The 215,032-nt window shown below is 43.7% G+C and overlaps 7 protein-coding genes and 1 non-coding gene across 10 annotated transcripts in view; 4 read left to right on the top strand and 4 right to left on the bottom strand.

The window, feature by feature from the left end:
- Positions 1-1,516: 1,516 nt before the first annotated feature.
- On the bottom strand, positions 1,517-28,526 carry KDM3A (lysine demethylase 3A). Its single transcript, XM_010212813.2, has 25 exons — positions 28,324-28,526; positions 25,654-25,809; positions 23,585-23,695; positions 21,307-21,409; positions 20,307-20,431; positions 19,761-19,833; positions 19,585-19,673; positions 17,916-18,067; positions 16,250-16,821; positions 15,064-15,265; positions 13,110-13,324; positions 10,462-10,614; positions 10,156-10,251; positions 9,689-9,816; positions 8,107-8,293; positions 7,497-7,666; positions 7,144-7,380; positions 6,553-6,724; positions 5,996-6,086; positions 5,239-5,369; positions 4,308-4,427; positions 4,085-4,224; positions 3,004-3,180; positions 2,787-2,921; positions 1,517-2,268 (listed from the first exon to the last, which is right to left on the bottom strand). The coding sequence occupies exons 1-25, from the start codon at positions 28,495-28,497 to the stop codon at positions 2,188-2,190; spliced, it is 3,990 nt and encodes a 1,329-aa protein (XP_010211115.2). The 5' UTR covers positions 28,498-28,526; the 3' UTR covers positions 1,517-2,187.
- Positions 28,527-44,745: 16,219 nt separating this feature from the next.
- REEP1 (receptor accessory protein 1) lies at positions 44,746-95,685 on the top strand. The gene is made up of 9 exons (XM_088524963.1): positions 44,746-44,872; positions 64,648-64,720; positions 67,610-67,686; positions 69,141-69,261; positions 70,258-70,371; positions 82,325-82,493; positions 86,608-86,643; positions 93,933-94,072; positions 95,528-95,685. The coding sequence occupies exons 1-9, from the start codon at positions 44,841-44,843 to the stop codon at positions 95,597-95,599; spliced, it is 834 nt and encodes a 277-aa protein (XP_088381089.1). The 5' UTR covers positions 44,746-44,840; the 3' UTR covers positions 95,600-95,685.
- A 4,186-nt stretch (positions 95,686-99,871) lies between these two features.
- On the bottom strand, positions 99,872-101,125 carry MRPL35 (mitochondrial ribosomal protein L35). Its single transcript, XM_088524996.1, has 3 exons — positions 100,824-101,125; positions 100,309-100,453; positions 99,872-100,071 (listed from the first exon to the last, which is right to left on the bottom strand). Exons 1-3 carry the CDS (start codon positions 101,123-101,125, stop codon positions 99,883-99,885), a joined length of 636 nt encoding a protein of 211 aa, XP_088381122.1. The 3' UTR covers positions 99,872-99,882.
- Positions 101,126-101,367: 242 nt separating this feature from the next.
- IMMT (inner membrane mitochondrial protein) lies at positions 101,368-118,725 on the top strand. The gene is made up of 15 exons (XM_088524959.1): positions 101,368-101,449; positions 105,584-105,660; positions 106,003-106,192; positions 107,240-107,360; positions 107,611-107,691; positions 108,753-108,854; positions 110,692-110,828; positions 111,196-111,299; positions 111,709-111,844; positions 112,326-112,455; positions 114,964-114,978; positions 116,078-116,301; positions 116,649-116,780; positions 117,101-117,230; positions 117,775-118,725. The coding sequence occupies exons 1-15, from the start codon at positions 101,405-101,407 to the stop codon at positions 118,380-118,382; spliced, it is 2,232 nt and encodes a 743-aa protein (XP_088381085.1). The 5' UTR covers positions 101,368-101,404; the 3' UTR covers positions 118,383-118,725.
- A 1,198-nt stretch (positions 118,726-119,923) lies between these two features.
- On the bottom strand, positions 119,924-137,721 carry PTCD3 (pentatricopeptide repeat domain 3). Its single transcript, XM_088524960.1, has 24 exons — positions 137,606-137,721; positions 136,654-136,703; positions 135,665-135,704; positions 133,928-133,973; positions 133,363-133,431; positions 132,320-132,424; positions 131,848-131,971; positions 130,929-131,038; positions 130,129-130,202; positions 129,590-129,677; positions 129,430-129,490; positions 129,054-129,136; positions 128,295-128,439; positions 127,353-127,403; positions 126,545-126,628; positions 125,677-125,705; positions 125,068-125,171; positions 123,755-123,833; positions 123,572-123,662; positions 122,918-123,003; positions 122,253-122,401; positions 121,409-121,450; positions 120,733-120,891; positions 119,924-120,043 (listed from the first exon to the last, which is right to left on the bottom strand). Exons 1-24 carry the CDS (start codon positions 137,707-137,709, stop codon positions 119,974-119,976), a joined length of 2,043 nt encoding a protein of 680 aa, XP_088381086.1. The 5' UTR covers positions 137,710-137,721; the 3' UTR covers positions 119,924-119,973.
- On the bottom strand, positions 129,212-129,353 carry LOC148594650 (small nucleolar RNA SNORD94). The gene has a single exon (XR_015913390.1). It is a non-coding gene; the product is annotated as a small nucleolar RNA SNORD94 (small nucleolar RNA).
- Positions 137,722-137,914: 193 nt separating the features above from the next.
- Positions 137,915-167,979, top strand: POLR1A (RNA polymerase I subunit A). Its single transcript, XM_010212817.2, has 34 exons — positions 137,915-137,991; positions 138,611-138,815; positions 139,833-139,982; positions 140,071-140,178; positions 140,896-140,981; positions 141,090-141,199; positions 142,100-142,186; positions 142,902-143,004; positions 143,474-143,636; positions 145,138-145,311; positions 145,532-145,654; positions 146,542-146,769; positions 149,469-149,723; positions 150,378-150,569; positions 151,264-151,413; positions 151,883-152,066; positions 152,743-152,825; positions 152,937-153,095; positions 153,528-153,626; positions 154,503-154,655; positions 154,839-154,921; positions 155,307-155,472; positions 155,802-156,026; positions 157,108-157,322; positions 157,736-157,903; positions 158,598-158,733; positions 159,496-159,653; positions 160,107-160,221; positions 160,958-161,071; positions 161,796-162,080; positions 162,759-162,959; positions 163,676-163,793; positions 165,088-165,252; positions 167,871-167,979. The coding sequence occupies exons 1-34, from the start codon at positions 137,915-137,917 to the stop codon at positions 167,969-167,971; spliced, it is 5,139 nt and encodes a 1,712-aa protein (XP_010211119.2). The 3' UTR covers positions 167,972-167,979.
- Positions 167,980-195,023: 27,044 nt separating this feature from the next.
- ST3GAL5 (ST3 beta-galactoside alpha-2,3-sialyltransferase 5) overlaps positions 195,024-215,032 on the top strand; it is a 20,316-nt gene continuing 307 nt past the window's right edge. Inside the window, exons 1-7 of one of the 3 annotated variants that reach the window (XM_088524957.1) lie at positions 195,024-195,105; positions 204,689-204,800; positions 206,678-206,792; positions 209,121-209,464; positions 210,868-211,054; positions 213,604-213,762; positions 214,867-215,032. The exon at positions 214,867-215,032 is cut by the window's right edge and continues 307 nt beyond it. In XM_088524957.1, coding sequence (XP_088381083.1) covers positions 195,069-195,105; positions 204,689-204,800; positions 206,678-206,792; positions 209,121-209,464; positions 210,868-211,054; positions 213,604-213,762; positions 214,867-215,032 — 1,120 coding nt within the window. In that variant the 5' untranslated portion in view covers positions 195,024-195,068. Of the gene's footprint in view, positions 195,106-204,672; positions 204,811-206,677; positions 206,793-209,120; positions 209,465-210,867; positions 211,055-213,603; positions 213,763-214,866 lie in introns of those variants that run through there. The other 2 variants (XM_088524958.1, XM_010212818.2) reach the window with 2 other exon arrangements.

Here is a 215,032-nt window from a genome sequence, read left to right as displayed (position 1 = left end):
AGTTAGCTTAAACTGAAGAGGGGAAAAGCAATGCAGAAGCAGCTGCCCCAGCCAAGAGAGGGGCCTCAGCTTGGTGAGAGCTACACAAGCACACCCATGATGAGCATGAGGGGGTAGTTTCTCTAGCCCCTGAAGGAGCCAGGCCTCATCTTCGGACCTTGGCTGGCCACATGAAGTGAGGTCTAGTGCTCCTGCAGCCTGAGGTGACCCCTGCTGAAGCTTAAAGATTTCCTAAGTTAGGCCTCAAACTCTCCATTATTTGAGATTCTTCCCTGCTTCTCCTCGAAGAGGCAGCTGCAGCCCCTCATAGCATGCTCCCCAGGAGCAGGGGACAGAGCAGCTCTGCCCAGCTGCTGTCACAGCACTGGCCTTTCTAGAGCCACAAGGGGTGATCTGTTCTTTGGGTTGCTGAAGCACTGAACTGGTGAAAGGGGAGCTCACTTAAGAGGCCTGTTTATCCCACAGATCACTTGTGATAAAAACAAGTCATCTTCTCTTTAAAGAGCACTGTACTAGGGTTAAAAAAAACCAAAACACAAGGGGTCTGTCTCCTCCCAAGGCAGAGCTTGATGCAGGAAGCAGTTGGCAAGTGCACATAGTTATCCCCTTTATCTCACCTGAACACATCAAAAACCGCTTTTATGGAGCATGTGCCAAATAAAACTAACCTCTACGTACCTGCTGTGCAAGAGTGAGGGTGCAAGCCCAGACAAGCCTTTTTCCTGGCCTGCTGAATGTGCCTCCTACACAGGAGGAGGTAAAGCCAGAGCCAGGGGCTACCTCAGTGTGCAGAGTCACTTACACACTGAAGAGGCTTAGGGGAGATACAAGCACATACTGGGCACTTTGTTTTCATTTTGCTGCTTTAGTTTAGCTTTTCTCTCAATTTTGACATGTGGGAACAAATTACTTATTCACAGTAGACTTTTTTTTTTTTTTTTTAAATGAGCCCATTTTATTCTAACTTAAAAGACTTATTCCCTGCAAGTCAAAACAGGCTCAGCTTCATTTCAGCTGCTGCAGGAGGAAGTTTCTCTGAAATAAAGATTGTTACCCGAAACAGAACAATTAATGTTGATCAGTAGTAGCATGGGTAATAGCAGAGGAGGAAGTTATGGGCTTTTGGCAAACCAAGAGTATATTATTTCAGTTGCTGAAAAGGGCTTTGGAAAGCAGACAGGCTATGTGTACCTTACCTAACCGCTTTGGCTGGTTTAGAGTTTATGATGCTTCCAATCTTGCCCTAAACACTTTTAGAGAGGTCTTTTTAAAGACTGGTCACACATTTCATTTGATACAGACAGCAGTGGCAGTAGTGGTTGAAATGTAGCAATCCAGCTAAGCCACACTTTGGTTAACAAAATTCCTAGGCACAGAATTATCACTAAATTCAATACCTTAAGCCTTCAGGTTTTGCTTGAAAGCAGACAACTGTACAATAAACAATCTGCTCCAGCATTTCAAAACACATATTAATCAGTTTGAGCAGTCAATGGAAGAAGCTGGGCAAGGAGCAGTATCTGAAATAGAAGAATTTTATGTAGACCATTCAGTGTTAAAAACCAGAGAATCAAACATCAGTTCAATTTATAGATCAGTTTCAAACAGAAGACATTTTGATTAAAAGATTTTTTTAAACACTTAGAAATTTAAATACATTTACCTAAAGATGGTTAACCCCCATCTCTATGTTACTATACAATAGCTTAAAGCTACCTTTAAATGCTAGTTCTATGTTAATGTGAAGTTTCAGAACTGCATTCTCAGTTTATTTTTATGTAAATTGGTTGTTAAATTGGGTGACTTGATACTTCCACCCCAAAATAAAAATTTTAAAAAAAATGGAGCTTTACAACATGAATAATATTTTTCAAATGAGTAATTTGGAATAGTTCCCGACAGTCCTAGAGGAGGTATTTTGTACAGTTTGGAGAGTAACTCCATATAAAGTTCTATTGCAACTGAGCATTCACAGTATGCCACAGTCCATACATATTACTACATATACATATCAGGTTTGTAAACATTGGAAGAATACACAGAACATAGTACCACAATCCTCTGGTACTGCTGAAAGGAAGATGAGGTAACATTCATATAATCTCAAAGTCCACAGAGGTCCTGACTGAAGAGTTAAAACAGCTGCCAACGCTTCTGTTTCATAGTGTGTGGTTAAGGCTTTCTACTTTATGGTCTGCTAAGGCTGGATTCATTAGCTCTCAGTATCCCAACTGCATCTTTTACAGCGTGGTATATGACATTCTTCACCTAGGAGGAAAAGAAATGGCATTTAGTACTAGGACTGAACAGCAGGGTTAGGGTCAGACAGACTGACATGGAAACGCTCTGCACAACCCTCCCTGCCCACCTTCTGCACAGCCCATTTCGCTCTCAGTCTAAAGGCACTCGCTTCAACAAGCTTCACTTAAAATCATGCACTAGGAAAATTGGGTTTAAATTCCAACAGGATAAAAGCTGTAACACATAGTGGGTTCAGCTTGAAGACACAGAAGTGAAAGGAGGAAACCTCAAAGGAAAGTCAGAAGGAGTTTTCAAATTCCTCCTTAGAATTTAGCTACTAAAAACCCACAATTGCTCAAAAGTCTGGAGAAATTCCTTCTCAAAGTCCAATGCACTAAAGCTGATTAGAACATGAAAGCAGTTTTAGTCCTTAGGTTGTACAAGCAGCTAAGTTTCTACTTTATGGACTTGGTGAGAGTTTTTTTGTAGTATTTATTTCTTCCAGGAGGGAAGGTCTAAGCCCACCATAAGCACTGGGACATTACCTGCAGTTTATCTTCATGGTTCGTATGCGTATGCGACAGATACCTAAATTCCTGAGTGAGCCAGAAGCAATGTTTGACATGCTCTGGGGATACAAAGTCTTCTGCAACTTTAATACAACTGTACAAATTGTGAACCTAAAGAGAACACACAGAAATCAGCCATGTGCACAGAAGTCTAACTAGGTAGTCGGTCTGGCACAGGGTCACTGCTTCTTACCTGGTGTGGAGCTCCCGCTGGAATGAAAACTACATCTCCTAGAAACTGTACAATAGCCCAGCCCTGAACCCCATACTCCTGGTGAAGCCGTTTCCTTAGAGATCGGTCCAAGTACCAGCTTTGATCATGAATAGGATCGTGATCTACAGGATTTTCTTGACCTTGTTCTTCAGCGACCTGAAATACATCACAGGACAGGTAATATCCAGTAAGACTGGATGCATCTGTGGCATTACATATGCACCCATGCCAGTGACTCGCATCACACAATTTAAGCTACAATAAAAACCTTTGGATTCTTTCTTAATTCTTGAGTAGTTTGTCCAGGCTACATCATTTTCCATTTCCACTGTCTGATTAGCAGCCTTGGCTGTTAATCTTTGCCTTGAAGAAGCATTGCAAAGGGGGTGTAATAAAAGCTCGTAATTACAGTTTAGGCAAGAAAGTAGAAGCAGAAGTGGCTTGGGTGTGTTCACACTGGGAATCACGATCACACCAGGGGTCAATACTCCTGCAGTACTACAGCTAACGAGGAAAAAATAAACAAACCCCCCACTGAATTCTGGACTATTATGGTCCAGAATTTAAAGGCTTTTTAGATGATCATCTCTTTACTCCATTAAACAATTTTCCTCCCAAGAAAAAAGCCAAAATACCAATATTCCCCCTCTCAATCCAAACTCAGTGAGGGTAGAAAAAAAAATAGGGGAAAAGAGGAAAGAACAAGAAAATTTGTATGCCACATATAAGAACATCCTTACGTGCATAAAAAAATCTAGGTTAAAATGAGTTTTTATTTAACTAACAGAAATATAGCGCTATCAATGTGGTTTCTTGTATTATTGAAAAAAATGGCAAAAGCAACATATATAAACACAGGATAAATTCAAGCTTCAACTTGCTTGAACTCTTGAGATCCTACAGATTGACAGCACCACAAAGTTTCTCTCTTGGATACAACCCAAGTACATTTGTTCCAGGTTTCTCTACCAACTGAGAAAGGAGGAAAGAAGTCAGAGGATACATGTTTGCAGACATCAGCACCCAGACATCAGATGAGTTTTTCAGATATAACCACTACCTTTTTAAGGAATTCCCGGATCTTCTCTGTATCTTTAGCAGCATAAATGTGCCACAGAGCTCCAGGTTTTTCTCGACTTTCGGTAAAACGCTTAATTGTCAGTTCATCCGAATCCCCGTCTTGTATGGTTTTAAGCACTTCTGTTGGAGAGTCCACACAAGCAGTTACACCAAAGGACCAGAAATGGTGCTTATTAACACAATAAACATGATGAAGACTTTACCTTCTTCTTGATCCACCTGACCCTTGGGGATGCCCACGTACACCATAACGTTTGCCGCGTCGGACACGTCTAAGTGGAGGTTCGTTGTGCCGTATTTTCTATCCTCAGGTGTTATTAAGCCTGGAAGGAAATAGAAGCACAAGCAACATATTAGTGGTTCAACAAGAAAGACCCACCTCACGCCACTCGAAAGAGCCCTATTTGAAAAGCCTGGAGAGCTCTTGTTTTCCTCAGCACGTGATTGTAGCATCCTAAGCCAGTATCAAATGATCTGTTTTACAGCCAGGACTTTCCCCTGTCACCTGGAAAAATGTAAACATGGTTCAGCTCACAGGCTGACACACCCAGACCCTATGTTATCTAAAAATCATGGTTAAGGCTTGTTAAAAGGTGTCTATAGCAGTTTAAAAGTAAACTGAAAAACACCCTCTTCTTTCTAAAGGCAGCTGTACTAACAGATATGTGTCATAGCATGCACTAGCCATGAGCTTTTTACTAGCGATGACCCGGTTAAAAGTTTTAAAGAGCAGCTGCAAACCAATAAACTATGGAAAGAATTGTTCTGGAACAGACTAAAAACTTAAATGACACAGCCCAAAAAGACAAAATGTACCAAAAATAAAAGAGTAGCAAATACACACGGACAGCTATAGGCTACAGAGGATGTATAGCTATATGGAGCAAGTTCTCTGAAAGACTGGGGGGGATATCATTAGACTGAAGTCATCTAGACAAAGAAACTGTTCTAATATCAGTAAATCTCTGCACATGAATTTCTATGGACAAGCTAAATTTAAGTTTTGACATCAACAGGATTAATCAAATTGTTTACACACAGCAAGGATTCATTTAATTTAGAATACATTTCAGTTCTGAATGCACAGACAGCATGACTTTTCAGTTAAAAACTAAAACAAAAAAACAAACTTACCATATGCGTTGTACATCTTGGGGCCCAAATCTGGTCGTACAAAATAGCTGGGAAGTCGAGAGGCAAGGTTGAGTTTGCCACCTCTTCTGGTGTATTCTGGCAATGGAATATTCTTCATCAAATCATCAAACCTGAAGTAACATGGCACAATTTAACGTTGTGAAATGATGCAACTAAAATTCAGCACACAGACTTAAAATGACTGCAACTAAAGCTTTCTTCAGGCAAGAAACAGCACTCCTTCCCTGCTGGTTCATTGGGCAATGGTACACCAGGCACCAGGAAAAAAAAGAAAAAGAACAAAATGGGCAAGACACAACACCATGGTAGACCATGGAGATTTCAACTGAACACATACAGAAATCTTGATGGCATTTCCTTGCATCTCAGCACCATATAGTGAAAAATCAGAACACTTGAATAAGATTGGCAAAAGAAAACAACTGAATTTTAAGTTTCAAAATGATTTAGGCTTTTAGGAGTTTCAGAAAGTTTTATCACTCATTAGCAATTCCAGGCATTTGCTTTACCTGTCAGTGAACACCATGAGCTTATACATGTGCACAAGCCTCTGTCATAAGACTAGTTCAACACTCCCAGCTATGCCAGGCATCTTTGACAAACAAAATGGTTCACATGTGAGTTACTACTGCACCTTAAAGCTGAAGCAGGCATTAAAACATAACAGTTTCCCTGTGTTCTAACATTTTGGGGTTTCATTAGGCAAGTGCTGAATATTTTCATTGTAAATTCATACCGAGAAGGCATCATATCTCGGAAGTCTTCTCCTGGAGGCCAGTCTTTAAGCTTCAGCACCATTGGTTCTCCTTCTTCTGTTCTCAGGCGACCTATTGTCAAGTGGCAACAGGTTTTAGATTTTAATACCTAGTACAACTCAAAATACTAAAAATCCAGGCAAATTCTTAGCTTAGTTTGAAATGACCTTCCTTTCACCACCCTGTGAATGCCAACCCCAGCTTTTCTATGCTTTATTTAACTGGGCAAAAAGCCGAAGTGTGAATCGATTGGCTAGGGAGATCTCTTTTTTTTTTTCAGTCTGTTTCTGCACAAAACTAAGCACAGACAAGCATGCTCCTGAAAGAGTCCTCAATAAGAGGCTGAGAATTTCTATGCAGTGAATCATTCTGCAAGCCTATGTGGTGAAAACCCATTAAAAACACATTGTGCTTCATGATATAGAGAAAACCTGGACCATCTATGTATGCTGCTTAGGAATGACAAAGGCCTTTTAAGGAGGGAAGGTTGATGCTGAGTATCTTATCCACTGAAATATAACAAGTTTACACTACTTACTTGAAATATCTTCAAATCCATCCCAGAAGTCTCCTACAGTAGCTCCAGTGATAATTTCATTGGTCCTGCAGTTAACCAGATCTACTTCCTGTTGGCCAAATTCCTTCCTGAAGGACTCTGGTCTCCAGAGCTCTGCGTTTAGTTTGTGATGCACTCCTGACACCATCACAGGCTACAGAGAACAGCAGATATTGGAGAATTATTGAACACCAAGAGTTCTCAATCCAGCTAGAATGAGGAATGCAGAGAATGCGCAGAACATCTAAGAAAAAGCACTTTGCAAAATAAATGCTCAGAATTATGCATTTGATCATTCCCTATTTCAAGCTACACCTTTTCAAAGGTGCTATTTCAATCATCTTTTTATTCAGAGGCAAAAATTCAGCACTGTATTAAGAAACTGACTTTGAGTAGTAAAATATATATCCTTTTACTCATGGATCTTTTTATAAAACAGTGCTCAGGAGTTACATTTTATGAGGTTTCATACTGCCATTTATTGTTAATTATTGTTGTAAGCAGGTATCTGCCCTTCGATTACAGCACAAAGCAAACGAATTCAAAATGGGAAAAGCAGAAAGCCTTAAATACCTGTCCTTGTTTCCAGCATTCCCTGAAGACATTCCAATTACTTTCATTGTTGGGATCTTGAAGACATAGCAATCGGTTATCACATAACCAGTAGTGAGGAGTATCAAAACCCATTATAGTGGGCTTTATGGTGAGTCCTTGAGGTTTCTTAGGTAAATCTGTAATGTTTCTGTTTTGCACTAGAGAAGCAAAAATGTCATCAAGGATTTTGGGTGTACTCTTGAGTCCATTGTCTGTCTGATTTAAAGGAAAAGAAAACAAAGGCAGTTGGTATACTTTTGTTGCCCTCTCAAAGCAGCAATCTAAGCCTGGTAACAAGCCAAAATAGTAAACCAAAAAAAACTTTCATGTACCTTTCCTCCAGAAGAGTTCAACAGATTCCGCAAGAAACCTGTGTTATTGTTGCTCACAGGTGTCAATATTGCACTGTTGAACGTCTGCAGGGCTGTAACAGGCTTGGCCAAGCTAGGGAGTGCCTGAAGAGGCTTATTTTCATTCTTTGAAATGGGGATGGGGAGTTTCTCTGCAAGGAATAAAAGAACATTTCTAAAACCGAAGCAAAGATTCATCTTCCAAACCACAAGTACATTTTGTACTTTTCGAGTTTTTGTATTGTTTTCTTTTTATGCCTAGATGCATACATTCCTCTCAACATATACAGATGAAATATTTTATTTTGCTTAAAGACTCCAAAGTTTTCAAAGATCACACATTTGAAAACAAGTATCTCCTCAAATTGAACTTTAAAAGCACTCACATCACTGTGATGCTAGTCCCCTTTTCAGTACTGATATCCTAATCCTGCCAAGTTTTGCTCCAAGTTCTTGCCACGGAACAGTTGCATGACACAGGCACTGAGCTCCCATCCCAGCAGGCAGATTACAGCAAGATAGTGCTTGGTCTGCTCTATATTTTTCTCACCAACAGCCACAAAGTGTTTACTTTTCATGGGCACACACATACCTTTGTTTTCTTTGTTCACGTTTCCACTTGTCAGATTTGAGAGCCAGCTCAGGGAAGGAGGAGTATTTACTGCAGCAGCTTGTTTATTCCCAATGACTGACTTTACAGCAGGGTCATGAGTAGTGACCGGGGGGCCCAAGACAAAATTGTTGTGTTGAAAGCCAGTCCTCTCTCCAGCTACCAAGGGCTAAAAAAGCAAATTGAGAACTTGATTAAACACAAACACTCAAATTAAGAAGGAGAAAAATAAGCAATATCGAATGTTTTTTCATTCTTTTGCCAAAAGGAAGGAAAAAAAAAAAAAAAAAAAAAAAGGTTGAGGGTTCATTAAGCAGCTTATCTCCACCAGAGGTCAGTACTGGCCAGATATTGGGCTCCAGCAGGAACTGGGGCTCCCAAATTCCCAAGTTTAAGTATAGGCAACAGAATGAGTCACACCTCGAGATGAGCAAACAAAGAATCTGTCAAACACACTCCCTGGCACTGCTCTGGGAACAGATCAGCACCTGGGGCTTGGTTTTCCTCTCAAAAGATTGCAAACGCCCACTCCCCTGCCTGTCCTGAAACACGGCCGCACCGCATAGGAGGGCAATAGCCCCTTTGGCCAGCACATACCAGGCACAGGATACATATAGGGTACGTAGGTGTGTGCATATAGCTGACTCATTCAGTTACTTGGAGCTTCTGGATAGCAGGTTATCCAGAACTGCTGCTTTAGCCCATCATCATACAGAAATCCCAGGCCAAATTCCCACTGTCTGCTCAAAGACCCTTCAAGCAAAAAACTTGCACCTATGTCTACCTACAGCACTGCTTCATGAATAAGCACGTAGCAAAATTAAACTGAAGTGATAGCTTCTGGCAAGTCTCTGCAAAACTAAGCCTTTAATTTGTGCTAGATTTTAGTAAAGCAGGAAATGTTACATCCATTTACAAATAAAAACAACAAACACTCACAGAACTTTTTTTTTTTTATCACTGCCCAAGACTAGTTACCCAAATAATCTGATCTTAAAATAATAATTAAAAAAAAAAAAAAAAAAAAGCAGTAAACTTCCCAACAGAGCCCTCAGAAATCGTTGCCGTAGCCCTCGGTCTTTGAGCCCTTCCATGATTTCCAACACTCTTCCAGCTAATTTAAGTCTTTTAGATGTCACACGTATTAAGTCTCCAGGACCCCTGGGTTATCCTAGGCTGTCAACTAGTCTCATTTGTCAAGAATCTTTTGTTAAGAGCAGATTAGAGTTCCTTCCACCTAATCCTACTTTTCCTATTAAACCCCAAAAATTATTCAGCTTTTTTCAATGGTTGGTCACTCACTGAGTTGTCAGTGTTTCAAAGGGACAGATTAAGAAGACTTTCCAAAATACTTTCCATAAGGCTTTCAAACAAGCTGAATCTTAAGGACGACAAGTGAACACAACTACTGAATAACAAGAAAAAACTGCATGGTGGGGTTAGCAGATATGGCTGGGACCGGCGTATCTACAGAATCAACCACCACTGGCTTCAGACAGAGGAAGACTGAGGCAATCTACGGGTATTTTGGCTACACAAACACAGTGTGAGACAGTAGCAATACCTGTTTTGCATCTTCCTTTAGAGTTGGCTTTGATAGTGCCTTGAACTGCTTATTTGCACATGGACAATTTGCCTTTATTCCCCATTTTGTTCTTACAGAGTGAACGATGTCACCAACATCATAGAGAGCTGAAGGAGAAGAGTCATTAATGAGCTCACATTTAATTAGAACATCCAGCATTCAATAACATGATTTGTGTATATTAGGCAGTTAGACATTACTACAGGAACACAGTTCATCTTTAAACAATAAGTTTTACTACTTTTTCATAAAGGTCAAAGATAACGAATTAGTACTAAATACACAGACAGTTCCAGTCTTTGAACTGAAACCTTCTGACGATAAATATTAAATTCTGGCTAACTTCATTGCTCAAAAAGCCCACTTTCTACAGTATTAACAACAAAGAAACGATAGGAAAAAAGCTTGCAATATATTTTTCCTCCCAATTAGATAATTAAAGATACCTTTTCCAGGAATTATTTGCGTAGGCATTAAATTCTCTGGCTCATGTACCTGCCCCTTCACACATTTAAACCAGGAGAAAGTATCCGATTCATCATCTGCAAAACACAACCATTGACCTGTTCAATTAGTACTTCTTTAATTTTCCTCTGGACAGCGGCATATACCCTAATACTAGTGAAATAACAAGCAAAACCAGTCATAGTTTGCATGGTGATAAAAATTACTGTTTTATTAGCCTCTAAGCTCAAAATACAGATTTCCTGCCCCCAGCTCTTTGTGTTTGAATCAGCAATATCGATTCTCACCTTGGTGCAAGCTTTTCTTCTTCATCCTGTAGCAGTCCACGCACACGCCAAAGCCGCACTTGGAGCAGACCCAGTGCAGGTTGAAGATGGTGGTGTCGCAGACATCGCACATTTCCCGCACGCCGCGTACCGCGCGCTTCCACGCTACCTGTCCTGGGGATCAGGCAAAACAATCATTTTAATAAGAAGAAATATTTGCACTTAAAACATAGTTATATCAGAAGATTTTAATGACACCAGAATAATTTGTTTTCTCAGTTTTTTGGATCCATGTCAGACTCCTTTCTCATGAGATGTATCTCATCTTCAGAGCCAGATCAAGAAGCACCACATTCAACTTCCTGCCCACCAGGGCCTCCAGGGCCTTCTCCGCAAAGCTCTTTTCATACTTCAGTTTTCTAATTTTGTCTTTCTGTGGTCACTCTGTTTTTATTTCTTCTCCATAATCTGACCTTGTTTCCTCTTTCGGTAGCCTCCTCTTCACACTCAGTGGCCAAAAATCTTTGCAGCTTAACCCAACTGTTTTTCTTCTACATAGGTCAATCTTCCACTGCACTGGGATAGTTCTGCTCTTGCTTTTTCACTTATTTTTTAAAAAAGGAACACCACTTCTTCCTCCCACTTTCCTTCTTGAGATTCCACCTACCGCAGTCTTGCCTGAAGAACTATTTCTTTGGCATGTTTCTCCCTTGTAAAGGATCCCAAATTCCTTCTTCCTAGTCACTCTAGCTCAAGCTGCCTCATAGCCTCAGTTAGTAGCCCATTTCCTAGAGTTTTCCCATTAGCAATATTAAAAATTAAACTCTAAAAAATAATACCATAGTGGTAAAAGGACTGATCCTGAGGCATATCAAGCAGTGCAAAAACACTTAAATATAGATAACCTCCCAAGAAGTACCTGAAGAAAGGACTGACTACTATTTATTTTTGCTTCATCAGATGCATTAAGACTAACCCTACAGATGCAGTTTTTTGAAGGTCAGCACTAAAATCCAAGTAAGACTTTGCTTTTAAACATCACCCAGACAACACTGCTCCTGCCACCCAGAGGTAGTATAGTGTTTAAAAAAAAAAAAAAAAAAAAAAAAAAGTCAGCCATTTTTAGAAAGGGCCAGTTTGTCAAAGTCAGATTTTTTATGAAAAGGTATAATTTCAATTAAACTCTGCCAAGGAAAGTTTACCACGGTTTCAAATTAGGGGTGGAGTAGGGTTAGGTGCAATCTCATTTTTTCCCCCTGTATCAGTTGAACAGTTTGTTAATGAACTGTTCAAAGAAGGATGAGTATCTATCTAGTCTGCAGAATGTTTCTTTTCTATCCAGAGCATTAAAAACATTCCTCTCTTTTCATGTAATTTAGTTGCCTCACTCTCACGAGCCTGTGCTATGAAAAATTAAATAGGAATTCTGGCGCTGTTCCATCAGCACCAGCTCCAGAATTCACATTTGTCTTTGCAATTAGCAAACCCATCAGAAACAGCTTCCCCGGAAAAAGAAACAAGAAACCCACACAGCCGAAGGCAAAAGCCACCCACACGTCGTTTCATGTGCTTCTGAAAGGGTTCTGATATTGCACTTTCTGCCTGGCTGCACCAAGCACTGCCTGCACAGGCCTGTGTGAGCACCCGTGCAAGCAGAGAGCAGAGCTGCCCCCTCCAAGTACTGCAGGGTAAGGCCTCACTGAGAGCAATCCAAGGAACACACTGGAAGGGAAGCATTTCTGAAAGATCTAGACTCCTTCCCTCTCCTTTGGAAGGAACCTCAAACCTACTTGTTTTTTTCTTCTATTCAAACGTCGGAGGGACTGCTAGCCCTGACGTTATAGAAATCACATCAGTTTATCTAGGGCACTTCAAGTCTTTAAATCATGTTGCAGCTGTCATGTAGTTGTAAGAACAAAGACAAATCAAAAGAAACCTCCCCAAAAAAATGACACAACAGTTTGAAGAGTCATTCTGCTCTGGGAAGTGATTATGGAAGATCACCAGGTCCCACCCGTGCCTGCTCCCGTTTGGCACAGAAACGTCCTTAGGTGCCTGAAAACCTGTGTTCTGGGACACAAGGTTTGCCCTATGTGCAGTAACTTTGCAGCTGGTGCCCCCATCGGCACATGCTTGTCAGCCCTCTCCGCCCACCAGGGCTGTATGGAAACCTAGCTGAAACTTCAGAAAAGCCTTAGGTCCATGATGCAGAAACAACAGAACAGAACCAGAAAAAAACAGAAAACAGTCAAAGGGAAAAACACTTTTTTTCCATTTACATGTTTAAAATAAAAGCAGCACAGCAGCTTGTCCTCTTGTGGTTTTGTTTTTGATTTTTCCTTTTCACACTTTTTTTTTTCCTAACAGAATTAAACTTTCTCTGCAAGAAGAGAAGTAATTTGACAAACTCAGAGAAGTTAACAGAGAAGGAAGGGCAGAATTTTGTGGGGTTTTTGTATTTTTTTTCTCTCCCCTTAAGCAAAGGGTTATTGTAAGTTCACACCAGATCTTAACTGTTGTTGTTGTCTCAGGATAAAGACTAAAGTCTTAAGTGACATTCCCAAATACATGGTATTTCACCCATGTCAGAAACTTCAGGTTTCACATAAACGTCTTAAGGTTTAATATAATATACTTTGATATTATAAATTAATATAAATTGCTCTTACTGTGCGGTTCAATTGTAGACATAACTTCCTTTTCAGATATCACCAGCTGACAGAAGTGGTCTCCAATGTTGGCTAGAATATACTTTGCTGTGTCTAGATCTAGACCCACAACGTTTTTTGATAAAGGTAGCCACAAGCTAATGGCCTCGGGGTCATACTTATTTGGAGTTAAGAAGCCTTCCTCGCGCAGCAATCCGTGCTTATTAAACTGCAGCCTGAGGAGTGGAACAGAAAAAAACTGTCATCTCTGATGTTTTATTAGCTTCCATTCATTCCAACACTGCCTAAAGGATAAATATGCACGTTGCATGTCTATGCATTCAACAGAGTGGTAAAAACAGACCTGGGTAAACATACACTTGATATTAATTTTTAAGTGCTAGATGAAAAGGATTTTTTTTTTTAAAGAGTTAACAAGAGGTCTGCACATGTTTTCAGGAAGCTTTTTAATAAATACTGTAGAACAAGCTGATTTCCAATGATAACTTGTGCTCCCCACACTGCAATGCTGTAGCAAACAAATGAATACTGGCAATTGAAAGCAAGACAGAAAAGACTTTTTAGCCTTCACATTCATAAAGCAGCTGGAGCCTCCACTTTTGCTTTGAGCTACAGCACACACACAAAAAAAACTCCCTGAAAAGACAAATTAGCATTGCTAGGTCTTATTCTGATCTTGTATGTTTTGCATCTTCCAGCAAGTGTCAAATCACAACAAATTTTATTTCAGTAAAGGTCTGTGCAAAGAGAAATCAGAACAGTAATGCATCTGCATTTTTTAAAGCCTTCCCACCTATACGACCTGCTTTTGGAGAGGGAGAAATAAGAGAGGAATAAACCTCAAGGGACAAGTATAAAAGCAAAAAATAAAGCGGTCTTTTGTTAAGAACTCTGCAACATTTCTGCTTTCCTTCTCTCTCTCTCCAAAAGCTCCCCAGGTCAACAGGTTTTTTTTTCTACCTAGAGACCCACAAGAAAGCCATCCCTATGAAAAAGAAAACTGAGGATAGGGAAGCTTCTCATCTCCCTCATGATAATCAGGATTTGATTTCCCCTCTAATGGCATTGTCCTCTAATTGGTAGTGAAAATAAGCAGGAGCATAGAAAATCTCACCATAAGATCAAATAACCATAAAAAGTCTTGCACAGAACTTGAAAACAAATAAAAGGACATGTTTAAAAATCAAATCCCGCAGTTTGGCAATGTCTACACCTGGACTAATTGGCATGCTTCAGAATGTTTTTAATTCCTTTGAAAAGACAGGTTACAGTTTTGCACAATGCCAAAAGAATTGGAGAGTTCAAATACCCAGTGACTGTTCAGCCAGGATCCCATGGGGAGACCAAAATCTGTGGATCAGGTTTGGAAAAGCAGGCAGCATCCTGCAGTCACTGGGTTTTCCTCAGAACTGCCTCGTTCACCCTCACCCATCCTCCTTGAACATGGCAGGATTGAACTGATTGAACATTGCATAAACTGTTCAGACATTTATCTATGTCCAACTCCTAAACCTTCATGGGGTGCACGCAGAACCCACCCCCCACCACTGTCTCCATTTCTGTGCTGTACACAGGGTACAAACTGAACTCAAACCACCCTACTAGCACTCCACAGAGCATGAAAATAAGCAGCTCTCAGTCCTGCCAAGGATATTTCCTATCCAAATGAAAAAAATGCAAAATTTCTAATAGCCAGACAAAAGAAGCAACATCTCATCCATTAGATATATTGGCCCAACAGTTTAAGGGCTACACACTGATATTTATTATTTTTGAGGTAGTCATAAACATGGTCACATTGTTATTTTTTCATCTTGCCCTGGAAAAGGTGACAAGTGTAATTTGCTTCTGTTTTGTAAGCATAAACTAAAAAAAAACACTTAACTCGATCATGAGGAATTTGTTATTCGCATTTAAAGAATATCAAAATCTACAGAGCCCAAACTGCTCTTACCTCCTGAAGTGAAAGAAACGGCAGAAGACAGTGGAGTCTTTTTGCTCCTTATTCTTTCGGTAGCTGTCCAGACGGCATTCCCTGCATTTGTGCAAGTGAGGGGCGATGTTATTGCAGGAACCATCCTGTACAAATGCTTCTCCACTTTGCTGCAGCTTCTTCACTTTAGAAGGATCTGCTAAAACTGACTTGCGAGCCATTACTGCAGGGATAAACAAGTTTTACTAATTGGCTTCTCATACAAGAGTGCAAGCAGGTGTCTTTAAAAGATCTGCATGGATGTTTCTTATAAACTGTACATTTCATCAAAATGAACTTATCTTAAAATATCTGCAGTTGGCAGAAACTTCAGGTCATCAGAACCTTTTTCAAGTCCACTGGAGTCATAGTCTGGGGACCTACACTCCATTCAGCCCTTCACAGAAGATTTTGGAAAAAAAAAAAAAAATCTGGGCTTCTATTAAAAGCACTCCTTCAGCTGTCAGGAGCACAGAGTAGAGCAGGGCAAGAAATGCAACATGCAAGGAACTTCAGCACCTTACTCTGACAAACACCAAACTTCTGGCTTCTTTCCGCTTTGTAGGAGGAATGCAGCAGGGCACAACAGCCACTGCCTGGCTGTTTACCCACATTAATTATGGAACAGGACGTTATAATCCAAGGCTAAGAAACACTACATTGGGGGAAAAAAGGTGGATGTGTAGGGAGATTCCCAGAGCTCAGGAAGTTACTGTGAAACATGGCACACTAAGGTGTCATCAGGAGAACAGCTCCTTAAGCAACTACAAGCCCTCCCATTCTATGTCACACCTGGGAAACTCAGAGCAGGTAGAACTGAACCACAGGGAGAAAAAAAAAAAAAAAAAAAAAAAAAAACACTGAAAGTCATTAAAAATATCATTAGTGTTTGTATTCTAAATTTTTGTAACCTGCTTTGCCTTTCTTTCTTGTATATATTTTGTAACAATTTTATTTGTTGGGAATAGTTATTCAACTTGAGAAAAGTTATATAAAAGGAATTATGCACTCTTTGTAGAAGAACCCACAAATCAATCAAGTTCCTGAACATTCCCTTAAACGACTTAATTATATTACCAATTTTGTATACGTTAAACGATGTCATTTCATATAGTTACAGAGAGACTCTAAGGACTTTAGAATGACAAGAAGCTTTAAAAACACTTACCATTATCCTGGAGCTTAGTGCTTCCAGTCCAAACGTTTTCACTTTCATTTCTCTCAAAGAGACACTCATTTGAATTTCTTCTAAAAGAAGATTCCACATCTGTGTGTTCCTCAATCCTGCTTCCTTTGCGGCTGTTCTGACTATTGCCATTGCTTTGGCATTTAGCTCCAGAATCAGCAAAGGAGATAAGATGAGCATCTGACGTTGAGGGTCTACAATCTAAAGTCCTCTGCGGTTCAATAGTGCTACTGACTCTGGGTATTGCTATGGAAGAGTTGAGATGTTGGAACTGTTTTACAGAAATGCATTCTTTTGCAAAGTTTGCCGGGGGCTTGATAAGAGGTTCTTTCATATTTTTAATGTTGATTAGTTTTTCATTAACTGAATCAATCAAAGATGAAGACCTCGTGTTTATCAAAGAGGTATATTTACCATTCTGATCATTGGGATTTTGCATTTGTTCTTTAGATATATATTCCACTTTGGGAAAGACAGTCAGATCTTCTTTCGATAGTTTAATTCCAGCGTTAAGACAAGAAGGATGTGTTTCTGGTAAGCTCCGTCTACATGTGCTGAAACACAGGACATGCAAAATTTGAAGAAAAAGGCGCCAGACACAGGGACATCAGCTCCTCAAATCTATTCATATTTAGAATTTCAAAGAGTAAAAAGGAATTTAATCCTGCTCTTTGAATTCTGAAGTTTGGGATGTTAAAATTTATGTGATTTTTTTTTTAAATAACAAAATACAACTTCCTACTAATTATGTCAAATACATTTTGTTTCCATGACTGCTCAAGAGTGCAATACACAAGAAACTTTAGTGATAATGGTTCATGTTGGCATTATAAACAAACACCAAGACAGAGAAACTGCCTCTGTATAGGAAACTATGATCTTTTCTACATTTCTTTTGGGGGTAGTATGCATAGCAATAAGTGGAAAAGTTACACTATTTCTTTTGCAACCAGCAGAAAATTGATTCCTATCATGCTGTTTCTACTAGATATGTTCCTCTCTGTGACAGAACTGGATGCACATCCACCCTCAAATTCGCAAGTTAGTAAGAAACTAAGTTTACACTTAGGAAGATCAGTACATGATACAACACTTCTTATAGCCACGATATTGAACCAAATAGCCTTTAGGCTCCCTTTCCTCCAGTGATAGTAGAAGCAGATTTTATTTTGTAGACATCTATTGGAAGGGAAAATGCCTTGACCATAGGACTCCTAGGGCTAGTTTAACAGAAACGTAGTATCAGCTCAGATTCATTCCAGGAAGGATTTGAGAGGGAATCTCTACACTGGAAGGCTGTGACAATAGGACTATTCTCTAGCCTCTTACAGCTATCACAGAAGTATGAGGTCAACATAAATGGAGTTCAACAAAAATAATTGAGGGCCCAGTCTCACCTGATCTGCAGCGAGCTAGCATACAGAACATTTGCCTGAATGTGTTCAGGTCTGGGGTGATAAAAGCTAGACATCACACACGTACCACCCAGCAGACACAATAAAACAAAATTTGGCTTGAAGCTTAAGGACATTTAACTCAAAAATATGGCATAAATAAATTATATGTTCACAACAATTAAGTCAAATGCTTTTCTGTGTCAACACTACAGAAGAGTATAGTGGCTACAAAGCCTAAAAAAATTCCTTACCCCTGAGGAGTTTCTGCACCAAGATTGGGAGGAGAGTTAGCTGGCAAGGGCAGACCTTGATGCCTTTGGTCTTTATTAGCAGGAGTGCATCCTAGCAACGCCTCTCCGAACACTGTTGGCACTGACTGCACATGTCCCTGACTGGGAGAAACCTGTAAGGGAAGTTTAGATTATCAACAGTTAATTAACATAAATACTGCTTCCCAGGATTCAACTTTGGGAAAAAAACAAAGTACATTAGCACACTTCCTGGTATATATGTTGAAAGTTGGTCAAAGTCCATCTTCATTAAGGTCCTTAAGACAGGAAGGACTCAAGAGTGTCCTTTTAAAGTCTACAGACTAATTCATGGTTAATTAATTTTCCCCCTGACAATTCACAGCATAGACTTTTGGTAGGAGGAAGGAGGCATGGAGGGCAGTGGTTGAAAAAGATTAAGAAGGTATAAAATGTTAGAAAGCTCTGTTTTTCTTAACTACCAGTGCAATCACAACAGATCGTGCTATCTCAGTAGCAGTAATCAGCATTCAGAAACCTTTCAGATCCCATCCAAAATCCCTAGAGAGAAATTAAGACTGCAGTCAGTCTGACAGTGTTCATCACCAAAAAAATCTAGATGTGAACAAGCCATGAATTCGGATCATAAAAGCTGTTCCACATTATATTTAGAATATGAAGACTGGCTTTGCATGCATTGAGCAGTCTAGCAGAGATATTGCCATGTACTAAGGAAGATGCTGAAGATACTCAAGCAGGGGCTAAAGCTCTACATGAGCACAGTACACCCGCTGAATTCATGTTGCCTTGCTGTACATGAACTCTCCTATATTAGTTAATGTAAGATGGATCACTTCTCATTGAGGAATCTTTACCTTGCACTTGCTACCTCATGATGTATCTCTGGGAATCTTAAAGATCTCCAGTAACAAGTGCAAAGAAGTCAAAAAATCAGGAATTCGACAAGAATAACCCACCACTCTTGAGCTTCCTGAAGGCTATTCCTGCCCAAAAGACAGCCCTTGGTTTGAAACACTGGGACAAAATTTTAAGGTAAGATTATTTAGTCAAGCCACTATATTTACACTTCTGTTCTCAAGTTAAACAGATCTTCCTCTGGCCTTTGAGATAGTTTCCTTGGATCTCAGTCGAGGATGCAACAGGTTACTCGCAATAGGAATTCAGATGGATAGACATGGAAGAACTAGAAAAGTTGCCAGAATCTCTTTTTGTACTAAAACAATATTCTAGACCGCTGTGTGCCCAGCCTGAATCCTCAAAGCAGACAAGCACTGCTATAGGTTTGGGATCCAGCTACAAAGCATTTAAAAAAGAATGTAAAAAACAAAGCTTATACTTGAAGACACCCTTTCCTTTTCCCTCTCCAGAATACATGACTAAGCATGCCAACTCCTAAATAGAACAAGGAAGCAAAAAAATACTGTTAAAAACCCACAACACACACCCAATTTCCAGGCTCAACTGTTTTCTCTCCAATTACCAGCAAGCAAGAGGTTTTACTCATGCCTAGACAAGTTTCAGAGAACACAGATCTTCCCAGGGATTATGTTTACTATTCTACTTTTCTATCTAATCCGCACTTAAGATTATTCCAGTGTAAATACAACAACTCTTATAAAACACAGTCCCATACAGCATAGTAACACATTACCTCAGGAGAGCATTTTGTGTGTTTAGCATCAACACATCCACTTGTCTCAGAACACTTTCTTTTCATGCTTCCATTTCTTTTAGATTTATCTGAAAAAGACAGTGATCAAGATTAGTATATTTTAACAAAATGCTGTTACTTAATTTATCTGAAATATAAACAATAGCACATCTTACCACATTTTCCATTATTGTCATATATGATTTCAACATGAATTAATTCTGGATCAAGTGTTTTTAAAGCTGGAATCTTGGAAAGAAACAAAAAGCAGAAGAAGCAACTTAAAGATGAGAAAGTTACAATTTTAAGTTATACTAAGTATACTTGCTGTGAACTTAGTGTAACTTCTTATCAAGTTTATAATAAGTTAACTATCTGACCTTTCGTGTTCTTTGTTAAATTCAGCTTGGTATTCAATCTCACGATCACAGTGTTTCTGACTGAAAATATGCAGAGAACATGGTGCTTCTGAGCACTGCTTGTACACTATGGCAAGCAAGGCACAAGGATAAGAACAATGCTGATCTTCAAACAAAGATTTCACCAGCAGCACGAAGCGACACAGAAGTGATTGAGGGGGCGGGTAACAGCCTGTACTGGACTATACTTTTTAATTCACTACAATAAGGACAGAATTGTAAATAGTGGGAAGAAAGGTTAAAATAAGGGACCCCATCCCTTTCTCACCAGTGCCTGCATATCCCACAGCAAGGGGTTCTTACCTCCTGACAGTCAACTTCTAGAGTCCTCGTAGCTGGATTACCGTTTACAACAACTGCTGTAAACCACTGGGTAGATGGATCCAGGCTATAAATTCGGATTTTGGAACCAATGATATTTTTGCCACCTTAAAAGAAAACATGCACACAATAAATAGGCTTAAAAAAGAAACCATGAAGATGCCCATGTTATCATGGGTTATACAGCTACCACTGTGCTCTTATGCAAAAGCACCGTATGCAAGCAAGTAAACAAGAGCTAGAAAGATAAAAAACTTCCACATTAGGCTCATATAGCTGAAAGGAGAAGGGAAAAAAGAAAACTCAAAAAACAAATAAAAAACCCACACCCCACTCAAATGATCAAAGTACATCCCAGAACTTCTTTCCCTGGAACAGGTCGATAAAGCTTTCTGAACGCCCAGCAAAAGCTGGGTTGACCTTTGATTTTCAGCTAGTGAGACAGATGAGCAGACTTGGAAATGAAGATTCATTGATTAGATGTGGAAAGTGCCAACTTTCAGTACTATTTTCCTTTCCATAAGGGCAAGGCTCTGTTGAGCACATGTGAGCCCGCTGCACTCATCTGTATCCACTCTGGGCTCTGTAGCACAAGAGAGATTTGGAGCTCCTGTAGCAAGAGCCCAAAGAAGGGCAACTAAAACAATTAAGAAACTACAAAAATTTCTCATGGAAAAAGGCTGTTAGAGCTGGAATCATTTAGCTCAGAGAAGTTTTGGGTCTAGAAACATCAGACCACTCATCATCTACATGTGCCTGAATTATGCACTCATATTCAGAAATAAAATGTGACGCTAATATTTCTATTATTCACATTTTACATTCACTGCTATGAAAGAAACTACATGTAATCAACCTAAAAAAGAACAATACTTTTCTATCCCTGAAACAGATTACCACAGTTTACACTATCAGTGCAAAGATTTCCTCTCTGACTTGAGGCTTTATCCCAAGAGTTCTCCCCTACAGGGTGTGCTTGTACCTTGTACCAAGCGGGTTTCATCCAGGTGTTTCTTAACCAAAGCCTGAATTTCTTCATTAACATTTTCATCATCCATAAGAGGAAGCTTGGAGCTTTCCACATCCTGGCAGGAATAAAATAACTAAGTTAGTATTAAAGGCAATGTTTTTGATTAACAAAAAGTCTTAGGAATATTTAGAAACAAGACTGGAAGCAATTCATGTAAACAAGGCTGTCACAAGATGTTGTATTTATCAAAGCAACCTCACTTCTCTGCTGCTGACTTGGAACTATCATCAGCCAGCCAGGCTGAGCTCTCCAGGTGCACTTCAATATCCTTCTAAAAAATCAAGCTGGTTGTTTTACTACATTAGCTCCTTACTTACTAATAAGCACTAAGTTCAACTGAACCATCCATTTTAACTTCAGGATTTTTAAGTTCTGAGAAGCAGCAGATACACATTTTCTAAATAGTCCTAAGCAGATGTAAATGGAAGTATTTTAAGTTTTATGTTTCTATTTGAACTATGATATCAATAGCAGGACCTAGTCCAGCTCAAGACGCCATTTTGAAATATTTTCATAAAAAAACAGAAAGTTATATCCAAATCATTGACTACAATTCATTCACTGTGCATTTGTATTTTTATCTCAATTGTTACATAAAACAAACAGGCTAAGGATACTCAGAATCAACACTGGTGTGCAAAGTGTAAAGCAAGTTCTTAAAATGGCTACAACAACAGCTGGTTTGTCCCAAGAATGGTATTTCTAAGGCACAGAAGGCTCAAGAATCAGTAGTTTGAATAACAGTTCCTTTTTTTTTTTTTTTTTTTTTTTTTTTTTTTTTTTTTTTTTTTTAAATGCTGGAAAAGCAACTTTCTCCATGTGAAACTGAGGTAAAGCTTCCACAAAAACAATCTTTTATTCTGCCTTTGAGGCAAGGTGAAAACACACAACCGAAATTTAAAGTTTAAGCGATTCATTATTTTCTCAACACGAAAACAGCCTGCTTGCTGATTGTTAACAGCTAAAATAGAATATTAATGTCAGCTTTAAGCAGTCCTTAACAGAGTCCGTCTGTTATTAGTTTTATTCAAGCAGCTTATAAGGTCTTGAAAGTAGTTTTCTGAAGTGGTAAAACCTTTATCAGCAGCAGACACTACTCTTCAAAATCCCTGACCAGTCAAACAGAGCAGTGTTTCAGTCTGTCTATACATAATCCATTGACAGATTTTTGACTTGATGCTCATTAAAGGGACCTGATATTAGCAGATATCTTCATTCAGAGCCACTTCATTTTCTTACACTTGCTTCAGCTCGTTAACTTTCTAAAGAGCAGGAAGGACCTTTTTTAAAACATACAGGAGAATACTTTTACAGCCCAGATGAATTTAAATTCAATGATTACAGCTGAAATGAGAAGGCCATTTTGCATCCAATCATCTGCAGGTGAAAAGTCTCCTCCCTAATTCAGGGGATATCAGCAAAAAGTATATTATCACTTTGACACTTCGAAAGAAAAATCCACAAAACAAACACAGAGCTAAGCAACGCATGTTAATGGATTCATTACACTTATTAACACTCTTTCCATAAAGCTTAGCTACCTTTGTAATTTAGAGATATACATCTTCCTCTCCCAATCACTGGGGACACAAAAATGGGAAAAAAAATCTCATTCATCCTTTTGGAGATGGTCACTCTAGTTAAAGAGACATTGAGCTTCACGTGGTGCTATCGATAAACCATTTTATTAGCAGATTCAGGATATAGCCCCCCAAAATCCATTAAGAAAGTAAGGCTATAACTGCTATCCAAAAACTGCTAATGCCTATAATTCAGCAATCTCATTCATAAACTGTCCACCTCCACAGCTGTTGGGATTAGAAGTGACAGGTTTTATTGACTAGGAAGGCTTCTTCTGCAACTCCTTTCACAAGAACAGCAGTCACATTCACATGTCAAAGTGAAAAACTATCTCAGATTATGCCCTATCAACAACGTGATGCAACTGTTGACACCTGGGCTCAGGACTCTTCTTATGAGGACACTCCCTCATCAGCCTCTCGAACAACCATGTACTGGATCAGTTCACAGAAGATTTTTTTAATATAAAACCCACACACGATGTTCAGAGCTGATATTTAGGTGTTACAGCAACATGCATCTAAACCAAGTTTTCACTTGCTGAGTGATTCAGCAATAAATATACTACTTAAGTGATTAGAATATAAACCCAGGTTATATTAAAATACCAAAATAAGATTTATCTTTTTATAATGCCATATGACATTACCTGAATGGGTGTCAAAAGGTCTTCAGAAAGAAAAACACATCTCTCTTCACCAAGATAGCGCACTGAAACCATTGATCCCAAACCAGCCTTGTCCAATAAGGATTTGTAAGTCTAGGAAAATGATAAACATTCTTAGAAATAGAGTAAGAAGATCTTATGGTTTCTCATTTATTTTTGAGAAATCATTTTAGTTTTGCATCTACTCCCCTATTAAGGCATTCCTAATAACTTGGAGTTATTTCCTTTAAATGATATGATGAATTTCAAAGATAGAGTGAAGAACTGTGTTCAGGTCATTGTCCCTAAAGATCTTTGCATGAAAAAATATTAATATAAAGAGCAGTTGGAGAATTGTCCATATATCTTTATGAAACATCTCCTCATGGTGGGAACACACAGAGTAACTAGCCCCAGGGCCTACATGTAAATTATCAAACTTCACATAGCATGTTGACATATATTGAAGCCTTAGTTTAAACTTATATAATGAGCAATATGTACAAGATTAAGGTTTTCCTTATCTTTTACTCTGAGCAGGTAGGCTCAGAGTAGGTTCAGAATTTGGAAGAACAACAGGAAAGATGCATTTGAATCACCATTTAATAGAAGGAAAACAAACAAGAACAAACCCAAAACATGAAGGAATATGGATTTGGGTTTCCGAAATAATGATCAAGCACAGGAAGATTTTCTTCTTTATTTTCTCTTCAGTTATAACAGCACTGGAACTGGGGCATGAGGAGCAGAAACCTCTCCACAAGTGCCTTGACATTTCAAAATCATGCAGAATTTCTTTATTTGCCAATAACCCAAGCTCACTCATATTGGAATAAGCAAGTTGTGATCAGAATTTAAAACAAAAAACCATTTGTGACTCCCTCTTTCCTCCTCCCTGTATGAAGGGGCAAGAAGTGTCTCTTGCAAAGAGAAACTCCACTATTGTGCTTTACTTGTCCCTACATCATTCCTCTTTTGTAACGTGTACACTGCATGTACTGGTGAGTTAAGCACACAGAGAATGAAGATTCATGCATTAAACTGAGTATGAGAGCTAGTCAAGATCATTTAAATGCATGGAAAGTGACAATGTCTGAACTTAAGTATTCATGTTTTCAGAATGTTTACATCAGCAAAATCTACTAGAAGAAATGCTGACAGTGATGCAAGGGTCAGGAAATAAAACAAAGTATTCAAGCCCCACCACACACACACATTTCCTTTTCGACCCTTGTTCCAACAAATAATTTAGATTAGTTTTGCTTAAGACGAACCTCAGCTCAAAACAGAGCAAGAATCACAGGGCCTACTTGATAGTTAGCAAAATCAAGACTACCAAACAGTAACTGCAAAATTAACATAGCTAAGGTACAGCAAGTCTACTTCTTAGTTTATTCCACAACTACTTGTTTGGATAGCGGTATCCAAAGCAGTCAAGTAAAACTTAACTGGATAAATACATTAATAAAGAAATAATCCCTGTTCATTCCTACCGGTCTATAGAAACCACTATGGCTGGCAGTTATGGAAAACTTGTTCTCTGGAGTGGAGAATCTAGCTCAAGGTTTTATATGGACAAAATCCAGACCTCACAAATAGCCTGTGGCAGATGGCCACCACGTGAGAGTCATTCAGATTGTTGTCTCAGAACAAGAATCCCTAAGGAACTAACAGTACTTGAAAAAACATAAAAAGAGAGTTTAAGATAAAAATACATGCTATCCTCAGGAAACTATTATTTATCCTTTTTCTCTCCATTCCTGATCACAATGTCATGAAAGAAAACTGAGCAGAAGAAGAAGGAATTGTACATAACAGTATTTTGGGGGAAAGCAAAGTCACAAATACATCCGTGTATCTCAAGATTCAAGCATTTGAAGGCAAAAGGTTGTAAGTACTGTGTAGTTTTAGCTCTAGGAGTTTTAATCCCCTTTGAGATTAACCGTATAGGTCCACTGTTCACATTAGTGAATCTGTATATGTGAAATTCACTCTTGCAAAATAATAGAAAGCACTATTCTTACAAAATGAATTACAAAAATCTAAGCAAGTTAGGCCAAACGTATACTTGCCATTGCAGGCCACTGGACAGGAGACATAGCACTGGCATGAGATCTTCTTTCAGCCAGTACCAGTTTTTGCTCTACCAGGAATGCTTTCATTTTATGGCTGTAGACCTCTATCCATCTTCTTTTCTCCCATGGTTCATCATCAAATTCTACACAAACCTATAAAAAGGGAGCAAAAGGAAGGAATAACTAACCATAATATTCGAATGCATTCAAGAGAGAAGGACTAATAAACATCAAATTATTTAAAAACATATATTGAAAGTGCTTACAACACAAGTATCATTATTGCCCATCACATAATTAAACAATCATCAAACCATTCTAGGCCAACCAAGTATTTTGTACGTTACAGTCCATGTTAGCCATTTATGCATCATTCCTATTGCATAAAATGTGTCATTACTCATATCTAAACTCTATCACCTTCCCATCTCCTCCGCTGCACAAGGAGAGTTAATGTTAGCTCTGCCACCAGTGTTTACAATCAAATAGAGGAAGAAGGGAGGAGAAAAAAAACAATCCACCACCACCACCAACAAAAAACACATATTGAAGAAATTGCCATAACATCAGAACTTTAAAAGACTTCATATCATAGCAGTAGACACATTTTTCCAAACACTTCTTGTAGTACTTGAATACACAAACTGTTTACCAGAAACATTTTAAGGGGTAACAGTCCCAAAAAGCAACCATAGTTCCTTTACTGAAAGCACAAATGACAAGAAACCAGAGAAGGAGATTAAATTATGTATGTGAAGGTCACTTGCTGCCTGTTTTAAATTGGTTTGTAACTTGACAAATCTCCGAGGCGCACGCACAAACTTTTGAAGGGTAGAGAAGCCGTGGCTGCATTGATAGCTCGACCAATTCATTTAGGATGGCATTACCCCTCCTCCATAGGCAACATGAAGAGATAAAGAAATGATTAAAAAGCACCAGGACAACCACAATCACTTTGCCTGAACACATGAAGTGACTTGTTAAAGAACACCGTTCCTAGAACGGTCTCCTTTTTCCCATAAAATATCACTATATGGTCTAAATATAACATTTAATTGAGTTTTCTCCAGGGTAAGTTAGTCAAGTGAACCTCAGAAACACTCCCTTGTGTCACACTTCCCTTTCTGCAGGGAGGGATAGGCAAACACGCATACACAAACAGAACTGCATTACTACAGACAGAAGAGTCATAAAACTAATGGATGTTTGAGTGAACTCAGTCATTTTGAAAGTCACTGAAACAATGAAGGAGATAAGCAAATAGCAGAAGTATCAGAACCAGAATGGTTTGTTTTGCCTGTAGGAGCAACACTGCACACACAGGAAAATGCAGTTAAGAAAACACTTTCAAATGTATTTGTTTTTCATTTCTGTAGCTTGTTTCTAGTGCTATATAAAGGCATGATTTCAAAGATGAAGCATCTCTTCTTGAGTATCTTTCTGAGTATACCTATTTTGGATCTTACTGTACATAGCCCTTCTGCAGAGGCTGTCTGCTTGGCAACCTAATACTTTTCCAGAAGAAGGCATTAAGCTAATCTATTCTAACAGAACCATAGCCACATACGAAGCTCACAGCAAAGCACTACAAAGCACCTAAGCACCACAGAAGGTGCCTAAGGTCCTCAGGATGGTTCTGCAGGGCATCCTCCTCCTCCTGACCCCAAGGCACAGGGGAAAGCTCCACCTCTGCCACAGAGGCTCAGCCTCCAGGAGTCCAAAACACAGCCTGAAGTTCACACATTTGGCAAAGAGTTGGAAATATGTTAGGCTTATTCTCCTTTGAAAAGAGACACGTGCTTGCCTAGTTAATAAGGGCCCACAGCGCGTTTCCTTTCACTTTTCAATGGAGAGGTTCCGTTCTTGCTGCCATGTTAGCAGCCTACCACCAAAGTTGTACGTTAAACAAATGCAACAGGTCCCTACAACACGACTGCACCACTGTGATCAAGTTCTGGCCTCTACAAATAACTCCACTTACTACAGTAGTTGTTTAAAGAAGGTTGAAGAGTTTTACTGGCCCAGGAGGCCATTAAGGGCTTCGCAGTCACTGCTGAAACTTCCTGATTTCCACCCAAAACAGAGTTAATCACGGTAAGTTTGCAGCAGTAGATTATGCATATAAAGAAATTCCAGGCAATGATTATTAAAAAACAGCCAGGACGCAAGGAGTTTGGGAAGCCTCCGGCAGCGTGCAGGAACGTGACGTGTCTGCAGCACTGCCTGCAGACAAAAGAGTGACTTGTTTATCGCTTACTGCCGCCAAGGCCAAGGAGCAACAGCGAGAAAAATAACCGAGCGCATCCGAATATGAACGTTGCCGTTTCGTAACGCACCGCAGGCTCCAGAGGAAAAAAAGAAAGTGATTCATCAAAATGTTTCTTAAGAGAAATGCAGAAACAAAACTGAGGCAATCCAGGCATGCAGAACTGCTAAACTTTCCCCCGTGAAAAGTGCTGGTGGGAACCACTAATCTGCGCCTCCGTGGAGGCAACTTTAGCCTGAGTGCAAGCACAGGGGTTCACCCAGGGGGCACGCGGGGTTTCAAAGCGTGGAGTCGAGCGAGCAGAGTCCTCTCTTCCCGAATCTCTTCACCAAAAAAAAAGAAAGAAAAACTACATATAAACATATTTAGAGCAGGTGCCTGCACAGGAGGGCAGCTGTTACCTTGAGGTCCTGCTTGGAGATGTCGGTGTGCGAGACGGCGCGGATGCGGCCGGACTTCCAGGGCCACTCGGCGACGCAGCCGCTGTGCCAGGGCTCGGCGCCCTCCTCCTCGGCCAGGCTGAGGAAGCGCTTGCCCACGAGCAGCGACCAGCTGCCCTCGAGCCGCAGCACCATCCTCACTCATGGGGGAACCCTCTGAGAGGAAGGAGGGGAGAACTGCCAGAGACGGAAAGAAAATCTTTTTTTTTTTTTTTTAAGCCGGTTTGACCGAGAGCAGAGCCAAATGAGGGAGCGGCGCAGCCCCGGGGCCGCTCCGCGACGCTCCTCCGCCCGCAGCTGCGTTAATTACTGCCTCGGTGGAGGCGGGCGGCGGAGGCGAGCGGCGGAGGAAGCGGCGGCCGCTTCCCCTCGGCCGCTGCCCCCCAACGGCCTCTTTGTTGCCGCCGCCGAGGCGAAGCGGCCGGTGGGGGAGGCGGCGGGGCCTTGCGGACGCCTCTGCGCTCCGCAGACGCTTCTCCGCGGGCCTCGCCTGCTCCTGACGCCGCGCTCCCTCGCCCGGGCCCGGAACGCGGCCCCGCTGCTGCCCCTCAGCCCCGGCCGCACCGCGCAGCTACCGCGGCCGCGCTGCCTCACGCGCACACACCCCCCCCCGGCGCCCCGCCCCCGCCGCGCCTGCCCCCGCTCCCATTGGCTCCCGCTGGGGGGCGGGGCGGAGCCCGTGGCAAGTCTCCCGCTGCGATTGGCTGCAGGGGCGGAGCCCGCGCTCTAAGTCCCGCCCCGAAGCTTTGCCTCGGCAGATGGCGCCTTATGAGCGGTATCCTTCCGCAGAGCGCTGAGGAGGAAAAGTCCCTCCCCCAACCCATCGCGAAGACCTCAAGGAGGAACCCCAAGGGAACAGTAAACACTCTATAGGGTAGAGTGTGTCTTAAAGTTTGCAATTCCTCCTGTAGCGCCAAGGCGTAAGATCTCAGAGCTGTCTATGGGGCCAGCGGAGGGATCCTCCGGAGGCAGGGGTGAAGCGACCCTTATACGTGCGGTTCTCGGCGTACTCGGATATAGCACAGGGGGAGGGGGCATCTGTGGGTGCTTCTGCGCAGGCGCGCGGCGGCGAGATGCACCTGCGGGGGCGCTGCGGGCGGCCTTCTGCGCTTGCGCACTCGCCGCCGCGCCGAACACCTGCTCCGGGCCCGCTCTGCGCCTGCGCACTGAGAGGGGCGGCGGTGGTGGTGGGGACGACGAGGCGGAAGTGTCTGTGAGGCCGCCATCTTGTTTGGTGGGGTTGGAGGCTGAGGGGAGGCAGCAACACAGGGCTCCTGTGGTCGGAGACGTCGTGAAGGGATCAAATGATGTGTCCTAGAGGTGTCTTAGGAATACACGAGGCTTCAGAGCAGTTCTAGCTGTAGTTAAGCTGGTTTTTATCATCATATATGCAGTCAAGTGGCTTCTGCCACCTGATCTTCCTCCATTTTCTTCATGCAAGACCTGTGTTGTTTTTATGTAGGACTGTGGCCAAGGTAGTTTATCTCTTCAGTCCATTTGTGGAGAAAGCAGCAGTGAACTATCCAGTAGCAATCCGGCGAGACCCAAATACCGATCTCTTAGCGCTAGATTTTATGTGGGAGGAAAGAAATTAAAAAGAGGGCATGTACTCAAGTTAATGAGTCATCTGATTTACTGCAAACCACTGGTCTTCATTTGATACCTCTCCTTGGGCTCCGCTCATCACTGAAGAGCTTTGAGATCCAGAAATCCCCTTTTAACGGTGGCAGGAGCTCCACCCTCCTGTGAGGGCCACATCCTGGCCCCTTGCAAGTATCATGTAGTATGCATATAGTTGGATAAATAATAGAAAAGAGTCTAGTAGATCATCAGCTACACATAGGTCTGAGAGACACTTGTTAGAAGGCACTGAATGGAGAAACGTGTAAGTTTTCTTTTCCAATTTAAGGACAGATTTAAACTTCTAGCAGATATGGTGGAAATAAAAAGCTGAAATTAAGATGTAATTTGTATAAAGCAAACTACCCTTTAAATTACTTGTTTCATTGTAGGTATTACTAGTGTAACAGTTGCTGCACAAGGTATTAGATACAGTGCATTATATACATTGTTCTACTATGTAGATCTCCTACACCTACTGAATCAAAGTCGTTTCATTTTATGCTTACAAAGCAGTTTCTCTCAAAGGACAGTTGGTTAATAGATAAAGAAACAGATGCATTAGACAACAAGGAAATAATAGTAGAGGAGATCATACTGGTAATGGATAGCACTGGCTAATATTAAAAAAAATCTGTACTATAATAGAAGTTTTAGTTATGATGGTGGGTTTAAAAAAAAAGAAAAGTGAGGTTTTTGTGAATGACCAACTTCCCCACATAAAGAGTACCATGAAGTCTGATTCAGGGGTGATATTTGGGAATTGACTCTTTTTTGGATAGATAATGAGCCTAGGGGGCTGAGAAACTGGGATTAAATGTTAGAAGATCAAGTATGGGATGCTAGTTAGGGGTGACATAGTCCATGAATAATCTTGAAAGTGAAAATAGACTCATATTTGAAATGATAAGTAAAGGAGGCAATGGCAGGATGCAAATTAAAAAATTGAATGATCCAAGTGCTGGGCAGCAAAAGTGATCTTTGAAGCAGCAATGTGTGAATGTAAATGAAATAAAATAAATTAGCAAAGGAAAAGAAGATGGCAGTGCAGGTCAAGTGCAAGTTAAGGAGAGTCTGGACAAAAAAAAAAAAAGAGTATTCAGTGTATGAACAAGAGCTTTCCATTCATTAAGGATCGAGGCTGGGGACTGGAAGTTGAAGCCAGCTGATCTTTTTTTGATTTGCTTTTCCAGGGAAGATAATTATTTAGCTCCTTTAGAAGCTAAAAATTTGGGTTAACCAGTGAAGTCCTGTGTCAAGAAGTCAAAGAACCATAGCATTAAACTGTAGCTTTACACATTTATGAATTACTTGTAAAACCTTGCAGCAGATATAATCTCAACCCGCGTGGTGAAAATTTTAACCTTACATTTAAGTGTGTGTGTGGGGGGAACAACAACAAAAAAACACATTTCTGCCTGTGTATTTTTATCGCCACTCAAAATAGCATCCACAGGAGCTGGTGTCTGCTGGGAAAATTATGTGTTTTTCTGTGCATATGGACGCCTTAGCTCACACACACTCACTTTGTGTTGATAGGAAGAAACATTGTTGTGTTCAGAAATAGATTTTGGACAAACTAACTCTAAGGTAATGACACAGATATGAGTATCTCACTCTGGATTGTACACGCAGAAATCTGCTATATCATTGTAATGCACACACACACACATTTTATATATATTTTTATATATAAAATATAGGTGCATATATTTATAAAATATATGTATATACACCCCTGGATACACACATGTTATTTAATATACCTTTTTAATGAATATGGCTTTACTCTCCTACCTTCACATATCTGCTTCACAGATAATTTTCTAGCCTAGTGTTTTGATCACATTATTCTTTCTTTGCAGCTCAAGAACAAAATGCTGTTAAAGCTCCCTGCAAAACAAACTGCTCTGTAAATACACATAATTGTGATTAAACTACAAAGCAGTATATTTCAACCTGTTCTACTGCCTGCAAGGAATTTTGTACATAATTTTTATAGCCAGCTTTACTGACTGGGGTGAAATGCTAATAAGTAAGCCTTTAGCTCCTATTTGTGAAAGAGGTAATCTCTGCGAGCAGGTGTTCTTTAAAGTAACTGCAAAATGCATCTGAATAAATCCTTCCTTTTAATTACCATTTAGTAAGTGGCAAAAAAAATTTCTCTTGTTGCTCCCACTATTTTTAGTTTAAAAAAAATTTTTAAAGGGTTTTTAGGTGAAGAGACATTTATGTTAACACTACATGCAATGAAAGTTTTCAATAGGCCATTTTTATAACTTAAAAATGGCTAAAAATTCCACATTCATGAATTTAAGACTACTTCTCCATATGTAAAATGTGGACGTGCTATTCAAATCTTTGTGTCTGAAAACTGCGTTCTTACTATCAAAAAATAGTTGATGTCACCAATCAAGCAGACAGTTCACAAGAAGGGGATTTATTTTTATTGAAAGTAGGGCAGGTAGCTAACATTAAATATTGAGGCACACTTGTTCTTGGAAGACACTTTCTCTGATAACTTTGAGCAAATTACTATGCTGGGCTCTTCTATAGAGGACTAATTTCCTTTCCCAGCTGTCAATTAATAGGACCTAGACTTGCTATTATCTAACTGCAGAAAGAAGAATTTCTGAGAGAAGTTTTATAATGATGTCAGGGTAGGGTGTTAAGTGTTAATCGACTATTAACATTTAACAATTTAATTTTTTAATTGGATGTTATTTTTTGTGTGTGTTGGAGGGGGTGTTAGATATTGAAATTTGCAGGTTAATGTTAAAGTGGAGCCCATATTTACAGATAAAGTAATGCAATAACAACCCTTAAAGAATAATCATGGACAAACCTTCAAGATCAAGTGTAGTTAGTAAATACATAATGTTTTTTTTTTCTTTGCCTTTTCCGGATGGAGAAGGCCTATTCTATTTTAGAATAGAAAAGTTCCTTTCTTACAGGCTTTGTCACATTATCAAATAATAATTCAAATAGTTAATGATATCATTCTAAAAGAAGGCAAATCAGTGTTATCTTGATGCATATAGTCAAATCAAGTTTCAGGGACCACCAACATAGTAGGAATGTCTTAGTAATAGCGGTACCCTGTGAAAAGGAGCCACAGAGGGCTGAGTAAAGCTAGTCAGTAAATTTTAAATATCTTTATTTAATAAACTGAGAAAATTGTTCTGTGTTAATTAGCTTTATCTCCAAAAGCCTTAGGGTAAATTGAAAGCATGTCGTGTTCTTTGTGTTGTATGACTTTATAATGTCTAGCCTCCTTAATCATTAAAATAACATAACCTGGATTTGGCAAAGGCCAGTTAGCCATTATTTCATTCCATTCCAGCACCAGAGAGGGCCTTAAGCTGTATTACGAAGTGCTTCCGGATGTCTATTTCAGTTTTAAACAAATTTGTCTAGTGATTGAGCTTCTTCCCTTACTCCTTTCTCTACAAGAGCTGACAGGAAGTTCCTGAAACTCAGGCTCATGGGCTTGTAGAGCCAGATATCAAGTCAGTGAATCCTCATCTATTTGCTATAAATTTTATTAATTTTGAATTTGCTTGCTACATACTTTCAAGGATAATTTTGACAAAATTTAGAGCACTGCAGGGTGTTTTTTTACATGTTTGGTTGGTTGTTTCTTCTGTATTCTGTTGAAAATATTTGGAGTACTTGGTAACATTTTCAGCCTTGGTAATTTGATATAACATTTTTGACAAATCGGTGAACACAAGGAGAAGTAGTTAATGTTGTAGTATACGGATACGTACAATTGGAAAATAGCTTTTGGTGTTTATGTGTTTATACTAAAAAAGGTTCAGCCTTTTGACTCACATGTGAATAGGCACTCAAGTAGGTTATTTGTACTTTAATCTTAGCTTGTGCACTGGAAATGTTTCTGCTCCCAGAGATAATGTTGGCCTCCTGATTCTGATTCTTTTGTCCTGCTACTTGCTACCTAGCCCTTGAATTGGAGCAATGGGCAGTTAGTGGAGAGCACTGGGTGTTTTATACACTAACACAGTAACTTGGACTCTAGCAGGGAAAATACTTGATCTTTTAATGTCAAGAGTCAGATAAGAAATCTTTTTTTTTTTTTTTTATTCCACTTTTCTGCATACAATGTTGGTAAAGCTAGGGTTGTGCTTTTAGCTTTGATATCACTAGAAAAGTTAAAATAATGAATATTGATGAATGTAGAAGAATCAGGAATATTTTAAAATTGTATGTTGCTAAATGTGACCTAGTTGGTATAGCACAGAACTGGGAAACAGATCTGGAATTTAACACCAAGTGTGTCATTAGGGATATAATTTAATTCACCTAATTTCTCTGTAAGATGGGGATAGCTATAATCATTATGAATTGCTTTGTATTGTGCACCTGAAAGATGATGAGTATTCTAGCTACTAATTAAATATTATTTTAATCCTCAAATATCCTTTTCCTTTTAAAGTTTCATAAGTGTGTGTGCTCTCTGATGCAAGAGATTTAAAAAATATGGCTGTGAAGTGGCTGCTAAGGATTTTTCCCGGAAGATGTTTAATACTAAATTGGGATTAAATGATTCATCCAATTCAGAAATGGGGACAATGCAAGAAAGAATATGTAAGCAGGAGTAGAGATTTTGAGTAAAATATGTTCAAAGCAAAATCAAAGTAGCTGACATTCCTGTGTCTTCAGACTAGCTTCCACCTTTCCCGCACTCTCAATCCAGAAAGAGAAATAGGAGAAGTAGGTATTGGGATTTCACAGCAGATTAGTTAGGAAGGGTAAGAAGCAACAGTAGCATTTAAAAAAAGTAGATACAGATTCTAGTTAGAAACAAATTATTTCAATTCTTTCTGTTTCATCTCTTGCCAAGTACTGAGACCTCTTTCTTTTTCTCATCAGTCCATCAAAGGGAAGAACGGACAGTCCTAAGGCCACTGGGACCATACGGAATTCCAAAGCGGAGCCTGCAGAGAAAGTAGCAGTTGATTCTGGAGCTGACAATTAGGGTATGTTTCCTGGTATTTATCCACAGAAGACAGGTAATTTCCTACTCTTCTTTGTTGAGCTTCCCTTCTCAACTACATGCCAGCTAAACTCACAGTGTCTTTTCCCTGAATTTCTCTCTTCACAACTGTCAAAGATTAGCAGCTGTCCTCCAAACTCTAGATTTTGGCAGTAGAGATTTGTGTCTGAAATCAGACCAATACTTTTAAAGCAAAAGGCTGATTCCAGTGAAATTAAAAATGTTACCCACTGATTTTTTAAGAGATTGTATGTTAAGATTGTCTTTTACTGAAAGAAGGAATGCAAACTATCTTGTCTCTCATGTCTTCTGAAAGAAACAGGGAAGGACTCGCTTCCCGGTATCCAATACACCTAATAACACGATTATCTAACTACAGTTCTCCAAAAAAAGGAAACTGCATTTCCCATATTCCTTTGTAGAGGAAGCATAGATTTGTAGAGAGCATAGATTTCTAGCGTTTCTTACTCTTACTTCCTATGCACAAAACACCACAGAAGAGTAAAATTTACAGCTCTAGTTTTCTAATAACCACATAAGAGACACCTTCAAGTTGTTCCAGGTTGTCCTCTGCTGTGCCTCAAGCTTGAGCAGTTAAAGAATGAGGGGAAGCCTAAAACTTGTGTGTCTACTTTGGGCAACTTGAGATGTATTTCTCTCAGTGTGAAAATATTTTAGGTGATTGAGGATAACGGATAAAGCTGAAGGGTATTTTTTATAAATGAAATATTGGGGAAAAAATCAACAGATCATCATAGGACTTTCAATTTTAGAGAATATTATTGTATGTTAGATGTTACTTTTTCTGTCGTGCCAAACTGGGATGATCAGTAGTTACGCGTCTGGTTGCAACAGGAGTAAGATGTGTCTTACTTTATTAAAACATATAGGTCACAAGTTGCCACTACAAAGAGCAGATATTTAATGAATTTCACCTACCAGCAAGCAGCTAGTTGTCTAGGGTTACTCTGTTGGGAATTAAGATAAGCACCTCCAGAAGGAGATTCATACTAAAATAAGTATCTAGAATAAGTGGGACAAATTGTCCCCTAGAGGTGGCTGTTTCTCTCAGTTTGCTGTAGGGGTCCTTGATTATTGATTTAAGCTCAACCCTTTAACTTTTGGAGTAAATACTGACCTTGATACTAACACAAAGTGGGATGAAATATTGCTTGCACTTTGATTTAGTCATTATTGTTAGATTTAGTTAGGTCTTGAAACATATTTTTCTTAAGTGATACTTCAAATGAATGTTAGTATGAAGCACTAATGAGCTAATAACACAGTGTATGTTCAACTTTAACCAGTTGAAAACTTCACCAGTTTTCAGTGGTATAGATAGCCTTATGAATATTAGAAGAATGTTCTCTAAAGACAGGAATCACAGGCATCTGTTGCAGCCATACAAGCTCTTCTGAGAAGGAAAAAGAAAGAGAAGACTTTTTTTCTTGAAGTTCATTATTTTATTAGAATACTTTAAACATATCTATTGTTTGTACACAAAAACTGCAAAGTAATCCTTTACAAACATAAACTATAAAAGACCTCAACTAAATTACAAATGGGTCAGAATGCTTGCATTTGATTATTGCTTAGCACACTGTGCTAGACGTGTTACAACATAAAGGAAAGGATGATCCTTCTCCTGGGTTTACTGTCCTAACGTACATATATATGTCCCACGAATCTATTTTGTAGACTCTTTCAAAATCAACAAAATTGAGCTAATGAAAATGGTAGCTTGATCAGCAATGTAAATTATGCTTTATAAGCAGACTGCTAATATAATCAACCAGGATGTGCAGTAATTGTTATGAATTTGTGTCTTAGGAAATGTGATGGAGCATGAGGCTAGGAATACTGGGGCTGGTTCATTGCGTGGACCTGGCTATATTACTCTTTGCACTTAAATTTCCCTCTGTCAGGATAACAAATATTTAACCACCTATAAAAAGTACCTACTGTTCTTCAGAGAAGTGCTGAATAAACACAGAGCAGTATTACCAGCAGCAGCTGGTAATCCTGTTAATCTAACAGACTCCCTATGGGTATGTAGAATATGTTCCATATCACTTGTTCCTTATAGCTAGATTAACAAAGGTTATTACAGAGATTAACTCTTAAGAAATGGCTGCTGCTGCCTGCCATGAGTATTTTCCACCATCCTAAATCAGGACTTGAAAAATCCTCTTGCCAGAGTGAGCAGAAGGAATGGATTAGACTTGAGCAGAATAAACTTTTAATTCTAAAGAGCAATGTCTTGACCTACTGGTTACAAGTAAGAGGTTTGCAGCACAGCAAAATGATGCACACAGTTGCGTGATAGCTGCTGCTCTGCTGGCACCAGGAAGGACAACTTCAATGCAGGGATAACTTCTGGTCTCCATGCCAGTCCTGCAGAGCTGTTATATGGTGAAAAGTTCATCTCCTGCTACGCTGTAACATCACCTGCCCACTATTGTATAAAATGTTAGCTGGGGAAAAGACCCTCCCCAGCCTAATGTACCTTCAGAGCGAGCCATGCTTTGAGCAAGGCGTTGAACCTCTGGAGGCTACTTGCCACCTAAATTATTCTGTGATTTTAAAAACTCCGGTGTAGCCTCAGCAGCCTGGAGCTCAGCAGGAACTGAAAATCTTCCCTGGATCCTGAGGACATAGTGGCGTAGCTGCCTCGCAGGAAGGTCTGTGTTGCTACAGCAACACTTCTATCAGTGCCCGAACTGGTTTCAAGGTAGTTCTGGTAAGATCCCTGTGAGCTGCTGGCACACTCCTCCTGAAAAATAGACATATTCGCAGAATCCTGCTGTCAGCAGTGCAGTTCACTAGCATTATTATGGCCCTTTCATTTCAGTGCTGCTTGGAGAATGTCTGAGCTGCTATAGGCAGTGGCAGTGGTTTTGACAGAAGAGGACTGGAATGGAGTCTGAGGCAGACGAGGGTATAGAAAAGGCTCTGTCACCTACATACACTGCAATTAAGAATCTAGTGTTGGAGTGGGGATGGGAGGGGGTGAGAGCATCTACATGCAAATGCTTTTCTGAACAGCCAGAGGGGTTGGAACTCACAGTTTGCTGGCTGCAGCATGACTGTAGACTGATGAAAAACGGAGTTCTAGCACAAAGGCTTCTCTCTCTCTCTCTTTTTTATGTTTTGGTATTTAGCAGTTGGATATTTGCTTTTTTTCCCTCTTTGTTACTTTCATACAGAAGTTTGTGGTATTGAAATAGAAACTTCTGTGAGTCCAAAGTTCCATTTTCAGCTGTAAGCTTTTCAGATCTTGTGCTAAGCAGTCAGACTGCATCATTATTTGTGTGGGAAAACTGCTGCCACTTCCCTTGGTCAGACACATATTGTGCAGAGAGGTCTCTTGACTATTATCACTTGCCAATACCCACATGTTGGGAGTGCTTTGTGTGCTAATCTCATACCACTTGCTGACCTTTGCAAGTCATAAGCAGATACCAATCAAGGAATTGTTATCTGGTCTTAGGAATTGACATTAAAAAGGAGTATTGTAAGTCTTTAGGAAGGAGTAACATCTGTGGAGATGAGGTCCTCTATAAAAAGGCTATGGAAGGTAGCTTGGAAACCATCATCTCAGTGAGTGTATTTTTCCTTTTTCTGAACCCTCTAAATTGTTTGTTTGGATCATGCTTTTGTTCCATTTCAGATTTGGAACAGCCTTCTTAGTTCCTGTGAAGACTGAAAATTTTGATCTTACTGCCATGTGATGAGAGAAAGAAGCAGGATGATACTGCATTTTTTTTCTCGTACTCTGATTGTGGAAGATAAAAAAACACAGTTATATAACATGTCCATATAAAGAGGCATGTTTTCCCAGACATCCTTTTTGCTTTCGCTAGAATTAAGTGCACCTAGAACTAGATGTTTTTAGTGTTTTAGAATTTTATGTGTGTAGGTGATGTGAGAGGTACTGCCTTTAATATGCCCTGTGCTTTAACTCTCAGCATTTCTATTTGCATTTAGACCAGAGTACAAACTGAGGAAAAAGCAGGGATAAAGCAGTGCATGGTTTACACACCTGGAGAGGAAGAGAAAGAAAATTTGAACAAGAGAGGCAGGCGCATTGTGCCATATGAGAAGGAAAACCCTTGCGGAAGTGTGGGAAAAGCCCTGGAGAGCTGGGGTTGCTGCTCACCTGGCAGTGCTCCTAAATAGCTCCTATGGGAAGGCACGTGTGCCAGGTGTGCCAGTGCAGCCTCCTTCTGCCTCCCCTGGGGCTCTTTGCATGCAATTGAAATCTACACATCCAGTTCTGTGCTGGGATTTAAATTGATCCTGAGGATCAAGAGTAGTTCTGGATGAAAACTTGCAGCGAAGTAGCATTTATAGAGTTATTAAAGCACGTTTTTGCAAAGCCACATTGGTTTACTAATTGCAGAGTACAGGAGTACAGAGTACAGAGTAAGGAGGACGTTCTCGGAGATCTTGCATAGGTTGGTTAAAGGTAGTTCAGCAACGGATGGTGAAGACCCCGCTTCACTTTCTTCTCTTACTTTGAGTTTTTTTATTACATTGCTCCATGAAGACAGTCTAGAAACTGCTGAGAGCAGCCTGTAACTGTCCCTTAGATCCTGCTTAACATAATTTGGGCTGGCTATAGCCGTCTCCGCATTCCTTCTCTGTTTTCTTGAAGGAAACTTCGTCTTTCCTGCCCACAAGAGATGTTTCACTCATTGTTTACAGTGTTGTATTATCTTTAACATTTTCATCTGCCTGGTGCCTCAGTGAGACCTCAAGGCCACAGACTGACCATATTTCTCTCTTTATATGAGAGAATGTGCCATATTTTCCCTCTTCAATGCATTTGGTGTTCACACTCGCACTTAATTACCTTCCTCCTTTGTGTCTGCTTTAATGGCAGAACATGGTCAAGTCGGTCTCCAGCATATCTACTGTTGTATTGTAGTCATATTTAAACACTCGGTCACACAGTTCAAAAAAAAAAATACAGCCTTCCAGTTTGAAAATTTAAGAATTGACATCCTGGATCAGAACAAAGCTCTGTGTGTCGTAATATCTCCTCTGCCAGTGGCTAATAATGCGATCTTAGAGAGGCACATATTAGTGTATTTAAAAAATAACTTTACCCTGGTCTGGAGTCAGTTCCGTCAGTCACAGCAGTTTGCCCAAGACATGGCCCTTTCCATTTCCTTTTTCAGAATGATCAAATGTCCTTTTTCAGAGCAGAATAGGTTATGTCTCACTGCTGGTTTCCAGTCTTGAGGCCTTGAGATTTCATAATCAGAAGTTCCTCTTGCAGTTTTCCTTTCAGAAGTGTCATTTCTTTAGCACAAGAAACATCTATATCGTGTTTGTCCTCTCTCCTCGCTCCAGCAGACACTCAGAGAGTTTGTGTTCATGAAGAAGAAACATCTCAGGAGGGAGATTGTGAGAATTTGGACCCACTTAGCTAACTCCTGAAAGGGAAATGGTCTCCATTCCTTTTTGCCTTTTATCTTTCATGCAATGTTACCAAGTGCCATTGGTCACAGGCTTCCTGGCACATGTCAGTCATGACATCATGGCCCCTTTAATTCTTTCTGGGGATTCAGGCAAGATATTTGAGCAGCACATCCAGCTCTTCCTTTGCAATCTTATCAGATATGTGAGTAGGTTCTTGTCTGGCAGAGACAGGGGGAGAACATTTTCATAAAAATGTAAGGGAGTTGTGTGTCACATCCCACAGGAAGGGATGTGTTATTTTTACCTGCCGAAGAGGGAAGAGAGAAGATATGCGCTCAGTCTTAGATGTACTTTCCACGAGTCTGTCTTCTGATTGCCATATTCTTTGCTCATCCATCTATTTTATTGAACTGTTTCCTTTCTTTTTACATTTATGTTGTCTGCTGTCCGTGACTGGATGCTTTAGGAATGATGGAAACAGAGATGATTTGGAGACGCAGAATAGACTTGGTGATTGTACATGACTGGTTGAGTTAGAAGGATCATAACTGGTGAGAAGGAATAAGAGTACTATAGTAATAGTGATAATTTATTGATGCCTTGATTAAAATTCAAGGCTGAGATAGTAAGTTCTAGTCTAAGATATGGTCCTCTTTTTATCACTTTATAAAATTCTGTAATTCAAGCATTTTGTTCATTCTGAAATGATAGAATGGAAAAGATACAACCCACGAATTGCGATAATTTCTTTTGGAAGTGGAGGGTCTGCAAATGCCTTGTAGTCACTAATGAATTAATACAAGACACATGGATTTATTCCAAGTCAGAGACATCCTGTAACACACACTTTATGGGAGGCAGTATGGGAAAGCAAAGAACAAACTTCTCCAAAGGCAGTTTTGATGCACAAGTTGAGGTAGTCAGAGCTTGATATTTAGAGATATTGAGTACCACTGTCTCATCTTTGTGCAGTAGAATTTTGTATTTGAATATTTGGGGCTATGCTGTCTCATCTTGGTTACCCAAAGCCAAATGATAAATTTAGACGTGCTGGTTTCCATGCTTTTCCCAAGCTCTCATAATGAGTCATTAAGAATGAAGAGCAGTTCTTAGCAGTCACAGTTCCCAGCTCTCATGCCAGACCACACCACTTTTGAGTCAAATAGGCATTTCTTAATCTCTCTTTGCTAATGTCTGTAGCTCTAAAGCAAGTAATTCAATAATAAAAGTGGAAATGGCAGCCAGGAAATGCTGTCTGTCTCCACATGCTTTAACAATACTCCCCACAGAGCATTACTGACCTTTTCATATCTGGTCTGTATCTGTGAATCTGGAGTTTTAGCAATGGACATTTTTATTGGTGCCTTCAAGAGTTACGTTCTTCTTGGATGTTTGCTCTAAATGTCTGGAGGATATCTTTTTCTTTTTTTTTTTTCTCCTTCTTCTTCACCTCCCAAATTGAAGGAAAATCCAAGAAATTGAGCAGAAAACATTTCTCCTCCAGTGTCTGTGCCTAGATGTGTATGATCCCTGATGGGCTGCAGAGTATCTGTTTATTGATCATAGCCTGCTTCTGCTCTGGGTACCTTTTAGGTACTGTCATCATATTATACAGGGAATGTACCCATAGGTAATATTATTTTTTTATTTTATATATATGTATTTTTTTTTCCACATGCCCTTCAACACCTAAAAACCACAGGTTTCCTGTGTGATCCTTTTCTACCTGATAATGCTGTTGGGAATCTGACTTCTCCATGGCACTGAGCTCCTCCGGAAACACAGTTGCTAGGAGAAGGCTGCATAGTACTTAGGGCAAGCATGGAGGCTCTCCTTTTCCTCACAAAGTTGCTTTCCTTTGTTATTTGTTTGGGGGACTGAGATTAAACCATCTGATGGTGCAGCCTGCCAAGGATACTCCATGGCCTGACTTTCTTCCACTTCCAAAGCTGTTCCAGAAATGTTCCATTAGCATCAGTGGGTCTCTACTGAGCTGCCTGCATAAACTAATTTGTATCTGTCCCTGCAGCTTTAACTTTTCTTGCGTCTGATTCAGCTGGAAGGGCTTTCCTTAAGCAAAGGGTTTCTCCAAAGCTTTTCCCCAGGCTGCTTGGAATGTCATGTGCACAGTTTATGATGACAGGGTTTTAACTCTGTTATCCCAAAACAGAACCCAAGAAGAGTAGGCAGGGGATACTGTGAGCCTTCCAGGAGTAACTGGGTGTAACTGGATTCCTCCCCTCTGATCTTTATTTACCAATTAGCTACGTAAATACAGTTGCCCAGCTTCCCACTGATAGACTCTTTAGGCTTTCAATCACCAAATCTACTTTTTTATTTTACTCCTCTCTACATGTTCATTTAAGGTCTAAGATTAGCCAACTATTATCAGGGAGTCATAATGTCAGGTGGGTGCCAACAGGCAACCCAAGAGCCTCGACTTACAGGTCCTTATGCCAGAGAGCTGCAGAACAAATTAAAACCTTCAAGCCAGTCTGACTGTTGCTGCCCAGGCTGCAGGGCAGCAGTCACGGTGACTAGACAGAGTTGCACAGACAATGGTGGCCTGGATGATGCTGGCAAGAAAGGCTGGAAGGAGCCAAAAGGGCAAGAGAGTCATGCCCTGGGCACTGAAATGCTTTGGGTGTTGTCCTCTTTGTCGTATCCCTTTGTGGTCTTGTATCTTCTCCTGTTGGCCCATTTTTCTGTGCTTGGAGTTTCTTGCCAGCACTTAGGGGCAAGTAATGCCTTCCATGCTGATTTCGTGAATGCTGTGCCAAGCTCTGTGCCATTTACTTAACAGTATCACATCACCAACCGTAACAGCACTGTGGAGCATCTGCCAAAGTACAATCTAAAACCTCCACACTAAATAATGACAAATCTTTGATAACAGATTTTAAAAGCTCTAATTTCATTGTCGCCACTCCAAGTGGTCCATATCTTACTTTAGTATACAAGTAAAGCACCCGCAGGATAATTAACTTGCTTAGAGTTTGGGCTAGATGGCCTAATGGCTCCTTTGGAGAGAAGGCAGTTCTGGAGAGCAGTCATGTCTGGAGAAAATGAGTGATTTGTACTTGGTTATAGCAACAGATCACCCAGTCCTATCTCTGCCCTTGGAGACACCTGTAATCAAGGAGGCAGCAACGCTTGGTGCTGGCCTCAGTCCCCAGCTGTGGTTCACAACCTGGCTGTGAAATTCTTGGTGTTTTTAGTGGAAAATGTGCCTGGAAACACAGGGCTGTGGAGGTTGCAACTTGTCACAGGGCACAAACTGAAGTGGAAGTTCCCTCTGGTGGAGGAACAGATCCACTACAGCCAGAAGAGGTAGATGAGGATGCAAGATTCTCTTTGAAGACCTTTTCAAGGATGCTGAACTGCCCTGTGTGCCACTGTCTGCAGCTTCAGCTGGAGGTCACGGGTGCTACACATTTTCTGGGAACCGGGTCCAGAGAGTCTGCAGAGTAACAGACTGGGTACCCGTTATGTAGGACTTTGAGCTGAGCTGCAGAAAGGTGTGGTAAGGGCTGGATATCACTGTATAAGGAACTTCTTGTGGGAATGGCAGAAGTGTGAGAGGGCCATGGTCCGGAGCTGATGAGGTCTGGGATCAACCTCTAGTTCCACTACCTCCCACTGGAAATGCTCAGTCTCTCCATAGAGCTGCTCCTTGCACATGGCAGATAAAACATTGGGAAATTTCAGACACTCTGAGCTCTGTTGTCTCAGAATACGAGGTACATTTGCGGCAGGCGTGAAGGTCTAGGAATGGGCTAGGCCTGGAGGCAGAGATTCTGCAGGGCAGTGACGGTATCTAGACCCCTGGCCGACTATGAGACACGGGGCCATCGCTCCAAGAAGTGCCTGGAGGAGAAGCACAGCCTGAGGCTGGTGTCAAAGTGACAACTCTGAGGTCTAAGGTTTGCCTGGGAACCCACTGTGAGCTCCCGGGGACACAGGGGCTTTGAAGAGGGGGGAAACCAAAACAGTGGGAGACGCTTTCTGACAGCCCAAGTGCACTGGAAACGACCAGTGCCAAAGGGAAAGGAGGGGCTCTTGGGGAAGAGCACCTCGCAGGTGAGGCCAACACGTGTCACTTGGCCGGTGGGCCAGCATCCCCCGTGGAAAAGGCACCCGGTGGCCCCGGGGGGCCCCGGGGACGGAGCTCGCAGGCGGCCGCGCCGCAGGGGGCCGGGGCGGAGGGGCGGGCGCGGGGGCGGCGCGGCGCGGAGCGGGGCCGCGCGGCTCCGCGGGCGCTGCCCAATGTGCGCAGCCGGCGCCGCCAGGGAGGCTGCGCCGCGGCGCGGGGCCGGATGGCCGAGCCGCCCGCCCCGCGCACTCGGGCGGCGGCCGGCGGCGGGCGCGGAGCCGCGGCGCGAGCGCCACCAGCGCCACCAGCGCCACCAGCGCCATGGTCTCCTGGATCATCTCCCGCCTCGTCGTGTGAGTAGCTCGCGCGTGGGCTGCGTGCCCGGCGGCCGAACGGAGCAGGTTGCTGCTGCGGGGGGACGCGGAGAGAGGTTATACCATATCTGTGCACGTTTATATACGGCTATGCCGTATCTATGCAAGTATATACGCGGCTATGCCATATCTATGCACACACACACACACATATATTTAGTTATGTCATATCTATGCACATGCATATATAAATATGGTTATGCCATATCTATGCACATATATATGCAGCTATGCCATATCCATGCACACATATATATGGCTAAAGGGTATTCTCCAAAGGGGAGCCAAATGCCCCGCGGCGCCAGGCAGCCGCGGGCAGCTCTCGCGAAGGGCTGAGCCCCACGCACGGAGCGGCGGTCGCGGCGCTTTGTTAGCGCGGGGTGGCGCAGGCAGGAGGGGGCGCAGGGCGCGGGGCCCCCCCCGCTGCCGCAGGGCTTTGGAGCAGGAATAGTGGGACCGGCTTCCTCGCAAAAGGTGTCCTGGAGTCCTTGGAGCCTGGCAAGCGAGCGCTGCTTGCGCTTGGGCCGTTGCCTTTCTGCACCCGGAGCGCCCTGGCTGGGAATTCCTGGGAAGCTTTCTGGGCGGCGGCGATGAATGGAGCTGCCCCAGCTCCCTGTTCAGCTGGGAAGAGCTTTAGGGAGGAAAGGGCATTTCTGGTGCTGCCAGAAGAGGCTCTGGGGAGGATTTGTGTGTAAGGTGGGGCAGGATGCGGAGCTGCCACCCGCCCTCCCCACTGAAAATGCGGCTGGTCAAGGTTAGCACAAGGAAGCAGGTGAAGGGGTTGCCAGTTCTTCCTGTCCATTGCGTACAGCTCCTGACTCGGGAGAACATCTGTTGTGCTCCCAAGTCGCAGCGGGTCTGGGAAGGCCTGTCACTTTCTTTGTCTGCGAGAAACGTGCCATGAGGTTGCACTGTCAGCACAGTTCCCAAAAGGCGGTTTCAAGGTCTCCTTTTGATGAAATGAAACACAGGAAAACTTGGCTTGAGCCTGCTTGTCTCTCCCTATCATTAGGACACTGGGTGCTGGTCAGATATGGAACATTTTGGGGTTTCCAGAGTTGTGTTCAGCCCTTAGACTGATATGACGGGACTCCAGCTGCAGCTGTTGCTGGCCATGGTGGCATTTGGGCTTCTCTGTGGGCAAGCCTGTTAAATACCTAAATGCTTTAATATGAGCAGTGTAGCTGTGTGGATGCCACTGGTGACAGTACGGGGCATGAGGTGCGTTGTCTCTCTGCCTTCCTTTCCTCTCCACTGGGCTGTTTCCCTGCTTTGAAAAGCTGCTGTCATGTAACCCAGATAATCCTCAAGAACAAAGGGAACCCGAAGAGAAATGGCAGGTTAACTTATTTGGCTTGACACACACACGGCGTACATACCCAGGTGATTTCATGCAAGAAGAGCTGTGGACTGGGTAAAAATCGGGTAGGGACAAGGCGTAACAGCTGTTGACATCTGCAGTCAGGTAATTCACTGAACGAACAGACCTTCGTGTTCAGCTTCATCTAAATAGCAAGGCACAAGTTACCTGTAAGGTGGTGCCACGGACTTGTTATACTAGTGCTTCAATAGCAAAATAATAACTCTAATGCATAGTCAAAATACTAATCATTCAGTATCAGGGTAATAACTAAATAATTTTGCAAGGAAGCCTAGCATGAGCTAAGCTGGATCCCTGCTTTCTTTGCCCAGCTACTTAGATTAAGGACACATCCATCCTTTAAGATCTAATCCGATTTCCCCATCTCTTTGTGAATTACCAAGTTGTCCATCAGTGCAGAGAGCACTGTCCTAAATAGATGGCCACCCAGTTAGGGCTTTTTTTCCTGCCCATGCCTCTTTTCTCCTCTGCTCTCACTAGCTGGTGAGGATTACGATGAAGCTGTTGCGGTTTGAGCACACTGTGAATCCTGCTCTATGCTCTTAGCGCTCCTGCTCATCTGGTGGGTTGTGTCTGACATGACTCAGCTAATAGGGAGGGCTCTGAAACCTGGAGCAGATCTTAGCTTTAACTCTTGGGCGTTTTGCCACTTCCAGCATCCCCGTTTTTCATGTTCAGGCTAGTTTTAGCTAGAGGGTATGTGCCTCAGTGTCTGCCTTCATTTGGGGCTTGCATGTGCATTCACTTAGCCCACCGCTGTGATGCTTTCAAACATCTCATGGTTTTGCTGTAACTGTCTTAGAGGTTTTTGCTTCTAGAACAGCGCCGTAGGAGAGGAGCCTTTGAGGGTGAGGCCACATCTCCTGCCCCTCTTCAGCCCAAGTGCTGGGGTTGTATTAACGCTGGCTGGGAGGGCTCACTGAGCTGTGCGCAGGTGACATCCAGCTGAGAAGTGGCAGGAGCTGCAGAACAGCTGGATGCAAAGCTTGGCCAGAGCTGGATGCCAAGGAGCAACTTTATCACTGTGGGGCTCTGTACTGGCTGCTGCAGAAATGCAAAACAGGCAGAAAATCCTGTTCCCAGATACCTTATTCCTTATAGAGCCTCCACTCATCCTGCTGGAGCCCAGGTACCTTTTTTACTCACTTCACTGAGAACAAAAGCCAAATATTCTTTGGATATTTCTAGGGGAGTTTATTACCAAGGGGTGGCCAGGCCCCCTGTAACTGATGGGTGCCTCCTGGAGTTATTTGTTGCTTTGTCTCTCACAGTAGCTGGAGTGGGATAGTACTACTGTCCATGAATCCATTGATTGCAACCGCTTGTTCATCATCTCTGAGTAGAAAGGACATCCTGGAACACCCATATTTCAGTTTCCTCATCTGTGAAGTGTAATGAGCTGCGCTGAATTTATCTGCTTTGAGACAGACCAGAAGGGATCAATGGCATGTTGTACACCTATGGTTTATTGCTATTAATTTTAAAGGAGTCCATTTTGGCCACAGTGTGCAACACTATCAATCCTACATCATTACGGATCTGCCATACCTTTTGGCCAAAGCATTTCCAAATTAAAAATCATATATATAAATGCAGCCTATTCTATTATTGTAGAAAACCTTTTTTTTTTTTTTTTTTCTTTCTCCTGGAAATATTTAAGTTGATTTTGCACTTTGAGTCATGCGGAACAGAACCACACGTTTCTCTTCCGATTCTGGAAGTCAGCCTTTTCACTTGTCTGCTGGAAAATATGGAAAATGTGGCAAAGGAAGGAGATGTCAGTGGAAGTCAGGCTTAGACCAGATAGATCATTGATAGTTGCGGTGATGTAGCATGACCTGAGCATTTGAATACGTGTGTAAAGGGCTTAAAAGTGCTCTACAAATGATTACAAAATGTTTTCATGTGTTCTTTATGGTGAATAAACACAGCCTTTTTTTTTTCTTGTGTTTTTTAAAACAAACCATCAGTAATGGCCTGCCTGATCTTTTGTGGCTTGATGGGAAATGGGCTGGCAGCCCCAGATATGTCTGCTGGGAATTTCCAGTGCTATAGTCACAGAACAGGGATTATGGAATTTATCAGACACATCCTTTCCTCCAGCTGCCACTGGAACTATGTGAGTAGGAACCACACTGAGGAGGAAGCAGGTAATTCCTTAACCTGGTGGCTGACATTTCCTTCCCGGTCACAGTTCCTCAGCTTTCCTTTACTTGGTTCATGTGGTGCTATTTTGGCTGGGGCAGGTGTGATCTGCCAGCCCCGTCCTCGGCAGGTGTAAATCCATGGAGTCAGCCAGTGATTCCTTGGGAAGACACTACTTGCACCAGTTACGAGTTTCTGTTCCAGAACAACCCGGCAGAACCTTCCTCTGTCTGCTTGTCACGCATACGGGAGGCTCGAAGATTTATGAATGAAAAAGCTGTTACGGTGGGGATTGTGTGACTGCTGAAAATGATTATTTGTATCCTCTTTAGCATAGGTAGGCAGAGACAGGGGTTGCTTGAGTGGGTGAGAGCCGTTTTGGTAAAGGCCTGTGCTTTTGGTGGTCACAGGTGCGTGGAGAAGCTGATGCTGACACACTGAACACACTTCTGCACATATTGCTTCCCCTATATTGGCAGAGGATGTGAAATTCTGTGGCATTTATTACTCTGCAGAGGCTTCCACGCCAGTGATGCAGAGTTGGGCTATGTGAGAAGACAGCGATGGACCTGGCGTGGCTTGAGGTCTTAGCGAAGGCTGCGGGATGAGTTTTCGCATGCTCTGGAGCTGAGAAGTGAGAACAGGCAGCCACACGCATGCAGAATTTGCTAAAAAATGATATTTCTAGGTAACAGAAGAGTGATCCTGCTAAAATGATCCTCACTTTCACCCTGCTGCTCTCTTCTCTTGCACACACATAAATGCATTCACAGCAGAGTTGCTGGTCCTTTTTTGGTAAAGGAAGGACATTTTACCAAATTGAAAGTCGTGGAATGTAACTACTGGGCTTGACCTTCTCAGCTGTCTTGCCTCAGGTACTTTCTCTTGATGGGGGCCTTTCCATTTCATTCCATTAAAGCACTTCAGGTTATTAATTTAGTCTGACATCATCAGGATGATGTTTGCTGCCATTTTATTGGAAACGGCACTTGCGGCACAGCAGGAGCAAATGATGTGTCCGTTATTCCATAGAAAACCTGCAGCAACTCGTCCTTCCTCTGGGCTCCTTGGTGAAGGAAAGGGGATGCGATTGAGCAGATCTAGGGTCGGGTTTTTTTGTTGTTTGATTTAATTATTTATGATTGCTAGGAAAGATCTGAATTAAAGGAGGAGAGGAGTTGGAGCGCAAATACAGATTTAAGTAGATGCTACCCGAAACAGTCAACCAAAGGCTTAAACAGTCTGATAAATCTTCCCCTCCAGTGGCCCATTCCTCACTGTGTCATCAGTGTCATAGCTAGTAGAAGGCAGTAGCCAGACTACCTAATCTAGGTTACTAAGCCAGGCATCATGCTACCTAGATTGGCTGCTTAGTCCCCGCAAGGGGCTTTAGATCCAATTTACTCAACCAGTGGTCCCCAGCTGGCTGATGGCCTGTAAAATACCAGACAGTCTGTGAAAACACTGGAGATTTGAAACTGAACCCTATATGCGTATATGCTTTCAGGCAATTTCCCATTATGTATCCAATGATTTAGTCAAGAGTCTGTTAAAATATGACTTTATTTATTTATTTATTTTTGTAACTGTAACAACTGAATTACAGTTTTGTTAAAGCATTAACATTTCAGCATTTTACCAGTTTCGTGTGACTTACTTATCATTCATCCTTCAGGACCAGTGGGCTGTAAAATGAGCTGTATATTTTTTTCAGATGTGCTGGCTGCTCCAGTGATTAGAAAAGACCGAGCAGCAGTGTTTCCTGCTCCTGCCACAGTTCATGGAAGCAGGCAGACATCTCTAAGGCGTCCCCACTAAGGTTATGTGTTAAATAGAGAGCTGCCTGGTCAGGAGGAAATGCTAAGCAGGGGGATTAAGAAGGTACGGAATCAAACCTCCGACTTCCTGAGCAATTATTCTAGGTACTAAGCAGTGCATTTGCCTGCCTACTTTTCAGATACCTTAAGGTGGTATCTTGGGAACTTTCAGTCCGATCACAGAGATGGCTGAAGAGCTGCAGATGAATTGGCTGGTTTGGATTGTTCTCTGAACCTTCTGTGTTAGAATTTCTTCTATATCTTCAGTAGGCAGCTGCTATCTGAGCCACAATTTTGCTTTATCTGATCCTGCCCTTGATTGTAACAGTCAAGCCCAGCCAACAGCTTCAGTTTGGGTCTTGTGAGATAAAATGGCTCAGTGGGGAGAGGCGTCTGTGGAGTCAGGTCCCTTGCAAACGAAACACTCAGATGGCAAAATCTCCCTTAAATCACCTGTGCATTTGAACTTAATGCTGCTGTTGAAAGGGAAAGCATCACATCCTATTTTACCATTCACAAGCCAAAATGGACAGTGAGCAGAGTGAAGAGAAGGAACTAAAAGAAGCAACAAAGTGAAACCCAGGTATTTTCCCAAGCTCTATTCACAAATCAAGGCCATCATTTTGATAATAGGCTCAGACCAGATGGATCCCCTTAGTGGGGTAATCTACCTTTTGTGTCTTGTAAGGAGAGGCAGGCACATTTTGTAGGACCTAGAAGGTGAGGGCAAAGATGGTACTGAAGAAAGAGGGAAGTTGGCTGTGATATAAGGAAGAGCAAGAATCATGTTTCATAAGGGACATTTGTATATATGGAAGTAGAGGCTTATGTGTAAAGTTGGAGATGGACTCTTGGGAATGACCAGGAGACAGCTGGACTCCTGGTGTCATGAATAGTAAAGGATTATTTCTTGCAGTGCTGCTGGTCATGTCCTTACTGCTAATGAAGTAATTACTAATAAATTAATAATCAGCCACTTCCATGGAAGAAATCCATCAACCAATCAATAAAATTGAATTCCCTTTTTTCCTCCTCTCCAATGCAGGCAGCAATAGTCTCTTGCTTTGCAAAGCGATGTATTTTACTGAACAAAACAAATGGCACCAAAGAACCTCTTTGTGAGGGGCTAGAGAGAATATCCTTCATGTCTGGAATTGTGTGTGTATTTTTTGAATAGATCCCAATGATTCCAGGGCAACATGAGTAGCTGCCTTTGAGACTACCAAGCAATCTGGTATTGTCAGCATCACTGAAGAGCTGCAGCTCCTGCTCAAAAAACTCTCTTGCTCTCTTGTGCTCGTTTTGCAGCTTCTTTTCATTCAGATCAGTTGACTTTTATTATATTTCTTGGTTCCATCCTCTAAGCAAGTGTTTTTTGGAGAAAGACAGAGACTGTTGGGAATTTTTTCTTATTTTGGAAGGTGGCTTATGAGCAATAACCAATCTCATGTGAGAGAGGAGGGAAGGGCTCATGCTGCACGTGTTGTGCAGGGCTATTGGATTCAGCTGGGCCGAGAGCTTCCTGGTGGAAGAGGACAGGTTGTTTCCCCGTCTTTCAGTTTGCATCTGTAAAGGGCTCGGTCATAACTTAAGTGTGTCTAAGTTATCAGTTCTACCTTATATGTGATATACTCTGCTGTGGGCGCATGCAGAGGACTGTCTGGGGGAAGAATTGATGGGACGATGTAAATACTAATTTAGTGTCAAAGTCCCTGGGAAAAGATGGAGTGTTTTGCTGGGCTCGAATGGCTGGAGAATGAGCACGAGCCGGCAGCTGTAGCGAAATGAACTGATGGTCACTGTTCAGATCCCACCAAACAGCTACTTCTGCATCAAATTGACTCTGCTAGCTCGTGGTTTTGCTAGAAATCACAACAAAGAAAGAGATCAAAATAATGGACACAGGATGTGAATGAGATTTTCTGCCTTCCAGGTGATCCATGTAGGTCTGAGCACGTGGCTGGGCAGCTTGGGAGCTGCTGGTGTTTTCCCTGGCCTAATTGTACCTGTTTCGCAGCTGAACAAAGGATTCCACTTTTCCCATTTATCTTCCTCACTCTGCTTATAAGGTTGTCAGTCAAAACAGAAAGCTGTTGCTATTTAGAAAGAACATTAATAATTAAATCAAGATACACAGGAGAATATACCCGGTAAAACTGGATTTGTTGAATACAAGTAGATTGTAATAATTACCATGGCAACATACTCCACTGTCCTATATACTGAGGGCTTTTTTTTTTTTTTTTTTTTTGCGTAGGATAAAACACAGAGAGAAAACAGTTATTTAAAGCAGATACTTTAAGAAAAATGAGATAACAGTATAAATGGTTTCCTGCATGAATGTGGTTGGAATTCTGTCATGCTTGTTTTACTGCGCTAACCTGTTTTTATAGCGGTCATATTGCAACCAAACCCATCTCCTGCTGACTCCGAGAGATGCAGGGAGAAGTGATGATCTAAGTGATCGTTTCTTAGGGTATCACCTCTCTCTCAGTTATATCCTTATCTGTAGATGTTGACAGTTATAGGTGTCATATATCTATCACACAGTCTACTTGCGTCTACCTCGTGTAACCTTGAATATATCTGCTGGAGGTTCTGCTTTACTCTCGGTCTGCTGTGTCAGTAACTTCCAATCTCAGCATTAAGTAAAGCTTGTTTCATCAGCAACAGCTAGTGTTTAGATGTTTAGATATGCTAAATTATGTTTGGATATGCTGTCTATGTTTAGATAGCATTTTGAGATCCCTGTATATGGTGTGTGCAACACTACAGAAGAGGCGGAATTTGATAGAAAAGCTTGTCAATGTCTTTTAACCTGCTAGCAAAAGAAATACTTTAGGTGAGGCAAGAGGTCCCTCTTGTTCGCCTTGGAGGTAATTGTGGCTCTGCTGTTTTGTCAAGGGAGGCTGGGAAGTGACGCACAGCCAAATTTTAACAAGAGCTGCCACAAAAATTCCCAGTCCAGCCCATGGTGAACACAAAGGATCAAGACTGGATTTGCTGCAGACAGAGGGAATAAAGAGCTGGAAAATTCCCTTTCAAGGCAAACCTCAGTAATTGTCTCATCCCTAAGGCAACACCAGGTCTGCAACTTGTGTTAATTGGTGCAGCTCTGCTGAAATCCATGAGTAATGCAGTTCTACTGAGGTCAGGCTCCCAAGGCTGTGTCTGCAGCCCACAACAAGGAAGATCTTGCAGAGGATGCCAAGTTGGTCCTAGAAAGTTGAACAATTTACAAGATAGGAACTGGCCACATTCAACACAACCAAAAGGTTTCTGTTCCTTATGAGCCCCAAGCTAAGTCGTGTTGCTGAGGGGTGACTGAGCTCCTAGGGCTCCTGGAGCTGCAGTTCTCTCAGGACAGTTGTCTTGTCCTTTCTTCTAGCTTCATTACTGAGCTTCTCCTACTAAAGTGTCAGCATCCACCAAAAGCTGAGGGTGGACAGTATGATGCCCTCCCTTGCAATTCAGGGGAAAGAATCCCAGCGAGTGACTGCAGAACACCGAGCACGCCTATTTTAAAATCTGTTTTAACCAGAGTGAAACTCCGTTGTCTCTCATGCTTCCTCTCTGAGGAGGAGACCTGTGGGGAGGGTGCTGCACGTAGCTGCATTCTTGCCAGCCCCAGGCTGCTGCTGCTGAGCCCTTAGCTTCATCCTTCATCCTGGCTGCCTTAAATCCCCTTCAGTGCTGCTTTGTAGGATTATGGAGCTGGAATCCCAAGGGCCCGTTTCCAAGGGCCAGGAGGATGGGGCATACACGTCTGCTGCTGCAGTTATTTCCACAGTTTATTTCTAAACGGGTGCAGAATGAGCAGCTCTGGATAAGACTCTGCACAGGGCCAGAATGAAAGATCTTTCCTCCTGTCTATGAGGCAGGACATGCATTTTAAGTATGTAAGTACTATGCTGGATTTTGCATGGTACCATATGTGAATGAGTGCTTTCCTTGGGGTTTCTATATGGTCCATAGCTAATCTCATGTAAATCTCATCTTGTAAAACATCTTTCTCTCTTTTTTTTTTTTTTAATATTTTCATATAGATCAGGTGGTTTCCTGTCTTTGCTACAGCGTGTCCTGGTATTTTGTGCTCAGATGTGCTCTACAGCCCCTGGAATAGCTCAGCATCCTTTTCCAATTATTATTCTGCTGAGGTTTGCAGATGCTTGGCTGTAACAAATCAGATCCCTATTCAAAACTCTATTGTGTTTTAGGTGTATTCTTGAAACCAAGAAACCTCATGGGAATGCTCATAGGCAGTCCATCCAGCAATAGCTGAAGAAGCCTATTAAGATCCAGCTTTCAAGGCATCTTTATTTATTTATTTATTTATTTTTACAGCTGAATTGGAGACAATTAACCATTTCACTTCATAATAGCAGCTGCTTTGTTTCGGGAGAGTGATGCTTGCAGCACTGTGCTCCTTCTGTGTTTGCAAAAGAGAATAAACACTCACTGCACTGTGGCATTTAAGCAGGCAGTATTGCAATCGGTAAGAAGTGGTGGAAAAAACACGTGTAAAATAGCAGGCAGTGTGGGTGTTCCTGCAAAAAGTACAGACTGCCTTCCCAAGCTGCTGCTTGCTTGGAAATGTCCGTGATGGGCTTGGAAGCACTGGCTGTCTTCCTCTCTGCTTTCCTCTCAAGTTATTTTTGTGAAACCTCCCATCTGGCCCCTAAGTTTATATAGCATGTTATGTTTTGAGCAGCTGCAAACTGAAACGTTTGTGTGTACGAGAGAAGGTGAGAAGGGGAAAAAAGAGTGAAGTCACTAACCGAAAAGAAAAAAGCAGAGGCAATACCTTTACGTTTCTGGCTTGCACTCTGCACTGGCCTTTTACACAGTCCCAAACAGAGAGATATTCCTTGCAGGGCAAGAATGGAGCTGTCACCAGCTTTGGTCTAAACTCGCTGGTGTTTGAGGACATCCAGAACTCAGCAGAATAGCAGGGCCAGTCCCTTCTGCTCTCTGGTGCTTTCAGCCAAAGCCTGAAATTTAGGAAGAGATGATAAGTGCTGGAGACATCAACACTGAATACAGATGGAAAAATGACATCTTGTGCCAAAACGAATATTGATATGTGGGGAGCAGTATTGCTGTCCAAAAGCATTGAGTCAAAAGCCTTCACCTTCCCACCAAATTGTGAGTCTGGATTTAAAATCCTGGCTTTTAGAATGTACATACCCATGTATTTATACATCAAACCCTGTTTTCAGGCATTTTTCTCAGAAACAATGAAGATTTAATAATTTTAAGTGAGATTTTCCTATAATCACATCACTTTAGGAGTTCAGGCTTAAATCACTTGATGAGATTAAATGAAGAAATGTGAGAATTAGCAGCACAGAGATACTAAGATGCCCCCACTGAGTGAGATCATCTGAATGTAACAATGATGGAGATAAAGGTTAGCAGAAACACAGTTAGGGAATCAAGACTTCTGTTTCTGGCTCTTTCATTGACTCTACCCGGACTGTGACCAAGCTGCTGACTTGCAGTGCTGAAAAGCATCAGTATTTCCAGCAAAATCAATGGACACTACAGGTATTTGTTATCTCTGAAAACCCCTCTTTGTCTCAGCATACTCTCACTGGGAATCTCTGTCTAAAATGTAGTTGATAAAGTGAAGTTCTCAGTATGAAGTGATGCATCCTAAGATGCCTCCATAGGTCCCTATCCTTGCTGGGTCGAGTCTTCCCTGCAAAATGCTGAGATATTTTAGTCTTATGCAAACTGCTCGTGTTAAATCTGCCGCATGCTCCTATAAAGTGAACTGTAAATCAGAAATCTTTATCCTTTGGTCGTGTCCTGGACAACAAGCAAACATACTGAGGGACCAGTATGAGTTTGAGAGGCTGTGCAACCGTGTCCCCTCCGATGAGGAGTTGTTTAGGCACAAGGCGTGCGCACACACTGTGCACCGGTGTGCACCAGGCTCGAAACAGCACCGCTGCCCTGCTCAGCCTGACTGGTTACAGGAGCGACAGAGACAACGTTTAGATGCTGTCGCTGCAACCTGGTGAGTGAATGTCCAACCAGGGGAAGACTCAGCTGGGCCTCTGAGAAACCAGTCTGTAAAACAAGGATAAAAGTACTTTCTTGTTCGCAGAGGCTTGGAGAGAACTCATCGAGGGTAGTAGGAACACTGATGTTTCTGTGCCTAGGGTCTTATACACCCACCTATAGTCCTGAAAAGCTTCTTAGAATTAGTAGGTTGGGAAATTAAAGCTCACTGAACAGTGAGGTGTGTATTTGTCCTGCTACTAGCATAGATAAACCTTTGGAAATGCTGAATATAATATTCTTACAATCAGTTTTGTTTAACCTTTCACTTAAGCTGGAAAATACAGTGCTTTTCCAACTTTTAAAGGCTGAATTTAGACACTGTGGTCAGGTCTGTTATTCAGGGAAGCCTTTAAGGCCGCTGCCTCTGACAGCAAATTCTAAAAATTATCATATTGTGGCTGTTAGCCATGCATATGAATAATTTACCTTCTGCATGAGAGATGCAGCGCTAGCAAAATAAAGTGATCGTGTCTCCAGATACACACCATGGGCAGCCGTGTTTGTCATAGGAGCAAATAAGCTGATAATGACCTTCCCACTGCTCGTGGTTTCATATCAGAGCAGCTCACGCAACAGCATTTCCATAAAAACCCTACATTTTGCAGTGACGCCGCACGTGAAGTGACACCAAGGCTGTAGAGATAAGGGGGAATCTAGCTGCCCTTCTGGCTCATAAAAGTGGCTGAGTGGAAGAATCAAAGAAGGAGGTGTCTGTAAATACTAACTTCATAGCAATATGGTGCTGCGCTTCACGTGCTCTCCTTGGCAGGCAAGTTCTTTGTTTGACTGGAAGCTCAGTGGATTTTGTGCTGCTAAAATGGCTTATTTGGAGCAGAATAAGAGAAACATTTTGGGGGGCTCCCTGCCATGTGATAGGCATTATTGTCATCACGTGCCCCTGCTTTGCTCCTCGGGGAGAGCGCTGCTGGCCAAGGAAAGGGTGTGCGGTGGCTGAGCAAGAAACTTCTCCAGACATCTAGGGAAAATTCTCCCAAGTTCACTCAGCTGAAGGTACTCTTGATTCAAGGAGTGGATCCCTATCTTTTTGGCACCGTGTCTGGAGTGGTGCGTCCGTTGGAGAACTGGAGTGGGGCCAGGGACACAGGAGGATGGGGCTGGAGCCCATGGAATGCCGGGAGAAATGAGGAGATGGACTGAGTTCAGGAGAAGAGAGGGCGAAGGAGAAACGTGGATGCAGAGCCAAGGTGCGACGGCACTTGCTGGCACTCGGACTTCCATAGCCACATGTGCATGGGCAACAGTGCGTCCTTGCCAAGGAAGATAGTTAGAAATGGAGCTTAATGAGGGCACAGGGCAAGCTGGGCTGCCAGCCGCAGGTCGTGGTTGGACCTGGTCGTGGTCTTGTTTCCAGGGCCCTTTTGTCCCCTTATCTCTCTGTTTTACCATGCTTGTTCATCCCCAATTCATCTTGATGCCTCTCTTTCTCTGCCTTTGGTTCCTCTCCTAAACATCTTGTAATAAGTCTTGTGCAATCCCCAAATTAGAGATGGATAATTTTACTGAATTCTGAGGTGCAGCCAAGAGTTCTGACTGTGCATTAGTGATCCATAGCTCCGGAGCAGAGTCTGCTTCCCTTCTGATTTCCTTCCCTTCCGTATCAGTTTTGCACCAGCTGGGGATCTGGCCCTTCGTGTTTATCTCTGCCGCACCATGCATTTCATTAAGATGCTGTTATTATCTGTCTAAAATGGGGGGATTAGAAAGGATGAATGAAATACGAAAAGACCCTTGAGGAAGAAACTCTATTAAATTCACACCATAAATTCTTGTAAAATCCATATGAGAAAAAAATAAAGCTCCGTCTTTTTCAAGCTTAGTGGCAGTCTGGTATTTCTTTCTTTAATTTTGCAGGTTCCAGTAAAGACAGCTCCCTCTCTAAAAGTCTGTTATAGCACCCAAAAGAAATACCAGTTTGTGGCTGTGGGCTGTAAAGAGATACGTGGTTTGCAAGGCCAGTGAACTCCATGCAATGTCACAGATGTTATATATAGCATGTGGCAGTCTGATACCAGCCCCAACGAGAGGATTAGGATGGTCTGAATACTATGAAATTACATGTGAAATTTGTCTTGCCTTCATTTTCCTGCAATTCTGCTTTAAAATAGGAGTCATGGGTAATGTTCATATCTCCTCCATAATCTCAGGAGAGTCCCCATGTCCTCCTCATTTACAGAGGAAAAAGAAAACATGAATGGAAGGGCAATAATCAGAAATTAATGGAAATGAAACCTGCTTTACCACTGAGATTGATTGTATATTATATATATATATATATATATATATATATGTATATATATAAAGCCCTTTGAAAATCATTTGAAAAATGTTATCAAAGTGCTGTTTTCATTGACTGGAACTTAGGTACCCAGCCCTGGGACACAGTATGGGTGGTTGAGACCATCCCAGGCGCTGTCCATGCAGCTACTCCCTCCAAATAAATATTTGACCCTGTAGCTTTTCAGATTAATGTTGTAGAGTCACCAGAGGTGTAAGTAGTTAAGTCAATTATTGCTGAAAGGAATTCTGCTCTTTATTGTTTGCTTGCGACTTTTTATTCATAAACATGTCCAGACAGTAGTAAGGTTTTCTGCTTGGGTTGTTCTGCTCTATGCTGATCTGTTCCTGTATCAAAATGCTCTCCTCGACTCATGTCAGGGTCTGGCTAGGGCTTTCCATCCTCCTGCAGGAATCCATGGAGTTATTTTTTTGATTCGTACGGCATCAGTTAGAATAACACCAAAATCATGCTTGTAGCACCACCTAGTAACTCAGAGCTGCTTTCTTGATACGTAGTCCACATTAATTATACCCTTCTTAGACTAAAAAATAGGTTAGGATATATATTTTTCTTTCCTTCTTGTATCATCAGCCTATCATAAAACAGTAGGCTAACTCACTATAGAGATTTTAAACCATCTGCCCTCTCTAGAATATAATGCCAATGCTTTGAATAAAAGCCTTTTTCCACATTAACATCCCAGGGAAAAACAGCCCTTGCCATTTAACACTCACAACGTTCCTGCGGACCACAGGGCTGGGTCCTCCTTGGGCCAAGCGGCTCTAGGGAAAGCAGAGCAGAGCAGCTTCCTGAGCCATCTACCTGCAATAAGTTCACTCCCCAAAATAGCTGCAGGGCTGTGAAATCTTTTTATAGCAGCCACGCTGCCCTTTTTTGTTCTGAAAGACTGTAGAGAAAATCCTGACGTGCCAGCTAATAGGTAAACAGATGCAATTCTGATCGAGTTTGAAGACAGCTGGAAATGGCAGCTCTGGAATGAGTGATTTACCTGCTTAATCTCCACTGGGCTTTAATATGAAACTTTCGCAGTGCTCTCTTGATTTTTTCAGTGTTTCTGTCTGTAATAAGAAGCGGGGAAAAGGAAAATCATATTTTCTTTCTTGAGATAAGTCATGGGATGTGGGATCTCAAAGTGGGCACTTGTCACAGTTGCTTGACAGGATTGGCCATTACTGGTTCTTCTCTCATCTATCTTAGGAGGTTCATGACCCACCACTTTCTTATGGGGCCTCTTTTTCACCAAGCCATAGTTCACTCCTGGCATTCCTGGTGCATAAAAGGGTGCTAGTATGATGTCCCTGGGTGTCCCCAACTCCTGGGGTGGAGTTGGTGGACATGGTGTCACCCTTGAAGGTAAAGGAATGAGATCTCAGCTGCCCTGGAGTGAATAAATGCAGGGAGATACAGCATATTTAGTGAAGTATTTCACTGTGTTTATTCTGCTGCAGTGACCATGAACAGTTTGAACCATCTCCCAGGGAATACCAGCCTGGAGCCTCCGGTCCCCTGCAGCTGGTGTTTCCTTCATCCCAGTCCCTTCTTGGATATCAGGCATTTGGCCTGTGACATGACTCACATTAACCCTTTCCCTCACCTTGTGCTCTGCTTATTTTCACATTCACAGCTCCTGGATTTAAACTTGGAACCTTTGGTGCGAAGACTGTGCTGTTTATTTTTAATCGGTTGCACCATGTGATCATTAATTAGACCTGATAATAAAGAACACAAACCCATTGGCACCCTTCTTGGCAGTCCCATCTGAGGGTCCTGGCGTGGCAACAGCTCGGCTGCCACTCAGTGTGCAAGAAGGACATACTAGCCAGGGAACACTTTGAGTGAACCAAAATATGTCGATATCTCTCCATATCACTCGAGCAGTATTTGTCAGCTCAGGTACTGTGTGCTGATGGTACAGAAACATTAGATATTTGTGGGGAAAATAAAGGCTGTTGTGTTGGTATCGTAGCTGCTCTAAATGGCTGGGCAGCCCAAGGACTCAGGGGCTCAGAGGATTCGGGAGCTAGGTAAGCAAAACCCCTGTGGCACCCTGCTGATGTAGATTCAACATCGCTTCCACCCAGAAAATACCCACGTGCTTAAAAATGCTCAGGAGAAAGGACCTGTGAGTATTTCTGGAGGTTGCTCCTGACTCCTGGTCAGCGCTCCTGGGAATCGTCTTTCCATGTGAGAGAGAATTTTGCATGTAAATGGCCACGGGACCAGGGTCCTTGGGAGGAAAATAGTGTCACCAAAACATTGGAACTCAGGATGCCCCATGAAGCCTCCTCATTTCTGGTGCTGATCCCCAGGCTCTGAGCTGTATCTGTATATATATGAGCTGAATCTGTCTATATGTATATCTGTATGGCTGCATCCTGGTTGTCCGTGCTCTGCGATGGCCAGATCAGGGTCCTTGCCGTTCTACTGAAGGAGCAGAGAGGGCATAAGGTCCAGCACTAGCTGTAGGGGAAAGTGGAGACAGAAGGTGGTTTGGCAGCAGTGCAGCAGCCTCCCTGCAATATCAGAATATCTAAATATCTAAAGAGAACATCTAAAGAGGAGCGAACAGTTCAGTTGCATTGATTATCTCCTCATAACCAGTCAGCCCCATGGTACAAGAAACTTCATCCTTTCCATGCTCGTTTAATGGTTAACTTGAATAACACAATCAAAAAAAAGTCTAAATAATCGAATTACATAAATAAATGCTTTTAGTCAGCTCTGTGACATACCTTGACGCAATGAGTAGCACAGATTAACTCTTTGTGATAGAGAGGATCTTTTTCCCTTCTTGATATTGCAGCAGGAGTAGCTGCATTGCTTTTTCTATACACCTTGGGTATTTTGGTGTTTCCCAAGAAGAAATAACTGTGGTGTTTACAGATGTTCCTATGGATCTCTCCCAGTGTCTTTCCACACATTTTCCTTGCCCTTCTCCTTTCCCCTTCTGTTTCCGCTGTGTCCCATCAGGCAAAGAATGGCCGGAAGTGCCCGGAGCAGCCCAGATTGGGGAATGCTGCTGAAGAGCCTAATAGGATTATAAGATTTTCCGTATTAATCTTTATCCCATTCTTTGGTCAGACTAACCTTTTGCTTAGACTTTTGCCTCCTGTTGCACAATTAGCTGGCTCCTCACTGACTTCTTTACAGCAGCTATTTTGCTCTTTTTCAAGGCAGTTTCAATTGATGGAGACCTCCAGCACGGAGCCGGGTAAGAATTGCTGGTTATTTGTTAGTGCTGCAAGTGAACTAGTCCTGACTTACCTGTGAATGCCACTAGTTCCTTGCCCTTTCCCTGTCCCTCGAGGGCCCAGGTCATATGGACAGGTCTCTAAAGCTTTAAATGTTGTAACTACTACATTGAACTTTGGGAGGCCCTGCTTTCTTGGTCAAGATTTCTTCTTCACTAAAAGAGGTAAGGCTTCCCTGCACATAGATCACTCAAAGGTAGATTTGAGAACTGGGTGAGGGGCTTGACACTATTTTTAACCTAAGGAAATGAGGCTTGGGCTGTCTGTCTTTCCTCTTCTTGCAACTTTAGTTTCCACAAATCAGTTTCAGATGGGTCAAAGGGGTGTCAGATATAAGTTTCTGTACTATTCCTAAAAAAACAGTGCTGGATAAGAGCTGTCTCCTAGCACTGTCCACCAGGTCAGAGCTGCATTGTAAACTCCACAGGTTTTGGCTTTCCAGCTGCCAGGCACCAGGCAGGCAGCCAGTACATGTATCGCAGGAAAAATGTGTGTTTTCCCATTCGGTGTCTTGTCCAGGAGGAACGTGGTGACAGTTTGGGTGTAGGATGGAGAACAGCAGGAATCAAAGATAACCTTAAGTGCACAGGAAACTTAGAGGGAAAAAAAAAGAGATATAATCTTCAGCAGGGAAGAGGAATGGAGGGAAGAGGTGGAGAGTGCTGCGTACATATAAATTGAATCAGCTGCACTCCTTATGCCTGATCCAAAGCCCAGCAAGGACAGCAACCTTAACAGGCTTTGAACATCCCCAGGTGCAGGTGTTTGTGTCTGTAACCTTGAACGTGCTGTACAGAAATGCCAAAATGGCTCTCTCCATTTTGTAGGGTGTGTTCTTCCAAGGTTAAGTGACTCCACTCATGGCCAGGACCCAATAGCCCTTAAACCTCTTTTCAGTCTGTTAAACTGTAGCAGAAATAAATATCCATAGATACAGACAACACATTAAAAGACAAAATCAGCAAAACTCGCTTGAGCAGAGCACATCACCTTAGTCACCATCGCTGGCTCTGCACATGCAAATATTTTGTGGGATTTCCTTCCTTCACAGGAATTTTTCCAAGTATTTATAGTGTCCATCATCAGTGATTCCGTAAACTTGCTCGATTCCTCAGCATCCAGTTACTTTCTGTTACCAGTGTAAACTGGGGAAGTGAGTATCAATCATCCAGTGAGCACTTGCAGGAAATAAAAGCATGAAAGCATGAAGCCTGCCGGGGCTGAGGAGGAAGGACAGAAATGTGGTACATTTTATAAGCAGAGCCAAAAATATCGTTCACTGTTGCTTGGTTGTTTTACTGAACTGTGTGGAGCTTTCTGTCTTTTGTGAACATTATCCTCTTTGGATTAAGTCCTGCAGCCATTGAACTCAGAGGGAGTATTTGTTATTGGCTTCATTGAGATCAGGATCAAACAATTAGCTGTGTTTTCCATTTTCTTGCCTTAAACAGTGTTGCTCTTTGCTAAGATGTTGCAAAGGACACCAAAGCATTTGCTTTCTCAAACTCTTCTTTCTGAGCATTGGTGTCTAATCCCTGCATATAGCACAGGCCCAGTGGCTGAAATAGGTTCAGAGGTGACTGTTTCCAGGAAAGGTTTTTTGAAGCCAGCGTGTAGGCTCTGTAAAATACTGAATATTTGCTCTCAGCAGCTGCTTTTCTGAAATCTGCATTGTGCTTCGGGTTTTGCTTTGCTCTGCCACAGTAAATGTGACGAATAGCCAGCAAATCGTCTTCGCTCACTGTTCAGAAATCAAGATGTGCTCGGGCTCGTTCCAGGCTTTTGCAACTGCCTTCCTGAACTCCGAGAAATACGGTGGTGCTTCGGCTCCCTGAATGTAAATTTTTAATGTCTTATGCACATCATGGACTCGACTGTAATTACGAGTCCCATGGCACACAGACACTGTGGGCGGAATGGAAAAGGCAGCGGCAGGTCCATGTGCCTTCACAATTAGGGCCTGAAACATCGATCGTTTCCGTTCCCCAGAGCATTGCAAACAGCTTTATGAATTTAAAGCAAAAACTCCAAAGGAAAGAGGCATATTTGCAAGGCAATAAACATTCCCTGGCAGTGTCTTAAGTTCTGAATTTGCAGCATCATCCTACATTGAACAAAACTGTCTGAAACCTGGTGGGCAGAGCAGAGTGGTTTTGACAGGCTTATGCCGATGTCCAGAGGTGGATAAGCAGCTAGGCAGTGATGCAGAGGCATAGAGCAGTGTAGGACTCTTCCTTTCATAGGTTTAATGTAGGGTAAAGCCTTCATTCAAACCAAGGGCTGGTATAACCTGGGTGCTGATTTGTCCGGCATTTTCCAGCATTTCGTACTGGAGGAATTTCAGATAAATGGTTCTCATTTTGCCCTGTCTCTGAAAGCGTTGCCCTTCTCGGGTTTCACAGTAGATTACTTTAAAATCATATTTTTCATTTCCTTTTAAGCATGGTGGTCTTATTTTTATGTGGTGTGTGACAGCCATCTTAGGTCAATATCTATTAAATATGATGTGGCCTTGTAAATTAGAGCCATGGAAACCATCCTGAAAGGGAAAGACAATTTGGATCCCTGCCTTTTCATTTGTATCACTGGCAGCAATTGCTTTGAATTCAGTGATGCAAAATCAGTCACATACTGTAGTTAGTGCACTAGAGCTTAAATCAAATTTTAGCATTTTTTGCTAGCACAAAAAACATGTTTAACAGAAGAGAAAAAAAATGTTCCTCTGTGACAGGAAATCAATTTAATCCATTCATCGTTTTTTTCTTTTTCAGGCTGATATTTGGCACTCTTTATCCTGCATATTATTCTTACAAAGCCGTGAAATCCAAGGACATCAAAGAATATGTGAGTAATGAGGTTTGTGACAGTGCCACAGGGTTCCTTTTCTAAGATTGCTCCTTACCACATTATAAAGATGTGACCTGGGCTCTGGGATGGCTCAAAAACCAGGACACAGGGAAGGCTGCCTGGTTCCTGGCTAGGCAGAAGGCTCAAGCGGGAGTTGATGTCCTCCTTGGCAAATGCAGCAGGCTGAAAAGGTGTTTGCTGTCCAGAGCTCTGTTCTGTGTTTTCCTTTGTTTCTGAAGAGTGGCATAAATCAAAGCCTCTCCCAAAAGCCCTGAAGCTTTAGCTGCACGTTCAAAACAGTGATCAGAGGCAGCAACTGGAAGCATGTGTGCCTGAATCCTGAGACACACACATCTTTCCTGCTGGAGTGACCTGTTTTATGAAAGGTCTCATGGCTGGGTGTGCTGCTTTGTCCTTTTGCTGAAAAATCTTCCCTTGGCCCCTCTTTCTAAAGGCAGAAGTGCCATTAGGGAAAGGGAAATGTGGGAAAATCAATAGCACTTGGACCCCGTTGGTGTCCTATGGGATTTGCAATCCAAGCTCTTTGTTAACTGCTCTGAACCTGGCTCAGCCTCCAGATCCTGTCAAGTTCTCAGGGACAACGAACCCATTTTCTCCCCTGGGTAACAGCTTAGGTGACTATCCCATTAAGTCCTTAGTGCAAACTCAACTGTGGCTCAGAGCGGCTGCTAAGATCTTTCCAGTCTATCATTCTGCTCATTCAGATTATGGTTTTGGATATTTAGGGAATTGTGTTGCCCAACACACCAGATACTTCAGGAAAACTGTCCTTGCAGCCCTTGCAGAAGCTGTACTTCTCAAGCCTGGTGCATTCCCTGCTTGGAAGTGCTGGCGCTTGTGCTAGTGTCCCCATGGAGCGTCTACTGCTGATACTTAACGTTTTCACAGTCCCTTTCTGCAGAATTTTTGTTGAAGTGTCCACTTCCTGCTGGGACTTGAGCTGCAAAAGAGGAACTTGCATTAGATCTATGGGGTCATAACCCTAATTTGGGAGTAGTGGATCTTAGAACTTGGCTGTACCTGAAATTGGTTTTCACTGTAACGTATCAGTTGTGGGGATCCGTCACCTAGAGGTCTGATTCAAAAAAAAAAAAAAAAAAAAAGAAATTAACACTGTCACAATAAAAACTTTCACATAGGTATTTCTGTGCTAATCTAAACTTATATCACTGTAGTTTGTATTTGTTCTGTTTAGTAATGGTGGTTTAGGTTATCTAAGCCCCTCCACACCACATTTTGGGTTGTGTTTAAAAGCTTTGCTGGCAGCAGTGCCTGACGGAGCTGTGCTGGCAGCAAGATGTTCAAGGAGTCCGTTACGTAAAAGCCTGGCAGAAGCTGCCCTGGGAAGATGTTTTTCCCAGGCGTTTGCCAGTGTAACTGCTGTAACCCCAATAAATGTCAGGGGGGCAGAAATACAGCTGGGCCACAGGTACTTGTAGATGGAGAGACGGTTCAGGTGCTGTCTCCACTGCTGCCATCAGGAGAGATGCTGGAGCAAGAGCTGGTGAGATCCAGTGTGTTGTATCCCCCTCGAACTGCTCTCTTTGCAGCCTTCTCTCAGTCAGCAGTAATTATCCCAGCCTCAATTAACATGATCCAATATTGTCATTCAGACAAAGCCTAAAACTCTGATGGCTTTTACTTCATTAAGCTTTATAACATTCCAGCAAAGCTGCTTAGGCATACAGCTATTTTTTCCAGACAGGAATGGCTTTTTTTTTTATATCAATTTGAAATTTTCCATTTTCGAACCATCCATAGAACCATCCATTTTCTTCTAAATGAACAATTTACCCTCATTTTTCTTTAAGAGATACTGATCCTTAAAGCCTTTTTTTTAAAACTTTCAGTTTAATGGGTTTTCAACAGAAGAAAATTATTGCAGGAGAATCAAAATGTACCTCATCTCCAGTATTTGGAAATTACTACACCCTTCACCTCTGTGATAATAGTGCACCACACCACTTAATAAAAATTAGTGGATGTGCAGGTAGCATATGCATATAAGTCATTTCCTTCCAGACCATATCTCAGTACAGCTTAGTCCTACCTTTAAATGCCATTTACTACTCAATAGCAAAGAAAAACCCAACAACAACAAAGTGAACAAACAGACTCTTGAATTACTCAAGACACTGCAGTTTCCCTGATCAAAGACTCCTTCCATGTCACTGTTGCCATAGAGGAGGGCCCCCCCATAAACCATCCACTGCAGAGTGCCTCTAGTGGAGTTAGTGCATGTGCTTGCACCATGAATGTGAGCTAAAATGCTCAAGCTGAAGCTCTAATTACAGAGATTTACTGTATGGCACTTGCCCTGGCAGTGCAACGGGTGTGCAAGGCACACATGCAGGTAGGTGCCATGAATCAACCAATACATACTCATTCAGTGACTTGTGGTAAGTTGATTTTGTGTGTCACTCCTGGATCGTAGGATGAGCAGATAGCTCTCTCTTTTTCCCTGGCTACTTTTCCCTGTCTGTGGATATTATATAAGCAATTATATTTAGGCTTAATTGCAATTTGGCCCACACCCTCATACCAGCCTTCGGTATTAAGATGAGCCAAGTGAGATTTTTAATGACCTGTGGCAGAGCTGTAGCCCTCAGTGGTCCAGCAGAGCTTCCTCAATAGGATCAGTGGCTCAGAATGTCCTGGCGTTTTGTGAGACCAATCCAAAGGGCCAAATTCCTCCTTCCCAAGGGCTTGTGTGCAAATCTGAGGTGTCTTTTGTGCTGAGGTGGGAGAAGCCCTTTCATCATATTTAAGTCCTTAGTAACTATATATAGAGGGAAAAAAATGACCCTCTTTTCTGTGAGGGTTACCCTCTGGAAAAATGACCTAACTTCTGCTTTCTTTTGACAGGTCAAATGGATGATGTACTGGATTATATTTGCACTCTTCACAACAGCAGAGACGTTCACAGATATCTTTCTTTGCTGGTGAGCATCAGATGGGAGGGTCTTTGGACTGAGATGGAAAGAAAATGAAGAAGTTTATATAAAAGAGAGATCTGCAGGACCGTGTTGCCTCTTGCACACAGACTGAGCAGCTTTGGGAGCGTAGAAGTATTTTGTCTGAAGGATCCAGGCATCATTTCTTAGTGTTGTTGTATGAAGAGGGAGGAAGAGGATGGAACAGCTCAGAGGTTATTGAGAAATCATTACAGGAAGCTCTGTCCCCAGTCTGTGGGGAATGGGACTCTGTCAGAGACACAGCTCATAATTGGGTTCGATCCTTCCAGAGATGATCACAGAATAAACAGCAGCTTTAGCTACAGGCACAGATCCGAACTTACCTAATTGTGACCTAAAATAATTACACAGACTCTGTGATTCAGGCAGGAAGAGCACTGCAGCGCAGGTGTTGCCTCCAGCTTGCTGCATGGGTGGTGGTTGTTCCTGAGATGTTTCCCAGGCCCTTTCCTGGGTGGACTGGGTTGATGAGCTGCTGGAATCTGTGCTGAGGGGGGTCACTGGCACCAGTCAAAGGCTTCTTGGTAGCATTTGTCAGGATCAGAGCACAAAAATGCCCAATAATCAAATTCAGTGCCTTAAGTTTAGACGCTCGAGTCTGCAGATGTTGGTAGCCTTTACAGTAAGGCCTCTTCCAAGTTAGTGAAAACTGATATCAGTGGATTTGAGGTTTTGGGTCCCTGGGATTTAGCTGTAGTGCCTGTCTCTCATCTTTAGCCTGTCCCTAGACAGCACTGAGTGCCTGTAGTGAGTCCTCCAAACAAAGGGGATGGGGGACATTGGCACCAGGTCAAGTCTGGTGCCAAAGGAGACATTATTGTGTCTCTGTCTAGTTTGCACAGAGCCCTGCTGTGATTGACACTGCGGGGCTGAACCGCTGCACTGGCTGGAACAGCCTGTGACTGGAGTCTGCTGTGAAAGGGAGATCCTTGTCAAACAGAAGCCTAGACTGGCAAGTCCATGCCCAGAGTAGAGCCTGAGGGGCTTGATGGGTCAGGCCTGGCTGCTGCATGGCCAGTGTCTTTCAGTTTCAGACAGATAAATGTTAACCGCAGAAAGAGGAATGAAAGGCTCATAAATAAATTGATGTAGCACTCATTTCTTGGGTGCGTTTTTACTGCCTCCCAACGACTGGGGCTGCTATAAAGGCAGCATCTGTGCTCCCCCCCATTGGAGACAGCAACTCTTGTCACGCAGCAGGATCTCTGACGGCCCGTTAACTAATGGCCCTAGTACCCGAGCAAAGGGCAGATTTGCTCACATGCCTAGCTGAGGTACATGCCAGGGTGACTGAACATGTGTTGGTCCTTGGATTCTCTGGAAAGCAAAACCTGCCTTAAACTAAGAACTGGCCAGTTCCTTCTTGTGCTGAGCATCTCTGATGAGTACAGTGGGCACTGACAGCTCTTTTTCTCTTCTAGGTTTCCATTTTACTATGAACTCAAAATAGCTTTTGTAGCTTGGCTGCTCTCTCCATACACAAAAGGTTCCAGCCTCCTGTATAGAAAATTTGTTCACCCAACACTATCTTCAAAAGAAAAGGTAAGCACAGATGCCACAGCCTTCCAGGGTGAAGCAGATGTACAGTGTTTGCTCCAATCTCTGTATCACTCACTCACATTGAAGGACTGGGAGCTGCTGATTCTCCGATCACTTTACCATCTCTCTCTCTTTTTTTTTTTTTTGTTGTTGGTATTTTTGTTGTGTGTCTGTTGTGTTTTTAAATACTGGCATCTGTTCAGCTCACTCACACGTATTAGCTCATCCCTGGGCACTTGAGAAGTTAGGAGGGAGGAGAGTAAAAATACCTTCTGTGTGGCTTTGCACATCCTTGTTCAATATAGCTGGTGTGCTGTGTTGTGGTGGATGTTTTTAGAGCAACAGGGTCTGGCAGCCAGGATGTCTTAGCTTTGTACCCAGCTCTACATAAGGGGCTTGCTGGGAAGATATGAGACAGTCTATCCTGCCTGTGAAAGGAGCTTGGGAAGCGATTGCCGGCCCGGGAGAGGTAATAGCACCTAGCGTGAGCCTTGTGAAGCATGTTGAGGTCCTGGGTTGAGAAATGTCTTGTTGTTAACTTCAGAGGGAGCATTAGATCATTTGCCGGCTTCAAGAATGACAGTGGCTCTGAATGGGACGTTGTCAGGCAGATCCGTTTGGTGCCTCTGCTTGCATGGGCTAAGAACTGCTCTTAGCCAAGTAGCAGCATGCAAGCTGTTAGGAAGCAAGTGACTGACCCACAATGGCAGTTGTGGAGGTGAAGGATTGCTCTTTAGTCACAGACAGGCTGTTGTCTCTCAGTCTTGTCCCAGAAGGACAGTGGGGGTTAGTCCCCTGTCTCTCTGCTTCCTGGGAACTTCTGCTTCGGCTCCCTGCGAGCAGTGCTTGTGCATTTGTGGTATCTGAGTCCAGCAGCACAGGACCTACCAACCTCATGAATGCATTGAAGCCAGATCCTGCAGTAATGTGCCAAGAGAGCAAGGCTGGGAGTGCTCTGAACTTGTCCCTCTCTGTTTTTTCCTTTGTCTGCTATGGCAGGAGATTGACGACTGCCTGGTCCAGGCGAAGGATCGGAGCTACGATGCCCTCGTGCACTTTGGGAAGCGGGGGCTGAACGTCGCGGCCACGGCCGCCGTCATGGCAGCCTCCAAGGTAATGGTGCGGGGTGGTACGGTGACATGGGTGGCACCGGTGTCTGCATCCATCCATCACCAGCAGCAGCTGCAGTGGGAGCTGGGGGAGACAATGTGGGTAGAGATTCACACAGAATGCAGAATGGTTGAGCTTGGAAGGGGCCTCTAGAGATCATCTAGTCCCCCTGCTCCATCAGGGACACCTAGAGCATGTGGCACAGGGTGGCATCCAGGCGAGCTCAGAAGATCTCCAGAGAAGGAGACTCCACAGCCTCTCTGGGCAGCCTGTTCCAGGACTCTGTCACCCTCACAGTGAAGTTCTTCCCCATATGGAGATGGAACTTCCTGTGTTTTAATTTGTACCCATTACCCCTTGGCCTATCACTGGCCACCACTGAAAAGAGTTTGGCCCCATTCTCCCTACATTTTCCCTTCAGGTATTTATACATGTTGATCAGATCTCCTCTCAGTCTTCTCTTCTCCAGGCTAAACAGGCCCAGCTCTCTTAGTCCTTCCTCATAGGATAGATGCTCCAGGCCCTTAATCATCTTCGTTGCTCTTCGCACTCACTGCTTTTGGTCATGCCTCCCAATCTCCCCTTCATCAGCCACACAAGTGCCTCTTGGGATGAATACTGTATAAAAGGCACGAGTGTCTGGAGGTTAGAAATTGTGCTGCAAGGTTAACACATACCTGGAAGCAAATATATATACAAGTGACTGGGAAACAGTGTTAACAGAAAATAGCTGGTATCTCTATTTTTCGTTGGCAGAAAAACAGCATGAACTTGATAACTGCTCCCAGACCAAGGCTTACTGTGGTTGAGGGTAGATACGCACAGTGACCACACTCTTATGCTTTCGGGAGCAAAATTTGTAAAGAAGATACGATTTTCATACCTTTTGCAAGAGGATATATATGGGTGAAATGAGTATTAGGAAAAGCATATGAATGGGAGTTTAACGAATTGATTTTGCTCTGCCACATGCTTCCTATATGACCTCAGGCACATCAGTCAATCTCTCCTGGCTTTAGCATCTGTAAAAACAAGTAATATTTCCCTAGGTAGCCAGATATGTTGAGATCTATAAAACGTATTGAATGGAAGATATTATGGAAGCAGGGAGTCCCTGGGATGTGCCATGCACAGGTGGGAGGAAAGACCTGTGTCATCGTCTGAAGAGATGAGAAGAATTTCCTCTCTTTCCCTGCCAAGCATTGTGCAGACTCTGGCTCAGGCCAGGGGCAGCTCAGACTGCTTTTGAACTGTTGCTTTTTCAGGAAGGTTTTGCTAACTCAGCTAACCCCGGGCTGAAGTGAAACCTGGGATAAACAGGGAGCTAAGGCAAAACTGTGCGTTACATGCCCAAGGACGCAGCGTTTGTGTGATACCTCTGTGACACTGAGGCTTTTGCTGCTGCTCTGGAAGCACGATGAAATTGCACCATGGACATAAGTTAGGCTTTGGGAATGCACTCCCTTTTTTCCTAAACCCTTCCTATAATGCACTGCAGGCTCTCTGTGCTGGAGCCATTTGTAGCACAGGAAGAAAGTGTGCATAAATCCTAAAAAATTCTGATTCCTGCTTGGGTAGTCCCACAATATGGGCAGCCTGCAGTAGTCCTGACCCACAGTGGCCACTTGTTCATCTCAGGATGGAGCAGTGTATTTATCAGCTCTTTAGCCTGAAAAAATAGTCAACACCGCTGTTTTTCTTCCTGCCTTTCTGCTTTTCCACTACGTTTAAGAATCCTGCTCCCTTGAAATGCAAATCCAGTGACAGCAGGAAGCTGGGAGGAAGATAGGAGAGTGATCAGGGTCCCAGGAAGATAGTCTGTTGCCTCACTGAACAAAGCTGGAGGAAAGCAATCCACCCTGTGGCTTCTGTAGTGTTGTTGTATGGCACATCTGCAGGCCTAACCTTAGAGGCAACAGTTAAAATAGTGCAAAAGATAAAATAGTGCTACATATACTAGACCAGAAGAGTGTTTCCTGCACACTACTTTGGATAGGAGAGAATAATCTGTCGATAATATTGAGAGGGAGTTATTGGATTGATTGGTGGATTTTTTATAGCAAAGCAAGGACCATTCTTGTCTTTCCTTCAGCTCTGAGAATAGAAGTAATGTGAATACCCAAGGGCAAAGCAGGACTCCTGGCTACCCTCATGACATCAGCACGTGTTCCCTAGCAAGGTATTTGCCTCGGTGTGCCTTGGGTTGCAGATCCAAGAGACAGGGCAAGCTGATACAAGATCTCTCCTCCTCCTGAATGGACTGATGCTCCTGCTCCCACTGGTACACTGGACCTCTCCAGGTTCTCTCTAATCCATGAGAAAACCCAGAAAGAGAAAGAAAGAGAATAGCATTTTTTTCTTAGCAGGTGAAAGAGCTCACAGTGTGCTTCAGAAGTGCCTGAGCCAGCACAAGGGAGGAGACAGAGCTGCATGGTGAGAAGTGTGACGAGAGGAAAGCAAAGCGAGGTCTCTTCTGCTTGTGGGGAGCCGTTGGCTCAGATCCACTGCTCACAGGGCTGCACCTGAGCACATTTGCACCCTTCATGGTGTGTTAGTCAGGAGCGGTTGAAGTGGTTTCAGTCCCTCCCCTTCTCCACCAAATTTCTCATTGTTTTGGCAGAGAGTGCCAATGGCTGAGGTTTACAGCCTGACATGCTGCAGCACGGAGTGCAGAGTTGGGATTAGTCTGGTGTCCCAAGATGTGAAGGGCGAGGGGTCAGTGTGGACATGTGCCCATTTGCTGTCCTTGCTGCCAAGGGAGCCGTTTCCAAGAGAAGGGTGATACAGGCAGGTAGGGGTGGTAACAACAGCTTGTGTTGCCCTACTTTTCCACAGATTTTAAATGTTTGTCAACACCCTGACATGCTCCCTTGAGAAAGAGGTATTACAGGACTAGATTATCTCACATGAGAGAAGTTTAAATGACTAATTATGTGGAAAATACTTTGAGCTGACACATGCCAAGCAAGTCTGCTTGCCGGGGCAGGAGGAGAGCACTCTGTGTAAGGCTTATTCTGGCTTTCTGAATGCCAGGGTTTAAAGGTATTTACCTAGCATGTGATAAGCAGTGAGGTAGGTGAGGAAGTGAGCCCTGAGCAGATTCTTTAGGTTACCACCTTTGACCGGTCAGGTTAAAATTGGAGCCTATAGAAGTGACCAGATACTCAGAAGTATTGAGCACCTGCAGCTCTCGTGGAAAATGTGGCTTTTGCCAGTGAGAGCATGTGAGGAACTCTCTGTCTTCTCTTGGATTAATGAGTGAGGAAAAGGTGCTGAGGATTAAAGGGTGAGGAAATGGACCCCCAGACGCTGCAATTCAGCATCTTCTGCTAGCAGATGCCCAGTGAGATGCTGAGCTGAAAATGTACTCCTCACAGGCCTATTTTCAGAAATCGACGTAAATGGGAGGGCCCTTGTGCTTGGAGACAGGCTTCCCGCTGCAGTAGCCCTGTCCTCCCCATTCCTCTAGGTTGTTTTAACTGATCTCGTGACTCCCATGGTTGTCTGCATCCATCAGAGTCTTTTGCCTTCGTCAAGAAGGTCTTTGGGCAAAGCCTATGTCTTTGTTCTGTTCATAGATCACCCGACGCAACGCGGCTGCCCCTCAGATTAGGGGCAGCTCCGTGTCGCTACTTATGGGTTTATCACTGGCTGAGGTGCTGCAGACTGAGCGCAGACACATGTCCCTTGGTTGTCTCCGATCCCCTGGCCATTTCCCCTGCCTATTTTGAGCTGTCCAAGCGCAGGCTTCGCTTTCCCGTCCCCTACTCCCCGCTGCCCTCCCCATTGTGTTTTGTTTTGGAGCTGCAGTTGTGCTAACCCTGGCACAAAGCTGTGCCAAACCATTTCACGGGCCGAGGAGCTGTCAGTGGCCCAAGCACCCCGTGCCTCCCAGCTGGCTCGCTGGGGTGTTTTCTCCCTCTCAAGAGAGTCTATTTTTGATGGCCGCCAGTTGGAGACAGCGTGTGGGACATCTGGTTTTATTCCCCTGCTGGGTTCTTGGGTCTTCTCCGTGCCCCAGCAGCCGGCGTTCCCCTCCCGGGAGCGCAATCGCCTTAGGGGCTGCTAATCCTGACCTCGCTGCTTGGTCATCCTGTCACACGCTGTAACTTCAAGTGGGTCAGCGCTAAATGGTGGGATTAGATGACCAGGCAGTAAATCCTGCTGGTCTTTGCATGTTTTCAATTAGCTCCGGCTCCTTCAGCCATCCCTGCTCCTGAGGGCTCCTAAGCACCGATCACCTTTTGGAAAAGACCCCAAAAGCCTTTGGGAGTGAGCAGCTCTCCTTCCCTGTGCCTGGGGAGAAGAGGGGTGTTAGAGCCCCGCGCATGCGGCTCCGGCTGGGTGGGTGCAGGGCCCAGAGAACGGCCTGCCGGGCCGGGTGCTGCCGTGAGCAGCTCGGGTGAGCGAGTGGCTTCAGGGAGGAGGCTCCGGCTGCTGGGAAGCGCCTCCAGCCCCCTACAGCACAAGCCCCCTCGCTGGCACCATGATCCAGTGATTGCTGCTCTGGCCTCCGCATTCTCCACCGCTTTGTCTGTCACCCTGAGCCTCCTGCCGCTTTGGTCTGTCCCAAAGCCCAGCTCTGCCACTCCCACCTTCCTTTGCCCAGATCCTGTTTCCTAGATCCTGTTTTCCTTGTTCATCATCCCAGACAAACTATTTCAGCCGAACAGGCCAATGCCCTCTCCCTGCAGACAAATAACCACCCAACTCTCTAACCCCCGCAAGGCGCCACTCACAGGGAGAGCTGCCGAGAAGGTCCTCGAGCTGGGCCCTGCCCATGTTTCTGACCCCGTCCTGCGCCCTGCTGGGCCAGGGGCTGTTTGGTGCCGTGGCCCGTGGGTGCTGCCCTCGGGAGAGGGGTGCAGGGCAGCACAGGCGCTGGGCACGCTGCCGTGGCAGGGAGGAGCCGCACGCGTGGCTGCTCTCTGTGAAAAGCCCCTTTGTGCCTCGCAGCCTGAGAGGCAGCCCAGGAGGCTTCTGTGCGTGGGGAGATGCAGCTGGTGGTGCTGCCAAAGCTAGCGGGCGTTCTGGCTGTCTGCTGAAAGCGCCAGGCGTGCAGAGGAGGCTTTCAGAGGGCTCCTCCACCTGCTTCGCTTGCCAGAGAGGCAGTATCAGCAGCTCCTAACGTGCTCCAGCTCATAGGTGTCACAACTTCCCCTTCCACATCCAGCCCTGTGCTCTCACCCTGCCTTGCAGCTCCACCAGTTCAGCTTTCCTTAGCCCAAGACAGTTGTTGAGGTGTCTTGGAGCACATTTGTTCTTTTTTAAATCAGGACACTGGAAAAGAAGTGCATCTGATGATTCAGATTTCACCCTCCGTAGGCGAACAGCATCTGCTTTTTCATTTCTGGTACCTTGCTGGTATAGCCAGGGCAGCTGCCTGAAAGTCAGGAGCGTTTAGCTTCCTAATTTTGCCTGAGAATCAAGACCTGTTTGCTGTGGAAGTTTGCAGTCTAAGGCCCTGTAGGAAACGCTGCCTTTGGTGTTGTGGCAGTGGAGAACTGTGCTGCAGCTTGAGCTGGGACGGAGGGAGGAGGAGCCAGGCTGGATCCTTCCCCTAAAGAGGCTGGACAAAGCTTCTCCCAGTGGCGAGATCCCACTGCGTGGGGCAGATCGTTTCTTTGCCCACCAAACATTTCAGAGGACATTTCTGTCCAGCTGGCCTGGTACCATGTGAGTAGTGACCACACTGTGTGTATGCCCTGGTCTGGGTGGCCGTGAGTTTCAGATAGTCCTCTGCTTGTGTAGCCTTTGGAGACCTGTTATCTCGGAAAGGTTGAGTCCTCTCCACTTGAAAGTAGCTTCTTTGAGATCTCCATTTGGGACCCAAAACTGTGATCTCTCATCTGAAATGAAAGATTGTTTTCTTGAAATGTTTGGTCGTGTGTCAGTGATTACAGTATTTCATGGTGTGACTTATCTTTCATCCCGACATCTTCTAGGAACCATTTTTACCAAAACAAGAAAAAGCGAACGCCACTACAGAGCTAGAGCCCAGGCAGCTCCGTTAGCTTTTCCCTCTTGCCGGCTCTTTCCGCAAGGTCTCCGAGGAGCCGGCAGTCACTGGCAAGTGCATGGGCAGAACCAAACAATAAAATCACGGAGCGACCGGGTTGGACAGACAATAACAGGCCGTTTCCGTGGGAGGAAATGAACTCCACAAACAAAAAGGGTGGATGAAATTAGGTTTCCACCATTGCATTAACGTCAGCTGGTTTCCCTTTGAGTCTTTAGCACTGGCTGACATCTCCGGACTGTATAGCTCATCAATGCAAGCCCTAGTCATAAAGGCCTTTCCTGCAGGATATTTATGTTCATCCAGTTTGATAACAGCACGATCAGTTGCCCCCTTCCCTCAGGCCTGTGCTCGGGGCATGAAATCCCTGGTTCAGTCCTGCAGGGCCTTCCTGCAGCCGAGTGATCCGTGTTAACCTGCCTCCCACAATAGCTCCCGGCCCCTGGCACCAAATGCTGCCAACAGTCACATGTCCCTGCCCTAATCCTGGGCCTTAATTAGTAGTAAATCCACTCCATTCCTAATGATCCTAAATCAGGATTACAAAGGTGGCCAGACATCAGGAGTTTCTGCAGTGGGAAGCACCCGTCAAGCGCAAAGAGTGGAGCGGTCACCCTCGTGCTTGTAATCTGCTTAACTCTTTAAATGTGCTTGCTAGGTAGCACCCCATCAGCTGGGGTTCTGTGGAGGCTTCTCCATCTCACTGGGAAAGCTGAGGAAGGGAGAAGCCACATCCAGAGGTGTATCCTACAGGTGTCCCTGCTGCTTCTCCCCGTTTCTGATATCATCCCCAATGTGTGAGTCCCTTTGCAGCAGGTACAGGGACACCCAGGACTGTCACGCTCACCTCTCACCTCGGTTGCTTATGCTTCCAACAGACTTTCTTCTCCAAGCTTTTATGTGTGTTGCCACATTGGCTCTCTTTTTCCCTTGCTAGGTCTCTCAGCTACTTCATTTACACTTGTATTTGGACCCGAAAGAAGGGCAGGTAACCAGCGTAATGCTCGCACTAACCCCGCTAACGGCTGCCACCCCCAGGGCCCAGCTGAGCCCTGCTCAGCCGAGGCTGCCGCCTGCTCAGCTTCCAGCAGGCAGATCCCACGTGCGCAGCTCCCAAAGCCTCCCTGGGCTCTCACCAGCAAAAGGCCTCCCAAGGCCTCTGCTGGCAATCGGAGAGACTCCAGCAGCCGGGCAGGGAATTTTGTACATGGGAAAAAAAAAACCCAACTAACTCAGGTTGTTGCTCCTGTGTTGGCCAAGCTGCTGTGTTTGCTTTTGTTTTGTCACTAACGGGTGAAAGGAGCCTCTCTGGCACTACTGCAATTCCAGGAGGATGGGTGGGCTTGCAGTGGGGCTTGGGGGCCAGGATTTGCTCGGGGATGAAGACGCATCCTCTGTGAGTTGTTACCCACCATGTATCAGCTGGGCTGGCTGAGAAAGTCTTGCTGGAGCAACTACTGGTATCCTGGGAAACTGCACTACTGGTACCCTAGGAATATGCACTGCTGGTATCCTCGGAATATGCAGGATAGAGGCTGCAACATGCATGCAGACCTGTCTGCTATGGGGCAGGAGAGCTGCTAACCAAAGTCACAGCAAAAAGAGGAGAATGGTACCAGGTTTATAGTGTTGTGCTACAAGTGTGGTAAGTGTGACTTAGTGTTCCCTTGCCTGGCATTTAACTACTGATCCTGAGCTGCAAAAGACCAGAAGGTGCCAATGTGTTTTAACATTGACCATATTAAAAGCTCCTCTTTTTTGATGTGACTTTATTTGGTTGCTGATTTGTGTCGCTTCACCGTGCTGTGTTACAGTTTCCACAGCTGCAAAATGGAGTTTCTGTAGCTATTAGAGACATGTTGATGCCTAAGTAATGTCAACAAAGGTCTTTCTGATTTCCAGACTGAAAGTATGATAATGTGACATTTATTTATGGGCCTAGTGGGAGAGGAACAGCTAAAGGAAGCTTTTATACTGGGATATCAACCTGGGAAGGGTTCTGCTTTCAGCTCGTCCCAGGCCTTCACCATGGCATGAACTTCCCTAGAGACAGGAAGAGCAAATCAGTCTGAGAGCAGATGCTAGAGAGAAGATGGAGAGGTGCCTGTTCCCATCTGATGCCACCAGAAGCCTTCCTGTCTAGCAAAATCAGGGAGCCCTGCACTTAGGGACAGGATGTGTTCTAGGAGAGACCTGGAAGAGGCAGAAGTTGAGTCTGGTCTTGTGCTGAAGGAAGAGAAGACCCAGAGTCCCAGCACTGCTGTAGCCTGTGTCCTCTCCTCGGGGACAAAGTCCCCAGGGCACAGGCCCCACATTGCCAGCAGGATCCACCTGACAGGGATTGATGAGGGCAAGGAGGGAGCAGTGCTGTCATCCACGGCCCCACAAGCCCTTCCAGTTCCCATGTTCAAAAAATTGTTCAATATTCACCTGTTGACACACTGAGGTGCTACACCATTACTCATGGTGTTAACTGCAGAAATAAAACCAGAAAGTCATTAACTAGAAAGAAAGCTATTAACTTGATATTTTTTTCTGTTATTAATAAATGGTAAGTCCTACTATGGAATAACAAGCTTTACTGCAGGATAGACTTAATTTCCCTGACACAAAAGCAGCTCACAAACATTTTAAAAGCAGACACTGTAGGGTTTGCACTGCTATCATTACATTTTTTTTTTTTAGTAATAAAGGTTGGTAATGACATTTACCATCTAACTTTGAAGCTGCCCTGATTCTGTTATACTTTCTCTCATGTATCTGTTTGGGTTCGTGTAGAAATATTGTGGTGACAAGGAAAGAATTGTGATTAAAGTGTTATGTTGTGCCCCAGGAAAAATGAAATTCAGGTCTCTTCCTACAAAGATGGAAGGTCCTTGTAGGAAAGGCAACATTTGAAAGAAAAATATGGAAGAAAGGTCAGCAAGCTCCTTGACATGTTAATTTTCACCACTCAGCTTAAGTCATTTCTATTCCTGCCATTTATGTGATTTGGACAAACTGTTTCATGGACTGGCAATAATGGTAGTATTTTGCTATTTTGCTATGTAATTTTTTTTTTTTAAAAAAAAGCCTTTACCCTTGGGTCACATTGAGGCTTGTTAATGAATGATAGTACTTTTTTCTTTGTGTTTTTTTTTTTTTTTTTCTTGGAGAGCATCATGGTTACATAGCACAGCTATGTCACTTACATAGTTACATAGCACAGCTGCCACGATATCAGTGTATTAAGGCCTGCACATTATATCCTACGTAATGGACAACAGATGACAGACATACATGGGGTCTTTTTGCTTTAAAGCCCTCTGGGGCCTTTGATCCTTACAGGCCGCTATGTCGCGGGCGGCAGTGCAGGAATATTAGCACATCCCCATTTTTCAGTGTGAAGGAGCACCCGGTGGCACCTTCCCTGCTGGGCTGTCCGACACGTGAATCCTTCCTGTGCGCAAACACGGATCGTCAGCGGGAGCAGAGGGGACGGCAGCCCGGGATTAGGTGGGGGGTCCAGTGCAGGGCTGGGGCCCCGGGGACATGGCCAGGCCAGGTCCCCGCTGCCACCCGAGCCGCTGCCGCGGGAGGAATCCAGCCCTCGCTGTGCAGCAGCTCCGCAGCTGCTGGCGCTTGGCTGCTCCAGCCCCGCGATGTTATTTACAGATCCGGCTGCCCTTGTCTGCTCTCGCCGAGGATCTGTCTGTTGTACCAGACTGATGGGTAGGGCGGCGAGTTTTAAGCCAGCTACTGAGAGTAGTTTTACATGGCAGGAATTCCAGGCGATCCAGAAAACCTACCCAGGACTGTACTGCCCTGAGCCCAGCTGTGACCCCACTGAGATTGCCCCAACTACGTAGCTATCCAAGCAAGCATCAGTGTGTGTGTATATATATATATATATATATGTTATATATGTGTGTATATATATATATATATGTAATTTCAGTGTATCTGTGATAGTTGCTGCCTATTACACGGAAACAGAGCATAATAAATGTGCCTTAGACTGGCCTCGAAACAAGAAGTCAAGCTACCCGCCAGAGTAAGAACATGTTCCAAGAGTGATTTAGTTGCTGGCAGGAAAGTAGCCAGAATTCGGGCATGAACCCTTGTGGCAGATTGGAGAGTAAGAGAGGAGAGGTGAGATTTAATTAAGCATCTGCTTTAGGGACTCTGATGCCAAAAATATAAAATCAGCAAGGAACTCAGTGTTCAAGAAATGAAGCCTCATACACTTGAAATGCTTTAAAATTAGAACAGGTCAATGAGAAGGAACAAGACAAAGTCTGCAGGAGGAGCATGGTGGGGCTGCAGGTGCTTCTCTGTAGCAATCAGCAGAAAAGCTAAATGCAAAAACCAGCTAAACTCAGCACACACAGAGATCATAAGAAAGCAAAGATTAAATAAATGCATAAAAAGAGGATAAAAATCCTAGTGCAGCTTCCTAGCTAGTTCCACCATATGACTGTGTCTTGGAAAGGGCAGATGGATTTTGTTTCTCTGCGATGATGTTTCCGTGGCCGGCGCTCCGGGGCAGCGCGGACCAAGTCTCCGTCAGTCTCCGTTTGCTGCTTCCTCAGGCAGGGACGCGTGGCCTGGCCGCGCTCGAGCTGACCTCCTCTGCGCTCCCGGAGGAGGCTGCATCCCAGAGAGGGATTTCTGGCACAAAAAGCTTCAGGCTGGCGAGCTGGGAGACTTGACCTAGCCATTTCCTCAGAGGCGGTAGCTGCGAGCTGTCCCAGTGACCATGAGCACTTGTTTTCCATGTATCGGTGCGTGAAGTCCCTGAGCAAAGATGCTGTGTGAATTGCTACAGAATGCCTTATTTGGCCATTTGCACATGGTTTTCCCACTCTCTGTTTTGTGTTAAATAAGCAGGGCAAGATTCTGGGTTGGTTTTGCCTTCTTCTGACTTCACCTCAGCCTAGGCAACCTTGCTCCAGTTGTTTATTCTCTAATTTAAACTAGCAGAAGTATTTTGGAATCAACCTGGTCTATATATTTCAGTACTTTTTTTCAAGACTATTTGTTATGAAGAATGTCCTTCAGAAGAAAACCAAAAAAAAAAAAATCTAAATGTACTTTTCATCAGTTATGGTGTTTATTATGAATGTCACTTAATGTAACTAAGAAAGAAGGATAGATAAAATTTATATTGATTTCTCAGCAGTTTCTGGCATTCTTTTTCTAGGTCTATCATGTAGAATGTGGGCGTTGGAATTCAGGAAAATAGATATTTACCTTTTTAATGGGATGTAGTTCTAATGAAAGGTGTCCCTTTAACCACCCACTGTTTATGAAGAACAGTCATATTCCTTTCACCAAGGACTATGTTTATTGTTGCTCAGTCTTAAAGAGGAAGAAAAACAGTGTATTTCTATACACTAGTGTAGTGTACACTATTTCTATACAACAGTGCAGTTTCTTTCTTCTTAAGCTACACGCAAAAACACTGGCCTACTCCTTTTAAGAACAGCTTTTTATTACCATAAAAATTCAGATTTTCCATGCTCTGGAAATTCTCCATATGACTGAAAACTTCTGGGTGAATGTCATCAGAGATGATTATCTTTAAGAGGGGTGTCATTTTCATGCAGAGCATTTAATTGTGTTTCTGAGGGCAAGCACCTATTTAATAAAGATACTGGTGAGGAAAAGTGGCCTGCTGGTCAGGGCCAAGAGCGCTCGGGGCTCAGATGATTACACTGAAGAGTCTGAGAGGCTCTCCATCAGAAATGTGAATCGTGGAATTTTGTTCATAGTGTTATTCCAAAAGAAAAAGCAAGAAGAAAGAAATTAAGCTCCTAACTCATTTGTGGCCTCTCTAGGTTACTGAACCAGACAATTTTCTCTCTTCCTATTGTCCTGGTGGAGGGAGGAGAAAGGCTGAAAATGAACTGTGGAATCTGACTTCTGTGCATGTCGTTTGCTTGCTTGTTTAACCAGGGACAAGGGGCTCTGTCCGAGAGACTAAGGAGCTTTAGCATGCAGGACCTCTCGACGATTCGTGGAGACAGCAGCAGCTCTGTTCCTCCCTCGGTCACTGTCCGAACAAGTAGCAAACAGAGCCAGGCAAAAGCATCCAGAAGTGCATCGGAAGGCACTGGCAGCTCAGGTAAGTGCCAGCATTTTGTTGAGTGTTGTGTCTTTTGGAATATCAAGCAGTTCAATGAAGTCATGTAGCTGGCAGGAATATATAGAAACAGAGATTGGAGGCAGCACACGCCAGAACGCAGCCATGCTGTCAAGGCTCTTGGCACTTAAGAGACATAACAGGATCATCGCTTGATAGTTGCTATTCCTGGCTGGTACCAAAGGTTGGCCTTCAGCAGCCAAGGGAGGCAACATCAGCCCTTGCAGCTTGAGCTGAGAAGCCTGGCCCTGGATTTGGGGCTTCACTGATTGGTTTTTCAATGAGAAGGACTAATGGAACTGCAAAAAAAAAAAAAAAAGGGTGTGGGGGGGATATGTATGTACAGGAGAGGGCAAGGGACATTATTGTAATCAAAGTCTAAATACTGTGATACAGGCTGGGTGTCACCTAAACATGAAAGAGAGCTCCAGTGGGTATCTGAAGTGAACTAGGCCCACTTGTGCTTTCTCTGAATCGCACAGTAGCTGTTATAGCCCTTAACAGCTGTATTTTAAGAACTGTGTCACTGACGAAGCTTGCTCAGAAACAAAACTTGTATGAAGCCCTCCTAGAAACAGAGACCAGGATCTGACAGCTGTTGATGGTACGAAGGATGACTGGGTAAGCGCTGTTGTGGGAAGCAAGCAAAGGCAAAGGCTTGGCTTTGGATTCTGAAAGGGCAAAGGGGAAAAACAGCCCCATGGCTTCACAGATTTCTTTCGAGCTTGGTTCAAGAACAGTTCGTAAGCCCAGATCCAAAATGTGTAATTTTTTTTTCCAAGTTTGGAATTCATAAATTTGTGCTTGTGTGGGACAAGGTCTGTGGAAACAGCATTTCATACATCCATATATTGTTACCCCTTCTAGATTGCGTTTAGTTTTGGCATATAATAGAGACATCTGTCTCTTCCTTCCTAAAGAGCCTTCAAACCCTTCACATATTCTGAGAATTAGAGCTCATGACAGTAATTTATTTTTTTAATATCCTCTGTTGAATGATTTCTCTTTACCAGGTAAACTGAAATAGCTAATGTTAATGCACAGTGGTTGATATTCTGGCATTTAGAATATTCCCATTTGAAGTAATCAGTCTGAGGGTGAAAGAGTTCACACACAGAATAAAAAACAAAAAAAAAGTCTACATATCTTTCACCAAAATAACTAATGGCGCAAGCCTAATTTAATCATCTTAATGTTATGCAGAGCACAACATTAGTAGTTTTGTTCTCAAGGTAGCAAGCTCTGCTCACCTGGCCACAAAACGTAATACACCCAAATTGTTGATTTTGATCTAGTTTGGATCAGATGGATCTCTGAAAGACTGAACCATTTGTAAACTTTTCAAATGAAGTCTGGGAGTTATTACAAATTTTTGGATCTGGATGATGTGGGGGGTTGGTTTTCATTTTTCTTTTAATGGAATCTACATAAATCTGCAAAATGTGCTGGGTGCTGTCTCCGTGCCACCTCGCCTGGGCCTTTCTCTGCCATCCCTGATTGAGGAGCTGCTTGTTGTCACCCACCTCTCACCACAGCCACTACAGAGAGGTCTCTGGAGCTGATAACTTCTTTCTTGTTGAGCTAGAGCTTTCACACACAAGGAGCAGAGATAATTTGCAAGTGCCTATCAGTATATCCCACATATACATATAATGTATACACATAGGAATTGTGTATGGGTACTAATTACAGAGTTGCTGACTCACAGCTCTTTTTCCTGTGTCAAAGCCCTTAGATAACACAAATGTCCATGTCAGCGGTCCCCACTGTGCCACAGAAACATTCGACTTCTGTTTATGTGCCTGGTTTAGAGATAAAGGGACTTAGTCAGCCTGACATCAGGGGAATCAGCAAAAATACCTCTGTGTGTTTGACACGTGGGCAACGCCGCCAAAGAGCTCTGCTGCCTTGAGAAAGGTCTTGGAAGCTGCCAGCTGTTTGAAGGGATGACAGTGGCTGCGATGCGTGAGACAGATTCAAGAACATTAATATCAGTGAGCCCGGCTGGGGCTGCAGGCACCGTACGCCTGGTCTGAGTAGAAATCCTATTTTATGTAGATTTTTAGGGTAGGTATTGAGGAACAGGGCCTGTGTTTGCAAGTGTTGTGATTAGGAAGCAAGCCTGCAAAATAGCGTGCCTGAATCCAGACCCTGCTTTATTGCAAAGTACTGGTGTGACCGAGAGCAGATTTCTTTTCCTTGGTGTGTCGGTAAAGCACTCCATTTGTGATGAGCACATGCGGACGCAGCACAGGTTTATTTTTGCCCAGTGAGGAATGTCTCACGAGGCCAAGAAATACAATATCCCGCGAGTGGCCTTAGGGACAGCGGGAATCACCCCTTCCTTTCCCCTCCCTTTTGCTGCCCGTCCCAGACGGAGCACAACCCCGAGTTGCTTGGGCAGCTCCAGCTGCCTGTAAATGGAGCCCCCTGTGTGACAGCTGAGCCGAGTGTGGGCACCCAGTGTCCTACAGATGCCCACAGGAATGCCCTTGTCCTCCTGCTCCCCACAGTCAGCAGCCACATGGAGGTGACACACGGGACAAGGCTCCTTTCGCTAGAACAGGCGCAGGGTTGCAGGTCCCTGGGCCACCACCCATCCCAGGCTCAGCTCCCCCTTTGCTCTTGGTTCAGCGTTTCTCCATGTAGCCTCCTGGCAGCCTCGAGGATATTTTAGTGTCGATGCATGTCCTGACCTGCGCCTCGTGCACAGGCAGATCTGGGAGCTGTAAATGCCTGATGCTCTGTTTGTCTGCAGGGAGAACTGGGAGCTCCAGAGCAGTATTTCCAAATACTTCTCAAGGCCATTCTGTTGCTTTGGCAAATGCCCAGGAACAGTCCATGTTCAGATGTTTTTGTATTACCAGTGGGCTTCAGCACTTCTTAACCCTGCATTATTGCCTTAAAAGCACTGCGGGCAGAAAGAGGTTTGTGCTGCATCAAGGGATGCCAGTGTCCAGAGCTGACACCATCCAGGATGAGCGCCTGCTGCGAAGCGTAACCCGCAGAGAGGGTTGTTCTTGCCTAACCTGAGCGAGATCATTCGCAGGCCGGATGATTCGAGGCAGAAATGAGCAGTGAGTCTCTGCAGCGCTGCACTCCTCTGTGCAGGAGAGAGTCAAGGCCTTTTCTGAGCTTTGGGGTTTTCCAGAATTTAATTTCTGAAGTCTTTGCAGGACAGAATGAAGGTGGGGGTATCCGCAGTGAGGATGTGCCCCGATAGCTGTGTCCTGCTAATCGGGAAGATTCTGGGAAGGGGTATGAGAACAGCTCATACACGTATATTGCATGAGAGTGAAACTCCAAAAACTTATGATCAGTAATGGAAATCACACCATGTCCCTCTGTCCTTCACTCCACCTGCCATTACGATTTGTGCTACAGCCCTGAAAGTTGAACAGAAAGAGGAATGGAGCATTTGGGCTGGGATTTGGTCATCTTTTTGTACAGTTTTCTTTGCATTTGTCACCGTGTCCCATCACTTGGAATATCTGAGTACCTCTCTGTGTCCTGATGCACGAACCCTCTGCATGGGAAGCTCTTAAGGCCACAGGTTTTGTGAACACCTGGGAATCACCTGCATTTGCACTCACGAGTGCAGTGCACTTCCCTAGGTTACTTTCATTTTTGTAGTAATTTCACTAAAATATAATCCCCACAAGACTGATTTTAGAAGGTGGCAAATCTATGAATAATGAAGAAATCCAGGCAACACTACTGCAGCGTGTGTTTATCCTCATGCAGCTTTTTGCTCTGCCCTACGCTTTGCTTCTCTGTGTTCCCAAGCCTCCTTAGAAGTCATGTCTGTTTAGTGCTCTGAAAATAGAGCCAGGGAGCTGTTGGTAATCCCAGCCTTAGCACCCTTGGGCACATAGCCCTGGGTGAGTCACCTTTCTGGGCCCGTGCTCCTTGCTAGTGCATAGAGTTGTCCTTTCCTGCACACAGGACCCTGAAGTCAACTTTGTAACTGTTCAGAGGAGCAATGTTAAAACATACGTTGTCTTAACATGCAGAATATGAAGCGGTGTTAAGAGCAGTGTTTTCTAGGACATGCTAATTTGGCCTGATGAGTCCTAACACTCGGCTCCTCTTTCAGTGTGCACGTGCTGTGCAGTTTGCCGACTCCTCAGAGGTGAGTGCTGGATCCCTGTGCCGCCGTATCCATGCATCCCCTCCGGGCACGGCTGCGTCCCCAGCATCGCTCCTGCCGCTCGGGCTCCCTGGGGTTCCTAACCCAGTGGGAACAAGCCAGGGGGAGGACAGGCTCCGCATGGGTCTGTAGCTGTGTGTGCTCACGGCAAGTATTGCAGTGCCTCTCACCGTACTGACTGCGTTACCCAGGCTGGGCAGTGCTTTTCTGGAGGAAAACGAGTGTTTTTCTGTTCTAGGGGATGCACCCCTGTCACTGCTGCACCCCTTGGACTCCTCTCCCGCATTTTACACTAACCTAGGAGCAGTGTAAAACGGCTGGGAATTCAGCAAGAACAACCCTCTCAGCGCTGCCCTGCTCTGCACTGTCCCCTACAGTGGGGATTGGCAGGTGCTTATGGATTTACCCTAGTGCAGGATCCTCCCATGTGGAAGGGGCATTTGCATTTGGGATGGGTGGGATAAATGAGAGAAAAAAAAAAAAAGGCAGCAGCATCTGGTAGGTAAATGCTGCTTTGAACAGACTCTGCCTGCTTTGATGTGAGCGGTTCTGTGAAACGTCCCTCTGTCCGTAGCACTGTCCATGTTCACAAAGTTAGGGGTGCAGCGAAGGGCCTGGCTGCTGATGGACTTTTCACAGCTGTGCCAGTTAGCTCAGTTTCCAAGAGCCAGCCCATCACTTCTGCCGCGTTTGGTGAGGAGAGGAGGGAAGAAGAAAACCTCCGGTTTGGGCAAGCCTGGAAAAGAGCAGGGGGCTGCCAGGCAGGCTGGCTAGGGCAGAAGAGGAAACCCTGATTTGCAGCATCTCACACTGATGGAAGCAAAAGAGTTTCTTGGTGGTATTCACAGCACATTTGAATAGCACCATTCTAAACTTAGCCTAGACTTTTTTTTTTCTTTTTTTTTTTTTTTTTTAGATTTGAATCCAAAGTGTTATTTATAAAAAGAATCACTTGAGTCCTTAAGTGCTTCGTAGTCATGAGTTTATCTCAGGGAGGTCGTTTAACGGTGTCACCAGCAGTCCAATGTGTTTACAGGTTGGGCGCAAAGTCGTGCTGGTCGACATTAAACTGGGTAGAATGTCTTTCAGATTGGCCTTGCTTACTATGTTTTTTTCTTTTCCTGGAATAGAGTCCCTCGGATTGTGTCAATAAGAACACGGTGAAGCTTTATCTCCTAGCGGGTCCATTCTGCCTCCCCAGGCTTCCCTTTCTCCATCTCCAAGGCAATCGATGCATTAATGCACTCTCGGACAATGCCATTTAAAATGCTCTTTTGTAAGGGCAGCTTCGGAGAGCTGGTCCCTGACTACGTCATGTCTGCGAAAAACAGAGAGAAGAAAGCAGTTCAGCTAAGTTCACTTAGCTAAGTCGCCCTGAATTACTGTTACCAGTCTTGCTTTGCTGCAGACTTTTGTGTAGCCACTGGCAGAAAACAAGCATAAAAATGCTCCTTGCCTCATTCCCAAAGAGCTCAGAATCTAAGTGGGAAGGTAGTCAAACCTTGTCTCGAGCAGGAATATTAAAGGCTATTTTAGATGCAGCCTTTTTGTCAGGAGCCTTAATGTTCTTGCAGGTGAAACTCAGTTATTTCTCTTGCTGGCTGGCTCATAAAACCCTACGCAGCTCTTTAAGAGCACGATCTGGTAGGGACCAAATCACATTGCCCTTGCTGCCTGTGTGAGGCTGAGAGAGGGGCAGTGGAGAAGGAAAAATGTTGACCAAAAACGTGGTGGCTTCATAAGAATGTGGCCAACAGGTGTCACGGAAAATGCACTCATATACTGGTGCATTTGGGAAAACTGTCCTTTCCTGGCAAAACTCCTTCCAGGATCTTAACAGAAGCATTTTTTCTTTTCCCTGTTTTCAAGCCCTGTGAAAAATCTGTCTGCAGAGGAAAGCAACAAAGATGCAATTACATAAGAATCTTTTTCTCCCCTTCAGGAAGGAGGAATGAAAATCTCCAGTGATAGCTGTTTGTCTAGCACCCAAATAAATGCTTAAATGCTGGTCAGTGTTAAACAAGCTTGATTGGAACTTGCACTTAAGAAATAAAAAATGTTGTGCTCAGTCATACTGTCTCCATTAACATCTCTGAGATTTTGTTGTAAAGATCTTCTGTGAGAGGAAGGTCCCACTTTAATCTTGGAAGAGAATAAATATATCAAGAAGGTATCTAAGAAGCAGTGGTATTTCAGGAGAGAACTGTTGTGGCACCATATATTAGCAGGGGCCATTTAATACTACATTTAATACTACAATGTTGATCAAAGCCTCAGACGAAGTAGGAAACGTGCAAGGGAGTGAAGAGTGGGACTGTTTCGTGAGAGACTGTTTGCGGGTTGTGCTCCGTGCCCGTGACAGATGCAGTAATAGGTGTCTTTGGAGCTGCAGCTCAGCACTGACTGACTGGCAGCCTGGCCAATACACTCACTCGGTCATGCACAAAATACTGCAGCATAAAACCTGCTGCTCGAGACCTCCCAGCAAATTAACAGTGGATTTTTTTCCTGCATGTGGCTGAATTCGTCCCCTGCAGACCAGGTGACAGATCAACACAATCAGTGCAGCTTAGCAAGGGCTTTGATGAGACGTTTGCTTAACAGTGTATTAAACACAGCACCCTGCTGGTATATCAGATGTGCACAAGCCCCTCTTTGTGGTGTCTAACAAGCTGCGCATAAGATTGTTATACTGTACTTAAAAAAAAACCTGACTCTTCATCAAGGGGACAGTTCCCAGGTCTCTGGATTAAAACACTGACATGATCTTTGGCTTCGCTTTTGTTCTTGGTCGCTTTTGCTTTCAGCTTTTGTGCTGGAGATTTGCAGATTTTTTCACCTTTCTTCACAGATAAGAAAAAGAATCCCTCCACTTCCAAAAAAAACCGACAACTTCCTGTTGCTCTAACTACTTTGTTCCTTAAAGCTTCCCTTTATTAAACGTTGAATGAAATTTTTCCATGCATAATTTGCAACACCAATCCTCTGAATCACAATTTCAGGGTTTCTCTGGGTATTTTCATATTTATCTATCTTTGTTAATTTAGGGAAGCAATAGTTTTCATTTGCATTTTAGCAACAGAAAGTTAAAACATACATTGCTGTTTAATGAACTCTCGTTTAACTATAGATGTTATGAATAGTAAACATGAGAATTTCTGTTCTCTGAAACAATATTCATTCCCCCTCTACACCCAAATGTTTTCCCCTAACAGTTTATTCTTTCCTTTTCTCTATGTAAATATTATGGGACTCTGATGTAAGTGTTACAGATTGCATGAGTTTGCATCTGAGGTGTTTACAATAGAATAGCACTTAACAACTTAATCACTTGCGGGATGTATTTTCATTAACTGATGACTTTGTTGGTGATGTGATTAGACTTGTTTGCTTTGGTTGCACGTGACTTTGGCTTTGAAAGGATAAAGCCTGCCTCCCTGTGTCCTGTGGCTCTGGGCAGGGTGGAGTTGGCTGCTCCTAACTTCTTGGTTTGGCAATGAAACTCTGGGGAAGGTACGTGACTGGGGTCACTGTCTTCTGGAAATGATGGCAAATTTGTCTTTGTTGCAGGGAAAAGAAGCTGATCACCATCGTAGAATAAATATCTGCTCTCTTTCTCTTGCTAAGTGCTGTGCAAATCTCCTTACAGAAGGGAGGCTTAGCCTTGGAGTGACTTTGTTTTCTATTGCAGTAATACAATATCTAGTTCCTTGGCCTGTAGAATATGTGACGGTGTTCTCCCCTTGCCCCAGGGAATCCAACTGAGGTGGCCAAGAAGGACTGACTGGGAAAATAAGGGGCATCCAGCTCCTCTCAATATTGGGGTGCCTGATTTCAGCTGCAAATGCTTTCAAATTCAAATATTTCAAAGGATCTGGGTTAATATCCTTTACTCATTCTAATTTGACTGGACCAGGTCCTGCTCTCTGTTATACTGGTGTAAATCCAGAATCACTCTGGATTTGCACAACAGTATGGATCAGAGCCTAGCCAATAAGAAAGAGAAAATAGCTACAGAATCCCAGTTGTTGTTGTAAGAAGAGTTTCACCAATGAGTCTGTTTAGCCTGCGTAGAGTCAGAGATTAAAGGTGGCAAAGATCTTGCTCTCCATTTTCTTGTGGGTGCTGGGGTGTTCCCTGTGGTGTGTTTGTTTCCAGCCCTGCAAAGCACTTGAATGTGTGCTTTCATCAGGAAAACTTACAACTTCGAAGCTTGGCCACAATCAAATCTTGGGGTCCCACAACTTACCCATTTACTGTAACCCTTCATCCCTTTTCCCTCTAACTCCTCACATGTATATTTGTTATTCTGATTAATTCCCTGCTTTACACCTCTTTTCTGCTACAGAAGACCCCTCTCCTGATGCAGGAAAGTATTGAATCTGAGTTTTATCCAGAAAATCAACCTCAGAGCTGGCGCTAACTCACTGCAACCTTTCTGAGATAAGTTTGCTGCAGTCCCACCTCAGTACCACGTTGTGGGCTCCACAAATGTAGGACAAAGTCCGGCACCCCAGATCAATGTGAGGATGGAACTTCCCAAAATACGGGCGTCCCCTCTGAATCATTCCCCTTAGGGGACGGGAGTCTCCCCTTTTCACTGAGTGTCTTAAAAGATGGGCCCTGGGTGCTCAAGATCTGCTCTGGTCCCTGATCAGAGACAAATTGGAAAGGCCTGGGATAGACCGTCTCCTTCTCTTTCCCAATTCAGTAAAGTCAAAGCAAACCTGGTTTCCATGTGGGTGGTTTTTGGTGCCTCATCCACACTGAGATGAAGTAGGGGAGAAAAGGGTCTCAGCCTTGTTTCCAGTGGGCATCACAAAACCCTGTGCTACAAGGGTCAAAGCAGGCGTCTTGGAGACCGATCTCTGCTCTTGGACCTCAAAAGAGCAGCTCCTGGACACAGATACGACACTCCGTCCGATGGGAATTGTGGAAAAGGCTACAGGAGACCGGTCTGTGCTGGAGACAGCGAGAAGACAGGGCCGTGTGGATAACATTTCTGCCCAGCACCCATTTGAAGGAGAGAATAGTAACAAAGAAAGCAATGTACACTGGAAAAGCATGGAGTTCCTGGAAACAGGAATGCCAGGGCTGGCAGTTCCTCCCGTGCCATTTTTCCTTGGAGCTGCTGGCTGGAGGATGAAGGGGAAGGGGCCCTTCTGCCTGATCCTCTGTGTTCGCAGCTTTGGCTGCTCGTGTCTCCAGTCTCATCACTGATCCTGCTGGATGCTCTGTCTAACCCTGGTTGTTCAACCCTCCACGCTCCTCTTAAATGTCCCTTTTTGTCCCGAGGGAAAGCCCTGCTGTGCTCGGAGGGGTGGATGTGTGGGGATGCGCTGTGGCACCCCAGTTGCATTGCTAAGGGGAACACAGCAAGGGTTGATATTCACGCAGTGAGGAAATGCATCCTGCCCTGCTTTCCAGCTTCTCCTAACGCTGCTGACCTGGGGCTGAAAATAGCCATGCCACAGGGCAAGCCGTGAATAAGGCACTTTGAGGAAGCCCTGGGCCATTTTTACTGGGAGCCGTGGGGCTGCCTGGAGGCAGCTGCTCGCTGCCACCTCAGCGCCTGGTGCCGGGCTGGGCAGGCCGTGGAGCAGGCCGTGGAGCAGGCCGGAGCGGCGGTCCCGGCCCTGCTGCTCAGCCGCGCTCGCCTCGTGTGTGTGTGTGTGTGTGTGTGTGTGTGTGTGTGTGTGTGTGTGTGTGTGTGCTCAGGCTGCCCTGCGCGTTCCCAAACGCCGGCGGCAGGCCAGATTCCTGCCCGGCCTGCAGCCCGTGCCGAGGCACCTCTGGAGAAGGGAGCAGCTGGGAGCGGCCTGGGGCCGCATTGGGCCTTCAGGCTGCACTTTGGGGCCTCGTTGGTCTGGGCGCTGTTCAACATCTGAGCAAACCACATTCAAAGCCAACTTGACTCCATTTCCCTTGGCTCAGAGAGGCCCTAAGGACCAACTCCCACAGCAGGAGAACCTAAGCTGGGCTTTCCCTGGATATCTCACTTCCAGAATGAAAAGAGAGAATAAAAAGGCCCTCGGCTGATTTGCCACGTGGCCTAAACAACATTTGGTATCGTCTCCACAGAACAACATTAGCACCACAGTCACATATAGAAACCCCCCAACTCAGCAATTATCCCTGGCCTCTCTGCAATGTGAGTATCAGCATTTTCAGAATCAAGCCAATTTCCTGCTCTTCCTGAAAGCCTGTGGCGGTGTCGTCCAACCTGGCCCTACAAATGATGCTGAAGAGGTAGAAACCCGGGGTCAGTGGCCAGAGGATGGTGCGCGCTGCCCCGGGAGCAGCAGCTACATCCTGCAGCCTGAATATGCAGCCAGGAACAGTCAGGTCTTGACTGCAATTTGGCACTGGGGAGAGCCCCAGGGACCTGCTCGTGACTTGTGATGTTGCTGTAGGCAAATCAGTCCCCCACTCTCTCTCCATTACCCAATTTAAAGAGCAGTTTGAGAATTCAGCACTTTTGTGCTTTGAAGATCCCAGTAGAGCTATGATTTTTTAAGAATTTAAGAATCCTCCTCTTATAGCATTTGGAGTGTCGGCTTGCTGTCAGTCTGAGACGTGAAGTATGAAGCACTATTTTATATGTGTACTTGCAGAACAGTCTTAAATAGAGAGCCCATAATTGTGATTAATGCCAACCGGACAGCAACTCTTCTACTCCTGAGGTGTTTCAAAATGGAAGAAGTGTAATTGTCAATTTAAGTAGGAAAACTCCAGTCCTACTGATAAGAAACTCTCTGCAGAGGTCTGGTTAACTTCAGGGGATCTTAAATTGGGCATTTGGCTCGAATTCACTCAGCTTCAGGTGGGTTAGTGCTGCTGTGCTCAGCTCTGCGTATTCCTGCATCCAAGGCAGAGCTTCAGCTCTCAGTTGGTGTCTTCCAGAGAACGCTCGACTGGAAGCAATAGATGCTGCAACTCCGGATGAGACTGGCAATTAAGGAAATCTCATTTATCCACGAGCCCAACTTAAAAAAAAAAAATCTGCTAAAGGAGTCAAAAGCCAAAACATCAGCTGTGAATTTAGTCTAAATTTTATGTAAACTAATCCAGTGGATTCAAAGCTGGGGCCTTTTGGTTTCTAACTCGCCAAGTGCTCTTACTAGCGTGTGACGTGTGGCCTTTCTGCGTGTTAACCCCGAAGGTGCATGGCTTTGCAGTGACTGGGGCTCGGTGGAACGGGAATCCAACTGTCGCTGACCTTCCTCATCCTTTGTCTTCACATTTAGACTGTAAATGGCCACGTTAATTAGAGGTGGACAATAAGTATGAAAAGCCACGTGAGACAAACTGTGAGACAAAAGGCTCTGTGTTCTCAGACGATGAAGAAAATGATTTATTGGACTGTGCATCCACGAACAAAAAACCCCCAAAGAAGGATCAGCCCCTGGAGGTACTTCCATGTTGTCCAGGCTCTGTCTCCTATGAAGTTCCTTGAATGTCCAGCTGAATTCTTTGGCACAGAAACACTGACTCTGAGCAATGTGCTCCTGGTCTTCCAAGGGTGGGTTTTGCTATGGGTACACTTATTTTTCCACATGTGTGGGTTCCCTGATCAAAGCTGGAATTCTGTGCATGTGGAAATAATAGTTACAGAGGGCTCCAGAGAAGGATTTGAGTTGCAAAATTTGGATCCTGCTCTAAACCACATGCTAATGTGGAGGTATTTCAGTGAGAACATTTGGATCCCAACCACTAGGTGGGTTTTCATTTCCATAAAAGAAAATATATTCTCATCTCCAAGGCAGGATAATTGTGGTGAGAACAGCCAAAAGCCACAGCCAAAGAGCTCCTGATTCTCGGCCCGGTCCCTCACACCGCTGAGGCCTTTCTGGGTGGATCTGTCCCTCCTGGGTGTGCTGGGCTCTTTGCAGATTCACAGTGGGGACTTGAGTAAAAACTCAGGCCTGGAAGCTGGGCGGATTTGGATTTAATCGTCTCTCTGCCAGCAACTTCTGTTGTTTATGGGAAAGCCAGCTAGAGCCTAAACAAAACTCCACTGCGCTGCAGTTCCTTATTTGTACGAATGTTTATACCTGGCTCCATCACAAGAATCTGGACAAAATGCAGCCTCATCTTGGACTGGAAAGTCCTCTAGAATAGAAGTGATTAAATCTTCACTTCTGAAGGGTAAGACACTGCTGTAGTCTCGCAGGTAAATAGGTTTATGCTGTTAATGGAAAGCAGGCTTTGGATATTCATGTCAATGAAGCAGAACGGCTCAGCAGGCCTCGTGGTGTGATGCTCAACGCTCTGGCAGGCATCTCAGTTCAGAATTTATGCTCCTTACTAACGTCTTTTCGCAACGGGTTTTGTGAATCTCACCACGCATAGTGTCGTGCCGAAGCTCTCCCAGGAGAAGTATGTGCTGCTCATATGGGCTTCTTGGTCCAGGGAAAACACGGACCATGTTGTGCCACCTTGGAACCCCTTCTGGCCTGTAGTGTCCAAAAGAGCTGGGCCCTCAGATGCTGGAGCTGCTCGGGTCATCCAGGGCAGGGTTGGGAAGCAGCAGAGGTGGTTTTCTACCACCAATTTGCTCTCTTGATCCAACGGCTGCTGTAAATTGCAGCAGCTTGTCCTGGCTCCTTAGTCCATTGCATTAGTTAGCAACCTTCAGCTTTACCAACCTTTACCATGTGCCGGGGAAAATGTGAAGGTGGCGCAACCTGCAGAGAAACCTGCAGCAACTTCTTAAAAGGGGCAATCCTCAGCTGGTCCTTTTTTAATAATCTCCAAGGCTAAGGATCCGCTTCTCTTTATTCGTACCCAAGGCAGCATAATTACGACCAAATAAAGAACAGCCTTTTCCCTATGCACTAATGAAGTTTCTCTCCCTCTTCTGCAGGCACCGCCTAGGACCCTTAGATCTCGCTTCAGGAAGAAAAGTACCTCGTCCTCCGCCACTGAAACAATGTGAGTGCAATGAGCCAATAGCACCAAGATCCACAGAATGTCTCTCTTCTGCCTTAAAGAGCTACGTGTTAACGATGTAGAAAGCAGCAGCGGGATGGATGTGCTTCGCTGCGCAGCGCTGTAGACATGGCCTCTCGCCCCTCTCTCCATATCCTCCTGTGACGCTTCCGCGCGCGCTCCTGCGTGACGTGGGTAGGACAACCAGGGAATGAGCCCCCATTCCCTGTGCCCAGTGCACCCACCCCTGTAAGGCTGTACCTTTGTAATTCCCAGTTGTGTCTGCATAGCTCTAGCTCGGTGAGTGCACAGTACAAACAAAACTAGGCAGTCGCTCACGATGATTGACAGTGTATTTACTCATGGCTTTATCGTTCATGAAGTGGGTTTGCAGACGCCATGGATTTCTCTCCCCTCCCTTCCTCCTCAGGACTGTGAATGATATAGCAAATGCTGAATTATTCTGACTGTACAAAAATGTCCACAGTCCGTTAGCAAAAGCTGCAACTGCATTTCTCTTTCTGCAAACCAATCACGTGTATTCCGAGAAAACCATTGTGCTAAAAATGTAGACACAGAGCCACTTAGAGAGGATGAGGAAGAGATGTGTGAGAGAAAATTAATGGTTTCCACATCGTATTGAAGGGGGAGTCTTAATTTTGATCAGCCTGAGCCAAGAGAGTATTGTGTGGAAACCGATGGAGGCTGCAAGAACCAGCTCGTGCTGCTGGTCGCAAATATTCTGGTGCCAGGGTTAAAGTGTGAGCAAGCCGGGCTCGTAGGAGCTGCAGCAACAGAACCTAGAGTGACTTCAGTGACTTATTTCCAGGGGGAAATGCACCTTTCTGTCGGGCACGTAGCGGTGTCAGCTCCAGGGTTCTGCTTTCTTGGTGCGGCGCTTGGGTTTGACTCCCACGAGCAGAGCAGAGCAGAGCAGAGCAGAGCGGGGCGCTGGCTCTGCGCTGCCCTGGGGCTTTGGTAGCCGAACCGCGTCTGACGGCGCCTTTGCATCCATATATAAACGAGAATCATAAAAGAAGAGGAAGACGTCGTAGGATTTGTGTATTTGTGCTTCAAGTTGGTGTCTCTTATAAGTGTTAAGCATGTGAAGTTCACACACCAGTTAAATACGTGACTTTTTGTGTTTGCTCTTGGATCTCTCTCATAGACTAGGAAGACATTTAGCACCACGTAGACGTGCGTCACTAACGGGTCGGTACACGGACGTGGTTAGGGACAGCGCTGCTCATCTCGGGTACGTGCAGCAGCCCAGGATGCCAGCGGCCGATGTATCGGGCTCACAAATAAATCTGAAGTGGCCTTTAAATATGTTTCTGTGCCGGGTGTGAATCCGTAGCCCCGCTCTCCCTTCCCAGGGCACTTTCCAGGGAATGTGGGGAAGGGAGAAACAAAACCACGCGCACGCACAAACCCTTATCTGACCTGGTAGGAAGTGGGAAAAAACACACAGATATTTCCTGTGTCTGCCACAATATCTGGCCCAATTACCTGAGAATTTTCTTTCCTTTATATGTACTAACTCAAATGGTATTTTGAAATGGGTAAGATGGAGAAAATTTCCAGAAGGTAAACTGAAAACAAAATCTGCTCAAAGGCAATTGCAGAAGAGTCAGTCCTTAGAAGATGCACAGAAAAAGCTTTGAGGAACTCACCTTGCGTGTTTTATTTTAAGCAGCTTTAGAGTTTATTTGATTTCTTTTGGCAAACATTAAAAAGAAATAGAACTGCTTGCAGTGTTAGCAGAAGATGAACTCCTGTTGCAAGCAAGCTGTATTTTCCTGCTATGCAATAGGCTGCCGTATGATAGAAGAAGCTGACAAGTTTGCACTTGATTATGCCAAACAACATAGAGCTACATAACATCAAATTCTATTCTCAGACAGACTTTATTAACATTATTTCTCACTGAAATTATTAAACATGAGTCTAATCTGCTGTTTTACTGTAAACTTGACTGTTTAGATTTTCTTAAGTGCTGAGGTGAAATTGTTGACAAGGGAGTTGCCTTATATCTCTCAGAACACTCACTGTATAAATGAGAAAAAAAACTTTTCGTATTTCTGGCTAAAATGTATTAATTTATCAACAGAGCTGTATATTTGTGTATAGATAGGTAGACAGGAAATGTGAATGCCGAAACACTTAGTGCTGTAGTGCTCTGTATACAGAGTCGTGGTCCCTTGCTTTGAATTCCTCATATCCCCCACACGGGTTGTTTACAGCCGTTGCCCCAGCTCTGTCCTTTTCCCTTGTGGCTGTTGGTGTAGAATAACCCCCAGGCAGGACGTTCCTGTGGCAGTTTCTCCCCTCGGTGTCCGTCGCGGAGCCAGGCTGCGCAGCGAGGGTCCCGCTCCGCTGCTGACCCCTCGCGGCTGCCGAGCTCCAGGGCTGCAGCGGAGGGCGGCCGCATCCCGGGATTCCCAGCTCAGGCGGGAGCAGCCCCATAGAAGAGGCTGTCGCTCGTGCAGAGCAGACACGCTGGGACACACAACCCCAAGAGGCAACCCTAGGAAGGACAACTTCAACCAGGGGAGGGGGCTCACGTGAAACGCCAGCGAAACGGAGGCTTCCAGGGAAACGGCAGCCAGAGCCGGGCAGCGGAGAGCGGCTCTGGGAGCCACCCTGCCCTGCGAGCACAACGCGACCTCGGCCGTGGGCAGAAGGAGCTCGCAAGGGCCCAGCACAACCCCCTGCTGCCGTGCCAGGAGCAAGGAGGGCTGCGCTGAGCCCTCCCAAGCTTATTCCGCTCACAGCTGCCACGGGGTCGCACCAAGGCAGCGCTAAGACCTCGGGCTGAACCCTGAAACGATCCCACGCCCGCCTGAAGGGTCGAAGTGCAGACCCAGTACAAAAGAAAAGGAAATCCTAGCGAGAGGGGAAAAGGCTGCTCAGAGAGATATCAAGGCCCTTACCCTCCTGTAAACAACCTGCTGCCTCCAACTGTCCGCCTGTAGTAATGAAATCCATGTGTGTGACTGAATGCTTGTTAATCACAGTCGCCTTTTGGACTGTTTGTCCCGGGTGCCAGTTTTGCATCCAGCACCATAGTTGAGTAGCAGAGAACACTAAGTTGGGATTTGCGTTTATACAGACTCTTTAAGAAGCGTAACTGTGCACTTTGTGTGTTTTCTTTCTGTGAGCAGTAGCAAAGATCCGTGATGAAGTAGTACCCAACGCCTCCCCCCGATGGGCGTTACAACCCTCTTCCAAAGGTTGATGTTTTGCAGGTTTTGTTATACTGCTTGATATACATCTTGAATAAAGTCTTAATCTTTTCTTTAAAAAAAAAGAGAGAGAACATCTTTATTCTGTTCAATGTATCTGGCAGGCCAGAATAATTCCTTTTCTTGCTGTATTATTTTTATCTCGATTCTGGCTTACTGTATATAGATGTATTCACTAAGTGCTGCATGTCCTTCAGAACTTTTCTCTGTAATGAACTGGAAAAAAAAATACAGCTACTGAACACTCTGAGTAACCAGTGAATTCATTGAAACGGTGCTGAACACTCTGAGTGAATTCATTGAAACGCTACAGCCCTGTGCAGCAAAACCCTCTCGTTGAGGGGGTGGCTCTGCAGCCTGTAACCAGGAAGCATCGCCGGAAAATCCTCAGGGAATATTTTGAAGCTGCTGCTAAAGACAACTGCTTTTCACTCATGTGCTGGGGTTATCAACTCTGTAGAGAAAGCCCACGACCTAACCCTCATCAAACGCAGAAATTAGCTGAATCTCACACTGCAAAAGCATTGAATAGAGCCTTCCATGCATACACATGGTCAGAGAGCTGCAAGATGCAGGGTAAGGTACAATTATTCTTAAAGAAGCGAGGAAATATTCAGAACCAAGTCCTGTACAGAACTTCTGCAATTAAATTCAGCTAATACTATTAAAAGATAGGGATGCAATACCCAGTAGTTATCTAAATATGCTTCTTTAGAAAACTCCAAGTATGTTTCAGTTTTTCACTGCCTTTCGGCAGTGTTCAAGCCGTGTTCATCCACATACGTTACACACACAAGAATCTCAGCCAAGAGACTTCAGAACATGCAGGTCACCCAATCTCTGCTAAGGAAAACACAAGTCATTGCCCAAAACATTCCTGACCATCCCTTTATTTTGGTCACCGAGACTCGTAACTTTGTCCAGACGATACAGATAATCTTTACTCTGGCAATCAGCAGGCATTGGAGATTTATGTTTGGAAATAGGGAAGAGATGTGTTCCATGTAACGTCACCTGCTGCCTGGGGTGCAAAAGCGGAACATCGCTACACACGCAGGTTCGTGCGGTTGTGGTACTTCTGATAGGGATCATCAACGTACCAGTTTCTTCTCTTCCAAAAAGAGGTGGTCATTTTATCCAGGAGTTTGCACTGAGTTCTGTTGCACAGCGCCAGCTCCCTCAAGCGCTTTCTCTGGGCAGCTGATTTTTTCCACAGTTTTTTCTTGTAACCAGCCTGCCGGGAAGAAACACACACAAGAACTTTAAGGCAGATTACTGCATAGAAAAATACAGCAGTGAAAACAGAACGGATCATTCTGCTTTCAAGAAATCAACAGCCTGTTTCGTTATTATTTAAACTTCCACATTAGCTGCTTGCTTTCAACAGGAAGGAAAAAGATCACTGTCTGTAAAGGACTATAGGTTCTTTACACTTCCTAGGAAATATGGAGAACATTAAAATGACACTTACCCGTCTCCTTACCCAAAGACCATTGTGCAGCCGGAGGAACCGATCGATCACGGCTTTCACCGTTTTCCTCTTTCCCTTCCGCAAGCTACAATACGTGAGAGTCCTCGCTGGCTGCTGCAGTATGCTTGGAAGCAGAGGTGTGACACTACAGAAGGAAAAGAGGAAAATATGCAGAATATAAAGAGGAATAAAACATCTTTAGCTAAAATTGTCAGAATTTCCATATAATGAAAATATTCGGGGCAGCTCTAGCTTGCTGGAAGAGGCTGAGGAGGTGCTAACCCAACGTTAGGGTCAATGGCCGTAACAGCAGGCGAGCTGCACTGCGGCAACGGGGCTCACCCTCGCCCCGAGCTCCCTGTGCCCTGGAGTCTCCTCATGGCCTGGAAACGCCATGAGGGGCTCGGGGATGAGCCCGTTACCCCCCACAAAACACCACTGCAATATTCCCTTCCTGGGAATTCGAGGCGCGGGGGAAGCACACGGAGCCGAACGCGGCGCCGGGCGGGCGGTACCTGCTGAGCACGGAGCGGGCGGCGCGCGCGGGCGGCCCGGCGCAGAGCGGCGCCGCGGTCCTCACGGGGGCCGCCCGCGCTGCCGCGGGGCTCGGCGCGACGGCGCCGCGCGCGGAGAGGGTGCCGAGGGGGCGGCCGAGCGCTCGCGGGGCCGCGGCCCGGGCCCGCAGGAGCCCTGCGGAGAGAAGAGTGTGAGCGGAGCGGGGAGCGCGGCCGGCGGCCCCACCAACATGGCGGCCCCGCTCCCCCGGCCCCACCGCCCGCCGCGCACCCGCCAGAGCCACCCGCGCCGCCAGCGCCATCGCTACGGTGGCCTCTAAGGGACACGGCGCCCCAACAGCGACCTCGCGCATGCGCCAGCCGTCGTTTGCATGCAGCCCCATCCCAGCACTCTGATTGGCTGCGCAGCGCAGCCCCGCCCCGCGGCGGCGCGGAAGCCCGGGCGGTTGCGGCGCATGCGCGCTGGGCCCCCTCGCGAGCCGGGGGTAGGGGGGGGCGGCGCCTCGGCGGCGGCGCTGGGAGTTGCCGCGCGCGGCGCCTTCCCACACGCAGCCGCGGCCGCGCGGCGCCCAGGCGAGGAGATGCTGCGCGCGTGGCACCGCGCGGGCGCCGCGGTGGCTGCGCAGGTGAGTGCGGAGACGGGGCCTGCGCCGGGACGAGGCGGCGCTGGCGGCGCCGCAGGGAGCGCCGCGAGGCTGGGGGGGAGGGGGGAGCGCGAGGCGCGGTGCGTCCTCTGCGCGCGGCCTGGGCGGCTCTGAATGACTCCCGACGTGCCCAGCGCCATTGGTGAGCGCTGAGCGGCGGCTGCGAGCGCCAATGAGGCTCCGTGCGGGGGCGGGCGCAGCTCGTTGATTGGTCAGGCGGACCGCAAGATCCCGCGTGCGGTGCGGCGCTGCTGGCGGCGGGGGGAGCCGCGCGCGGGGCATGCCGGTCCTTGTAGTCCGCTCCGCCCCTCGGAAGGGGCGGCTGGCGCTGCAGCGGGGCACGCCGGGATATCCCGCCGGGCGCGGCGGGGGGCGGTCGCGCCGTACTGCGCCTGCGCGGCGCGGGGCACGCTGGGCGTTGTAGTCTTCTCCCCTTGCTAGCCGCGCGGCCCCCCGTGGCCGGGCCCGGGCCCGGTGCCGCCTACGCGGGCCCCGATGCCCCGCGCGGCGGGTCCGGCCGCAAGGCGCAGCCGGGCGGCAGCGCCGCCTCGGGTCGGCCGGGCCTCGCAGCGCTGGGGAAGGAAGTGACCTTGGCCGCCCGGGCGGCGGGACGGGGCCGGGGCGTCCTGCGCTTTGCTGGGGCCGCCCGGCCGTTCTCGCGCTCGTTGTCTCCGCGCTTCGGGGCCGCCTCGCTCCGCACGGGTGTCTCGGGGCGGCTCCGGGGCGCCCGGGGCCCTGCGTGTCACGGGTGTGTGGGCAGCCGCTCCTCACGTGGAGCGTTGCTGAATAAAAGTGGCTCCGCGGAAGTAGGAAACAAGCAGTTTCATTCTGGTGCTTATGCTGTAGGAGACACAGGATCACCCCGGGAATGTGTGATCCGGGTGTCCCGGCCCAGTCTGGGGTGTTGCTAGGTAGTTTTCAAGGAGAACGCCGCTCCCCTCGTGGAGATGTTCCCGGAAAGCTGCCAGGCCTGGAAGGGGCCCCAGGGCGGTGACAGGACATGGTTGCAGCCCCGGCCCTCCTGTCTCAGCGAGGGCTCTCAGGGCGCTGAGCTTCAGTCCGGATCCCGTAACCCTCTCTGAGGGCACCTCGAGAGAGAGCTCTGAGACACGTGTGGGGCTTTTTGATGTTAGGAGTCAGTGCAAGTGGCAAGTTGTTGCAGTTTTTAGTGATGGGAATGAACCTTTTGTAAGTATTTGACACATGAAAGCTGACACAGTGGCACCAGAATAATCCTTTGCCGGTCAAAAATCCCCCAAATCCAGTCATGGGCATAGAGCTAAATGTGGTGCTTGGGGGTAGCAGGTCCTTGAGGACAGGGGAGCCTGGAGGCAGAGTAGCTGTGTGACAGCTCTACATCTATAGCTCTGCGTCAGCTGTAGGCACTAAAGGACCTGCCCTTCAGCAAACCAACAGCTGCCTGAGGGTCCCACTATAGAAAACTCTCATGGTGGAGAGTTAGCAGTAGAGATTGGTAGACGTTTTGACCTTCCTTCTTGTCGGTGAGCTCTGTGAAAGGGAGAATCAGCAATTTTGTTGTTAAATAAATTAAACCCGTGGCTTTGAGAGCCACAGACTCAGAGAGCAGTTGAGGCGCATCGGGAGCGGTGGAGATCTGCTGGTGCCCAGGACAGTGTCCGTGGGCTTTGAGCATCTCCAGGGAGCAGGTCCTCATGCTGGCAGTTCCATAGAGGCTCAGGGGAGCCCTTCTTGCTTCCTCTGGGCTATTCATCGTTTTCTTGGAAAGCAAACACAAGCTGCTTTTAGGAGGTGAAGCTGTGAGCAGATGGCTTGATGGTGGCAAAAAGACTTCTAGCCCTATGGTGAGGGGTCCTTGTTGGCATAGCCTCTACCAAGCCTTGTTTCTGCTAAAGTTTCTGTTTTGCTCCTTCTGTTCAAACACACAAATGTGTGGTAGGAAGGTACCCGTCTCCCAGGCTTTATTCAGAGCAAAGACGCTGGAGTAGAGGAGGGAGGTTTATCGGCGCAAATTTATATGGATCATCTCAAATAGCAGCTTTGTTGGACTTCTTTACGCCAACTGGAGTGCAAGGAGGATGTGGCTGGCCAGGAAATTCTTGCACTAATATAACAGTACAGTGTAAAATAACGAACATTTGAGATGTAGGATCATCACAGAGAAGCACTGGAGTGGGAGGTGGGAATGGGACAACTGTTCCGCGATGCCCTTGTCCTGGAGTGCTGCCAGCTTTGCCCTTATCGACAGGAACCCCTGTTTGCAGAGCAGCAGGCGGCCATGGAATTGCTTCACGTTCTTGGGAATGTGGTCAGGGGTTTTTTTAGACCACCAATATTTATCTGTGGTAAACGCCTGATAATCAAACAAAAGGGAGGTGAGAAACTCCTTATAATTTTACAAATCGTGATTATGCAGTGCATATAAGCAGTATGATGAAAGTGGCCAAAAGAGAGCAGTGTTACTTTAGAAATTTGCCCATGACTTTTGGAAGTAATAGTGAATTTGGTTGTAAAGGCGAAAATTAGACCCTGGCTTCTGTTTATGAAACATTGGTGCTTAAGGATCCTAGTTTGTTGTGACTTGGCCCAGCAATGGTTTTAATATGTTGCAAGGAAGCATCTTCCAAAAGCTGCTTGAGCCTTTCTTGGGTTTTAGATGATCCCCACTTGGTAGGACTCTGACAGTGATCGCTGAATGCCTGTGTTCATATTGCTTTCACCACGAGTAACTGTGAATAAATGAGATGTTTTATTTTTAAATACAAAAATAAATCGAAACTAGGGAATCTTTGTGGTGGACACAGCCCAAATGCCGAGCCAAGAGCTTTCTCCTGGGCCCTGCTCTGTTCCCAAACGCAGCCTGTAGGAGCAGAGGTGTTTGAAGATGGGAGGACAAAACGGGCAGGGGGCTTTGGCCACCACTAGGTACCAGAGGTAATTGCAGAGGTGTAACTGGCTGATTAATTAATGAGAATTAATGCGTGGGTCACACACTAATATTGCAGCTAATGCTCTCCAGAAAGGCTGGCGTGGGGGCCTCGGAGCCAGGGCTGATTTCCAAGTGAAAACTGGTCAAAATAAAGTTTTGGAAGGCCCTGAAAATTCAATCTGAAGAGATTAATGCAAAATACTTTTTCCCCTCTTGTTTCCTTTGGTTGAGCTGTATGGATAGTGATAAAATACTTCTCTTTGTACTTAGTCATGTAATAAGGCCCTGCCGAGAGTCAGAAATGTGCAGCAGTTGCCTGCAGAATCACTTAGGAGCCTTTTATTAGTGAAGTTCAATATAGGAGCACTGAAACCTCCACACGTGCTTCTGGGAGGAGCCAGTCCCATGAAGTTTTGATGATGATTTTGTGTTTCTGCCGCCCGTGGAGCAGGAGAGGGGAGCGCTGCACGCGCTGGGCCTCCCCGCGCGGTGCGCGGGCGCCCGCTGCCAGCGACGCCGTCTTGGCCGGTGCAACGGAAAAATCCGCGTTCCCTCTTCCTGCCTTTCCTCTGTGTCACTGCGTGACGGTGGGAGCGAAACCAGATTGGTGTGGTTGGGTTTTTTCATACCTAGAAAGACATAGAGAAACTTTTCTTATTTGATTTTTTTTGCAAATCTCTCTTTTTCTTATATAAATATATAATATATGTTTAAAGAAAAATTGCTTCAATGCCCTGCAGACCTCAGCTGTGGGAAAAGCTCCTATTGCAACTTGCACACAGCTGTCCCATGAGACCTGCTTTCCTCTTCCAGCAGTTCTTTTTATTCATTTATTTATTTTTGTAAAGAGAAGACAGAGCTTTTTCCTTTTCTCCTTACTGCTTGGGTCGGTGTAGTTGAACAAGTCCTTCTGGTCGACCTTCGTTTGCAGCGAAGATGCGAATATGATAAAACTCCTGAGTGACGTCCTCCCTAGTAACCAGAGTCTGCTGAAATTGCACTCTCGCCTGCAGCAAGTTCATTTCTGCTACAATCTGATTTCTCTCTTGAAAGCAGCGGGGTTATTAGCTCTTGCAGGGACAACTTCGGGCTGGGAGGAAATGGGTGCAAGACGTGGCGATAAAACAAGCAAATCGGTTGTTTTTTGAGGGGTAAGGGGCTGTTTGGACGTGTTGCCTGCCTGATCCTTGCCTTTCCCTCCCTTGCAGAACTGCCGCTGTGGGAGAGCCCGGCTGCGGCCGCTGCGGCCGTGCCGCGGATACGCCGCCGCGCCGGACGGATCCGGGTACGTGCTCCACCTGGAGCAGATCCGCTTTGGGGCATCGCGGGGGGCGAGTTGGTGGCGCTGGGGGGTCTTCAGGGACTTGTGTGCTCCTGGATCTGTGTGTTTGTTGCGGATTCAATCAGATTTCAGCGGCGCGTATTGGGGTAATTTGGAAGGGAGACCCTCGGGGAGACCGTGGTTGTCTCTTAGGATGCTCCTGGGCTTCAAAGTGGATTCTGAGTTTATTCTTTGACAAAGGTCAGCCTTAAAGGTCTACAGTAATCTGTTTGACGCCTGTCGTATCACCGGTACATTAACACAAACAGCTTTTTGCTCTTTTTTTTTTTTTTTTCCTCCCTGTAGTGTTTCTATAGGTAAAATTATTGGCGCAGGTCTCCTGTTTGTGGGTGGAGGAGTAGGTGGCACTATCTTATACGCCAACTATGACGCTCGTTTCCGGGAAAACGTGGAGAGGGCTGTTCCCTACTCCGAGAAGCTCTTTGAGATGGCACTGGGTCCCGCGCCCCACAGCGTGACGACGCCGAAGAAATCGGTGAGTGTTTGCCCATCGCCTCCCCTCCGATCCTTCTCCTCATGTAGAGAGAACAGCTGCTCTTTGTTTTCAAATTCTGATCAAGCTTGGCAGGTACTGGGTTTAGAGATTAATTTTTGTGAATTAGAGTTGCAGATTTTTTACCCTTCCTTGAAAGTAAACACTACTGAGATACAGAGCAGATTCTTCCCTATTTCACACTTCTGATTCTTGCTGCATGAGTTACCCATTTAACAGAGGTAGTGTTAAACTTCCTTTGTGCTGCATGAAGTAGTGATGCTTGTACATTCCCCATTATCATCTTGCTGTGATTGTGGTCCCTGTCTTGCAAAACTGTCACTTTTACTTATCTGAAAGTAAAATAATCCAGCGAGATTGTAACTGACTAGCGGGAATGCTTGTGCTCATGACTAATCAGGCCAGAAAGGGGTAGGCAAACACTGTAGTTTAACCATTTCACCATGGCTAGAGATTTAGTGCACTTAGTGGCAGAGCTAGATTAAGAAAACTGAGTACTAAGAACTTCTAAAATCGATATTACTGTGAACAGTCTGACCCCGCAAAAGATGAAAATATTTGTATTTTGAGTTTAAGAAAGCTGTCCTGAATGGAGTGGGAGAGTTGGCATATTGCTGAATCCAAACCATGTCTCCTCTGAGGTCGTGGTCATCCAGGCCTCCCAGGCACCAATTAAAACTAGGAACTTTTGTTACTAACACTTAAATGTTTTTGTTCTTGCCTTGTGCCTTTGTATGCTGGGTAGGAAGAGATTAAGTATTGCAAGGTTTTATGATATTAATAAACTTTGGTTTGTACTGAACTCTGCCACTGCTGTATGTTCAGTTCTGGAATGGTGGAAATTACACAGATTCTCCCTAAATTAAAAATCAGGACAAGAAATAATATGGCCTTGATGCTGTTTCATATGTACCTTGAAGTTTAGATTGAGGGGAGAGCCATCTGGACGTACATTTTCCGATGTAATAGACTCAGCGAGACTCAGGCTGTCGAGAAAGCTGGTAACGTGTCTTATTTTTGATCTTCAAGATACAGCAAGGCCCCCTGAAGATCTCCTCTGTAGCAGAAGTAATGAAGGAATCTAAACAGCCCACTAGCAAACCCCCAAAGAGCAAAGCAGAGGCTGCTCCTTCGTTGGAGGAAAAGGAAGGTAACTTCACCAAACACCACACAGAGTGAAACAAAACAGCTAACGTTGCCCTGCATTATATCTTTATTGTAAATTAAAGAAGTCTTATGGAATGGTTGAGGATTAATGTAATTTCATTGAAGTAATGTTATTTTCTATCCTAGTCATAAGGAAACTGTTTCTATTGAGGAAAAAACTTAGAAGCCTCTATATTACTGTAATTACCTTTTAGCAGGTATATAGTGACTGGTTTTGTTCTGTAACTCTACAGCAGGCACCACTGCAGCTCAGGTCATCTCTGCCACAGGTGAAGCCGTGTCAGTGCCAGCTCCTGGGATGCAGACTGAAGAAGGTGAGAGAAATGCATGAGCAGCACGAGGCAAACCCAAAGCTTGTCACCTTGGGCGCATAAATTCTTGTTGATGTCTGTCAGTTTTTAAAGGTGTCACCCTCGGTGCCCTTCTTACACACAAGAACTTCCATGGCTTTTGGCACACTACGAAGCTGAGGTGGATACTGGGGCAGACGTAGCTGTGAACTCGAGAAGAAATCCTGCCTTTTCCCTTGTGCTGATCAGGCAGTTGTACAGTCAGCTCTGCCTCTACTCCCTGTGCCTGTTCTGATGTAGAAAATCATGTCTGTCCAGAGCTAAGTGAAGGAGCTGAACTTAATATTTAACGCCGTATGAGACACTCATTTCTTTATCATAGTCTCCTTCAGATAAGATGACATTAATTTCTTTACACATTACCAGGTTTCAAAAAAGATATGTCAGCAGTTGGTAAAATGTATCCCTCAGAGTTGGCATGAGCATGAGAAGGAGGTTTTCTGCTGATTTTTGCTGCCATTTGAGTGCGGGAGCTGAGACCTCTGGGTTGTCTCCCATTCATCTGCACACATCCTGCTGATCTTCAGAGAATCACTTAGCTCAGTGGTCTCTGTTTAGGAGAGCAAAGGTGTTTCAGTGTCCTTGGGCTGGGGCATAGAATAGAACCTTGATTTGCCATGGCCTTTTCCCTAGTTTTCATTTAATTTGGCTGAACTCTGCAAGGCTGCCAAATGGGTACTGAAAAATGTGAGCGGATATTTACTTAAAGTCTAAACTTTGACTTGTAAGTGTTTATCACTTCTTAATTTACCTTTCACTTTTCAATTTTTGTAACCAGACAGAATGGAATTTACAGGTATGTATGATGAAGGATTCATGCAGCTGCTCCTTTTGAAAAGTTGCCCCTTGAAATTCTGAGTCTAAAAAACGCTTGAGGTAGCTCGAGGATGGCTTTATGTGGGAGTTAAGTTCATGAAGCAATACTAGTTATGCAAATGGATTTTGAATAGAGAATTACTTCCCTAAAAACAGTCGGTGTACTAATTCAGACCATCCACAAAAACAGTTTTACTCTTTCTGAATAGGTAAAGAACAGGAAGATTCCCATGCCATCAAGGAACGGTCACCAGAGGAAGTTGCAGCCCGGCTCGCCCAGCAAGACAAAGAGGAACAAGAGAAGATATCAGGTAAATCCATATCATTAAATGACTGTTGCCTTAGTTTTCTTTGTCGGCTGTATTCAGCAACAGCAAATTGCTGGGCTACATTGGCTCTAGAGCCCAAATTGCTTGTGTGCCTCGGGTTTAGCTGCATTGTTGTGGTAGGATGAGTTGTGCTCAAGCTTCTTAGTGGCCCTCCACTGCTCTCCCCCAAGTTAGTTGGTGTTTTTCTTATGCTGAGGTCTAAAAATGAGACACAATATTGCAGATGTGTCAGAGGGGATAACTGCTTCCCTTGAGCTGCTGGGTGCTCTGTTGTGACCCAGTTCACAGGTAAGTTTTGTTGTGGTTGACCCATGTCTGTCTGGGATGCCCAGGTCCTGCTTTACAGAGCTGCTATCTGGACTTGCTTGGTGGTGTCAAGATAGTGAAGAGCTGCTTACAGGTTCTGTGTTGGACACAGATTAATCCTTGCTTGGGTTTTAACTTGTACAGACCCCATTAACCCAAGTGCTCTTGGAGAGGTAGCAGTGGTAGGTAGTGCTTTTTTGTGGCAAATCTGTGGCCAGCTACCTTGAGACTTCTCATCTGAATCCAACCCCCGGGCAGAGCAGAGCACGTTGTCTGGCAGTGCAAGGGCACTCGCCTGCTCTCCCCAGCCAGCCTCGACGGGGACGAGAGGGACACGAGAGGGACACAGGTCCCTCGGAGAAGTGGGGGATGTTGAAGATTACGGCCGGCTGAGGTGGCTCCGGGGCCTCCAGTGGAGGGTACAGGAGAGGCATCAGCTGTGTGGAATAGCTGTTCAAAGTGAAAGTTCAGAGCTGACCACACAGAACAAGCTTGAAAGGGAGTTGAACCATATTGAGGTATGGGTTGTGCTTCAGCCTGCACTGAGAGCTGTAACCTTTGTATTTTATTATTCTCATTGTGCTTGGAAAGAGCTGGTCTCAGATGCTGGCAACAAGCTGGTTCTCATCCGACCTGCCCAATATCCTGACACATGAACCTGCCCTTGGCAAACATGCTGGCCACGCTCGGGCTTCCCCAGCCACCCTGGACCTCAGCCCGGGCGCCTGGTAGCACTCGAGCGCTGGCGACGGAGTTGGGGCTCCCTGCAGACTTGTTCTGGTTGTGATCTGCTCCCGCTCGTCGCTGCTCGGGAATCCGTCCCATTTAGAAGAGTCCTGCAACACTAATAGGAACAAGAGTTGTGGCATTAGCTGCCTGCTTCTCACAGGGCCTTGGTTGCAAGCGTAGAAGTTAAGCTGGTGTGTTGAAAAAAAACAAAACAAAGGAATATTTACTGGGAAAGTGGATTTAGTTGCTCCATTATTAGGAAATAAGTATCTGGCTCCAGTAATTGGTAATTCTGCTACTGTTTTGCTTTGGATCCTTGTGGATCTTCTATACTGACAGGAATGGATGTTGCTTCCACTGGCTTCTCCGCTGGGAGACAAACGGCATTTCCTTGGGGTAGATGGCAACAGCTACATACTTTCTGCTAGTAATTATATTAAGCAAAGATAGAAAATACCTCTTGTATCAAATGCACCCTGCAAAAGTATGATGAAGGTCTTCCACTGAATGCCTTCATTAGCTGGATATTTATTTAATAACCTGTTTACAGAGGGAGCTGCTGTAAGTGCAGGCATACGGCTTGTTACTCGTTTCCTAAAAATGGAGTGTGTTCCCATGACTCTTCCGTGGGCTCCAGCGTAGTTCCCAAACCGACCAAGTCTTTCATGTCACAGCAAATAACGTAAGGAGACAGCTGAGGAACTGGCAAGGATGTGATGTGTCAGTTTAGAAACCGTAAGACTCTTTCCTGCGCTTCCTGCTGAATTCCGTTGTGTGTTCCCAGCGCTGGCGGCGGCGCTGGAGGGAGCGCTGAGCAGCAGCGCGCGGGTGACGCTGCAGGCGGTGACGGCGCAGGAGCGCGCCGTGCAGGCCGTCAACGCGCACGCGCACACGCTCCGGGAGGCCATGGACGACGCCGAGGTGAGCCACCACAACGGGAACGCTCCTTCTCCTCAGCACGTCTTCGCATCCTAGAGTTTCCTTGCAAGTGTGTCCCCGTCTGGAATACATTGGCCATGTCTGGAGCTGGCTGGGGGTGGATGAACTATCCCAGCTCACGGTTGGGGTGCCCCAAACCCATCTGGGTTTGTGCAGAACCGCTGCTCTCGGCTCTGCAGAAGGTGGTGTCATCTAGCGGTTGATCAAATGAAAAGGGGCATCTGCCCAACTCCACAAGCACTCACGGTCTCATCTTGTAGTTAGTACAAAGATCTTAATGAGGGGGTTGTTTCTCTTTTATCCTCGTTGTTGTGATTACAGTAATTAGTCAGAAATCTGTGCTTTTTAGACCGCTGGGGAGAAAAAATCCACGCAGTGGCGCACTCTGGAGGAAGCCCTGAAGGATCGGAGAAGGGCTGTGGATGAAGCTGCTGATGCCCTCCTGAAAGCCAAGTATGTCGCTTGTTTTTAGGGCTTACCAAGGGGTAAGGTGACATCACCCAGGCAGCAGCTGGCAGAAATTAGATGAGTTTCTGGGGAGTATTCAGAGTCACTTGGGTACATGTCAAACTGATGAGTTTGGGCCACATCAAAAATGTAGTCTCTTACTTGGTAGTTTGTACTTCTTTGGTGCTCATGGTCCTTGGTGTGCCAGAGGGTCTAAAACAGTTTTACTCCTCTTTTTAAGGATTTTTTTTTCTTTTCTTTTTTTTTTTATCGCAGCATTTTCATTGCAGAGCCGGTAGATGGGAAACATCCATAGTTGAGGTGTTCAGGGAATGGAGGCAGCAGGAAGAAAGCTTTTGTCAGGGGCTGTGTTGTAAGACACGTACAAGGTGTAACTGGCAACTTCTCTTTTCAGAGAAGAGCTGGAGAAGACAAAATGTGTCATTGAGAATGCCAAGAAGTCTCAAATTGCAGGAGCAAAACCTCACATAGTTGCTGCAGAGGAAAATCTTCATCATATGATAGTCGACTTGGACAATGTAGTGAAAAAGGTGAGTAGTTAGGCCAGCTAGTAGGCTAATTGGCTAATAAGCTAATGAACTAGTTGGCCTATTAGCCTAACAGCCCACTATTTGCCTGGCCTAATAGTGGCACCATCACAACTTAGTGAGAGGAGGGCAGCTATCACAGGGCTAACTTGCTACACTTCCATGATAGCTGTAAGCTTGTCTGGAAACAACTTGTTCTGTAGCAGAGGAAAGGAGCTAGGTATCTTTGAAGAGAGATATAGACTGAATTCATGGTACTCTCTGGGACCTATCCAGGCTGTAGGTTATCTAGTTCACGTGCATGTGGCAGAATGGACTTGTAATAGTTCCAAATAATGATTGTATATGAGAGACTTAATATCATGGGGTGTCTCACACAAAGTAAGTTTGCCTTAGTTGGGCTGGAGGGTAAACGCCACTCACGTGTTTCTGGCATCAATATTTGCCTTGGAAAATAAACATTATCTTATTTTGTTTGTTGCAGGTTCAGGCAGCGCAGTCTGAGGCCAAGATAGTAGCTCAATATCATGAGCTTGTGGCTACAGCTAGAGAAGAATTTCAGCGAGAACTTGATAGCATCACTCCAGATGTGCAGCCTGGCTGGAAGGGGCTGAGTAAGTCTCTGACTGCAGCTTTACTTCGGATGTCTGTTGTGTGCCAGTCCTGTTTGCCAGCATTTCTACAGTTAGAACCACTCGAGCCAGTGTCCAGCTTCCTGGTTTCCGTGGTTGGCTAGAAACTAAAATTAATTACTAGTGTAAAGCAGGTGTTACAAAATGGCTCAGTCTTATAAACTACCTGCACTGTGTTTGGTGTTTCACAAAATGTAGCTTGTGTGGTAAAGATCATGTAGCTTTTTAAACATCTCCTCCCTGCCCTGCTATTCCAGGAACAGAGAGCCCAGAAAGCCCGTGTCCTCCACAGAGAGCAGGGCAGATTGAATTTCGGGCAGGGCTGTTCCCTTTAAAGCAGTTATTCATGGAATTAGCATCTGTCCTGTTTCCATTAACATGAATTTGTGATGGCAGGACAGCTATAGAAGAGCTATACCTGACTCCCTCCTATATAATAGCAAATAATCCCCAATAAATGAATTGGGCTTTATGACCTCTAATGTTGTCATGTACTGTAGTGCATGACACAGTGCTGATTTGGTATAAACTCTGGTTCAGACATAGGATTTCTTTTCGTAGTAATGGCTAATGCATCACATTTGAGCGGTTTTTGTTAGTGTGTAAGGGAAGGCAATACCTAAAAACACTGTAAAGCCAGCATAAAGTCCATCACATGCTCCACCAGATTTGAGAAATAGTCTTGTAGTCACTGTATAAGTGGGTCAAATTCTTATTGCTCTGTGATCAGTGATCACAGAGCTCTGTGATTCCTGTGATTGTCGGAACAGCTTGATGGGGAGTAACAAAGAGCCGCCTGAGGTTCTCTAGGTCATCACTGGCATGATAGAGAAACTGGAACATGGATAATTTATTGTTCTTTCTGGATATTGAGCAGCTGCTGCAAAAGCTTGTTAGTGGCTACCAGATGAAATTCATACCAGATGCTCCCTCTCTATAAATTACAGCGTGAGATGCATTTTTGTGACACGAGGAGCTGGTGCTTGCAGCCAGGTGCCTTTTGCAGGGGGTGGCACACACGTATGGGGGTGATGCTGCTGGGGTGCCTTTAGCACTGAGCTGTTATTGGGAGCTGGCAGGTTTTTTTCTTTAAATCCAGTTAAAAACAAGAAGGAAACAACCCCCAGAACCTTGTCCCATGTGCTCAGTTTCCTCCTTTTCCCTTCTGTATCCTTCTTATTCCAGCCCGTGCTGTTTCTACACTAAACTGACACAGTAACTTGTATTGACCCCTACAGTCCATGCTGCCCAAAAGCAGTAAATAGATGTCTGTTTTTTTTCTTTTTCTTTTTTTCCTCTGTTAATACTACTAAAATTCTTTACCTGAAATCTGGGTGTCTTATGAGCCAGTATTTGTTTGAGATGCTTGGGTTTTTCAACTCGAGCCATTTTCTGCTTTCTGATAATAGGAAAAAAAAGTGAAATGAGAAATGCAAGTCAAAAGTTATGCCAGAATCTCTTTTATACCAGAGAAATAAAGATGAATTTTTTTATTCCCTGAGCTGTGGGAAATCCTCCCATGCCCCAGTGCTGCAGCAGGGAGTCCCGGGGATGCTCACAGGTCACCTGAGAGCCAAGCAAAGCTGCAGTGGGCTGTGCACAGGGCAGGACTGCGAGTCCTAATGCAGCTTTCCTGAAGCACCAAATGAAGTACTGCAACATACTACTTAATGCTACATTGGACTTCAGCAATGTGGACCGTAGCTCATAAATGATTTTCGCAGCTAAGGAAATGTAGCACATCTCTGAAATGGCCTTTTTTTTTTTAGTTAAAATCCCAAACAAATATGTGGAAAAAAAATAATGAACAATTTGCAGAGCTTGCTGTGCTGTCTTAAATGTGCAGGCTTTTGAGGTATTAGAGTTCTGTAGAAAAATGGAATTATAGCAACAGAATAATCAGAGTTATTTCCCCTCCTCTTTTCTTTACATAAAGAACATGAAACATGTTCAGCTTTCCTTTTGTGGGCCGTGGTTCTGGAGTAGTCTGGAGAGGGGCTCCCCAAGCAGGTCCCACACGTCCAGTGTCAGCTGGATACAAAACCTGACGTGCAAGGCCAGGGCCTCCCTTGAGCTTGTGGCCTGTCCCAGGGGAATTTTGTTCCTTCATTTCTCTGCTCCACTGCCAACAGCTTCTGATTTAGAAGAACCTGGAAATGCCAGAGTGAAAATTGCAGTATCACGCTGTGCTTTTTTCCTTCAAGCTTGTGTTCATGCTCTGGCTAAAGTGTTGTGGTCTGTCTGCACCCCTCCTTTTGCCAGGACCATTAAGCATCAATCTGTGTGTTTCTACAGGTGATTTCAGTAGTTGTGGGATGTTTTGGGCTGCATTATGTAAAGGACAGAGACTCACATTCACCATAATGTTCTTTCTCAATTCCCAAAGACTTGGCCTCCTGCTTAAGTCACTCTAAATAGGAAGCTTTTTGCATGATGAACTTGCTGCCCTGGACGTGCATTAACTCCTCCTCCCTGTGCTTTCTCTTGCAGAGATCACTGACCTAGGTGAGTTCTCTACCCTTGTCCTTCCCCTGGTTGTGTTGTACTTCACACTATGTGCAGCATCCACAGAGTTGATTCCTAAAGCCTTCCAGTCTGAGTGTCCTGTGGGGTCACACTTGGCATGTGGGGCTTAAACCACCACCTTTACCTAAGGGCACTTCCTAGGTGAGTGTGAGTCCTGGCTTGGAAAAGCCAAGTTTATGTTTCTCAGAAATTCAGGCGAATTTAAGCCTGTCAGTGTCTGCTCGTGAGATTCAAAGGGGACTGAAAAACTTTGCTGCGATTAAGCTGCGTGCTGGCCTTGTTTGCAAAGCCAGTCTGAAGGGTCACCCAAAAGGGTTCAGTTAAACTGGAGGTGGTTTGAGTCTCTGAACATCATTGTATCTTATTCTCTGAAAGAGAAGAAGAAAATTATCTGATTTTTCACAGCAGTGCTTGGCTTTTTGATTGAAAGGGGGGTAAAAAACATGAACCTCAGAATCAACCCTAACTTAAAATCCAAGTGTAGTCAAAAACAGCCATAATTGCCCAGCTTGCCCAGACACCATCCGGATCCCATGGGGCCCTCCTGCTCCAGCCCCTGCAGCTCTGCTGAATTCTGCTCAATTCTCCTTGCTTTGGCCCTGCAGGAGTGCTTTTTTTCCTGAGTAGTCCCAGATTTTCCATACGAAGCAAAGTGGTAGCAAACTTAACAGATCCAAATCTGGCTGCAACCACTACCCCTACCTGGGGAGCCAAACTTGCTAGCTACAAATTTGGGTAAGGAACGTAATTACAAACGGCTGGGCTGGAGCTCAACAGCTAACGTCCTTCCAGCTTGTTTTTCCAGTCACCCCGGTGCTCTCGGGGTCACGTTTCCTTGAGCCTCACTGAACTGCAGCGTGGGGATGGGAGTGTGGGTGATGGGTGTGAGTCACTACGAAGAAATAACGTCTTTACAGTGAGGAAAAGCAGGTCCTCCCCCCCGGAGCGTCTCGGAAAGGACTCGGGTGGGGGGGATGATTTTGGCTCCCCTCGTGCAGCCGGTTAGCCCTGGTTAGCGGGTTGGCCCGGGTTGGCCCGGGTTAGCCCGGACCCTCCCGACGCGCCGCGCTCCCCGCAGCCGGGCAGCTGTCGCCGGACGACCTGAACTCGCTCATCGCGCACGCGCACCGGCGCATCGAGCAGCTCAACCGGGCGCTGGCGGAGCAGCGCGTGCGCGAGCAGCAGCGCGTCGAGGCTGCCCTCGAGCAGCAGAAGCTGGAGGACAAGAAGGCGCTCGAGGCGGCCGTGGCCAAGGCGCTGGAGCATCACAAGGGCGAGATCGAACTCGAACAGGAGAAGAAGGTAAAAACTCAGCAACGCGGCGGCTGGAGCACCCAAAGGGAGGCCGCAGGGCTAGGGAAGGCGCACAAGAGATGCGGGATGGTGCGAGTTGTGGAAGGCTTCAAACGTGGGTCTCCTGCTGGGCTCAGTGACCTGTTAAGGGCGGGGGGGGGTTGTGAAATTACCCTCTTATTTTAAAAAAGTGGCAGCTTTAACATGGAGCTTTGTAGCATTTTAAGATGAAACTTAGGCTCTCTGAACATACGCTCTCTACCACGTGCCCTAAGCAGTCACTGCTGGGTAACGGGATCTTAGTTTCTTGGCAAGCAGCTGAGAGAGGGCTGCAGTAACTGCTTCCTTGGGTACAGATCGAGGAGGTCCGAGAGGTGATGGAGAGCGAGATGAGGACCCAGCTGCGGCGCCAGGCGGCCGCGCACACAGACCACCTGAGAGACGTCCTGAAGATCCAGGAGCAGGAACTGAAGGTGGAATTTGAGCAGGTAGGAAGGTGCTGAAAGGAAGGAGGCAGTGGGAGATGCCTCTGTAGGATCCCTGCAGAATGTGCAGCTCACGGGCCATGAGGCTCTGGAACATGGATGTGTAGGCAGGGAAGGAAACCCCTTCCTTGGGAAGGGGTGAAGTGCAGTGCTTAATGGGGGAGTTTATCCTGCCTTCCCCTAAAGGCTTTGGCTTTGGGTGGTGAGTTTTTCATAAGTATAAAAAACAATGATTGTTAATTCACCGTAACAGGGCTTCTTTATGTGCAAGTTGTAGGATAATAGAGTTAAACAGACATTAGTGTTTCACCACTGTGTTTCAGAACTTATCAGAAAAGCTCAGCGAACAAGAAATGCAATTCCGCCGCCTCACTCAGGAACAACTGGACAACTTCACCCTGGATATCAACACTGCCTACGCCAGGCTGAAGGGCATCGAGCAAGCAGTGGAGAGTGAGCGCTGACCCTGCCCTCAGCAGGGCCTTGAGGCACAGCCCCTCCCTCCAGCCTTTCACCCACCCAGGCAGCCTCAGCCCAGGGTCAGGCGGCTGCAGCCCATGGGAGAAGTCCAGAGCTGTCCCACTGCTCCTCTTACGAGCAGGGAGTATCTAATAGCAACTGTGACAAAGAACTACTTTCCAGGGAGAGTGACAGAGCCCTGGAACAGGCTGCCCAGAGAGGTTGTGGAGTCTCCTTCTCTGGAGATCTTCAAAACCCACCTGGATGCCACCCTGTGCCACATGTTCTAGGTGTCCCTGCTGGAGCACGTGGGGCTGGACTAGATGATCTCTAGAGGTCCCTTCCAACCTCACCCATTCTGTGTGATAGTGTAAATTATGGCTCAGACTTGCTTTGAGCAGAGCTGCTAAGGGTGCTGCTGTTGAAAACAAACTCTGGGGAAGGAGTTTATTTTTGCTGCTTATGTTCAAATGCTTCAGTGCTTAGCACCTCACTTAAATCCTCCAACTGACAGTTGCCTTCTTGTCTTGCTGTGCAGGCCACGCCATTGCGGAGGAGGAGGCGAGGAAGGCCCACCAGCTGTGGCTCTCGGTGGAAGCCCTCAAGTACTGCATGAAAACGGCCTCCGGGGACAGTCCCACGGAGCCGCTGGCGAGCGCCGTGGCGGCCGTCCAGGCCAGCTGCTCCGACAACGCGTTCACGGCGGCGCTGACGGCGGCGCTGCCCGCGCAGTCGCTGACGCGCGGCGTCTACAGCGAGGAGGCGCTGCGGGCGCGCTTCCACGCCGTGCAGAGACTGGCCCGGCGCGTGGCCATGATCGACGAGACCAGGAACAGCCTCTACCAGTACTTCCTCTCCTACCTGCAGTCGCTGCTTGTGTTTCACCCGCAGCAGCTGAAGCCGCCTGCCGAGCTCAGCCCTGATGACCTGGATACCTTTAAGTTACTGTCTTACGCTTCCTACTGCATCGAACACGGAGATCTGGAGCTGGCAGCTAAATTCGTCAACCAGTTAAGAGGGGAGTCGAGGAGAGTGGCGCACGACTGGCTGGCCGAGGCTCGGATGACCCTAGAAACGAAACAAATTGTGGATATCCTGACGGCCTACGCCAGCGCCATGGGGCTGGGGACAACACAAGTGCAGTAGAGTAGGGGGAGAGCTCGGGGGCACTTACAGAGATTGTGCTGGCAAGAAACCCACCAGGCTGCAAGGTTACAAACCAAGCAGGGCGCAGGGGCTGGAAGCACCAAAGCCGAGCGCGGTCCCGTCCTGTTCCCTCGCACCGTGTTTACCTTCACCACCACCTGCTGCATTCGTCTTGGTTCTGAGTTAGCACGAGGGCCACCGTCAGGAAGCTTCTCTCTAATTTGTGTAACAGTTTTGTTGCTCCATCTTACCACGAGGGCTCGTGATCCAACCAGAATAATGTTTGTAACCTGTCAGTACTGATTTGCCACTTTGTCAGCCAAATAAAACCATATTTCAACCACTCTCTCCTGAGGTTCAGTTTCCTATTTAAAATAAACTGCAGACAACAGCTGGCCCTATTGCTGAGCCTCAGTGACTGGGGAAAGACTCACCTCTATCTCTAAAAATCCCTTTTCCAAGAAGCAGGAATTCACTGATGTGCTCAAAGGGCCCTTCAGTTGTGTACAACAGCTGTAGAGCATCCCCCTCTGAGCGCAGGCTTAGCCTAGCCTCACAGCACGAGCTGTAGCTGGGTTTAGCAGTGCCTGTTAGAGCAGTCGTGCCCTCCCACGAGCTCCCCTGCACACACTTAGTGTAAGGGCAGGAACACTTCAGTTGCAGCCTTCAAGCTGAAGCTTCTTCAAGCTGCAGCAGAGGCTCCTTGCCAGGCTCAATACTCTGAGCCTGCTGCTTCCCCCACCACAGCACTGAGCTCTCACGATGACTTAAGACTCCTAAGCACAGAGATAAAGCTGTACGCTCCCTCCCTGGGACTGTGCCAAAGGAACACAGCTTCCCTGGCACTTTCAGCCAAACTACCTTGGAAATGACCTGCAGGAGTCTCTGACAAGCTCCAAACAGAGGTTTACAGCAGTGAAAGGATAAAGTACAGGAACTTTATCCTCTCACAGACCAGCAGCAAGATTTTCTATAATAAATCATTTTAGCTAAGGAAGTATTAAGTGTAATTTCATGGCAGACATTTAAGAGATACAGTCTCCATCTATACAGAGGTCAACACTTATTTCCATCACAGCTTTAAACCACAGACCAAAGCCTGTCCCAGAACACCCAAAAGGCAGCACAGGTTCTGCCAGGCCCCCAAGGAAGAAACACACTGGTGATTCCTGCTACATCACTCGCATTGTTTATGTACAAAGGAAGTTTATACAAAGTTTATCCTTTTAAGCCACCAAAACAGTGATCTCACCCAAGCACGTGCAGGTGCTGGCAGCCTCCAGGCAGCAACTCCCTGCACAGGAGCTCCCCAGGCTGCAGCAGCAGTTGGATCTTGCAGGCCGTGATGCAGCAGGTCCCACCTGGACTATCCCAGCTGTGTTCCAAGCTTTAGAGGGCATCGAACAAGTCGTCTCCTGGGTTGCTGAGGAGGACACTGTGCTCTTGCCCAGCACTTCCCCTGACAGAGTGGTGGGAGAGCTGCTGCACAGGTAGGAAAAGGAGAGGTAGGGGAGGTCTCCAGAGCAATCCATTCTACTGCACACAGCAGCAGGCATCCTCAGTTTTCCCAAAGGGAAGGTAGGAAGGACAGCTATTCACGGTCACTGTCACTGTCGCTGTCACTGCTGTCACCATCCACCTGGATACTCTCCAGTGCCATCCTGTAGGCAGAAAACAAAGATCAGAGCCCTGGTGCAAACTTCAGCTTGAAACCAAGGACAAAACACGAAAGAGAACACGAGGAGCTCTCTGGGGGCACCGTTCTCAAAGGATGGGTTGCCCCAGGTCTGGCAGGGGTACGTCCAGCTCCTTTCCAGAAAGCAGGACAGCAGAGGCCCAGCTGTCCAGACTGCTGGAATGTCTATTTATTCATGCCCCGGAGCAGAGCGGTGGCTGCCAGGCTGTGGCACCTCAAGGCGCTGGCCGTGGTCTGGGTTTGCAGCAGCTTGGCACCAACCTGCCAGGGCAGCAGGGCAGAGGGGTGATGGGATCCTCAGAACCTGCCAAGCACCCCGGAGCCCCTGGGCCCTCCCCAGCCCCACGCACGCGCTCGCTGACGGGGCGGCTGCAGAACATGCTGGGAAAGGAAGCAGGGGCCAGCCTGGGGCGCTGGACAGGACCAGCTCCCACAGGGAAGGCTACTGCCCTCTGGGCAGGCTGCCATCAAACACCGGGGAATTTCTGCAAGGGACCCGAACCACAGTGCCTGTCAGCACAGAGGGCAGCGTTTGACACGTGCCCTTCAGAAAGCCCATCTTGTCCTTGGCAGAAAAGCCACAGCGAAGGAACCACCACCCGACACCCTCTCTCATCACCCCTTTGAGCAGGGCTGCTGAGTACTCCAACTTACCTCTGCTTTTCAGAGAGTTCAAACTCCTGCTCTGTTCTGCTTTTGAGCTTCGGAGTTGAAGGGAGCCCAAAGGAGGCTGCCAGCTTTACCAGACTGATGGCCTCATCGGGGCAGTTGGTTTGTTTGGCACAGGTCAGGAACTCATCCATCACCTGGTCACTGCGAGAGAAAAGAGAACAGGAATGGGACCCTCAGCAGGGGCTTCAGAATGGGAAAAGGTGACAGATTTTCAAGTAACTCAGAATCAGCCCAATTCTGCTCCTTCCAGAGCTGTTAGGAATTTTACTTTGCTCCAGACAAGTCTAGGAATCCTACTGTCACCAAAAGCAGCACCTCTGCTCCGCTGCACAGAGGCAGAGCACTGCTCAGAGTAAGGATCCTACCTTTGCAGCAGCCTAAATAACCCACCTTTACAGCCCCCACATGAGGCCCTGCCCCTATTTTATGGGGCTGGCAGAATGAAGTATCAACCAAGTATCAACCACTTAAACCATCGCCTGCATCTTCATCATGCTTGAGATGCAGGAAGATCTCAGGACATCAGTATGAGCTGATACACAAACCCCCTGTGCTCACAGGGACGGACACACATGCACATAAGCACACGCAGGGCAAACAGGGAGACACAGATCTCTTGTTCACTCAGTATGGGAAGTCAGAATCCGAATGTACTCACGTGGGGATCCTATTGATTTGCTGGAAATGCTCCATCATGGTCCTGTTCAACAGAAGAAAATAAAGGAAAAAAAATAAAAAGAGAGAGAAAAAAAGAGAGGCAGGTATTAAATCTCTTATGTAAACACCTTCTGCCTGGCATATGCAGAGGCAGTGTAAGGCCATTGTTAAGCTATTTGGTAATTTCTACTACATAAAAAATAAACAGTGTAGCTAGTGAGAATTTTAATTTAAAATTCACATATTTTTAAGGAGGTACTTGCCACTTCTTTGTTCCAAATGAATCAGGGTAAAGACATTCTCTGTATTTAATGGAAAATGGTTCATAACCCGAAATTTGGGGCTAGGCATTTCAATCAGTATTCTGAATTGAAAGCATGCAGGACAGAAAATTCTAGCTTCTAAATTCTAAAATACTTTAGTGCTTAATTAAAATTTTACTTAGAGTTAATATTAATGCTGTACTTAAACTCTTAAAGAATTCTGAAAATTAGAAATTAGGGAGTTCTAGGAAATCAGCAGCACTTAGAGTGCTAAGCAGCCCCTGCCTTGCCCAGAGCAGGTGTACGATGCTTTAAGCCAGCCGCTACATTTACTTCTGAACCATTTTATACAACAGGAAGCTGTAACTTCATGCCAAGAATGAACAGCAAAATTAAGATGACTCTCCCTTTACTATCCTGGTGGATGACATTCCCAGCAGGACTTACTCCCTGCTGGCATCTGCACTAGTGTCCCAAGGCAGTCACTCATTAGCTTCTGATTTTTGTGATTATGGCTTGAATTGCAGCGTGAACAAGAGAATTACAGTGTGGACACGTGGCTCCTGAGGGCCACATCCGTACCAAGCATCCCGGGTCCTGCCAGCCCTGGAGAAGAGCACGACGACGTGGCCCAGGGCGCTGCCCGACCACTCCAGCGGCGCCTGCTCCCTCCCGCTCTGCTCGTGGGTGGCTTTAATGTCTTCAGCACACTGGGCAAATGCCAGCTGGATCTGTGGAAGATTAGGCTATTAATGTCCAAACCTCTAGAATCAAAACCACTAGCTGATACATCTGCAACAGGTTCCTCTTTGAAGCCTTTGGAATAATGTTAACTTCTGCCTTGGCATGATTTAGATTTGTAAATTAGCAGTGGTTGCTCCCAGACGGCTCTGGCGGGAAAGCCAGCCCTGCAGGGTGCACAAGCCTTTCATCCTCCTCGGTTTGAGCAGCCAGTTACTGCAATGATTTTTGCACTCTCCATTCCCAACGATGTGCTAAGCTCTGGCTGAACAGCTCCTGTGGCTGGATTCCTTCCCAGGCTCCTGGTTTGGGAGGAATTCTCTTCCTTTGTTCATTTGAGATCTCTTGAAGGCTCACATAAACTTGTGTCTCTGTATGGATACGTGAACAGCAATTGGAGGAACACCAGAAGAGTGACCAGGGACAGTAACACAGCACCTGAACGTTGTGTTTGTGCCACACTCAAACACCAAACACTCTACTCCCTCCTTGCTGGGTGTCCTTACCTCTTGAGGGTGCTGCTCCCTGCTCATCAAAGACAAAAGCTCCTCTATCAGATCTTGTCTCCTATTAAACCCCAACTGTTTGATATCTGCTTAGAGAAAGACAGCAGTTAGCAGCCTATTCTCTGCATGTTAAAGCCTTTAGCTGCATTCTTGTCTCCCCTTCTGAAGGTGTAAAAACTAGGCAATGAATTTACATTAGTAAGTTAAAGAGTTTACTTACTACTTACTTACTACTACTACTTACTTACTAATGTAAATTAGTAAGTAAAGTAAGTTTAAAGAGTTAAGCCTGGGCTGCAGATTAAAGGCCCTACTCTCTGGTAAGCACTCAGTTTTCCAAGAAATAAATATTAACAATGAAACAGCCTCCATCGGTCTGATTTCTGCACCTCCAGTCAAAGTGACAACTCTGCCTTTCTCTAGTGCAACAGCTCCACCTTTGCCCTACGGAACGAGGCCCCTCAGGCCAGCGCATCCCCCAGCACTCCTGGGGTGGCACTGGGAAGCCTCCGGGGCTGGTTCACAGCTTGAAGATGGGAGCAGAGATACCCATGTGGTCCAAGTAGAAGCCCCGCTTGCACCTCCCTCCCACTTCACACTCACAGTGGCTTCAGTCGAGCAGATTGCCCAGGTAGCTGTGTGGCTGCAACCCACCTTTCCAAACTGAAGGGATCACTTCCAAGTGGTTGGCTGCATCCAGCGCTTGAAGGAGGTCAAGCAGATTTCTAGGACTTGGATAGAAGAGCTGATGAAAGAAGACAGTGACTTTAGTCTACTATAACCACAGAGCTTCTCCATACTAAAGCTTTACACCTGCTTACACCAAGGCAGACTTACTGAAGGGGTCATTTCCTTGTACCATTTCATGACAACATCGATTTGTTCCATCATACACAGCAGGGAAAAGAATTTTGACCTGCAGGGGGACAAAAAGTACTGATTATAGTAACAGTTACATCAGCTGAACAATACAGAAGCACCAGCAAATCATGGTGTTCTGATCAGCTTCATATTGAAGGTTATCACAAACTAACACAATTTAAAAAGCAGCACTATTTTTTGATGAAAAACAAGCAAACAAACAAATTCACACACTTACTGCTAAAACCAGGCAGCTGTCGGGATTAGTTAAAAATAGGCCACTGCCTTTCACAGTTTCTACAACACACAGCCTTTCTACCCGACACTGGGTTTGAAGTAATATGAATCCCTCTCAAACACAACTTAAACTAAGAACTGAACTAAATTAACCTGTTAATTATCCAGGTAATTTAACATGGCTACTTGCTGCATTTCACAATACAAGCTTGGGACTTTAAGCCAATAAATGGGATAGGAAAACAATTTCTCTATACCAAGAAATTAATTTGCCTTGATTTATTTACCTGCAAGATGAAATCGGATCCCATGAATCACTCCACCTCAAGCTTCACCTTATTTTAGTGATACTATTTTTTCATGATTTTATTAAAGTGCCACTAGTCCCACTGCTCAAACGGGCTTTTCTTCAGACCAGGTCAGTATCAGTCCAAGCACTGAATTATGCTCTGTGAGTGCAGTATTAAATAACACTCATTAAGATGCTTCGGATGGCACAATTATATTATCAAGTGTCAGAATTACTTGGAGTTCGATGCTTAAACACTGCTGTGCTGCAAACTACAACAGCATGCAGCCAGCCAGGTTGGACCTGTGTCCCATTTCAGCATAAATGGTTAGGAGGTTATGGTTATACTAAGTGGACAACAGAACTGTGGAAAATACAACTGGCCAGGTGAGGATTAAGTTAGACTGAGGCAGTGAAAGGGCTGGGTACAGACTTCTGTTCCTTCTCCGCTCTCTTGCCAGCACGAGAGCACAAGAGGGACCTCTAAAGAGGCATCACTTTAAATACTGAGTTTGAGGATTATCTAATTCCAGGTTCATACACACACAAAACCTTCTTTTATGAACGTCACCTAACTTCACATACTCTGAGAAACTTTCAGTTTAGGAAAGGTCATAAATAACAAAGTTCCTCTGAAGAACAGTTAAGTCCTAAATTGCACATCTAGCAGCTAGCTGATGCTCAACAACACATCCTACCACACAGTGCTTGCATTCAAACTAACAGCACTTCAGACACTGAACATAAGCCGCACTTCACTTACCAGTAGACACTTAACTGATCCGTGTCTAAGAATTTCCAGTTGTCTCCTTTCTCCATTGATTTATTTAACCTATAGGCAAGCTTGATATCCTTAAGATCGCAGCACTGGAATAAACCAGGCAGATTTTTAAAGCTACCAAAGAAAATAACACTCAGTACATCCTGCTTAAATTTAGCTTCACATATATAAGAAGCTGAAAGCAAACAATTCTGACAACAGGATGCAGTTCAGTGCAATGACTGACTAGGCACTTTCTTTAGTTAAGACAGATATGTGCGATTGCCCCAGAGGGCAAAATTAAGAGCTGCTCTCTCACCTCAGCAGAGGGTTTGAGAAGCTGCAGCGTGACTGGCAGCAGATGACAGGGCACAAGGAGACGGGGACTTGTGCACGTACCAAAGTCACACAGGTTAGCAGTTTGGCAGGAATCAAGGAAAGAAACACAGACTAAGGGAGAGAAGTTACAGGAGGTGACAGAGACACGTGAAATAGGAGAAGATACTGAGAGCAGAAGTATTGATGAGAGGTTGGAAAGCTCACAGGTAATTCCAAAATAGCTGGAGAACTCAAAGGAATAATTCATTCTGATTGCAGGCAGCAGGTACTTACCACTTGCATAGCGGTGACAAAAAATCTGGCTGAAAGGAAAAAGAATGGAGTCTGTTAGTTTGCAGCTTTGAAGGAGGCATAAAGCAGCTCATTAACCAACCTGCCAGGGGACAGACATGACATCTTCAATCAGAAAGCAGACTGCTAGCTAAGCTGACAATATAACAGGGATCTTGACTTTATAGGTAGAGACTTTGGCATGGTATGAATTTTGCTAGCCAGTGTTCTGGAGGCAATTAATATTGCTGGCTATCGGAAACAGATTGAAACATAAGCTTTGTTTGAATTTCCTACAGGAGCTACATTTATTTGCACAGCTGCAGACTTTCTCTGTCACACAGCTACTTCTGTATGTACAGAAGGCTTACTTACATCCTAGGGTAAAGAGTCTACATAAAGAGGGGAGCGAGAGCCCATGAGACATGAGATATTCACAACTGACCCTTTCTACAGATTCAAGGCTGAATTTTGGAATACTGCTTTCCGTGAAGTTTCATTACATGTAATTTGCTGAAAAGACTTAGAAAGAACTAGGTCAGGAAGGTGCATCACACTGCAATCTCGTCACCAGAAATGCATCATTACACCGAAGCTGCTAGCAGATGCTTCTCCTAGAAACAGTCTTGTGAACAGCTTCATGTTTCATACTGCAGAGAACACGCATTCACAGGGTAACCTACTCCTGTGACCACCATAGAAGCCAACATGCCTCTGCACACACCTGCAGGCACTACCTTTTTTGTCTCCAAAAATTATTAGAAGGGGCAGATTTACACAAGCTCCATGCAGTCCTTCTGGCTGGCTGAACTATTTGGAATTCCTAAAGTAACTTTTACATCCATGCTTAAAAAAAGTAGGTTATCGGTACCATCATGTGGGTCCTGGGCAGTGAAACTCCTCTTTTCAACTTCTTCTAGCACCTCAGTGATGATGTTTGATGGGTGAAGCTCAACTGTGGGACAAACAGAAAAGCAACATCACATCTGACTTGCACTATGTGCTTCATTCAGTAAAGAACTCCAGGGTGCAAACATACTACGGAAATGGAAACACACACTGGAAACAGATGGCAAGATTCTGCTAATTCCCCACTTACAGTTCCCAAGCCCAGCAGCCATTTTATTAGCACTAAAAGCTGCCTTACTATTGCCAGATTTCTGTATCATAACAACTGTGTTTATTCTCCTCCCATGACCAAGGATTTCTGGCCAACAGATTTGCAAGATTTGGGTTTCCACCTTCCTCCTCAGAAGTATTTCAAGACAGCTCCAAATCACAGAACAGGTCCCCAAAAGGCAGAATCTCCCTACAGTTTCTTCCCTGTGAGTGGGGCAGACTATGAAATCACATGTGAATTAGTCAGACTTGTGCAGCATTTGCTTGCCAGTTTTATCCATTTGAGGCCACAAATGGAAACAGGATTTCTTTCCAGTTCCACCAGTCCTTGGAGCACAAGGACTTGTGCCTTTGCCTATAAGAGGTTAGGATCATCTTCTGCAGCTTTTCTTTCTGTGAGAGTCCAATCTGTGCTGTCTGATTCTACCTGAGTAGAATTGCACACATAAGTTGTTTACAACATTATATTATGCCACATAACAACATCCATAATGTTTGGGAAGCACTTATCATAGAAACTAAACAGGACACATTCACATACAGGTTCATATTGAACATACCAGTTCTATAAAATATGGAGAGAAGATGCTCATATGTTGCAAGGCTAGGCTCTGAAAAGCAAAAACATCAGAGTCACCTACTTTGACACCCTTAGTTGAACTTTCTGTCCGAGCTCTCCTTCCCTGTCCTCAGCCCTTCCAGTTAGACAAGTGCCTAATTTATTCTACCATCTCTTACAGCTTCCAGCCAACTGCTGGACCAGACCTCACGCACATGAGAGCTGGGAAAGAGGACTCCTGAGGACAGACCACCAGCTGGGATATCATATTGCAATGGGGCAAGCAGCCAGGCCTCTGCGCTTCAAATTCACAGCATAAGTATTTCATGACTAGCTTTCCACTCTGCTCAGGAACAGACCTCTACTACAGCAGCATGCACATGACCAGGAAAAAGCACCCTCTACAACACAGAACGAATTGTGCAGATGTTCCCTATGTCTGAAATAGTGAGCTGACATCATCCAAAAAATAAAATAAAAAAAATCATCATTTAGAATAATAAAAGTTTGTTTTCTTCTTCCCCCTGTTGCTGATGTAGATATGTAACCCTAACCTTAATTTGGTAGCTTGTGAACTACATCTCCTTGCTATGCAGGAAACAAGCTGACTCAGCTGCCTGCTGTGGTTATATATTCACATTATTCACTATTTCTGCTGCAGTAGCACAAGGAGGGCCCAGCTGAGAAAAGAGCAGAAGAGGCCAGGACCTGCTCCCCCACCGCATGAACTCACCTGCCCTAAAATAGCCAGATGTAAATAATGTAATGATAGACAAGCTCACGACTAAAGAGCCTTAAATATCACAGATTTCAGTGTGTAAATGCACTGGCAAATGCTTTTATTTCTTCTCTAGAATTAGGAGTCGCTGCGTTTGCTGCTGAACTCTTAAATTTGCTACTTTGGAATTGGCGCTGGAATATAACACTACTCTGCTCCTCTTACCTATATCAAGTGCTTTCATTTCCTTTATCACTGATAAAGACACGCTCCTGCCTACGCCACCACATCTCCTCAGAGCCTTCAGCACAGCATTAAAAGTTAGCACATTAGGTTGCACCTTCTGTTGAACCATGTGATTCAGGAACTCCTGAAACAAATAAAAAGAGCCCAGCCTCTCAGTATTTAACATGTTACAGATCACAGCATTTTTGCAATCTCAATGGTGTCTTCCCCTGTAGGTAAATGACTGTGTCCCAACACATCTTTTAGTAAAGGGAGTGCTATCTCATCTTCAAATGAGCTAGCCAAGAAATGGAACTGCACAATTAAATCACTTCAGCAGCACTTCAAGACTTATATTTAGCATGCAAGTAAGATTTTTACACTTCCCAATTTTCTTCTCTGATGTTAGCATTTCAGAACTGGAAATTCTAAATTATCCCCAAATTCCATTTCCGTCAACACCTTCAATTACATTTCAGAGAAGTTTTAGCTAAAAATGCTTTCTTCATCTCCCTACCTAACTTCCCAGTCCCTTTTCTCTCTGCACAGTTCTTGGATCAGCTGTGTTCTTAAATGGCACATTATTTTATGCAGGTACGGGTTTGATTTCACACATTTTCTACTTTCAGTAGTTAGTTTGCATGTTTAAATTGGTGTATTTCCTACGCAGTAGTAGCTTAAATTAGTACCTTCTAGGTAGATCCTGTTTGTAGCATTAGTCTTGCAACAGCTGCAAATTTTCACCCTCTACCTCCTTACCTTGATTAATTCCCATCTTTCCACGAACTTCTCCTTCAGATATGGGACTATTGTAATCAGTGCGTTGAAAGTGTGCACATCAGCTGGAAAAAACAGGATAATTAGTTTTAACTGATAACTGAACCCTGCAGAGAATGTTCTAACATGCTTGTTCTACCATGGCTCAGTTCCTGGCGAAATTCTCATGCAAACACGTTTCCAGAGAGCCAGCCACACGCCAGCTGCACTGAATAAGCAATTTGCATTCAGCTCCCATGATCTAGCTGAGGTCCGTACCCCTGCGCCAATCATCATGGCCATGAAATGAGTAGATATGTACCCCAAAACAGGCTTCTGCTACTTAGAAGACCACAAATCTAAACCAAGACACACATACCTTTATGCCTTTGATTCAGCAACTCCACATACATGTCATAGGCTTTAGCAGGAACTCCGTGCTGGAAATAAATTTGTAAATGAACAAAAACACTGGCAAACTCTCTATGTGAGATTTCACAAGCTGAGAAAAGCCTCCCAGCCTTGAAGGATAGTTTTACCTTCACCATCCCACGGATCATTGTGCAATAGGAGTGTGCATTTCTCTCTGGCATTATCTTAAAAATCCTTTCAGCATCACAGTCCTCCCTAGATTCAAGAAACAGCTTGCATGTCAAAAATGCAGTAAAAGACACCGTTATGAAGAGTCCAACGTACAAAGCAATTGGCTGTATTTCTAAGGACTGACATTCAAATATATTACTCTTTCCACATTAAGAGATTCTATAATCATTTACTAGACTTCCATCACCACCTTAAAAGTTTTAAGGATTACAGGTGTATTTAATAAGTATAATCTGTAAACATGTCAGCTGATTTTGCAAATTCAATATAACAAAATAATTTTTTTTTTAATCATGGAATACTTCCAAGACATAAGTAAGAAAAGCAAGCTTGATATCTATAAAGTTTGCTATTGGCAGACCCACACCTCCTCCAGAAAGTTTTCTCATTTGTAGCTTGCCAAAAAGTCTCTAAATCTGTTTTATACATGCACACAGCCCACTGAATACAGGATTATCAGAAGAATGTTCTATACCTCCATGTAAAGCCAGACGAGTTCAAAGATTTTTGGAACCGCCTCTTTGGACTTTTCTGTTCGGCATTATTCTCCTGAAAAGATTTTTGTGGAAATGAGCTTTTCAGAATGCAAAGTTATGATTCAACATCGAATGACGTGATTTGCTAATAACAGCAGCAATCTGTATGCTCCAAAAGCTGGTTTAGTACGAGTTATGATAAAATGATTTCTATTGCAGTGTTCAAGAAGTTAAACTTAAGTAAGAAAACTGTTTATGTTGAACATACTTAGACATACACTGTTTATTAAACATGCTAACAAGACAAGTTATTTATGCTTGATTTTTTTGTGGAGTTAGTGGAAATCCTTGAAGTATATCACATAATCTATTAAACTATTCCTGGATAAACTGTTGAAGGGGAAAGAGGTATTTTAAAAGACCTCTACAGCTGTATTCAATCAACTAATACTCCAAGGTTACACAAGGAACTCCCCACTCTCATTAAAACTCAATTATTAGTGTTCAGACAGCTGAACTACACTAGATATAGTAGTATTTGCCTTTTCAGGAGAACTATAAAAACATGACTGCCCCTAGGAAACAGGGGCAGTGTTTCAGCTGTTAAATTCAGTTTTAGGGAAACTATGTTTGCTAGCAGATCAGACACAAGGCTTCTATAACTACAATAAACACCCCTTCAAGACACAGCATCTGACCCATCTCACCCCACCTGCCAGGCAGCCAGAGTACATAAATCTCAATCTCACCCCAAATCATTCCTACATAATTTAAGACAGAAATAACAGTTATTTCATACCTCTACTTCTTCCAAATCTCTCTTTTGTTCACCCTGTTCTTCCTGAGCATCTCCATAGAAGCATAACAAATCTAAAAGGCTGTTTGTGGTCTCTAAAGATACAGGGGTACCTATAAAAATAAATAAATAAATAAAGAGGATGCACAACAGTTGCAGAGAAAGTAAAGAATATGCTAGTAACTCTACAGCACTTTAGCACACTTCTGGATGCCAAATTCAGTTACTTTGTTCTCTTCTGACAGAAAGCTGTTCTCTAGCAAATCTACTTTCAGAAACCCAGTCACATTAGAAGGCACTTTTTACACTGAACTAGACTACCCTTTTTTACACCAATGCCACCTCGAGAGTTGGAAAAAATGGAGTTTTGCTTATCAAGTAGGAAAGGGGAGGAGCAGCTGGCAAAGAAGAGTGACAAGTAAGCAAAGCCTCAAGTCAACAGCTAAAATTTCACATGCTTTTCGTAACTACTCACTGAATAGAACCGTTTGCGAATACCACTAGGTGAACACATTCCTACAAAATGTATTAAACACAACAAGCAAAAGAATGGTTTGAGGGAAGATTCCATCTGCTTCCATGCGCTAGGGGATGTGAGATGATCTCAACTGATCTTCCTCCTTCAGAGGCTCTGGCTGTTGAGTTTTTTATTGCTTTCTCCTCATTCACCCATGACAGAGATAAGATCCAGATTAAGGAGGAAATTGTAAAGAATCATTTATTGAGGACATTGGCACAGAAGGGGCTCCCAGCTGGTATGCTATGCTATGCCATTGCCATTACAGCAGCAAAGTGACAGATGTCACTTACACATGCAGCGTTCACAGTGACTAACTCACATGAGGTTATGCCAATTAACAAATCATTTTTTGGTACAGTGTAAATGAAGCTCCAGCTCAAAATCTTGCAACAAAGCACACACCTGCCTGCAGGAGCTGATCAAAGAGGTCCACAGCAGCTTTCACTTTTCTGAGCTGGATACGCTCCTTCAGAGCTGCCTCACTCACTCCTTCAATCTGAGGCGTAGTAATCTCAGGCATTAAACACTGAAAGCAAAGAGCAAAAGTTAAACAGATGTTTAAGCCTTTCCAAAGCCAAAACAATAATCAAATGTGTTATTCTTCACCCAATAATATGCTGTTTTATCCCTGACTCTCCCAGCTTAACAGTTTGGTGATAAAGGAACACACATCCTGATCTCCCATTTTTCATAAAAGCTCTAATTCCTATGTCCGAATATTCACTTAAGAAAAAGCCTAAAGATATATCACTGCTTTCACAGTTGTCTACAGAACGGTTAACAAAATTATCCTTTTACAGTAGACCGAGTCTTACAAGTCATTTCATTTACTGACAAGACACAGAAAGGATGAAAACGAAAAGCAAAATCTTACTAGTACGTTAGGCTCCGCAGTAATTTTGTCAAAATATTGAGGAAATTCCTTAATAATGTATTTGGCAGCATTTCTCCCAGACTCCTTCGCCAACGCTAGGAGACGCTACACAGGAGAGAGACAGAACAGGAGTTTGATGAAGAAACACACAATTAAACCTCAACGAGGCTGAGAATGACAAAAAGGTTTCTGAACATTCTGAGGAGACCAAATTTAACTCATTCTTCCTTTTCAGCTCTTGGGAAGAGCATACAGCTGACTGTTCCAGATAAGCATCCAAATATTTATGACGACTTCTTTAAATGAGAATGCAATTTGCTTCTCCCTTGACCTAGTCTCCGACATATACATAAGAGGCTGCACTACTACTGCCAGTTCAAAGGCTTTTCTCTTCATAAATAAAGCACCAGGCAATTTCTCTCCCCATCTGTCATTTACCTCACCCAAATCTCATTCCCTCCTTTTCCTCAAGTTCTTAAGCTGGACTCTTCTTCCTGCCCTCCTTTTCAGCTCTGCTTTCTTCTGCCTCAGCTTCATGCTCTTTCATCTTAGATAAAGACAACACCAGGAGAAAAATCCTTTCCTTCTCTCTTTCTGTTCTCAACTAAATACAACTAAATTACAGAGCAGCTGTCCTGTGATAACATTAAAATTCCTGCATCTTGCACAGGAAAATAACTAACAATATGTAGTCTACATAGCAACATACATAAATAATAACCTAAAGAATTACTCTTGGGTTTATTTAATGGACTAAGAATGCAAAGAACTGGAATAACCAAACAGGTAGGCCACTAACCACAGGACTTAACAAAGCTGTAGCAGTTGGCAGCTCCCTATAGGGGTGGGGAAAAAAAAAGGAAATTTTTGCCCCCCTCCCTATGCAGCATTTTTTTTTTTTGTATCCAGAAAATCTATGAGTTAAAAAACACATGGACAAAAAAATCGTATTATTTTGTTAACTAAGACAAAACAAGAACAGGCAAAAGTTCCCATAGGCTGGGGGGGAGGAAGCTATCAAAGATCTGAGAGAAAATACTTACAGCACTGGCTGTATTTCTGGGCATAAGGTAAGGGTCATCCTGGAACATGTAATGAGCAGCAGTAGGATCCTGCATGAAGGAGAGTACAAGATTCAAGGCTTAGAGTTGTGCTGTAACCCTATCACACTGCCCCATGCACTTCAAGGCACAACAAACATTTCCACCTTCACCATAGCTTGATGCCCATTTACAAAACAAAACACCAGTTCAAAGTGGTGAGTCTCTTGGGAACGGCTTTAAGAGCACCTTCTCTGCACACACACACACAAATGCAGGCTAACATAATGACTGCAAGAGAGTCCTTACTGTCATATGACAGGCAATGCATGTGCTGCACAGCAAATGCACCCCCACACCTAGCATAGTCTTGGGGGAGCAGAGGGCACTTGTAAAGGCTTTTATAGACACAGCAAACAGTATTAAGCAAAAGTGAAAATCCTTTACTCTAACATGTTAAAGTCCTGTTTTTCTTTTATGGTCAAGGCAGAAATTTGATCTTTTTAAGTGACAGTCGAACACATGAGATGGAAAATTCAATCTCCACAATCTTAACAGAAAAACTTACTCTGTTTACTGTAGAAGCCAGTGCTTGAAGAACTGCTAGCTTATCCCTATAAAAGAAGGAGTTTTGATTAGCATTGTGTAACAGACTTTCAATCTTGTGCGTTACATTTCTTGCAGGCCAAAAAAGGGATTAAGATAAAGACTTTGAGGAAAACCCAAAAAGTGTGCATGCTCCCTTTACCACTACTTCCTTCTTTGCTATATATTATCAAGGGCAGCATAGAGGACAGGGACAGAAAAGCACAAGCTCAGAATCTCTAAAGACTATCCCATCTCTTAATGCCAGATATAGCAGTCTCTCTTCAAGACAAATCTTGAATGAAAGTCTCAATTCTGGAATGATTTCACCAGGCCCATGCCCCTGCACATCCTTTAGACTCTGGCTATGTTTCAGGCAAACAGTGAACAGGTCTTTGAAAATCTTGAGAATGCAGCCATTTACCCAGGAGGAAAAAGGAAAAAGAAACCACCCTCCCAAACACAAACAATATTACATGACACCTGACATGGTCAGAACACGCAAGCAAATGGCAGGGCACTATGTTACTAGGAATTTTCATAGCCCTTTACAGTGTTAATAACAAAAAAAGAGACATGGACAGATCTTAAAAAATGCTGAGGTAAAATGAGCATAAGTTTAAGCAAGCTATTTGACAGGTGAATCACGTCACATGGATGGAACATATCTGCAAACTAACCACATGAAGGTATACAAACCAGAAAATATTTTAGGTAGTTATTTTCCTCAAGCTAACTCTGCATTAGTGTCCTGTCCTGACATATAACAAACAAGTATAAATAAGAATACCGAAAGAAAAAAATACTAAGCTTTCAGGTCATCTTATTCTCAGTTTATATGAAGTTTATATGAAGTTTTGCTATAACTTTTGTTTTTTCCCCATACAATCATTCAATTTCATGAAAACACAGAAAGTTCCAACTCCATATGAGGAAGGGCTTCTTTACTGTGAGGTGACAGAGCCCTGGAACAGGCTGCCCAGAGAGGATGTGGAGTCTCCTTCTCTGGAGATCTTCCAAACTCGTCTGGATGCCACCCTGTGCCCCGTGCTCTAGGTGTCCTTGCTGGAGCAGGGGGGTTGGACTAGATGATGTCTAGAGGTCCCTTCCAACCTTAAGCATTCTGTGATTCTGTTAAGTGCTTCAGAACATTAAGACAATCCTAACTAAATCACTTTTGCTCAGCTGCATTATTTCTAGGAAGGATTATATTCAACTGACCAAGCTGATTTTGCCCAAAAACCAAACAAACAACAACAAAACACAAACAAAACAAGCAAAAAACAAACAAAAAACTAGTGAACATGATCTTTCATGAAGAAATAGAACTATGGTTAAAGTTGGAGTAGGTAATTATCTTTAAAAGAAAGTTCAGGAGTGAAGTATGCATACCCTGCATAGAAAGGAAGTATTAAGAGTAGTCCCAGGACTCCCAGTCAGAGGAAAAATCACTAATGGACCACTAATTCCATGACAATAGCAACTTCAATTTTCATTTTCAAATGTGCCAACATACTGCCAAGTGAAATACTAATTATAAAAAAGACAAACACCACAGAGCGCATCTGCTTCCCATTACAGAAATCTCACTTGCAACAGGCAGCAATGCAGAATTCTCTTTGGTACTCCCCACTTCAGTCGTATGCACAAATATATTACGTTTAGCTTTCTGACATTTTTTCCACGTCAGCATTTTTTCCAACAATAAACAAACACTTACCAGGTTTTCCTTCGTGGAAGCACAATTTGTTCTCGAGTAACTAAAAGAAACAATATTAAACTCATCATTAAAATCAACAAATATTCAAATAAAATGTTATCTTAACTTCAAGAAAATCCTTCACTCAGAATAATATAGTTAAAAGTATTTGTTAAGCATAGATTTTAAAAATCAAAATCTGATGTAGTCCACAATTTACTGAAATATTAAAAAGTCTGATGTAAAGACTAACAGTTCTGGAGCCAGTCTGTGGCAGATAATCTTCCCTACATCAAAGAGATTGTACCCATTTACTCATCCAAATTTTCTCAGTTATCCTGAGGAAATCTTCCAGCTTGAGCCCAAATATTTTGCACTTCTTCCCGTTCCTCCTCGTAGTTCCTTAGTTCGAGGTTTGCTGCCTCTGCCTGCTTTCTTTCCCCAATTCAGCATGTCTGAATACTTCTGCAATGCATCCTGTTCCTACACTGACACTGATAGCTAACTTCTTTCAGCCACAAAAATCATTCTTGTCAGTAAAAAAAGAAAAAGGGACACGACAGTGAAGAAGCTAGAACTTGTCAGCAAAGCCTGTTAGTATATCCACCCACAAAAGACTGTGATAATGCAAATAAAGACATAGGGGAAAAAAAAAAAAACAGAGTCTTCACAAGCACTTTTCCTATTGCCTCTGTGTTGTGCTTCCATGAGCTGTTACTGAACGTCAGTAACTTGTTTCCATGTGCAGCACTGCTTTATTTTCCATAAAACTTTCATCAGACTGACGTTATGGGATTTGGAGCAGAAGCAAGAAAGTGTCACATGTTAAAGTGGGAAATTCTTTGCTACAAGAGGTTGTCACTATCAAGTTTTTCCAGTTGCTCTTTGAAGCTGTAAAAACTTAAAAGTAAGTTTTAAACAACTCAAGGCTTCTAAAATTATAAAAGCTTCCCTGGTTGTGTGGAGATACAAAAATAAACACAAAAGAAGCTAGTAATTAAAATACAAACCTTCTGGGTTTTCCACAGTCTTCTCTACAGCTGTACTACTAGAAGAGTACCTACAAACAAACCAGTTTTGAATTTCTAGGAGAAAAATTAACTTAAAACTTTAAAAGGGAAAAGGTTACGGAAATGCTATACTATAACCAGCCCCAGTGTGTTATTATCAACCTCCTATGTAATGTTTCTCTTAAAAGTCTCCCAGAGACAAATGACTACAAAAAAAATAAAAAGTCATATTACATAAAGAAAATAAAGTTACAGATTTTGGGAGCATCAGTTTCCAAAAAAAGGACTGCATTTAAGAGAGTCCTGAATACAACTTAGAAAAACAAGCCATTTTTTTTCAGAGTGCAGTTTAAAGCAGTTGCTTTTCTTACAGATTTTAGACACATCCCCAAGTCCCTCCCAGAACAGCCAAACTCTTACTGCTTTACCATAAGTGAGAGCTTGTATTAAAACGCAGCTCTACTCATGGAACAACCTAGTGCTTGTCTGGGGCAGGGTCCAACCACGTGCCATGCAAGGCCCTAGCATGGCCTTAGGACACCCTTCAAGTTTGGTCTCGACTCTGTGGGAGAAGCAGTTAGCACAGACTCACGCCTGCATGGATTAAAGCTGTGCGATTGTAGACACTCCTTTTATGGTTTTTCTGTATTTTGCATCTATTTAACTTATAATTTATGACTTTGCCACCACATGCGGGAACTGCTTTGCCTATAGGCAGTACTCAGGGCTGCAGGGCCTGAATAAGGCACCCGATTCCCGCAACGCGCCTCTTCCCGGGGGTCCCCGCCAGAAACCGTTTAACGGCCCCAAACGCATCCTTCCCGCCCTGCAGGGGCCACGCATGCGCGGAGCTGCCGGCGATGACCCGCGCGCGTGCGCAGAGCACCCTTCCCGCCGCAACCCGCCCCGCAGCCGCCGCTGAAGCGGCGCGGAGCGCAGCAGACCACCCTACCGGCTCTGCTCCGGTGTCGCGGCGCCGCCGGCCCGCAGGCGCCACCGCCGGCCCAGTAAGCTCACATGCTGCCACCAGCGGCCGCCCAGCCGCCGCGCCGCCATACCTGCGCCCGCGCGGTGCCGCGCCGGAAGCGGGGCTGGTACCACTGCTCCTGCGAGGGGGGAGCTGACGTCACTCGGGCCTCCCCCCTCCACGCAGGAGCGATGGTGTCGCCCGACCCCGCCCCCCGCCGCCGCCTCCGGGAGCCGCGTGGTGCTGCCCGTGGCCCAGCAGCCCCGGTGAAGCGTTTAGCGGTTCGGGCTCGCCATGAGGCCGCCGAAGGTGGTGCCGTGGCGGCGGCTGGTCCGCGTCTCCTTCGGCATGTACTCGGCTGACGAGATCAGGTGAGGTCCCAGCGCAGGCCCGCTCCCTCGCGTGGGGCTGGGGGGACTACAACTCCCAGCGTGCCCTGCGCGCGAAAGCTAGCTGGCCTCGGCGGGCAGCCCGCGCGCGGCATGCTGGGACATGTAGTCCGGCTGCAGCTTGGCCCTCGCCGGCCTGTGGAATGGGGGGGCACCTGGGTTCACCTCTAAAGTTGCCAGGAGCTGTGGGGCCGGCTGGGAGGCCTGGGGGCGAGGAAGCGCTTGTGAGGCCGGGGGGACCCTCCGGAACGGATCTGGGTAGGGAGGAGGGGTCTGTGGGATGGAATGGGGACCTGGAAAAGTCCCAGAGCTGGGACCGTTTGGGCCAAATGCGTCAAAACAAGTTGGCTTTTTAATACACCGACCAAAGGCTTGAAAGAAGAATTTCCTGTGGGATGAGTGACTGAGTTAATAGAGCTAGTGTTGCTGGAATTCCTGTTGATTTCATAAACTGCTCTGAAAAAGGTATTTTTTTCTCATATATGTGTATATATATGTAAAAGCAGATATTAAATGTTAGCGACAATGTTCAAGCTAGCTAGTCACACTATTAAGTATGTGTTATGTAACTGCTGCCACTGATTCTTTTTCCCAATTACAGGAAACTCAGTGTAAAAGCCATAACAAACCCTCAGTATTTGGATAATGTGGGGAATCCAGCTGTTAATGGACTGTATGACCTGGCTTTGGGACCTCCAGACTCCAAAGAAGCATGTGCAACTTGCATGCAGACCTTCAGCAACTGCCCGGGGCACTTTGGCCACATAGAACTACCCCTCACTGTCTATAACCCTCTGTTTTTTGATGTAAGTATGTGCGTTTTTTCCATTGAGGATGAAATGGGTGCTGCTGCTCAAGCTATCTTGAAGTCTCTGAAAATTTAAGATTGCAGAGATCTACCTTTACTCCTAATTTAAGGGTAGCTCCACTGTAATAGGTGGTAAGTGAATGTGGTAGAAAAATTTTATTGTACCATGACATTTTCATAAGGAGAGTTCCAATGGATTTTTTTTTTTTCAAAAAGTACACTTGTAACAAATGAAGGGAGGGAAACTAATTGCAGGTAGTTGGTCATTATCTGGACAGTAAAAACTATTAGTTTGGTCTTTTAAACTACTTCTATGAACTTACATGAGCACCTACAGCACAAGCCTTTACCCTAGGATATCTAAGTGCCTTCTGGCCATTCATATTCTTCTCAGACTCTTACTCCAGAACAATTATTTCAGGAAACTGGGTCAATATGGGTAAGACCCAAGACACTGTCCAGCCATATGCTGAGTGACATGCAGCAAGTGCTAAACAAATAGAAGAACATAGGGTTGTAAATTTGACAGTTGTAGAGAGTTGAAAAAAGTTAAGCTATATGGAGAAAATCTGTTTTCATTAAAAAAAAAAAAAGCTGTCAAGAAGATTTCTAGCACCTGGAAATGAGACATGCTTTTCAGAGCTTTACAGTTGTTCTACTTATATGGGCTGCTGGAGACATGATGTAAAGCAGAGTTGTATGTGTTTATGGAATGAGCTAGTAGTAGTCTTGGCAGTGTTGTGTGAGAGCAGCCTTCCTCTCTAAGTGTCTGTGGGGGTGACATGCTATGGCCTTTCTCCTCATGACTGAAACAGTGGCAATCTGCAGATGGTTTGTTGGCAGAATATGGCTTGTGTGTGAGCTTGATTTTTATCTTCACGGAATTGCTTGTGATTTAATTTAGTGATTGGTCTAATATCTGTTTTTTAACAGCATTTTTTCTTAAAACAACTTGACTGTGCAAAAGAGTAAATCTGCAATGATAACTTTTTTTTTTCTTTCTGTTCCTTTGCAGAAATTATACCTTCTAATTCGCGGTTCTTGTTTGAACTGTCACATGCTGACGTGTACTCGAGCTGTGGTTCACTTGCTGCTAAGTCAGCTGAAGGTTCTGGAGAGAGGGTTGCTTCATGCAGTCCATGACCTTGAAGTCATCCTGAACAGGGCAAGTACTCTGTCTTCTTCCATTCCTTTTTGAGTTGATGGTTATGCAATGCTAGAACTCTTCTTATTTAATTTATTCTCTCTTTTAGTTTCTAGAGCAAAATGCAGATGCAACAGGCCTAGAAATTGAAGAAGAGTTAAATCGCCATGTTCATGAAATACTACAAAATAATCAACTAGGAGATCAATGTTCCAATGTAAGTATAATGAGTGCTCTTCATAGGGTCTTGGATTTTATGTCCTTTTAAGATAAACCAATAGATTCTTTTTTCCTGCATATTACTATGTATATGAGGCTTTGAATTTTGTTATTCTTAAAAAGGACTTTTTGGGTCAAAGATCTGAAGTTAAGGTTGGAAAGGTTTTCTTTTCTGGACCATAAAAAGAGTAGATATTAGGTTTCTAGAAATTACACTGTTAAGGCAAATACTTTGGTGATGTACATGGAATATAGAAATAATTGCATGTTACTGTTGGTATTCTATCTGCCATGATGATAATTCTGTGCAATATATCAGCTATATCTGCAGAACTTTTTTTTTTTTTAACTTCGAGAACTCATGTATCCAGCAGCTATGCAGAGTCACTTGCTGTAAAAAAATAAAGATTTAAATGACTGTAACTGAATTTTCACTGCCATTTAAATGCAGCTTAATACACATTGTACACCATCATTAGAGGAAAAACTCTTAAGATTTAGTACCAGCTTAAAGAATAAAGGCTACTTATGAAATAAAGTAAAAAAAAGAGGGGGGTTGAGTGAAAGGAAAGAAGGACTTCTTAGGTTTCCAGCAAACATAGGAAGAGAATGGAAGGACAGTAGAGATCAATGCTTAAATAAGTGTATTAATAGTAGCAGCCTGCATGTTAATTGTTAGTTACTATTTTATTTTCTGCCTTTTTTTTTTTTTTAGGTAAAAAATGTATGTGAATGCAAGAATAAACTGATATCACAGTTCTGGAAAGCACATATGACTTCAAAAAAATGTCCAAACTGCAAGTACGTTTAACTGCATAACAAAGTAAAGAGATAATGTAAAGGTAATTATAGTGACCTTGGCAAGCTTTTGTACTGACTTTTATCTGTTTTCCCTTTTTTTCCTTTCAGATCTAGGAGATCACTAGTGCGAAAAGAGCATAACAGCAAGCTGACAGTAACCTATCCTTCCACAGTATATCAGAAGTCAGGAGAGGAAGGCAGCCTAGAAGAGCCAGCAGGTGAAATATCTATCCTCTCAACTATATTTGCACCTTTTTTTTTCTTTTTTTTTTCTCTCTATTTAAGGTGCAGGGATTCCTATCAGTGATTACATACTTGCAACTTGCATGTAAAAATTAGACAAAAGACTAGGCCTGTCTATGACTTCAGTGACTATAAAAGAGAATTACAAGGAAGATGATGAACCTAATTTGCCCTACCTTTGACAGTAGAATTTCCTTTTAAAGAGGAAAAGATCGGAGAGAAAGTAGGCAACACTTTCTAGGCCTAATTATTCTAAAGTGTGATTCTCTGCAAACCTCCCTTTTCCCTTGTCTGTTCCATCTCTGTTCCTTTACGTGACCAGAGAGAATGAAATTGGGTTTGTATATTGGTTAGATTTAGAAATAAGACTTACTTTGCTTGCTAGTCTGCATATCAAATCTTTGAGTTGTTCCTCAGGATGAGTTTTTAAGTGGTGAGGTCTCTGCTTTAACATTGTATTAGTGACATTTTCAACAAAAGCAAGGATATGCATATCCCAATACTAATTACTTCTGAGTGACAAATGTGACTTCACCCTATGAAACTGTTGGGTGCAGCTTTGATCTTTTCCTTTAAGCCCCTTCAGAACTGTTCCAATGTTGCAGCTGTTAGAAGTTGAGTGCTGCTTCAGCCCTTTTTACTGGTATCCAATTGTCGTGTATGTTTAGGCTTATTTTCTTCTTACTGCAGAGTTTCTCTTTTAGTTAATACCCTATCCCCAAAGCAAACATTTTAATGATATTTTAATGTAGATGTCAGCTGATGTACTTAGTTTGCATTTTCTTCTTTTCATTTCTTGTCTTTGCTAGAAGCACTTAGGATAAGCTAAGAAAACTCTTTAAAATCACATCTTTTTATTTATTTTAATTTTTCAGTTATTGATGAAACCCAGTTAGGCAAGAGAGGATATCTAACCCCAATGACTGCCAAAGAGTACATCCTGTCTCTGTGGAAGAATGAAGGTACCTCTTCTTAGAGCAATGTTACCCCTCGTTCTTTGTGTCATTCAGTGGACAGAGTCTGCAGATGTTTGTTCTCATATGGACTCCTTTTCAAGTCTTTGCCTTTTGCCTTAATGGCACCTGGCTGCCAGACAGTTGTTTGTGACAGGAGGACTAGTAGCTAGTAAATACAGAGAGCTGCGTTCAGTGAATTAAATTGTTACTCAGCTCTTCTCAAATTGTGGCTCCCCACAAAGCTTGTTTGTTATTTACAGAGAATTTGATGTTCACATGGTGCTGTGCCTACTGTTTCCAACAGTGACGTATTAAAGACTCTCTTGAGAAAGCATTTAATGTCTTCTGTTTTGAGTACCCTGTGCACCGAGTGTGTCTGCAGTTGCCAGGGAAAAAAATGGGGGCTTCATATAACAGACACAGCCAGTAGCTGTGAATTGTTTCTTGATGCTTTACTTTATTTCTTTTGCTATAGCCTGTGTTTCCAGTCAGAATTATTTCTAAACAAAGCAAAATGAATCATGGCAGTTTTTTTCCAAGGTATTTATGCCTATGTGATTTTATTTTAATCAAGTCCTATGTGTTTTTATTTTAACAGAGTTTTTTAGTATTTAACCCAGAAAATGCCTTTGACTTAATTCACCAAATGCATTTCTGTGAGTTTGCATGCCCTTTGAAAAGAAGTCTTAGTGAATTTGTCTTTGCTATTGTATCCTATCAGGTTTCTTTTTGCGTTATCTCTTCCCTGGTATGGATAATCATGGCAGTACAGGATTCAGTCCAGATCTGTTTTTTTTAGATCTTCTTGTGGTTCCACCTTCAAGGTAAGTAATTTCCCAAAAACTTTGTAGAAGTCATGGGTTTGGGCACATACTCCAGCAGAGGTCAGGGATGTAAACTCCTACAGTGCAAGCACTCTAACTTGCTAAAGTATCTGTGAGGTGTTAAAAGTCATAGCAGTAATAGGTGATAAATTTCAATGCAACTTCAAATTGACAAAGGATGGAAGTACTTATTTTGGAAAAAAAAAGTGCTAGTATTTCAAATTCTTTCAAATTGTGTTTTATAATTACATATATTATACTTGTACCAGTAAAATTTGTTAAGAAATCATTCCTCTAATGTTTGTCCCAGTATAATAGTTGAAGTTTTAAATATACACTGTTGATTTACAGAATTATTTTTCATGCATTTCATTGAATTAGAATGTTTGAGACTTGTGGGGAGGCTTTTTTTTTTTTTTTTTGTGGGAGGATGACTTTAAGCTTCCAAAATGCTTTTGATCTGCTGTAGGTACCGTCCCATAAATCGTCTCGGAGATCGGATGTTCACAAATGGGCAGACTGTGAACCTGCAGGCTGTCATGAAAGATGCACAAATGATACGGAAGCTCTTGGTTTTCATGGCAAAAGAACAATGTCAGCCAATAAAAATAACAGAAAATGAAATCCAAACAGTAAGAGTTGCTGGCTATGTACTTCTTTCATTTTCAATGTGTGGGCAAAGTTCAAGCACTTTCCTGTTTAAACTGTAGCAGTTTCTGCCTGGGCTGTTGGAGTAAATGCTCTTGTAGGTGTTCTCCATAACTTTGCTTGTATCACGTTCTACTCACATGGTGCAAAAGCAAAAACCTTAAATGCAGCTAAAGAAGTCTGCATAATTCTTCTATTTGATGACTTATATGAGAACTAATGGCCTTCTGTTATTGGAGAATGAAATATGTACAGCAGAAACAGTTGTGGCAATACTTTTCCAGCATTGCAGTGAATGGAAAGCAGTAGTGGTGAAAGGCTGATCTATCTTAAAAGCTTAATAATAATAATTAAATAGGAATAATAATAACAACCACCACCAGTTGATGGTTATTATTATTCGCCATTTGTTTTTAGATGGAACCAATTAGTTCACAAATACTTAGTTCAACAATAACTTGTAACTGCTTGGTTAATATTGACCAGTTCACGTGGTAATATAGTGACAAATACCATCATATATTGTCAGCAATCTTGTGAGCTGTGTGACTTCCTAGGGTTTTCTGTTGCAAAGACATGCAGGGAGGAAGCTGGGAAAACTTCAGTTTCTGAATTCAGCCTGTAAATGGAGGTCATGGCCTACAGAGGGAATGAACACTCTAATAGGAAGCTCTAAATGCATATATATTGTTTATCTTAACAAATGAGCTTTTGAAAGCACAACTGAGATGTGCTGTGAGCATCAAACATCCCTGTAAGCAAATGTGTCTCTTGTCCTTGAAACCCACTGCTTGAGAGCAGAAGTGTAAAGGAAACTAAGTAAACTAGTTTTAGTCAGGGCATCTTCAGCTTTTGTGCAATAGCCCCTATCTATTCCTCCACCTCCTAGTCTTGGCATGATGATTATGTCTCAGTTTTGGACTGTCATTCCAAATCTAAGTATTTTGCTTCCATTGTTATGATGTCTTCATATTTCTCCAGTGGCCACTAGATGGAGATCACTCTTAAAAATTTGATGTCACAAAACATTAGTGCCTTGCAGCATATGTTTCAGTGATCCTGTGATAGAGACTATTAGAACTATGAGATGAAAGTGATGTAAGTAATATAGGCTCATGAATTTATATTATTTTATGTAAAAATAAGGCTTTTCAGTAGCACAGTGATTCTTAGCATGGAGTCACTAACTAGCAGAAAGGTAATTTGGAAAGCAGACAGTCACCAGACAACCATCTCTTAAAATTCCATTGGATTATGTAGCTGTTGTCTTTGGAGATCTCCCATCCAAGTGGGTATCTAAAGTTTGACAGCGGACCAGTCTGAAGGACTTGGTTATAATAATTTTAAAATCATGGTTATATTACTAATGCTTTTTGGGATTCAGTGTTTTTAGTGAGGTGCAAAATACTGGCCTGTGTTTCTTCGGGTGGTTAATACTAAAATTCTGAGGGAATGGAGGATGTTTCTCTGCTTCCTTTTTTGTAGGAGACAGGTGAGCCTGATGAGCCTGTGGACCGTTCTGTCCTGTCCATGATTTCGGGACAGACCATTGCAGATAAGCTGTACAATGCTTGGATTCGTCTTCAGAGCCATGTCAACATTGTGTTTGATAGTGACATGGACAAGCTAGTGACAGAAAAATACCCTGGGATTCGTCAGGTGGGTAGCAGGGAGAGCCTTAGACTTGCTATATGGCAGGCAGTTATAAATGAGAAGTATAGATGGAATTGAAAAAAAAAAAAAAAAAAGTGAAATGTTTGTGTTTAGTGTGCAGGTGTTTTCATAAAATGCGTCATTAAAATCTTGAGCCTGTCAGATGTTTCAGGCTTGTAATGTGTGTTTCACATCATAATCATTATTTTAACTTTTGTTTTCAAAGCTATTAGAGAAAAAGGAAGGTCTGTTTCGCAAGCATATGATGGGAAAACGTGTGGACTATGCTGCTCGATCCGTCATTTGCCCTGATATGTACATTGGTACGAATGAGATTGGCATTCCCATGGTAAGAAGAGATAAAGGACAATTTCTTTTTGGTGTCACTGAGGAATGTGTAGCACTTTTGGCTACAGGGCAAAGCTCCAGAAGTCGGTTTGAGGTGTTTGTTTTTTAAATGATTTACTGTCTCGTATGAATTGTTTGATGTGTCTGTAGCCCTGTGTTAACAAAGGGTTGATAAAGAAGGAGAGCTGGAGGACTTACTTATATACAATACTATTATGCTAAGCACCACATCTAGAAAAGAGGCTGGAAAAAAAAAAAGAAGCAGTGCATGCTTCCTGAGGCTATGAATTAATATGAAGTTTATAGTCAGATTCTGTTTCTGTCTTAGTCTTTGCGTAATGTATCTTGTAACAGCTATGACAGCCTTCAAGAAAAGTTAATCTCTAGTAATTTTGCTTCGTCCCAGAGGTCACAGAATGCCTTCTTATAACACTCTTTTCTGCTTGCCTATCTGCTTGTCTGTCTGAGAATGGTGGGCATGCTGCTTTTGCTGCCTTTTTTTGTCCTTTCTTTTTTTGTATTCCCCTTACTTTTGTCATTTTTTTCAGATTCTAAAATCATGTAGCTTGTTTAACTGCTTAATGAGTTTTCATCTTTAACTGCAGCAGAAAGCCATAAAAAACACATAGTTTCTCTTCTTATGTTAGAGGATTTTAGAACAGAGGTGGATTTATTAAGCGTAACGACTAGTTGAGATGAGAATGAGATGAGAGTATCTAGAAGGGCTTTACATCTAAGAAAGAGCTTTACATCTAAGAAAGAGCTTCACATAATTTCCATTTACATTGCGTGAGATGTTAACACTGTTTTCTCCATGACTCAGTACTGTTTTAAGTCAATGTTGGAAAAAAATAACTATTTCTTTCCTATTTTTCCCCTCCTGTCTAGGTATTTGCTACCAAACTGACTTACCCTCAGCCAGTCACTCCCTGGAATGTCAAGGAGCTGAGGCAGGCTGTCATTAATGGCCCAAAGGTTCATCCTGGGGCCTCCATGGTCATTAATGAAGATGGATCTCGTACAGTGTTGAGTGCCAGTAGCCTGACCCAGAGGGAAGCCATAGCTAAGCAGCTCCTTACTCCTTCCTCAGGTGCTCCCCAGTCAGGATTGAAGATTGTGAGTATTGCAAAGACTTGGCTTGTCAGAGATCTCCTGTGTGTTTTTTTGTGTGTGTGTTTTTTTTTTTTTTTTTTTTTTTTAAGTCTCTGCTGGTGATTCCAATATGCCTGCTAATAAAGGCTTCCGTTACAGGATTATTTTCTCTTTTAGTAGGTAATTAAGAAAAACTTGGTCGGGGGGAGTGTGAAAATTTTGAACAGTTTTTCATGGTATCTCTGAAGGCTGAAATTCAGCGTACTTGTAGAGTAGTGGGAACATGAGCAACTGATGGGACTGGTCTCCTAGCAAGCATGAGCAAGTATCCCTGAGCACACGTGGAGTCAAGTCCTCCATTCCAGGCCAGCAGTGCTCATAGTGGTACAGAGCAGGGAAGGAACAGTTTGACCTTCAAAGAATCAGTCTTCTCTACAGACTGCAAGACAAGGAACTGCCACGCTCATTCACATTTATTTATGTAGATATTAGCATTTGTGAAATGCACAATATAATCAACCTACGAAATTTCTTAATGTCTCTCTACCTTGCAAGAGTGGAGAATTTGCTATCTGCAAAGGCTGTTGAGCTGCTAGAGCAAAATATTTTGCAGAAATGCTGAATAGTCTTCTCACAAAATCTGTTACACATATCTGTGTCTCTAATACAGGCCTGCTGTAGATTTGATTTAAGACTCAGTATTTTCATGGTGTCAGTTCTCTTGGAGCCTGTCATAGATACTACATTTTTATTGCTCATGCAAGTTCTGTATTGCCCCTGTGTTTCTGATGGGCACAAAGCAGCAATAAGTCTTGTGTGAAGAGGACTGTTTTCAGACAAGAAGAGCCCATGAATTCCTGGCTTCCAGCCCAGGTTGCTGTTAATAAACATGATGGTTGAGCTGTCACCCTTGATAGCAATCTTCTCTTAGGGTTCATCAGTGCAAACAGTATATGCAGACATCTAACAGATGTTTATACCCAAGACAGAACATAAAGAAAGCAGCTTTTAGCATACTGTGAAATGAGAAAACAAGTGCAGAAACAGAGAATATCCCATTAGACAAAAAGGTGTTTCAAGGAGAGCACTTCAGCTCTCAAGTACTTGTGTAAATGAAACTGTACAGATCAAGCAGGATTTTTCTTGGTGTCTTAATTTGTTCTACTTTGAACGGCTTGAAATTTTGTCTCATTTTGTGTGCAGAAAAGCACCTGAGATTTGGGGTGCTAAAGCTAAGGTCTTTTCAGTAATAGCAGACTAATGTGATTTGAAAATGGAAAACCATGGTGACCTGACGAGGGAATTGCATGTAGTGTTGTGACATTTTGGTGGTATTCAGGATATAAAAATATCTGAAATCACCAAATTTGGTAGTTTTGGCTTGATTAAGTATGTGTGGAAAGATGCTTTAAGTAGAATGGTGAACCACTGGGCAGCTTAGTATGCACTTTGATCTCTTCCTTTTTCCTGAACTTCTACAATGGGACTTTCTCTTACAGTGCATGTGGGAGCTGAGGGTTATCCTTTAGGGCCACACAGAGACTTATGCTGTGGTAAATATTCAGCAAAGAAAAAACTTTTTGGAGGGCTACCAATGTCAGGGCTCAGACATTTAAATATTTGTTCAAGTTCTGAACTTGCAGGGTGTTTCCAAACACAGTATCAGGTGAAAACAACCCAACATCTCTTTCTGTGGCAGAAATAAATTAGATCTGCCTAAAATGGCATAACATGGCGAGCCCCTAGACTCAGTGTCACAGCGAGATCAGAAAGGATGCCCCCCAGGCTGCTTACACACACGTTGGTATTGGAGACTTTCAGATGCTGGTGTGGAAAGAGAAAATTCAGAATCCTCTGTTGGCTTTTTTTGGTGGGATGATGACTCGCAAAACAAACGCCAAATCAGAGTGCACTGCTGAAATATGTGCTGAAGGCTCCCACTGTGTGAATGAGCAAATGAGCCTTGTGAAATATTAAGCACAACATGGTTGAGCTCTGTTTGCACTTAACTCCTGGAGATACCAGTGTGGCTATTGAAATCTGCATATATTCAAATAAATACCAATAAATAGCTACTTAGATTGTACAATTTAACTTCCAGCAGTTGATAATCACTTAAACATATACATTATATGCATGCGTATTACTGACAGGGAGATTAAAATGAGACTATTTTGAGGGACTAAATTGTAGAGGAGACTGCACTGTGTGACCTTCATGTGTTGTGTTCAAGCTTGAAACTAGATCTCAGAGGTCCCTGGCCTCCAGCTAGTGGTACTGTGATCTGGGATGTCTGGGGTTATGATAGTGGAATTACCAAGTCAGCCCTGAGGGCTTTGGCTAAACAGCCTCTGTTCTCATTTACAAATGAGAATTTACAAATTACATAGTTATGAATTACGAATTTACGAATTTCCTTTCTCTTTCAGTCTTTGGTCTCTGCATTGCCATGGGAGAGCAGAAGTTGATAGGATGTGGCTTGCATGCTATTAACTTGGTTTGATCTTTATGTTTTGTGGGTGCTAATGGTGCATTTGCAGTCCTGGTGTGGTTTGGTGGAGAACAGAGGTTTAAGGGGCAAGTAGAGCTGATTCTCCTATAAAGGCTTGCACAGAACATCAATACTAGAAAACAGTTTTGGATGCGTGTATATTTGCAGATTCATCCTTTTCAGGGGCATGCAGGAGAATGCCTAACAGGCAGCAATTTCACTTGTTCTGCAGGTGTGTCGTCATATTAAAAACGGAGACGTCCTTTTGCTGAACCGCCAGCCCACCCTCCACAGACCCTCCATCCAGGCTCACCGGGCCAGGATCCTGCCCGGAGAGAAGGTGCTGAGGCTTCACTACGCCAACTGCAAGGCCTACAACGCCGACTTCGACGGCGACGAGATGAACGCCCATTTTCCCCAGAGCGAGCTGGGCAGAGCTGAGGCCTACACCTTAGCCTCCACGGACGAGCAGTACCTGGTTCCAAAGGTGAATGGGTGAACTACTTCCAGGGTTGTTTTTTGTAACGTGACGGGGAAGCCTCTGCCTTGGTGCCTTCATAAGCTGAGCACAGGCTCGAATCATGCGCGTCAGAGGGAGGCTAGAGAGAAATCTGGAAATCTGTCTGTGGGCTTCGCTTTGATTTTTGTGTGATCAGGTGTTTATGGGTTGAGTACCTCTTTGTAACTGCCTGTAGTACCTCTCTGAGATTGTTCATAGTGCCTGAAATGCTTATCCACACTAGTATGCTCCTGATTCCTTTTCTGTCTCCTACTTGTCACCAGGATTGCTTATTCCTCTTGCAGATTCTTGTGGCATATTTGGTCTCTCTTTTTTTTTTTTCTTTTTTTTTTCTCCTTTTTTTCTTTCTTCTTTCTTTTTTTTAATCTTTTTTTCTTTTTATCCTTTTTATTCTATTCTTTTTATCCTTTTTTTCTTTTTCTTTTCTCGCTCCTCCTCACTCCTCCTCTTTTTATGATGATCCCTTCTCTTGGGAAAAAAGAAATCTTATTCCTTTAGTTCAGAAGAGATTTTGTAGAGGCCTGCACTAAAACTTGGTGCTTTTATCCGGCCGAACTATTTTTGGGATTGTGACCCTTTTACCCTCTAACCCTCCAATCCTTCTCCTTTCTGTCTCTGTAGGATGGCAAACCACTTCCTGGCTTGATCCAAGATCACATGATTTCTGGTGTCAGCATGACAATCCGGAGCTGCTTTTTCACACGGGAGCAATATATGGAGCTTGTTTACCGAGGCCTAACAGACAAAAAGGGAAGAATTAAAATCTTTCCACCTGCCATTATGAAGCCACAGCAATTATGGACAGGAAAGCAGGTAACTTGAAATGTATTGAGTTGTTAAGAGTGTCAGTGGTTCCAGAGTGAGCAGAACTAATAATAAAACTAGTGCTGTTGAGCTGCTGAAAAGCAGAATCCTATCACCTAAGCAACACTATATTGAACTAGGTATTTGTTCTTATTAGAGTCACGTGAGTCTTGTTTCCTTTAAAGTAACAGTGTTAGGATCATACTTTTACTTGTTGCTCTTAACAGTGCTGCAGTTTACAGGCACAAGAGCAGAGGAAGAATTTGCTGGTCACATTGATTAGAGCTTCTTGCTGAGAGTGGGAGGCTGGAACCAGTTAATCACTTCTTTTAAATACGTGAACATAAAGGTTGCAGATAAATGCTCTGGTATTGGGCAGTTTGGTTGAAATCATCATTTTGTTGATCTAATATGAGGAACCCTAGTGAATGCTGCATTTCCTCCTATTTAGGAGAGCTATACATTTGGTGCCATATGTTCTTGAATAATTGTGCATGCCAGCTCATTGATCCTGTAAAGGCTGGAGCAGCAAGAGGATGTTCCTGTCTTGTAGACTACAGATCTGGGCTTCCAAAGCCTTGCTATCAGTAGGAAAAATATGCTTAGGATGTTGCTTTTCTTTTTTCTCCATGCTAGATTTGTTATAGCGAGAAGAAAATATGGAAAATTGATAGCTTCTGCTCCTTTTTCTGCCTTTTTATAGGTTGTTTCTACATTGTTAATAAACATTATTCCAGAAAACCAGATCCCACTGAATTTGACTGGGAAAGCTAAGATTGGTGGAAAAGCCTGGGTGAAAGGGCCTGCAAAAAGATGTTTGGAAACTAATCTTGATTCAATGTGTGAATCTCAGGTATGCTGGCGCAGTAAGTGACTCTGGAGACTGGGCTGGGTTATGTATTAATAAAAATCTAATATAACAGTAGAGGAATGGGAGGGAATTCATGGAGATGACAAAATTAGATATTGAGAAACAATCACCACCTTTGGGCAGTAGCAAGAGGATAGGCTTGGAAGTCAGGAAGAACGCTTTCTGATCCTGACCCTGATACGGATTCCACCCGTGTTTTTATTAGGTTGTAGGTCTCCATCAGCTTATTTTATAGGTGAAAAAAATACAGAGGTGATTAGTTCTCTTCTTTGATTAGAAGGTTGTGGGATTTTTTTTTTAATTGAAAATATTGTTCGCTAGTTGATACCTCCTTTTAAACCTCTTAAACTTGTTTTCATGTGGATTACACAAAGAAGTCTACACTCCAAATGGGATCTGCATCACAGTGGGATCAGAATCTCTACTTGATTAACTGTGTCTTTGTTTTCAGGTTATTATTAGGAACGGGGAGTTGCTGTGTGGAGTCTTGGACAAAGCTCACTTCGGCAGCTCTGCCTACGGCCTTGTCCACTGTTGCTACGAAGTCTACGGGGGGAAAACTAGTGGGAAAGTGCTAACGTGTCTGGGACGCCTCTTCACTGCTTATCTGCAGCTCTACAGGGGATTTACAATGGGTGAGTAGCACAGGGACTCATTCAGCAGTGCTGTAGTGCAGCACCTCCTATAACATTGATGCTACTGGCCATAATACACACCAAGACTTCTCTAAATAAAGTTTCCCAAGACCTCGTGTTCCTTGTTTGCCATTTTTTTTTCCGTTCAGTGCATAACTGGCCTTGTAAACATAAAGGAACAGTGTCAGTTTGTATATGTGCATCACTAGTTCTCTTTTGCTTTCTTATTAAAGTGGACACATGAGTGTTTGCTTTTTTCCCTACTCCCTTGAAAAAAATATTGCATAAAAATGTAACAAGATAAAGTCAGATGGGAGGCCTTTGAGGGGTTATTAGTCAAGTCTTGCATGTCTCATTCTATTGTTAATCCTTTGATAAATTGCTGACTTCCATTGCAGTTTTGCAAAGTCATGCAAAAATGCACGCAGAGCTGCTGTGTGCCATTGGCCCTTATTCTGTACTGCTTTATTTTTCTCCTCTCCATCACAGATACAGGAAACAGCCTTTGATTTTCTTGAGCACAGTGCTCAGTGTTGATCTCTGAGGGAAGCCATGGGCGATTGTTGCCAGCCAGACTTGGTCTCCCTGATCTTAAGCTTCCCAGAAACAAAAGTGGTCTCCTATCTTTATTCTTTTGTGGAGTTTAGGTCTTTATATGATCTCTCATCTTTAACAGGGATTGAAGATATCTTGGTTAAACCTGAAGCAGACCGCGAAAGACAAAAAATTATTGAAAAATCAACTCATTGTGGTATTGAAGTAAGTCCGCCTTGCAAAAAAAGTTTCATTCCCATCATTTAAATACTTGCAAATCCTGCTTTGTGCGATCATGTCTTCTTGGCACCTAAAAATAAATCTTTTTGCTTTCAGGCTGTGAGAGCTGCGCTTAATTTGCCAGAAACAGCATCATGTGATGAGGTCCAAGGGAAATGGCAGGATGCCCATCTCTGCAAAGACCAGAGGGATTTTAACATGGTTGATCTGAAATTCAAGGAGGAAGTAAACAATTACAACAATCAAGTTAACAAGGTTGGCACTGAGGCATCTGTATATACTAATCTTGTTTGGAGACTTTCTTATTGAGTTAATTTAATGTTGACGAGGGGTGCCTGACTGTTCTGAAGGCTGAAGCTTTCCATCTGTCCCCAGCATGAGGCTTCACATACTGCCTTGCCAATACCTTAACCTTGGCCTCCCCAAATGAGAAGATGACTTAATAATCAAGGCAGTCTTGAATATTCAAGGAAGCCTTTAATTTTTGGGTTGCTATCTGAGCCTGTCATATATCACTATTTCCAATTCTGTTGTTTTTCTTTGATTATAAACAGGAAAGTTTATGGTTAGTCTTGGCTTCATTTTTTTTTTCAACCTTCATTAGGGATTGCTGTTTATCTTTTTTTATTAATCATGGTTTAATAATTCTGGTTTGGCTTTGTTCTTCCCCTCACCTCAAACCTTTAGGTTTGTATGCCTCTTGGTCTCCATAGGAGCTTTCCAGAGAACAATTTGCAGTTGATGGTGCAGTCGGGAGCCAAAGGATCTACTGTAAATACGATGCAGGTAATATGGCAGTTATAACACTTGGCAGCTATGTGAATTGAGATGATTTGTCTTGGAATACAAATGACATTGAAGCTCTCCTAGGAACTGTGTATCTAGTAGCAAAGCAAGATCATACATTCGGTCTTTGGGAATGGTAGAGTCTTAGATGTGGAAAACTTTTAGAAAAATGTAATAAAAAGACCTCAGCAAGTGATAGAGGAGAGTGCTTACTGTAACCTTCTATTTTGCCTCTCTTCTTAGTACATGAAGATTTCTACTAACAAGGTCTGCTATTTCTAGAAAGGCATATGCTAAAAATTACAAAAACAGCCTGTTGCAGAAGAGAGAATTCTCTTGGGCACTGCTGAGGCTGACCCCTCTGTTCTCTTCCACTGCTAAACAAGGGACAATTAAGACCTTACCATACTTCTGGTGGAAATGGTTGGGATGCCCTTTCATTTTGCCCTTTGCAACACAGAGGGATTCCAGACCACAGACCCTGTATATAAACTGCTGTCTAAAGTTCTGTCTGTATATTCTAACTTCAAGAAGAAGGTGAGAGAGAATAACCAAAGCTCAAGAAATTTTCAGTGTACTGCTAAGAGGTAGTCAGGGTAATGTAGGGACCTCAGCACTTGCATTATTTTAGTGTCAGGTCTTTTTGTATTGAAATAAATGTGCAGAATGACATTGGAAATGTGGAGGGATGGCTCGAGCAGCTGGAATAATTTAAAAAAGATCGGGTGAGATTTACATGCCTCTTCAGTAGCAAGAATTTCTTCAATGATTTTTGTTGTTTTTATTGGAAAAGTTTTGCACTTAATGTCAGCACAAATTAGGTGGAAAAATAATGGCTTCCTTTTTCCTTGCCGGTGACCTCCTGTTCACTTGCAGATTTCCTGTTTGCTGGGCCAGATTGAGCTGGAAGGTCGAAGGCCCCCACTGATGGCATCTGGCAAATCGCTGCCGTGTTTCCAGCCGTACGATTTTTCCCCAAGCTCAGGGGGATTTGTGACCGGCAGGTTTCTCACTGGGATCAGACCCTCTGTAAGTTGAGTAATGCTTGAGGTTATCCTGAAATTGAAGTAGCTCTTAATACTATAACACTGTATAGATGGATCAGTCATTTTCACCCTATTTTTAAATGCAGTCTGGTCAAAAGAACATAAGTTACTGATCTTGGGATTCTGCTGATCAGCAGGATGCTGATGGGGTTATGTTTGTGTTTAGGAATTCTTCTTTCACTGCATGGCTGGCAGGGAGGGTCTTGTGGATACAGCTGTCAAAACCAGCCGATCTGGATACCTTCAAAGGTAAGAGGCTTGTGTTAGAGTTTGGTGCTTTTAAAAAAGTACGCTTTTTCCCTTCTAAAATTCTGCCGACTAGAAGCACACGTATTGCTTAGATTACCTTGGGAGCATGTGTTTTCTTTTAAATAAAAAGTGTTTGCTGTCCCAAGTGTTGAATATTTATTCCAGGACTCTCTCAGCCCCTTCAGCCCAAGGATGGGGAAACCAGCAACATGAAACTTTGCAGTTTAATTTCATGTTTCATCTGTAAGATTTTTGGCTACCATAATTTCCTTATCAGCCATTAACTACAATTGAAAAATACTGATTTTTATAATATCTTATGTTAGAGTTCTATCATCCTTGTTACTTTGTAGCCTCCTAACACTTATTTTTTCCTCTGCGGCAGGTGTATCATAAAGCATCTGGAAGGGCTGGTGGTTCAGTATGACCTCACTGTACGTGACAGCGATGGCAGCGTGGTGCAGTTTCTGTATGGAGAAGATGGCCTTGATATCCCCAAAACTCAGTTCCTGCAACCGGAGCAGTTTCCTTTCATTGCTGAGAACTATGAGGTAGAACACCTAAAATCTAAATAAAGTGTTTATATGGGATGAAGGCGAACACTTCATTCACTTAAATGCACTTAAATGTTAACTATTCGGCCTCTCAAGTTTGATAACTCCACTTTACCACTGTTGCTTGAATGACTAATAAAAAATGATGCTAGTCAAATAAAGATAAAAGTGCTTTAGCCTCAGCTGGTTGAAAACCAATTTTAAAAATTCTGTTGCAGTAGCTGAAAAGTTTGAGTGGCTGCAGATGTCCTTTTCAATTTGCTTTGCCTTTTTAGCTATAGGAAGAGTAGAGAAAAGAATGATCATAAAGAATTTTTTTTCCCTAGGTGATCCAAAAAACAAACCATCTAGATGAAGCTTTAGCAAAGATGGAGTCTCACCAAGCTAACCAACAGTTCAAAGCCATCAAAAAGTGGCGAGCCAGGCACCAGCAAACCCCTGTGCAAAGAGAAGGAGGTTTTCTGTTGTATTCCCAGAAGAAAATGGCGAATGTAAAAGCACAGATTCCTGCTGGAGACAGCAAAAATGGAAGAGATCCTGCTACTTTACAGGTAAAGCAAAAATAGTTGAACTAATCTAGCCTGTCTTAAAAATGTTCCTCTGCGTGCTAATGGTAATCTGTATGTTGTGGCTGCAAATGAGGAACAGATGTACAGGCACACGATGCAGGCAGGTACAGATCCATGGCTTGGCTTTTGCAAGGAGTTTGCCCTACTAGAACCTGAGCAGTTTGCATGAAACTCCAAGTTGAAGGTTTTGTCAGATCTAAGTTTGGTCTCTTGTCTGAAGATACTCTGCCTTGTCACTGATTTGATTCATGCGGCGATGCTAAATTTGTGAGACTGGCACTTCTGGTAGCCTTTGGAACAGTATGGCCATGTGATTCTTGCCTCTATTTATTTATTCACTCTCACTCACTCTCTCCTTATAAAAAGATAGATAGAAATAGCTAAATCTCTAGGTAAATATGTTAAAAGGCTTAGTGGACAGACTTTCTTATCACAAAACAAATTCTTACCTCATAAAAGAGCAAGGCTTTTGTAAAGATGCATTTAAAGCATTTTCTGTACTTTTGTTAAACTATCATTAACTACTCTTTATTGAATGCCACATTTAAAATGTCACTTGAAATATTAAGAAAATGAAGAACAGAAATAAGGCCAATTAGCATGCACAAGTTGCAGACTAGATTGAACTTAAATACTCAATCGGACTTAAATACTCAATTGTAAATAAGAAGAGCTCCTTTTTCATGTCAGTCTTAGACAAGTGAGGTGCTAGCCAACTAGAAGTAGCAATGTAAGTTAGTTAGAGACATGTCACTGCCAACCTAACGTCATTCTCAAGGGACTGTATTTCACTGGTGTCTAAAGTGATTACTGTGGATGGATATTCTGACTATTTCAAGTTTGTAAAGTGCTTTGAAATCTTGCAGGATCAAAAGCGCTACATATAAATATCCGAAAGTGGAGAAAGCCATTTTTGTAACTCAGTTATTCTTTGCTGTGTGTTACATAAGCCCTTAAGCACTGTGCAAGTGGCTCCTTCTCTACTGCTTGATTACTGGTGGAAGTAGCACTGTTTCGTTTCGATCTCTTGAGTAAACCACCTGCTTAATCTGCTTATTTTCAGTTATTAAAGATGTGGTATGAACTAGATGAGAAGAAACGAAGGAAATATCAAAAGAAGACAACTAAGTGTCCTGACCCAAGCCTTTCTGTCTGGCGTCCAGATACTTACTTTGCATCCGTTTCAGAAACGTTTGAAAATGGAGTCGACGATTACATCAAGAAATGGAAATCTGAGAACCAAGGGTGCTACATGCAACCAGCATTTTCTTCTGATAGGTTGTAGCTTTTCTGTGTTTACTTCTTTGCACTGAAAGGGAAAAAAACCCTCAGTTCTTTAAATTGAGATCGCTAAAAATGAAAAGCCTGTGTCAAATCTTGTCTTTATAGTCTTCTTGAAACAAACACACCTTGGGGGTTAGCAGGCAGTTCAGATGAGCAAGTGAAACTAAATGGATTCTCTTTTAACAATCTAGGAATTAGCACCAAATAGACAAACCATATTGTAACATCCCAGTTATGTTAGTGAAATGTGTTTGTCAGATCTGATCAAGTTAAACAGTTCTGTAATTTGTAAGATGTATCCAGATACTACCAAGAGAAATTGGCTGAAAGATGTGACTTTAAACTGCACAATGTTTCTTTATTTTGTCCTACTTTGAGTTAAAGCTCTGCTTGTTTTCTATGTTCAGATTAAAGGATTTGTTGTATTTAAAGTGGCAACGATCCCTATGTGACCCAGGAGAAGCCGTGGGTCTCCTTGCAGCCCAGAGTATTGGGGAGCCTTCCACACAGATGACTTTGAACACTTTCCACTTTGCTGGCAGAGGTGAAATGAACGTCACGTTGGGCATTCCAAGGTGAGAAACTTGGTCTCAATAAGCTCCTTACCATTTTGGAACTTACATAGTACCTTATAATCTTACTGGCTGTCACACATGTAATCATAAGGGGAAATGATGCTTCAATTTAATTATCAATTGTGCATGTTCAGATATATTTAACATTCTCCAATTCTACAGGTGTTCTGATTTATTTCCTAGATAGAAAGTAACCTGTGAAGGCCACTCAATCTTATTTGATGCATAGCAAATGGCTTATATGGTACTGAACACAGAAGCAAATGAAAAGCAATCAAGCTTTGTGGTTTTGCTATCTGCCTACCCTTTCTTTTTCCCAATAACTTTAAAACTTGTTAGTTAATTGCAGGAAAAAAAAAAAAGAATCTGAAAGACAAGTAATCTTGCAAGTTTAGGGTTGTCATCACCTGGGTAGAAAGAAGCCTCTTTTAAACCAGCCAGGTTCCCCTTGGCTGTTTGGTGACAGTGACTTTGCCATTTGGCACACATGTCGTCAGCTTGTTCACAGAAATGTGAGAAAGGGCAGTTCAATGGTAACCACTGCTCTTTATGCATCAAGCTTTGCTAGAGCTGGCAATTGCTACCTTATTAAATGAGCATCCTGCTGCATACTGCCTTATTAAATGAGCTAGAGGTTTATTTGATTGCGTAATGCTTTTATTACTTAACTTGAAAAATCATTCTTCATTTAAAGGTTGCGGGAGATATTGATGGTAGCCAGTGCAAATATTAAAACACCAATGATGAGTGTCCCTGTGTTAAATACCAAGAAAGCTCACAAGAAGGTGAAACAGCTTAAGAAGAGGCTGACAAGAGTGTGCTTAGCTGAGGTGAGCCTCCTGTTCAGTATATCCTTTGGAGTCTGCAAAATAAAATATTTCTTACTGGAATGTATCAGTTAGTTCAGCTTTTTAGTGATTTCCTTTTTTGAAGCCACCCCAACGGATGCAAGATTCAGGAGCTGAGAGGGTCCTTTTCATCTCCTGCCTATTAACCTGTGAAATCTACTAGGAGAGATGGAACACTGAAGGGAATTTCAGTAACTGGCCATGAGGCTTAGATTCAAATTAATACCTACTGCATTGCCACAGGCTACAAGCTCTCTGTGGAACATAAAGAAAGGCTTACTGAAGCCTGATTTATTCCATACTTCCTCTCTTTCTATGTCCACAGTGTTTCTTCTGGTCTAATGCATGTACTATCTCCTTCTGTCCTAGCCCTTTCTTAAACTGGAAAACAGCAAGGGTGGAGTTAAGTCTCAGCTTGATGCTGAAAGACTGTCGTGTTCCATGAGCAAGGAAGAAGGGTCAATAAGATGGATTTGTTGATCCACCAGGAAGTATGGCTGGCCTTTGAGGATAGGAGGTGGAACTTTCTCCCAGTACTGTCTAACTTGATTGCTGGGAAGTGCTTAAGCCAAAGAGTGCTGCATTTGGATAACCTTCTTCCCCAGGAGCTGCTGCAAAGCCAGCAGAAAAGTTTGCCAGCTAGCCTTGTATAATTCCAGTCCTGTATGGAAAGCACTGGAGTTGCAGGAAGTAAATGGAGTGCCTTCATCAATGCAGTTGTCTTCCTACTTGTTGCTTTTGTAGGTCTTGCAGAAAGTTGAGATGGAGGAATCTCTGCACTTGAGGGAGAAGCATAACAAACATCGCCTCTACAAAATCAAATTCCATTTCTTGCCCCATGAATGTTACCGAGAGGAGAAATGTGTGAAGCCCAAGGACATCTTGTACTTCATGGAAACAAGGTCAGCTCACTTTCAGGTGCTTTCATGTTTGCTCAGTAGCTGCATCCTAAGCACAGGCTTGGGAAAGCATCTGCACCATGTCTTCTGATGCTCTTGAATAAAACTCTAGCTCTGTAGACTGGCCACAATGTGGAACTGCATCAAGGCAGATCTTTCTCACCTTTTCCAGAGGTCAGAATAGACTGTATAAACAACATCCTACTCCTTATCCCTGGATACTTAGTGTTTATTGTATGTGTATTGTGAGACAGATGACACCATGCATTCTTGAAGGAGTGGAGAGGAGACATGCAAAAATATTGCTTTAATGTAGAAGTATTTTTATATTAACCAAATAGTATGTTCTCTTTGAAGTTGATGAGCTTATTAAACAAAATATATTCCTTTTTTGAAAACTTGAAATTGACTGCAGTATTGCTGAGCTTAGATGTTTTGGATTGCATTTTCTTTCAGATTCTTTAAAATCTTGCTGGAAACGATTAAAAAGAAGAGTGCAAAGCTGGAATCTTTCACTGAAGTTAGTGCCCGGAAAGCAACTCGGAAGGATTTAGATGGTGACCATGACCAGGTACAGAAAAACGTGACTTGGAAAAAGCCTTACTCCCTTTGTTCTTTTGAGAACCAGAATTTGGAAAAGCTTATCATGTTGTGATGTGAATAGTGATGTTTAAAAATAAAGATACTCCTTTTCTGCTTTGCATAATATATAGTGCTTTGCAGATTTATATGTTGGTGTGAAGAACTAAATCCATTTCTGGAGTTCTTCACGGCTACTGAATTACTTCTTAATTTTTTTTTGTGCATAAAATATCTTTCATTCTCATAAAATTAACAAGGAAATAAAAGGTGTATAAAATCCTAGCTTACTGCAGGACTGTATGCTTAAAATGGCCCTTTGCTTTTATCTTCAGTGAGATAGAAGCTTGATACTCTCCATTTCCTCCTAGAACAAGGTCCTATTGCAGCAGCCATTGCCAAAACCTTTGAGGAAGTTCTTTTTTTTCACTGACATATATATTTCTTTTGTTCTTTTGTTACCTCTTTCCCTAGAAAGACTGTCAAATAACCAGAATGGTAGCTTATTTATCTTGTAGAATTTATTCCTATTTACTGTTAAAGCTATCACCATTTTGAGTTCATTATTTCTTTAAAGCAGAAGTCCTATAGAAATTAATTCATCCTTAAGGGTGGGACACTTTCGGACTGGGGACTGAAAAATCCAAATGTTTGGCTAATATCGTCTGATGCAGTTGAAGCTGCCCAGCATAGTCAGCTGGACTATCTTGCCCATTGTGTTTTTTCAGGTATTAAATAATCAGGAAGCTCCAGAAGATGAAGAAAAGATTGTTGATGCAGAAGCTGATGAAGGGGATGGTGATGCTACAGAAGCAAAGCGGAGGAGGAAACAGGAAGAAGAGGTAATGATGTTACAGGCAATCTGCACTGCATGTCATTTTCTTTTTTCCACTGGTTTCCAGGTTAGAGCTGGGAAGGGAAGACTTCCTTCAAAACAGAATGCTAAAATATATTCTAAGGGAGTTCGGAAATCTCTGCTTTTTGTTGATGAGGTTTGGATGGAGGAGAAATCTGTAGCAGCAGATGTGGGCTGAGACATCACAAGGGTGACAAGCTTGAGCCCGGTCACTGCCTGTTGTCCCTTAAGAGGAACACGGAAGCCTTGCAAATTAGAGATGGAAGAGATTTTTTTGGACTTTTTTTTTTTCCCCCTCCATTTTTAAGCCATGTTCTTCAGCAGTTGGACAGGTGTCTGGCAGTCAGATTGTCAGTGTTACAGTTCACTTTAATTTTACATCTTGCTTAACTTCATGCTTTTAGCTATATTTTAAACTTCTCTATGCTTCACTCTCCCCAACTGTTCATATTGTTTCATGTTCACTATCTTGTAATTACTGTTTAAAGATGGGCTGCTGTAATTTCAGCTGGAGGGCAGAGTAATTGAAAATCTCCTGAGGCACTTCCATCACAAGAGCTGAACTATAGAAAGAGTGTTTTGGAAAAAAATGTATTTAAAAAAAGTAAAAAGAACAAATTCTGCTGAAGTCACAAAAACATTTATCATCTCTGACTGTATAGAGAGGTAATGGCAAGATCATTAAAAAGTACAATATTGTTTCTCTCTAGGTTGATTATGAGAGCGAAGAAGAGAATGGGGATGAACAGGCTGGTGAGAACCCAGAAGAGGAGGAGGCTGAATCAGAGAAAGAAGAAAGGCCTCAAACTGCTGAAGGAGGAGATCAAAATGGAGCAGAGGGTGATGATTCTCAACATCTTTCCTTTATGTCTCAGAAGAAAAAGGAGAGGGATCGAATAGTTAAATCAGCGGCGTTACGAGTAAATGCTGTCCTGAGCAGCCACCCATCAATACAGGATTACACATTTGATACAGAAAATGAACTCTGGTGTGAGGTAAGATGGCAGTGCCTGTCAACATCTGTGTGTGCTTGCGAAATGATTGCACAGAGCTCATAGCAAATAAATCACTGCAGTTGCGCTGCTTTGTCTCAGCGCTCCTATATTAATGTAGAAAAACAGCAGTGCATGTCTCCAAGTAAATGTGCTAGCTGACATAATATTTAGCAATCCCTAATTCCCAAGACCCCTACTGAAACTCTTTTTTATGACAGCTGACAAGTTCATGTTGTTTAAACGTTCAAATATATGATGTACCCCTCTGTAACTGATTGACAAAGAAAAGTGACAGCAGGACTGTTGGAAGAGGCTGTTTGTGAATGTGTCCTGAAGATGGTAGGCAGGAGAGCCTGCTCCATATGATGAAGTATGTATATTCATAGAGGAATTTAGAATGAATAAAACCAGAGTATTTCATTTTATGGTACAGTAATTAAAAGGGGCATAAATTCTGGAATGAATGTGATAGGTTTTTCTGCTGACACTATCAGGAATGCAAATTTTGTAGATGCAGAAATATTTTGCTCTCCCTTTTTTTAAACAATCCTTTTTATCTCTTTAAAAAAACCAAAACTGTTTCAGATCTAACTAGATGATCTATCTAACTAGATCTATCTAATTATCTAACCAGATAAATCTACCCCACTCTTCACTGTTGTGTTTGGTTTCTTCTAGGTTTCCCTGACCCTTCCTTTGATGAAGGTGTACTTCGACCTCACCTCCCTGCTGGTGACTCTTGCCCGAAACACAGTTATTCATGAGATAAAGGGGATCACACGATGCTTGCTGAATGAAAACACCAATAGTGAAGGAGAGAAGGAGCTTGTTTTACATACTGAAGGGATAAACCTTGCAGAACTCTTCAGATACTCTGATGTACCTAATCTATTTCTAAACTTGAATTTGAATGATCTTTTTGTGTTCTAGGGAGGAACAGTGGATAATGGGTACCATTTAAATTTATCAGGCATGATGTGTATCCTTTTCAGCTCATAAATTCCCTTCTTCCCCCAGGATATTGTCAGAGCTCAGCAGAATCTTTTCTCAAGGGCAGACAGCAAATGAGTGTTTGTGCGGCAGCCCAGTATCTAATGACAAATAATTCCCCACCATGCTTCTAACTATCTCTGTAAATGTTTCTTGAGGGAATTCTTCCATCTAAATGAATTGCAGCACTTGGAGATGAATAGTTGTGTTACTCCATGTAGTTCTATAAATACAGGATTTTTTTGTGTGTGTTACATATTCTTTGGCTGAAAGTTTTGGATATCCAAGGCAGACTGGGCATGGCATTGCATTGCATTGCCTGGGGACTTTACATGTTCTCCTCCTGCCTGTTAGTTCCCCCTAAAGTCAGCTCATTTTTCTGTGCCAAATTTTGATTCCAACACTCTTCCACATGTTTAAAATACTAGTGGTCAGTAGCTTAAATGTAAATTCACAGTCATTTTTGAGCTGTTGTCTAGTTGGTCTGCAACTCTTGGTGCAGTTTAAGCTAATGAAAAGTATAGAAAAAGCTATCTTAGCTTAGTTATTTGGAAAAATAGACTAACTACTGTTCTAACTTGCATCTGTGTTTTTTTTGGTTTCAGGTTTTGGACTTGAACAGACTTTATTCCAATGATATTCATGCCATGGCTAAGAATTATGGTGTTGAGTCAGCCCTGAGGGTTATTATAAAGGAAATAAAAGATGTGTTTGCTGTATATGGTAGGTTTTTTATTTTAAAAGATTGTACTTTTTTTTAGGTGTTATTATTAAGATGGGAAAAGCGCAGAAATCTTTTTGTGCTCAGCAAGTTGTCTTTACATGATCTTTGCATTTATGTGTGTATTCTTAGGTTTCAGTTGTTCATAATTTTCCTCATTACAGTGCCTTCTGTGAAGATTTCATTAGTTAATTGCTAGGCTCCATTTAATCAGTAGAAAATTTCCTAGGCAAAGCTGAATTTATTTCCTTCTTCACAGATCTTTTCTATTCTGGTATATTAATTTGCCAGCCGGAAGGTTCAGAGGAATTAGCTATTAACATTTGAAGAACCTCACTATGCAAGATTTGCCTAATGGCCCTGAGAATAGGATTAGTTTTGTCTAACTCTAGTCACTGAAATGGTAGGAGTCTCGACCACCTTTTTATCATAGAATAGCTGTATGGTGTTATCTGGGTTTTTTTCTCTATTTTATTTAGAGAATCCAGACAACCTGGCTCAGCTAAGCTGCCTTCAGCTGTTTTAGGTAACTGCAGCTGCTGGAGTTGCATCATTGAATTGGCCTTAGGAGACCTAAGTCTTGCTATGAATCAAACTTTGGAAAAGGGGGAAGATTAATGCAGTGAACATTTTGGCAACCAGATACATCAAACATATTGCTAAATGGCAGCCCAAAGTGGTCTGACCTTCAGACTGTTTAGGGCTGCTGAGTAGAAGTTGACAGAGCTGGTAACGATCACACTGATTCCACAAATGTTATTTAAAAATACGTTAGTCTAAATGTATTTAAAAATATTTAGTCTATAAATAGAGTTTTCTATGGATACATAACATCACGCACAGAAAATATGAAAACTTGTGTGTTTCCAGTGTTGAGCAAATATGATTTACCAGGTGAGGGGATAGAGCTCTGCCTTGTGACAAGTGCATGGATGTGTGATGCATCCTGCATAAACAGTGGTGGTGCAGGTTTTATTAGCAGTGGGTCCTGCCCTACTTGAGTAATGTGTGGATGTTCTGTATAATGAAACTTCTGCCTTGTTGCAGCATTCTTGACATTGTAGTTTCCCTGCAGAAATGTCATTTTATGGTGAGGTCTGCTCATCTTGGACATCTGAGTGGGGCGGTTATGCCAGCTACACACACAGAGCTGCCAGAGGAGTGTTAATAGAGATGTCTCCATGTTCATTAGGGTCAAGGTGTTTATTTTAGATCTATTTTATCTTAAAACAAAGTGCGCACACAAAAACTTTAGTCCTCGAGTACCCTGATATTCCCTCTTCTCCACGTTTTTAGGCATTGTGGTAGACCCTCGGCACCTTTCCCTGGTAGCAGATTACATGTGTTTTGAAGGAATTTATAAACCACTGAATCGTTTTGGAATTCAGTCCAACTCTTCCCCTCTGCAACAGATGACGTTTGAAACCAGCTACAAATTCTTGAAGGAAGCAACAATGATGGGTAAATGCTTTAGTTTGAACTATATTGCTGCAGCATTTCACATAGGCTTTGTTTTTGTTGTAACTTTCCACTGCTTTAAGTAATACAGAATTGCACTAGAAAAAAATGCCAGAGGCTAAATTTTTAATTAAGGCCTTGTCTATGAGGATGCCCCAGATGTTTTTAATAAAATTATGTCAGCTTAAATGAAGTCAGCTCCCACATGTAATCTGTGGGGTCTGTAATTCTTTTCTTTAGAAACTATATAGTGAGTTTTTTATAACAAATCTCAAGTTTATTAAGACTTACTATTAAAAAAAAAGCTTCTAACAGGCTATTAAATCTTTCTTTGTCTGTTTCTGCCTGCACTATTGAAATTGTCATCTCTGCTTTGTTTTCATGTCTCTGTTTTAGCTTCCATCTCTTCGTCTATTCTATTCTAACTCTGCCCTTAGGAATTTTATTTTGAGAACAGCCTTCCTGTTTGCTAATTCGGCCAAATTTTTCTTCCACTTTGTACTAGCACTCTCATTTTATTCTCTTTGGTTTTTTTTTTGTTTGTTTGTTTTGGTTTGGTTTGGTTTCTCCTCAAATACAGAGTCAGATTTATTTATTGAACAGTAGGTTTCTGGTGCCGTTTGAGATGCCCACAGGTATCCTTTCTGGCATCTAGCAGCTGTTGCTCTGAAAAGGATACAGATACCTTAGGTCTGAACCACATCTACCTGCCCCACATGGCTGTGTGGCTCTTTCAGATCTTTTGCTATGTCACTCGACATCTATTTTAGGAGTCCCAGCCAGAAAGTATATGCATCTTTTAAGTCTGACATTAGATGATGTGCTTGATCTCACACTTGGGTGCTAATTACATCTCCATTTTGCCAAAACACTTTGTTTCTGCCCCTTGCCAGTTGGATGCTCCTTTCTGGATACTCCCGTGTTGCCTTTGCTACATAATATGAGTTCTCAGCATGGTCTTTTCAGCTAGGATATCTTAACCTGCCTTGAGCAGATGTCAGGCAGAGGGACTTTTGTCCCTGAGTTCCTTTCTCTTATGCTGTTTTGCTCCTTTTTCATGTGGGCAATTTGGGTTTTAATGAGTAGTATTAGTTACAATTGGTTTACAATTCATCTATAAAAAGAAAAGGAGTAGAGCAAATTTAGGGTGACGTTGAAAGAAAAGGATCTATCCTGCCACTTGCTCTCCCTGGATTTATATTATATCACATACTGACTTAGAAGTAAGTGCTTTTTTGCTAAGTGAATTCTATTTATGGCTAATATTACGAATAAAGATATGAAATGCATTACTGATGGAAGGGCACGCGGATTGAGCAGGAAAGCTCCAGTGATTATGAGTGAAGGGATTTATAGATTTCATCAAGATGGAAATCGGAGTCATAATGTGGAATGCAGCAGTCTGAATCTAATTTGCTTTAAGGCACCTGGTATTGACTGTACATTGAAGAGGTGCTGCCGAGATGCCCTCTTAGGGCCCTGGTCAGTAAGGAGGAGGCAGAGAAGGGCTGGGAGTCGGAGCGAAGCTAAAGCAGCAGGTGGGGCCCAGCACAGTGACAGCCTGGAGGATTTGGTGATCAGACACACGTCCTCATCGGGAGCAGAAGCCCTTTGGCTAAAGTTGCCCAAAGAACAGCTCTCTGTTAACTGTCACGTGAGCAAACAGGGCAGTGGTGACCGTTCTGTGTAGCCATCTAACAAAGAAGCTTTTTCTTTCTTGTCCGTGAGCTGGCACACGTTTCGGAGCAGCTCTTCTCTTGTACAGCTGTAGCTGAGGCCAGAGCAGCAAGCACATGTGCTCAGTGCTGTGGTGCAGCCCCTCTGCTTCCCCCACCAAGTCCTCTTTAGAAATGCACTGAGCTTTCTATCTTACTTTTGCTTTTATTTCCAATCTTCCAACGTGCTGGAATGACAAAATTCCAGCTTGTTGGTATTCAAAATGAATGAAAAGCAGCCCAAAAGCTTATAAAAACAGTGAAAGCAAAACACTAACACTTGTAGCCAGACATGTCGTTTGGAGACCTTCCAAATGTTCTGTGACACTGTTTCACTGCAACGAGTAACCACAAAATCAAAGGAATTCGTGGAATGTCTCTCCAGTGCAAAGTCCTCTTCATATCTAGCCAGAAGGATTTAAAATCCACATCGAAAGGATTCACTGTACAAAGAAAAAAAGGCTTCACAAGGGGAAAAAAAGGCTGCAGTGAAAAGGGAATCTTTTTGTTTTTTTGCATCACTGATTTTTTTTTCTTTTTTAAAGCAATTTATCTAATCAGCAAAATGTGATCAGTGCAAGGCCAAATATGTGCTCTCTCCGAATTGAGGATGCGTTGCCTTTTCATGCTGACGGGGGAGAATTTAGGAATGTGTGGCCTCATCCTCTGCTTGCCCTCCAAGATTAGGAAGAGATAATAGCTGCTGTGGGAGGGACAGGAAGAGCGTTGGAATTCTGCTTCCAGAAATACAAATCCGATCTGAACAGCAGGTGGCAGTGCCCTTCCAGACCTAGGGGGCTGAGCCATGGAAGTTCTTGTGTGTAAAACAAAACCGATTTTTAGCATTGACCTGTGCACAGCCTTTGGATACCCTCCTAATATGGTTTTATTTGGTTTCTCTTCTAGGTGCCTATGATGAACTGAGGTCTCCTTCTGCATGCCTAGTGGTTGGAAAAGTTGTTAAAGGAGGGACTGGTTTGTTTGACCTCAAGCAACCTCTTACATAATGTTTTGTTTGTAATTTAAGGATTAGGATTAAAATGCTCAGCATAAAATATAAACATGCCCTGCAGCTATTTCCTCAGCATGTCGTACAGCTGTAGGTACTGTCTGCAGTCATCTTCATGCCAGTACCTTTGTTAAGCTGGATACTGATGAGCCTAATCTGTTTAATGAAAAAGTTTGTGCCTAGGAGCTATCCTTTGGCCCAGGGAAGTACTTCCTGTTCAGTAATGTAACAAAGAAAAGAGACATTATTGGTGTATGTAGAAAGGAATGAAACCAAGGAGATCTTTTGGCTTTCACATAGCCTGTGCAACACCCTTGTTAGGCAGTAGTCACTTGTGCTTGTCCTGTCTGATTTTTGTTGCGTTGAATCTCATCTGGGTGGCAGTACCAGTTGCCACACGGTTTTAAGGGCAAATTTCCAGTGTTTGAAATAGCATTCAAACTTACCCCTGTATTGTACTGAGGTGCCTGTGCTTGAGGCATATCCTCTTACTGTATTTATTGTAGTGCCATGATCTTTTTTAAACTTTAGAAGGAGGCATTTTGTTATCCTGCTTATCCCATTAAGAATAATGTGTCTGTGACACAGGTGGATTTATTAACCAAATATCTGAATTCAGAGCTTTCATAGGTTCTCTAGGCTTCTTTCAGTATCTACCCTAGCAACTTAGTTGTATGAAACAGATTTCTGCCCAAACAAAAACCTCACATTTGATAAAGATCTATTTCTTAAAGGGAACTGCTGTAGTAATGTATCGAAGACTGCTGTAAGAATGTCTAAAAAAGAGTTTTTAAACTATTTTTACTTATATGTTCTATATCAAAGAGGATATTTAATAAAGAATGTCATGAACAATATTATGAATGCCCTATTATGTGGCTATAATACAGAGGGAATTTTGTCATACAGTCAACAGCCATCACTTTGTCTGTGATAACTGTTAAAAATGCTATAGCAAAAAGCTTATGCAGACTTGGATACTTACGGGAATAGCCACTTTTCAGATATCAGATGGACTTTTTTTAAAAAATTGTGTGTGTATAAATGTAAGCACACACACACACACACATATATATATATATAGTTTAATCATAATGATATGTATAAGATGGTCACAAATTGTTGAAATGCTTTGAATCTCGCTACCATATGTGCACATTTTATGAGTTATTTCATCTCTTGGCTGTTCTCTGAGGTACCCCTATATTAGTGGAAAAGTGCCAGAGTTCACTTAGGAGCTCCAGGGCGAGCTGCTAACGGTGATCCAGCATTGGGAGATGTTGGCAGGGGATTATGGAAGAGCCTCTGCAGAGCTCCAGTCTGCCTCACCCTTGGAATTGTGTGCCAGATGCTCTCCAAATTGTGTTGAAGCTCAACAAACGCATTAGCTCTGTTGTCCTCCAGTTTCATTCTCAAAAACATTAATTTCTGTAAACAGGAAGGGGTTGGTTGGATGCAGCTTTGAAAATATCTAGATGAGGAAAGAACAAACATGGCAACAAAAGCCTGAATTTCAGACCGCCCTCTATGCTCTTGCAGCCTGTTCTCCTGAGGAAAAACCCCCGAGAATTATTTGCAGTGTAATGTTGCTTGCACCTACACCAGGTCGTCTTTGTGGAGGTACGGTGGCATTTCTTCAATCCCCAGAGAGTTCAGCATAAAGAACTAGAGTTCAGCATAAAGAACTGATTCATCCAGGCATTAATATTCATTCTTAGTGAAACTGAAGAGGTGTCCTTGGTTGTGTCATGGTAAGGAACTGTGTGTTATGGAGGAGCCATGCCTGGTACTTCTTTGCAAATACAGGTTCTGTGTGTTGGACCTGTGTGCGTGGTGGTGTTCTGTGCGGCAGATGAAAAGACAGAATAACCAGAGCAAGTTGAGGATGGCTTTTTCTAGGTACCAGCTTCCTCTGAAGGTCCCAAGACTAGTGTTCCTTCCAGCAATCCCTTCTGTCAGCTTTGCTTGCCGTTCTCAGTGGTAAGAAATACTGCTATATGTGCCGTGAGTGAGTGCAGGGCCCTAAAGTACTTACTTTACTTACTTTAGGGCCCTACTTAAGGTAAGTAGTACTTAGAATGCTGTTATCTCAAAACTGCCTATTATCTTTTGGGTGAAACCACATCACTACAGTTGTGCTTTTAGGCCAAAGGGCTATTTCTCACTTCCTGCAGAATCAACTGTCCAAGCAATGGTGATGAATTCAGGAAGCAGTTAAAGAAGTCAGTCACACCGTCAGGTTATCTCATACTGGTGAGTCTTTAAACAAAGTCTTTTGGAAAAAATAAGCCCCAGCTGTGCCAGGATGGGCCAACCTCCCCTCTCAGTTTTGAGTTATCCATTAAAGCTTAAGCTCATTCCTCTCTCAGAACAAATCTTTTGATCTGCAGTTTAACAGCTGACAAGCGTAGGAAAGCCCCTAGCACTGCAGTACAGACTGTATCTACCAGCTACTTAAACAAAGTAGGTGGCAGTTTCTGTCTGTGGACAGAAGTTCTTTGGGGACAGGAGGAGCTTTGGTTTGTTTAAAATCCACGTGCATGCAGAAAGTGGAAATAGAATGTACTTTCTGCTTCCTGTGGTCAGAAGACTTCCGATTCTGTTCACTCAACATGCAGCTTGACCCCCTATGTTTAGAAGTTTTTATCTTTTATCTTGTTCCTTGCACGTCTTCCTGTCACTCGAAGCGCAGGTGACCTGCATCCTCCCCCACACGCAGAGGTGGCTGCAGTTACAGACGGGGCCTTCAGCCACTTTTGTGGTGATAGAAGGTAGGGTCGGCTTGGGAGCAAAGGATACCCAAAAGTTCATTCATAGGGAAGAGGGGATTGAAAGGCTGAGTGAGTGGGTAGAAAGTTGCTTTGTACTTGAGCTTTGCAAATACTTAAATAAAACGGGAATTCATAACTGGAACTTTTCGCAAACGGCTGTTTTACAATTCTTAATCAGAATTTGGTGGGATTTTTACTGCTTTAAAAAAAGAGTTGTCAGCCTGGTTCCTTCTGATTTCAGACCAAGTTCAAATAGTAAGAAGTGGTGCAGAAGCATATCAGGTGACTAAGACTTCCAGGCACTGAGTCTTCCCAGCCACTTTATGCTGTTTTTTACTATATTCAACAGGATCAATTTGAATGAACCTATTTCTAAGTCTCTTTACAGCTGTCTTTGACATGATTTTTCTGGGGTTTTTTATTTTTTTATTGTTTCTTGTTTTTATCTTATTTTCTGATTGTTCTAGTTTAACAATTAACAAAGCTTGTGGTGATTCCCTATACTCCAGTTTGTGTATGTAGCATTTAGAAGCTGCAGTTAGATTTGTAGGTGTTTTGGAAATCAGACACAGAGCTGGCCAGTCTTATGCTTCTTCTTTGGGAAACATCCGTTATCCTAAATATGTGCTATTGCTATGTTGCATGGGGCCAAATACTCTAAGACTATCAAACTATGGGAGAAATGAGAGGACAAAAGATAGCTTCCAAAATTATTTCGTTTCTGTGTGTTTTCTTGGCTAATAGTCTTATGTGATCTCTCTGGAAAGCGAAAAGCTTGACTGTATGGACTCCAGAAAGGGACTGGTGCATATGCAGTTATGTCAGCCAGAGAAAGAAGCTTTTTTTAAGGCTGCAGTAAGAAGGATCTGGAGTTATTGGACCAGAAGGGGAGCTGGTGATCCTCATAAATCCTGAAGATCCGGTCACACTCGCTCTGGCAAGCAAAACTTATGTTGTGTTTTTTCCACCCGTTTGCACAGTGCTGCCTGGTGCAGGTTTGTACCTATGAGACAGGGAGGACAGATCTTTTCTGTGTGTTGGTAATGATGAGTCACCTTGTATTGTTGCACAGCAGATGGCAAGTGAGCTATATCCAAGCTTAATAAGTTGTAATTAAAGGCTTGTTTCCTGTCAGTAAGCTTTAAAAATAAAATGGGCAATAGAAATGGGTACGAATAGGAATTAATATTGCTTTCATTTTGAAAGCTAAGCTAAATATTTAGCACACGGGAAGCTGAAAAGATTGCCAGCTCATTGATTCCCACCTTGTGATGCTTGTGCAGGTCAGAAACCAAACAGTGATGACAAGAGGCAGCTAAAAGATGTTTAATCATTCAGAGCCTTTCTGGACAAATCACTTGTAGCTTGCCAGTAAGTACTAAAAAATTGTTGCTTCCTCATCTAGTGAGGAGTGTGACAAGTACAGGGCTTGTGACACCTCCGAGATGCTTCATGCAAGGTCAGATGGTGGAAGCCAGACTTTGCTGCGCTGTCTGGCAGGCTTACAGGCAGGTGAAGCCAAAGCCAAACCTTCCTCCTCAAGGGGATGGGGCCAAAACAGACGGTTTGATGCCTTTTGAAGGTGTCAGTACAGTGTTTGGGGTAGATGTGAAGCTTGGGGTAGGCTCCGGTATCCTCCAGCATGGAGATGGTGCCTGTGCTGTGCCATGAGAACAGGATCTGCATGAACCAGCCTGCGCAGCAGCAACAGCCAGTGTAGCTGGGAAGGAATCCTGCAAACTGCCGTGCATCTTAAATGCTGCTCTTCCTTGCAGCTTAGCACCGTGTAGCTCTGTGTAGCACCAAGAACAGCCTGAGCACTTGCCCTAAAGACCCAGAGTCGGGTCTTGTAGATAAGTGTAGGGTTTTTCCCTTTGTTTTTTTTTTTTAATAAAAATTTTAAAAAGCCCCAAGCAGAGCAGTGGCTCAGGATGTGGGAACCCTGCTTTTAGCTCTCTGAAGTGCCGCGCTGCCCCCAAGGAGTTGAATCCCGCTTCCTCCGAGGGCCCCGCCACCACGCTGCTGCCCAGCATGGGACGGGCAGGCCTCGCTGTTCCCGAAATGGCTCAGTCCTGCTGGAAATGATTTGCTGTTCCTGGATGAGTTCAGAGCTCCCGGCTCCCAGGGGGAGGTAGGAAAAGCCAGGCCATGCAGTCATGCTCCCCTGGGCTTCCTCGGCAGAGCAGGGAAGCTTTTTTTTTTTTTTTTTCCCTAGCATTGGAGCAGCCTCAACCGGAAAGGTGGTGAGAAAACCTGTCTCGCAGCAGGATTGTTATTTAAGGGCTTCTGTTGACATTTCTGCCGGTTTTGGTGTTGTGAGGCGGGAGCCTCCGTGCTGCCCGCGTGGGATGCTCACCCAGGACGAGGCTGGGGCAGCTCTTGGAGCGAGCAAGGTGCCTCCGCGCGCCCCGGTGCCGTGGGCCGCGTCCAGGCGCCGCGCAGAGGCCCGTCCAGGGCAGGCGCAGGGTGTCCGCGGCAGCAGCGTGTCGTCCAAAGCGCTCCCGCCTCGCTGCACGTGGCAGCAGAGCCGGGGAGGCTTCAGCGCCTGCTCTCAATCCGCCAGGATTCAGCGAGCCCTTCGTTAACGCTGTTTTACAGGTTCCTGGCTTAGATCCCTCCAAAGACTCTCGGATTGCCCCCGACGAGCCCAGGTCTCATTGCTGAGCCCGTGAGGATGTGCAGCTGTGTTTGGTGGCCTGAGTGCAGCTTTCCCTGCTGGCTTTGGGACTATACATGCCCACAGAGCATGTCCACAGAGCACAGAGCACCACAGTCCACAGAGCACCCGGTGCAGGTCTGCGCTGGATCTGGTGTGGCTGCAGCCTGTTCTCCAGTAACACTGCTGCAGCTGTTTGCTTTTTGGAGCCCTGCCGAGCACTACAGAGAGAATAACGAGTGATCGAGAAGTAACAGTGGAACATTAATGCAAGCTGCAATAAATACATAGCTGCATTATTAATGGGGCGTTAAAACCGAAAGGGCAAGTGGAGCAAATCATATGCTCGTGATACAACAGCTCAGCAGAAAAATCCCAGGGCATTGCCTTGGAAAAACAGTGCTCTGTAAAACACTTCAGCCTAGGGTTCTTCTGCCTTCCCTTGTGCTGAACATCCTCTGCATGAGAGACTGAGTGATTTCATCCAGAATTTGAGAGAAGTGTTTCAGTCCTGATAGCTTGGGAAATGTGAATAATTCTGTAGAACAGAGCAGTGCCTTTGGCTTGCCGCAGGAATCCATTTTTAAGTTAATGGATCTTCCTTAATTTTGGGCAAAGCTACAAAATCTTCCTGTTTTTCAAGACAGGAAAGACAGAATCGCACAGAATCACAGAATCACAGGAGAGGTTGGCAGGGCCTTGTGGAGATCATCAAGCAGGGTCAGCTGGAGCACGTTGCACAGGATCACATCCAGGTGTGTTCTGGATATCTGCGCAATCTCAATCCTGGCTCTTGCCACGCTGAGGCCTGGGGTTGGAATCCAGCTCTCTGCTTGCCTGCTAACTTTATCCAGTGAGGACAAGGATTCCTAAGCCAGGGACAGCAACAGTGAGTGCCCCTTTCATACCCGCTGTGCACAAGCCTAGAGGGCAGGAGCTTTGCTGCCAGGCTGCACTGAGGTCAAGCTCCTTTTTTGCTTCCTAACCTGCTCTGGGACGTGCACTCAGCAACTTGCACGGGCGGCAAAAGTCTGTGATGCTAAAGGCCAAGTGAGTTTGGCTAAAACTAGTCCTGGGGCCTCTTCTAGGCTCGCTCTCTGGGTGGCACCGGTGTGGCCCCAGTTGGGTCACGGCGGCTCCAGAGCAGAGTGAGGAGCGGGAAGGAGGGGATTCTGTGAGGCAGGGAAGCCAGGCGCTGCCCACGGAGTCCGAGTCCAGCTGGAGTCCGGCTGTGCTGCAAATCCAGAGCCGCGCGTGCAGCAGCAGTAACCCCCCCAAAAACACTGTACACTTATCCCTCTGGCTCCATCTGCTCGTTAAAAGCAGAAGGATCCAACAGGGCTTGAGAAACAAGAAAGGTTTCAAACCCACTGTTTTTTAAAAATAAATAAATAACTTCATGCCTGTCGTGTTTCAGGGCTCCCAGAGGAAATGCCACTGCTCTTGCTGCTTCCCTGCTCTGTGCGTATGAGCCAGTTAGTCCTTGAAAAAGCCAGTCTTCATCGCTCTTCATTCTTCTGGGATGTGATGCAAAAGTGAGGGATTTCCTCCCAGGAAAAAGAAAGAAAATGCATACAAATGCCAAGTTGCTCCAGGAGAAAAAACGTTATTAAGCCAAACTCTTCTTCATCAGGATGCTGGGCGCCTGTCACATGATTTGGGCTTCTGAATACCACATCTGCGTGAGAAGTGACCTTCTCTCCTAAGATTTTACGTATGAGAGAGTTTAAAACTTCTCTGTTCCTTTTTTTCCAAAATTTTAAGAGTCTGTTTGACTTGGGGTTTTCACTTGCTGGCTGTGCCACAAAAAATAACCCAAAGCAACCCCAAACCACGACCCACACCACCAGAAAGACTCCCAAACAAAATCCAGCATCCTATGCATCAAATCAAGTGCTGTCGGCTTTCCTGGCATAAAAAAAAACCAGCCATTTTCTGTACCATCAACCAAAAGACTTCATATGAGCTCAGTACAGGTTTTTTACAAAGTCAGATTTGGGTGGTGGAAGGAATGATTTTAAGAGAGATTTGTGTCACAATAAAACTGTTCTCAATTTTCACTGCTTTCTATTTTTTTAAATTATTTTCTAAATCTGGCATAAATTTGCAATGAAGTCTTGTGCATCTGAGAAGAGAGTTTACTTACTACCTAAGAAATCATTTGACAAAATGCCCAAAGGAAATTTGGAAAATTTCCCAAAGGAAAACTCCTGATGGATTCAGGCTCCTGGGCTGGAAATTACTTTGAAAACCAAATCCTGCATTTCCAAGCCTCACTGTTCCTCTTAGAAGAGGGATATGAAACAACTTTGTCATAATTGACTAGAAATCCAGCAGCCAGTTGTGCACAGAAGGGAGGCAAAATGTGTAAATTGGCTAAACACCTAATCACAAGGTTATATAAGGTTATTGAAAGTAAATAAATAAATATGGAAACATGCAGCGGGATGCTTTAAGGCTGGGATTGCTGCCAGCTGAGCTGACTTCCCTATTTCTTCTCCATTTTAGCTGATGACCCTGGTGCAGTGCAGAAACCAGAAGCACATCTCGGCCACGGCAGGCAAGAGGCAAAACCTCCAATACGCCGATATTGGGGTTATCTGCAGGCCTCGGTGTGGATGAGGGGCCGGCTGAGCACAGGGGCACTTTGGGCCTATGGACCAGGGCATCTCCAGGAGCAGGAGAGGGGCCGAGGCCTCCCAGCAGCCTTGGGAGCTTCCCAACATCGGTCCAAAATGCTCTGCTAGATCAGAGGATTAGTACTAAAAATAGGGCGATGACAACAGGACCATTAATACTAAAAATAATAAATCTTCTTGTTTATTTGTGGTAAAGAGCTTGGAAGAAGATAGAGGTGCTGGCTCTGGGGTGCTGAGGACAGGGAGGAGGACATCGAGGTCCTCCCTCCTCTTCCACCTCCCTCCTCTTCCACCTTCCGCTGCGCTTGTTGGGGCAGGCCTCCTGAGGAGAGGTTTCACTGTCTGTGGAGAACCAACACATGGCATTTACTTTGGAAACACCAGAGAGGAACAGCGGTTAAAAGACCTCTGCCATTGATATAAAAGAGGAGTCTGGCTGGGATGTCCTGAACCCTAAGCATCCCTCAGCCTTGGTTATCTCTGTGTCTGAGGCTGTTTTTGGTTTGCACCCTTTTCCTCAACAACTGCAATCTCTTGGGGCCCTACTAATATCCCTAAGTCTTCCTTGAGGTGCCTGTCGCCTTTTGGGGGGTCACTGGGTAAGAGCACAAGGGGTGCAGTGCCCAGACCTTGAATTTATTTATATTTATTTATTATTTGCTCCTGCTGCTTTTGGTAGGAGAAAATCTTGCATCTCTGAGTCTTTGTCACCTTTTGCAGAGCTGGCTGATGTCAGTTCATGGAGCTGTAAGATCCTGGGGCTGGTGGATGGGCCTGAAGGACTCGCAGATGGTGGGGTTTGAAGCCAAGGGTGGGAAGATACAGGGGAGAGCAGGGAATTACCTCATTGGCTTTTAGAAATGACCATCCCAGGCTGGAGGAGCTATGAATCAGTCTCTCTGGATCCTGATACAAACACTTCATGTTGATTTTCTAGCCTAAAGCATCTGGGCTACTGAGCGATAGTTGGGCTTTAATAAACAGATATTAACTCTTTTAGGTGTGGAGGTGAGAATCAGCTGCCAGCAGGATCGGAAAAGCTCAGAAGAAGTTTAAGATGAGCAGGTACAATTTGGAGGCTCTCGTTAGTTCATTAATTCATCATTAATTGCCTGTAGCTCTGATTTTCTTTTCCAGTTCTATTCCACATTGCTCGTTCATGCTCTTCCTCTGCCGTGCCATGATCCCACTCTTTTCTCTGGCATCTCTCCAGCGGGGCCTGGGAGCCACCAGGCTGTCCCTGCTGGTAGTTGGTGCTCTGATTCTGCAGGGAGCCCAACCAACCCCTACAATTTAGTCTGCTGCATGTTGCCGTGACTCACCACTCTGGCTCAAACCATTTTTTTTCTTCAGGCTATTAACTATTATTAAAAAAAACCCTCACACATTACTTGCTTATGGGTTCTTCCTTTTGATTATTTCTACTGTTCTTTATTTTTTTTTGATTCCCAGTGCAGTTGCTTTTGCTAGCAGAAGTGTTACATATGCTTGTTATGCCGTTCAAATGGGCATAAAAATATGATTTTTTTCCTTCCTCTTCCATAAGGGAAGCGGCGATATAGCACTTCAGCTTCTCACAGAAGATTCAGACACAGATAACATTTGTGCCATCACAAATCAAAATACAAGTGCTGGACGAGGTTAAAACTAAGGAATTGGTCCTCCCCAGTAGTGAAGACATTAATTGCGGCTATTTCTATGCAGAACCAGAAAAAGCTATTTGTGGAAATAAACTACCTGTAATTTGCTCAGGTATGTGCAAGCCCAGGTGCTCTAGGTGTGCAGCGAGAGGGGCTGTGGTATCTGTGGTGCTTCCACAGGCTCTGGATGAACCGCTCTGAGCCATCTGGGCATGGATGTCCCCATGGCACCGCATGTGACAACCCGGCAGAGCAAAGTTTTCCTCTGCAAAACCGCCAGCTCCTCTGGATCTTCCAAAAATGGTTAAAAACCCAGAGCCTGCAGTTGGAAAGAGCATCTCCCCGTGATGGAAAGCAAAGAGAAATTAAGTGTGATTTATGAAGAGATTTAAATGTTGCAGCCAGAAAGTTTGGCTCAGGGGAAACGAAACGCTGATGCAGCCGCTGAGAGTAGGGAGATAAAAATCATAGAAAAAAGTACTTTTTTTGTGAGCCTTTATTTGGCTGAGAAGTGAAAAACACCATGGTTCAAGCAAATTAATGACTGGCTCTATTAGGAAGGACTCCTCTGGTATGTGTAGAGAAACCCGGGGAAATCCGCCAAAGCTTGACGTGGGGAACCCCGGCTTCCCAAGCAAACTCAGCTTTGAGGTAAAACACTTGCTGCAGCTAAAAGCCTGAAGAACAGAGCTGTGCAGGGCACAGGTGAATCGGGGCCGCGACCGCTGCAGGAAAGGTGGCCACGGCCAGGGCACCGGCCGCTGGAGCTGAGCCCCGCAGGGCAGGTTGGCTGCAGGAAGCACCTCTTTCCCCTGCAACTTCTCCCTGTCCTGCTTGTTCACCCTCTGGAGGGATGAATTCACACTGCTTTTCCTTCCTTGCTTTTTAAATACCCAGGGAGTGTGTGTGTGCCTCGATCCTTGCCCTGGAAGCAGCCAACTTTCCGGCCCCGCTGCCTTGGTCTTCCTTAAAAGTGTCCCTGCTCCTCTTCTGAAGGATGCTCTCGGGAAACGCCTTTACAGAAAGGGAAACATTTCCAGGACATCCTTAAACTCTGCAGGTCCTTGCCATGAGATTCCGTAGCTGTGGGATGTGGTTTCAAGAATTGGTGAGATCGGTCCATACAGGAGAGTCACGGAGCACATGGGGATATTTGCACCCTCTGCTTCAGGTGGTTGTTAAGTTGCCAGTTACTGGAATCTGTGAAGGTTTAATAGAGAAAGCATCATCCTATAATTATTTTATATTTTTTATTTTTATGTCTTTTAAGCTGTGAGCATGAGTCGTTTGCCACTGTTGGAAACTGATTCTGGGCTAGAGAGACTTTTGCCCTGGCCAACGTGGCAGCTGCGGATGAAACTCCAATGCATGAACCTACCGGGTGCTCCTCCTTGAACCAGGTGGTACTGAGATACGGGGCCAACTTTGACCGCGCTTTACAGCTACGTGATCCTGCACAGCTGGCTTTATGGAACAGGCTGACACTGATTTGATTGCTGCATGATGATGGGCAGGATTCCTAGTTTATAATATTGCTTATCTGCACCACAGTCACGCCACGAAAGAGCCCTTGAGACCTACATATGTGCATTACATATCAAAAGTTGTTGAAATAGGCTAAGGCACCTGAAGCACTACAAGAAACTGAAGTCTTTCAAGACCAGAGGGGAACTTGTTCCCGTTCCGAAAACGGAGACTTTTGCTATTGACTGCAGCCATGCACGCAGGAAACCCCCCAGGAAAACCCCTTCAGGAGGAAACCCATCTGCGGCAAAGGCAGCCCATCTCTGTCTGCTGTGATTTTTCTGCCTTCCTCTCCTCTGCCTTCCTCGCTGAGGGCCGGTTGCAGCCACGCAAGGGCCCACGCTCGCGACGCGACACACACGCTCCAGCAGAGCTGGGCTTCCAAAACCATAGACTGAGGCCAAAATACCTGACTTCTAGCCATTAAATACCTGACTTCTAGCCATCGATGACTCAAAGAATTATTTTGCTGTTTGACCGTATCGAGCTTCTGCTCTGCATTAGCTAAACTGGTTGGTACAAGTTTTCTAAAATTATTTTAAGCGGACCTAATTAAAGCAGTAAGAGCCCCTAATGGAGATGCACTCAACCCATTTTAACCCTTGCCTAAACTAATTACACCAAATTGAGTAATTTATAGGCAGAAGCCAAATCAACTTAAGAAAGAGTTAACACAGTCTAAGTGCCCTTGCAGTGTAGGTGTGCATCACTTTAGACTAATTAAACTCTATCTAGCGCGTTTTAATGTAGCTGGACCACAGCCAATGTCGCCCTCTAATATCTTTTTAATAGATTGATAAATTCAAGCTGCTAAGGCCAGAGGAGGCACTGAATGCCAGGCTCTCATTATGCCTTAGTTTTGCCAGCTACTCTGCACCCACTACTTCATGTTCAAGCAAGCTGGTCATGCTGAACGCCTCTTCCATAGGAACTCAAGGGTCTTCTATCACCACTTTCCCCAAAGGTTGTGATTTCATCTGCTCCCATCCCATGTGCACATACACGTGGCCTCCAGTCAAGTGATGCCGTGTGACTGTCCCAGCGTGAGGCTGTGCTGGAGGTGTGACCAGCCACGCCGTGGGGCAGGAGCCGTGGGGAAAGAGCAGCAAGTCACAGCCCAGATGAGGTCTGTCTTTTGGTGGGCCCTATCAGGATGGTGGATTGTTCACTGCGGGAGAAAAACAGCAGTTTCTTTTTGCTAAAACACTCTTTTCAGGGAGCCTCTCTCCTGGGTGGAAGCTCGTGGAAGAATGGGGAATATAGGGGTTCCCTTGCAGCGTGCACCAATGGTCATAGCTGCAAATACCTGCGCAAATTCCTATCCAAATTAGTCTTTCCAACCGAATTAGTCTGGCTTCAGCTTAGTTACTGGCTCTTCCAGCATCTTTCCTACCTGTATCGAAAAGCCCTTGAATAAGTGTTTTCCTTGTTCTTTCTCCCTGCTGGAGATGTGTCTGTCTTCTCACCATTGTAAGCAATGTTAGCATCCCTAACTAATAATGGTTGCTGTTAAAGTTAATAGGAAAAGACAGAATTAACTATGTATGGTAGTGAGTGGACTAGATAAATGAGCGCTCTCCAAACTGCTAAGCCCTTGCTAATTAGATGGTCAAGCACTTTTTCTGAGAGATGGCTCTTAGTTTTGAAAGATGAAGCTGAAGAAAAGGTGAAATCATGGTGGGAATACCCAGAGAGATTGTGGAGTCTCCATCCTTGGAGATCCTGCTTGAGCAGAGGGGCTCGGTCCAGATGAGCCCCAGAGGGCCCCTCCAGTCACTGGAACACTCAGAGCTAACCTGCACTCAGCAGCGCACCTGAACCTTAACTGGGACTCGAGGTGCCAAATTGGATGAATCACAGAATCACAGAATGGCTGAGGTTGGAAGGGACCTCTAGAGATCATCTAGTCCAATCCCCCTGCTCCAGCAGGGACACCCAGAGCACGGGGCACAGGGTGGAATCCAGGTGGGTTTGGAAGATCTCCAGAGAAGGAGACTTCACAGCCTCTCTGGGCAGCCTGTTCCAGGGCTCTGTCAACCCTCACAGTAAAGAAGTTCCTCCTCACATGGGATGGAACTTCCTTTGTTTCAACTTACCCCTCATCCTGTCACCGGCCACCACGGAGAAGAGCCTGGCCCTGTCCTCCCTACAATCACCCCTCAGGTACTTGAACAAGAAACTGATGATGATAATGAGGAACCTTATCAATAGAAACAGATCTGTTGCTTGTGGCAGTAAAAAAGCAGCTGAGCACCTCAACGCAGTGAACGCAAGCCCACTGCCAGTGCCCATGGTGCTGAACCAGTGTGATGTCGGGCACAGCTTCAGTGAGCTGCCGCGAGAAACTTGCCGAGTGCGGAGCCAGGTAGCCAGGCCCCGAGGGAGAGCTCGATTTGTGCGAATGGGACAGGAATTAGGCTGAAAGGTTTGGGGAAAGGATATTAAGGGATGGAAAAGGAAACTGGGATGGCCGCTGCCAGCAGCTCCTTGTGCTACCTGCAGCACAGCTAGAGTTACAGGTACCACCAGCCTGTCCCACAGCAGAGCACTGTCTCAGTACAGAGAAAATATGTTGTGTTAAAGCGTTCCCGATCGTTAGAGAATAAAATAAATGCTGGCGATCACAGAGATGAGAAAGAGGTGCTCCCTATTGCCGCAATAGTTCCAGCTAGGGGAAGTCATGTTTATGGGAGCCGGGCTGGTGTATCTCTGCCAGAGGAGCTGCTCAATGCAGCGAGCCAAAGCATGGAAGGAAAAAGCAAACACTTGCTGTGTGACCTACATTTGGTGTCTGTTATACGGCAGGACAAAAAGCAGCATGAAGGCTGACAGAACACACGTCCGGAAAGCCGCTGAGAAACCGGCCAAGCCTGCATGGTGGTCTGCAAGTACCAGGAGCTGGCTGCACTTTGCAGGCTGGGAAGCAGAATGATTAACTCAGAAGACACAAAAGTGGCAACAAAACCAGAGGAATGCTGCCAAACCACGATCAGGGAGCAGGTAACAGCGGGAAGGTGAGATTTCTTGTCTCAGTGGTACGTTGAATTCTCTCTGTTCCTTCTTCCATTGCTGCTGGAAGCTTTAAAAGTGGCCTTAGGTCAGAAAAAAAATATATCAGTAAATCAATGCACCTTCTACGGCAGCTCTGAGCAAGTTGAATTCTTATTAGTAATAGAGATAACGACAATTCTTGTAAGAAAGCTTTGAGGTAAAGCAAAGCTGAAGTGCTATTTTCATAGCAGCAATAAGTGTGGAGGAACAAAAAAGAGCAAACTGCGTTTCACAGGGAGACCCCCAGTCCCTAGGGATGTGAGGTCTCACTTGCACACTGAGGCACAACCACACTGTGGTCTCAGCTGCTCCAGAGCAGTTTTTCCGGAGCCTTTGTGAACACAGGAGGAGAGTGAAGAGGGATAAAAACCATTATGGTAGGAGTAAAATGCCTTGCCCTCAAAATCTACCAAACGGGTTTGATAAGAACATAAGAACAAGTAAATAAGAACAACCATAAAGCAATGAAATGATCACGCGCGTTGGATGGCAAAGTCCAAATACACAAAGGGAGGAGGAGCTGTGGTCAAGAAGACCCCGCAGCTACATCCTGTGTTTGGAGATGCTTTTGGCAGATGTGTTTTGCCAAGTGTTTTTGAATGAGAAGCAAGCCACAAGTTCTAGTACAATCTGCTAATAAGTGGCTGAAGGAATGTAACCTAAAGAAGCATGCAAAAGCACCATTTTTGGTGCATTACTGATTGTAAATGTGCTTAAAATGGGTGGGTTCTTTTTTAGGTGACCTTGGCCTACTGAAAAAGTTTGCTGCTGCAAACTTGCTGCAAAATAAACCAGTCATTTGTGGTTACACTGAAGTTGCTGCTCTTGAAGTGCTAAAACAGGTCATGGATTGACCACAGCCATCTTCACTGTACACAGCTTTGTGAAGCTGAGAAGTGCTAGAAAAAATGACCTGCTAAAGCAGAGCAAGAGCAAGCATCCTGCCAGAGCAAGAATGGAAACCACAACCCTGCCTGTGCAGACACTGGACATCAGTAAACTGGACAGACAGCACCTCAAAGCAGAGCAGGACCAAGACATGGTTCACTTTTGCACCCACATCAGACTCATTCCTCCAGAAAAGGCAGTTGGGGAAAGCTTGTTTATAGAAGCAGTTACAGAAATACACAGAAATTTCATCAGGAATTAGCTGGTTCATCTTTCCATTGTCTTTAAACAAACACAAAACTTCTCAGCCAAAATCTCCTCATTCCACACATGAGAAATAATGTAACATGTAATTTCCAAATATAGCATGGACAAAGGTTGCTTATGCTGTAATTAGAGTGCATCTTCCATTAACTTTTCAGAAGTTGTCCTGCTGTATTAAAAGCCCATTTTCTCACTAGTTATAAGTAAAGAAGTCTAGGGTCAGTAAATCAAGTTCTTTCTTCTTACCAATAAATAAATAATGGTAATACGCAGTCAAGAGAAAGCTGAAGACATCATTTTTCTGGAATAATTATCCACCTTACTTTTCATAACCTTCAGCGCAGCAATAACCTTCTCTAACAATGTAAATAATCTGAAGTGTACAACTATGAATGCAATTACTAGAGAAAACAATTGTTTTACTAGCACAATTTATAATATCCATCAAATTGCTTTAAATAACCACATTGTATGGCTTTTAAATGTCATCTGCAAATAAGACCCTACCGAATTAGATTTATTTTAATCCTTCTGACTGTTGCTGCTGTTGAAGAAAAGCTGCAACCAGGTGACTCCCCTGTGCGTTCATGTGTGAGCCAGCTGAAACGCTGAAACTCTGAAACGCTGGTTTGTCTCCAGGTCTGCAAGTCTCTATTACTCTCCATCAGGGTCTGTAATGCCTAATTAAATGAGCTGTTAGTTTTCTTTTCCCCTCTAGTCTTTTAATGCTGATCAGCCTTGCCTGAGGCAAGGTCTGCTGTATCTGCTTGCCTGACATGGTTTATCTGAAACTTGAGCCTGGTTTCCATTGAGATCCACCTGACTCAGCCTTGAGGCCTACCACAGAGATGCTATCAGCATCTGAGGCAGACGCTCTGGCCTTCCTTTTGTGTCAGTGGAGAGAAACAGGCATTTTTAAGGGAGGACTCGACCTGTTTTATAGATATCTGCAGCAGAAGGAGGAGAACCCTTATGTTGTCCATAAGAAGGAGCCTTACAATTATCCGTGACGCCATCAAACAGTTCCTGCCATCAATGGGGAGATTCCCAATGAACTTACAAGGGCTTTTCATTACAGGCTGTGATAGAAACACTTGTCTTAACTGCACTAAAAGAGGTTACCAGTAGTTACTGGTAGAAGATACTCTGGCAAATGCACTGGGAGAGTTGTCCTACTAACACTTCAGCCAATACAAACAGCAGAAAATCTCCCATCTTTTCACTGTCACCTTAAGCTTTAAGTGAGCACTTAGCCCCTGCAGCCACAGCAGTGAATTTCCCTATTGCTTTTTGTTTGCTATCTAACAGGAAATTCTGATAATAAGCAAATGCTGCACATCCTCTGAATAGTTTCCCCCAGAGCTCGTCCTTGTACTTTACCTCTAATGTTATTCAAATAATGAGTTTTAAAACAGTAAGTAAATCATTACAGCATTAATACAGAGAAGGCAGAGTTCCTGAATACCTGCTTTGGACTTTACAACTAAGATCAGCCCTCAGGAATCCCAGAGGCTGGAGGCAAGAGAGAAAGTCTGGTGAAAGAAAGACTTTCCCTTGGTCACGGAGGATCCGGTTAGAGATCACGTAGGCAAACACTGACACCCACATATCCGTGGTGGGGATGCACGCACGAGCGCTGAGGGAGCTGGCGGATGTTAGGGCTAGGCCACTCTCCATTATCTTTGGAAGCTCCTGGAGAACAGGAGAGGTGCTGAGGACTGGAAGAAAGCTGGAATCACTCCAGTCTTCAAAAAGGGCAAGAAGGAGGACCCAGGAAATTATGGGCCAGTCAGCCTCACCGCTATCCCTGGAAAGGTGATGGAACAGCTCATCTGGGATGCCATCTCTAAGCATGTGGGGGAGAAGAAGGAGATCAGGAGTAGTCAGTACAGAATTACCAAGTGGAAATCATACTTAACCAAACTCATAGCCTTCTATGATGGAATGACTGGCTGGGGGGGATGTTGCCCACCTTGACTTCAGCAAGCCTTTTGATGCTGTCTCCCCTAACATCTGAATAGGGAAGCTCAGGAAGTGTGGGTTAGATGAGAGGACAGTGAGGTGGACTGAGGACTGGCTGAATGGCAGGGCTTAAAGTGTTGTGATCAGCAGAGCAGCACCCAGTTTGAGGCCTGTGGCTAGTGGTGTCTCCCAGTGTCGTACTGGGTCCAATCCTGTTCAGTTGATTCATCAGTGACGTGGATGAAGGGACAGAGTGCACCCTCAGCAAGTTTGCCGCTGACACAAAACTGGGAGGCATAGCTGATACCTCAGGGAGCTGTGCAGCCAGAAGGACCTGGATAAGCTGGAGAAATGAGCAGAGAGGAACCTCATGGGGTTCAACAAAGGCAAGTGCAGGGTCCTGCACCTGGGGAGGAATAACCCCAGGAACCAGGACAGGCTGAGGGCTGACCTTCTGGAAAGCAGCTGTGTGGAGAAGGGCTTGGGAGTCCTGGTGGACACGCTGACCATGAGGCCAAGAAGGCCGATGGGATCCTGGCCTGCATCAGGAGGAGTGTTACCAGCAGGTTGAGGGCGGTGATCCTGCCCCTCTATTCAGCCCTGGTGAGGCCACATCTAGAGTGCTATGTCCAATTCTGGGGTCCCCAGCAAGAGGGACGTGGAGATACTGAAGAGTCCAAGCTTTGAAGATGATCAGGGCACTGCAGCATTTGTCTTATGAGGAAGGACTGAGAGCTGGGCCTCTTTAGCCCAGAGAAGACTGAGAGAGGATCTTATCCATGTATACAAATATCTTAAGGGAGGGTGTCAAGAGAATGGGGCCAGATTCTTTTCAGTGGTGGCCAGAGATAGGACAAGAATCAACGGTCAGAAACTGGAACACCAAAGTTCCACCTAAATATGAGGAAAAACTTGTTGACTGTGCAGGTGACAGAGCAGTGCAACAGGTTGCCCAGGAAGGTTGTGGAGTCTCTGTCTCTGGAGATATTCCAGACCTTCCTGGATGTGATCCTGTGCCACCTGCTCTACGTGAGCCAGCTTGAGCAAGGGTCTGGACTCGATGATCTCCAGGTGGCCTTTCCTACCTCAGCCATTCTCTGATTCAAATGCATTTCCACTTGAGAGAGAAAAGAAACTGTAATGATGGTCACATGTTTACACTAAAATATCTGTGTTTTTTCCTGGCACAACGCCTCTGAGAGAAAACAAACAGAAAAGTCCATACCCCTAATTAAAGCAGTCACACTGCTTTAATTACTGTTTATTAGGAATTACAGCTCCCTAGGTCAGGCTGCCAACCCCAAAGTCTTACTGACAGAGCTTACAAGCTGTTGCCTTGCTTTACCTTTTGCTTCTGGGAAGTGAATGGAAACTGCTTTCACAGGAAGAAACCCAGCATTACTCTGGTGGCACCATGCTTGTGTCATGCTATGGCCACAGCTGTATCAGCCCAGCTGCTCCACAGCTGCAGGACCATCTACTCATCTCTACCCCACGGCTGCTCTGGTTGAGTTTTTCACTGCTCTGAGCCAATTGCTCTACAAGCAGAGTAGAGAGAGAAAGGGCTGTAAAAGGTAAGGTGAAGGCCTCCCTTCCCCTTAAGCTTTCCTGGGGGTTTTGGAGAGGCCCCCTGTGCTGCTAGTGCCCTTAATGCACAGATCCACATCCAGTTAACGTTTCAGCTAAAAACAAAAAGGCTCAGGTCAACTTCAGGCTGCTTCCTGGAGAAGGAAAAAAGTCTGGACTCCGCAATAGCTTGCAAGGGAAAGAGCAATGTGGTCCCAGAAGTGGAATTCCCAGAGGAATGGCGAAGGCTATCTGACAGAATGGCTAATGGGAACACACAGGATGTGACAAGGAAACGGCAATCTGTGCTGGGAATGGCCTAAGCCACATGGAGGTGGCAGCAGATGACCCCACAATGGGAGCTATCAGTGCTCACTCAGGCTTCTCCTGGCCCAGAAGTGCTTGTCACCGCGCGGCTCGGACAGCACAGCCGCCTGTTTGACCATCAGCAGGATGGCTGCTCTTAACTCGTGTTTCCACCGCCACATGCTCACTCTTTGGTCACCTCTGTGCTCGAGATATGTGAGGGTCTGTGTGAGGGAGCCTCCAAAAATTAACTGTATGTCTGTGTGCTGGGGCTCACTGCAGAAACCCCATTTTCACATTCATCACGTATGTGACATATGTGCCTGCTGTTTTCTGTAGTTTCACCCAAGAGGCAGGTGTAACTGTTGCATTTGGGGTGATATGATCTCTTGCCTTTTTGTTTTTTTTCCAGATAAGAAATGGCAAAAACAACAAAAGTGACAAGTTTCAGCACATTTTGAAAGGGAAGAGTGGCTGGTGGGAGCAAGAGGAAGGGAAGCCTGCTGTATTTGCTTGCAGTGTTAGGTGGAACTAGAACACAAAGGAAGAACCAGACACTGAATTTACACTCTTAAGAGTCTGCGAGTGGCAGGGGCTCATTAATGTGTGTGTGAATGCTGAAGATGGACTGATGTACTCCTGGAGCATCCATTACTTAGTGCCATAGGCATTTTCAGGAGTTGGGGAGGACCAGCTGAATACCTGATTGAGCTACCTACCAGTCCAGAAAGATCTGCTGCAGCCCCTGACAGGAGGGTGTGGAAGAAGACTTGCAGCTCACACAGTAAGTTTGTTATATTATGGACAATATTTGCACAGTGAGTAAAGGTTTGCTGAGGAGAGATGAAATAAATATGCAGAATCTTCTGGACCCAGCCAAGCTGAATGTATCTTAACACAGAGATTAAGGAAGAGAAATGAATTCTGGAAAGTAGAACTAAGGGCATCCATTGTGCATGACTTTTTTAGTAATTTTCCTTATGACTTTTGCAATCCTTGCCTCCCTTTTCGCCTCTCTTCAGAACAGAGGCTTAATATGGACTTCCTCCTGAGTGTTTAGTTTCAAGACTGTGCACTGACAGAAGCAGATTAAAATAAGCAGAAAGAATTTTCAGAAAGCATTTTTTTTTCAGAAAGCTTTAACTTTTTTTTTTTTTTTTTTTTTTTTTTACAAAAAGGAAAACAAATCCAGAAAGTGCAAATCTAAGTCTAAATAAAGACATGCTCTGAGCACCCAAAGTGTAAAGGCCCAAAGATGTCTCCAAGCAATCCTGCGATTAGGTTTTAAGGTTCTGTACTTTTGCAGAAAGAATTCTATAAATCGATTGCAACGCCAAAAAATCACTTTGTTTCTCAACCTGCAACGCCACATCTTAAGGCAGTCACTTGGCGGCAGCAGAAGTGGCATGCGTTGGCTCAGGGCATTTAGTTTTGCGTTGGCTCACAAACCTAGCTGGCAAATAATGCCCTTCTCTGTTTTCAGTGTTGATTTATCTTGGCCTGGATTTCTTTTTTGTTCTCTGGCACGGTGTCAGTGATATTAGCAAGAAAGCATTATTCAACATGTGTACATTTGTAGGAAGTGCAGCTTTATTCCTCCTGTCAATGTAAGCCATTTTCAACACCTTTATGCAGGAGGTGCTGCTGGTCTTACTGCAGTGAAGAGGCTTGCAGGTAAGATCAACAACCAAAGCAGAAACCAAAGAAAGAAAGAAATAGATGTTTTGGACCTGCTTTTGCCTTTCAGAGGTGCTGCGGTGTTCGGCATGTCAGAGACATCTCGTGCCTGGCCCAGGCCGAGGATCACGATGTCCGGCTGGACTTCACCCAGGGCAGACGAGCGCTGACATGGAGGCTTCCTGGGGCAAACTTCTGAGAACAAAAAAACTCATTTTAGGAGAAGGCTTGTCGTGAGACTTGTCAAAACTGCATAATGCAATGTGGATAATCCTTTCCTCCAAGTGTTTGCATTTTTCCCCCTTCTGGCACCAGCAAGCGGTATCAGAGCTCCCCAGCACATTAAAAAAAAAGACTTTTTGATGCTTCAGCCCTGGCCTGTCCCTTGCACAGGCTCCATCTTGCCTGTTCCCTTTCTAGGATTTTGTTTTGTCTTTTCCTGTTTCCCGGCACAATAAAATGATGCATTGTGGCAGTTTGCTTTTTAACGTGCTCTACAGTTCAGAGAGGTAAAATGAAACTCTTACATGGTAGATCCTCAGCAGATTCTGAAAAATCTGTATAAACTCATGACCCAGCCACACACTATTTATTCACAAAATAACACAAAGCAGACCACTGTCTGGCTATGGCACGCTGTCAAATTTGCTCTTCGTGCTTTCTTCAGGGGGGTTCAGCAGAAAAGGGTTCTGGTACCAGGGTTCTGGTAATTGCTCTTGCCTCAGAATGTTACGATCCGCACAACAGGACAACCAGACGAGTGAAAACTGGTTAGATGACTGTGCTCAGAGGGTAGGGTTTGATGGGTTGTGCTCTGCTTGGAGGCTGGTAGCAAACTGAATATTGCAGGGGCTGCTCTGAGCAGCAGAATGGACTAGAGACCTGCCGAGGTCCCTTCCAGTCTGTCTTTACCTAGGATCCTAATGTATTTTATTTAAATATATGCACAGGGTAGCTATAAATAAATATATAGCAAGGTAGCTATAAAATAGTAGACAAGGTGATCTGAAAGTCTGCTTAACTGATAAAGAATGGGGTAGTGTGGATGGCAGTGTGGGCTTACTGGGAAACAACTCTTTAGCTCCTCCTTAGAAAAATGCTAAAGGTCAGGGCAGATATGATAAGTAAACACACTTATCAAAAACACAGGGATAGAGCTTAAGCCAGCAGGAGACAAGTGCTTACATTTCACTATGAAGAAATCATTAATCTGTGTAAACAAAATTCTGGAAAAAAAGAAACAATAGTATCAGTCATTTTGATCAGGTTTTACAGATAATTGTTAAAGGCGATGCATAGAAATTAGTAAAGTTATAGAGTCAAAACAAACAGATAATATTTACATAGATTCAAAAGAAAGTTTGCTATAGAAATTACAGACTAGCTCCTCTTGCTCGCTGCTTTGGTTTTAGCTTACACTTTAATGTGCCAAACTGTTGGAATGAGAGTCTGAGCAAAAAAAAAAGGTGGGGGGGGAGGGAGAAAGAAACCAGAAAAGTCTTTTTTCTGGCTCGGGGTGATGTGATACTCCCCAGTTCGCAGTCCACAGGTGACTGTGTGGCCAAGATTGCCCTCTGGCTAGGCAGGATGCAGGGAAGGAGATGGCTGTGAACTTCCTGATGGGCTGTTTGTGGCAGCTGGCAGCTACCAGGCCAGATGTTTTTCTCCTCTCAGATGACTTTCCTCCATATACTCTTCATAAACTTTCTTAGAAATCTATAATCTCATAAAATGACCCAAGATTATACGTGCTCTCTATTACTATTTTTGTGTATGTGTGTGTGTGGCATTATGTGTTTGCTTATCTGAAGCATTTGGGAATGTATTAACATATATTTCTATAAATGCATTATTAATATATACATTGCTCTCTCTGCTTTTTAAGTTTTGTACAATTATTAATAGCCTGCTTTAAAATAGGAACTGCATGAAAATATTTGCTACGAAAGTAGGAATACAAAAGGATACAAATAGATTGCATTTGGTCTATCACCATTTTAAATGACAAATTTGTATTAATCCCTCTTTAGTCCTCAGACTGCCTGCATGAGTTGAGATGGGAAGTATAAATACTTCTGTTGCAGCTCGTTCCCTTCAGAACTCAATGCCAAAACAAGTATTATCAGAATAGCAAACTGCTGTGTATCCACCTATTTTGACCACTGACTTCCCAGCAATAGTGGTTTTTTCCCTCTAGAACAGTTTTGATTGTCTTTTTTTCTCATATACTAGCATTGTTTTATTTATCTAATTTGATTTTCACTTGCCATTTTGTCACTGACTCCATTAGCAATATAAAGTATTTCGCAGTTCTTCACAAATTGCCCTGGCCTGAACAGTTTACTTTCATCAGTGTGTTTTCTTACCACACTATTCACCTTCATTCACCTATGACGATATTGAACAGTATGGACCAGATCACAGGGTCTTGCAGGACTGTTAAAAGTCACTGTTAAACCCAATGACTTGTTCCTACTCTCTTTCTCCTTTTAGTCTGCTATTTGTCCATGTAAGACCCTTTTTCATAACCCATAGCAGCCTATTTTCATTAGTTCCCTTGATGTGGAATGTTGTTGAATATTTTTGTAGATCAGTAATAACTGAATTTGCCCTGTCCATGTACTTGCTGCCTTCTTCAGGGCAGGATGATATAGCTTTGTGACACAAGGTTTTTCCTCGCAAAAGTCATACTAACTTCCCCTAAAGTATCATCTTTTCCATGTGACCACTAATTCTCTTCTGTTCTTTATGTTTTTCCTACGTATTACTCCAGTAAGGATGTCTGCTTCCTGCTCTACAGTTTCCGAGCCCTCTCTGACATCCTGAAAGCCCTTTCAGAAATTTTTAAAAAAGTGGTGTCACATGAGCACCCTTCTGTTCCTCTTGCGCTGAGACAGTTTCAAGTGAGTAGCTACAGACAGCACTTAATACTTGAGCTCTTTCATCCTCGAGCTGCTTGAAAACTCTTGCTCCAACATCATCTGGTCTTGGTAGGTTGCTACAGTTCAGTTCATTATGTTAACATGTTCTCTCATCTTTTCTTCTCCAACTTCAACTTCAGACAAGTCTTTTTATTATGGGAATATTTAACCCATCAGAGTCTATAGTCTGTTCCTGTTTTTCTAATTTGGATACCACTTCTTTTGAAAGCTGACTTCTTCACATACAAATCTCTCTTACCATGAGTTTACAGCTTTCCTTTGAGAAATTCCCAGGTCTTTATGCAGTCTGCATCTGCTCTGCTGTGTAACCTTCCACTCTGTCCTGCGTGTGAGTGTTGTCAGGTCTATGAGTCAGCGAGAGGTGGACCACAAGTCCGCCACAAGTGGATTCGGAGCCAGGACCAGGGTCAGACCTCTGGTGCCAGTGGCCCCCATGTCTGTGGGGAAGCAGCAGGGGAGAGTGGGTCTTGGCGGCAGGTTGGACCACAAGATTATGGGTTTGTGCCAGAAGTGCCTGTGGCAGGGGCTAACTCCCTTAATTCAATGTAGTTTAAGTGCCTAGATGCATTTTAAATCCCTTTTTATGTCTATGTCTAGATGTTGGGGCATCTAATTATCTCTGAGAATCACTAAGCCTGTAACCACAAATATCAGATATGATAAGAACAATCCCATTATAACATGCAATGAGATGTTGTCTGTCTTTCTGCCCCGCTGTTCTCCAAGCCATTGCCTGGCCATTTGAATCCACACCTCAGCCTGCTCCCAAATTCAAAGATATTTGCTGCCATGGTACATTACATGACTGCTGTCAAAGCTGCTCTTGTGACATACATTCAGCAGCAAATGTGGGAGTAGCCGAAAACTGCCTCAATTCTATTCATAGCATGTATTTACTCCAGTTGTAGTGAACAGCACGTTCTGATATGCTTTTTGCTAGTTTTCTTTTCCTCTTTTTTTTTTTTTTTCAAGAGATGCCTTTTTCTCCTAAAACGATGTTTTCTTCTCAGATTTATTAAAGATCTATCTCGGATCCCTTGGGAAACCGCTGCTTTGCAACATCCTTGCTTGAGAAACGAAGACGATAACGCTTCTTTGTTTCAGCGATTTCGGTTGCTTGCAAAGCGCAGTTGTTTCGGTGCCGCGGCCTGATGTGGCAAACCCTGGGACGCAGTGGTGTGGGCATGGTTGTAAAGTCGGCGTCTTCATTTGCATCTTCTAGCTCGCATCTGGGAGCACAAAGCAATGAATGGCTGCTTGCAATTATGGAGGGCCAGAATTAAAAGCTAGTCCTAAATGGTCCTTCTGTCCTCTGTTTCAAATACATTAAGCCAACCACTGAAAAATGGAGAAGGAAACATTCGTTATGACATTTGTACATTTTTCTTTGGACTGTACAGAAAGCAAAGAGGTCAAGGATCTAGGAAGTCCTGACTAGAAATGAGAGCATTAAACAGCCAAGAGGATGCAGAAAGGATATGTCATCTGAGGCAGAGACTAAGGGACATAGTCTACCAAGAACTGAAACTAAAAGACCAACATATGGAGAAAAAGGGCATCTGTGTTTACATTAAGATCAAAATTCAAAGGAATCTAAATCATTCTGCGTCAAGACATGACCTGAACAACAACCTAGAGTAAGGGCATGTATGTTTGTGTGAGAAAACTGTGGACATTTTCAGCTTTTCTCACGAAGCCTTTAGTCTCGCCGCACAACTGCGCAGGGTTTTCCCAAGTCCCTTTCAGTTTGGCATAATGTGGCACAACCAGTTTTTGCAGATGACATTTCCCCCGCTCCCAGGCTGTTGCTAGTCTTCGCCCAGCCTCACTGATGCTGTTTCTCCTTGTTTTTTTTCCACCCACCAGGATAAAGTGAGTTATCCCTGGCTTTGACCAGGTTAGAAATACGTGGGTCTGCTTTGTGCACAAAATCCAGTGTTGGCATTTGCTTTAAGAGCCTTTCACAGAGCACGTTGAATAGGCTAAGCCTCATCTACACTCTCAATCACATCCACGATTCACTTAGTCCAAGGGCAAGCGCATTCTCATCAGCTCTTCTGACATGGCTCCTGCAAGGGCTCATAAACTAGTGTCTGCAATGTGTGAATTACCGTTCCCATTTTAGAGCAGTTGGCTAGCCTAGGGTATAATTTTAGATCCCACAGAGATAGGCAATGCATCAAAACAAACAAACAAATAAATAAATAAAAGCTTAGCTAGCACAATCTGTAAGCTCTTAAAAGTTTTCTTGCTCAATCAGCTTTCTCACGCAGGCTTCCTACACCTGCTCCCATGCTTCTTTTTCCTTTCAGTTCCTTTTGTGTCCTGCGCTGTGGGTTATTGCTGCTCCTCGCGGACATTCCCACCAACCTTTCACTGCTCTGGTGATAACGGTGCCTTAATATATACATACATATGTATATACATACATATGTATATACATACATGCATCCATACCCACATACACCTGAACTCATAGCTCGAGATGTAGTTTTGTGCAAGACAAAGTGACCCGCAGGCAACTAGCGTTTCATGGTGACTGGGGGACAAAGCTCAGAATTGTCATGATTTCCAAGGAAAAGGGGAAAAAAAAAAAAAAAAAAAAAGGAAAAAGAGGGAAGCCGGGGGATGCCAGGAAGGGAAGGCTGGAGGGTAGTGCAGGCCTGTGTGTGACTGTCCTCTGCTGGCCAGCGCCGCTGAGGGAAGGGGCTAAAGGGGGGAACGAGGCTGCGGAAGAAGCAAATCAGAAGCAGCTGTGGAAATTAATAATGATAGTAACAATAAAGAGCCACGTTTCCAGGGGAAAGGCTGTTTATTGAAGGAGAAGCAGAGCGAGGGGCGAGCGTGGGCGCCTGAGGCGCGCGGCCGTTAGGGCCGTTGCTCGGGGCGCGGCGCTGCGGCCGCCGCGGGCTGCCCTGAGCGCCGGGCTCGGGCGGCCGCGTTCGGCGGCCGGAGCTCGGGCTCGGGCTCGGGCGGCCTCCCGGGCCGGGTCGGGTCGGGCCGGGCCGCCCAGCGGGGCCGCCTCCGCGCGCAGGCCCCTGCAGCGCGGCCACCTCGCCGCCCCCTCCGCCATCTCCCCCTCCGCGGAGCGGCGCCCCGCGCGCCGCCATTGGCCGCGCGCCGCCACGTGCCGCCGCCGCCGCCGCGCCGGCTCCCGCGGAGCCGTTACCTGCGGCGGGGTCGCGCCGCCCGCCCCGCCGCGCGGCCCCATGCGGAGGCGCCGCGGCCGGGCCCAGCCCAGGGCAGGTAGGCGGCGTGGGGGGACCTGCCGCAGCTGCGGGGGGCCGCGGGGGAGCGGTTTTCGCAGGAAAACGTCCCTTTTTTTGGTCTTTGGGTGGGGGGGAGGCGGTCCGAGGCACCGGGAGGGTCTCGGTGCCGTGCAGGTGCCGTCGCAGCCCCCCAGTGCTGAGGCGGCCTCTGCTCCGGCTGGGCAGCCGCAAAGCGGGGCCGCGGAAAGAGCCGCCCTCGCGTGATTCATTAATCAATATCTTTCTTTTAGGGGGGGGCGGAGGGGACGACACCCCCAGTGGGAGGTGCGCGGGTGTTGAGGGGGACCCGGGCCTCGCCGGGGCGACAGGAATGCGGGTCGTGCTGCTGCGAGCGGCTCTCCCAGAGCAAAACCCAGAGGCTTCTGCCTGCCTCCTCGTCTTGCTTTTCTTCTTCTTTTCTCTATTTTTTTTTTTTCCGAGCAAGATGCTGTTTTTCGCACTTAGGAGCGATATGGATGCAAGGCAGAAGTGACTTCTCCAGCTACTGCTGTTCTCCCTCCCTCCCCCTGCAATTTTTTATCAATCTTAGGGGAAAAATAAGAATTTCTGCGCTGAATTTTTTTGTTCTCTTTCTGCTGTAGTGGATAAGATTGAAACATAAGGAGGGCAGAGGGGAGATGCTTATTTTACAGCTTCCCTTAGTGATGGGAATGCTTGGGAGCTGCTTGTGAAGTTACTGGAGGTAAATAGCTTTCTTGTAGTAAATGGGTGGTTTTCTCTTAATTCTGGGATAAGATACATGAAAAATAGGCACTGCTTATTATTTTAAAGAATGCTCATAAGGCAAAGCACTTTTTCGCTTCTGCAGTGCACATGTATTTTAAAGGCTGTGTGGATGCAGTGTCTGCTCTGGATGGGGGTCTGGCATCCAGACCAGACCTGGATGTGGTTGTTTCGTCAGTGTTTTGCTGCAGGGGGAATCACTAGCTCCGTTTTATCATCTATCGCCAGGGAACTTGGGGCCGTCTTCCTATGGGTCTCTGTGAGCACCATGCAGCAAGTGCAGAGGGTTTCGTTTACAGGTCAAAACGCCCTGGAGAGTTTAGTGCTCGTGAGCCAAGGCAGCCACTTCCTCCGTGCTGCAGCATGGTAAGAGGATGTTCAGTGCGATAGCAAAGTCTTCCTCTTGGTGAAGAAATCAAACTAAAATCATTTACCAGTCCTTTGGCTTGCTTTACATGTGTGTCTATAGAAGGCAGATGTGGAGGGCTTGTTATGTGCTAAGATTGCTGCAGAGTTGGGGTATATGGAGGAAGAGTTATTGTACTTAAATAAAAAATGCTCAGGAGCTTATGTAGGTCTTCAGTTTTGATAAAGGCCAAGTTATTGAACAAAACTCGGCCAGTGCTTCAAATCTGCAATGGAGTTTCAAATGTCCACTTTCAAATTACAAGGAAATCTGAATGAAATTTATTAAAATGCATCAAATTAAAGTATCTACGGTGGATGCATCTAACACTATGAAACCGCAGAACAGTGATTCAGACAGGGCTTTTGGATCATAGAGCAATCTCTTGTTGTTGCAGGCAACTCTATCTCATAAGATAATTCATAAATTATTAAGAACTTTCTTAAAAACTTCTGTGGGCTGTTATTTTCCATGACTCCTGTGGGAAGGCTGTTCCTTTGCTTCTGAGGAATCATTTGCTCGTAGTATGCATTTATGGTGATTTTTTTTTTTTTTCCTGCGTGCCAACATTGTCCTTCAGTTTGAATTGTTTGCTTTTCTCTGTGGTGTTTTCATGCTTGGTGGGTCTAGGGACAACCTCTCCACCTGCTTTGCCAAACTAAACAAGCCGAGTGCTCCCGTCTCCTTGAGAGCAGCTCTCCATTCATCCATCCATCCATCCTAGTGCTCTGTGCAGCTCGCTAAATCTTGACGTTCTTCTTGACTTCAGAAGTTAAGCACTAAAATTGGTTCCAGCAATTTTCTTACCTATATGACAAGTTCTTTTTAAGTCTTTTCTTTATGGCATTGCGTCTGTTGGTTGTATAGACTCAAGTGTGATTTTTTTTTTCTTCCATAATCTCTTGGAGAGTTAGATGATACTGCTGCACCATTAACATTGTTCCATAATTACCAGTTGTTCGGTGCTATTCTGCTGCATAATTCAGATGTAATATGAAACATCTTGGCTGTGTAAGTCTGCTGGCTTGTTTCCTTAGCACTGTAAAGACTAGTGCTGTGTCTTGTCTTTTCTGGCCCTTTCCTTGAGGGGGTGATTTATTCTTCAAGCTTCCTGTGGAAGGGAAGTCTGACCTCAGAGTCTGAATGTCCTCAATGGGCAGGCCACTCTTTCTTTTACAAACAACATATACAAAGAAAATAGGATTTGCTGCAAAAATGTGGTAGAAAAGCTGCTTCCGCGAGAAAGAAACCTATTTTTAATACCATACTGCTCATATCTTGTCGATCTTGAAGGTCTTTTCCAACCATAATGATTCTATGATTCTGTGGTATTTCTTATATTTATTCATTATGGTTTGTTGTTCCTCAGAGTACCTGAACGAGGTTTCACAGCTTTAAAAGCGAAACTTTCACAGCTTGACTAAGGAAGAGTGAAATCAGGAGGCTGATGCCAATTTTAAACACTGAACTTTCACTCAGAACTCCATGAAAAGTTCTTTGCCTGTAACATTATTGTAGAAGGAGCTATTAAAACCCCAGGAGCTTCCTGGGAATGCTACTGAATGGAAATGATGGCACTGCACTCTGAGCAGCTCTAATGATGTTGGTAATTCAGCTGAATCTGAGCTGGAACAAATTTCTGTGTCGGATCTTCATGTCCTGAGGCTAAAAGCAAGCTGTTACCTATCTATGTATTTCCTAGAGAGAAAAAAAATGGGCAGATGCACTAATTCAAAGTTATTAATGATTTTAAGAGTCAGTTGGTGGCTGGTATAGCAAAGAGGATGTAGGAATCGGGCACTAGACAATTAGAAGGCGATTCAAGCAGTACATCATAATCCAATACAAAATGATCAATACAAAAATGATGAAGCCTATGAACTGTTATGGCTTTTGACTGGTATTCATGGCTTCAGGCAAGAGAGTGTTTACCTGTGATTCTGTTGGTGCCTTTGAGAACATCTGCTAATTCCTCTGAACACTTGCTGCTCATTCCATTTTTGCCAATTCTGTCTGTGCATGTAAGGATTCAGTATTACATTTCTGTTCTCTGAGGAGGCAGGGCTTGATCAAATGAATTACAGACTGATCAGACGACGCTGTTTTTGCTTTTTAATCAGACAATAAAAAGTACTCACCAGTGAGAGTTCATTTGGTAAGATACATTTTGCAGTAATGTAATCAATTCCCTGCTGTAGGTGCTTATAACCATGTTATAGACTAAAGTTCATTCTTCTATCAAGGAAGTATTGCTTTTATGATTTTATTATGCTAGATGAAACAGTTCTCTTGTTTTCTTGAACTCTCCTGGTCATGAGAGCAGGTGTGTCTTGTCAAATTTCCCCTTTTCCTTCCTTAGTAATAGATACCCAGCAGATAATGTTCAAAGAATGTTTATCCAGTGTCTAAACAGGAAAGTACCAATTTTGTTGCAATAAAAGAAATAATTGATAGAAGTCTGTATTTTTTAACTTCAGTTCCAGATTTTTTTTCCTCCAGTGGGAAGCTAGTAGTCTTGGAGCTTTGGCAGATTAGGCCGTAATTTTCCATTTCTTGTGATCATTTTTGCTAGAAAGTTGTAGGATGATGATGATCAATAAATTATTTGAAGGTAAATATCCAAGAGTTAAAACATTGCTACAGACCGTAATCCAACTGTCTACAGTGCCTTGTCATGTTCCTGGTAAATTTGCCTAAAAGTTTAATACTGAAATCTCTGTAAAGCTTTAGATGGTTTTTGGTTTTAGGGATTTATGCCACTGAAGAAGGCTTGTGTTATAGAAAGAGATTTCCAAATCAGAAATAGTTCCTTTGGTTATCTTGCTTGTTTCTCCTCTCTTCCCACTTTCTCTTGAGTGTTTTACTGCTATAGGCAAATGAGACAGCTCAAATAAAAGGCTTTTTACTTTCATTGTGTAGATTTAAAATCTAATTTCAACATCTGGCCAGCTTTCAGTTGGCTTTCCTGTCCTGTAAAACTTCTGTTTAAAATCTGACTTAAAAGTCTGGATTCTCTTCTGAAAATGTCATTGGAAAGGAAGGCTCTTCTAATCTGTGTCGCAGTTTCTCCAAGTACCTCTTCCTGGAGAAGGCTGACTTTTTTTTCCCAGGGTGATGGGATTTTTAATAGCAAATACTTGAAAGTCAGGAGATATTATATTTCCAAATCCTTTCTGTATTTAGCAAAGATGTTGTGTTTTGGATGAATAAAATACCTGTGCTCTACAGCAGTTGTGTGGTAGCAGTTTGGCTATACAAATTTGCAACTGCTAGGTCCTCCTTGTGTAGTTGCACAACTGGCTATTTTTAGCTTCAACTTTTTTTGATACTATCTTTGTTCTTCCTGAATTTTGGAGGGCAGGAGGGTATAATTTTCCACGTATCTTCTGATAAGGCACAGTGCCCTTTAGTTGCTGGTAGCTTCTTTCATGTGTAACATTCTGTAGCCTGGCATTTCAAATTGTGTTTTATGTGTGTGTGTTTTCTGAAGATCTGAATTTTTTTTTTTTTTAGTTAAAAAATGAGCAAGAAACTTGAGTTATACACACATAATGTCACAGCTACGTTTGGGCTGTTTCAGTGAAATCTGTGATTGTTTTCAGATCAGATAATATCCTTTAATTCTCAAAGCAAACCCACCTGCCAGTTTCTTAATGTCCCCCCTGTAATTAGTCACAGCGTTTCTGTTTAGCAAGCTGCTTCTGCAGTAGATGAAAGCACAAAATATCCGTTAAGGACTTGGGGAGTCAGGAGCTGAGTGAGGCAGAACTTTTAAGCAGGATATTTCATTTTAACATGCAAAAAAGCTTTCAGAAAAGAGCGAGAGTGAGTGCCTTTAGTGGATTGGTAATTCTAGGCGGGCGCTCTGCAAGTGTTTGAAGATCTAGCTATCCTTGAAGAAAGCTTTCTTTTTTTTAAGCATTAATTGCAATTGTGAAAGTAGTACTTTAGTTAAAACCTCAGTGTAGTTTGGTATGTTGTGGGTTTAGTAAAAATTGCCTGAGTTTTTTCCACCCCAATTTTAAGAGGAATAGTAGTATATTTAATTATGCATTTTTTCTGTGATAGAATAACACTAAAAAGACCTATTAATTCCTCCTGAAAAGTACAGTGTACAATTCTATTGCAAAGTGGCAGTTTTATTGCTTGCTACTACATGTAAAGCATATAAAAAATACATAAAGTATTATATCTCTTACCTTTGCACTTTACTTGCTCCATATGTTTCTGATTCCGCTACTTCTACATATGTTTTGAACAATTCCAGAGTTTGTTGCAGTTGCAAAGAAATTTTATAAAAGTAGTACATTTGTTTAGGTGACTAGCACTTTCATCCATTATGTGTACCTCGTTTCCTCTCAGTATCAATTATGCTTTCTGAATTGGTGTTTTTATGAATATCTTAACTTTATCATATTTAGAGGTGCCTTTTAGATGTCTTTTTCAACAGTGAAGCTCTGCTTAACAGATGTTTAAAACGCCCCCCCCCAAAAAAAAAAAACCCAACAACCCTAGTTAACCATTTTCCATAATAGTTTTTTTTTCTAAGTGTTAGTGAACATCATCTTTAATCTCTGTGGGCTTTGTTTGCTTCAAAGGCAAACAAAATTCATCCTAAACAAGATATTGTTTATGCTGTAGCTTGGTTTGACAGCATTCTGTTTGGATCTAGCTCTTCGTGTAGGCTTTTGAGATTGATGTAATACCTCTTCTCTTTAATCACTAATGAGGATAGATGAAACAATCTTTTTTTTTTCTTTCCCCAAAATATGTCCCAGCAAACTATCTGCGGTCAGCTGAAGTTTTCTATAAATGTAAATCTTTGCGTAAAGTTTTGTGTGAGTAAACAAACGAAAAATACTGCACGCGAAATGAGTGCAGAATTCGTCACTGATAATGACACAATATCTAGATGAAGAACTTTCTCTCACTGAAGCTTTTTCTATATAAAAACACCTTCTGTGACTTTTGTCTTTCATTTTTTTTGAAACATCAGTGTTGCTTATAAGCAAGTAGCTTTCATTCTATCATTTGCCACTATTGAAGGCACATTTCGTAAGTAATTTATTTGTATCTGATTTATGGGAGAGGCATCTGAGCAGAGGAATTTACGTGTTTCATTCATCTGTTTCACTGCCTTTTCAAGGTCAATTGCTCTTGACTGGTATTTTCTTTATATAGATATGGCTTTCAATTGTGTGAACTTTATACTGCAAGTTTTCTGATCCTCTTACAGGAACTTCAAAGTCTGTATAGTAACACCTTTTGGGAGACCGTCTTGCTGGTGAACTGTGAAAACTGGCTGTTTCTACTACTTTTGGCAGTACAGGGACAGAGCAAGTTTATTGTATTTGCAAATCCTAGGAACTTCAGGCATAGTCTGAGACTGCTCTAAACGCGATGCAAATGTAGAACAAAAAATGCTTCGTGTCTTCCTGGGGTTTCAGTGATGACTTGTGTGGGGCAGCGTCCCCTGACTCAGATAAGAACCTCTGCAGTTACAGGGGTGCTGATAACTCCCCCCCCGTGTGGGTGTTCACCAAGGTGGGGTGAATAAATCCCAGCACAGAGAGTGCAAGTACTCAAAGTGAGGACAGCACACAGACAAAAGGGGCTGGAGAGTCCCTAATCTCGTCATATTTTGTCTTTGGTAAACCCAAATCTTCTATTAAGCAAGCACAACTTTTCAGGATGTGCCAGTGACTATATATTATTTGACATATGGAGCTTTTAAAATTATTATTCATATTTTAGCATTTCCACATAAAAAATCTGAAGTGTTCTAAGCGTGGAAGTCTTTTTCACTTCAGAATAATGAGTCAAAAGTAAATTATGGTGGAAAGAGCAACACCACAAAAAGGCTTTGAAGTGCATCCATATTGACTGATGATTTAGCTTTAGCAGAAGCCTTATACAAATCACTTAAGTTCAGTACATGAAAAGCAAATTTAAGTCTCTTGAGTCCCCAGTAATTACACCACAATGAGTAGCTATGGAAATGTCAGTGCAAAATGTAGGATTACTATTGAGACATGATTGTCCACAAATTGAGACATTCGCTTTTATGGCTCCCAAAACAACTGCAGCACAGGCCCTTTTGGAAAGGGCATAGTATTGTTTGGCAGGGATATTTGTATGCAAACAACAACATTTAAATGCATGTGTTGTGCTGTGTGTCTAACAGGTTTCCTTACTGTCATGGTTCTCTTCTGTAAAACCCATGATCTTTTTGTGTGCTCAGGATCGCATTGCTTTTTCTTAAGCCATCCCAGCCAGTGGGAGATGTGCATTGACTTTGACAAGAAGGCAAGTTCAAACCCTGAGAAACTGTAAAAAAAATCCTGTGCTGGATAGATTTCCCTCCACCCCCAGCTTGGTTAGGAAAGAATCATCCAAAGTGGAAGAGTGAGAACTGACAAAAATTAACCTGAATTAGATTGGTGGAAATGAAAGGAAAAACTGTAATTATTTCAGCCCTATAAGCAAATTACACAATGACATTGAGCATAATGAATTTCACTCGGAAAGGATGTGCTGAGATGTTTAATTAAATGCTCTGTGTTTCCTTTTTTAATAGGGTGCCAGCTTTCTCTTTGTACATCCAAGATGAATGGATCAATCCTTTGGGGTTGAAGCTGGAATTTATTTTGCTCAGAGACTGGAAAGACTTGTTGATAGTACTTGTTTATTATATCTTTTCTATTAATCTGCTTTTGTCTTTATCGTTCAGTTCATTTGTCTTTCAGATATCTGCACCTTTCCCTTTATTTTGAAAGACTTCATAAAAAGCACACATTTATTTTAGAGTCTCTGTATACAATTCTGTAATAGGAAATTATTATTTGTCGGAATTTTTTAAAGCTTGCTGTGTGCAGATGGCCATTCTATGACTATTCAAACTGCACAGAGGAGATTGGCTTGGTTATTCCATGCTGCAGACTGAATGCCTAGAGCATCTTAGTGCCATTGGGCAATACCAGGGCTTAGATCTGCTGGGCAGCCTTTATTAACTGAGAGTTTCTGTCAAGTTACAAGAGATCTTAGATCCTAGCAGATAAAACACTACTTTGCAAAGAAGTGGTATCACTCGGACCATATAATGTTCGCTGCAAAGCTGCCTCTTTGGTTGGAATCTGTCTTTCAGTCTGAAGATGCATCTTTTGATACCTAGTCTGATGCTGATTCTTTCTCATAAAATTCTTCCTCCTGATCCAGGTCCCTATAGACTACGATCCAGTTATGTCTGTACCGGGGAGTGATCCCCTGTCCTTTTGCCAGATAGTGCTGCGAGCTTCTCGTTTGTGCCGGCCCGAACAAGCCTCCATGGTGATCCGTTTGCATCTGTTCCTGCAGTATTGGGAGCAACCCTGGACTTTGTACAAAGCTCCTGATCCCCGTGCGATAGCCCGTGCGTGTTTGTTTAAAGGCACTGGGTCCTCAGTAACGATGAGGGGTGCCAAGATGTCCTGCCTGCAAAGTGGGACAGGAAGGGCATGTGTCCTATCCTGGAGGTGTCAAGGTGGAGCATTTCAACTGGGTATTCCAGCTTGCCTATTGGATATGGGCCTTGCAGGAGGTTTTCCTGATGCACACTAGGCTTGTTTTGTGTGGACTCAATCAGTTTGCTGCAGTTCTTAGTTGGGAGCAAAAGGGATATGGAGTGCAGATGAGTAGGAGGGTGAAAGTCCAGTTTGGCTACTTGGTGCTGTTTTTATTGTTGCTTATCCCCTTTAGTAACACCACAATATTATGGTATTGCTTATGTCAGAGGTAAATGGTAAAGCTTTCTGCTGGCAAGACCCATTAGCCTTGCTCTGTTTTGTGGGATATGACTGCTTGGAGATGACTCCAGAAAGCATCACTTAACTGTTACTGGCTCTTCAGGGGACTGCAGGTGCTGTGTTGATCTTCATCTCTCCTTGTTCTGCCTTGTATCAGGACACCTTTTATGTGTCTCAGGTTCGTTCCTGAGAAGTGATATGCGGCAGCTTGAAGAGAGTCAGACTTGGTGTCATCTTCTGAGTTTAAGTCTTCCTAAAATTTCATTGGATTGGATTTGACTGTTGGAAGGGACCTTTTGCCTTACCAGTTCTATAGCTTTGTGATTAAGAACATCAATTGGTAGTTACCTCAAATAGACAATACTATATAGCAGCAATATAGGTTAGTTCAAATGGGGAATATGTGCCAAGGATTCTGTGGGTAAATTCTTTTATCTTCCGGGAAACATTCACATATTTTTAGAATAATCTTGTAGCAGTGCACTTGAAATGCGTATGTGATTAATCATGAGGTAGTCAGCAGTGATTCAGTGGTTTTGACAGGATGACCAAAAATCTCTGGGGAACAGAGCAAGTTAAGTCTCTGGATGCCTTCTGAATTATTTCTGTTAAGCAAACACTGTGATAATTTATTTTCCTTCTTTCTGCAGCAATGCTGAGTGACGATAACTGTGTGAAGTTAAAAAGCGACCGTTCACCTCCTGTGCAATGGTATAAGACAGTTACACCCAAAGATGAAAAGACCAAGCTGGTTTTTAAAAGGTACTCCCAAGTAAGTGTCACTGTTGTGGTAATTCAAAGGGCAGCTGGTCTCCCCCTAGTACGGACAGTTTAAAAAAAAAATAGACTGGAGCAACAAGAAGTGGGATTTTCTACAGCAATTGAATGGAGGGTCAGGCACCTAGTTTTCATTTTTGGCAGCTAAAACTTTTTGAGATGTTTAATCTCTCCTGTAGTATCACTAGTTTTCTCCAGGTAGTGTGAGATTCCAGTACTTTCCTTGTAGGTACTCCAGATCAGTAAAAGTGACAAGGTCTGATAATTGATGAAAATTAAGGACAGTGGAAGTTTTAGGATAGAAGGAGGATGTGTCCCCTCACAGTTTGTTTATGAGGACTGTTTATGGTGATTTTACACCACAAAACGTTGGTTACTGTGTCGTATGTAGTTTAGGATCGCCTTGGATTTAGAAAGTATATTTAACTAGACGTCCCAAATTACATGTAATACCAGTATCTCACTACTGTGATATTTTGCGACTTGATTTTTTAGACTTTAAAACTTTTTTTGAAAAACAAACCAAAAACTTAAAACTAAGCTGATAAATTCACAGACGTTTTCTAGTCCTGAATGATGCTGTCTCAGCTTGGTTAAGAAATCACTCCTTAAACCTCTGCAGAGGAAAAGGAGCCTCGTTCATCTGTCTGTGTATTCTTTATTTCTGAGTTGGCTGATTTTTCAGGAGAGGCAGTCTAACATGCTAAGGAAGGTTTTAGATTCTTGCCAGTGTAAGACTGAAATAGGTTAAATCAAGCCCCAGAATCGTAGTACTTTTCCCATGGCCACCTTGTTAGTCTTGCACAGAATTTTTCACTGTTGTTATAGCATTTACAGCACGTGCTGCAAATTATGAAAGACAGACAGTTGTATGTATTAGCCCATATGCTACATATCCTGCTACTACTGAAACTTGGAGATTATCTATATGGTAAATGTGGTTTAGTGTGGGTCGTGCATTACAGAAGTTGGTGAAGAATATGGTCAAGATCGACAACAAGGGCTTTTTTAAATCCTTGAAACTTATACAAAGTTTACCTGAGTGAGTTTACAGAAGCACCAAACACTTGTTTGCTGGTATATTTTTAAGACATTAAAATACATATGCAGCCCTTAGATCATAGGAAATACTTAAAAATGCAGTATGAAAAGCAATAACAAAGGTTGCACTACATATGCTGAGTTCAATCACAACTCTAACCACATAATGATGTAATTTTTGCAAAGCTGTTCAGACATGAAATGAACCAGCTGAATATTTTGAGATGAATAGTGAGATTACTTTGTAATGAGAGATAAGTGCAACAGAAGTGTGCTAACTTATGTTACCCAATTTTAAAGGATTATTCCTTCTTCTAAGTGTTTTGAGAATATAAATAAATAAATTAGGCTTTTCAGTACAAGCTTAAGCATTTAAAACTGCATTCCGGGCTTCCAGTGAACTGACAGTTTTACTTGAGAGTGGTGACCACGAGCACAAAATCTTGCAAGCTGAGATTCTGTCCTTTCCATTATTTGTTGTTTTCACTTGCATGAAGATCTGTATTTAAAAAAAAAAAAAAAAAGGCCCTTTGAAACGGTCATTTTTTGGTTCCTTTTAAGTGGAGCTGTTGTTACATAAGAGTCATATTTACAGTGTGTGATGAAGGTATAGAATTGCATAGAGCCGAAGTGTCAGTTTACGGCAGTAAGCACTCAAGGTTTGGTTGGTTTGAACCGAATGCACGTATGTCTTTGTAGTTCTTAAGTTGTCTTAAACTTGTTCAAAAGTAACTCATTTAACAGTAGGCTAAATGCTGCAAAAATAGTGCTTTTTTGCTTTGTCTGCTATCTCTTTTTTACACACACCTGTTTGTTTTTAGACTTTTTCTACTGTTTGTGGTTGGAGTGTGCTTCATTTATATCATCAAACTACATTTTGACCCTCAAGAATGTGACAGAACAAAAATGCCATATGTGGACCTCGATCGTGTAAAGGTTGGTGGAGTTTTTTGTGTGTTTTACTTGATTTTTTTTTTTAATGCACAATACAAGAATTATAAGGATATGTAATGGAGTTGATGAAGTCATCCTGTGAAGGCGAATGTATTTTGCTTTGTTTCATCCCTTAGGACCTCTGTGTGGTGTTCTTGTGGAACGGTGATGGTGAGCAGTGCACAGAGAAAACTGGAATTTAGGGATGAAATGAGATAACAGCATGACTGACTGTTAAGAATAACATTTGAAATGGACACGTCATCGTGACATTTTTCATGTGAGAGACAGTGCTACAGACGTGAAGTTCAGCCAGGGCTGCTGTTCCCTTAGCTCGTGTGCAGCTCGAGGTGTTACCTGGCTGCTGCCCTGGGAATGCTTCCAGGAGGAGACCGAGGTTGTGGTCACCAAGCCCAGCTTCACTCCTGCTTTTAGCTGGCCCTGCGTTTTAAGGAGTGATCTCTCGTGCTCCTGCTTCATTTTCTGCCCATTGTGTCAATGCAAATGTTCTTACGGTCAGGAAGTGAATGCCAATGAAAAGCAACGCAACACCCAAACCCAAACTTTATTTTACCTCCAAACGGGTTCCCCATTCTGTTTTGCTTTGCAGTTGCTTGGATATTAGGAAGCAGGGGACAGATGTTATGTAGGAAGGTGCAACTCTGTAGAGATTTTTTTGCTTTAGTTTTGGGTTTTCTTTGGGGCAGGAAATTTTTTAATAGCAGATATTTGCTTCAACTCGTGGTTTTGCATGTGGTTTTTAAGCTTGTGTAAAAGAAGGCTGTAAGATTTTCTGTAATTCTTGCTGCAGCTTTTCTGGGTTTTCCTACTTACCTGTTTGCTTTTCCTCATGCTGCACTTGCCTTGGCTTTGAGTTGCTACATTGCAAAGGGCTGTGTGGGCTCTGTTTTATTGCTGTCCTATAGATCATTTTCATTTTGCTGGCATTCTGTCTAGCTGGATAGCAGCAGCAGATTATAAACTCCTTGGGCAGTTGTCTGGTGACTGGCACAGTGTGACACCAATCTTTGATAAGTAGTTTTGTGATGGCAATAGCCAGCAAAAGAGTGAGCAGTGTGATGAGAATAGATGTAGAGATGTACAGCTGTACACATGTTCCCTCTTTTCTAGTGACACAGCTGGGCGTTGATTTTCACTGATGGGCTGAAAAATAAGGTTCTTAGCAGGATGCACAAAGTCCTGCTGTCAGAAGGTGTCATCAAGTTGTTCAGTCATGCGCAGCCCAAAGAAGTGTGGTGTTCCTATACCCAGAGTGCCTGAGGTTTGTCACAGTGGCAGAAGCAGCTCTGTAGAAGTCATCTTTAAAAAAAAAAAAAAAAGAAAGAAAAAAAAAAAAAAAAACACTACCCTGCAATATCTCTCCAAAGCTACATTTCATTCATCTAGATACACTCTCCTCTTTTCTTGCCAGTGCAGAAGGGGAACTGTGTAAGCAGCAGATTTGAATTCTGGCTTTCTCAGCCTCTTGTTCTCTAATGGTTTGTGATTAAAGTGGAGGAAAGATGAGCAGAGTCCTACTGGCGGAAAGAGAACATGCAAATGGATTTTTTGTCAGTGATAAAAGTAGCAGCTGGCTATTTCTCTTCTTCCTTATTTCAGGTAGCAGCTTGCTGCTACAAATTTCTAAAAAATGCCCAGGAAGAGCTTTTTCTAATGAGACACATCAATGTGCAATTTCCTTAAATAGGTTCAGCTGTAAGATGATACAGAACTGTAGTGGCTTATATTGGTTATTTGTCTTTCAAAGCGAACCTGAGATCACCCATTGCACTTGTAGTGTGTGCTTGGTCACAAAAATACCACTTTAGCGATATTTTTAGAAAAAGTGTAGCTTCATGTTGATTTGTGAACAAGCCCTCCATGCTGTTTGATGTTGACATGTCTGTTAAACCTGCTGTGGTCAGGTCGCACCTTTGAGCAGCAAGGCAGACTGCTTCTTGCTGCCTTGCTGCTAAATAAGGCGAGTAGCTGCAATTCAGGGGTTTTGTTTGCTTTTATAAGTAGCAGTGCTAGATTTTTCAAACTGCCCATGAGACAGGTCTCCCTTTTATAAAGGAGACTATATTCACTTACCTCTTTACCTAAATTTATTGTTTAGAAAAGCTTTCACACAGCTGACTAGATGGAGGGACATTCAGTTGCAGGTTTTCATCCTGCATTGACTAATCCTGTGTTTCTTGGTTTAAACTTTCTTCTTAAAAGCCTGTGTTTGGTGAAGTGTTGGCAGTCCCGAGTGGGTTGCTTTGGGAGGGCTGTTGCTGTCACTGAAAGTAGCTTTCCTGACTCTAATTTTGCATATTTTTGTTTTAGAGAGCACAACAATATGCCAGCGCTGTGCTGAAGGAACAGTGCCGACCTTCTCATGCGAAAAAGGAAATGGCAAAGTTATTTGCAGAGAAATATAACATGGATATATTTCCTTTTGTAAGGAAAAATATAAAAGAAGATGAAGCTTTATTTAAATATGATCCTCCCTTTGGATTTCACAAGTTCTTTGATAAGCTTCAGAGCCTCCTTGAACTCTTACCTGAGCACGATTTGCCAGAAGATTTGAAGTCAAAACACTGTAAACACTGCGTTGTTATTGGCAGTGGCGGAATCCTTCATGGCTTAGAGCTAGGTCATTTACTGAATCAGTTTGATATTGTTATAAGGTAAGTATTTTCCCTTTTATTTAAGGATTCAAACTACATCAGTTTTGCTTTATGAGTAGACTTGTTTTAGAAGAGGAAAGCATCTCCAACTTTTACATGTTCACACAACTTGCAAAACCTTTTGGCAAGTTCCTGTGAGAAATTTACTTGTGACTCGGTAGGATTCAAAGTCTGAGGAGCAAAATAACAAAATTATCATATCCGAAAGGCAAGAATTCACTGTGATTTTTGGGTTTCGATATCAGTTATCAGAAAACTTGGGCATAAATGATTGATGATCCAATGAAATCAGAGAAAATACATTCTCTTTTATCCATGCATGTGTTTAAGCTTTCTGAGGTAGGCTTTAGAACTTGTTTCTATCCTCCTCCCCTTGTTTATTTGAGATGTTTATGTGATGTACTTTTTTTCTTATAAAAGCTATTTCAAACACAATAGAAAGGAATGATAGTTTCAGCTTGCAGTTTGCTCATACACTTTATAGCATGCTGATATTTGCTTATATTTACAGGAATATGTAAATATAAACCATGTAAATCACATGGTTCTATGATTATCCACACAATTGTCTGATGTTTGTGTTAGATATATGTGTGTATTCCTGCTTCCTGAATAGGACATTTAGAACTATTTCTTCGTATTTTGATTCATGTAAACTAACAGATAAATTTAATACAGGTATTTTGATGTAGTTCTGTAAACCGAATCAGGCTCCCCTTCAAAAGCAAGGAGTTGATACAGTGGGTGAATACCTCTTATACAAAGCTATACAAACATTTCTGCGTTGGGAGGAGCAGAGGATTTGCACTAATTGCTGAAACTGTGGGTGTCAGAGCATGGAGGTGGCTGTTTTGTTGAAATAAAAATGTTTGTAGGGCTTTTACTGATACTTCTGCAGAATTCATGAGCTGATTGATTGAGGCTGTTCCTATCAGCTGATGTCCTAGTGAGCTGGATTGGCACAGGACCGCAGAAAGCATTATATTGCTGTTTGTGTTAGTGATGGGATGATGTAAATACCTTTCTCGTGTGTAAACTCACATACATGTATAAAAAGTACGTGAAATTTTCTAGGTGCTTTCCTTTCCTTCCCCTTGTAAGCCTCTCTGAACTGGCACAAGGCGAAGTGAAATTCTGCAGTGCTGTTTTAAGCACTTCTCCTTCAAGTTCTTTCTTTCAAAATTTGGCACTTGTAACACTTAAATCCAAAAATAGAGTTGGCTGCCTCTCAGAGATAAGGGATAGATGAGTGTGTGAGGCGAGGAACACGGAGATACTGAAAACACTGTACTGAGCTCTGATAAAAAGCTGGGGGCCAAATAGAAGTTCTTTGCTTATTGTCTTGACATTTTAATTAAATTGCATCCCTGTGCAATTTATTTTGTATTTAAACTTTATTCTAGGTTAAACGATGCACCAGTTCAAGGATACACAGATCATGTTGGTAACAAAACAACTATAAGGATGACTTATCCAGAAGGAGCTCCACTTTCTGAACATGAGTATCATCCTGCCAGCTTGTTTGTGGCTGTTCTGTTTAAAAGTGTTGATTTCAACTGGCTTCAAGCAATGATTAAAAATGAAACCTTGGTATGTATAAGGGATGGTATGACGTACTTGTGGGTTTTTTCTTTTTCTTTTTGATTTCTAATGCTTAAGAAATTGATTGACCATTATTTCCTCATTTGTACTGAATATCTTTTATGTATTTATTTTTTAATGTCTCCTAGTTACAGTTAGTACCAGCATTCAGGTTGAAGCCACATGCTGCTGATAATAAATAAATAAATAAATAAATAATGTACATATAAATGCAGATCTTGGTGGTTTACAGGCACAAAACAATATGACATATTGAATGTTTAATAAAGTGGAATTCGTTTCACCTTAAGCTGAAGTGACTTGTTCAAGGCTGCAGAGCCAGAAATAGAAATGAGATTTTGGGAGGCCAGACCATTTCTTTTAACCACTGCAGTCTCTGCTGCTACAAGAGCATACATGCAGTTAATGTATATTTGAGGCCAGTGTATATTTGTTATTCACATTGTCTATAGCTCTAAAATTAAGTAGTTACTCCTTTCTCATTAAATAATTAAAGTGCATTTCCCCCATGCAGAGATTCCTAGGGAATTGATAGAAGGTTTCCCTGTTTCCAAAATCTCTTTAAATTTGTGGGTTTGACCTCTTTCAATTTGTTGGCATTTAATTCCACCAAGTTGAAAGCCACTAGCTAGGCTTTTCTAACCACAAATTGGAGAGAGAGGAAAACAAACAAACAAACAAAACAAAACAAAAAAAAAACAAAATCAAGAAACCTGCCCTGAGCTTTCATTTGAGATAGCATTATAAGAAAGCCTGTTGGGTTCCTTAACAATTTAATACATAATATTTTAGGTACTTCAGCCCCCCCGCCTTTAAATTGTGACTATTATGATGTCAAGTCATATGGAAGAGCTGCTTGATATTGACCAGGGTTTCCTCTTGCTGTAGTGCAGTGTGTGTGTATTAGGAGACTGGCTTGTTCTGAATAATCTGAGTGTGTTTTGGAGAGAGGAGACTTTCTCAATTGTGTAGAAGTACAAACTGAATAACTGATCACTGAGCAGTTTTTACCAAGGACAAGGCAGTGTGGTCCATGCCTTTACCTGCAGGAATATGGCAATTTTACATACCAACACCTTTCTGATTTGGGTTGAATCCCTGAGTTGTTTGGTAAGCTTTCTAGTTGCTTCATGTTTTAAAACTTGCTTTTAAAGAATGACTAGTAGAAGCACAACTTTTTCTTCAACCCTCAAAAAACAATTTTTTATGCCAAAAGAATACTTTTGACATCTGCACCCTCTGTTACTTACAAGCCTTAAGTATGTACTTTATGGAAAAAAAAAAAGGGGGGGGGGGTTTGTTCACTTTAAGAGCAGCACTAGAGTAATCATAGAATCATAGAATCATAGAATGCTTAGGGTTGGAAGGGAATGTATATAAATATTCCATAAATATGAAATCAGAGGAGAAAATGGAATTGCCATTCTGTCTTCTCTGTCTATCCCAAAATCCAGTCTTTCAGCTTCTGGTCCTGGTCATCTTATCCTGCCCTGTTAGTGCCGTCAGTGGCTCAGCACTTTCAGTTCTTATCCCAAGCTCTTTCTCTCTTCTTATACATGTACTGCAGATGATTAAACAAAACTCTTGTATTTGTGCTGAAAAGAAGCATAAGGATACGTGCATCAGCACATCTCCATTCACACCTTGCTTGCTCTGGTGTGATTTTGCTTTTGGGGAAAGTCAGTTTGGGGAACTGACTGAGCTGAAAACAAACTTTGAAATGTTAGGCTTTCAGGTGGGTCACCTCCCTGTGCATGCACTGCTGCTTCAGTAAACTGTTTCAAGGGGATGGATGGGAGAAAGGGATTTAATCAGGTCCTGGATTTAATTATAAGCTACTGCAGAGTCGCACCTTACTGTAGGAACAGGGCGGTTTAAAAAACAGCTCTGTGTTGCAGCTGTCTCAGTTTTACCATTTGCTTCATGTTAAACGTTACAGGAATAGATGTATAAAATGAGCCTGATGAGGTATTATTTTCTTCCATGAGCACGTATCCAATTGACTGCAAGTGGCTGGGGTGGGAATCCAGCTTGCTGGGTTTTGTGTAAATCCTTTGTCTGGAGTGTTGTGTTTATCACTAATGGAGACTGTCAAACAGGAACCGTCTGCTCCAAAGCCTGAGCAAAACTGTTTTAAATGCAGCGCTTGCTGCAGACTGCCCTGGTTAATGTCCCTGCAAAGCTGAGGTTCCACTTCCCATTTTGTTAAATACTGCTGCCTGCTCTGTTGTGCTGGGGAAAATCCAGGGAATCTGCAGGGTGGGTGGGTTGGCTGGTTAGAACCAAAGTGCGCTCATACTAAACACTAAGCAAGATTCCCCTTCCTTACCCCCCAGTGTCTGCAGTTACAAATAGTTTTGAGACTTTTTCCTGTTCTGAGCCAATCACTTGAATTGTGTGCTGATATTCCTGCGCTGTCTTAGCTGTAAACTGTTCCCTGATTTTTCTCATGATCTGAGATAAATTCTGCTAACTTGAGTGTTATGTAAAAGTTGCCCCTTGGAAAAGGGAACTGAGCTAATTGTTCTTCCTCTTAGCCTCTGTGGATGCGACTTTTCTTTTGGAAGGCGGTTGCTGAGAAGATTCCTTTTACATCAAAACAGTTTCGGATTCTGAATCCAATCATCATTAAAGAGACTGCTTTGGACATTTTACAGTTCCCCGAACCTCGATCAAAATTCTGGGGCTGGGATAAGGTAAGATGTTCTCTACAGGAAAGAGGTTGCACAAAGATATAAAGTGAAATATGTTTTGGCCTCTTCTTTCAATACAGTCTCCCTGCACAGTTTGAGAGCTGGTGTCAAGCAATATGGAAGCTAATTCTCTCAAAAGACTCCTGCATTCCGTAGTGCTTTTGCTACTTAGCCGGGCTGAATCACACCAGGGAGCAGCTGCTGACAGTTCTCTGCAGCAGAGGGAGAACGGAAACAGGGCAAGTGTGAAATAACCCTTTTCTCCAGCAATTCCTTCCAGCTATTGGAATTACATGCATACCAGTGTGCTTAATAGCAACTGGTGGGCATGACCTCCCTCTGCGTCCATAGCTTGAGTGATAGCATAAAGTGATGTGTCACCCAGTTTAATTAAACACTGCAGGAAAAAGTGCTTTCATTTTTATTTTAGTTTTGTACCTGAGAAATTGGGTGCCAGTAGTTCTCTGGGGCTGGGAGAAGCTCTGAAAAACCCTTCATTATTTCCGAATGAACCATTCAGTATTTCCAGGGTTCACCTCTCTTGTGTAAGAGCGTTTCATGGTAACATCATTGCATTGCACAAATGTTTTGAATGTTCTTCTCACCTTGCAATATCATTCATTAAAAAAGTAATATAGCCAAGTATGCATGTTTTAGTTGTGTCTTAGCATGCGTACCTTCTTCAAGGGCTTTCCAGTGAAAAGCAGTATTCTGAAGAATATTGTTAGCCTCTTGCTCAAGACTGAAGTAAGCATGGATCAGGAAATGTCAGTTTTAACAACATATAAGCAGTTCCTGAAGTGCTGACGCAAGGGTTTACTAGATTATTTAGAAATAGGAGATGTTGCCTTCGTTTCACAGGAAAGAATACGGAGCTGAAAACCAAAGTTCTTGTTAAAGGCAATTATCCAATTTTAATTGTTCAGTTTTAAAGTTGTTTTAAATGAATTATTTCCTGCAGTAGCGTTCCCCTTGCCTTGACAGAATGTGATTTAATTTTTGTTCTGCAGGAGAGCTAATAAAGCCATTAAGAATTGTAGAATGTTATAAAACTGGCAAAAGCAGTATGTATTTGAATTGAGCAGATTTTTTTTACCCCTTTTTTAGAATGTGCCCACGATTGGGGTCACAGCAGTTGTTCTGGCCACGCACCTGTGTGACGAAGTGAGCCTGGCAGGGTTTGGATATGCCCTCGACCAGCCCAGCGCTCCCTTGCACTATTACAACAACCTCTGCATGGCTGCCATGAACAGACAAACCATGCACAACGTGA

This window comes from Tinamus guttatus, unplaced genomic scaffold, assembly GCF_059628265.1.
Source record: "Tinamus guttatus ecotype Peru unplaced genomic scaffold, ASM5962826v1 Tinamus_guttatus_pri_ptg000218l, whole genome shotgun sequence".
Classification (NCBI taxonomy): Eukaryota; Metazoa; Chordata; class Aves; order Tinamiformes; family Tinamidae; genus Tinamus; species Tinamus guttatus.
The sequence above is the reverse complement of the archived record's forward strand: the minus strand, read 5'-3'. Positions and strand labels throughout refer to the sequence as shown.

Bases quoted from the DNA above. Each gene is read 5' to 3' on its own strand.
- KDM3A (XM_010212813.2), bottom strand. From the start codon at position 28,497: ATGGTGCTGCGGCTCGAGGGCAGCTGGTCGCTGCTCGTGGGCAAGCGC. The intron at 18,068-19,584 runs GTAATGTGTTAC...CTTCCCTTACAG, and splicing joins ACACAAAATGCTCTCCTGAG to GTTTCTCCCAGTCAGGGACA. The intron at 8,294-9,688 runs GTATTGCTACTG...TTGCTTTTTTAG, and splicing joins TAAAGGAAGATGCAAAACAG to CCCTTGGTAGCTGGAGAGAG.
- REEP1 (XM_088524963.1), top strand. From the start codon at position 44,841: ATGGTCTCCTGGATCATCTCCCGCCTCGTCGT. The intron at 69,262-70,257 runs GTAAGCACAGAT...CTGCTATGGCAG, and splicing joins CACTATCTTCAAAAGAAAAG to GAGATTGACGACTGCCTGGT. The intron at 86,644-93,932 runs GTGAGTGCTGGA...CACGTTAATTAG, and splicing joins AGTTTGCCGACTCCTCAGAG to AGGTGGACAATAAGTATGAA.
- MRPL35 (XM_088524996.1), bottom strand. From the start codon at position 101,125: ATGGCGCTGGCGGCGCGGGTGGCTCTGGCGGGTGCGCGGCGGGCGGTG. The intron at 100,454-100,823 runs GTACCGCCCGCC...TTCCTTCTGTAG, and splicing joins GCCCGCTCCGTGCTCAGCAG to TGTCACACCTCTGCTTCCAA. The intron at 100,072-100,308 runs GTAAGTGTCATT...TCTTCCCGGCAG, and splicing joins GTCTTTGGGTAAGGAGACGG to GCTGGTTACAAGAAAAAACT.
- IMMT (XM_088524959.1), top strand. From the start codon at position 101,405: ATGCTGCGCGCGTGGCACCGCGCGGGCGCCGCGGTGGCTGCGCAG. The intron at 107,361-107,610 runs GTAACTTCACCA...GTAACTCTACAG, and splicing joins TTCGTTGGAGGAAAAGGAAG to CAGGCACCACTGCAGCTCAG. The intron at 111,845-112,325 runs GTGAGTAGTTAG...TGTTTGTTGCAG, and splicing joins TGGACAATGTAGTGAAAAAG to GTTCAGGCAGCGCAGTCTGA.
- PTCD3 (XM_088524960.1), bottom strand. From the start codon at position 137,709: ATGGCGGCGCGGCGGCTGGGCGGCCGCTGGTGGCAGCATGTGAGCTTA. The intron at 132,425-133,362 runs GTAAGTATTTTC...TCTCCTGTGTAG, and splicing joins CCAGAAATACAGCCAGTGCT to CGTCTCCTAGCGTTGGCGAA. The intron at 127,404-128,294 runs GTAAGAGGAGCA...TTTGCTTTTCAG, and splicing joins AATGAAAGCACTTGATATAG to AGCCTAGCCTTGCAACATAT.
- POLR1A (XM_010212817.2), top strand. From the start codon at position 137,915: ATGAGGCCGCCGAAGGTGGTGCCGTGGCGGCGGCTGGTCCGCGTCTCC. The intron at 139,983-140,070 runs GCAAGTACTCTG...TCTCTCTTTTAG, and splicing joins TTGAAGTCATCCTGAACAGG to TTTCTAGAGCAAAATGCAGA. The intron at 160,222-160,957 runs GTACAGAAAAAC...GTGTTTTTTCAG, and splicing joins TAGATGGTGACCATGACCAG to GTATTAAATAATCAGGAAGC.